Source organism: Sus scrofa, chromosome 2 (assembly GCF_000003025.6).
Source record: "Sus scrofa isolate TJ Tabasco breed Duroc chromosome 2, Sscrofa11.1, whole genome shotgun sequence".
Taxonomy (NCBI): Eukaryota; Metazoa; Chordata; class Mammalia; order Artiodactyla; family Suidae; genus Sus; species Sus scrofa.
The window spans coordinates 127,205,773-127,494,130 of NC_010444.4; the positions used below are offsets into that span (position 1 = coordinate 127,205,773).

Consider the following 288,358-nt stretch of genomic DNA (forward strand, 5'->3'; position numbering starts at 1 on the left):
TTTTCTAATACTTTGTAGTTAGTATACGTAAATGCAACCAATCTCTGAATGTTAATCTTGTATCCTGCTACTTTGCTGAATTCATTTAACAGTTCAAGTAGTTTTTGTGTGGAATCATTAGGGTTTTCAATATGTAATATCATGTTATCTGCATAGAGTGACAATTTACCTCTTTTCTTCCAGTTTGGATATATATATATTTGTCTGATTGCTATGGCTAGGGCTTCCAATACCACGTTGAATAAAAGTGGTGGGAGTGAGCATCCTTGTCTTGTTCCAGATTTTAGTGGGAAGCCTTTCAGCTTTACTCCATTGAGGATTATATTGGTTGTGGGCATAAACTTGTATTATGTGAATGTGTGTTCCCTCTATGCCGACTTTGGTAAGTTTTTATCATGAATGGATGTTGGACTTTGTCAGATGCTTTTTCTGCATCTATTGAGATGCTTATGTGGTTTTTGACTTTTCTTTTGTTAATGTCATGTATGACGTTGATTGATTTGTGTATCTTGAGGCATTCTTGTGAACCTGGGATGAATCCCACTTGATCATGGTGTATGATCTTTATATGTTGTTGGATTTGGTTGGCTAAAATTTTGTTGAGAATTTTTGTGTCTAGCGTCATCAAAGGTATTGGCCTATAATTTTCTTTTTTGATAGTATCTTTGTCTGGTTTTGGTATTAGGGTGATGGTGGCTCCATAGAGTGTCTCTGGGAGTGTTCCTTTTTCTTGAACTTTTTGGAAAAGTTTAAGAAGGATGGGTATAAGTTCCTCCTTGTATGTTTGGTAGAATTCGCCTGTGAAGCCATTTTGTCCTGGACTTTTGTTTGTAGAGAGTGTTTTTATTACATATTCAATTTCACTTCTAGTGATTGATCTGTTCAATTGATCTATTTCTTTTTGATAGTTTTGGCAGGCTGTATGTCTCTAGAAAGTTGTTCATTTCCTCTAGGTTGTCCAGTTTGTTGGCATATAACTGTTCATATTGTTCGCTTATGGTTTTTTTTTTTTGTATTTCTTCAGTATCCATTGAATTTTTACTTTTTTATTTCTTATTTTGTTTATTTGAGTTCTTTCTCTCCTCTTCTTGGTGAGTCTGGCCAGAGGTTTGTCAGTTTTGTGTACCCTTTCAAGGAATCAGCTCTTGTTTTTATTGATTTTTTTTCTATTGTTTCTTAAATCTCTATTTTATTAATTTCATTTCTGATCTGATCTTTATGATTTCCTTCCTTCTGCTGACTTTAGGCTTTTTTTTTGTTCTTTTTGTAATTCATTTAGGTGGTGGGTTAAACTATCCATTTGAGATTTTTCTTCTCTTTTGAGGAGGGCCTGTATTGCTATGAACTTACCTCTAAGCACTGCTTTTGTGGCATCCCATAGGTGGTTGAATGGTTGTGTTTTTATTATCATTTGTCTTAAGGTATTTTAAAATTTCTGTTTAGATTTCATCACTGACCCATTTGTTTTTTAGTAGCATGTTGTTTAGTCTCCATGTAGTCAGTGCTTTTCTCATTTATTTTCCTGTGGTCGATTTCTAGTTTCATGCCATTGTGGTCAGAGAAGATACTTGAAATAATTTCTATACTTTTAAATTTGTTGATGTTAGTTTTGTGCCCCAGTATATGTCAGTGCTAGAGAATATTCCATGTGCACTTGAAAAGAATGTATATTCTGATTTTTTTGGATATAACGTCCTAAAAATGTCAATGAAGTCTAACTTTTCTAATGTGTCATTTAGGATCTCTGTTGCCTTATTGGTTTTATGTGTAGAGGATCTGTCCATTGATGTGAGTGGGGTGTTAAAGTCTCTTACTGTTATTGTATTCCCATCAATTTCTCATTTTATGTCTGTTAGTATTTGTTGTAGGTATCTGGGTACTGCTATATTAGGGGCATATATATTGACAATTATAATTTCCTCCTCTTGAATGGATCCTTTTATCATTAAATAGTGTCCTTCTTTATCTTTCTTTATGACCTTTGTTTTAAAGTCTATTTCATCTGATTGGAATATTGCAACCCCTGCTTTCCTGTCTTTTCCATTTGCATGAAACTCACTTTGAATTTATATGTGTCCTTTGCCCTAAGGTGAGTCTCTTGTAGATGGCATATTGTAGAGTCTTGTTTTTTTAATGCAATCTGCCACTCTTTTACAGCCTGTAGTGTTTCTGTAGAGAAGTCAGCTCATAGCCTTATGGGTGTTCCCTTATAATTAACTCTTTTTCTCGTGCTGCCTTTAGAATCCTCTCCTTATCTTTAATTTTTGCCATTTTTGATCCTGCCTCTGAAAACAAGAATTTTTTGTGTGTGTGCTACTCTGTTACAAGTATAAGAACAATGTCTGTAATTTACTTAAATATTTATTGAATAAACAAATATTGTTGAATGATGGCAGAAGTTACAGCAGCTACTTGAAACTTAAAAGTCAGGAAAATTTCAGAGACATCGTCCTTGACATTATTGTGTCACTGAATTAATACCAACAGTTGCCTCCCTCAAGATTTGTTATGTGACAAAATTTAACTCTACTTGATATCCACTGTGTGTCAGGTTTTCTATTATTTGCAGCCAAAAGCATTACTTGACTATGGAATTACTTTGTGTGCTATAATTTTGCAAATCAGACATGTGAAAAAAGCCCCCTTTAATATGGGGAAATTGATAGGGTGATGGTAATATTTAATATCTTTATAGATGTTCAAGCAAGCATTCTTAAAAATGCAACACATGTACACTTAGAATTTGTGCATTTAATTATATTTAAATTTTGTCTAACATAATAAAAGAACAAATGTTGAACTCTGGTTAATGATATGGATGCTGAAGTTTTTATGGTAAAGAATGGTGATATCTGAAATTTACCTTGAAATGTAAAAAAAGAGATATGGATTGACAAAAGAACTGATAGATACATGTTAAAGCAAGTAGAATGAAATTCTGGGGACAGAATTATCATGCTCATCCTCAATGTTTTTTCAACTTTTCTGTAAATATTCTATAAATTTTCAAATATTTATAGTCGCCCCATCTTATAAATATATATGCCAGACATGGAGGAAATGGTGGCTTTGAAAACTTTATGTGAGGCAGAGTGGCTCTCTGGCTAGCAGTAGGGGAATGGCATGAAGACATCACCTTAAAGTGCATAGCAATCATAGTACTAAACCACACATAATGAAATTCTCAATGGCATTTTCATTTTGAACTTGACAATATTAATACTAAATTTCAAGTTACATATCTGTTGGGAGCAGAGGGGACGTGAGGTCAGCCTGGGGCAGGTGTTGGCCATCTCTTATAAAGGCAGAGCCATCTGAGGGTGAATCAAGTAAGCAGAGCCCAGAGATCAAGAGAGAGGATTTCTGGTGCCATCAATGAGTGCCAGGTATAGGCCTGACTGTGGACCTCCAGTTATACCTATTGCTGCTGGAGGAAGGATCAAGATGGTGGAGAGACAATACATGGTGCTCACCTTTTCCTACAAACACATCCAAAAAAACACAAAAAACAAAAAACCAAGCATCTACATGTAGAGAAATTCACACAGAACATCTACTGAAGGCTGGCAGAAGACTTTAAATCTCCAAAAAGGGCAAGAAACCCTTCACGTAACTGGGTAGAACAAAAGGAAAAAAAGAGAGAGAGAGAGAAAATGAATCAGGACAGGACTAGCACTCCTGAGAGGGAGGTATTAAAAAGGAAAGGAACCTACACCCTGGGAAGCCACCAAACCAACAGGGAGATCAGATGACGTGGAGGGACCTCAAAGTCGCAGAGAAAAGCACAACAGCTGGACTGAGGAGGGCAAAGCAGAGTGAGAGCTGCACAGACCATCTGTACCACTGCCCCTGGATACTACAGGCTGTGACACTCAGGCTGGGGCTGGGCACTAAGACTCAGGCTCCAGAAGAAGGCATGGACAAACCACAGCAGTTATCTCAGACACCAGCAGGTGGTGTGGCCTTCCACCACTGGTGGTCTATGAATTGACACAACCTGAACTTCTTTCCCAGAGGTTGACAAAGAAGAGGGCACTGCAATGAAGCACCACCCATTGTTGCTTTCACTCCCCTGGGAACACACCCAGTCTGCTGTTGCCACAGAAAATACTCCAGTTCCCACCTACACATGCCTGATCACTGTCACTTCCCAGGGCCCTGCAACTAGGAGCAGCCTATGCCACCTTACTGCAGGTCCTTGCCACTGTCAAGGACCCAGCTTAGCAACCAGGCATTGGCTGTTAGTCCTGCCCATTGCCCCATCTCCCTGGAAACATGTGCAGCACTCTAAAAATAAAAAGTAAGCTCTAACAAAATACCCAGGGGTGCTTGCACATATAAATAGCCCTCCAAGACTACAGTAGTTGTTTTCCCTAAACTCACAGAATAAGAAAAATATAAGCAAAATGAAGAAGCCCAGGAATCATTCCCAGTTAAAAGAACAGGAAAATTCACCTAAAGGAGAAAATAATAAAACAGACCTCTGCAGTCTAACACACATCAGATTCAAAAAGGAGATAGTGAAAATTCTGAAGGAATGAAGACCAAATATGAAGGAATTAAGAGTGGATATGAACAGTAACACAGATTACATTAGAAATAGAAAATATAAGGGGAGTTCCCGTCGTGGCGCAGTGGTTAACGAATCCGACTAGGAACCATGAGGTTGCGGGTTCGGTCCCTGCCCTTGCTCAGTGGGTTAATGATCCGGCGTTGCCGTGAGCTGTGGTGTAGGTTGCAGACGCGGCTCGGATCCCGCATTGCTGTGGCTCTGGCGTAGGCCGGTGGCTACAGCTCCGATTCAACCCCTAGCCTGGGAAACTCCATATGCCGCGGGAGCAGCCCAAGAAATAGCAACAACAACAACAACAACAAAAAAAAGACAAAAGACAAAAAAAAAAAAAAGAAAATATAAGGAAGAACCAAGAAAAATTAGAAAATTCATTTGCAGAGACACAAACTGAGTTAAAGACATTGAAGAGCAGAATAAATAATGCAGAGGAACAAATTAGTGACTTGGAATGCAGAGTAATGGATATCCCTCAATCAGGATGTCAGAAAATCAAATAAAAAATGAAAGCAATATAAGAGATCTATAGGATAATATAAAGCGGGCCAGTCTACACATAATAGGGATTCCCAAGGGAGAAGAAAAAGAAAAGGGGATTGAAAATATATTTGAAGAAATTATGGATGAAAAATTTCCAAATCAAAGGAAACAGATATCAGAATACAGGAAGCACAGAGAGCCCCAAACAAGTTGAACCCAATGAGGCCCACACCAAGACATATTATAATAAGAATGGTGAAAGTTAAAGATAAGGAAAGTATTCTAAAAGCAGCAAGAGAAATACAAAGAGTTAATTATAAAGAAACCCCCATAAAGCTATGAGCTGATTGCTGTACAGGAACACTATAGGCCAGAAGATAGTGGTAAGATATATTCAAAGTTCTAAAAGGTAAAACTTTGTAGCCTAGAATACTCTACCCAGCATGAATATCATTTAAAATAGAAGGAGAAATAAAGAATTTCTCCAACAAACAAAAATTAAAAGAGTACAGCAACACTCAACCCATTCTATAAGAAACACTGAAAGGTCTCCTTTAAATAGGAATGAAGTAAGAAGATATAAGATGGAGGAAGCAACAAATGGAAAGCAATCACTTAAATAATCCAGTATACAGATCTAAAAGGAAAATTAAAAAAAAATCCTAATGTAAAAGTGATGATAAACACAAGGACAGCAAAAGGATAAACAGGAGAATGTTTTTTTTTTTTTTTTTTTTTTTTTTTTTTAGAAAGGACCTCGAAATCATAAAACGTTGGGAAGGAAAGTAAGAAAATTTAGATTTTTTTTTTTTTTTAGAATGTGTTTGAACTTATATGACTATCAGGCTAAAGCAAGCAGATATAGGAAGGGATTAACATACTTGAAAGACAGGGCAACAACAAATCAAAACCAAATAATACATTCATAGAAACTACAAAGAAGACACAAGCATAAAATAAAGGGAAATAATCCAACCAAAAAAGGAAAGGAACAAAGGAGAAACATAGAATCAACTGGAAAACAAGTTTTAAAATGGCAATAAATACATATTTATCAATAATTACTTTAAATGTCAATTGACTGAATGCCCTAATCAAAAGGCAGAAAGTGGCACAACAGATAAGAAAAACAAGAGCCTATAATATGTGATGGAACATGATGGAAGATAATATGAAAAAGAATGTGTGTATGTGTGTGTGTGTGTGTGTGTGTGTGTGTGTGTGTATGTATAAAACTGGGTCACTTTGCTGTACAACAATTGACAGAACATTATAATTTAATTATTATATAAAAATAAAACAAAAAAGTTCTTGTTTCCAAGTAGGAATAAAAATTAATATACAACTTAGGTCTGATTGTCTGTGCATCGTGAAGGCAGAATCTTTCTCAGGAAATCTTTTGTCTCTTTGGTAGAGTTCTTGTTTCTCTTTGGATGCTAGGGGGAAAAATCAGTGTTTATATGTTTTAATCTCTCCCTGTGAGGAGATTTATAACAACTGAGGAGCAAGCCAATCAACACTGTCTGCCAGAGCAACAAGGGGAACTAAATATGGTCCATCAGTCTCCTTGCAAAAATAAATTGTATCAGCACTTATGGTAGTGTTCAGATCATAGTATGATGCGTTGTCATCACACGGAAGTGATTGGGTTCATTTTCATTTTCTAGAGTGGTGAGTTCTATATGTCTCTTCTCCCTAATGTTGACAATAAGAAAGTTATCAAGTACCCTCCATCACGGCATGTAGCATTATGTAGGAAAAGAGCCCTGAATTGAGAACCAAGTGACCTGGTTTCTTAGTCTGTTTCTGGTTCTCTTAGTGTGAAAATATAGGTGAATTATATTATCTCTTGGGGCCTGAGGTTTTTTTTGTTTTATTTGTTTTAACTATGAAATGAGTGGCTTTCATGCTTCACCTTTGGAGTGGTATGTGGCACCTTCTGAAGTATAGCCAGATAAAGCACCTCTCTATTGCAGAAATGCAGACACTTTTACGTGTGTTTCATTTGCAGAGAGTGAGCATCAACTACATCCACCCATAGGATAGAGGGATTGAATGTTAAAAATTATGTATTTTCATTTTAGAATGACAATATGCCAGTGCCTTTTTTGAGAACAAGTGGACTTGAAAAAATATTGTCCACACTCTTTGACCATTCTCTTTTATCCCCCTCCTCTTTTGTAGTAGGCAGAATAACAGCTTTTCCAAATTGTGCATGTCCTAATCCCTGGTATTTGAAAATATGTTATGTGACATGGCAAGAGGGGATTGAGTTTGCAGATGTAATTAGGGTTGCTGATCAAATGATGAAATGGGGAGATTATCTTGGTTTATCCTGGTGGGCCCAGTGTAATCACAGGGGTCCTTATAAATGAGAGGGGGAGGCAGGAGAGTCATTGTCAGAGAGATATAAGGTGAGAAAGACTTGACTGGCCACTGATGGCTTTGAAGATAGAGGATCCAAATCATGCAGGCAACCTCTAGAAGCTGGGAAGATAAGGAATAATTCTCACCTAGAGCATCCAGAGGGAATTCAGCCATGCTGACATTTCACTCTTAGTCCAGTGAGACCAATTCAAAGGGTCTGATGTCCAGAATGTAAGATAATGAATTGTGTTGTTTTAAGTCTAAATTTGTGGTAGTTTGTTACAGCAGCAGTAGGAAACTAATACACCATCCCACATTACTAGCTTGGATAAATTAAATTTTACAAAGCTAAGCTGAAGGGGGCACAAGTGGGATCAAAAAAGTCAAGGCAAACATAACACGGCATTTCAGCAGAATAGATAATATAATATTAGACTATTTTTACACATCAAGATGCAAAGGGAAGTCAAGCCATCACCTCTAGAGAATCAAAAAATGACTTTTCCTCCTTAAAGAAATACCATGTTGTGGAGTAAATTCCTTGTAAAATCAGGGTTTAGGAAAGAAAAAGAGTGCTTCTCCTAAGTGCTAGAAAACAAGTGATTTAAACATCTGTGAATAGCCCTAAACATCTTGGCTGGCTCTCTCTTGACAAATGAGGAGAGCCACAAATAAGGTAATAAGATCCCAAATTCATGAAGTCAGAATGGAAATGTGTCCCTTTTCGTCATGGGTAATTTGTGGGGATGACTCCAAACTGAGTTCCTGAACCACAAAAAGAGAAGTACTAGAGACTTGGAATCACAGAATTTTCCTTTTCTAATCTTTAAACCTCATCATGTGTGCTATTATATTCCTTTCCTTTGCTCTTGGTATTTCCCTCCCCACTTTCCTGTAGTCTTGATAAATAAATATTCCATTACAACAAAGTTTTCTTTCAGGGTGTTGAATATTTGCTTTGCTAAGAATAATTGAAGGCATGGGGAACAAACACTTCTTTACATTGCAGAGTGCCTTAAATAGAGTACACTCCATAAATATTTGTTGAATCAAACCCTGTTTAGTCAACATCTATTTAAGGCAAATCAATGGAAATATTTTTTTTCTCTCTCTCTCTCTCTCTTTTTTTTTTTTTTTTAGCTTTTTAGGGCCGAATCTGCAGCATGTGGAAGTTCCCAGGCTAGGGGTCAAATCAGAGTTGCAGCTGCCAGCCTACGCCACAGCCACAGCAACACAGGATCTGAGCCATGTCTGTGACCTACACCACAGCTCAAAGGGACACTAAACCCTTAACCCATTGAGCGAGGCCAGGTGTTGGGTTCATTCCTGCTGAGCCACATTGGGAACGCCCAGAAAAATTATTCATTGTTGTCCAAGCTACTTGTTTTGTTTGTCTTTGTATGAGAGAAACTCATGCTTTAGCCCCCAAAAGAAAATTATTTTCAGGAATAATACTGTCTTGTGAGCATTATCTTAATAGAAGAGAAAATCTCTGAAAAGAGATAATTATATAAATAAATTCAACATTTTCAAATACTAAAACAATTGCTAAATTGTTACATGTATTTGGATTTATAAAGTCATTCTTTCCTTTTTGTTGAGTTTGAAGATGTGAAGAGTAGGCCGTATAATTCCTAGAGTGTCCTGGATCTGGCTCACACTGGCTGGTGAGAGTGAATTGTGCAAATCTCCTTACAGATCTGTGTTCAGTGATACTGTACTGGTAGACTGAAATTTGTCATGGTAGGAGTAAGTGCATAATGGGAACAAGCAAATGCTATAAATCAGGATTTGGAGAGTCAGCTGTGAAACATTCACCTGTACACAATTGGTAATAGACCATACCAAAATAGACCAAAGAGTGTTAATACTCCTGGCAGAGATGCGAGCATAGCAATTCATTTTGATTCTAGAAATGGCTGTTTGTTCAGGCTCAAGTTTTTTCCCTTAATCCTAGGATGTAGTCCTTAGAACTAGAGCACAGCTCTCCAAGTACACAGAGATTCCAGCCCTTCTTGCTTGGCGAGGACCTTGAACTTCAACTGTTGTCTCCCCAGCACTGGGAGGTTGCTCACTTCTGCCCTTAGCTTCCTAGCCTCCAAGCTGCTGTCTTTGTTTATTTTTGTATGTGTACTATAATCTTGTGGACATACAGCCTAGCTGTCAGCTGACCATAAAAAGGACATTTGTTGCAAATTTTAGAAGAGCTGTCGTTCCTTGCTCTCTAAAACTTTGTCCTTGTATTTTTTAGCCTCTTTGGCTGCCCAGAGTTGGACCTCTACTTTGTCAGCCCAGCAAGACCACTGTTTTTGTTTAGGTTCTCTTCATCCTGAGCTCTGTAAATTGGAAAATGTTCTTAGGAAAAAAAAGCTAAGTTGATTATAGAGTTCATTTCCTGTATTTCCCTTTATTCAAGAAGCACACAGCCCTCTTAGATACTGCCTGCCTTGGCTTCTCAGTATGCCTTCAAACACTTTTAAAGTATGTTGTTCAGCTTTCATAACTATGTTCAGCAGGAGGGTTAGTCCAATGCCATTGACATTGTCATGGCCAGAGCTGGAAATATGAAGGAGAGCTTTTATATCTAGAAACATTATTGAGTCTTTAGCAAAACTAATTTCAAAAGCCATTCAGTATTGGATAATCACAGTTAAAGGCAATTCTTCTCATTTAGAAAAATTTCAGTCTGGCCTTAAACTCAAAAAACCAGCAATAAGACTTTATCTTGCTAAACCATGGAGCTGCTATATGGTATGACAAGTGAGGATATTCAGTTTCTATTCTGACAAAATGCAAAGAACTGACAATAGTTTATGTAGTTTTCATGTGTTATGAAATATTCTTTTTGAGCTTTTTTTTTTTTAACCATTTAAAAATTGAGTAATCATTCTCAACTCATGGGCCTTACAAAAGCAGGCCATGGGCTGATGTTTGCCAACTCCTGGTATAAACTATGAATTTTAAATATTCGTTTTGAAACTCAGAAGCCAAGAATTGAGACCTTTATTTGGAGTTCATCCTATCTCTGGATGTCAGACTTCAAAGTTTCATTCCCCATCTCTCAGTTATAAGCTCTGTGGACCTTGGGAAAATTACCTAACTTCTCTGTGATTTAATTCCAAAGCTGGTTAATTGGGATTAATAATAGTACTTACGGCTTAGGGTTGTTATAATAATGAAATGATCAGAATGGCCTGGTTACCCTGAGGAATGTGTGGCAGGAAACCGAAGGAGAAAGTAAACACTAAGCACAACCCGATAATTAATATTTCATAAATATTAATATAGTTATTGTTTTTCAATATATAAATTTAAAATTAAAAATTGACCTCTAAGAACTGTTTTACCTGCATCTCATAAGTTTTGGTGTGCCATAATTTTGTTTTCATTCATTAAAATATTTTCTAATTTTCCTTGTGAATGCTCTGTTAAGCATTGGATATTTAGGAGTATGTTTCATATATTTGTGAATTCCCCCAATTTTCTCCTGTTACTGATTTCAACTTAATTCCATCATCATCAGAGAATATACTTTGTATAATTTCATTCCTTAAATTTATGTAAGCTTGTTTTATGACTAAGCACATGATCTATTGCAGAGAATGTTCCACATGTACTTGAGAATAATGTGTATTATGCTGATGTTGAATAGAGTGGCTTAAAGATGTCTTTTGGGTCTCATTGGCTTACAGTGTTTTTCAACTATTTAGTGGCCTCATTGATATTCCAGTCAGTTGTTCTGCTATTGAAATAGTTGGGGTATGAAATCCCCAACTATTACTCCTGAACTCTGTTTTTCCCTTCAATTCTGTCAGTCTTGCTTCATGTACTTTGAGTTTCTGTTGTAATGTGCATGTGTGTTACTGTTATATTTTACTGATATATTGATCATTTTATAATTATAGACATTTTTCTTTGTTTCTGTTAACAATTATTTTTCTTTGTCTTTTTAGGGCCGCAGCCACTAGGGGTCCAACTGGAGCTGTAGCCACCGGCCTATGCCAGAACCACAGCGACTCAGGACCTGAGATGCATCTGCAATCTACACCACAGCTCATGGCAATGCTGGATCCTTAATCAATGAGAGAGGTCAGGGATTGAACCCACATCCTCATAAATGCTAGTTGGTTTCATTAGCTACTGCGTGATGATGGGAATTCCCCTCTGTTAACAATTATTGTCTTTTTTTTTTTTTTTTGGTCTTTTTAGGGCCACACCCATAGCATATGGAAGTTCCCACGCAAGGGGTTGAATCAGAGCTGCAGCTGCTGGCCTACACCACAGACACAGCAATGTGGGATCTGAGCCGCTTCTGCGACGGACACCACAGCTCATGGCAACACCAGGTGCTTAGCCCACTGAACAAGGCCAGGGATAGAACCCACATGGATACCAGTCAGGTTTGTTAACCACTGAGCCATGACATGAACTCCCAATTTTTGTCTTAATACATATTTTTTATGATATTAGTATAGCCCCTCTAGTTCTCTTTTGGTTCCTGTTTGCATGGTATTGTTTTCTACCATTTTACTTTAAACTTTTTGTATCTTAAAGCCTAAGTGTATTTCATATAGTTAGAGCCTATTTTTAAAATCAATTCTACAATTTCTGACCTTTCTATTTCTTTTAATATAAAACATCCTAACTGAAAGCAATCTAGTTTGCTTGGTACCACCTTAATTTCAGTAGAATGCAAAACTTTGCTCTAGCATAACTTCATTCTCTCTCTCACTCCTTTGTGTGATTACCGTTAAACAAATTACACCACCACATATTGTAAGCCCTCCAATACAGTTTCATAATTGTTCCTCTATGAAGTTTTCTTATAAATCAGCTAGGAAAAAAAGTGTTAAAATACATTTGTACTTCTGGTATTTATCAATGTAATTATCTTTATCAGTGTTCTTTTATTTCTGCATTTGAATTTATGTACTCTTCTGTGTCCTTTCATTTAACTTGAACAAACCTCTGTAGTATTTCTTATTGGGCAGATCAGATAGTGATGCCTTCTCTCCGTTTTTTCTGGGAATGTCTTAATTTCTCCCTAATTTTGGAAGGATAATATTTCTGGATATAAAATTCCTGGCAAAATCCTTGCATTGGCAGGTGTTTTACATAAACCCACTGTCTTGAGGTCTCCCTGTTTTCTGATAGAAATTAACTGTTAATCTTTTTGAAGATCCTTTGTATATCATGAACTGGTTTTGTTTTGCTGCTTTCAAGATTTCCTCTTTGTTTTTGTCTTTCACAAGTTTAATTATATGTCTATGTGTGAATCCTTGAATTTATTCTACTTGAATTCATTGAGCTTCTTGGCATGTAGATTAATGTTTTCCATCAAATTTAGGATGTGTTAGCCATTGTTTCCTCACATATTCTTTCTTCCCCTTTCACTCTTTCCTCTACATTTGAGTCCCATTAGGCATATGTTGAAATGTTTGATTGCTTTCCAAAGATCTCTGAGGTGCCATTCATTTTTCTTTATTCTTTTTTCCTTCTGTTCCTTAGCCTAGATAATCTCAACTGACGTATCTTGAAGTTTGCTGATTCAGTCTTTTGCTACCTCATTTCTGTAGCTGAAGCCCTCTAGTGACATTTTCATTTCTGTTATTGGACTTTGCCACTCCAGAATTCTTTTTGGTACTTTCTTAGGACATTCTTGTCATTCTTTCCTTTAATTAATTTCATAAGTTTTATATATAGACTTTATTTCTTAGAGTAGTTTTAGGTTAAGAGCAAAATTGAGCAGAAAGTACAGAGTTCTCATGTCTCTCTCTGCCTCACCACCACACAGCCTTCTCCACCATCCACAACCCACAAAAGAGGGGTACATTTTTTAAAATCAATGAGCCAACATTGAAATATTACTATTGCTCCACGTCTACAGTCTACCTTAGAGTTTTCTCTTGGTGTTGCATGTTCTATGAGTTTGGACAAATTTCTGATGACAGGTATCCACCATTATGTGGTACCATATATAACTTTCTTTCCCTGAATCTCCCTCTGCTCCACCTATTCATCCTTTCCCCTCCCCATACCCTTGGCAACCACTGATCTTCTTCTGTCTCCATGGTTTTACTCTTTCCATATGTCACATAGTTGGATTCATATAGTACATAGCCTTTCAGATTGGCTTCCCTTACTTAGTAATATGCATTTAAAGTTCATCCATGGTTTATGGCTTGATAGCTCATTTTAAAAATAATGAATAATATTCCATTGTCTGGATATATCACCATTTATTTTTCCGTTTACCTATCAAAGGATGTCTTGGTTGCTTCCAGGTTTGGTGGTTATGACTAAGCTCCTATAAACATCGATGTGCAGGTTTTTTTTTTTTTTCCCTATAATGATTTTTATTTTTTTTACATTATACCTGGTTTACAGTGTTCTGTCAATTTTCTTTTTTTAAAGCATATAATGGCTTTTATTTTTTTTTATTATAGCTGGCTTATAGTGTTCTGTCAATTTTCTACTGTACAGCATGGTTAGCCAGTTACACATACATGTATATATTATTTTTTCTCCCATTATCTATCATAAGTGACTAGACATAGTTCCCAGGGCTACACAGCAGGATCTCATTGCTTATCCATTCCACAGGCAATACTCTGCATCTGTTAACCCAAAGCTCCCAATCCATCCCACTCCCTCTCCTCCTCCTTGGCAACCACAAGTCTATGTGCAGAGTTTTGTGTAGATGTAAAATTTTTAATTAATTTAGCAGAATACCAAGGAATGTGATGACTGGATCATATGGTAAGAATATATTTAACTGTGTAAAACCCTCCCCAAAGTGTTTTCCAGGGTGACGGTACCATTTGGCATTTCCAACAGCAATGAATGAGTATTCTTATTGCTTAACATTCTTATTAGTGTTTGGTGTTGTTCTTGTTTTGGATTTTCACCGTTTTAATAGCTGTGTAGTGGTATCTAATTGCTTTGTTTGCAATTCTCTAATGGTATATGGTATGGATCATCTTTTTATATGCTTATTTGCTATCTGCATATCTTTTGGTGAAGTGTATGTTCACATCTTCATATTGTTGAGTTTTAAAATATTCTTATTGTTGAGTTTTAAAATATTCTTTGCATATTTTGGATATGTTCCCTTGTCAGATAATATATTTCCTTTATCAGATATATCTTTTGTGAATATTCTCTCCCAGTCTTTGGTTTGTATTCTTATTCTCTTGATTATTTTTTTATACAGGGTTTAAAATTTTTTTAACATATTTGTAGTAATTAATAATAACAGTAATTGATAGTTTCATCAACTAGGTCCAACATTTGGTCCCTTTCAGGTCAGTTTTTGATGACTGCTGTTTTTCCTATGTATGGTCCATACGTTTCTGCTCATCTACAAGTCTTACTATTTTTGTTGTTGTTGAATCTGTATACTTTAGATAATATAATGTGGTAACCCTGGAAAAAATTCCTACCTCCCCACCTATTACCATCCCAAGGGTTATACCTGCTCTTTGTTTTCTGTTGTTATTTTTGCTTATATGTTTGTTTAGTGAATTTCTTAAACTAATTCTGTAGAGTATGTATTCTCTGTTTTTTGCACCTGCTGAAGTCTTTGCTTGATTAGCTTAGTGGGTAGGTAATGACTGATTAGAGATTTCCTTAAATGGCTTGAAACAATAAGTCTTCCACCCCTGGCTAAGAGGTTCTTTGTGTGTTAGACCACACCATCAGCTCTTTTTTTTTTGCTTTTTAGGGCCACACCTTTGGCATATGCAAGTTCCCAGGCTAGGTGTTGAATCGGAGCTACTGCTGCTGGCCACAGCCACAGCTATAGCAACACAGGATCCAAGCCACATCTGTGACCTACATGACAGCTCATAGCAATGCTGGATCCTTAAGCCACTGAGCAAGTCCAGGGATTGAACCTGCATCCTCAGGGATCCTAGACGTGTTTATTAACCACTGAGCCATGAAGGGAACTCCCAACATCAGCTTTTGATCAACTTACAACTCTTTCCTCAGCCTTTGTTTCCTGCTTTCAGAGAGCCTCAAGGTAAACCAGAGAGAGGCAAGAAATTGGTGCACAAACAAGTCTTTCCTTGGCTCTACATTTTCCTGCACATGACTTTGGTCTTCTAAATCCCCAGAAATATGTTAGAGCTTTTTGTTCTCCTCTTTGGACATCTCATTCCCAAGATCTTCTTTTGAAAATTTTGTCCAGGTTCTTGTTTGCCCAAAGTGGGATTAAAACCTCAGGCAGCTGTGATGGTAAATAGTTGCCACTGATTTTTTTTTTTTTTTGACAAACACTATCAAGATAGCTTTGGAATGAACTCCTAATTAGATCAAATAATAAAAACATGCTGCAAATTGGGGCTTTTCCTATTTCCTGTGACACAGGTCAAATATTGTTTATGCTCTGGAGATGGACCTTTCTAAGAATCTGCAAATCTAGTGTGCTCTCTCTTGTCTCTATAAAGCTATTTTTGGCCATTGATGATTGAAAGACTGTTGGTTTTAAATGCTCCCATGGAACTGGGGAAGGGGGTTGGGAGTAGGTCAAGTTAAAATCCCAAAATGCCCTGTGTCCTTACTGAGATTGTTCATTATTTCTTTAATAAAGATTCCCAAGATTGTTGAAGAAATTTTGCTACTTTACATTGTAGAGTTCTGAATTTATTATTATCATTTTTTTATCTTTGAATTAATTCAAATAATTTTTTCTAGGTTTTTATTGCTTTTATGTAGTAGGAGACTTAACAGAGGGACTCACATAGGTCCTCATTCCATCTTTTCCTTAACTTTTTTCTGCGCTCCAGTAGGAGCTGCTTCTGTGGTTGGAATTTTAAATATTTTATTATGATTATGATAATAAAAATAAAATAATATATCTATTATCTATTTTAAGATGTAGAACATTTAGAACTTAAATTTATATGTATTCATTTCTCCAAGAAGTAGACATTATACTGAATTTCAATGTATTCCTTTTTTGTTTTTCATGACTATATGTATATATATATATATAGAGAGAGAGAGAGAGAGAGAGGTGGAGAGAGAGAGAGAGAGAGAGCGAGTTTTAAAAAAATTAAGATATGGTTAATTTCTGAGAGAAAGAAATTAAGGGAACAATAATTCAATGTCATTACTTTGCGTTTCTATTCTATGGCCTGCCAAAATTAGTGATGTCTCTTCTCTCTGGATAAAATCACACTTTGATTCTTTAAAAATTACAAGGTGGAAATTAAAAAGATACTGAGAGATAGAAAGGATCAATGAATTTTATCAGTTTATTCCCTATTGATTGCAAGGCTGGTATTTCCTGATGTGTATTCAGACTCTTCCTGAAGGTGGGCTTTTCCACAGTTTCAAACACTCCTAGGAGGTGGCTGATGGAGGTAATGGCAAAGGGATTTTGCATATATAATTGGCAGCCAGCAGCCAAGCACTGTGGGGACGTCTGAGTGAATATATCACTTTGGGTATGGGGGCGGGAAAAGTAGAAAGTGGGAAGAATGTGGCCCCCTTGCTTAAATTATTTTTTCAGAGCAGAGTCTTAAATTCTTTTTGCCCTATTTCAGGTGCAAAGGAAAAATTTTCATCTAATTCTATTTTATTTTTTCTCTTTTTCAAAATCAATAGTTTATTATGAACTATTTTACATTTGTGGATAATTTTAGAGATGAATTTTATGAACATCTACAATCACATTTATTAACTCTACCCAACACTCTGTGATAATCTATGTAGAGAAAAAAATTCTAAAGAATGGATGTGTGTACATGTATAACTGAATCACTTTGTCGTATAGCAGAAATTGTCCCAACATTCTAAATCAACTATACTTCAAAAAAACTTTAAAAAATAAGAAAAAATTTTTGCTTTTGTCACTGGAGATTTTTCTTTTAATTACAGTTAGGAGTTCCCTTGTGGTATAGTAGGTTAAAGACTAGGCATTTGTGAGTTCCCATTGTGGTGCAGTGGTTAACGAATCCGACTAGGAACCATGAGGTTGCACGTTCGATCCCTGGCCTCACTTGGTGGGTTAAGGATCCAATATTGCTTTGAGCTGTGGTGTAGGTTGCATATGCAGCTTAGATCCTGCATTGCTGTGGCTCTGGCGAAGGCCAGTGGCTACAGCTTCCGTTAGACCCTTAGCCTGGGAACCTCCATGTGCCTCAGGTGCGGCCCTAGAAAACACACACAAAAAAGACTAGGCATTTTCACTGCAGTGGTTCACGTCACTGCTGTGGCACAGGTTTGATCCCTGGCTCAGGAATGGGATGGCCAAAAAAAAAAAAAATTGCATTTAGAGTTGAGAATACCAGTACACTCCTCCCTACTTTCTTCCCCTGCCCCTGCTGCAAAAATAACCACCTGGATTTAATGTCTTTACGATAACAGTTTTCAAAAATTTGTTTTTTAATGCAAATTTAGATTTGTACTTTATACAATTTAGATTTGTCATTATACTATGTTTCATTCTGCAACTCATTTTTTTCTTCAGCATTGTGTTTCTGAGGACTCTCTTTGTTAATTATATGTGGCCCCAGTTTATTCCTTTTAACAACTGCAGTTTTCCATCATTGAATATGCCATAATCTCTCTAGTCCTCTGTAATGGAGCATCAAATTTGTTTCTAAATTTCTGGTCTTGTACACAGTGGCATGAGAAACATTCTCATGCAGGTCTGCTTGTGCACACATGCAAGCTAACATTCCTAGGTATTACCAACATTTCAGTACTTTACCTAGGTACTTTATCTAGATACTTTACCTAGATATTAGTAATATCTAGGTAAATTTGGTAATATACAGTAAAAGTACACTCTATAACACTTGTGTACCAAGCTGCTCTCTCCTCAGCAGTGAATAAGTCTTACTACCACAGCACTTCATCAACACCTGTTTTTTTCTGACTTTGAAGTGTTTGCTATCGTGATAGGCATAAAATTGTATCTTACTGATATTTCATTGCATTTTCCTTGTAATTTTAAGGCTGAACACCTTTTCATTTGTTTATTGGCTATCCAGCTTTTCCCTTCTATGAATTCTTCACCTTTGTTTTGTTTTGCTTTGGATGCCTCCACAGCATATGGAAGTTCTCAGACCAGGGATCAAATCTGAGCCACAGCTGTGGCAACACTAGATCCTTAACTAACTGTGCTGAGCTGGGGATCCAACCTGAGCCTCAGCAGCAACCCGAGCCACTGCAGAGACAATGCCAGATCCTTAACCCGCTGAAGGACAGTGAGAACTGCTCGTCACCATTTAAAAAATAAGACTTTTTAAATCTTTGTCTCCTGGAATTCCTGCCATGGCTCAGTGAAAACGAATCTGACTAGCACCCATGAGGATGCAGGTTTGATACCTGGCCTCGCTCAGTGGGTTAGGGATCCTGCTTTGCCGTGAGCTGCAGTGTAGGTCACAGACGCAGCTTGGATCCTGCGGTTGCTGTTGCTGTGGCTGAGGAGTAGGCTGGCAGCTACAGCTCCATTTCGATCCTTAGCCTGGGAACCTCCATATTGCTGTGGGTGGGGCCCTAAAAAAGACAAAAAAAACTCCAACTTTGTTTCCCATCAATTTGTTGGAATGCATTATGCATTCTAGATTCAAATTCCCTGATTATGTGCCTTCTCCCAAACTGACTTCATTTTTGTTGTTGTTTGCAGAAGCTTTTGATTATTATGTAATCCAATATAAAAATATGGATTTTATTTTGTGTCTTGTTTATGCAAATTTTTCCTACTTCAAATTCCTGCAGAAACTCTTCCATATTTTATTCTAAAAATTTCTTCTTCTTATCGATTTTCATGTCTAGTATAAGGTAGAGATTTGATTTTGTTTTATTCCAAATGGATGACAGTGGTCCCAATGCTACTGATTGGTTCATCCTTCTCTTTGTCATGCCACTTTAATCTTATACTTCGTGGCACAGTGGTTGATGAGTCCGACTGGGAACCATGGGGTTGCGGGTTCCATCCCTGGCCTTGCTCGGTGGGTTAGGGACCTGGCGTTGTCACTCTGCTAGAATGTTAGATCAATAATGGCAAAGGCCTTCATCTTCTTTGTTCACTGATGGATCCTAAATATCTAGGACAGTGCCTGGCACATAGTAGCTATTTAAATTTATTGGTAAGGTAATGAAAATTCTAATGGCATTTCTGGTGTTGAGCATAAGCAAGCATGATTTCTCAACAAAAGCACTTTAGGGAATTTAAGGGTATTTAGTATTTTCCTCTTTCTGAGAGGCAGCTGTAAAGGGTCTCTAAAGGGTCACAGATACTTTATAGTACCTCGTTTGAGAATGAACCACATGAATCCCATCTTTTCTAGTGAAAATGAAAAACTATTCCATTTCAGTAATAGATACCAAAGGAACCATTACACAGACCTTTAAATATAGATATTACGGAGTTTCTATTGCGGTGTAGTAGGTTAATGATGTGGCTTGTCTATTCGATCCCCAGCCTGACACAGCTGTAGGTCACAGCTCCGGCTCAGATTCAATCCCTTGCCCAGGAACTTCCATGTGCCGTGGGTGTGGCTGAAAAAGAAAAAAATAAATAAAAAGTCAAATATAAACATTATGGGATAGAATTCAAGTGTGAATGGGAGAGGAGGAAGAAAGGATGAAATTTGGTTGGGAGTATGAGTTTTACCCCTACCACCTGTTTCTTTTTCTAAGGAATATAATCACTCATGTTATTACAGGGGATGTCTTAAGCAGTGATTGGCAGGTGGGGACGAATGTGTAGTGTGATGAGCAGGTTCCCTGGCAGCAACCACAATCCCATAGGCAATTGTCATAAACATTGCCCTTCAGGACTTCATTCAGGTCTAGAATTGAAGGGTTTTTGAGTTTATACTCTACTGCTCATGATTTGATAATGGCTTCCTTGACTAGTGTAAAATCATAGGGAAAGCAAAAAAGCACTGATGGTTCAGATAATGCCATTCATTGAGGAAAAGCAAAAAGAGAATTTTGGTGTCAATACCTTAAATAATAACTTCAATTAGATAGAGTTGCTTTCATTGAACATCTCAACCCTGTTATATTACTATTGTGATGTCTGAGAAATCAGCATCTCCTGAGAAGTCTAATTCCTGCAGTATCATAGTCTCACTGGCATATTGAGTTGGCTAATGGAATCTCTCCATTTCCCTGGGTGCATGTACACATACATTTTTCATTACATGGTGCCATGAAAGGAGGCATCTCAGTGTGCCATGGACAAACATGCTGAGGCACTTGTTTGAGGGGCCACCAGTAGGAAAAGCATGGACTGGAATGGATTATCCTGCTTTGAGGCATTTTGATCATGTTATAATGTTCAAAAGTTTTAAGTCAGTCATGAATGACCAATCTATCTGTTGAAACAAATGACATCATTTGATCCCCTTAACAATTTTCTGAAGCTGGAATCTTCACTTACTAAATGACACATGAAGTGCAAGTTCCTCTGTGCTTGAGATATTCTTAGCTTTTCACCTCATTCCAGAGTCAGGTTTCCTGATTCTCCCCATCTCTTAACTACTCACCTTTATTATGAGTTTTGTAAATGTGTGTCTTTTATATCCTCTGTTAGTGATGGAGAGGTCTTTGAGAGTAAGGAGTTGGTGTTACTCACCTTGGTAGCTGTGGGCCTAGGACAGTGCCTGGAACTTATAGGGAGCAGGGTGTGTGAAGTGACATGACAGAGAATAGAAGCTTGTCTCAATCTACTTAATCAGCTGGCTACACCAACTTTCTCATGACCCAGGCTGGTGTTCTATGATTAATCAGCTTCCTTTCACTTTTGTTTATATGTGCAGTTTTTCATTTTTATTTATCTGCTTCAAAGTTTGGAATTTCTGTAGGAATTACTGGAGTTAGGTCTATATGTCACTTTTAAAGAGTAACAATTTATTTCAGGTTCCTTCTAGATCTGAGGTGGTCTGAGTCATTGTCTAAGAGTGTCAGGAGAATTTATAACATCAAAACAAGTGTTAAATTATAAGTGGTAGGAGTTCCCGTGGTGGCGCAGTGGTTAACGAATCCGACTAGGAACCATGAGGTTGTGAATTCGGTCCCTGCCCTTGCTCAGTGGGTTAACGATCCGGTGTTGCCATGAGCTGTGGTGTAGGTTGCAGAGGCGGCTCGGATCCCACGTTGCTGTGGCTGTGGCGTAGGCCGGTGGCTACAGCTCTGATTCGACCCCTAGCCTGGGAACCTCCATATGCCGTGGGAGCGGCCCAAGAAATAGCAAAAAGACCAAAAAAAATAAATAAATAAATACATAAAATAAAAAATAAATAAAAAATAAAAAAAATGATAAGTGGTAATATCATATGACATGGTGAAAAATGTAAACCGGTATATCATTACTTGTAACCAGAGCTAAAACCCATCTGGACAACTTGAAAAAAAAAATTTTTTTTTTTTTTGGTCTTTTTAGGGCCACATCCACGGCATATGGAAGTTCCCAGGCTAGGGGTTGAATTGGAGCTGTGGCTGGCAGCCTCCATCACAGCCATAGCAACACGGGATCTGAGCTGTGTCTGTGAGCTGCACTGCAGCTCACAGCAACGCCAAATCCTTTAACCCACTGAGCAAGGCCAGGGATGGAACCCGTGTCGTCATGGATCCTCGTCAGGTTTGCAACCACTAGGCCACCATGGGCACTCCGTGGACAACTTGAACTTTGATGTCCACCTCTCTTACTGCATTTGTCTTTGATCATGTTTCTAAAACCAAAATGTCCAGGGATGAACTCTGTTGAGAAGCATTTATCAGAACTGGTAGAGTTTGAGACCTCGACTCAGCAGCCATTTACTGAGTCATTCATGAGATTAGCCAGAATAGGCTGGCTGAGCAATAATTTTTTTCTTTAGATGGGCTGCTGTATTTTAGACATAGATCTGTGTTTAGAATGCTGAAAAGGAAACAGTAAATAAAAAACGTGTAATTCTCCCCCCGCCCCCTTTATTTAAAAAAAAAAACTGATGTCATATTTTTGTTGATGGATTTTATTTCTGGGAGAAAGGAGGTTTCTAATAAGTAGTACCATTCTTTCAAATTGAAAAAATATGAAATGTGTTAAGAGTTCCTGGGGACTTGACTGAATAATCAGTTCTAGGAGCTTTGTCTGTCTATAAGACCCAAATTTGCTTCCCTGCAAGAGTGTATTGGTCCTTGGGGCCTACAGGAAGCAAATGTTGACAGCAGCACTTAAATCAGTGTGCTATTCTTTACTGCAGGCATTTTTGCCTTGTAGAGACATCATGGTCATGCTGTTGTACACTTTTCTCCCTCCTTGTAGATTACATTTTCCAGGTGAATAGAGCTTGAAGCCCTCAGATGACATAGCATCCCTGTGAGAAATTATGTAGCTGGGATAGAGACCTATTCCCAAACAATTACCCAATAAAGCAGCCTTCAGAACCTGCCATTATACTACTGTTACACTCGGTCAGGGCCTGCCATCCATATCATTTCCTAGGCAGGAAGCACATCCTTTTAAGTGGCATACTGGGGGCCCCCAGGTCACATAGACTTTGGATGTTGGGCCCAAAAAGGTCTTATTTGCTCTTTAGCAGCGACTCATCTTTTCCATGCCAGACTCTTTTTCATGAGGGAGTTGTGGGTGGTCAGATGTGCTTTTCTCTGTGTTCTTTCAGTATTCATAAAGCCAAGAACCCTGTAAAAGCTTGCCTTTGTGCGCATGCAATGGGATACATATTTCGATAAGTGCTGACACCTTTTTCCAGAGGAGTCGGCTTTCTCGTTTTCGCTTACCTTGCTACACTTTCATTTTTAATACTCTGGTCATTCTTTCAAATGCCTCAGGGGAGTGAGTTGATGGTTCAGTGGGAATAAGGAGAGGGAGAAATTTACAGAAATGTTCTCTGGGTTGTATTATTTATAAATTTGCTGGGGGTATTTATTATTTTCCTAATATATGAAGAGTTTCAATATTTTAACTGTCATGCTTATATTTTGTAAGGAACACTTGAAAAAAATGTGCAAAATAGAACATTAAGGAGCCCAGTGCTAATTCACTGACATGTATATTTCTACTTAATTCATAAGGTAAAAATCATAGAAGCTTAGTTCATTTGATCAAAATTATATTTGCTTGATGGCAATTTTTTTTCTTTCAAGGTACCTTGAGAATTTACTTGATTAGCTGGTTGGTTAGAAGAGATAAATGTTAATTTGGTCTCAGAAACTTGAGTCCTCACTACATGAATGATTTTGTTCATCTCTCTGGTAATTCAGAGTCATCATTTATTTTTGCAGTAATCCGAGATGCTGCTTCCTATCTGTGAAACCTTCCCAATATGGCAGACTCTGCTGGATCCCTCGCTATGAAGAAAAGATGCCACCTTGTGGAAAGACACAATAACACAACAAGAAAACAACAGGAAAAAGTTGGCCTCCTGAGCAACCTCCTATACAAGGTCAGTGTGTTAAGTGCTTTACCATGTAGACTTCTCGTTTAATTCTCAAATGTTGGAAGTGAAGTGTTATTGTACCCCTTTTACAGATAAGGAAACTGAGGCTCACCAAAACTAAATAATTGGCTAAAGAACAGGAAGGTGAAAAGCAGAGAAATATGTTTTTCTGATGCCAAAGCCCTTACTCATTCTTTCCTACATCATGCTTCCAGAATGAATTATGTAAACAGAAGGGGACAGCCATTGTTCAAAAAATACTCTTTTGCGTTTAGAATTCATTTCTTGTGATGTGATGGAAGTCACTCCTTTAGATTTAAGTTGAGGGTTCTGTAGGAAGGGAGGGAGGAAGACGTTTTCACGAAAATTTTCTGGGCTGTATTATTTATGGATCTGATTATTGGCTTCATTATCTTCCCAATGGATGGAGAGCTTGAATATCTCAGTTGTTTTGAATTTTCTTGAGAAAAAGACACTTGAAACAATCTTCAATCTTAAACTAAGACTCTAACCTTAATTAAATAATTTGAATATTCTTCTATAAAACTGAATTCATCTAAAACATGTCCTTTCAGCCTATGTATTTGACATGAGTTTTTCCAGTTTGTTAATTAATATGACACATTTTTGGTATGATTCCTCTGTCTTTCCAGCCTGATTGGGCACTGAATCTTATTAAAATGAATCAGCATTTCTCTGAGTGGACATTGGGTCTAAAGGATCCGAAGCAGAATTGGGCCTTGGTGATTAAATAGTATGTTAGATGCTATCTGGTTTTTTTTTTTATGATTTTATGAGTGTATTAACTTATCATCTGCACTGGCAGTGACCTTCAAGGAAAGAATGTAAAATACACAAGAAATTCTGGTTATTTGAGAAATAGTGAAGTGATGACAGATGGATAATGAATAAATGGTAAGTGTCAAGTGATATTTTTTCTTTTTTAAAAGAAAGAAGAATTTGAAGCATCTGTATTTCATTGTAAACCAGAAAATTATGACTTTTTTTGGTCTCCTAGGTATCTGTTAATCTTAACATGTTTGCAATTCCATCACATTCATTTTTAATAGGAGCATTAAATAAAGATGATTAATTTTAGCTGGAAGTTAAGAAGAGCTTTTAAAATTTATAACTTTCAGATGTCAGATTCCCAAACCTCCCCCCAACATCCACTTATTTTTTTCTAAATATACTTGTCCTCCTCCCCACCCTCTAATCCAAATTTTCAAATCCAAATAGCTTTGCAATTTGTAGAGAAGAAAATTAGACTCTAAATCTGAATTCAAGAGAACAGTGAAATTTTAAATGTAGTCAATCTCTCAATTCCCTGCAGTGTCAGCAGGTAATATATAGCAAGACTCTGACTTATGTTGGATCTCTCTGCATTCCAAAATTTAAAGTCCTATCAGGACCTACTCTATTCACTTCAGGCTGTGCACACATAACTCAACTTTGAATATATTGTAATATTATCCAGTATAGGGAGCAGCTTCAGGAAATTTACAAAGAGAAACATAATGGTAAACATACATGCATTTGGACGTGGTTCTTTGGAGATCATTTGGTATCTTTGTCTTCTCCACATCTTCCAGGCCATGCCTATTGGCACCAACTCATCTGCTCCCTGTGGGAATTCCAGGATCCCAGGAGACATCTGGAATAATCTCCAGAATCAGGAATTAGAAAGATTAAATCATGCACAAGGAGTTCCTATTGTGGCTCAGCAGAAACAAATCCGACTAGGTTTTAAATCCCCACATCACTAAGTCCGTTGATGCGGACTGCCCTGGGATGGTAATGTCTCCAGGTGGCTTTCTTCATTTAAGGCAGTTAAGGCAGTTCGTGCAGGGGTCTTCAGTGGAGGGCTATCTGCTGGCTGCACTCCCAATGGCTGGAGTTATAGGTCCTTCATTCTTGATGGGGGGCCTGAGAGACACATCAGAGAGAGGACAGGGTCCATCGCAGAGATTTTCCAGAGGAAATGAGGCCTGCTGGAGAAATAATAATAGGAAATTCATTCACCAGGTATTTTTGAAGCTCCTATGATATGATGGGCACTGTTTTAAGTTCTAGAAAATACAGCAAATAATGAAGAAAAGTTTTTTTCATTGAAAGCTTATGCAATGGCATGCCATGCATTAAGCTCTCCACATGAATTATCTGATTCTTTCTTTCTAGTTAACCTCTAAACTAGCCCTACTATTATCTCTATTCTACAGATGAGAAAATCAAGGTTCAGAGATGTTGCATCCTGCCCAGAATCCCACAGCTAACAAGAGTTGGAAGTAGCCTTTGAACCTAAAAGTTTTCATACAGTAGGGCCTTGGGTGCCCTTGACTGCATTAATAATGCCTCATTACTGTGTGCATGTTAGACTATCAGTATTATTGATTCCTAGAAGGACACTCGTTAGGTCAAAGTGCATATGCATTTTAAAATGTTGGTAGACACTACCAAACATATCTTTAAACAGTACCAATTTATATCTTCACTAAGGGTCTATGATATGCCCATTTTTCACCCCCTTGCCAACTGTGGATATTAGTAATTCTTCTAATTCCTGTCAGAACTAATGGGTGAAAATGGAATATAATTGTTATTTTAATTTGTCTTTCTTAAATAACCAATAAGGTTAAGTCATTTTTTTGTGTTTATTGGCAATTTGAACTTTTTCCCATTTGAATTGCCTGTTTATAATTTTGCACACTTGTATTGTGTTCTTATTCCTCAATAATTCGTAGAAGTTTTTCCCTATATTAGAAGTTGAAAACATTTTTCTCATTCTCTTCCTTGATTTTTAATTCATGTTTCTATCATTTATTACACAGAGTTAAAAAAATTAAGTAGTCAAAGCTATCTTTAAATTTTCTAGATTTTTTAGATCTTAGAAAAAAATTTTCTACAAGAATATTAAAATATTTTGTGTTTTCAAATATTATATTACTTATAATACATATTATATTCATTATAACTATGGTTATATAAACTATAACCATATATTTTATAAATGATATATTTAGATAATATTTATATATAAATTGGTATACATGTGAATTCATTATATCTTCATATATATGAATTATATATAATATATATCATTATGTTAAATGATCATTTGTAATTTATTTTTGTGGCTAATGTGAAATAGAAATTTAACTTAATTATTTTTCAAGTGGATAGCTAAATCTCTATTGACTTTTTCTGACATTTTAAATGATACCTTTTTTATGTACCATTAATACTAGCTTTGTTTCTAGACTCTATTTTATTATTTTACTTTTTCATTCCTCAGCCAATTTCATGCTGTTTTAATTACTGTAATAATGTCATAATTACAGTATCTTGTAGGGCAAATCTCTTTTCATTTTTTTTTCTTTTTCTCTATGAACTTTAGGATCAATTTATCAAGTCCTATAAAATATCCTGGTGGGATTTTGGTTGGCTTACACTCAACTGTAGATTAATATGGATGAAAACTAACACTTTTATAAGGTTGAGATGAAATCTAAAATGTAGTTACCAATTTATTCAGTTTTCATCATGTAATTCTATAAAATGTTATAATTTTCCTCATATATTTTATAATTTTATTCACATACTTCTAGCATTTAGGGTTAAATCATGATACAATATTTGTTGGCATTGTAAGGTGTAACTTTCTTCATAACATCTTGGAATTGTTGGTCTTTGGGCATAAGAAGAAAAACAGCTACATTCAAATAGACTCTATCATATGCCAGGCATAGTACTGGACATATATTAAAGCATTGAATCCTCAAACCAACTCGATGAGGTGAGTGTCATTATCAACCCCATTTTATAGATGAAGAAACTGAGGCAAAGGTAAGTTAAATAACTAGACTACAGCTATAACAGATCTAGGAAGAAGTAGAGCCAGTTTAAAACAAGGGCAAGGCTTTTTTCACAGTCCATTCTTGAACCATTCTGCTAATAATCAATATAATGGTCATATTCTTGGCTGTCTTCCTAAGTCCTTTTGCAACTTGTAAACATTTTTTAAAAAAATTTGTTTGTCTTGAGGTAATTAGGTAGAAATTGCATAAAGTGTTAATCACAGCAATTTTTAGTTTTCATTGAAATATTTATTCTGCTGTGTCTTTGTTTTTTTTGTATTTCTTCAAAGCGTTATGCTTGCTATTCTGGTCCTAGAACACTTCCCCTCAGGTGCTTCCAGAAGCCTCTTCCCATCCTTTAGCTCTAACCTCAGGTTTCACTTTTTCAGAGGCTCTTAGTTCCTCAGGCAGTATACACCACCCTTCTTCATTCCCTCACTCACTCTTCATCTCATATTCCATTCTTTTTCCTTTAGGGTACTATTACTTGGCACAACTATTCTGTATTTCATACATGCAACTATTGATAGGTTACTTAGAATTTTCTACATAGATAGCATGTTATTTACAAAGAAAGATAGTTTTATTCTTTTCCTACCCATGTATATTATTTCCTTTTTCTGGCTTTATTATCTTGTTGAGACCACTAATAAAACATGGATTCCTTTCTTTTAAGGGGCAAATGGTTCACTGTTTCATCATTATGTGTGATCTCAACTCAAGTTTTAGTAGACACTTTTTATCAGGTTGAAAAAATTCCCTTCTATTCCTAATTTCGGAGAGTTTTTTTGACAAAATTTTGAATTATGTCAAATGCTTTTCATGTATTTAGATTATCACGTAACTTTTCTGTTTTAATTTGTTAATACAGTGAGCTACATTGGTTAATTTTATTTTATTAGGCCAACTCTACATTCCTGTGATAAATTTCATTTGGGTATAAATTCCTTTATTTTTATGTATTATTGAATTAAACTTATTAAGTTTTTGTTAAGAATATTTTTTCTATGTTTATGAGGGTTATTGCTCATTAATTGTCCTCTCTTTTAATGTTGTCTGGTTTTAAAAATAGAGTATTCCTGAACTCATAGAGTGAGTTAGAAAGTATTACCTCCTCTTATTTTTCTAAGCGTTTGCAAAAACTTGGTGTTATTTTATTCATTAAAAATTTGGTAGACTCCATCAGTGAAGCCATGTAAGCCTGGGATTTTTCTTTGTGAAAGGTTCTAACCTACAAATTCATTAAAAAAATAGTTAGAGGACTAAATGACTTAGCTATTCTTGTTGAGTGAGCTGTTACAGTTTTTGTTTTTCAGTGAATTTGTCCATTTTATTTAGGTTGTCAAATTTAGTGACAAAGCTCCTTACAATATTTTTTTAATTACCTTTTTAAATGTCTATATTTATGGCCCCTCTCTCTTCCTGATATAGGTAATTTTTGCTTTCTATTTCTTTTTTATTTTTTATTTATTTTTATTTATTTTTTCTGCTGTATAGCATGAGGACCAAGTTACACATACATGTATACATATTTTTTCCTCCCATTGTTGTGTTGCGATGTAAGTATCTAGACATAGTTCTCAGTGCTACACAGCAGGATCTCATTGTAAATCCATTCCAAGGGCAATAGTTTGCATCCGTTAACCCCAAGCTCCCAATCCCTCCCACTCCCTCCCTCTCCCCCTGGGCAGCCACCAGTCTATTCTCCAAGTCTATTCTTTTCTTTTCTGTGGAAATATTCATTTGTGCTGTATAATAGATCCCAGTTATAAATGATATCATATGGTATTTACCTTTCTCCTTCTGACCTATTTCACTCAGTATGAGAGTCCCTAGTTCCATCCGTGTTGCTGCAAATGGCATTATTCTCTCTGTTTCTTTCATGACTGGCCTGGCTAAGGTTTATTAATTTTTTTATTTTCTTAGAGAAACAGCTTTGTTTCATTCATTTTCTCTATTTTTTCTTTTTCAAAAATTCATTGTTTTTTTTTTCTCTTATTTTCATTTTTTAAAGTTTGCTTAGGAGTTCCCCTTGTGCACAGTGGAAATGAATCTGACAAGGAACCATGAGGTTGTGGGTTCAATCCCTGGCCTCGCTCAGTGGGTTAAGGATCTGGCATTGCTGTGAGCTGTGGTGTAGGTCACAGACATGGTTCAGATCTGGTGTTGCTGTTGCTCTGGTGTAGGCTGGCAGCTGTGGCTCTGATTAAACCCCTAGCCTGGGAACCTATATATGCCATGGGTGCGGCCCTAAAAAAAAGAGACAAAAGATAAAGTTTGGTTAAAGTATAGTTGATTTACAATGTTTTGATAATTTCTGTTGTACAACAAAATTATTCTTATGCATGTACACCCATCCATTCTTTTTCAGATTATTTTCTGATATAATTAAATTATCACAGAATATTGGGTAGAGTTCTTTGTGCTATATAGCAGGTCCCCTTTGGCCAGTCATTCCATATACCTCACTGTGCATATGCCAGTCCTAAACCCGTAGTCTACCCCTTCTCTCCATCACCTGTCCATTTGGTAACCATAAATTTGTTTTCAAAGCCTGTGAGTCTCTTTCTGTTCTGCAAGTAAGTTCATCTGCATCCTTTTTTTAGATTCCACATATAAGTGATATCATATGATGTTTGTCTTTCATTGACTAATTTTACTTAGTATGATCATCTCTAAGTCCTTCAATGTTGCTGCAAATGGCATTTTTTCATTCTTTATTATGGTGGAGTGATATATCATTGTATATATGTACTACATTCCTCTGTTGGTAGTTACTTTATTTCTACTTTCTTCATTTCTAATAAAAACATTTCTGCCTGTAAATTACTTTTTAAGCACTGCTTTAGCTGCACTATACCAATTTTCAAATGTTGTATTTTCATTTTTATTCAGTTGAAGTTACTTTCCAATTTTTCTTGTGATTTCTTCTTTGACACATGTATTATTTATCAATGTGTCATTACATTTCCAAATATTTGGGGATTTCTTAGCAATTTAAAATATAATTCCATGTTGCCAGAAAACATACTTTGTATGACTCAAATTCTTAACTGTATTGAGACTCATTTTGTGACCCAGAATATGGCCTATCTTAATAAATATTCTGTGTGCAATTGGATACAATGTGCATCATGCTGTTATTAGGTGGGGTGATCCTTAAATATCCATTAGTTTGAGATTTTTTGATAGTAGTATTCAGGTCTCCTATATCCGTCCTGGTTTTCTGTCTACTTATTCTATTTATCATCAAGAAAAAGTTGTTGAGATTTCTGACTGTAGTTGTGGCATTTTCTCTTATCAATTCTAAATATGTTTGTTTCATATATTGTGAATCTCTGTCATCAGGGACATAACAATTTAGAATTATTATTCCTCTTGATTTTTGTCTATCTTTTGAAATGATTGTTTCTATCTCTGATAATATATTTTGCTCTGAAATTTATTTTGTCTGATATTAATTTACCTACTCTAGTATAACAAATATACTACTTTGGTTTTTAGTAGTCTTAAGTTTGATGTATTTTTTTCTACTTGTTCATTTTTTTTTTTTTTTTTTTTTTGTCTTTTGTCTTTTGTTGTTGTTGTTGTTGCTATTTCTTGGGCCGCTCCCGTGGCATATGGAGGTTCCCAGGCTAGGGGGTCCAATCGGAGCTGTAGCAACCGGCCTACGCCAGAGCCACAGCAACGCGGGGTCCGAGCCGCGTCTGCAACCTACACCACAGCTCACGGCAACGCTGGATCGTTAACCCACTGAGCAAGGGCAGGGACCGAACCCGCAACCTCATGGTTCCTAGTCGGATTCGTTAACCACTGCGCCACGACGGGAACTCCTACTTGTTCATTTTTAATCTTTCTATAAATGTACTTAAAGTCACTTTTATAGACTGTATATAATTGGCTGTGACTTTTTATCTGTGCTTCAGTTTGGTTAATTAGCAATGCCATTTTTCCTGATCTTTTCTTCTACAACGTCTAAATTGCTGCTCATTTTATGTACTAAATTTTTCATTTCAAATATCATCCTTTTTTCTTGTACTAGCTTTATTCATTTTATTTTATAGTTTCTATTTTTCTTTTATGTATTGTTATATTCCTTTAAATCCTTGAATATATTTATTCCAGCTGTTTTAAAGTCCTTGCCTGATAATTCTATGATGTCTTCCACTTTGGTTCTTTTTTTTTAATTATTAGGGTTGATTTACAGTGTTCTGTCAATTTCTCTGTACAAAAAAGTTTTCTTGGAGTTCCCGTCATGGCTCAGTGGTTAAAGAATCCGACTAGGAACCACGAGGTTGTGGGTTTGATCCCTGATCTATCTCAGTGGGTTAAAGATCTGGCATTGCCTTGAGCTCTGGTGTAGGTCACAGACGTGGCTTGGATCCCGCATGGCTGTGGCTGTGGCGTAGGCCAGCAGCTACAGCTCTGATTAGACCCCTAGCCTGGGAACCTCCATATGGCACAGGTGTGGCCCTAGAAAAGACAAAATAAATAAATAAATAAATAAATAAATAAATAAATGTACACACACACACACACACACATACATACATTCTTTTTCTCAAATTATCCTCCATCATGTTCCATCACAAGTGGTTAGGATTAGTTCTCTGTGCTATACAGAAGGATCTCCTTGCTTATCCTCTCTCCAAATTCAATAGTTTGCATCTACTAACCCCAAACTCCCAGTCCATCCCACTCCTTCCCACTTCCCCTTGGCAACCACAGGTCTGTTCTCCAAGTCCATGAGTTTGTTTCTTTTCTGTAGATGGGTTTGTTTGTGCTGTAATTAGATTCTAGATAGAAGCCATATCATATGGTATTTGTCTTTCTCTTTCTGGCTTACTTCACTTAGTATGAGAATCTCTAGTTCCATCCATGTTGCTGCTAATGGCATTACTTCGTTCTTTTCTATGGCTGAGTAGGAGTACATTGTGTCTATGTGCCACATCTTCTTAATCCATCCATCAGTGGACATTAGGTTGTTTCCATGTCTTGGCTATTGTGAATAGTGCTGCAATGAACATACGGGTGCAAGTATCTTTTTGAATGAAAGTTTTGTCCAGATAAATGCCCAGTAGTGGGATTACTGGATCATATGGTAGTTGTATAAGTAGTTTTCTGAGGTACCTCCATGCTATTTTCCACAGTGGTTGTAACAATTTACATTCCCACTGACAGTGAAGGAAGGTTCCCTTTTCTCCACACTCTTTCCAGCATTTGTTATTTGTTGACTTATTATTGATGGCCATTCTGACCCATATGAGGTGGTACCTCATAGTAATTTTGGTTTGCATTTCTCAAATAATTAGTGATGTTCACTTTTCTCCTGGTTATCTGTCACATGTTTCTTGTTCACTTGTACAATAATTTCTTTTGGATGTTAGACATTTTGTTGAGGATGTTGGTTTTCTTGTTTTCCTTTAAAAAGTGTAAAATTGTGTTTTCATTCTAATCTTTTTCAGACTTATCTAGCTGGTTTGGCTCTGATATTCAAGTGCAACCCTTCTGAGATCTTTACTCATTGCTGGTCTCAATGAGATTTCTTTTTCTTTTTCTTTTTTTTTTTTTTTTTTTTTTTTTTGTCTTTTTGTCTTTTTGTTTTTTTCAGGGCCGCACTGGAGACATATGGAGGCTCCCAGGCTAGGGGTCTAATCGGAGCTATAGCTGCCGGCCTACGCCAGAGCCACAGCAATGCCAGATCCGAGCTGCGTCTGTGACCTACACCACAGCTCATGGCAACGCTGGATCCTTAACCCCCTGAGCAAGGCCAGGGATCGAACCTGAAACCTCATGGTTCCTAGTCAGATTCGTTTTTGCTGCGCCATGAGGGGAACTCCTCAATAAGGTTTTTTCACCATGACTTAGCAGAACCTGTTTGTCTCTCAGCTCTGTGTGAACTTGGAGGTTATTTTATTTATTTTACTTTATTTTATTTTATTGTCTTTTTAGGGCTGCACCCATGGCATATGGAGGTTCCCAGGCTTGGGGGTCACATCAGAGCTGTAGCTGCCAGCCTACTCCACAACCACAGCAATGCTGGATCCAAGCCGTGTCTGTGACCTATACCGCAGCTCAAGGCAATGCCAGATCCTTAATCCACTGAGCAAGGCCAGGGATCGAACCTGTGTCCTTATGGATGCTAGTCAGATTTGTTTCTGCTGAGCCATGATGGGAACTCCTTGGAGATTATTTAGATTAGAATTTCCCTAAAGTTCTTTACTGCCTTTTTTTTTTTTTTGGTTTGTTTTATATTTTATTTCATTTTTCTTTTTTATATTAAAATATTTTTTGATTGTTATTTCCCCAATACAATTTTTTTTTCTCTTGTACAGCATGGTGGAGAAAAAAGAATGTATATATGTACTTCCTTGTTTTGTAGAGGTTCCATTTACTCATTAAATATGATTTACTTGGATTGCCACTCTCTGAACAATGATTAAAAAAATTATGTTCAGACAGAAAGACAGAGTGACCATAGGGCTTGCCTCAGTTATTTACTTCTCTTCAGGGATAATAAGCATGTGCTTCCTTATACCCAATGTCTGAAGACAGTTGCTTATTGTAATTTATCCAGTTTTCTATTTCTTTTTGGTGGGAAGAACAGATCTGGTACCATTTATTCCTTCATTGCTGGAGTGGAAGCTCTCTTCCTGGTTTTTAATTCTGTTGATGTACTGGATTTCACTGCTAATAGTTATATTGATATTTAAAATCCTGTTATATTACTCATTTATTACATTTTTCAATGATTGCACTAATATTTTAACTAGGAATTTTGTACTCGTAAGTGAGGTTGGCTTACAATGTTTTAATCCTTTTTTTTCTTTGTCTTTCACATCAGTTCTGGTAATGTGCAAATTTAGGACTTTTTTAAAAAATTCATACAGCAGAAATTATCACAATGTTGTAAATCAATTATACTTCAAAAAAACCTTAGAAAAGTTAATAAAACATTTTTACATGCTTGAATATTTTCTATTTTTATTTTTATTTTTTTGTCTTTTCTAGAACCTCACCCACAGCATATGGAGGTTCCCAGGCTAGGGGTCTAATCGGAGCTGTAGTCACCAGCCTATGCCAGAGCCACAGCAATGCAGGATCCGAGCCGTGTCTGCAAACTACACCACAGCTCACAGCAACGCCAGATCCTTAACCCACTGAGCAAGGCCAGGGATCAAACCAGAAACCTCATGGTTCTTAGTCAGATTCGTTAACCACTGAGCCACAAAGGGAATTCCGGAATATTTTTTAAAATGTCGAATTTATACATTGTGTCTTAAATTTCCCAAGAAAGTATCTGCATCAGATGCTTTTTTTTTTTAAGGAGATGGAGGGGATTTGATATTTTGGACAGTATTTTGAGTATATTTTACTGATATATTTGGATTTTCTAGCTTTTACTTTTAGGTTTTAAATTTGCTGGAGTTCCTATTCTGGTACAGTGGAAATGAATCTGACTAGTATCCATGAGGATGCAGGTTCAATCCTTGGCCTCCCTAACTGGGTCAGGGATCTGGTGTTCCTGAGAGCTGTGGTGTAGGTCACAGATAAAGGCTTGGATCCTGCATTGTTGCTGTGGCTGTTGCATAGGCCGACAGCTGTAGCTCTGATTCAACCTCTAGCTTGGGAACTTCCATATGCTGCTGGTGTGGCCCTAAAAACCAAACCAAAAAAAAAATTGCTAAATATTTTTCATTTCATCTATGTTTTAAAATGTACTCATTATGTATTCATATGTATAATTTGTTGTTTAGAAAATTTCCCCACTTCTCATTTATGATCCTTTCTCATTTCCGATGTTTTAAAATTTAACTTTTTTTGTTGCCGCTGCCAAATTTTTGCCAATTTTTTCTTTCAAATAATACATTTTGATATTTTCAAAGTAAGTGAGTATTTTAGTGACGATTAGGAAAATGAAAGGGCCGAAGAGAGAAGATAGCATAGGTAGAGAGGGACAACACATGTGAAAACACACTGGCAAGAATGGAAACTTGTGTGGAATAATTAGATGGGGGTGAGGTGAAGAATTTCGAGAAATATCCTGGAGACTAGGCAAGAAACTTCTGATTTGAAACAATAGATGATGAGAAGCAATGTACTGTTTACAAACTTCAGAGGCATACTGTATGAGCAATTTTATCATCAGCTCTGCGTATGTTGATATGTGCAGATATTGAAGACAGAGATGTCTTCTTGGAGTGTTGTTACAGAAGGTCAAGTGAGAACACAGGTTGATTTTTTTTTAATTTATTTAAATTTTATTGGAGTATAGTTGATTTTCAATGTTGCATTAGTTTCAGGTGTATAACAGAGTGAATCCGTCATTATATATATATATGTCCACTCTTTTTTCCCATATAGGTTATTACAGATCATCGAGTACCCAGGTTGACTTAGGTAGGTTGTCCTGAAAATGGAAAAGCCCCAAATGATTATTGAGGAGCATATGGTGCATGTTATGTGTGAATACATATGTGATTTTAGTAGTGGGAAAGAGAAATTTAAAAAGGAGTGCATTTCAGAGTGGTAAGATTTTGAGAACTGAAGAGTAGTATAGTTAATAACGATAAAGAAATTGGGTAGAGGTCCTGATGGGGGGGTCTAGCTGGAGTCAGTTCAGGATGAGTGATCAGTGTGAGATATATAAGTGGGGAAGTTCTGTGGATATTCTAGAGACATGGATAAAATATTGGACCATGTCCAAAGTCACCAAGGACCTCAGGGTTCTGGCTGAGCATTTTCTCTCAGGGTTCAGAGAGCATTTTCTGGTGTTACCTTTCTTGGCATCTTTCAACCCTGAAGTTAGAGTGAGTCCTCATGTTTGCAAGTGACTCTTACCATGTGATCAGGAGAAAAGTCAGACAAATAAATAATTTTTAAAGAATATTCTGAGAGGAGTTCCCACTGCAGTGCAGTGGCTTAAGAACCTGACTGCAGTGGCTTGGGCTGCTGCAGAGGTGTGGGTTCTGTCCCCAGCCTGGTGCAGTGGGCTAAAAGATCCAGGTTTGCTGCGGCTGTGGTGTAGGTCACAGCTGTTTTTCGTATTTCATCCCTGGTCCAGGCACTTTCATCCCTGGTCCAGGCACTTTCATATGTCATGGGTGTGGCTATAAAATTAAAAAAATAAAAATAGTATTCAGGGAGATTATAGAAGGCTTCATTAAAGGTATGTGAGAATAAAAGAGAATAATGATATTGTTCTCGAATTCTTTGTTTTTTGATAATCACCAGAAACACTCAGTTTCAAAGGGATGTCACCATGCTATGATGGTCCTTTCTTGCATCCCCTGCTCTTGCCCTCACTAGGAAGGCCAAAGACTGTCACTGCAGCAGCTGCAAATGTAAACATTAAGGTCCAGATCGAGAATGTGCCATTATAACACCCTGACCTTACTGTTTCAAACCTAGTAATAGCTGTTGTTTAAAGCACGGCATTTAACAGCCGTTGTTTTCCAAATAATGTAGCATGTTTTCCCCTACTCTAATAGCTTATTTAAAGAGCCATTTTCCCAAGTTACCCATGGATGTTAGAAATAATTTCTGCATTTCCCCTGGCTTATATTCTAGTTGTCAAAAAGTCAAAACACAAACACTAGCTGAACAGACTCAGTTACATCTCAACATGGTAATTGTTAAATCACTCAGTAGGAGGAAAATAAAAAAAAGTCACACGAGGAGTTATTATTATGCATATGCATTTTTAATGTCTGATTCTCTGTATAACCTTAAATTACAATGCAGGTTAAATTTCCCTGGCTGATTTATAAGCATAATGTAAACTCTAGACACAGTTAATGATATTGCCATGTAAAACTGTTCTGTTGCAAACTAAAGACCTTGCTTAGCACTGCAAAGCTCTGGGCTCATTTCAATGTGATCATTGAGGCACTATGCAGAGATTATGCATTTATTGTATTTTTTTCATGAATACATGAATGAATAATAAGTTCAACAAACAAGAGTTTCCTACTGGGAATGTCAAACAAATCATTCTGCAAAGTGCTCTGAATTTCAATCAATCACTCTCTGTAACACTTGTCCCGCTGAGGTCTTCAGCTTCAGCAGAGTCAGCATTTGGAATCACTACAAACAGTCATGGTAAGAGACACAGGGTACAAGCGTGCAGAAGGCAGCACACCATCAGGCTGTCCTGTTCTTTTTACCCCATGGGGCCCCCTTGCTGAGGCTCTTACTGGTTACTTCTGCTCTGATGGAGACATAGGGCCTTGGTGAATCATGTTCCTATAACCTTGCTTCCACTACATCCCTGCTGTGAGCTATAAACTAGAATCTAGAAGCTTTAACAGATAGCTCAGTGGAGGGGAGGTGTCCACTTGAGATGAATGGACAAGACGAAGCAACATGACTTATATGTGAAATCTAGAGTTTGATACAGGAGTTCCTGCTGTGGTGCAATGGGATTGGTGGTATCTCTGGAGCACTGGGATGCAGGTTCGATCCCTGGCTCCGCACAGTGGGTTAAGGATCCAGCAATGCTGCAGCTGTAGCCTAGGTTGCAACTGCTGCTGGGATCTGATCCCTGTCCCAGGAAATCCATATGCTGTGAGGCAGCCAAAAAAAGAAAAACAAAACAGAACAAAAACCAAAAATAAAGTATGATATAAGTGAATTTATTTACAAAATAGAAGCAGACTCACAGACAGAAAACAAATTCATGGTTACCAAAGGGGAAAGGGGATGGGGATATATTAGGAGTTTGGGATTAATAGATATCACCTACTATATATGAAATAGATAAACAACAAGGTCCTACTGTATAGGACAGGGGAATATATTCATTATCTTATAATAACCTATAAGAAAAGAATTAACCTATATTTAGAAAAGAATCTATTCTAAATATAGAATTAACCTATATTTAGCAAAAAAATCTAAAACCTATATTTAGAAAAATGAATCATTTTGCTGCACTGCAGAAATTAACACAACTTTATAAACCGACTAACTATACCTCAATTTTTAAAAAGTGAAAAAATGAAAAAAAAAAGAAATGGGATTGCAACTTTTTGATACTTCTAAGAGCTAGACGAATGGTGATATGATCTTATTGAGTGTGAAGACACCACAAAAGATTTGTTCAGAGAGCATGGAGTCTGCTTGAGGAAATATCACCTGAGATTCTGCAGTTGGATTTGGGTGCCCATGTATTAGGGAATCTGTATTTTCATTTTAGAGGGTTCATGATTCATATCAGAGTGGGGGGGGAGATGATTAAATAAGCAAACAATTTTTTATTTGGAATTGTTTGTCTGAAGGTCGTTTGTATGAACAGCTCTTTACATGGAGCAATTTCTTCTTTCTGTCCTTTTGCCTACAGTGTGACCTGAGGCAAACTCTGCTGAAGTTGAGACCCTCCTGGGTGGGGATGCTAGGTTAGAGTTCCTAGCGTTTGAAGGAGCATGTTCAATCTGAAGAAACTTGCCCATGAACTGAGGAAGCTTGCTATTCTCACTTATGGAATCAGTGAATACTAACAAACTTTGAGTGAATTCAAAAGGCTGAGATAGTCCTATTTCTGCTTCAGTGTCAAGACTCATCTTAGCTCCTTGCTGACAGTTAAATGTTACTAAGCAGTACAGTTGCTTGTGCTTTATTTATAGCTTCTAAATAAGAACCTTCTTATTAATTCTTATGAGACCCTTCTGGCCATAAGACCCATCCTGTATCTGTGTAGACCAGATGTTGCTTGTCAGCTATAGTACATGGAGTGCCAATGCAAAGCATAGTGATTATTTAATAAAAGTTGGTTCTCCTCTTCCTATTCTTTTACATTCATCATACAGATACCACCAGTGGCAAATTTATCAAGTTTTGTTACAAAGATGCCTTTCCTCACTAGGAATCTGATATGAATAAATAACGTGATTTGTGGCATATTCTGTAGAGGGAAAGTGACTGGATAAAATGTGATAAGTATTTCAACCTCCAGGGCAGGCCCTGGATTATTCACTTGTTGTTGGAAAGTGTTTCCAATTGGAATAGGCTCTCAAATTCCTGAAATGGGCGATTGCCTGTCTGTATAGTACAAAATAAATGACATCACCACTGTAAGCCTCAGTTTTCTCATCTGTAAAATGCAAAAGTTGAACACATCTGTTCCAAGAATGCTTTGATAATATAGCATAGTTTTTAGAGCAAAGATTCTGGAACTAAGTGGTTGGTGTTCAAATTCTTGGAACAGTTACTTACCCTCTCTATGCCTCAGAGTTCTCATCTGTGAAAAGGTCATTCCAAGATTCAAGTGAGTTGGTCCATTTAGTACATCGTACTCTGCTTACCCCAGCATGAGTTCCATCAATGTAAGCTAGCATCATTCTGATTCTGACTTCCATGGCGTTAATAAAAATAACACAGTAGTACCTATTATTGATTGAGTAGTGAAAATGTTACAGTCACGAATGGGCTAAATATTATTTGCATTATAGCGTGACAATGTCACAAATTGATGATGAATGTACCATAGTTTTCTCCATTTTGCAGGTGAGGAAATGAGGCTGAGCACTGAGTTGGTTACCCATGCATGATCTGGCCGTTAGTTAGGAACCAGGCAGTCTAGCTTTGCATGTCCACCCTCCTTCCACCAGCCATTCTTCCCCACCCTCTCTCTGTGTTGGAACTGGCCCAGGCTGCAAGGCTTGCTAGGAGACAAAGGCAGATGGAGCAAGGTGGGAGCCTCCTTGGTGACTCTGCTTACCTGGACATAAGACTTTGAGAAAGACTCTGTTGAATGGATTTCCGCCAGTTTCACTGCTGACTTAGGCACTGGTTTCACATTTAGCCGGTGTTCCTCTAAACAAGTCCCAGCTCCTCTCTTCTTCCACACTAATCCGTGATGACCTTGCTTCTGAATTAATTACAAGCTCAGGTGGCTGATGTTGTTTTGTTCCTCCTTTTCTCTGAGTTGCTTTCGCTGCACTGTTTGTTACCGTGTCAACCTGCTCTTCTTCTTCTCCCTCCTCACCGGTCTCACTCCTTCTCAGGAATAAAAGGCAAAGGCAGATAACTCTGGCTTACATTGTGTCCTCAGAATTTCCTGTGGTTCCATTTCCTCTTCACTCTATATGTGTATCTGTGCGAGAGAGAGAGAGAAAGAGAGAGGGTGAGGAAGAGAGAGAGAGAGACTGCATTGTCCTTTCTTTAGATTACCCACCAGAAATATCCTCAATGCTGCTATGGGTTTTTATGGAGAGTGACATTGTATCCATTTCTTATTTGGGAATCCAAGCAGGCCCTCAATGATGATAAGCAGGAGATAAAACCAAGGCATATTTCTTCGAGTCTATTTAATCCATTTATTTCCACTGAGTCTTCAAAGTCAGGATTTGATGTCCCAGGCGGGTACATTGTACTCTCTCAGGAACGGGGAGTCCAGTGCTGCTTCACCCAGAGGCAGGCGTATTTAGGTGTTTGATTTACGTAGGCAGCCACACTCTTGATTACTGATTATAGTGCTAGTTTTAAATAAAAATCTGCATTTGATACTTTATCTGCTCTAGTCCTCTGCCGTACTTTGATCATTCATCATAAGATTGTGACGAAGGAGGCAGTTAGCTAGAAAGAACATCATAATACCTAAAGTGGGTTTATCTTTGAATCTCTAAATCAAGTAGGAAAAGGAGGTGGATTCTACTATTCTGCTCTTCTATCTTAGCTATACAGTAAGTGAGGGAGACGTCTGTGTTTGGACCAGTGATAGAAAAGATTCCTATCTGACTTTGCAGTTCTCTCCCATTTATCCTTCAGTAATTGATATATAGTGAGGTCCATGTGTGTTTAATATTCATAGGGACATGTGTCCATCAATATAATGAAAGCTAACAAAGAGGACCCTTTTTAGGGAATGAGAGTTTGGGACATTCTAAACATGTTTCATCCCTTATAAAAAGAGGAAAATATCTGATACCCACACAGAGGTAAGGGTGAGACACATTGCAATGATCACCCCTTAAGTCTAGAAATTACAAAAGCACAAGTCTCTGTCAAACTGACTATAGATAGAAGAAAACCCCTCTAGAAAACCCTCTTTATATCTCTGAGATATATTTTTGTTCCACTGCAGTTTGTTAGGTAGTCACTTGGTGCTGCTGCGATTTCCTCTACATTTCTGATTTTGTCTCCCATCTCCCCTGTTTTAAAGATCCATCATCTTTTTTAGAATAAAAATAATCCACACTAATTATACTTCTAAATGTTCTTTTTGAAGTGTCCAAAACCACACACTATCATCAGAAGTCTTTCCTTTGATGTTTAGGTCCTTCAAAATGTCAGCACATTCCATTCCGATATAAGGAGTTTACTAGTTTGCCTGTAATCTCTCATCTTGTCCGAAGAACAGCTCCTCATTCCTTCCTGCCTATCAGTGTTGCCACTTAAATATCCTCAGACCTCTCAAGCCCAACATTCTCAGAGTAAAACTCATGACCTCTTTCCTTTCCCTGTTTCAAACCCAATCCTCCCACTACGGTGTCTCTCTCCATCAACAGCTTCATCACTTTTTACAACTGCCCTCCTAGGGCACTTTGGAGTTAGTCACAGCTCTGTGTAACCCCCCCACCCCCACCTTGACCCAGGCACACACATTTCCCTTAATTTTAAAGACCTACCAGCTCCATCTGTGCCTCTTCTACCACTTGAGGTTCTTATCTCTTCACCAGACAACTTCAATATTCTTCTAACAGGATGATGCCTGTACAACCTCTTTTCTCTTAAGTCTATCCTTCCAATCAATGCCAGGGAAGTAGTTCAGTTCAATGCTCATGTCAGTCCCATTCCCAACACTTGTGATGGCTCCCCTTTGCCTGAGAGCAAACTTCTAAACAAAGCACACAGCTCTTCTCATGTCACCTTGTCTTCCCAGAGTATCCACCGTGTATACTGCCTCACACTGGACAAACCGCTGAATGTTCTTTAAAATTACCATGAAAAAAAAATTCAAAAAAATTCAAAAATAAAATAAATTACCATGAAATTTTATATATCTGTGCTACTTTTTGACTAAAACACACTTTTGTTTATATATAGGACACTGAAACAAAAGACCATGACTGTTTGATCTGGTGTTGAATCCCCAGGACCCAGCTCAGGTTTGAGCATAGAATGAACAAAGAGGGGCACATCCATTTACCCAAAGACACACAAATACAGATAAGAAAGGGCTGGCATTTGGATCTATTGACTGGACTTGCATCTTTTTTATTTTTTTTTCCAAATTATTTGGCGGTTTAAAGATTTGAGAAAACACATTTCCCAAATGGTGTCAAGGAAATCCACTGTCCTTTCCTTGTTTAGCTCTGAGACTTTATACGATGTATCAAGTACAAGGTGACATTTTCTGAGGGCTACAAAACAGACTCATAAGGAAAACATTGGGTCTGATTCTTCTCTTTGGTTCTAGGACCATAAACATAACTACATTAGTGCTTTTCAGAATTTAATGTCCATATAACCCCCCCACAGATCTTGTTAAAATTGTGGATTCTGCTCTAGGCTGTCCAGTGGCAGCTGAGGTTCTGCATGTTCCCAGGGGTGGCCATAGTGCTGATCCTTGGACACACACTTCATGTAGCAAGGAGCTAGGTGATTATATATGGCCTGTTCAGGTCAACCAGTATTGTTCTCTTTTGCTAAGAAATTTGTTGACTTTTAAAATTTTTCTTCTCTCTATCCCATGATAGTCTACAGCAATAAAAAGTTGATTATTAAAACAACATGCAGAACAAATGATCCCAGGGCAATATGATGTCAGTCAAATGGTAGTACACATTGATGATAAATAGGATGGGTGGAAATCACTGTTCATCTGCCACAGCTCTCTTGGTCTTATTACAGGTGTCTACACTGCCAGTTCTCTGTGCCAAGGCAGCAATCATTGACCAATATTTATTCAAGGAAATCCTCAGTATAATTAATCTGAAGGGGTATCAAAATTAATCTAGAGAATGCACTGTGAAGACATTTGTAATTGCATTGTAATGAAAGCATGTTTCCTCCTGTCCCCCAGGTGTCTGGCTTTAAGTAGTAACTGCATCAGGATTGATGTCATCTATTACTGCTTGACCTGCTATATTCAGAGTGGCTAAATGCAGGCCTTTAATCTCATTGTGGCCTTATGGATGTTGATCCTAAAGAATTCAAAGTGTGACTAACTATATACAATGTCAAAAACAGACTAACAGGAGTTTCCGCCATGGCTCAGTGGAAACGAATCTGACTAGCATCCATTAGGACACAGGTTTGATCCCTGGCCTTGCTCAGTGGGTTAAAGATCCAGCATTTCCCTGAGCTGTTGGTATAGGTTGCAGATATGGCTCAGATCCGGCATGGCTCGGATCTGGCATGTAGGTTGGTAGCTATAGCTCTGACTGACCCCTAGTATGAGAACCTCCAGATGCTGTGGGTATAGCCCTAAAAAAAAAAAAAAAAGAGAGAGAGAGAGAGAGAACAGCTATCAGTAGTCAGTGAAACCTTTGGGCCTAGACTGTAGTACCTTTTGTAAGTGCCACTGTTGTGCAAGCTGATCTGTGTCTCATTACTCAAGTGTAATATTAGATTTGGTTTGTGTAGCTATTGCACTGTATTAGTGAGTAAGGTGGGTACATATTTTAGTCATATAATCACTATACCCCCAGGTTTATTAATTTTTTTGAAAAGAAATCTGACAGTGAAAGACAACATGGATAGTAAATAATTTGGTTCATAAAATTATTTCTGTGTACCACATTTACTCTATTTTAAAATGTCTTCCTGAAAATTAAAATAACAGAGTAATTGCCACTATAATTATTTTTAATGTAGTTTTATTGGAGTATAGTTGATTTACAATGTTGTACTAGTTTCAGGTATACAGCAAAGTGACTCAGTCACACATATAAGTAAGTATATCCATTCTTTTTTCCCATATAGGTTATTACAAACTATTGAGTAGATTTTCCTGTGCTATATAGTAGGTTCTCGTTAACCATCTATTTTATACACTAGCGTGTATGTGTTATTCCCACCCTCCAAATTCTTCCCTTTGTCTACGTCCCTACTGCCCTGAAGGCACCAGATCTCATCCACTGTAATTGAATGGATGCAAGAGTTGGGGTTTATTGAGCCAGGGAAAGAAGTAGTGTGAGTAATTGGGGAAAAAAGTTCTTTTATGTGTTTGGTTACAGACAGTGCTCAGAACCTTTTGAAAATGCTGGATATTTAATTATTAAATTTGATGTTTGGGGAATGATTGGAAAAATTAGTAACAAGTGTTATAAGGGCTCCCCATTTATGTAATGCATAGAAGACCAAGTACTTCTGTGATTGGCATAAAAATAGTCTGTTCTGGTAATATTTAAAAAATTAACTCTCACTCCTCAAAACAAACAAACAAACAAACCCTGTCCCCTCCCCATATCCAAACTGGAATCTTTCTAGCCTGATTTTCAAGTGTGTTCAGTTGGACTGCACTAAATTCCTATTACAATCCTAGTTTTGAGAGAATTTTCTAGGTTGGAGCTGTGTTTGCCTGAAAAAGATGATGTTCAGGAAGAAACAGTTATTGCACTGTTTTAATTTACTAAGGATCTGTCTGGATGTTTGACATTATTAAGACAGTTCTCAAGGCTCTGTTGGGGAGAAAAGTGGATGCTGAGTGATTAGCCACATTTCCTTACAGTTGGTATTTTATATCTGGGTACATGTCTGGGAGGCCACTCGAGTGATTTGGTTGAACACTTTTCAGGGGTGGTGGGACCTGGTGGAGGCACTTCTCTGCTGTGCCTGGAGGAGATGGGCTGTGGAGGGAGGAGGGGTAGAAAGCTAGGGATATGGGAGTGTGCAGTGGGGAGCCACATAGTCTACTTTAATCTTCAGGCTTTTTCTGTCTTCCAATCCTGGCTGATGGCAGTGGGGGAGGGGGCTTGGCACAGGTGTGGTGTGTTTCTTAAAGCGCTCTGGAGGAAGAACAAAACATCCTCTTGAAGGCGTTCTCTGCAGAGCCCATTTCAGGATTAAACAATTCCAGGCTCTGTTATGACTTTCGTGGATCCATGTCTGTTTTTCTTTCGAGGTCAGCATCTCCTTCTGTTCCCCAGTGAATCCAAGGGATGTGTGAGTCATTGTTAATGAAATCACATTGGGAATGGAACAATGTTGCCCCGTAAGACCCCAGACTTGGGTGTTCCTGCAGATGATGTGCTGGACATAAGATGAGCCTATGAAGATTTCAAAATATATGTGGGTTTTAACTAAATATGAACTAATTAGGGTGTAGCTTTAATTTTGAGCCTGGCCTGAGAACAAGGAGACCTGGAACTTGGCCATTAATGGATTTTTTAATCTCGGGTGAGCAATTGTGAGCAATTTAACATTTTGAGGTTTCAGGTTTTCCATTTGCAAATAAGATTACATGATCTTTAAGGTCCTTTTTGGCAAATGGTTCTCTAATTCTCCTTTAATTTCCCACAAAGAATGCTTGGTTGAAAAATTCTGTGAAAAAAATTTTTAATTGAATTTTTATTTATGTTAAGGTATAATTGATTGGCATTGTGTTAGTTTCAGGTGTACAGCAAAGTGATTCAGTTATGCATATACATACATCCATTCTTTGTCCCGTTATCTTCCTATGGAGGCTATTAGATATTACTGAGTGGAGTTTCCTATGCTCTACAGTAGGTCCTTATTAATTATCTATTTTATGTATAGCAGTACTGTGAAAACTTGCTTTTCACTTAAGATCAGTCTGATGAATATCACCAATGTAGAAAAATAAATCATTAACAGGTGCATATGGTATTTGTGGTGTTATTTGTTATTTGTTTCTTAAAGGCTAATCTTCAGTAAATTGCTTGATCATTTGGTATGCAACATGCTCTAAGTGTATTACAAACTGTATTTGTATTTTATATTTGGAAGTGCTATTGAACATTGCATATGGTGGTTCTGAATTTGTCAGTAATGTTCCATGTGCGTCCCATATGCAAACAGCCATGCAATCCTTATATGGTAACATCCCTTTTACTTTCACATGGAGTGTAATTAATGTTTGGTGCAATCAATGCATGTATATTTCCTAGTCTTGCACCTTCCCAAATTATACTTCTAAGATGGAAATGATGATTAGAACAGTTTTCTGTAGTAAAATGGGTAACTTTATTTATTTACATAGCGAATTGACCCTAAGGAGTAGTATTTTTCAGAGGAAAACCTGTAATAACATTGTTAACTTTTAGGAGTGTTTTTGGCTAGCAAAATCACATGCATTTAACTTGTATATTATTAAATTTCAGATAAATGTGACTTCAAATCTCATATTTTGATAAAGGCAAGTTTTTATAAGAGCAAATACAGTCCTTTACATATTTTGCCTATTCATATCATTTATATTACAGTAGCTTAAGCAAGATTAAAGTTTAACAATAATTCATATCCTTTTTGATTTAAATGTGTATGTTTTAATTTTTATGGCATAGACTAAGAAGGGCTCTATTTTGTGTGAGAAAGCACCAAGTTTTATTGTTATGAATTAGCTATGAAGTGGTCTCACTTTCAAAGAGATATTCTGGACATATGCTTGCACATTCTGTTAACAGCTAGTGATCTAAATGGGGAAAAAATTTCCATGAGAAAGGCAAGTTGTGTAATGAAAAGGACCCTAATGATCCAGAGGAGACTGCTGAAAACCTTTCAGATCATTCATGTTGATAATATGCATTTGGAAATGTTTTAAATCAGAAGTTTCCTCTTTGCTCTTGATCACTGTGTTTAGTTAATGACCACACAATTTCATTTTCTTCGGTAAAAAACCTCCCCTGTTCTGAAAAGCATGTATAGGACAAAGAGGTCCTTCTTTTTTGCTTTGGGTTAAAACACGTGCCCTGTGTGTCCTGCTTTTCCACTCCTTTTCCTGACTCATCTTCAGGTCCAAAAAAATTACATATTTGTTTGGTTATTTGAAAAAAAAAACTTCCAGTATTTTTTTTCCCCTCATGTCTGAAATGGTTCATATTCAAGCTTTCATAATACCCTTCAGTTTCTGTGTTAAATTGATGTTTAAATTGGAAAGAAAGTGGGAACTTTGGCAGTTGAGATAATTCACTTCATCTGGCGGCCAGCTCTGCTAACAATCACGTCACATGCCAGCTCTTAGACTAGATGAAAGGAGCCCTCGGGCGCTAAAACTACATGTTAGGAGCAGAGGGAGTTAGTGTTCTTTGTTTCATCATTTGATTCCATAAAATGGGAAGTTATTTTGACCAGAATTTTAGAGTGTTCAAAGAACAGTTTAAAGGTGATATGGTGGCTTGACTTTGGAGGCTAAATGCAGATTTTTGATCAGTATGCTGGACGGGAAGTGTTGCCCTCCATGTCAGCAAATGATGTCTTTTATTCCCTGTGTATTGAGTACTGCGAGGAAATGGTGATATTGTTAGCATATGAATAACATCAAAGCCCTACGTTGGGAGATAAACCTCCATCTTCGGAAATAGAGTGCACTGAAGTGCCTCTCTTTCTAACCGTGCTCCCTCTAACCCCAGAGCAGTTTCTTCCAGAACAGGCGAGTTGATATTCAGCACCGAGTTGCTGGTGCATGACTGCACATTCCATCACTTAGGAGAAAACATTTTCACATCAGATTGCCTTTCTACATGAAGGGGAGGAAGGCTATTAGTTAAATTTTTTTTTTTTTTTAATTTGTTGTGGGGGTGGAAGCAACATTTTCTTTGCAGGTCCTGCAAGATGCTCATGATTTTTCTTATTATTTGTCCTCAAAATGAGAGACTGATCTAAGCAGGTGACAAGAAATAGAGTGGATAACTGCCTCTTCATCTCTGAATGCCGACATGACTCTTTTCTCTGTTGCTGGATGCGTCGATCAATCCTGACATGCTGGCCAGATGCAATTTAAAAATAATGCCTCCGTCCTATTCTTCTCTTCTGTGCATATTATTGGAGTGTGATAAGTCATTCCCATCTAGCCCCTTCTCTTTCCACCTGTCCCGAGGATCAACAAATCTTGCTGCTACTCAAAACAGAATTTTAGTTCAGCAGCGGAATTACAATTACTGAGGCTCTTAAGAGCACCAGCCACGTCCAATAGGTCCTGAGATGATTGTGTGACAGCCCATAACGGGGCAAGTAATTCCAGATGCTTTAGATGTTTAGTCTGTTAGCTCATGGGGACGTGTAGGGAATAGTCAGTTTCCATTAATGTTCAATTTATTATTGGCCAAGATGCTTAGGGTATGATGCTGCTAGTCATTTCCTATAACAACTTTATTTATAGAGGAAGTCTTTATGAAAGGTACATGGCTGGAACTTCATTTCTGAGCTCATATGTTATACTGACCAAAAACGTCTGTTAAAACTTAGATCAATGTCATGGGCTATATTTTCATTACTCTTGGAGTCCTTTTTTTTTTTTTTTTTTTTTTTTAAATCATGTTGCCAGCTGTTACATTAATGTACAGTAGAGTTTAGGTTAGCTAAATTCCAGCCTGTGGTTTAGAAATAAGCAGAGCATGACGTTGACATGACTGCTTTCCAGTTACTTCTTCTGTGTGGTTTCTCTTACATGTTTAAAGACATATCTGTGTACAGAAGCAAAGAAACACCGTATTTGTTTTATAAAGAGCTGAATGTACTCTTGATGGAGATATGCTTTATATGTTATAAGAGAATACCTTTTCTTACTTTTTGTCTCTTACCCATACACCAAGTGATTGTTCTCGGAGTCTCACTGAGTGATACACCCTGAGAGAGTGAGTCTTGGTGAGTCGAGCTTGTCTGATTGTTAGACTCTGGATTGCTTCCAAATGGGAGGTTGGACTAGAAAGGACTAAACAAAGGCTTCTGGGACATGTTAGGAATACCAAGTACCATCTCCAGATTTTCTAATTAGATTTCAAGACAAATGCTCTGGAAATTACAACATACCTGATTTAGCTCAAACTTTAAACATAGTGTCTTTCTTTCATTCATTTGTTCGTTCGTTCGTTCGTTCTTTTCTTCTTTCCTTCTTCTTTTTAACTCACATATTGATGAGCAAATGCCATTATCGAAACCCAGTTTTCCTCTCTGAAGAAGAGGCCGCTTTGTGTAAAGCTATGCAAGGAAGAGGAAAAGATGTGATACTTAATTAAAAAATGTGTAGGTTCAAGGGCATGGCAGAACATAAGAGCCTGCTTTTTATTCTTCTCATTATTTGTTCAAAATATCCCATGGTGATAATTTACACATTTTAAATAATACTTTATGCAGAATTTAGAAGGTAGAGATTGGAAGGAACTAAATGATTTTACCGATAAAAAGAATAGTCTTAATAACGTCAGAGTTGGATTAACTGATGGTTTTATAAATCAGTGATTTCAAGGCATCTAAATTATTCTAATGTTATTGCCAGCTATCCAGATTGTTTGGGGCTATCTATTAAACTTCACACACAATTGTTAATCCCCAGGCTGCCAAAAAAAAGGTTGATTAGAGTGGCTGGTAAAAATCAGAACTATTATACAAGCAGATTAAAAAAAATCACTTGGCCAAGTATTGTTTTGGGACTTAATAGAGTCCAGAAAAACTCTTCACTAGTGCGATTTGGAGCCTCTGCCCCTCCCTTTTCTGTGAGTAGTGATTGAATAAGGCCATATTTCTGTCCTGGAATCAGGACTTCCATGATTTCATAATTTGCCAGCCAGCCTAGCAACTAATTTTGGAGCCTGATTAAGCTTTGCAGGCACCTTTATATGTTTCATCTTATATGATTACTAATAATCTCAATTCCTGAAACCCATCCTTCTCCTCAGTTGTGCAAGAATTCTTTTCAGGTTCACAGAGAAATGTCAAGTTTCAAATTATGAGCCTCAAAAAGTTACAGAGGGAGTGAGGGAGAGAGAAAGAGTGAGATAGAGAGAGAGTGAAGGAGAGAGAGAGTGAGAGACAGAAAGAGAGAGGTCCTCCGTGGTGAGCATGCCTGTGAAGGGGGCAGGGTATAGTTGTATCATTTCTTTTTCTTTCTTTTTCTTTCCTTTTTTTTTTTTTTTTTTTTAGGGCTGCACCTGAGACATATAGAGGTTCCCAGGATAGGGGTCAAATTGGAGCTGCAGCTGCTGGCCTACACCACAGCCACAGCAATGTGGGATTCAAGCTGCATCTTTGACCTACTCCACAGCTCATGGCAACACAGGATCCTTAATCCATTGAGTGAGGCCAGGGGTTGGACCTGCATCCTCATGGATATTAGTCAGATTCGTTTCCACTGAACCACAACAGCAACTCCCTAGGTGTATCACTTCTAAGTCACGTTCAAAGTATATTTTTATTCAAAAGTCAACTGAGTTATTTCTAGTTCTCATATAAAGTATTTCTTTTGTAGTCTTATAAAATATTACTATTTAACAAAGACTTAATAATTTTATTTCAAAACAAGAGCATAGCCTATGTATACTACCTCCAATTTTCAGGAGCAGCTGTTTTATTTATCTCCACATTTTAAAAAATTAGATGATTTTTTTTTGCCTTATTCAAATGGTGCATTAATTGGTCAAATGAATTATCTGCAGGAGTTAAAGATTAGGAAAATAGTACAGAAATATCTATGTTCTTAAATTAATGTCATGTGTAAGGCTCAAAAATGTACTAATGTGATTTAAAATATACACCTTATCAATTAATAGAAATTAGAAATTTCCTTTTATAATAGGGAAACAAAATCTCAAGTATTGAAGAAATGCTTTATAATAAAAATTGTTTTTCTCTATTGAATACCTAGGAGGGTCATAAGCATGGAGGATGCCAACCAGATTTTAAGGAATTAAAATCTGTAGGCATTCATTCATTTATTCATTCACTAGATCCTCAGATTGACTTCTGTATGCTTGTATTCCCCAATTCCCAGACACTCCTAGGTATTTCTCAACTCCAGGGAAAGGCATAGTGTAAGTTCTGTTGGGACGGTCTTCTCCCCCGACATCCCAGATGTGTCTGCTGACTCTGGATGCAGGGATGGAGCCTCTCCCTCCCCTTCTTGCACCCCCTTCAGGAACCAGCTTCCTGTTGTCGCTGTAGGGGGTAGGGAATTGCCTGCCATCTGGTCATCAGCTGCTTTACTCCCTTGCCTTTTCCTCTCTCCTGGATTCATCACTTTGGCTCCTCCTTGGGTCTCAGCTTGCTTTGCCAGTGTCCCTCCTTAAAAGAGGTCTTAGCTAAAGATTTAGGGGATGGTAGAAAGGCCATACCACATAGACAGGAAATATCTTAATTGGAATATTATTCTTGGGAGTTTATCTACAGTTCCTGCCAGACAATGCCCTGCTGTGTCATCCAGTTCTCTGCCCTACTGTGGATTTTCCCTCCTTCTTGACACTTCCTCCACGTTCTCTTTCAGGGTCCCAGTTCCTTTCCTAAAGCACTGGTGGATACTTCCAAATGCTGTACTACTTCACACAGAGCAACTTGTCTTTCTTTTCTAAACTTCCATCTGCCTAACCTGCCCATATTTCAGAGGCTAACAGGCTCTTAGGGTAGTTTCCTAAAAAATTTAGTTATCTCTGTTAGAGGAATATCATAACCTTTCTCGGCCAATTGATCTAAAAGATCTAAATGTCTTTCTATCTGCCTACCTATCCGTCTATCTATCTTGGAAATATTAGATAAGGATGCCAAAGAAGAAAGGCATCCTTGTTGCATACTAGCTTTTAAAATTTAATCAATACAAATACGAAGGGACAACATTATAATTAGAATCTTTAATAACGCATACATATAATTTCACTAATTAATTTTAGATTTATTACATAACTACCTGACTTCTTCAAATTAAAAATTCCAGATACAGCTATTCATTATTTCCTAATATATATTTTCCAAACAAATAGGTAAGTTCGCTCTCAGCCTAAAAACTCCACATGAAAGTTAAGGAAATGAGAGACTTTATTGGATCGAACTCTGACATTTCAGAGGGAAGAGAGGGTGAACGTTCCTTACAGGGGAAAACGCTCTATTTTCACAAAGAGTCTGAGCACAATTTGGAAGCCGTAGGGTTATTTTAGGAAATGTGCATATAGGAATTACCTGTAGAAGAGAAGGGTATTATAGTGGAAAAAGTTATTATTAGTCACAGCGAATGCTGTCATGTGGCAAGGTGCTACCAGCCCTCTTGCAGAGTTTTCCGGTAACAGAAAATGACCAATTAGAGAGTTCGAATTCCAGCTTCTCTGACCTTCAGACTTTTCACTGCTTCATACCTTCTATTTGACAAAGTAGATGAGAAATCAGCGCAGGTGAATTTTTTCAAATAATAGATTATCTTTATGGGAGGAAATTACAGTTCGAATATACTCCTGTTTGAATGAAATTTTTAAACAAACCAAAGGCACCATCTTATAAACAAAGAAAATAATAATGTGTATAAGTTAGCAATCTTCATGTTTTATAGATTTGACCAAGAAGAAACATACTGTTTTGTATGTTACTCATTTATGCAAAATTAGAAGCTTCCCTTTCAATCTAATTGTTTGGCATTTGAAATTGAACTAACCATGAGAAATTTCAGTGAAGCAGACCAATTTTGACTAAATAATAACAATGACTTTGTTAAAAGAGGGTCAGAGTACATGCTGGTATAAGACTCATCATTTTGGAAGTTCCCATCACAGCTCAGTGGTTAGCAAATCTGACGAGCATCCATGAGGACGCAGGTTCGATCCCTGGCCTTGCTCAGTGGGTTAAAGATCTAGCATTGCTGTGAGCTGTGGTGTGGGTCTCAGACACGGCTAGGTTCCTGGGTTGCTGTGGCTGTGGCATAGGCTGGCAGCTACAGCTCTGATTTGACCCCTAGCCTGGGAATATCCATATGCTACAGCTGTGGCCCTAAAAAGCAAAAGTAAATAAATAAAGCACCATTATATTGATGTTCTTTTTGTTTTAAGATCCATCTCCTTGGTAATATTCTTGGATCATAACAAAATTGTTCTCATGAGTAGAAGTTACGTAGATATTTCAGTTAAACCAAGTGGGTTCTTAGGTTCTCGGAACTGTTACTGGCTAAGTTTTAAATTTTTCTTTCTTTTCTTCCTTCCTTCCTTCCTTTCTTTCTTTCTCTCTCTTTCTTTCTTTCTCACCCTCCAACCATTCCTCTCCCAGAGGGACTTATTACTATTACAGTCAGTACTAAAGATAAGTTGGGATGGTAGATGTTTTGGTATCCACATATCTAAATAATAGTAATTATTTTGCTTCTACCTTTCTCTAATGTTACTTGGTTTTGAAAGCTAATGGTATTTCTATTTCATTCCACAGTAAATATCACTTTCACTAAATCATTTGCGTTGGGGCTTACAGTTATAAGAGTATTGATTTTTATGTAAAGCAGCAGAAAATGCTAACAAATCATATAAAATGTTTGATAGTTTATTGGCGCTTCTCTGATAGCCACTTGACTTTCCATCAGGCAGCATAAAGATTGGAGATATTGGGTTAGGGGTGGGTTGAAAAAGCAACTGAGAGGGAAGGAGGGGTGATAAATGCCGTGACATTCTTTCACACTAAATAAGAACGTATGTCATATTCACAATTCTAAAAGGTGACAGAAATATTGTGCAGCTTACACGATTAGTTGGGGGTTTGTGTTCCTAGATTATATGATTTAGTAGCTATGCATTGGGTTTTATTACACACAGTGTACTTTGAAAAGTCAACTAATAAAAAGAAAACATAGAATAACTGACACTTTTGGCTACATTTTCTATTTCATTATGCCCAGTAACTTTAAAAATACAGAAGCAGTGGTGTTAAAATGAAGAAATTAATATATATGGGGAACCCTGAAATAGTCCTACTCTTTTAGAAAATTAAGTTCAGAATATCTACAGTGGGAATTCAATAAAACTTTTGGCCTTCAATATAAGATAGACCATAAATCAATGAAGTTTAAATAGTTCTGCTCTCTTGAACACCTGCTTATCTGTCTTGAGAAAATTCTGTAGTGTTTTAGCCATCATTTTATGACATTAAAAAGTAATGCTCACTATTGCAGTACTTGGAAAGGCTATTAAAGTTAAGGCTATGTCAGCCATTCCATTATAAACCCTGATTTCCAGGAGTTTAATATAACCCAGACATCACATGTAATAAACTCTAATGCAGGAATCTGAAACTTGGATCATTATTTTCTCTATTTAAAGGCCAATTGCCCTGCAAAGACTGTCTCTAGCCATGGCAAATATCTTTAAGATAAGTTATAGTTTAAAAAATTTACCAAAAGCTATTTTTCCTTCCTGTGATATTTTAGCTCTAATTTAAGAGAAACCCTCAGAAAGGAAGACTGTGTATAAAATAGATTTTGAGTGAAGTTAATCTAGGTATTTGCAGAGGACACCCCACCAAGATAATTTCATGCTTCTTTCCAAAGAGAAGAATCTTTGGATCCATAAATATGGTGCATAAGTTTTCTACAGTTACCATAACAAATTGCCACAAGCTTAGTTGCTTATAATACCATAAATTTATTCTCTTAAGGTTCTAGAAATCAGAAGTCTTATTTATTTATTAACTTACTTTTTATTTTTTATTTATTTATTTATTTTGTCTTTTTGCCATTTCTTGGGCCGCTCCCACGGCATATGGAGGTTCCCAGGCTAGGGGTTGAATCAGAGCTGTAGCTGCCGGCCTACACCAGAGCCACAGCAACACGGAATCCGAGCCGCGTCTGCAACCTACACCACAGCTCATGGCAACGCTGGATCCTTAACCCACTGAGCAAGGCCAGGGACCGAACCTGCAACCTCATGGTTCCTAGTCAGATTCGTTAACCACTGCGCCACGACGGGAACCCCACTTACTTTTTAAAAGTATAGTTGATTTACAATCTTGTGCCAATTTCTGCTGTACAGCAGAGTGGCTCAGTCATAGTATATATACATACCTTTTCTCATATTATCCTCCATTGTGTTTTATCCCAAGAGATAGGATATAGTTCCCTGTGCTTATCCATTCTAAATGTAATAGTTTGCTTCTACTAAAACCCCCAAATCCCAGTCCATCCCACTCTCTCCCTTCTGAAATCAATTCCACTGGGCTAATGTCAAAAGTGTCCATAAGGCTGGTTCCTTCTGGAGGCTCTGAGGGGAGAATCAGTTTCCTCGCCTTTTTATCTTCTAGTGGCTGCCTCTATTCCTTGGCTTAAGATCCCTTCCTTCATCTCCAAAGCACGTCAATCCAATCTCTGCTTCCATTAGAGGATAATGTGTGTACTGAGTGTTTCTTTTGTAGGTAATGTGAACAACATCTTTAATTGACCAGGATATGAACATTTCAGGTTCCCTACTGACGATGCTGGGAAACTTCATAAGTTGGCATTTTGATGGCTTTCAGGGCTTTATGCATTCCTCAAAAGCTGGACATGGACTTCACCTTTCTTCAGTATGGTGAATTCATTTCACGCACACACACACACACACACACACACACACACACACACACACAGGCAAGCAGAAGGAATGTATATGTACTGTATATTTTGAAATTAAGTTTAGCTTGAAATGGATTTCATTGTAAATCTGAGTTTTAAATATTTGACCTACATATAGAAATGACTGATCCAGGCCCACCAAGAACTGGGGAGAATGGACTACATTTTGGAGGCATGAAGAAGAAAGATGTGGGGAAACAGTTTTGTTTCTTGCTCACTGATCCTCTTGGGCAGGCTGAGATGTGGTGCTCAAGTGACATAATGGTTGGCATCAGAGTCCTCCTCCAAAAGTGAGAGAGTTCCTTTGTGACAGATGCTGGGTAGCTTTTTAGATTTGCAGTGCGAGGAGGTACGTGGAGGTAAGGGTTTCTTGCTCTGTTGTATCCCTTTCTCCCTCTCTGTTACAGGATGTATTTTCCCAAAGGAATCATGTTGTAAATAAGATTTAAAAAGGAAGCTTATGGTCCCAGGCCAGTTTGGCAACATTGCATTGTTAATCCCTGGTGTAGCAAAAAAATATATATATTTTAGGGAACAAAATGTAAGGAGTATAAGAACCCAAGTGGTAATAGACAAGTGGATCAATTAGTAAAATTAGTGTGTACTAAATTAATTTTTACTTCGTGATGACTTTATTTTTTTTAGCTACTGAAAGAACAATCACTCTGTATTGTTTCTCTGAGTAAAGTATTTTTTAAATAATGAATAACCCATTAAAGAACAAATTTTGGAGGGCTCTCTGGTTGAAATGAGCAGAGATATTTATGGCCCTCTCTGTCAGGGGTCTCAGGACTAGCCTCAAGATTCATGACTCACTAGGACTCACAGGACTCAGAAAGTCTGTCCTACTATTGTGATAGGTTACAGAGAAAAGATACAGATTGAAAACAGCAAAGGGAAAAAACATATGGGCAAAGTCCAGGAGACACTAAGCCCAAGCTTCCAGGTGTCCCATGCCAGTGGAGTTGCCCAGGGACACACTTAATTCTCTCATCAATGATGTGTGACAGCATGAGTGAAGTGTGGCCAAACAAGAAAGCTCACCTGAGCCTTGGTTCCTGTTATTTTATGGGAGGAGGGGGTGTCGGTTATGTAGGCATGTAGCACCTATGTGACTTGCTTTAGCTACTTAGTCTCCTGTTCCCCCCTCCCCAACCCTACCCCATACCCCAGAAATCAAACTGATATAGCTTTGCCTAAGGCATCAAGTGCACAAAAAGAGTTATTCACCACATTTTAGCATAAATTGTCTGGTTAAACTTATACAGTGGGGTCCAAGACCTCAGGCAAACAAAAGCACTCTTATTGGGTAGGATAGTCCAAGGGCACAGAGGTTATCTCTCAGGATGCAGTCAAGGTCCAGTCCTGAAGACAGGCCTTTCTTGGGAATGTGCAGAGTTTGAGGAACCTGGGTCTGCTGAGTTAACACTACTGCACAGACCTCTTTGATGTAAAATTTAACTGAGGCAGTGATAGCAATGATATTTATTGCAAGGAAGATTTCGCTAGATCTTCAAATTGAAATGGTAGAGAGTGTACAAATAAGATTATGGTTTTATTTTATTTTTTTTAATACCATTAATGGATGATCTCTGTCATTGGATCTGCCTTGATGTTAGTGCTGAGAGAAAGGATTCCATTACAGAATGAGCCCAGATATTGATTGCACTGTTCCTCATTTCTCCATTCTACATGCTCAAAGAGGATCAACTTGTGATGGACCATCCCCCAACAACCCCTAAACAGAAGACATCTTTGCTAATTTTGCTACATTTTAGGTCATTTGTTCTCATCCCAGAGTGTATCTTAGAATCACCCGAGGGGCTTTTAAAATACCAACTCCTGGGAAGCATCTTCAGAGATTCTGGTCCAACTGTCTAGAATATGACTTAGGAACTGGCATTTAAAAGTATTTCACGACTTTTTTTTGGCCACCCCACCACATATGGAGTTCCAGGCCAGGGGATCAGATTTGAGCCACAGTTGCAGCCTACACCCAACTGTGGCAACTCTGGATCCTTTAACCCATTGTGCTGAGCCAGGGATTGAACCTGCATCCTGGCACTGCAGAGGTATAGCCAGCCCTGTTGTGCCACAGTGGGAACTCCTAGGATGACTTTTGATGTGCAGAAGCTGAAGTCCTCTGCAGCTGATTAGAGGGAGATAGAAATAGGGAAACAGTGATCTTAACTAAGCCAGTGATTCTCAATGCTGGCTGCATGTTAGACTCAACTGGGGAAGCAGAATGCCTTATACAAAGGCTGATTCTGTGCTGTGCTCCCAGAAATCCTTGTTCTGTTGGTCTGGGTGAATCCTGCATCCAGTGAGCAGTCAGGGTTGAGAACCACTGCTTTAAACCATTCTCTTTAAACCATTCTCACTGCTTTAAACCATTCTCTTCTAAGCCTGCTCACTTGAACACAGTATTATCCAATTCACTTACAGAAAATAGGTTGCCATCTTTAGGAATCTCAAGAACCAACAGTGTATATATACATTGGGTATATGATCCATGTGTAGGAGATATTTGACCTGAGATATGAAAGATAAGAAGAAACTAGTTATGAGGAGACCTAGGAAACGAACAAACCACGCTGAAAGAATGGCAGATGCAAAGGAGGTGAGGGAGATCATTGAGATCAGTGAATAGGAAGAAGGACATGGTAGGTGAAGGAGGGAAGTGAGGGTGAAAAGTGGTACAAAGCTGAAATTGGGAAGAAAATCAGGAACTAAATCACGCAGAGTGGATCTCAGAATTTTTTTGTTAACAGAAGTATTGAAGGGATTGGAATGCCATGATTTGTATTTTACAAAAGATTTTTCTTACTGCAACGTGGACAGTAAATAGATTGTAGAGGGCAATAGTGAAAGTCAGAAGACAATTTGAAGAGCCTTTATAATGTTCTGAGCAGAAATAAAGATGGCCTGGGTTAAGACAGTGGAGATGGAAGGGAGCACATGGATTCTAGAAAGATTCTTGAAATAGAAATGACAGAAGTTAAAGACGTGATGAGCAAGGGGTCTATCAACAGGGAAGAATTAAGGGAGTTCTCACTGCGGCACAATGGGATTAATGGCATCTCTGCAGAGTCTAGGCGCAGGTTCAATCCTCAATGGAGTGGGTTAAAGGATCTGGCATTGCTGCAGCTGTGGTGTAGGTGGCAACTGCAGCTTGGATCTGATCCCTGGTCTGGGATATGCCCTGAGGCAACCAAAATAGAAAAAAGGGGGGGACAGGGGAGAACTAAGGATACTTAAGGAGTATGGGCGATTGTGGTACCATTTGCTAAACTGGAGATAACTGGGGGAAAATAGTTTGGGGCAGTGGAATGGAGAATTAACTTTCTTTCTTTCTTTCTTTCTTTCTTTCTTTCTTTCTTTCTTTCTTTCTTTCTTTCTTTCTTTCTTTCTTTCTTTCTTTCTTTCTTTCTTTCTTTCTTTTCTTTCTTTCTTTCTTTCTTTCCTTTCTTTCTTTCTTTCTTTTCTTTCTTTCTTTCTTTCTTTCTTTCTTTCTTTCTTTCTTTCTTTCTTTCTTTTCTTTCTTTCTTTCTTTCTTTCTTTCTTTCTTTCTGACAAGTCAAAATCAAGATATTTATTGGATATCATGTAGAAATGCAAAGTTTGCTGTTTCACCTACCCAATTCTGGAAAAGGAAGTTTTGGACTGTGGATAAAAATTTTAGCATTTTCAGCGTATAGGTGATATGTAAGATAATGGGCTGAATAAGCCCCCCCGGGGAGAGTGTAGCCAGGGAAGGTTAAGCATGATGGAGTCACAGAGGATTCAGTGAGGTTAGCAAGGAAAGCTTTCTGGTGGCAGGTTAGGGATGGAGTCATTGCAGTCATGAGTGGTTGATTAGAGGGTGAGAAGGTAGAGACAGAAAGCTTAGAAAAGCTTTAAAAATTGGCTATGAAAGGAAAGAGAGAAATGAGGCAGTTGTCAGATGGCCGATTAGAATCAAGGGGTGGTTTTTGAAAGGGAAAGACCCAGAGTGTGCTTGGGGATTGATGGAAATTATCCTATGTAGGACATGAATAATAGGGGAGGAGAAGAGGAGAAAGTGAAGGAGCAAGCTCCCTGAGAATGTGGAAGGAGAAAGAACCCCAGGCACAGACGGCTGAACTAGTTTTTGACAGGTGAGTTTTCCACTGTGTCAAGAAGGTGAGTTTTCCATTGTATCAAAAAGGAATATGCTCTGTCAGTACCCCCTTTAAACCAGACACTCTACATGTTTTCTGCCTTCTTCATATTTGTAAGGAATTCCACACCTTCTGCCTAGGTGGGGATTATACGTTGGCTCTAGACCCATTCTCAAACCAACTGAACAACTTCATGAATTTTCATGCCAGGGTTTTTCTGAGTTTTTTCTCTTTTGTTTTATAATTTACCTTATATGATTTCTTTTCAGAATTTTTTTTTCTGGCCACACCCCCAGCACATGGAAGTTCCCAGGCCAGGGACTGAATCCGAGCTACAGTGTGACCCATGCCACAGCTTCACCAATGATGGCTCCTTTAACCCACTGCACCAGGCTGCGGATTGAACCTGCACCTCTGCAGTGACCTGAGCTGCTGTGGTTGGATTCTTAACTCACTGCACCACAGCAGGAACTCCTTGAGAATATTTTTAATGAAAGGGTACACAGATATAGCAAATATACCTATTCATACAACTGATAATAATAGCTGCTGATATTTTCATCCTTTTTTTTTTTAAAAAAAGAAATAAAACACCTCAGGTAGAGCTAAAAGTCTCTTTATCAACACTTGTCTCTTCCAGACTTTCTTGAGGAACTCATTATCATGGTGCTTTTCTCATACACTGTTTGTGCTTTTACATATGAGTACGTAATTCTTAAATACTATAGAGTAGGCTTTTTGTGGTTTTAAATATATGTAAATGATGTTATACTGTAAGTTGAATTCTGCATGTTTTATTTTAAACTTACACTTTTTTTAAAATTCATTTTTTGTGTATGCAGATCTTGTAAAGTTTTTTTTTTTTTGTCTTTTTGCCATTTCTTGGGCCACTTCCGTGGCATATGGAGGTTCCCAGGCTAGGGGTCCAATCGGAGCTGTAGCCACCGGCCTACGCCAGGGCCACAGCAGCGTGGGATCCGAGCCGCCTCTGCAACCTACACCACGGCTCACGGCAACGCTGGATCCTTAACCCACTGAGCAAGGCCAGGGACCGAACCGCAACCTCATGGTTCCTAGTCGGATTCGTTAACCACTGCACCATGATGGGAACTCCAAGATCTTGTACTTTTCTTTTAACAGCTGTATTGAATTCTAACATATAGCCATACACCACATTTTATTTATATATTTAGCTGCCGATGGACATTCTTGTAGTTTCCCATTTTCTACTATTACAAAAAAACTCTATAAAGTACATCCCTTTGGATATGACCGAGTATTGATAGACGGCTCTGGATTGCACCATTTCACATCCCTGATAACATATAGGAGAGTTTCCCTCAAGTGTATATTTGTAAGTGGAATCTCCAGATTATGAAATATGGATATTTTCATTCTCAGTGGATTCTGTCATTGGCTTTGTAGTGTGGCTGTACCATTTAGACCTCATCCCTGAGCAACATATGGACGGATTCCTGTTTCCCCTTCATTACCAGGACTTGGTTTTATCGATACTTTAAAATATTTACCCATCTGACAAGTGAGAAACAAAATTTTGCTTGTTTTTGTGATTCCATGAAATTCAGCATGTTTATGGTGAATTTCATTTTTTGTTCCTTAGATACTTTTCTATTTTTAACCTACTCTGAGACTTACTTTTAAAAGATGTTTATCAAATTTTTTTAATTGAAGAATAGTTAACAATGTTGTACTACTTTCAGGTATACAACATAGTGATTTGACATTTTTTGTAGATTATATTCCATATAAAGTTATTGTAAAATATGGGCTGTATTCCCTGTGCTGTGCATTACATTCTTGAATCTTATTTATTTTATACCTAGTAGTTTGTACCTCTTGATACTCTCCCACTATTTTGCCCTTCCCTCCACCCCTCTCTCCACTGGAAACCACTAACTTATTCTCTCTATCTGTGAATTTTTTCTCTTTTCTTATATTTATTCTTTTTTTAAATTTTTTTAGTTTCCGCATATGTGATAACATACAGTATTTGTCTTTCTCTGTTTGACATATTTCACTAAGCATAATACCCTTGAAAGTCCATTTACATTGTTGCAAATGGCAAAATCTTTCTTTTTCATAGCTGAGTATTATTCCACTGTGTGTGTGTTCTTTTTCCATTCAGCTGTTTATGGACCCTTAGGTTGCTTCTATATCTTGGCTATTGTAAACAATGCAACTATTAACATTGGGGTGCATATATCTTTTTGAATTGGAGTTTTTATCTTCTGCAGGTATATACCCAGCAGTGGAATTTCTGGATCATATGGTGTTTTTATTTAATCTCTGAAGTATTTAAACTCATTCCCACCTTTTTCCTTTGTTCATTTTTTCCTTCTTTTTAGGGCTGAACCTGAGGCATATGGAAGTTCCTGGGCTAGGGGTTTGAATTGGGGCTGCAGCTGCAGGGCTACATCACAGCCACACTTTGGTAACTGTGGTCCTTTTCTAATTGCATGACTTTGATAGTTACCAATAGAGCTTAATTTCATCACTATCTAACTTTTTATTAGCCATTTAATTTAATTGATTCAACCAGCATATATTTGTTGGGCTCTTTCCATGTGTCAGACACAGTGTTTAGCAATGGGTCATGTTTATATCCATCGTCACAGCAGATCTTGACTTCCTTTTAATGCAGTTATTTTTATCTTCTCTCCCTAACACCTTTAGGTCTTATTATTTGAATACAAGAGTCTGATGTTTCATATTTTGCCTAGTGTTTTGCTTGTATCAGGTGGGAGGTGTCAAAAAATTCACAAGTAGAAAAATTAAAACCAAATCAACAAATAGTATTTAGTAAGAGTTTATTGTGTATATAAGAACAGTTCCTAAACTGGGAGCATTCAAATTCAAATACTGATAGGCATCTCCAGGGCATGAACTTACAGGATAGCTTAAAAGTGAACATGAAGAAGTTTTGTGTTTTGTGCAGTTTTTTTCTTGTTGTTGATTTCCAGTCATATAGCATTGTGGTTGGAAAAGATGCTTGATATGATTTTCTTAAAATTACTGAGGTTTGATTTATAGCCCAGGATGTGATCAATCTTAGAGAATGTTCTATGTACACTTGAGAAGAATGCATAATGTGTATTCTGTGGCTTTTGGATGGAATGTCCTATAAATTTCTATTAAGTCCATCTGGTCTAATGCTTCATTCAGGGCTTGTGTTTCCTTGTTGATTTTCTCTCTGGCTGATCCGTCCATTGCTGTAAGTGGGGTGTTAAAGTCCCCCACTATTATTGTGTTATTGTCAATTTGTCATTTTAAGGTTAGCAGTTGCCTTACATATTGTGGTGATCTTATGTTGGGTGTATAGATATTTAAAATTGTTGTATCTTCTTCTTGGATTGACCCTTTGATCATTATGTAGTGTCCTTCCTTGTCTCTTAAAATATTCTTAATTTTAAGGTATATTTTGTCTGGTATGAGTATTGCTACTCCAGCTTTCTTTGGATTCCCGTTTGCATGGAATATTTTCTTCCATCCTCTCAATTTCAATTAGTATGTGTCCCTAGAAGAAAAGTGGGTCTCTTGAAGACAGCATATATATGGGTCTTGTTTTTGTATCCATTCAGCCAGTCTATTTCTTTTGGTTGGGGTGTTTAGTTCATTAACATTTAAGGTAATTATTGATATGTATATTCTTATTGCCATTTTATTAACTGCTTTGGATTTATTTTTGCTGCTCTTCTTCCCTTCTTTTCTTTGTCTCTCCTCTTGTGGTTTAATGACTATCTTTAGTGTTGTATTTGAGTTGACTTTTCTTATTTGTTTGCGTATTGCTTATAGATTTTTGGTTTGCAGTTGCCCTGAAATTTTGATATAGGAGTCTATATGTATATATGAGATTGTTTTAAGTTGTTGGTCTCTTCATTGCAAATGCATCTCCAGTGTCCTGCATTTGTACCCTCCTCTTCTCACGATTTCTGATTTGGGTGGCATAATTGTGGTTGGATGATTTCATATCTTTACTATATATATACCTTTACTGGTGAGCCTTGTCATTTGCGGTATTTTTGTTTCTGGTTGCGGCCTTTTCTTTTCTGCTTAGAGTAGTTCCTCTAGTATTTGTTGTAAAGCTGATTTAATGTTACTGAATTTTCTTATCTTTTGCTTATCTGTGAAGCTTTTGATTTCTCCTTCAAATCTGAATGGGAGCCTTGTTGGATAAAGTAATCTTGGTTGGAGGTTTTTTCCTTTCATCACATTAAGTATATGATGCCATTCCCTCTGGGCTGCAGAGTTTCTACTGAAAAATCTGCCAATAACCTTATCGGGGTTCCCTTGTAGGTTATTTCTTTTCCCTAGCTGCTTTCAATATTTTCTCTTTGTCTTTAGTTTTGGTCAGTTTGATTAATATATATCTTGGGGTGTTCCTCACTGGGTTTATTTTATATGGTACTCACTGTGCTTCCTGGATTGAGGGAGTGATTCCTTTTCCATGTTAGGGAAGTTTCTGGATATTATCTCTTCAGATATTTTTTTCTGTCCCTTTCTTTCTTTCTTCACCTTCTGGGACCCCTATAATATGGATGTTGGTGCGTTTAAAGTTGTCCCAGAGTTCTCTGAGACTATCTTCATTTGTTTTAAATTATTTTTCTCTTTTCTGTTCCACATCAGTGATTTCCACTAGTCTGTTCTCCACCTCACTTATTCGTTCTTCTGCCTCCTGTATTCTGCTCTTGGCTGCTTCTAGTGAATTTTTTTATTTCAGTTATTGTATTTTGCATTCTGCTTGCTTAAGTTTTATATCTTGTATTTCTTTGCTCAGTGTTTCCTGTAAATTATCCATCTTTGCCTCCAGTTTATTTCCAATGTCTTGCATCATCTTCAGCATCAAAAGTCTAAAGTCTTTTTCCTGGAGGCTGAGAATCTCCCAATTACTTAGCTGTTTTTCTGGGTTTTTTTCTTTCTCCCTGATCTGAATTATAGTTTTGTGCCCTTTCACTTTTATAAGTTTTTGGTGTGGTGATCTTTTTACAGATAATTGAGTTGTAGCCTCTCTTACTTCTGATGTCTGCCCCCCTTGTGGCTGAAGTTGGTACGGGGGTTTTCTGTAGGCTTCCTGATGGGAGGGACTGGTGTCTGCCCACTCGTAGGTAGGGCTGATTCCTATCCCTTTGGTGGTGGGGTTTTGCCTTTGGGTGAGATTAGAGGCATCTGTGTGCCTCAGGGGGACTTTAGGCAGGCTATTTACTGAGGGGTAGGGATGTGATCCCACCTGGATTATTGTTTGGCCTGGGGCTTCTCAGCACTGATGGGTAGGGCCATATTTTCCCAAAATGGCCACCTTCAGAGAAAGGCACACTGCTGAATATTCCCAAGAGTTTTGCCTCCAATGCCCTTCCCCCACAACAAGCCACAGTCACCCCCTGTTTTCCCAGGATATCCTCCAAGATCTGCAGTCAGGTCTGACCCAGATTCCTATGGAGACTTTCCTTTGCCCTGGGACCTAGTGCACGTGAAAGTCTGTGTGTGCCTTTCAAGAATGGGGTCTCCATTTCCCCCAGTCCCATGGAGCTCCTGTGCACAAGTGCCACTGGCCTTCAATGCCAGATGCTCCAGGGGCTCTTTCTCCTAGTGCCAGATCCCCAGGCATGGGAATTTGACATGGAGCTCAGTACTTTCACTCCTGTAGGTGATTCTCTGTGGTGAAGTTACTTTCCAGTCTGTGGGACTTCCTACCTGGGAGGTATGGGGTTGCTTATGTCATGTAATTGCCCCTCCTACCTCTTGACATAGCCTCCTCTTTGTCTTCTGGAGTAGGATATCTTTTTGAAAGTTTCCAGTCCATTTGGTTGAAGGTTGCTCAGCATTTGGTTGTAATTTTGTTGTTTTTATGAGAGAAGTTGAACTATAGTCCTTCTATTCCGCCATTATAATCCCATCTCAAAAGTGAACATGAAGAAGTTTTGTACCATTTGCAATGATTGGTTATTGCAGTGGAGGTTTCCAGATGGCATAGAATTAAAATTTATAATCTCATATCATTTTTGTCAAGATGACCTGTTTCTTTTTTGATTATCGAATGCATTTATAAGAAATAACCTAAATTTCACTTATGTTCATGCAATGAGATACACTTAGTTTTGTTTACCTGGCTTAAATAGTTTTGTCTGCTCAGGGAATTTTTACGTCCAGATTCCAATTTGTATTTAATTTTAACAATTCTCCCCTTTTGGTTTTTCTCTAAGTAGGCTGAGGGTATGATCAACTAGTTGCTCTGGGTTATCACTGTTCATATTAATGGATCACATATTTGTTGTTTCTGCTAGCTGAGTCCTGAGGATGGAGGCAGTTACTATTACTAACAGTTGTCTATGATGATAGACATGGGTGGTCAGATCATTGAATTCTTTAAGTTGTCTAATCCTGAGGGATATCATTTGATATGTGAGTGGCTGCTGGAAGGCATTTAAAACCACTGCGAAAGTACGATGCTTTAGAGAGATTAATATGTTGACTGTAAGAAGAATAACAGCCAAGGACTGAAAGATTCCCCATAGCAGAGATTCCCAGAAGCCAAGATTTAACCAAATAATAACTCAAATAGGTTATAATAAGATTCAAGCTTTCCTTTTTTTTTCTTTATTATTATTATTTTTTGACTGCATTCATGGCATGTGGACATTCTTGGGCCAGGGGTCAAACCTAAGCCACGAAAGACTTTGCCACAAGAGAACTTCCAAGTTTCACCTTTTTAAGTCAATCTACCTTTTTTTTTTTTTTTTTGGTTATTTATATTGGCCTAATACAATGTCTTATCAATCACATATCCTCATGACTACTTAGGAAAAGATGACCATGAGGATGTTTTATTTCAGGAGGTGATGTTGCTGGTGAGCTTCCACCTAAAGGAAGCCTCCATATGATGTAGGCAATCAGGTAATTTGATAAGAAGCATTTCTAAGGAAACAAAAGTAAAACAAAACTAAGAGTTAGAGTAATTATAAATTTAGTTTCTGAGTTTGGAGAACATCCCTTTGAGAAAATTTCTGGATTTGGACCCTGGACTAGGGGTTGAATCAGAGCTGGTGAACACCACAGCCACAGCAGTGCTGGATCTGAGCTGCATCTGCTGCAGCTTGGATCCTTAACATACTGAGCAAGGCGAGGGATGGAACCTACATCTTCATGGACACTATGTAGGATTCTTAACCCATGGAGCCACAATGGGAACTCTGGATGGCATTTCCAATATGATGCATTTTCCTGGTTTCCAGTGGCTATCTTTGATGATATCATATGATGTTCTGATGACTTCTTGAGTGGCCATACAGTAACAGGAAGAAAAGTTGTTCGTATATGATCTATTGTGGTAATTCTCTGCAGTTTATAAGCAGATAACAAAACCCCAATGACAACACTACTAGAATGTGATAAATGAATACACCATAGTTTTCTATTGAAATGTTTTTTCTATAGTGATTTCATTTTTATTAAAGATAACTACACGGATTTGTAAAATGAGTCTAGTCATAACTTGGCTTGATTATTTATGTAAATATAAGAAGAACAGTGATTCTCTGTGTATTCTCAAATATAACATTAAAACTTCAGTCAAAACTTTGATAATATCCAAGGGGCTTTATTGGTTTCATAAAGTCAACCTTAGTTCTTTAAAATTATCCAGTAATAAGGAATCTCAGATTAGACCTTTATTGTCTCTTTAGACTATGAAGCCAAGCTAAGGACTTAATCTAATTGTGTCCTGTTACAAGGAGAACAGATCCTTACTGAATTTATGTAAGTACATATATTATCATAAAAAACTAGAACATCTTAATTAGGGTTTCTGAATTTTGGAGGGATTAGGTAGGGAGAAAAAAAAGTTTCAACTTTTGTGTACAAAAACTATATCCATTTGCTATAAATTATAGATAACTTAAAAGAGAGGATAAAAAGGGATCCTTTAAATCTAGAAGATAAAACATTAAAGAATCAGCAATGTTTTAAATGAAGGCATAAAAATTAGAATAATTTTCATCAGTTTATCTAGTCTCATGTAATTAATTCTTATTTTATTTAACATGGGTTGTCAGCTTTATGACTCTATCAATTTTTTAGTAGAGTTTTAGAAATTCTTACCCAGTAGAGTATTATGATCTTAAAGTTATCAGAAACTTGTATTGTATTGTACTTGTCAGTGACTTTTCCATGATTCTCTTTGAAGACAAAGCATTTCTACCTGTAGTTGATTTGTTAATGCTTTCAGAGAAGAAAAAGTAAAACAATGTCTATGAGTGACAGCGATTTAAATAAGCTACAGTTAAAGAGCTGGTGAAAGTACACACACACACACACACACACACACAAATGTAATTGAAAAGCAAATTGTTATTTTTAAAATATACAGTATTGTAAAGTAACTGGATTTATGACAGATAATGTTATATCAGGATATAGATTTTTAGGAATTCATATAATTTCTGACTAATATTAATGATATGTATTCATATAAATATAATCTAAGAAGGTTAAACATAAATTTTTATTGGACATTGTTTTGCATGCAACTTAACATGTATATTCTTTTTCAGATTCTTTTCCATTGTAAGTTATTACAAGATATTGAGTACCTACTGTGCTATACAGTAGGTCCTTGTTTTTTTTAAATCTATTTTATATATTGTAGTGCATACCTGTTAATCCCAAACTTCTAAATTATACCTCTCCCCCCTTTTATTTCTTTTTCTAGAATAACCAGCTATTTTATTTTAGACAGCATTACTCTTTTTTCCTTCACAAAAACATATCCTACATTCTGTGCATACTCTTCATTAAAAAAAAAAAAGCTCCATTTGCTTCCCATACTTTGTGCAAGTTGTCCCCCTTCACTCTTACTATTTCTAGTAGCTTTATATTTACATATTGATTACTAATTTTAACTATTAGTAATCTTTACTTTCCAGTGAGAAATAGGAAGCAGGCAACTATCAGCTCTATCATATATTAGCATCCCATAGAAGGTCAACACATTTATAAATATATAATTGTAAAACAATTTTTAGACACATATTTTCATAGCACAGTTTTTTAATGTGGCAAAAGGCTTTTTCTTCTTTTTTTTTTTTTTTCTTTTTTGGCCTCCTGGCAACATATGGAGTTCCCAGACAAGGGATCAGATCCGAGCCACAATTGCAGCCTACGCTGCAGCTGTGGTAACCCTGGATCCTTTAACCCACTTTGCCAGGCCAGGCATCAAACCTGTGTCCTGCTACTGCAGAGATGCTGCTGATTCCATTGTGCCACAGTGGGAACTCTGAAAGACATACTTATTAGTAGAACCAAGTATCTTTTGTCTCTGTAAAAATTAAAAAGCCAGGAGTTCCCGTCATGACTCAGTGGTTAACAAATCCGACTAGAAACCATGATGTTGTGGGTTCAATCCCTGGCCTGTCTCAGTGGGTTAAGGATCTGGCATTGCCGTGAGCTGTGGTGTAGGTCACATACGCAGCTTGGATCCCGCGTTGCTGTGGCTCTGGCGTAGGCTGGTGGCTATGGCTCCGATTGGACCCCTAGCCTGGGAACCTCTATGTGCCACAGGTGCAGCCCTAAAAAAGGCAAAAAGACCAAAAAAAAAAAAAAAATTAAAAAGCCAAAAGTAAATAAACCTACATTTAGCAGTTGTCTCAGTGTATTATCTTATCTGGAAATGATCTCGATAGTCAATGAATATCCTTACTTAGTTTAACACAATATAAACTTATTTCCATCTATTTAAATTACTTATTTTTAGTAATTATGTTTAGATTAGACAAACAGCTAACCATTATCTTAAGTTATTTTTATTGTTGGCAAATTTAATAACATTGAGATAGCATGACTTGTAAATCCAGACAGGAAAAGTTGTATGTCTGTATTACATTTAATATTGACAGTGCCTGTTTTTACGGAAGCTAGTAACTTAAATTAGCTTTAGTTATCAAAGGCTATCTCAGATCATGTGAATTTGAAAAGCATTTTGGTTGATTTTTACACTTCTGAGAGTTTTAGGAATACTTAATTTATGTATTTATGCCAATTAAAGACCCCTTTAAAAATATTACGCATACATAATATGCATACATACATAGACATGCATAAACATGTAAACAGACACAAATAGATCTTATAGCTTTTATTTTTAAATTTTAGCCATGTTTCAGATACAATAATACAGAACCGAAAGAATAGATACATCGAAACTGTTTCTGTCTGATGTACTAAGTTAAGGTTACCTGCAGAGTGTAAGGTTACTTGCATACTCTTTTTGGAAGCTATTTTTGGAGTCATTTTTCTTTTAGAAGCCTCTGTATGCCAAGCAAATAATGCATTCCATTGTCTCTGAAGGGTTTAAGATCTCTTTTCAAGGGTGCCTCTTAAGGTAGGTTTATCTAGTTAAAATCTCCCCAAAGTGGCCACTGCAAGTCCAAATGATCCAAAAGTTTACTCATTTTCCAGAAAGACACAATATCCTGGTCCTTAGTAATTATACCTATAGGAAGAAGGAATTTTGGGGAGAGGTGGAGAAAGAGTTTTAGAGCAGGTGGAACCCATGTTTCCTTTTAGAATCCTTAAGACATCTCAACTGTGAGGGGCTCTGTTTTTCCAATAGCTATTCCAAAACACAGGGAATCATGTTTTTCCCTCTTTTGAACAAAAAAATAGTGATTTACTAAGAAGCATCAATAAACAAAATACAGGTGTGTGGAAAATGGAGTAACTCAGGTTCTTTCTGCCTAGCCGCCATGTTGTTCTGGTGAAGAATGATACACCAACTATTATATAATGATAGTTATACCTATGCATGTGCAATAGAATGGCATGACGGCCACCCCTATGTAACACTGTGGCACATTGCTGGCTTTGTTCTGTACTAGTATAAATACTTTCTGTGCCAACACCGCTTGTGAAGCCAATAAAAGGATGTCTGACCTACCCACAGTGCCTCAGCTCTTTTTCAGGTTGCCCGAATCTAGATTAAACCTGCCTGGTCTCAAGAGAATGCAAAACAAACAGGCATGCACAGTAAAGTCAGAGAACTCAAAACACAAAGAGACTGAGCTCAGAGCCGAGAGAAATTCTCAAGCTCCAGAGTTCCCCAGGAAGCAGGGAGTCAATGGGCTCTCTGAGTACTGACACCTGGTTGCTAACTGGCCTCACATGGTTGGGAGTCTTCTTTTGGTCCTACATCTGATTCCAAAAACTGTAAAAATCCAGAAGAGCAAAATTAAAACCACCAAATCAATAAATAGTATTTAGTAAAAGTTTTTTTGGGCATATAAAAGAAATTTGCAAACTGGGAGACCTCAAAGATCGACATGAAGCATAGGGGCTTGAAGTTACAGGATGGTTTATAAAATGGAAACGAGGAAACTGTTTATAAACAATGACTGGTTATTACCATGAAGGCTTCCAGACAGCAAGGGATAGGGTAAAAGTGATTACCTCACAGCATTTTTAGGAAGACGACAAATTTCTCATGACCGTCAGAGCCATTTGTAGGAAATAACCTGTTTCACTTATGTTCTTATAATAACACAGATTTAGTTCTGTTTACACAGCTTAAATGGTTTTTCTGCTCAGGGTATTTTCAAATCTGATCCCCATTCTGTAGTTAATTGTAACAGAGGATATCTGGTCCCTGTTATTCCACGTTTACAAAAAGCAGGAGTCTAATAATGTTTTCAAGCATGTGAATGCTTCCTTTTGAACGAGTATTACATCCAATTCAATGGCTTATTTATAAATTACCCCAATTTATTCTTTTTCATAATTTACATTCTCCAACTCCTAACAATTCCATCTAAGAAGACATTATATGGAAAGAGTTTCCCTTTACATCGGGAAAACAGAGACCCCCCCTCCCCGCCGAGATTAGAGGAGGACATAGAATAATTCAACACTTTACCATGTTTTTTAAAAAAAATATTAATGGAAACAATTTAGATGATACAAAAAAAAAATTATGCAATATTTCCTTAAGTAGATAATCGCTTTTCAGAGAACTGCAAAATGGAGAGGAAAGCCGGAAGCTTTTACAAGATAAGAAATCCAAAATAAGGAAGAGAAAATATCTGATTGGCTGAAGCGGTACAGTCCACCTGTGTGGTGATCAAGCCCAGGGTTGGCTTAGCGATGGGGATTGGCTGACTCCTTACACGGCGTTTCCAATCACGCGAGGTCTTTTCAGGCAGAGGGGGAGTTTGTTGACCCGACGTCCTGGGCAGAAGCAACTCCATCTTGGACCTAGAAAGTTATTTAAACAACGCAGAAGGCATTTGCCTATGCTGCCCCTCACCGCTCAGCCCTTTTTAAATCCTCAGCTCACTTGGTGCTTTACTGACTTGGAAAACAAGGACAGAAAGAGCCCTACATGAACCGAGGGAAGGATCAAACTCTGCTCTGTCACGGAACATGGAAAAAAGTATGTGAAATCATAAGAATGTATTTATCAAGCATGTGAATTGTAATGTCTCGGTTTGGTAAAGGAAGTAAGTGGATTAAACTTTGTTGCCCATAAAGGAGGCTCTCAGATGGAAGACCCTCTGCTTCTAGCTTGAAATTCGCTTGTTTTGGTGGGTAATTTCATCCCTCTGGCTTATGTTATTATTACAGGATTTGGGTTAGTGTGTTAAAGTGTAAGCCTAACCTGTTATGTATATGTGATGGCACCAGAATGTCATGTGTTGAAAGTTGTTCGAAGTTCACGGCTTATTTTATTGGAAAAATACCTCGGCTCTGCGACAGAGCCAGCATTTCTCAAGTTTCATGTGTTGTTGTAATGGGTGCATGTTCTCCCTTGTAAATATAAGCAGCATGGTTTTTATTGGTATTCACCAAATTTTCATTGTGGAGAGCCTTTGAGTCAGCACTGATGTCTGGTTCTGATGACTGTCATGGGAGTGTACCAGGTGATACTGCATGAGCCAGTTACCAGGAGTCTTTAATACCTCACCCCAAAAGGAAACTTGGGTACTGCAGTCTAAAAGTCTTCCAGCTACTGCATCTGGCACTCCTTAAGTCTTGGGTGCTTTTTCTTTGCTTCTCAAGGGAATTTGGCTCTGAAATAGTTTCCATTCCATGCGAGTCAGGAAAACACATCATTTTAGATCAAAATAACCTGCTTTCCTTTTTCAAGGATTATTATTATTATTTTTTTTAAATAACAAACATCTGTCAGCATTGTGAAACCAGCCGGATTTATAAAAGGCATTTCCTTAAGGGCTGTTGTGTGTGATTACTCCTTATTGGCCTGACATAATTTAACCTCGGCATCTTTCTGCATTTATTTATGTTTTCATTTCAATATAGTGTGTGTAGGCTATTTTTGGAGCCACTATGAGGAAACTACTCCTATGTAATGTGTGTTTCTCAGGGAGACCATGTGTTTTCAATGATGGATCAAACAAAGCCTTGCCACTTAGGCTAATGGAAAAAGATCTGTCTCTCTCTCTCCTGGTACCCTGAGCCAGGGAGACAGCTGTTTTCTCCTGCACATGGAGGAGAGGATGAATACTAAACTGTGGTATCTGGCCACCCATCAGAACAATAGGAAACGGCACACCTGTCGGCTCTTGGCAAGCTGGGCTGGTACAATGACTAACACTGTTTTCCTAGTTCTCTCTTCTTGACAAGCACACCACTGCCTACGTTTCTCTCCCCTTCAGTTCACAAAGGCTTAGATTTCTCCCTTGAGGCACTGGGGGAATTAGGCAGTTTTACTACGACTTCTAATAAACAGCTTCCTTTAGACAAGGTGGATTTTCTTGCAGAACGTGGTTTATGGCTACCTCTCCACCCCTTTCCCACACTGGTCCCCTCACCCTCCCCTGAGCATTGATCCAAAGGATCTTTCTCCCTTTGTAATCGCTGCTTTGCATCTGTAAGCGTTTTTCTTCTGCAGCCTCTCTGGCTTCCTAGAGGCAATCCGAAAGCCCCTTCAGCTAATGGCTCATTTAGCAATCAATTTGTCAAATAATGTTCACAGATGTTTTTCTGATGGAGCAGCATGCAGTGCAGGTAATGACTGAGTGAGTGATCATTTATGGTAGGTGACAGGATCAAGGCATTGCCTTGCTAGGCGGCTCAGGAGTTGGGGGTTACTGGTCAACCTCAGAAAGAACATGGTCCTTTTTATTTTTAAACATTAAACCAGCTCTGTGATTTCCATTGCAATTGAGTCATGGGCTTGCCGCTTAAGTAGTTCCTTATATCCACAGCTGGAAGAGTCACACACGGGTAAGACACCTAGAGGAATGTAAAAATAGTATCTCCCTTAACTCTGTGCTTCCTGGTTTGTGAGGTTTGACCGTAATGCTGGGGCTGGGTTCATTAAAAAAGCACAAGAATATTACACATGGAATAACGTCACAGTGGTTTACCTGTTGACATTTCCAATGTCCATTTTCCAACACAATTCAGAATCAGTCAAAAGAAACACTTCTTTTACAAGAAATGTGGAAAACTATGTAGCTATTACTATGGAGTGGTCTGTCAAAAATCCAGAAGAATGAAATCCAACCGAATTTTAACTACCCAAGCCAGGATGGGACTGCTGAGCTGAGCAGTCTTAAGATTCCCACAGCTGCACTAGCTATGCTTTCTTTCATGGTCCGGAATTGTTTCCATTACCCTGAAAAGGGTTATAAAACCCACAATCAATTTAGTTTCTGGGGCATTGTGTTTTGAATACCGTTTAATAGGGTGCGACAGAAACACATAATTTCTCCACATGTTCTTAGATTGCAAGCAGATCTTACGTGGTGTTGGGCAGTGCACCAAATAATGTGAACATTACCGGAAGCTTTGGAATTGGAAATAAAAGAAGACCAACAGCCAGAATGTTGAGGGTAAGAGGAGAATTTTAAATTTACCAGTTGACCACAAAGCAATCACCAAAATCTTTATCCTCTGCTTTCAACTCAGCTTTGCATTAGCCAGAGATAAAACTTAATTATTTCATACAAGAGAAGGAAAAGCACGTTTCAGAATGCAAAGGATGGGTTTGAACACAGAATGCATTTAATAAGACCATTAATAGGGAGAGATGGGTTGAATCTGATCTGCAGCTGTGGGTGTTGGAGGATAAGGATTTTTGTTCCTTTTGATGAGCAGGAATTGAGCTGCTCTTCCAATTCGGTGCCCCCAAACTTTTTTTTTTTCTTCTCAAATGAGCAGGCTCATTTATTTTAATGAGAGTTTTTGACTAAGGAGAGAGACCGGTATAGCTCGGCAGTGGCTCCTAATCCATTTAGGCACTGTCTGAATTTCTTTTATGGTTCTGTTTTCTTCTCACACTGCATCAGGTTACCGAGGAATAGGATCTGCTGGTGATTGTTAAAATTCCTAATTTGCATACTCTAGAAATTGCATTATTTGGCATCATTGAGATGTGGGTATTTTAGGTGACTCGCAGCATACAGGGCACAGATGGCTCAACTGTGATAGAGGACATAGGGAAACAGGTGAGCCAAAGCCTTGTCAGAGTGTTCTGCAGTGGCCCAGCCCACCCTGCTCTGTTTCAGAGTAGGCGAAACATACCCTTCATTTTATGTAATTTGATCTGCAAATGGAGATCTTACATCTAGGAGGCAAGAAGTACCTCAGCCAGTGTTTCCTTTACCTGACCTTTGTATGGGTGATTCTAGGATGCTGGAAGTTTTTATAGACCTAGCTTTTCAAGTTTTATTTGGAAAGTTTTTCTGGGCCAGCTGGTTTACCATTTATTCACTGTATTAGCACTTTGTAGATATTATCTAATTTATTCCTCAAGAGAGGTGTATATATTGGGCGTTATTATCTTTATAAGTGAAAAATCTGAAGGTTAGAGAGATGGTAAGAATTGCCAATGTGGATATGAACTGAAGTCTTAACTCCCAAATTCATGCTCTCACAGACTTTCGTTAAAAATGTGGTGTAAAAACTTCAAGCAATCCCCCTAAAAAGTCAGTTAATCTCCTATATTCATGCTAATAACATTTCGGTGAATAGTTTTCAAACATCTCACTGTACATTTGTACACCTATACTGTGGGTCTGAAATATAAATTAGATCATAATAAACTAACTTGTCTTTTTTAGGAAATAATACATTATGGATGTATTTTTCAATAACTTTACCATCATTTAAAAAATTGCATAATGTTACAATATATATATCAACCAAACTTATGTAACCATTTCCATACTGGTGGACATATAGGTTGTTTTCCAAGTTTCACTATTATACATAATATTTTAATCAATATATTTGTGCATTCACCTTCCCTCTTCCAATTATGATTTAACATCTCTCTCTCTTTGTTTTTCTTTTTAGGGCCACACCTGTGGCATATGGACATTCCCAGGCCAGGGGTCGAATTGGAACTACAGCTACCAGCCTATGCCACAGCTACAGCAACAGGGAATCCAAGCTGCAGCTGCAACCCACACCACAGCCCATGGCAACGCCAGATCACTGAGTCACTGAGCAAGGCCAGGTGTAGAACCTGCATGCTCAGGGATGCTACTCGCATTTATTCCTGTTGTGCCACATCGGGAACTCCTCTCTTTTTTTTTTTTTAATAGAATTTGTTACTGGATTGAAGACTATGTGCATTTAAATATTGAGGTAGTTTATAAATATATAATTAATGAAGGTCACAGGCTCTGGAGTCAGTCTGCCTGGGTTTGAATTTCAATTCCTCCATTTAATCTGTTTTAATTTAGTAAAGACCTTAATACTTCATCGTAGCTTTGTCATTTTTAAAATAGGATAATAAAACCAATATTTTAAGTCTGTTTTAAGCACTTAATATATATAGTACCCAGTGTCTAATGCCTCCTGAATGGTTCATTACTGATAACTGTTGTTATTATTGTTGTTGTCATTGTTACTAGATATATTTTACAAAACAATTTCCTACAAAAGGTTTACCAATTTGTATTCCTACTAACAGTCTAAGAAAGGCCATTTTCACTGTATTTGTCAATGGCTTATATAACCTTTTAAATCTTTATTGTGATAATATCACCTACTTCTTCCTCCTGAAAAAGGTAAATTACATTCCTGAGGGGTAAACTTTACTAGTTCATGGTTTATTATCCTTGTTCTATATTGCTGAATCTAATTTACTAATTTGCTAGTATTAAGGATTTTTATGTCTGTGTTCATGAGGTAGTTTGATTTGTAGTTTCCTTTTCTCAAAATGTTGTCTTCTGATTTTGGTAACTAGTGCTGACATATTCTTGCCTTGGTTTTCTGAAAGGTTGTATTATTGTATCATCTCTTGCTTAAATGTTTGGTAGAACCCTCCAGTGAAATCTTCATAGGGAGTTTTCTTTTGGGAAGATTTTAATTTAATAGATATAGAAATACTCAGTTTATTCTGGGTCAGTTTTGGTAAGTTGCTTTTATAAGGAACTAGTCCAACTCATAAATTAGCATTAACTTATAATTTTTTTCTTTTGCTATATGCTAGATCTGTAATGATAAAATGATGTGTCTCTTTCATTTTAAACACTGGTGTTTTGTGTCTTCTCTCTTTTTCTTTCTTTTTTTTTTTATTTCCTCTTTTTGCCTTTTTTGGGCCATTCCTGCGGCATGTGGAGGTTCCCAGGCTAGGGGTCCAATTGGAGCTGCACAGCAACGCGAGATCCGAGCCTCAGCCTACACCATAGCTCATGGCAACGCAGGATCTTAACCCACTGAACAAGGCCAGGGATTGAACCCATAACCTTATGGTTCCTAGTCGGATTTGTTAACCACTGAGCCACAACGGGAACTCCTCTCTTTTTCTTCATTACTTTCTAGAAGACTATTACTTTATTAATCATTTTAAAGAACCAATTTTGGCTGTTATTTTTTTCTATTTGTTTCATTGATTTCTGCTCTTAAGTTTAATTGCTATTCTTTTTCTATCTTCTTAAGGTAGGACATTATTTTCAATGTTTCTTTTTAAAACTATGAATTTTATTCTTTTACCCGCATCCCACACAATATATAATGTTTTTCTTATTCATTTCAAACTATATTGTAATTTTTCTTGTGATTTCTTCACTGACACATGGGTTATTTAGAAATACGTACCCTAAAATATGTACCTCGTGAAGAGTGAGTTTGCTGTATTACAGTGCAGTTCGTCTTTATGCCCAGCATGTGGTTTAACCTAGTGAATCTATCATGTGTACTTGAAAAGAATATTGTTGTGTTGTGTTATGTCAATGTGTACTGTCTAATTATTCTTGGTTTTAAATCTCCAACTAGAGTTTTGTAATTTTCTGTCTCCTTTTAGTTTTGTCATTCTTTGCTTCATGAAGTTTGAATCTCTGTTATTAGGTGCATATGTGTTTGCATTTATTATGTTTTCTTGATATATTGATATTCCTTTATCAATGAAATATCATTACTCTGAAATACCCCCTCTATGTCTAATAATACTGTGTGTTTTGAAGTCTACTTAATACTAATATAGTCACACTAGCTTTCTTATGTTTCCTATTTGTATGGACTATCTTTTCTATAATTTTCTTTAAGAAGTATCCTTGTCTTCATATTTTAAAAATTTTCTTATGAATAGGAAAAGGGTGGGTCTTCTTTTTATTCATTTTGATAACTCTGCCTTTAATAGAATGTTTAGTTGAGTTACACTTAATGTTATTATTGATATGCTTGATTTTAAATCTATCATCTTGCTGTTTGATTTTTATGTGTTACATTTGTATTTTCTTTATTTAAGAATTCCTCCGTCTCTTGTTTTCTTTTGTCCAATTGATGAACTACATTTCATTTCATTCTTTGTAAGATTTTATTAGTTTTCAGGATTAAAATATGCATAATTATTACAACATACTTAGAATTAATATTGTACTATTTTACTTAAAATAAGAATCTTAACAATAGCATAATTGTGTTTTATGTATATCTATTATGTAATAGATGACATTATTTTTTTATGGTCCAAATGATGAAAAATAGTAATGTATATTTTATTTTTTCTTAAAATTTTTTATCTTGAGTTAATTGTTCTGTCAATTTCTGCTGTACAGCAAAGTGACCCAGTTACACATATACATATATTCTTTTTGTCATGTTCTATCATGTTCCATCACAAGTGATTAGAGTTCGCTGTGCTATACAGCAGGATCTCATTGCTTATCCATTCCAAAGGCAATAGTTTGCATTGATTAACCCCAAATTCCCAGTCCATCCCACTCCCTCCCCCTCCCCCTTGGCAACTACAAGTCTATTTTCTATGCCCATGATTTTCTTTTCTGTGGAAAGGTTCATTTATGCTATATATTAGATTCCAGATATAAGTGATAGCATATGATATTTGTCCTTCTCTTTCTGACTTACTTTATTAGTATGAGAGTCTCTAGTTCCGTTCATGTTGCTGCAAATGGCATTATTTTGTTCTTTTTTATGGTTGAGTAGTATTCCATTGTGTATGCATACACCACATCTTAATCTGTTCATCTGTAGATGCACATGTAGGTTGTTTCCATGTCTTGGGTATTGTGAGTAGTGCTGAAATGAATGTAGGGGTGCATGTATCTTTTTAAATGAAAGTTTTGTCCAGATGGATGACCAGGAGTGGAATTACTAGATCATATGTTAGTTCTGTATTTAGTTTTCTGAGCTACCTCTATACTAAGGTAGTTTCCATAGAGGTTGTACCAATTTACATTCCCACCAACAGTGTAAGAGGGTTCCCTTTCCTCCACACTTTCTCCAGCATTTGTTATTTGTAGCTTGCTAATGATGGTCATTCTGACTGGTGTGAAGTGGTACCTCATTGTGGTTTTGATTTGCAGTTCTCTAATAACTGGTGATTTTGAGCACTTTTTCATGTGCCTGTTGGCCATCCATATGTCTTCTTTGGAGAAATGTCTATTAGGTCTTCTGCCCATTTTTTCAATTGGGTTGTTTGTTTTTCTGCTCTTGAGTTTTGTGAATATTTTGAAGATCAAGCCCTTGTCAGTTTCATAGTTTGAAACTATTCTCTCCCATTCTGTAGGTTGTTTTTTGGATTTTTTTTTTTCATGGTTTCCTTTGCTGTGCAAATGCTTCTAAGTTTGATTAGGACCCCTTGGTTTATTTTTGTTTTTATTTCTACGGCTTTGGGAGACTGACCTAAGAAAACATTTGTGCTGTTGATGTCAGAGAATATTTTGTCTATGTTCACTTCTAGGAATTTTCTGGTGTCTTGTCTTATGTTTAAGTCTTTAAGCCATTTTGAGTTTATTTTTGTGCTGTAAGGGTGTGTTCCAGTTTGATTGATTTACATGTTCACTTTTTCCTGCACCACTTGCTAAAGAGACTCTCTTTTCCCCATTTTATATTCTTCCCTTCTTTGTAGAAGATTAATTGACCATAGGTGTCTGGGCTTTCTGTTCTGTTCCATTGGTCTTTTTGTCTGTTTTTGTACCAGTACCACACTGTCTTGATTACTCTAGCTTTATAATATTGTCTGAAGTCTGGGAGAGTTAGCCTCCTGCTTGTGTTTTTTGGTTTGTTTGTTTTTTCCCTCAGGGTTGCTTTAGCTATTTTGGGTCTTTTATGGTTCCATATAAATTTTTGGATTGTTGATTCTACTTTTGTGAAAAATGTCATGGGTCATTTGATAGGGATTGCATTGAATCTGTAGATTGCTTGGATTGTATAACCATTTTAATGATATTAATTCTTTCAATCCAGGAGCATGGAATATATTTCCATTTCTTTGAATCCTTTTTAATTTCCTTGATTACTGTTTATAGTTCTGAGCATAGAAGTCTTTCACCTCCCTGGTAAGGTTTATTCCTAGGTATTTAATTTTGGGGGTGCAATTTTTAAAAGGTATTGTACCTTTATATTCATTTTCTAATATTTCATTGTTTGTATGCAGAAATGCAGCCAATTTATGAATGTTAATCTTGTATCCTACTACATTAACAAATTTGTTAATCAGTTTGAGTAATTTTTTTTGTGGAGCCCTTAGGGTTTTCTATAGATATAGTATCATGTCATTTACATAGAGTGACAGTTTTACATCTTCTGTTGCAATTTGGATACCTTTTTTTTTCTTTTGTTTGTCTGATTGCTGTGGTTAGGACTTCCAATATTATGTGGAATAAAAGTGGTGAGAGTGGGCATTCTTATCTTATTCCAGATTTTAGTGGGAAGTCTTTCAGCTTTTCTCATTGAATGTCATATTGGCTCTGGGTTTGCCATAAGTGGCTTTGATTATGTTAAGATATGTTCTCTATATACCCACTTTGGTAAGAGTTTTTATCATGAATGGATGTTGGATCTTGTCAAATGTTTATTCTGCATCTATTGAGATGATCATGTGGGTTTTTTTTTTTTTTTTACTTTTCTTTTGTTAATGTGGTGTATGACGTTGATTGATTCATGTATGTTGAACCACCCTTGTGAACTTGGGATGAATCCCATTTAATTGTGTTGTATGATATTTTTTATGTGTTGCTGAATTAGGTTGGCTAAAATTTTGTTGAGAATTTTTGCATCTATGTTCATCAAAGATATTGGCTTATAATTTTCTTTCTTAGTATATTTTGTCTGGGTTTAGTATTAGGGTGATAGTGGCTTCATAGAGTGTCTTCAGGATTATTTTGTCGTCTTCAACCTTTTGTAAAAGTTTAAAAAGGATGGGTACAAGTTCTTCTTAGTATGTTTGGTAGAATTCATCTGTAAAGCCGTCTGGTCCTGGATTTTTTGTTTGTAGGAAATGTTTTTATTACATACTCAATTTCATTTCTAGTGAATGGTCTGTTCAGTTGATCTATTTTTTCTTGAGTCAGTTTTGGTGGGCTGTATGTCTCCAGCAAGTTGTCCATTTCTTCTAGGTTGTCCAATTTGTTGGCATATGAAGTTCATAGTATTCTCTTACTTTTTTTGTATTTTTTCAATATCTGTCGAGATTTCTCCTTTTTCATTTCTTATTTGAGTTCTTGCTCACTTCTTGGTAAGTCTGGCCAGAGGTTTGTCAATTTTGTTTACCCTTTTAAAGAACCGGTTCTTGGTTTTATTGATTTTTTTTTCTGTTGTTTTTTGAATCTCTATTTTATTAAATTCCTCTCTGATCTTCATGATTTTTTTCCTTCTGCTGACTTTAGGTTTTATTTGTTCTTTTTCTAATTGTTTTAGGTGGTAGGTTAAGTTGTTGATTTGAGATCAGAATAGATGATAAAGTAGGACCTGAAAACATAAAACTTCTAGAACATAGGCAGAACACTTGCATATAAATTGTAGCAGTATTTTTTTATATATGTCTCCTAAGGCAAAAGAAAAAAAAAATAAACAAATGGGGCCTGGAGTTCCTGTGTGGCTCAGCAGGTTAAGGATCTGATGTTGTCACTGCAGTGGCTTGGTCTCTATTGTGGTGGGAGTTCTATCCCTGGCCCAGAAACTTCCACATGCTGTGGGTGTGGCCAAAAAAAAAAAAAAAAAGAAAACCAAATGTGACTTTACTAAACTTAAAAACTTTTGCACAGCAAAGGAAACCATCAACAAATGAAAAGACAACCTACTGAGTGGAAGAAAATATTTGAAAATGATATGACAATACCCAATATATATAAACAATCATATAGCTCAATACAAAGAAAACCCTAACAACCCACTCAAAAAATGGGCAGAAGACATAAATGGACATTTTTCCAAAGATATACAGATGGATAGCAGGTACAGGATAAGTGCTCAACATCACTAGACATCACACAAATTCAAGTCAAAACCACAATGATTCTTCCCCGTTGACCATTCCTTCCATATATCACAGTGTGCATATGACAATCCCAAACCCCCAATCTACCTCACTTTTTTATACAGAAGAAATGATCACATTATAGATCAATTATATGTCAGTAAAATTTTTAAAAAAATTTTAAAAATGAGTTACTACTTCATAGTCAAAATGGCTATCATCGAAAAGTTTACTAATAACAAATTCTAGAGAGAATGTAGAGAAAAGAAAACTCTTGTACACTCTTAGAGGGAACTAAATTGGTGCAGCCAGTACTTTTTTCCACAGTAAAAACAGTATTTACACTGTGGAAAACAGTACTGAGGGTCCTTAAAAAACTAAAAATGGGACTACTGTGTGATCCAGCAATTCCATTCCCTTTTTTTTTTTTTTTTTTTTTTTTTTTTAAGGGCACTGAGTGAAGCATGTGGAAGTTCCCAGGCTAGGGGTTGAATCTGAGCTACAGCTGCCAGGCCATGCCACACCACAGCAACGCAACACCAGATTTGAGCCACATCTGTGACCTAGACCTCAGCTCATGGCAACACCGTATCCTTAACCCACTGTGTGGGGCCAGGGATCAAACCCATACCCTCATGGAAACCAGTTGGTTTTGTTTCTGCTGAGCCACAACAGGAACTCCCATTCTTGGGTATATGTATATGGAAAAAATAAAAACATAACTTCAAAAAGTTATATGCACTGCAATGTTCCCAATATTGATGTTTAAAATAGGCAAGATTTGAAAGCAGTCCAAGTGTCTGTCAACAGATGAATGGATAAAGAAAATAAGGTGTGTGTGTGTGTGTATGTGTGTGTGTGATGAAATATTATTCAGCCACTACAAAGAATGAAATTCTGCTATTTGCAAAAATGTGAATTGACCTAGGGAGTATTATATCTAGTGACATAAGTCAGATAAAGACAAATGTTTATATGTTGACTCTAAAAAATAAAAGTGTGTAACAATACAGAAGCAGACCCACATATATATATAGAAAACAAATTAGTGGTTACCAGTGGTAAGAGGAAGAAGGAGGGGAAAGGTAGGCATAGGGGATTAAGAGATAAAAACTACTATGTATAAAATAGATGAGTAGTAAGGGTATATTATAAAGCACAGGAAGATACAGCCATTATTTTGTAATAACTTTAAATGGAATATAACCTATAAAAATATTGAATCAGTATGCTGTACCCTTGAAAATAATAAAATATTGTAAATCAACTATGCTTCAGTTTAAATTTAAAAAATGGAGAAAATGTTAAGCATCATGATACCTTAAATTAGCAAGTTGTATATACCATTTCTACTAATTTTTACAAGTATTATCTGGTATCTAATACCTCTTTTGTCCTCCATAAATATTGTTCTATAGTTTATAAAGCAAATGAATTCATGTGGCCTAACCACTATATTACAGTGCAGGAGAGTGACTTTTGAATGAGTTATGAATTTTGTGTTCAGAATTAAGATGGAAAAGTCAGATTCTTTGGCTTTATCATAGTGGTTTTATGGTTTTATACATTTAAATGCTCTTCTAAGCAATGACAGAAACTATTCTTATTCAAGTATTCCAAGTAAATATATTTAAGTGACCTTGGAGACAGAGTGGGATTTGGGACTTTGAGAGTTAGTTGGCTATTTTTAGCTCTGAGATTTAGGAGGTGTATTTACATCTCCAAGTATAGGGTCACTTTCTGCCCTCATATACTGTCATTTGCTGGTTTGATGACTTCACTTGGATTTTCACTCCCCAAGTTGATATATTTTCTTTAACATGTTGAGACACAGGAAAGTGGAGTAATAAGGGAAGACAAGCAAATGTGTGATGCTTAGCACTAAGTAACTATCCTAGCCAAAGCTAAGAGAAGATAGGATTGGAAAAAAATGGTTTTTTTTCAGAGTCTATGAAAAAGAAGTAGAGTTAGCTTTGTAGAGCTGGATAAAGCATAGGCTTTTGGAGTGAGGAGAACTTCAGAGGCAGAAAACATAGGCTGATGTTTCTTTGATGTGAACTAGTTGTGTGATTTTTTTTTTTTTTTTACAGTTTAATTTCTGAGCCCTGATTGTTCCTCAGTAACTGAAGATAGTAATCCATCATATGTCAGAAGATTTGAACTAAATTTGTATACTGCACCTATTACCTACTGAGGGAGTACCTTCTGTGTTTGGGCTGCTTCTATGCTATCAGTTGGTGCTGGAACAACAAATTAGAAATCCCTGTGCTAAATGGGAAATGGAAGAATACACTGCGGGAGCTCGTGGTTCATAATTTCCTAACACTTCTGGTCAGGTTAAGATAGCCTTCCGCTTCAGAAAATATCAAAATTGGGAGTTCCCGTCGTGGCTCAGTGGTTAATGAATCTGACTAGGAACCGTGAGGTTGAAGGTTCTATCCCTGGCCTTGGTCAGTGGGTTAAGGATCCGGCGTTGTCATGAGCTGTGGTTTAGGTTGCAGACGTGGCTTGGATTCCGAGTTGCTCCAGCTCTGGTGTAGGTCGGCGGCTACAGCTCCGATTAGACCCCTGGCCTGGGAACCTCCATATGCCATGGGTGCGGGCCTAGAAAAGACAAGAAAAAAACCCAGAAAATATCAAAATATCTTCTTGAGCATAAAAGGAACTATAGAAAGGTATAAACAAGAAAGGGGGAAAAAAACTAAAAGTCTACTACTCTGAAATAAATATTTATATCAGGAGGTAATTAATCATCACTCCATGAATCTCTCTATAAATACACAAAATTGGAAGTTGGACAGATAGATATAGGCATAAAGACAAATAGGTCCCACTAATTACATGAAAATGGAATAATATATATTTAAAAATGAAATTATTGAACTTAATTTGAATATAAATGAAAAATATACAGCTAAAATGATAGCAAATAAATTGATGAAACTTCAAAAATATTTCTCTCCCCTGCAAATGATGTAGAATTCTAAAAGATCTTGCTCAGGTAAAGATATAAGATTATGCACATTCAGAAATTCAGGTCATTTTTTTCAACCTTTGTGTTTCAAATTTAGTCAGTAATAGATTTTTTTTTAATTATGAAAGCTGAGAAAATAAGTACCTTTTTGACTTTGTCATCCTTTCTCTTTCCCTCTTCCTGTTGTTTTATTTTATGATTATACTGTTGTGGTCCCCCTCTTGTCTGCAATCATAAATTCCACACTTTAGTCTTAGTTCTATATTGAATGCACATTGAGTTCTATTTTGTTGTTCACAATCAGTCCTTTAATAATTTCTAATTTCTTTGCTCTGATTGATTGGCTATATGGACGAAACACCTACAGAAAATCCAGTTGAAGGCAACAGAGAGTTAGGATTCAGAGAGCTCCTTGGCAGTCACGGTATGTGGGGCTAAGAACCTGAAGACAGTGAGGGGCAGGAGAGGAAGGCCTACACTGAGGAGTTTTTCTAATGAGGCATTTGCTAAACTCTTAAGCTACAAAGGTGCAAGGCTAAGATGAATGGAATTTCTGGCATTCTCTCGCTTCCAAAGGAAGAAAGAAACTGGAGATCATGACCTGACATAGAGAGGGAGCCCAGTAAACACTCCAGATCATCAGTTGAGATCCCTGAAGAGCCAAATGCTCAAAATGAAGGCAGACCAGAGGCTAAAGCCTTGTGAAAATGGATGCAGCCTGGGGCAGTTCAGTCATTGATTACATTAAAATAAAATTCCCAGTTTTACCTGTTGAATAGAGGTTAGGGTGAGCTTAGTCTGTAGGAGTATAGTATTTTCTAGAGCACCTATTATTTTTCATTTGTTTTTCATGCTATCTTTTATATATAATGTTAATTTCTTTTCAAAAAATTGCCATATGCACCAAAAAACAAGGCCTAGGAAACAAATGATAAAATTAGTCTCGTAGATGTCCCAGCATAGTATCAAGCACAAGATTTATCATAACTGTGATTTATATGTTCAGAAAAATATATAACAAAATAATGAATTTCACCAAAGGAATTTATTAAAATCAAATGGAAAAATTCCAACACTAGAAATGTCTCAAAGGAATAGAGTTTGAGATCTAAATCAATTCTCCTCTGACTTTAATGGAAATCCCTTTTGTTCCTTTTTAAACTATTTTCTATGTGTTTTTTCAGAGTGGTCATTCTTATTCTCTATGAAAAATAGTATCAATATTTTTGAGTATATTGCAAGATAGTCACAGTTGAGTACCAAGCATATTAGACTTGTGAAACTTCATTTTTATGGAAGGAAATTAAAAATCTCACATGATGTGACTGAACATATGGTAGAGAGATACTTTCTTGAAAAATCATTTTGAACATTCCAGAAGTAAATGCTAACATTTGGAAGTCTTCGCTTCTCAAGAAAAGGCCATCTTTCATTTGTGCAACTGTGTATTTTATTTTTAAAGCCTGTCTTTGAATATAAACATGACTAAGGTGACAAAGTAGCCATATTTAGAAATTTTGCAGAGAATATTATAAATTCCACATTTGTTGAAAATCATGTATGCTTTCTCTTGGTACGTGATATATTTTTCTGTGTAAAAAAAAAAAAACAGCAAGGGATAACGCTAGGATCTGACTGTTGATAATGTTTATATATATATAGTCATCATCCAGAATTCTTTTTTTTGCTTCAGTTATTTTTTTATCACACAATGAATTTATTACATTTATAACTGTACAATGATCAGAATGATCTTTGATTAATTATTTGTAATTCATTCATACAGGCAACTAGGTAAGTATCTGCTATGAGGCTCTCCTTGCTTTTGAGAAATTTGAAATCCAGTGGTAGAGGCAGACATTTTTAATTTTAAAAAGTACCACAAGGAGTTCCCGTCGTGGCGCAGTGGTTAACAAATCCGACTAGGAACCATGAGGTTGCGGGTTCGATCCCTGCCCTTGCTCAGTGGGTTAACGATCCGGCGTTGCCGTGAGCTGTGGTGTAGGTCGCAGACACGGCTCGGATCCCGCGTTGCTGTGGCTCTGGCGTAGGCCGGTGGCTACAGCTCTGATTCAACCCCTAGCCTGGGAACCTCCATATGCCGCGGGAGCGGCCCAAGAAATAGCAACAACAACAACAACAAAAAAGACAAAAAGACAAAAAAATAAAAAATAAAAAAAAAAAAAAGAAAAAGTACCACAAAGGTGGTAAGTGTGAGTCTGAGCAGGGATGCTTCATCTAATTGAGGCTGAGTGTGGATGCAGGAAAGGAATTTTTAGAGCGTCTTCATGGTGGGGGAGGTGTTGAAGGAGTCTAGACGGCCAGTAGGAGTCCACCGAGCAAAAAAGGGGAAAGATCATGTGCAAAGAGCAGGCCCTTGATAGGGTTTTGTTTGCTTTCGTGTTGTATGCTAGACATGGTCATTCCTGCCTTCCAGGAAATGATAATTTAATGTTCTCACAGAGTCCCAAGAAAAGCATCCCCACTTAGTTTGGCCGGCACTTGTTTGATAAAGATGAAGCTCAAGTTTTCATCCAGAGCTGTGCTATGTCCTCTCCAGCTCTCCCCAATCCCCCGCCCCCTTCCTGGTTCCAGGATTTATGCAAAGATCTCCCTGTTCCCAGAAGCTGCTTCCTCCTGAAGTTAATTCAGAGATGAAGAAGCCTGGAGGGCAGACTCGTTCCTCCCAAACCTGACTCCCAGCACTGAAATAGGCATTCCTAGTAGAAAGACGCAATGAAAAACTACCGAAGGAGAGAATGGGTAGTACAAACACATGAATGGACATTCTCAGACTTGAGTGTCCATCAGAACTCCTGAAAGTCCTATTAAAACACTGATTTCTGGGAGTTCCTGTCGTGGCGCAGTGGTTAACGAATCCGACTAGGAACCACGAGGTTGCGGGTTCGGTCCCTGCCCTTGCTCAGCTGTGGTTTAGGTCTCAGATGTGGTTCGGATCCTGTGTTGCTGTGGCTGTGGTGTCGGCTGACAGCTGTAGCTCTGTTTAGACCCCTAGCCTGGGAACCTCTGTATGCTGAGGGAGTGGCCCAAAGAAATAGCAAAAAAATAAAAATAATAAAATAAAATAAAACACTGATTTCTAGGCCTCACAGTTTCCTGTATGGTAGGTCTGGAGCGAGTCCAGTGATGTGTTCCCAGATGATCCTGCTGGCCCAGTAAGCACACTCAGAACTGCTGCCTTAGAGAAAGCAAATTTTCCTTATCTGTAAATAGAAGGCGCTGAATTAAACAACAGCAACACCACCTTTGGTATTCCATTTGGTTTAACATTCAAAGATTTGGTAATTTTTCAGAATTACATCATTCTGGTTTAATTTGGTGTTAGAGAATGGTAAGCTTTGAGCCAGTCTTGAGAGAGGGGATAGAAAAATTTCGAAGCTTGAAAATTAGAAATCTTGAAAGGGTAGTATAGATTACTTTATGAAGAAAAAAAAAAACCTAAATAGACTAACATTTTCTGGTTTAATTTTCCTCATTTACTTAGTATGTTTTCAATACAAACTTAGAAACAGAAACTCTAATAATGTGATCAGTAGCTGTCATCATTTTTGGATAGCTAACCCCACTCAAGTTCATAGTAGAAAATGCATTAAATGCATTAAAAATATTCATTCATATATTGGGTAGGGTTGTGGATCTCAGCTTTATCTGAACCCTGGAAATACCTGAGAGAATCTGGATTTAATGAATCTGTGGTCCAGGCATTAACATTCTGTTTAAAACTCACCAGGTAATTCTAATTTGTATCAAGGGTTGAGAATCACCGGATCACCGGTGTAGTCTTTGAGCCAAGGGTAACTTATATTTCATGAGTTGACATTTTATTAATGATTTTCCTACTAAAGCCCACATCAACTAATACCTCTGAGAGTTTTTCACTTTACGTATGCCTTAATGAACCCAATGTCCCCAACTTTGGAAAATAACCCTTTGAAATAATGCCATGTTCCATTTATTGTCAGTTGGTATTGGCGTTTTATTTTTCTCTTTCTTAGGAGCTTCATTGTACATGCAGATTAGGAGTAAGTTTTTTAAATTACAAGTCATGGCCACAGGGAAACTATACAGAGCATGTTTGAGCAAGATGACAAAAATGATGGAAGTTTTCAGAAACTTGCTGGCAGCACATTCACTGCCAGAGAGCCACAGATCGTGGTTAACACCTTGTGGGTTGTCATCCTGTTAAACTGAAGGGACTTTTTGATTAAGGGTACAGTACAACCTAGATCACAGTGGAAAATGACCCTTGACACTTGCGTTTTTTTTTTTTTTTTTTTTTAAGAGTTTGATTGGTCACTCCTAAATTTGACTGATGTATAGAAGCATATAAATTACCTGGTCAAATAGCTTCCCATTTAGAACTATAGGGACGACAAGAAAAATCTCATCAGTGATTTAGTTGCTAAATTCAAGGTTTATTTTCCTCAGGTACCTAAATTTAATAAATGCAAGTAAGGAATGTCCAATTAGATGTGAGCATTATATAAACAACATAGAATAATTATTATTTTTTGTCTTTTTGAGGGGGCAGGGGCTGCACCTCTGGCATACGGAAGATCCCAGGCTAGGGGTTGAATCAGAGCTGCAGCTGCTGGCCTAAGCCACAGTCACAGCAATGTCATATCTGACTTGTGTGCGACCTACACCACAGCTCATGGTAACACTGCATCTTTAACCCACTGATCAGGGCCCGTATCTTCGTGGATACTAGTTGGGTTCATTACCATTGAACCACAACGGGAACTCCAACATATGATTGTTAATGTAATTTCGTCTTAAATATTGCATGGGGAATATGTATTCTAAAAAATTACTCATTTTTAAAATTTGAAACTCGCATTTAACTGAGCATCCTGTGTGTTAACTGGCAAGTTTAAACCTTACTCTAAATTTCAAGGGATTTTTAGCAGGATTGAGTAACACAAAAGGACTCTCTTGAAACTATCATCTTTGAAACTTTAGATCTGATCCTCACTCACCTTTCTTTCCCCTTGTAAATTATCATAACAACACAGTACACTCCCTTGCTTTATTATTGTGAAATTATGAAAATATAGGAAAGATAGATATACCCAATACACCCAGAGTTAAGTAAAAATCTTCCTATTTTTCCATTAAGTTTGTTTCCGTGTTTATCAGGACCTCCCAAAATTTGATCTTGCCCTAGTCTCTGAATTTATCATCCTTTGTAATTTCATTGTCTCTTTTCTTTCTCAGCCTGGATTCCACGAGCCATCTTTTGTACCTCATTCTCACCAACAATCTCAAATTGCTTGTTTTGTGGTTCATCTGCTCACACACTGTTACTGTGAGAAGGAAGTAGAATATCAGGGAACTTTCTCTAGCTAGACATCTCTGTTCTCCCCTTCTGCCTCCGAGATAGAAAGGCTTTTTCTAGTGTCAATAGGTGGGAGAAAAAACCAGGTTGTTCCTTTCAAGTCTTCATAGGGGAAAAATTCCAATCATCTCTATCAGTTTTCTTTTTGGAAGGTGCTTCCAAGAAGAAGGCACAGTCCTACCAGCAAGTACATAGTTCTTTAGTTGTTCCTCCTTTGCTGTCATTACTTGTACTAAAAGGAATTAAGAAAGGTAGTGCAGACTTGAAAGTAACATAATCTCACATGTCAGTGATATCCCAAATGAAAAAGGGGGAGTTTCTGTTTTCCTCTATTTTCTCTGTAGCCACACTTGCCTGCATCCCAGTGCACTTGCTACAAATCATGTGATTCTTCCAATCCTAGTGGGGCTGGCTGAGTGCATTCCGTGGTGTGGGGTTGCCACACCCAAGTGATTGCCACAGCCCAAGAAGTGATAGGAAACAGGTTGAAAGTACCTTTAGTGCCTGTAATCACTTCAAAATCATAGCCAGAAAATAAGAATAGGAGACTTTAACTTCACAACCTCACTCTAGAACAAACCCAAATTATTACAGGTTTAGCTTTGGTTACATAGTTACAGTGAAAAGGTATATTACAAATTGCAGCTTATTTTAAATGTTAGGATTTCTTTATTTTTAAATCTCCCCCCACCACCTTTTTTTGGCTTTTTATTTTTAGGGCTGCACCTATGGCATATGGAAGTTCTCAGGCTAGGGGTCGAATTGGAGTTACAGCTGCCAGCCTCCGCCACAGCCACTCAGGATCTGAGCTGCATCTGTGACCTACAGCATAGCTCATGGCAATGCCAGATCCTTAACCCACTGAACAAGGCCAGGGATGGAATCTGCATCCTCATGGATGTTAGTCAGATTTGTTGCTGCTGATGGGAACTCCTATTTTTACCCTTTTTTAACAGCGGAAATTTTTGCTCAATGTTGAAAAGGTAAAACATTTTTTTTTTTAAAGTTAACCTTTAAAACCATATATTTTCTTGGATATTTTATTTACTGGTATTGTTACATAACTGTTCTTCATGACGTGAAAACTCGTTTACTTTCAGTTTAGCTAAAGCAGTTTAAAGCTCCAGAGAATGACATTTGGCTGTGCTTGTCAGACAAGCTAGTTGATGATGTAAAAACACTTAGTTTGAATGCAGTGTTTTCTCTTGGGAGGAGCACAAGGAGTGATTGAAGTCACTGTCATGTTTCAATCCCGGAGCTGGTCATTTTGGAGGCAGATAAACTTGTTGTGAATTCCCACGCAGTAGCTTGCAGAGGCCCGGGGACTGGGGCGGGCTCGTCCTTGGAAATGGGAAAGAGGGGTAGAGTGGTCCGTAGGCGCCCCAAGCCCTTGGACTTCTCTTTTTGCAAAATGGGCTTATGTCTTGCGGTGGAGTTGACACCACGCCAAAAACACCTCATTACTGTGGTGTGATTGAGGTCATGCCCTCGAGTCACTTCATTCACGTCCCCCGTTTTCACTGAAAAGTACAACCACTTCCGTGAGTCTTCACGAGGAGAAAAAACCTGGCTTCAGCTTTCCTTCCCACTGAGCCCTTGGCTGCCAGGCCTATGTGCCTGGGTAATTGTCTGTCTGTCTGCAGCTGCTTGCAGCCATGCAGATGGGAGCAATGCTGACACCTCAAGGTCAGAACTTTCCCTCCAGGTGTGTTTCAGAATCCCTAACAGAAACAGCAGCTCAGAACAAGAGGGGAGGGGTCCCGGCAGGTGGATCTGGCTGAGGGGCCTCAGGGCACTTCTCACATTGTACGGTGAGCTTGCTGGAAAAGACATGGAGGAAGGTGTATGAAATCTGGGCTCAGATTTGCAAAGCTGTAGGAATGAAAGAAAGTGCTGCTCTAGCCTACTGGTCCTTGTGCCCAACAGGATGCAAACAAGCTCTCCTAAATGGCCCAAGAATATTTATCACTGGTGCTGGTACGTGTGATGTTGGTAAGGACATGTGGGGCTAGAGAGCTGCACCTGGGTGTGTTTCAAAAATGAGGGAGAAATTAGGAGTTGGAGATTAACAGATAAACACTACTGTATATGAAATAGATAAACAAGGATTTTGTTCAATATCTTATAACAACCCGTAACGGAAAAGAATCTGGAACAGAATAGAGATATATTTGTGCAACTGAATCACTTTGCTGTACACCTAAAACTAACACAACATTGTAAAATTAACACAACTTTGTAAAACTAACACAACATTGTAATTCCACTATACTTCACTGAAAGGAAAAACTAAAAAACTGAGTCTTACCAAGAATGGATCTTTGGAAACTGATCTTAATCTTTGGGAACAAAATTCTAATGTGGGAAGACATTTGAATCTAATTTGCTTTAGTTGTTTGAGGTTGGTAAGGTCAGTAATATTACAGGGAAAATTAATGGAAGGAAATGTCACTTAGATACCTATTAACAAAGGAGTGACTCTAAAATTTTAAATCTAGTGATTTTGGGGGTATGAGTGTAAAGTAGGAACTACAGAATTCTTTATCTCTTGGGAGAGATTTCTCTTTTTATTTCTCATATATATATATATATATATATATATATATATACTTGTGTGTGTGTATATATACACACACATATGGTAAATGTATATATTTACCATTATCCATATAAACAACATTGGAAACTAAGGGATTGGGAAGGAATCTGTGTTGCTGATGCAAAGTAAGTCTTGCAAGAAAATGATTTGATGGGAGCCAAGTGTGTTGGTTTGCCATAAGAAGCCAAGAAAGAGGTCAAACTGTGTGATTTATGGTTTAGCAGAACATTCTTCAATATGTATTATATGATTTTCTGTATTTCAGTGAAGGTTTACAATATACAATCACAAATTTGTGTCCTAAAGTGTTTAGATGAGTATATACACATGTACATGCGTACGTGCACACATGTCCAAGGCAGTATTTACAGTGGAGTTGTGGCTTATGCTGGGATCAAGTTCTGAAGTCAATAGGTAAAACAGAAATCATGAATTGTAAACTTACGCCTGGAAAACTTTGAATTTGCTCCTGAAACAGTTATGTACAATTTTGTTTTCATAGTAACACTTGTGCATGCTGAAGTGTAAGTATGCACAGAATGAGCGAGACTGAAGAAAGGACAAATATAAAATCTTCATGCTCGTGTTTGGGTGTTGAAACCATTCCACTTGACATCGACAGCAGACATCAGAAACAGCTTGCATGTCCCTGGAGGGGATGAGAGGTGCATGATTTTAAGGGATTTCTGTTTTCTGGCATTTTATCTTAATAGTAGGCTTCTGTACACCTAGTAAATACTTCTTTTCTTCTGTAGTGAGAAGGATTAAAAAAGATAATGGGATCTAGACTCATGGGGGTTGGGTTCCAGAGTCTGTGTAAAAGGTAAAGGGATGTATGAAGCAATTCCACTTTATTTTCAGAAATTAAACTTTTTTGTTTTCATATTTTTAAAAATATAGTTGATTTACAATGTTGTGCCAGTTTCTGTCAGAAATTAAGCTTTGAGTCGATTTCACCTTGGAAGGCATTTTCTTTGTATTGTGTCTAGTTGCACTTACTCTTTTTTGTTAAGTGGAAGAAAAGATGGCTTTCATCTCCTTAAGTCTGTAACAATTAATTGATTGTTTTATTGTGTTTATCATAGAACCGATGTTTATAGAAAGTGATATCTTACTAGTCTCTTCTTACAATTCCGTTGACTTCCGCTGTGTGTGGTGGGTGAGTGTATCTAGACATCCCGGACAAACCTCTATCAGAGCTTGAGTGTGAGGGCGATAGAGACATGTCTGGAATTTCCTACACCCTGTGGGGGTGGGTCCAGCAGAAGCCTCATGATAGGAAGACAAAGGAACTTTCTGTGAAAATTCACCCTGCGGGGGGAAGGAATCTGGCCTGGGGAGCTTGGCCCAGTTGTAAAGGCTTAGTTTGGGTGGTAGCAGGGATGGATCTGAGGACAGCATGGTGTTTTTCACTCAGATCTGTCTCCTAGCCTAACCCTTCATGGACTCTTTTCTGACTGCTTGAGAGAGCAGGGTGGGCTGTTGTACTAGAAACTCTATAAGACGTGTAGCCCAAACAGCGCTGCCTTGGTAACCCTCTAACAGGGGCAGCTTGAAAGAATGGGACAGAAGCTGTGACCATTTGGCACCACGAGGCCTGACACGACAGCGGAAGTACCAGCAGGATCAGGATTATTCACGAATGACACGTGAGGCTCTGTCTGGGGGCCCCCAATTTGGTGAATGTACAAAACACAGAAATTTGAATTATTACTGTTCATGTGACCATATCTGTACCCACAGCCTAGTGAGGCTGAGAGAACATCTATTTTTACCTCTTTCGTAAAACATCGCTGGGAATGGTAATTGTTTATTTACATGTCTGCTCTCTTTGTAGGCTCTAAGGCCCTGTAGGCCGGGACTACATTTTATTCATCTTGGTTTTGCTAGAGTCTAGCCTTTGCTCCTGGTACATAGCAGATGCTCATTAAGTGATAGAGGTTTTTTTTTAAGATGAAAGAGTGATTTCTGTGTTTGTACCGGTTGACTATGGAAACAACTATCTGAAATATACAAGTTGGGGGGGGAGGAGGGAGAGGAAGAGGAGAAGGCTGGGTTTTGACTTTGTTTCCACCTTTTACAGCATCTTGTTTCACCAACACTTGCCAAGGGCACACATAAATTTGCAGATAGAGCCTCCTGCCTGAGAGGAGAATGCCGAATTCAGATTTGGGGAAGGAACCTCAGCATATCCCATTAGGTCAGAGCAGTGATGCTTTTATACAGAGGTTGGATAAGGGAGAAAAGAGAGTATTTCAGCTAGAGGCTTTGAAGGCCTGACAATGAGTGCAGCACAATATAAGGCTCAGTTTATTGTGTCTGAATGAATGCATTGGCATTTCTAGACTGTAACCTATACATCTGCTTTACTGGGGGGAGAGGGGATGAGTGAGGGAGCCCGAGAGAGGAGGGATTAGGGCTGTAAAAATAGAACCAGTGTGAGGAGCTGCAGAAAGGGATGTTAGCAATGACCTGGCTCAGCCACTTATGCAGCTCTGCCACATTCCTCAGAACAAACAGCTATTAAAATCCAAGTGCACAAAGCCTGTAGCAGGCTTAGTAATGACAAGCACTGTCAGCACACTATAATTAACATGGGGTGGTATAATTTATAAGGAATGCACTCTACAGTTTAATGCCAACATGGAGGGGGGACTATCTGTTGTTAGCCTGCAGAATCAAAAGTAGCCTCCTCCCTTGATGCAAGCATCTTTCTTTCTAAATGGGCTTTAATTTATTTTTTTAACTCATAAAAGCCTTTGTCACACCGAGTTAGTCTTGAGCGAGGCACAAGCAAGCCTTGGAGGTGACCCTTCACCTCCCCTCCCCCTCTCCTATTAATCAAGAAGGAAAGTCTCAGCAGACTGTCTTTACTGTACATAATTAAGCAGTTCTGAATGCTCAGTGAAACTCAAATGGGATGGCACGGAGCCTGGTAATATGACAGTTAATGGGATGAGACTAGCACTTATTCTGCCTCTATAATAAGCAAAGGCTCTTTGCTTTCCAACTGAGGACAGGAAGAGAAGGAAGCAGTCACAAAAGATAACAACAATGACAACCTGGGGTTGTTGGGCACCTCTCTCTACCTTTTATGATTGTCTCCAAAAAGGAAAGTGCACCCGAACTGGAAGAGATTACCTCTTAATTACCCTCACTCAGTAGCTGTAATAAGCAAAGGCTTTTACTTCTGCATAGCTGTGGATCTGTGTGAGAAGCATCCCCAGAAAATAACTCTTAATGGGAAGGTTTATACCTCTTTACTCCTTTTTCTGCCTCCTGCAAGCCTTTAAGCTGGTTGAAATAGCATCTTAATCCTACTTCCTTGGTGATGAGGATGTTTAAGAAAATGACAAGTTATTTTGCTTTTAGAGGATGGTCAACATAAGTACGTGTGATAAAGGACCATTTGCTAGCTAGGTCTGTGGCTTTCCTCTGCTGTCTGCTCCCCCCCCCCAAAAAAAAACCTAGCATCTCTTTGCTTCCCCTAAAGAAAGATACTAGGTAAAATTACTTTTGAAGCATGAAAAATATGGTGACAGGCATCAATGGTTATTTCTAGCTGCATAATCTTGGTATCACAAATTAAATAGGCTTGTTGGCTTTGTCCATTGAACAACTTGGTAGAAGGGAAAATCTCTTTGTGCTGTTTGAATTGTGGGAATAACTGGCATAATGCAGTAATTAAATGGTCCTGCAAAAGAGAGAACATATCAAACATTCATCTGAGAGGCAACCATGCAGTACCAGAAATCTGTACTTTTGTGTTCTGAGACAGCCCTGGGATGCAGAAATCGAAAGGAACAAAACCTGGCGCCCTGATGTAGGAACCAGTCCAAGTGACTACTCTGAATCGCTTAGAATGTAATTGTCTATACAGAGATACTGAAAAGGGATTGCTTATTATTACGGTTTCCAGGGAGGAAGTGGGGCGGTGGCCTGATGGGTCTAGGATTTGCAGAAAGCTGAGATTGGGAGTTGGGGTTTGTATTTTAGGCTCTGCTGCTGACCCTCTGGGCTTCCTTTAGAAAGTGCCTTGATTTCCCAAAGAATAAAGGAGAAAAACCTCTTTCAGTGATCTGAGGCTTTCAAATGCGAGAGAGTCAGCAGAAGCCTGCCTGATCAGCATCCCAAATTCTCTTTCTTTAGGGATTGTATTCTAAGATTAGAGATGGCATTTGGCTCCTGAGAGTGTTTTCTCTGGGTTTAGCTGAGAATGCAGGTGTTTTGCTTGAGAAACTGCGGCTGGAAACAGTGAGAAACACTCTGTTTTTGAAAGGTAACAATTTGGAGAACTGAAAACCTTCGCTTCCTTTCCATAAGGATGAACAGAAGTCCTTTCATTCACATCCATCATATTTTATTTCAGATTCAGAAACCTTTTAATTTCAGCAGAAATCTCAGCATATGTTATCTTGCTCTAAAACAGCAAACGGTGGCTTAAAATATGTTCGTGCATTTCAAATGCTGGCTCTCCAAATAATATATATATATATTGCCACTCCTATGGTACACATTTCAGCAATTTGGTCGGGTTTTTTCACTTCTTCTTCTCCCCTTTGCCCTACACCCGCGCAGGCATGAAGCAAACGTAAAGAGAATTCGAGAGCATTTTGTAATTCTTGAAAGGTTAATTGCACTATTTATAGACCAAACTGTAAAGCAAAACCCCTCCGCGTGACCCTTCGGGGTCACCGTCGTAATAGCAACCTCAGTGGAGCCCTGACCAGTCATGAATTACTGTCTGTGATACCGCGAATGCTGACAGTTCAATCACAGCACTGTTTCAATAGAGAACTCCATATATTTAAAGCGCTGATACTGTTTTCCCTCTAAATGACAGCCTTGACAGATGGGCCAAAAGCACCGCAGACGTTTGAACAAGGAAATAGAGAGGGAGCCTGCTGGAAGCTGGGCTTCATGCAGCCAGCCGAGAATGATGAATAGAGTGTGATTGTGTCTGACAGGTAGTAATATAACTATTCATTCACCACAGAACACCTGGAGCACACTATATTAAATGGTACAAGATGGAGAGATTCTGTGACAAGAATAGGAAGTGTGAATCCCAGGCCGAGTTTAGGTACAGCAATAGCGGAGGTCAGGGGTCAGGCAATATAAACTGCCTCCGAGAAGGCTGTAATTAAATTATTTGCTTACCAAAGTGTTTCTAATGTTTTGCTAACATGTTGCCAGGATCATTACTTCAGCACATCTGAACGCTTGCAATAAAAGCAGCTTTTCCTCTCTCTCCCTCCCTGACAGCCCCCGTTATTTCTTCTTTGCTCCTCTGAAGTCTCTTTCTCTTTTGCTGCTGGGGTTGCTGCTGCTGCTGCTCCAAACAGTCCGAGGACAGTCCAGAGGAAGGTTGACGGGCCGTGGGGAGGAGGCATCATCCTGGTAAAAGCAGCCCCTCCTGACGCCGGCACGGTTCTGCTTGGACCAGGGCATGGAAACCGGTGGACGTTGGTCCGGGTGGAATGCAGCAGGTGGGGACCTGACAGGGGAGAGGGCTGTGTCTACAAACATTGGCCTTTGGCCTTGAAAGTCAGCAAAAAGCCTGAAATGCAGGTGACCCAGTCAAAGATTTATTGGCAAAGTGCGGGGATGGGGGCCGCAGGGCTCCAAGAGAGGAGGACTTTTTTTTCAGCACATGGCTACATATTTCTCTACCTGCTTTCGCATTAATTTCTCATGACCAAGTTCGACTGTCACATTCTGAAAGCTCTATTCCCTGGAAGTGTTGTCTCCTAAAACAAGATTGAGGGGACTCTCAAATTCTGGCATTTTCTCTTTCCTTATGTGGGAGTGTCTTGTATAATAACACTTCCAGAAGGAACATAAAACAGCAGAGATCAAATAGTGCTGTCTTATAACGTGTGTGTGAGATGATACACACATATTATGTGATTAGAGTCCTCCCCTCCCCAAACAAAGTATTGGGACCCGAGCTTGTTTCCGAGGTCCTTGGGAAAGGAAACACTTGGTGGTAGCTTTTACATGGGCGAATGTTCGTCAACTGCCGCCTCAAATTAGTTTTGCTTGTCACTTCCTTTATTCACAGGATCCTGTGATGGCCAGGAAGCTTATACTGCTGCCATGGCTGTGCTATTTGGAGGGTCCCTCTGGGAGCCGAAATGCTGGTCACTTTTGTCTCTTTGCATTCTCTTTTTTTTTTCTTGTCTTTGTGGCTGATTTGGCTAGTCTGAAGCTGACTCCCTGACAGCAGGGTCACTGCCTGTGTAGAAAGCTCTGTGTACCCAACTCCAGCATCTCAGCTTTTCCTTTCTCATGAAAATCACATTTTTAAAAGGTGAAGTTCTCTTTTCCCAGCCTACTGCAGGGTAAAATCAGGGGCTTAGCACTGGAGAGGATTTCACATGTGACCTCTCTGATTAGCTATGGAAAACAAAATCCGGTTAAAAGTGCCTCCCCGCCCCCAGCCCTGACAAGCCAGGCTATTTGCCTCCCTCACAACCTGCTTTTCCAGCTGGTATTGCTCAGCTCTTTTGAAATCTTGGTTACTGGGTCATGGATAGATTTTTTTTTCCCCCTGTGTCTTCATTTGTATCTACAAATTTACCAAAAAATGCATTTCATAAAACCATATATTAATAGGCCTAATTCATGTAATTAAAAGTACCATTGGTTTGTCCTCTTAAACTTGTTTAGTTTCCTTTATTAGACTTTTACCAGATCACCTTTATGCTTAGATAATCAGTGAGTCTTACAACTCATTTTCCTCAGAGGTTTCAATAAAATGTATTAAGAACTTCAAGAAAAACCATGCAAATCTCTGTATGTTTTACCTGTCTCAACTCAGGAAAGAGTATGTAACAGCTGTTGGCTCTAATCTGGCCTCAAAAGAATGTGTTTTGGGAATTGGGCGAGAGTGCAAAGTCCTATTTGCCAAGTCTCTTAAGAGAACTCAAATGAAAACTTTATAATGAAGCCTCACATTTTTTTTTTTTTCTCAATAAGATTGCTCTTCCCCATTGGTCTTCATTGTGGTCATTTAGTACATATACTTTTTATAAGCTTAAAACCATTGCTTCTGCAAATGTTTCCTCTCCTCCTTCTTTTAAAATGGACTCTGGTGTGTGTGGTGAATTGAGCATCATCATTGTGTGGCCTTGTGTCTAATGCATATCCTTTTCCACTCTAGTTGAGAGGTTGCACAGTGCTTAGTGCTGCCAATAAGGGAAAGGGACTGTTTTGCAAAATAAGCAAATTGGATTATCCAGTGTGTAAATAGGCACTCAGTCTTTTTTCCCCCATGTAAATCAGGAGAAGCAATTTGCTTGTGTTGAAACAAATCAGCACCACTGCCCACACCTCCCCCACCTTGGCTGGCATTGGGAGTTTGTGAGAGGTGAGGGAAAAGAATTCGTTAGCACCCACAAGGGCCAGAGACAATAATTAACTAATTTACTTCCATTTTTCTGTAGTTTAAACATAGGCATTAGGAAAAATATTCTTTCAAATAATGCCAAATCTTTGGGGTTGTATTCATATTAAGATAATAAACTGGATTTCTAGATTCTTCAAACTCTCTGGAAGAAAAAAAAACTACATGCAAATTTTTCCAATGATTTATAATTTGTGATTAGTCAGAGTTAGACTCGTGCGTCACAAAGATGAATCAGACCTGGTTACTTTGAAGAAACATCGGGTCAAGGTTGCCATGGTGTAAATTGGGCATTACTTGAAATGAGGCACCACATCACTTCATTTGTGCACTGAACAAAATTGCTGATTTTTAAGAACTGTTTTCATCTTACTCAAGTAAACCTGAGTTGTAGTCAAAATTAATATTAGCTATTTAATGGTCTTGGATACCATGCTGATTAGGGCTCCTTTAGTCATGGCTGAGGAGGTGGAATTTTTGAATAGTAGATCTAAAAGAAACCTAGTCATCTTGTCCTGTTCTTAGTCTAAATGTGAAGTGGCAAGGCTTAAAGTTGTAGAACTGCATGCATGGTGGTTGGACCGAGCCAGCACCCAGGCTAGCTGCATCTCTGTTGACAGCCAGCAAGAGGGGAGCCATAGAATACCCACCTATCCAGAGAAATGTTATACAGAATGGTTACTGCCATCAGGTTATGATGTTTTCTTAGGACCTGGCCTAAAATGCACAATGAGCATACATTCTGATTCATACTCACTCTCACTTGCTTTCTCTTTTATCTGTGTCACAGGTGGGCGTTTGTTTTTTATTCTTTCTGTTCTTCCATCCCATGAGTCTGGTTGTCGGTTCTGGGTAGCTAAGCATAAAAAAAGGAAAAAACCTCTTAAGTTTCTAAATAGGTGGTCTTCAAAAAAAAAAAAAAAAAAAAAAAGAAAAAGTAAGTCTAGAGGGTGGGGCAGATGTAAGAAATAAGAATCTTTGTATTCTTATTCACTATACATGGCTAACTTGGTTATGTGTTCTAATCTCCATCACAGAACTTAACATCAGTATGGCCCACGGCAGCTATAGCTAAGTGTTCTGTGAGTGAGCGCCAATTATGAATGCTTCCTGGCCACCTCTCTTATTGTGCTGCTCCCCATGTTTGATGTCTCAAGCAGTATTTGCAACCAAAGATTATGCTTGATGCACGCAGTTCCTAGGCAGTGGTGTTTATAGCACTCCTTGCATCAAGGGCAGCAGCTTCTGAAGCAAACCACAGTGTCCCCAGGCTGAATGAAGTCAGGACTATAAAAACAAATGGAGCAGGCAGCCAATGAAAAGGCAAAAATCACATCTTCCCATAGTTTTAATTTATGGGGGCAAACTAGAGGGGATAAGCTAACAAAAAAAAATAGATTTAATGAGGCATTTTGCTTAATATGGTATTTTACAGTGCAATGGCATGTTTGTAATGGGGGAAAGAGAAGGAGGGAAAAAAAACTGGCCAAAGAGCTTTGTGCTTAAGCCTGCAGGTAAATATTAGGCTTGAAGATGAAAAGCTGCATTTTGGAAAAGTGTTATTGATTGGAATTTTCTCTGCAAGTACCATTTTAGGACACATCTATAGGATTTATTCCATACAATAGAGGCTTGCAGTCACCGTGTCAGGATCTGCCTTGCCTGGGCATCAGACTTCAATTAGATAATGACCATGGCAGGGAGTGAATAGCCAGAGAGTCATTCATCTTCCTCTGTACATGACACAGTGTAACGGGTGCTGCTGACGATCCGTGCACATTGAATTAGGTCATTGCTGAGTTTGTCGGCCTTTGAGAGAGTCTGTGCATTTACATGGGATGATTTCACCAGCCCCTTTCTCTTCCCTCTCCTTCTTTGCAAACAGCATCTATTGTTCCGGAGCCCATATTGTAGTGGGGATCTGACGGATTATAAGCACGGGACACCACCACTGGCCATAATCAGCTCATTAGCATTCTCCTCACGTGGGCCAGTGTGAGTACAATTTTCAGTGGCCTAATGTGACAGGTAATCATAAATTAGTATTTGCTTTAAAGCAACAGCAGAGTACACAGCCTGCATGCTTAAGGAGAATGACTCAGTAAGTAGTACAGCTCTGTAATGAAGTGGGAGCTCGTTAAACAGATGCTGTCTACTTCACCGAGCTGCACCAGCAGCAAACAAACCAAATGGAAATGTTTCAGCAGAACACTGCAGTCAACCAGGACAAGTTCAGGTTCATTAGCTGTGGCACCATCTACAGGAATTAGTCACAGTAATAATTAAATAGCTGCTTGCTAATTTATCATTTTACATTTGCTGCTACATTTGCATAATATGCCCCCCCAACACACACACACACACACACACACACACACACACACACACACAGGCATACATAGATCTCTGGTTACATTAAAATGCCCTCATCTGCATGTAGAGACTGAAAACTGTGTGACTTAAAAAAAAAAGACATTAGAAATGGGCCCTATTTGGCAGTTGGTTGGTGATAACCCTGTTGTTTGCTTCAGATATTTAAGCTTGGTTTCTATTATAATATTGGTGTCATGTCACTTTAACGGGCTGCACTTAAGAGGCCATCCTGGGAGGCGTGAAAGATCCCACCTTGTCTTTAAGTGACTAGGTGGTGGACTGGGTTGAAGTAGGAACTCAACAGCCTATGTTGCTAAATTAACCTGCTGTTCAAAAGAGCTTGGCATGCAACTGTGTAATTTCACTGTCCAAAAATAACAAAGCCATGGAGTGAGACTTAATGCCATGCAGAGATCAGGAAGAGTTGCTCTGTAGGTTCCCTGGGCCTGTATTGAGGTGATCTGTCCTCATTGATAAACAAAGTCATATGGTCTCTTTTATGTAAAGCTGATGGCGATGGCAGGTACCACATTTCACTAGTTTCAGAAGGATTTAGGTTTTTAGAGGGGACTACTAAAAACCATAGTTACCAGCACTAAAATGTCCATATTGCCACAGGATTCAGAGGGTGGGGGGTTGGGGAGATTGTTGGGGGATTGGGATGGGGCAGGTGGAGCCAAATTACAACCAGAGAGAGAGAGAGAGAGAGATGCCTTTCCTTGTATATTGTGGCTGTGTTTGGGTTGGTTGATGAGGTGGTGATAAATTATTCAGTGGAACAACACAGAACAAGGACCATTTTTCAGGGTTTTAATTAATTATCCCTCATTGTTATTGATATGAGGTCCTTTTATAATGTAAAATAAATCACTGAATGCTGTCTTTGTGTTCTTAATTCCCTTCTCTCTCAGGAAACTCTGGTTTCACTAGCAGCCTAGGACTTGTGTTTTGGGAAGCAAGAGTGATCCTGAAAAGCTAGGGATCCCTGGGCCCTGAGAGAGAGAAACCAAGAGTGAGGCAGACACCAAAAGCAGATTTTACTTTTGGTTTATGTCTGGTCAGAATTTGATGGTGTGACAAAACATAGGCTTTTTTTTCCCCTCCTCATCTTTGTTGTGACCGTTGGGAAACCCCATCTTGTTAGCAGTGTAAACAGCTTAGGTGTTCTGAGACTTTAAAATCTTCGTGAGTATATGTGGGTAAAATCTACCTTTCTGGCATGCTGTGAGAGAGGGTGAAGACATTCAGAGAACATTCATGGCCAATTAAAAGTTGGAGATGTGTAAGCGGAGGAGAGAGGAGAAGCACATTATGTTTATGACAGAACAAACAGGCAGTGCAAACTGCCATTCAGTGTGTTGGCAAGGGCCATTAGAGCTTTCTCAGGAAATCAAAACATACGCCTCATTGTAAAGAGTCTCAGAATATGCATATTGCCTCTGTTCTGTCAGTAAGTTTAGGGTCTTAGAACATGAATTTTTAAAAATGTTAAAAAAATTCATAGTGTGGTCATTCAAATGTTTTATCTGTTCAGCAGCATCTTTTCCTTTCAGGAATCATCCCTCCTTTGTAGAGAGAGGCTAAAAAAACACATGGTCTCGTATCCCAAGCCCCAGACCTGCTTCTTGGGCTGGTCCCCGGAGGATTCTGTTCCCTGGCCACAGTGATTGGCTCAGGCTGGTCCCAAGACCTCACAAGCCAATCAGAATGTTTCCTAAAAATGTTTCTGGAGTTTTGGAAAGACTTCATTTCTTTGGGGGCTGCTACTTAAAAGCTTTTGAGCTGCAACGGGCTATCCTTAAGCTCATGTGGAAAGGGCTTGTCTAAAAATGAATCCAATGTGGAGAAAAGCCACAAGACAAAGAAAGAAGAATGAGCCAATATTTTTCCTTCTTGTTTAAGCTACTTTGTGACTGTTTGCTAGAACATGTCCTTGGAATAGTCCTGAATAACACACTTATGCACACCTTCATTTTATGAAGCAACCTTGACGCACTGTTGGTAGGAACGCATAGTTACTAACCTGTAGCCAAATTCCTTTGTCTCTTGTGCCCAAATCGGCATATTTTAGATGAGTTTTGTGGTCTGAGTGAGTCCTTGTAAGTACTTTAGTGACCGTTTAGAACAGTAAATAGTGTTATTTTATATTACAGTCATAGTAATCAGTAAAAATATCCCTAATAACACTAAACAAAGATGTAGTATTTGAAGAAATGTATTTTTGGGGGTCATTTTCAGAAAACCAGATCTTTCCCGTCCTTAGTTCAGACTCATCTTCCACATCTCCCAACTGGCTTCTGTCCTTTCCCTACCATCTTTCTCTCCTTAACGTCGCAGCGTGACTCTCAGGGATCTTCGGCAGGAAGGCTTCCTCATCTCCACAGCCTTGGGGAGCCAGTCCACCTATTGTGTGATTTATTATTTCCCGCTGAGTTCTTCGCATACTTGCTTTACACTTTCCTCCCTGTGTTTGGCTCACATCGGTTCCTTCTGCCACCAGCTTTTTGTGGGTGGTGATTACATTTGTTTTTCTCTGCCACACTGTATCCTCACAGCTATCTACAGAGTATGTAGAACCATCAGGAGATAGATCTGTATATCTATATCTGTATTCTCTATTGATCGATCAGTCTATCTATCATGAATAGCTGTGGTGTCATAAGAGATGTATTTGGTCTTTGTCCTTGGTTCCTGGCACAGACATCTTAAAACTCAGGGAATTTCCTCAATGATAAGGGTCCTTTTATTATTCAGCCTTTTTTGATGATATCTGAGTTTATGTTAATGAGGTGACTTAGGATGGGGGGCCCTTATATAGTCTCAGGATGAAGCTGATCACCCGAAAGTCTATGTGATTAGAGGGTTGACATTTTCAGCCCCACTCAACTACCTCAGGAAGGGAGCGGGTCCTGAAAATTAAGCTCTGTAAGAACATTTGAGCAGTGACATTTTACGAACTTGCAGATTGATGAATATATCCACGTTCTGGGAGGGTGGTGCACCCCAACTCTGCAGAGACAGAAGCTCCTGTGCTCAGGACATTTCCAGACCTTATCTTGGGTACCCTTTCATCTGGCTGTTTATTCGTATGCTTTATACTACACTGTTACACATAAATAAAATGTCTTCCTGAGTTCTGTGAGCTGTTCTGATAAATTCCTGAACCTGAGGAGGGGGTCCTGGGGACCTCCAATTTAGAGCCAGTTAGTCAGAAGGTGACTTGGGACTTGTGACTAGTATCTGAAGTGAGAACGGTCTTATGCGACTTAATCCTTAACCTGTAGGATCTGTGCTGACTCTGAGTAGTATCAGAATTGAATTCAGTTCCTGACGTCCCAGTTGCTGTCAGAGTATTGGAGTACTGGTTGATGTTGGAGAAGATATCCCCCATATGCCTGATACATAGGATTTCTATATTAAAATCAATAAGCTACAATCGATGTTTTCTTCAACAAGTTTTTACATTTCTCAGAGTGATTCAACTATGGTTAATAACTGCACTCTGATAATTTTTATCTTATGAATGCCAAAGCTTGGTTAATAGGCACCTTGGGAGGTAATTGATGAGCAGAATCTGTGATATTTAGTAATAGTTGCTGTATGATAGATCAAGTATTGTCTCAGGAGCAAGAAGGCTTGAAGAATGCTACTAACTCAGCCTGGGGCTGGATGAATATTCTAGGAAGCAGAATTGACATTGATCTGGGTGTTTTATTACTGGATTTTTAAAAAGGCCTCTTTAAAAAATTCACCTTTGCTTCCTAAGAAAATACATAAGGTGACCTGAATTAAAGCTAAAGAATAACTTACTTGGACTGTTTGGTTGAAAGATAGGCAAGGGGTTTGGAAGGCCTGAAACGTGTTTAAGCTTAGGTTTAGTTCAGGTAGTGCTGTAATTCTCAGTTGCCCATTCATAAAATTAGGATTAATGTTGCCTTGCCATCACTTCCTGTAACTTCATGGACGTGAGAAAAATACATTGGCCTGTAGCAATAATTTTAACTTCAAATCAAAGATAATCAGTGACTGAATGTTTTATTCTTCATGTGTCTGTCTCTTCTACCACATGGTGACTATGCACTTGAAGAAGAGAAATGACAGTTCTATCTAGATTCTGAAAATGTGAGGAGCGTAAAATTCTTCCCCTACCTTACTTGGAAATGTTGTTTCTGAAGACACTCTAGTGATTGTCAAACTGAATCAACACCTTGGTTAAGTCCCTTATCCAGCGCTATTTCAGGACTCTAATCCTAAAATGGGCTAGGACTATATTAGGGGGAATTTGCATGCAGTGTATGTCATGCTGGGAGTAGTGAGTTAGCATTAAAAAATAAAGAATTCAACTGAATGATGATTGACTACAAAGCACAGCACCACTTGTACTGAAGAGAATCAAATATTATTTTATCTTAAAGGCCAACTCTGCCAAGTTTCCTTAGCGCTAATTTAGGGCCCATCTGAGAGAATATGAGAAAGCACTAGAGCCGTGGTCATGATTAATATCTTGAACAGTTGTACATGACTGGAAGGATGGAAATATCTTTATCATTCTTGGTCTGGTTGTGCGTTTTCATTTTTAATCATCTCCAAATGTTTCTTTTTTTTACAAAAAACTACATTTATTGGTCTCATAAAAAGTATATAATATGGTGAAAATCACCACTTTTGACAGATCTAAATTTTCTAAACAGCCAATGGCTGACATTTCATCTACAGGTTGTGAATTCATTCATCATTGCCAAATAGAAATCAGCAAATTGAAGGAAGACAGAGCATCTTTAACTGGTCAATTAATTTAACTGAACTAGGACCACCACTGAATTTTCTTTTGTCGTGGGGGGAAAAAGGTTTCCATTGAAGAATTTGTATGAGTCCTTTATAAATGTTTTCAGTCCAGGAATTTTGGAAGAAGACAACTAGACTTGACATCATTAAATTATTAAATGGTCAAGTAATTTACAGTTCTAAAGTTACTTCCTACTAGAAACCTAATTCTACTTTTATGAAATAAATCATTCAGGGAAGAGTCTGCACACATAGTGTGTGGGTTCATGTCTAGCAGTGGATTTTAAAACAGGAACAAACTCGTGTACAAGATAAGCCATTATTGACTAGTTTCTTATCTGCAGTATGTTATTTTCTTGATGCTTCCACACAGCAAATATCTTTACCTGCAGTTTCCCTAACACCTAATATATATTTTGTAGGTGCAAAATTTGCATAGTAACTTGGTGATTTTATTCTCTATTTTTTCCATATATTACATTTGTTTAAGTGCTTTGAAAAGTTTGTAGTGATTACTTGGATGTGATCAGTTTTATATTAATCAGGTATACCTATACAAGCAGTCTGAATTCCTGATTCTCTTAATTACATTCATTGTAGATTATTAAATTGCCTCAATTGATCATTTTACTCTGACTGGTCAATTGATCATTTTTACGTTGAAAAATAAGTAGGACAGTCAATTAATTTGATCATTTTTATGTTGAAAAATAAGTAGGACAACCAATTCTATTTGATACCTACCCTTTGGTAAATTATTCGAATAAAATAACAAGTAATAAATTAGAAAATATTAAGATGATTCTGTTTATTGAAGTCACATATTTGTCTTTGCTTTAGAAAAAAAAATCTCACTTGTTCAGGGTTGATACTTCACTCTATTTAAAAGATAGATAGATAGATAGATGCTGGTGACTGAGTTTTTGAACTAGCCAGCAGCATTGAACTTGTTGCTTTGATATCATATCACTGCTTCCTCTGTTTACTTTTAGGGTGACTTATATGTGAATATATTCCAGAGGAAAGCCAATGTCTCTATTTCTTTGGCCAAGTGTTGTAATGTCATTTCTTATTCCTAAAAAAGCTGTGAATTACCTGATGTCCAAGAAGCAGATGGAACTTTTGGTCTTAGGATGTCATCTAAAAGACCCTAGCCAATCAATTTTGTGCTGCCCAATTTATCTGCCTTCAAAGGGTGAAGGACTGAGTTGAAGCTTTTGAGATTGGAATCTCTGGTTCTAGGGAAACTTGAGTATTTCGACCCTGAGGTCTCTACTGCTAAGCCAATCCTCTAGCATCTGACAGTTCATATTTGTTGAATTCTATAACCTTGATCCTGGTCCTGTTCCCCTGTGAAATGTGTCATCATTTTTGTTAGCTCCTAAAAGGCACAGCATGTGCGGCAAAATATATCTGCTTCTTAGTAGCAGTCAAGCCACAGGAATTCTGAAACTTGTGTGACTGAAATAGCATCTGCAAGGAGCTGAATGTGTCCATGTTAATAGCTTTCGCATGGCAAATCTGTCTAACCTCACAGTACAAGCCTTTTGGAATAGTTCTTGGCTATTTTTATATATGTAGATGACTTTTCCAATACACTGGTCTTTCAGTTCCTTAACTTCCTTTCTTGCAATTATCTTGATTACTACCCTAATTCACTTCAAAGGGGGATACTTGTGAACTTGTCCTTATCAATATCTACCACTTGTCCATATTCATAATTTGAAGTCCCTCCCTTCCTGACCTCAACCTACTATCTTTCACCTTGACTCCCTCTGGTTCCATGATAAAAAAAAATGTTTTCTGAAGCTCCCCAGGACCTATTTTCCAGCGTTCCTGCCGCCTTTTCATAATCCCTTACTTGGCCTCTTTTGTCTTATTTGCATCCACACTCGTTTAGGATCTAGGTTCCACCTTATAATCATCCTTTGCATACACTCTCAACCCCCTTCAGCTTCTCACTTTGCATAATCACCTGTCCAATTCCACCTAACCCAAGCCTGTACTTACTCAGGTAAATGTGCCTGGGGGGGAAAACAAACAACTATGCTTTCTGTTGTCACTTTATTTATGTGTTTTTTGTCTTTTTAGTGCCTACAGAGGCTCCCAGGCTAGGGGAGGAATTGGAGCTGTAGCTGCTGGCCTGCACCACAGCCGCAGCAATGCTGGATCCTTAATCCCCTCAGTGAGGCCAGGGATCAACCCATGTCCTCATGGATGCTAGTTGGGTTGGTTAACTGCTGAGCCACGACAAGAACTCCCCCTGTTGTCCTTTGAAATTCATGCCTCTCAAGTTGTTTCTGAGTGCTCTTTGGCAGTCCTACATTTCATTCTTCTACTGCATGGACAACTGCTTTATACCTTTTGTTCTTGTCTTTTATTTGCAGGGGAGGTGGGGGGGCATACCCACAGCATATGGAGGCTCCCAGGCTATGGGTCCAATTGGAACTGTAGCTTCTGGCCACAGCCATGCCAGATCTGAGCAGCATCTGCGACCTACACCACAGCTCACAGCAATGCCAGATCCCTAACCCACTGAGCGAGGCTAGGGATCAAACCCACAACTTCATGGTTACTGGTTGGATTTGTTTCCTCTATGCCATGATGGGAACTCCTATACCTTTTATTCTTAAAGCTCCAACTCCCATTCCCCTATTATCACTATCATCTGTCAACTCTGTTTTCTATTTATCTGAGAAAACAGAAGCAGTGTATTTCTTTTCTTTTCTTCGTCTTTTTAGTGTGGCACTGTGGCATATGGAGGTTAGGGGTCAAATCGGAGCTGTAGCCAATGGCCTACACCATAACCACAGCAATGGCAGATCTGAGCCGTGTCTGAGACCTACACCGCAGCTCACAGCAACACCAGATCCTTAACCCACTGAGCAGGGCCAGGGATCAAACATATATCCTCATGGATACTAGTTGGATTTGTTAAACCCTGAGCCATGATGGGAACTCCCTCTCCTTCTATTTTAAATGATATTCTTGCTGTGTAGAGTATTCTAGGCTGCAATTTTTTCCTTTTTAGAACTTTGAATATATCTTACCACCCTCTTCCGGCCTGTAGTGTTTCTGTAGAGAAATGAGCTAATAGCTTTATGGGGGTTCCCTTATAATTAACTTTTTTTCTGTTGTTCTGTTGCTGCCTTTAGAATCCTCTCTTTATCTTTAATATTTGCCATTTTTATTATAATATGTCTTGGTGTGTGCCTCTTTGGGTTCAGCTTGGTTGGGGCCCTCTGTGTTTCCTGTATCTCGATATCAGTTTCATTTAGATTTGGGAAGTTTTCAGACATGGTTTCTTCAAATATATTTTCTATCCCCTTTTATTTTTCTTCACCTTCTGGAATCCCTATTCGTAGATTGGTCCGCTTTCTATTATCCCATAGAACTATATATTCTTTCGGGTTTTTTTCACTTGGTTTTCTGTCTGCTGTCCTGATTGGGTGATTTCCATTATTCCATCTTCCAAGTCACAGATTCATTCCTCTGCATTGTTCATTCTGCTCTTCAATGCCTTTCACTCAGCTTGTGTCCCTGCAAATGAATTTTCTCATGTTTCTTGGCTCCTCCTTATATTTTCTAGTTCCTTTCTAAAGTAATCTCTGTTACTGTTCATATCTGCTCTTAATTCCTGCAATATTTGCTCTTAATTCCTGCAGTATTTTCACTGTTTCCTTTTTGAACTCAATGTGTGTTAGACTGCAGAGGTCTGTTTCATTATTTGCTCCTTCAGGTGAATTCTCCTGTTCTTATGACTGGGAATGGTTCCTGAGTTTCTTCATTTTGCTTATACTTATCTTATTCTGTGAGCTTAGTGAAAACAACCACTTGTTTTGTAGTCTTGGAGGGCTATTTATATGTGTAAGCACCCTGGATATTTTGTTAGGGCTTACTTTTTATTTTTAGGGTGCTGCACATGTTTCCAGGGAGATGGGGGCAGTGAGCAGGGCTAGTAGTCAGTGCCTGGTTACTGGGCCCTTGACAATGTCAAGGACCTGTGGGAAGGTGGTGCAGGGTGTTTCTAGTTGCAGGGCCCTGGGAAGTGACAGTGATCAGGCATGTGTAGGCAGCGGCCAGAGCATTTGGCAGTTGCAGCAGCAGGGCAGGTGTGTTCCCAGGGGAGTGAGAGCAACAGTAGATGGGTGCTCCGTTGCAGTGCCCTCTTCTTTGCCAACCTCTGAGGTGAGTGGCACTGCAGGTGGTGCCTAGTCACAGACCCCTAGTGGTGATGGGCCACGCCCCCCTCTGTTCTCTGATGTAACTGCTGTAGTTTGTTCCAGCCTCCAGTAGATGATGAAAAGAGGTGCCACATCACTTTTATTCCCTTGCTACCTTTAGCCCACACAAGAGGTGCCTCTTTGCCCACAGCCTGATCAAGTGTTGCCTCACCACCCATAGCCTTTGCCAGAGGCACCCTGCCCTCTGAGAATCCATGTGTGCACAGGGAAAGATATTCCTATGATGGTTCACCCCCTCCTCCTCTTGCCCTCCCCAACAATGGCATCTTGTTTCTCCTGCAGGCCCAGACCTCCTGCTTTCCCTTGGCTCTGGCGTTCTGCTCCCCAGCCCGTGGAGCACCAGTTCCTAGCCCCTTGGGCTATATCCACACAGCTAACATTAGTCCTCTCCCCAGACCTGACCTCTAAGTTCTGAGTCTCTGCCCAGCCAGTGCCTGAGCATCTCAGTCTTTGGTGTCTGGGGGCCATGGTACAGATGGTCTGTGCAGCTCTCGCTCTGCTTTGGCCTCCTCAGTCCAGTTGCTGTGCTTTCCTTCACGATTTTGAGGTCCCTCTACCTCAGCTGATCTCTCCATCAGTTAGGTGGCTTCCAAGGTGTGGGTTCCTTTCCTCTTTAATAGTTCCCTCTCAGGAGTACTGGTCCTGTCCTGATTCCTTTTCTCCCTCTTTCTCTCTTTTTTTCTTTTGTTCTACCCAGTTATGTGGAGGGTTTCTTGCCATTTTTTGAGGTTTAAGTTCTGCCAGCATTCAGTAAATGTTCTTTGTGAATAATTCTACATGCAGATTTTTTTTTATGTGCTTGTGGGAGAAGTTCTGCGCCATGTCTTACTCCTCTGCCATCTTAATCCTTCTTCTGATTTCATTTTTTTTTTTTTTGGCCATGCCCAAGGCATGTAAAAATACCTAGGCCAGGGATCAAACCCATGCCACATCAGTGTCCAGAGCTGCTGCAGTGACAACACTGGATCCTGTGTGTTGTGCCACAAGGCAACTCCCTGTACAGTTTTAGACTAATAGAATAATTGAGTAGATAGTACATTAAAGTTCCATACACCCAACCCCAACCTTCTTATCCATACAGTTTCCCTCTTTATTAATGTTTTATCTTAATGTAGTATATTTGTTATACTTAATGAACAAGTACATTACTATTAATTATAGTCCATAGGTTATATTAACAGTCCCATTAGTATAATTATACAAGTTTTGACAAATGCATAATAACATGGATCCACTATCATGGTTTCACATACAAACAGTTTCACTATCTTAAAAATCCCGTGTGCTCTATAATCATCCCTCCTAAAAACCAGTGATGTTTTTACCTCCTCCATGGCTTTGCCTTTTACAGAATGTCTTGTAATTAGAATCATAGAACATTTTTAGGTTGGCCTCTTCACTTAGTGATATGCATTTAAGCCATGACTTTTCATGGCTTGATAGCTGATTTCTTTAAAAAGTAAATAACATTCCTTTGTGTAGATATACCACAGTTTATCCATTTATCTATTGAAGGATATCTTGATTGCTTCTGGTTTTTGACAATTATGAATAAAGCTGGTGAAAACATCTGTGTGCAAATTTTTTGTAGATGTTAGTTTTTCACCTCAACTGGGCAAGTATCTTGGAACTTGACTGCTGGATCAAATGATACAACAACTGTTTAGCTTTCTAAGAAACTGGTGAACTGCAATCCCAGAGTCTACCATTTTGCATGCCAACTAGCAGAAATGAGTGTATCATTGCTCTGTGACTTTGGCAGCATTTTGTACTATTAGTTTAAAAGATATTAGCCATTATAATACATATGTGATGGCACCGCCTTACTTTAATTTTCAAGTATCTAATGACATAAGATGAAAAACCATCTTTTTAGGATTATTTGCCATCTGTACATCTTCTTTAGTGAGACATCTGTTTAGATATTTTATTTTTAAAATTGAGTAGCTTGTTTTATTTTTGTTGAGTTTTAAGAACTCTTCATGTATCTTGTATATTAGCCCTTTGTCAGATATATGGTGTACAAATATTTTCTCCTAGTTTGTGCCTTGTCTCTTGATTCTCTTTAAAGTTGTATTTTGCAGAAGTTTTGACTTTAATGAAGTTCACCGAAATCAAGGTCACCTAGATTTTCTCCTGTGTTATACTCTAGAACTTTTACAGTTTTACATTTTACATTTAGGGCTATGATTCAGTTAACTTTTGTGAAAGATGTTTCTAGATTGGCTTTTTTTTTTTTTTTTTTGCATATGGATATCCAATTGTTCTAGTATCATTTGTTGAAAAGACTGTTCTCCCAGTGAATTGCATTTGCTTCTTTGTCGTGGATTAGTTTACTCTACTTGTATGTGTTTGTTTCTGGGATATTTTGTTCTATTAATTGATCTATTATTTCAGTGGAAATAATGTGAATCCATTAAGCTGATTCCAGCTTACATTCAATGCTGTATTTATAGCTTTATAGTAAAATGAGTTGGGTAGCATCAGTCCACTGACTTTTGTTCTTTTTCTTTAACTGAGCCTTTTTCCCTTTTCATATAAACTTTAAAATCATTTCCTTGATATCCAGCAAGATAACTTACTGGGATTGGTAATAGGGTTACATGAAATCAGTAGATTAATTTAGCAAGGATTTACATCTTAACAATATTGAACCTTTCTACATGTCAACATGGAATATCTCTTCATTTAATTAGTTCTTCTTTGATGACCTTCATCAGAGTTTTATAATTTTCCTTATGTAGATTCTGTATATATTTTGTTAGATTTGTACCTGATGGTTTCATTTTCTGATGCTAATGTAAATGATATTATTTTAATGTCAAATTCTGATTGTTCACTGTTGTATGTATATATATAGTACTTTGATAGATTAGCCTTATATCTTGCAATTTTTCTGTAACTATTTATTAGTTCCAGGAGGTGTTTTTGTGCTATTGTTGATTCTTTAGAATTTCCTATACAGTACGTCAAGTTACCTGTGAATAAAGACAGTTTTATTTCTTCCCTCTCAATCCATGTATCTTTTATTCCTTTTTCTTATCTTATTGCATTAGCTATGACTTTCAGTATGATAAATGGGAGATGTGAGAAGGGGCATCCATGCTTTTTTCCCAAACTTAGGGGAAAAAGTATATAGTTTGTCCTCATTAAATGTGACATTAACTGTGGGATTCTTTTCTTTGTGTGTGTAGATATCCTTTAGATCAATCTGAAGAAGTTCCCCTCTATTCCTAGCTTTTGGAGAGTTTTTATCATGAGTGGTGGCTTTTGCCAAATGCCTTTTCTGCATCTATTTGCATGATCATAGGACTTTTCTTTTTTAGCTTATTGTTGTGATGAATTACATTAACTGACTTTTTAATGTTGTACAAGCCTTTTACATTGTTGCATATTTTGGTAACTTTAAAAATCTTCTACATGTTGGTGTCTCACAAACTGACATCTCCAATCTAGGCTTATTCCTTTTCTGTCAATCATCTAACATTTCCTAAACTCTAGAGCATTGTTAACAAAAAATGCACCCCCTGTAGTCTTTCTCATCTCAGTAATTATAAACTCAATTCTTCCGTTACCTCTTCTAGAAAGAACTACAATTCCTGGCTCTTCTACAGTGTAACCCAGACTAAAGTTACCAGTGTTGCTTTGCTTTTGCAGCATGTTTCCAGGATGGAATTGGCACTCCGGGGGAGGACAGATACATAAAAAAGGCAGAGGCAGATGGCATGCCTGGACTCCAAGGCTATTCTACCCAGTCATGAACAATCAACAAAAGAGGAACTGTGTGGAGACAGAAGGATTGTGGTATTAGAGTCCCTGAGGGAGCATAAAGTTCAAAATTAGAAGTTTCTACCAGAGAGCCAAGATTGTTTTATTATGTGAATCCATTAAGCTGATTCCAGCAGGAATTTTCTGCATGAGATCTCAAGTGAAGGTAGCCTATGGCAAGAAAATTATAATTAGGGAGACCATATGTCTCCTGGGATGGTCTCACTTTATACCTGTTGTAGGTCAGTTATTTATTTTCAGTGTCTCATTTCATTTAAAAATTCATTTTAAAACTTATTTCATTTTCATTCAGTGTCTTAATTCAGTGTCCCACTTTGGGTAATACATTATTTGGTTACTTGCTTATTACCCAGGGGACATTAGAAATTTGGATGGCTTCTGGAAATGTAAAATCTATATGGAAGATTTATAGGGAAGGTCCAAACCATCTTTCCTGTTCACATCAGGTCCTGTATTAGTAGCTTGGAGGAAGCATTGGAACCAGGTTGTATTTAAATTTCTGGGTAAGAAATCTCGGGGTTATTTCAGGGGCTTATAGAGATACTGTCACTAGGGAAACAAAAAAAAAATGACATAGAATCAATTAGGGACATGTACAGTATGGGAATGTTTCTGAATCTGAGAATTCAGCCTATTACAGAGAGCTGACTCTGAGGGAGGGTAGCCAGGAAGAGCCTCTGGAAGGAAGTCTAGTCTTCAGGTTAAGAACCTGTTGGATGAGAAATTAAAGGGAAGGGACAAGGAGCAAGAATTGCTGATGATACTAGTTAATGCATCTCTACTGACTTTTGTGGCCTCTGTGACACAGAAATAGCATCTTTTCTGACACAGAATTAGCAGCTTGGAAGGCATGAGGACCTCTGGAATTTGAGAGAAAGAAACCTATGGTTTTTGTTCATTAAGTCGTATTTGCAATGGGATCATATACCCAATTTTCAAACTTGAGTTTTTAGTGCTGGAGTGGTTTTAGGAGTATGCATATTGTATACACATGTGTTATATACATATAATATATACATAGTACCATGAAAATATATACATATATATATACATACAGTACAAATTACAAACATACAGCATACACAGTTACAATACAGAAAGAAAATACAAATTTCAGTGTATTATTACATATACTGATGGAGTGTCCTCTTAAAATTGTTTGATAAAACCTCTTCTGAAATATCTTTTTATTAATAAATGCCACATGGAATAAGATAGCACTGAGTGGCTATTTGTGAAAGAAATTGTTCAAATTATTATTTAAATGATAATTTAAATAATAATTTTATTACTTAATATTAGAATTTATTATTATTGATTGAGGACAGGAAACTTGTTGAGAAACTTGTAGAATTAAAAAAAATGGTAGTGGTTCAGGAAGGACATGGTCCTTGCCCTGCCCTCCACTCCTGTCCATTAAAAAGGAGATCTGGGTCGATAATGGCTGAGAGATGAGAACTCGACAACACCTGGAAAATGGGATTCAGTGGCTTCCTAACTTCTCACGGGGGTGATATGCTTCTGCCTATCATTCTGGGTGATAGGAATGTTCTTCCCCCAAATCCTTCCTCCCAGGGCTTCAGGGTTAGTGTTGGTAGGATCCAGGGCATGTGTCTGGGATAAGAACTACCTGTCAGTATCATAAAAGTAGGAGGGAGTCTTTACGAATAGGGAATGATCTCAGAATTTAGTGTGGACCAGCAGAAGTACCCTTATAGAAAGTAAACATATAATTGATTATCTGAGGCAGAAAGAAGCAGGTAGTGATAGACAGCTTATAGTCTGGAAACAAGGGAAGCTAAAAAGAGGTGCTCTACTAAGCAAGATGAGTGAGCACAAGTTTGTTCTCACATATTTAACCAGGGGTCGTTAGAAATGTCCCCTAGAGGCTGGAGCTGGCACTGGCTGGTGAGAGTTGATTATATAAGCACATCTCTTCCCAGCTCCTTCTTCAGTGTGATCAATACATAGCTTGAAATCAGTCATGGAAGACATAAATCACAGCTTGCTTAAGAAAAAAATCTTCCAGAGAACTAGATGTTAGCTCTTCACCAGCACACCACCAGGTCCTAGACTCATTGGAAGTAGAAGTCAAAAGTTCACATGTTGAATTGTGTCTTATTTTATACTGAGCTCTTACAAATCTGTCAACTTGCTTTGTTGACAGAGAGACTGGTATGACCTTATTCCAGAGTGACTGAAGCAGGTCTGTCTCATTAGACTACCAAGGAACAGTATTTGATTCTGAGTCTGAATCAGGCATTTCTGCCCAGGGTATGTGCTCAAACTCCAGAATAACCCTGTCATGAACTTAGTGCCATGGGCATTTTTTCTTTTTCTTTTTCTTTCTCTTTTTTTTTTTTTTCTACTTCAGAACTGCCAGATTGTTTATCTAGGGGTGATAAGGTTGGACAAAAACAGTGGTGTTGCCCTTCCTGAATTTCACTGCATGACAGGGAGTCTGTGGTTGGTAGCCTTCCATCAGTCTCTTAGGAGATTATTTCTGAATTCCAGAAGTGTTCAGAGAAACTCAAATCCCTAAAAATTTGGGTAAAAAATGCAACACATTTTGCCAGAACCTCAAATCCAAGTATGTACCGCTTCTGCACACAGTTTTAAGCCGTGCTTTTGATGATGCTGTTTAAATATTGAAAAAAAGTCATTGCTTCTTGTAAAAGAAAGACTCACATGGACAAGAACAGAGGGTTTAACTTTCTTAAAGTAAGGCTTTAGAACCCAGAATAATTGTTTTATGTTCAAACAATGAGAAATCATATGTGTTTAACTATAAAGAAGAAAATAGCACCCTTTATGTATGAGAGGTAAAATCAGTTGTTGAAAACGTACGTATCTGAATTGACATGGAGACAATTGACCCGTGGTATTTGGCAGCATCTAGCTGACTGGAGGCTTATGAAGTGGAGGTCATATATTTTGGAAGAAGAAACACAAAGTGCCTAGTTTATGTATGGACCCCAAATAATTTGATAGTGAATCATTAAGGAGGTACCTGATATAAATTGCTTTTAAATTTAGTCGTCAGAATACAATAATTGTTATTGGAAGCTCCTGGAGCTCTGGAATTTGTCCTCGATTTTACTAACATGTGTACTCAGAGTGGCCTGAAAGTAATCACGGGTCTCTGAGATTTCTTACTCCGAGAAGCCTGCAGTGCCAGAGAAGGGGGTGACATCAAAGTTAGCAGCTGTCAGTGGTCCCATTAAGCCATGTGCAATTCTTCCATACTCAGAAGTGGCTGAGGGACTGCGTGTAGAAGCAAAGCACTCTTTTAAGAGCCTGCATGCTTTCTTTATATCCAGTCATTTATCGTCCTCGTTTCATTTTTTAAAATGTTTTAAGACACTTAAAAAATATACACTACCTTTAAAATAGGCAAGATTTAATGAGATAATGAGGGTAATGAATATTAATGAGCCAGAGTTCATGTATGTGCCTGCATGTTCATGAGAGATGGAACACACACGAGCGCTAAGTTTTCAGGTAGCCAGTACTAAAGGCAGCACCTGGTGGACTCCACATCTTCCAATGTCTATAAAAGTAAAACAAACCAATTGCTCAGAAAAAGCAATGCTCTTCCTGCTACTGAGAAAGATTTCTCCTCTGGGTCCCCTTAAAGAAGACACTTTGCAAAATACCAAGCAGGATCCTCAGTAGCATCTTGAAAAAAAAAAGTTGCTGTGAGGTTTTTGTAGGGCTCTCAGTATTTCCTGGTGTGAGCTGATGAGATTACACCAAAATGTAATTGAGGAAACAAATATACCTGGGCAAAGCCACTATGATGGAAGCAGGCCCAGAGATTTCTGATAATAAAGCTTAACGCAGGAGCAGATTTCAGATTATTAGCTTGGATAGACTGAATATCCTTTAGATGATTCTCCGTAAGCAATAGACCACATGAAATTTTGATCAATATGTAAGATAGTAAATTCAACATTATCCTCTTTGTCAAGTGTCTGGATTATAGAGATTTTAAATGCAGTATTGTGTCTAATTTTGTCTTACCAATAGCCCTTGGAGTTTTATTTTAGTATGTTCATTTTATAGAAGAGTAAACTGAAATGCAAATAAGTTTGATAATTTGCTCAAGGTTGCTTAACTAATAAGAACAGCAAATGACATTGAATTCAGGTCATTTTACTCCAATGTACCTTTTTTTTTTTAATGTTTGCGTCAGTTTTTCCCCCTCTTTGGCCACACGCACAGTATGTAGAAGTTCCAGGGCCAGGGATCAAACTGGTGCTGCAGCAGGAACCAGAGCCACAGTAATGACAATATCCTATCCTTAACCCACTGAGCCACCAGGGAACTCCCATTTGATAATTTTGATCAAGGATAATTTTTTTAAAGTTTTACTGATGTATAGTGGACACAATTTGTGATAATTTTTGCTCTACTACAGAGTGATTCAGTTATACACACATCCATTCTTTTTCAGATTCTTTTCCCATCTAGATTATCACAAAATATTGGGTAGAATTCCTTGTTCTGTACAGCAGGTCCCTATTGGCCAGTTATTCCTTATACTACAGTGTGCATATGCCAGTCCTAAACCCCCAATCCATCCTTCGCTGCCACCTATCCCCTTCGGTAACTATAAATTACCAAACATCATCCACTCCTCTGTCCAATGTCCATTTCTTGACATATGAACCTTATGCTCCTGCTTCTCCAGTATATGGTAATTGAGGAAAAAAGGGCCCTGAGAGCATTATAGTTGGGGCCATGAAAGCCTGCTCACTCTTGTCTTCTCTAGTCCTAGTACTGGACCAGCTCTGTCTCTAAAAAGGCACATCTGGCAAAGTCTAGGGTTTCTGACACTCCTCTCCTTGGAGATATACTATGTCTTCTATATTTCTGTTATATAACTATTATTATAAGATGATATACACCCAGATATGTGAAAACTGAACATCTTGAAACTTGCTCAGGATGACCTCTGGGGAACTGAGAGGGAAGGGGAAACTGGTAAATAAATAGTAACATTTGGAAAACCTGGACTCTGGGGAGCTTTTCCAAGATGATGTCACTATGACCACCGTGAAGGTGATGTCTTTTCTTCAGGATATTCTACAGCATTTCAAAGGCTGATGTGCTTCAGTGAGAAACCATGAGGGGCTCCTAATTGTATTGGACACATGGCCTTTACAGAGGATCCTACAGGACCTCTGGTGTGCATGGTTCACTTGGGAAATGTTAGCCTATAAGAGTGGTTCTCCTTTGGCGATACCTGGGGATTATTTAAACCTACTTATTCCTGAGCCCCAACTAGGGCAAGCAAATCTTCATCTTGATGGTGGGAAGAACATTGCTATTTTTTTTTTTAATGGCCCACACTTGTGGCACATGGAACTTCCCAGGCCAGGGATTGAATCCAGACCACAACTGGATCCTTTAACCCCCATTGAACTTACATCTCCATAGTGACCTAAGCCACTGAAGTCAGATTCTTAACCTACTGGGCAAGAGTGGGAATTCCAGCATTGGTATTTAACTCTGCGCGGGATTCTAATGCATAGTCAACATTGAGAACCATCTAGGGAGATTAGTCTTCAGTAATTCAGACATGTTTGGCCCTCGCTCCTAAAGACCTTTTGCCTTTCTAATAAGAGTGACCAGGTAGAAAGTTAAGGTCAGTATCTTTATCAACATAACTCCTCTCAAACCCTACTTAATTTTCTTTTTAGCTACCATAGCCTTTTGCTTTCCCCTAGCTCAAGGCTCCAAAGCTTAGTCTATACAACCTGTCTTGCAAAACTCCCATTCACTGCAAGGTCAAGAGAAATCTGGCTTTTGTCCATTACTTTCCTAAGCTCACTATTGATTAGATTAGCAAATAATAATGACCCTGTCTGGGTCAAGGCCAAATATTTATAATGCTGGGTGTTATAAATCTCAGAATTATGTTGCAACATTTTAACTTTCATTGGTACTGTTTATATCAATTCCTTCTTTTCCTCATAACCTCCTTTAACTCTTGCCCCCAACCTGGACACAAATGCAGTAACCTTTTATAAATTTTTAAAGTATTTGCAGATGATCAACATATGTATTTATTACTTAAAAATTTTATTGAAGTATAGTTGATTTATAATGTTGTGTTAATTTCTGCTCTATAGCAAAGTGATTGTTATATTTATACTTTTCCCTATTCTTTTGTGTATTTTAAAAAATTCTTGGGAGTTCCCGTCATGGCTCGGTGGTTAATGAAACCGACTAGGAATCATGAGGTTGTGGGTTTGATCCCTGGCCTTGCTCAGTTGGTTAAGGATCCGGCATTGCCATGAGCTGTGGTGTAGGTCGCAGACGCGGCTCGGATCCCGTGTTGCTGTGGCTGTGGCATAGGCCAGTAGCTATAGCTCCTATTGGACCCCTAACCTGGGAACCTCTATATGCCGTGGGAGCAACCCCAGAATGGCAAAAAGACAAAAAAAAAAATTCTATGGTGCTGTTAATCAATTTTATTTATTCATTTATTTACATGAAAATACATCCAAAATGTTTTAAAGTTGGAAAATATTAGGTATAGTAAATCTATAAAAACTCTGCATACATGTAACACACATATATAACATACTGTGTATGTAAGGATACACAGTACGGAGCTGTTACTCTTTTCTTTATTAAAGCAATAGGGAATTTATTTTTAATTTTAAGGTTGCTCTTCATTCTATAATGAAATCATTTGCCTTGCCATTCTGGGTATGTACGGATCGTCAGTGCTTGATTTGTTATCAATTTAATTTAGTTTTTATTTTGGAGTATACTTGATTTATAGTGTTGTGTTAGTTTCAGCAAAAGATTTATTTACACACATATATATATATCCATTCTCTTTCAGATTCCTTTCTTATATAGGTTTTTATAGAATATTGAGTAGAGTTTCCTGGGCTATGCAGTAGGTCTTTGTTGATTGTTTTATACATAGTCGTGTGTATATGTTAAACCCAAACTTCTAACTTATCCTTTCCCTGTGCTTCGCCCCTTTGTTAGCCATAAGTCCATTTTCAAATTTTGTGACTCTGTTTGTTTTACGAATAAGTTCATTTGTATAATTTTTTAAAGATTCTACATATAAGTGATCTCATATATTTGTCTTTAACTAACTTCCCTTAGCATTACAATCTCAAGGCCTATCATGTTGCTGCAAATGGTATTATTTCAGTCTTTTTATGGCTGAGTAATATTCCACTGTATACATGTACCACGTCTTTCCATTCCTTTGTTAATGTACATTTAGGTTGCTTTCATGTCTTGGCTATTGTAAATAGTGCTGCAATGAACATTGGGGTGCATGTATCTTTTCTCCAGATACATACTCAGGAGTGCAATTGCTGGGTCATATGGTAGTTCTATTTTTAGATTTTTAGGGAAGCTCAATGCTGTTCTCCATAGTGGTTGTACCAATTTACATTCCCATCTACAGCATAGGAGAGTGCCTTTTTCTCCACACCCTCTCCAGCATTTGTTTGTTGAGTTTTTGATGGTGGCCATTCTGACTGGTGTGAGGTAGTACTTCATTGTAGTTTTTTCTATTCCTTTTTTAAAATTAAAATATAGTTGATTTACAATGTTGTGCCAGTATCATAATTTGACTTGCATTTCTATGATAATTAGTGATATTCAGCATCTTTTCATGTGCTTTTTGGCCACTTGTATGTCATCTTCAGAGAAATGCCTATTTAGATCCTTGGCCCATTTTTTTTTTTAATTGGGTTCTTTTTTTTTTTTTTTTTTTTTGATATTGAGCTGCCTGAATTGTGTATTTTGGAAATTAATCCCTTGTCGGTTACTTCATTTGCAAAGATTTTCTCACATTCTATGGGTTTTTTTCATTGTGTTTGTGATTTCCTTTGCTGTGCAAAACCTTTTAAGTTTATAGGTGCCATTTGTTTATTTTTATTTTAATTACTCTAGAAGGTGGATCAAAACATATATTGCTGTGATTTAGGTCAAAGAGTATTCTGCCTATATTTTCCTCTAAGAGTTTTATAGTACCCAGCCTTATATTTAGCTCTTTAATATATTTTGAGTTTATTTTTGCGTATGATGTTAGAGTATGTTCTAATTTCATTCTTTTATATGTAGCACCACTTATTAAAGAGACTGTCTCTTCTCCATTGTGTATTTTTGCCTCCTTTGTCATAGATTAATTGACCATTAGTGCATGGGTTTATTTTTGGGCTTTCTATCCTGCTCTGTTAATCTATATGTCTGTCTTTGTGCCAGTACATACTGTTTTGATGACCTTAGCTTTGTAGTACAGTCTGAAGTCAGGGGGCCTGATTCCTCCAGGTATGTTTCTCTTTCTTAGGATTGCTTTGGCTATTAGTGGTCTTTTGTGTTTCTCTACAGATTTTTAGGCTTTTTGTTCAAGTTCTATGAAAAATCCCATTGGTAATTTGATAGGGATTGCATTGAGTCTGTAGATTCCCTTGGGTAGTATAGTCATTTTGACAGTGTTCATTGTTCCAATCCATGAATGTGGCCTATCTTTTCATCAGTGTTATCTTTGATTTCTTTCACCAGCATCTCACAGTTTTCAGAGCACAGGTCTTTTGCCTCCTTAGATAGGTTTATTCCTAGTTATTTCATTCTTTTTTTATGGTAAATAAGATTATCACAGGATACAGAATATAGTTCCCTGTGCTAAACAATAGGTCCTTGATGTTTATCCATTCTCTCTCTCCCTTCCCCTCTCTCTCCATAGAAAGATAGATGGATGGATGGATAGAATAGACAGACAGATAGATAATTTGGGAATCTGCTAGTCCCAAACTCCAATTCTTCCCTCACTCATTCTCCTCCTCTTGACAACTGAAAGTCTGTTGTGTATTTCATGAATCTGTTCATTTCATAGATATGTTTATTTGTGTCATATTTTAGATTACACATATAAGTGATGACATATGCTCTTTAGCTTTCTCTTTTGACTTACTTCACTTAGTGTGATGATCTCTAGGTCCATCTTGTTTCTGAAAATGGCATTGTTTCATTCTTTCTTATGGCTGAGTAGTTTTCCATTACACACACACACCCCTCCTCTTCTTTATCCATTCATCTGTCAATGGACATTTAGGTTGTTTCCATGTCTTGGTTGTTGTAAATAGTGCTGCTATGAGCATAGGGGTGCGTGTATCTTTTTGAATTATAGTTATTTCTGGATGCATACATATTTATCATTAATTCAGGTTATATTATTTTACTTCTGATTAAAAATGTTCAGTGGCCCCTTTTTACTGCCATATGGTTACCTACTCATGAGATGTTACTTTTCACTGAGACCCTCACAAAGTTGATTGAGCAAAAAATATATCCTTAGGAGAAGTTTTTGTTTTCAAATGCTGCTAATGGTTATCTTTAATCAAAGTTTCAAGCATAAAGGCAGGATACAGTGGAAAACATGAATTCTTAATAAACCAGAACTATGGACTTGTCTGGAAGAACAACTTCATCAGATGATCTATTTTGAAGAAAATAAAAGGTTATAAAGACATCTCTAAATCCTTTCTACATATATTGTGATGTACATTCTGAACTTCAGGCTTTGAAACATTCACTATTAACAGTTTATGAACCCAGCATAAAGTCAACACAAAAATGTATTTCACTTGTATAGGGGGAGTACTTGGGCATAAAAAGACCCTAATAGGGAAATAGCATCAAGTGTGTTATTTGGAATCTTTTTAGGAAGGTGAAGACTTTTCTGAAATATGATTGAAGAGAAGGAGAGTAAAGTCAATCTTGGTGTTAGATTTCATCTGTTACAAGAACCTTGAAAGACTTAGAGTTCTTGGCGTGTGTAATTATTTCAGCCACAGAGGTTCAGATGATTTTGGTTTATAATGTCTCAAAGAATCCTAGCATCAGAATAATGGAGAGAAACCACAAGAAAGCAGAAGGAACATGATAGGAAAAGAGCCATGAGTAACCTGGCTGAAAATAGAAACCCAGCATTCAGTGTGAGGGGGCTGGGAAGGGTAAATGTAAATCACAATCAGGTTGAGAAAGCTCTTACCATCTGAAGCTTTGAAAGGGAACTTAAACTGTAATGGCCAATTAAAGGACAGGACAGCAAGTTGTTGAAGAGTCAGTTGAAAGCAAATTGGACTTAACTGAAATAAGCCCACGTTACACAAAGTTCTTCTTGAAAATAATTAATGAACAGGCTGACAGGCAGAAATGACACATTAAAGGGAGTTTCATATTAAGTTAAAGGGATACTGAACATTTTCTCCTGGCCACTCCAGTTGACTGGCAAATAGGAAGATGAGTCAGGGAGCTGGACATGGTATGGGGGATGGACAGTGTAGGAGGTGGACCATAGGACCGAGGAGGAGTTTCTAGCATATTATATGTAAAAGTTGGGGGGCTGGCCTTGCCATCTACATGAAATTGGTTGAATAGCATTGAGGGTTTTCTGTTCCAGGGGATTTTTAGGGGATTAAGTGTTCTCCAAAATTCATACCTTGCAATCCTAACCACCAGTGCCTCAGAATATGATCTTATGGGGAAACAAGGCTGTTGAGGGTGTGATTAGTTAAGATGAAGTCACAGTGAAGTAGGGGAGGCCCAATTCCATATGACTGGTGTCCTTATAGAAAGGGAAAGTTGGGGAGTTCTTTGTGGCTCAGTGGTAATGAATCCAACTAGTATCCATGAGGACAAGGGTTTGATTGCTGGCCTTACTCAGTGGGTTAAAGATCTGGCATTGCTGTAAGCTGTGGTGTAGGTTGCAGATGGGGAGCAGATCTGGCATTGCTGTGGCTGTGGTGTAGGCCAGTAGCTGTGGCTCTGATTCAGCCCCTCACCTGGGAACTTCCAAATGCTGCATGTGTGGCCCTAAAAAGACCAAAAAAAAAAAAAAAAAAAAATTGAACAGAGAAACATGCATCTAGGGAGACTGCCATGTGGAGGCTGGAATTGTGTTGCTACAAACTGAGGAGCTACCAGAAGCTGAGAGAAAGGCCTGGAACAGAACTTTGCCTCCAGACTTCCAGAGAAGCACAGCCCTGCTGACCTTGTGCGTGTGGATTTCTGGCCTCCAGAACAAGAAATGTGTATTGTTTAAGCCAGTTTGTGGTATTTGTTATGTCAAACCTTGGAAATGAAAGGATCTGATGGAATTTAACCCTTGAGCCTAACTCTGGTTTTTCTGTTTCTGAGTGGGTCCAGAAGAGAACAGGGTCCTGGAGCCAAGGCACATTGTTCAGGGAGCTTTGTGTGCAGCATGAACTGATTAGCAGGATGCTAGTTTAGGGCAGAGTTTCAGTAAGGCTATGTATGATGGGCATCAGCTACCTGGTATATGTGAAAGGCTCTTTTGTAGCAAAGCCTGGGACTAGAAGCAAAGGGTGGGTTTGGGGGGAAAGGAAACCCCACCATGCACTGGGCGCCTCAGAGATGCTGAATGAGCAGGGATGGTGAGAACTCTTGTCTGGAGATGAGGGAGTTTGAAATATCATGGATGGGGTTTTCGAGATTCTGAGGTATCTTATTATTAATTACTTTAATGAAAGTCTCAGAGGTTTAACAATTACTCATCAAAGCCAAGATAGGTGATGACAGTGAATGGACAGAGAAGGGAGGAAACTCAAAGATTTGTCACTCCCCCCGCCACCCCCTGCCCCTTGCTCCCCCTGTTTCTGCAAGTTTGATATTATTTGGGGTGTGACTCCAGATTTACTTTTTGGCCCATTTCCCCCCTTAATATAGTTTCTCCTCTCATTTCCTCCACTTTCTGCCTGTGATAAAATTGAATCATGGGCTTTGCTTAAGGTCAGGGAAGCTCTGTTTCCTGCTGCTAGAGAATCTGGTTAATTACAAGTGTTTCATACTTTCTGCTATTCTGGAGAGAATCTTGGGATTTCCTTGTAAAATTAAATCTTTACATGGAAAACATGCTTTTTTATTATCATTTCATGGAAAACTTAGCACATAGCTAAGAGGCTAGAGAAGTAGTGTAAAGGAAAAGTACTAAATGATCACCAAATAAAGTCAGAATATGTTACTTCTTAGGGTAATTACACAGTGCCACATTTCAGCATGGCTGCAAAAATTTAAGCTTAACTGCAAAAGATAAAAAGCAAATGAGTGACTGGACAGTTAACTCTAGTATGAAACATGTGAGTCGAGTTTAGGAGTCTTGACAGATTGGAAGGTTACATGTATTGAAGATCAGGATAAAAGAAAAAAAATTAAATGGAACTCCTTCCCCAGAGACGGAAAAAAAAAATCAGTCAGCATGCTGAAGATGAAAGAAGTAAGAATAAAGAGCCATTGAAACTAAACAAGAAAAAAAGACCACGTATGCATCAAACTTAATATTGAATTTTTTAATGTAGTTGTCAGTTATGTTATTCCTATCATATGTATTTACCCTAAATTTGAAGAGATTATCAAGAAACTATGCATTTCCAGCATAAACTTCAGTAGCAGTTTTTTAATACCCACATGACAAGGCAAAACCTTAAGCAATGTGACCTTGTTTCTGCTAGGGTGTAGGTTAAAGAGAGGAGGTTAAAAGACTTCTGATTGCTTATGAATCACTATGAGGCCCAGTGGTAAAAGAGTTGCAGCTTCTCTTCTCTTCTTGCCAGCTAATTTTTGTTCTCCCTCCCATTTTATAGCCACAGGGTGTGGCTTTTGTTGAGAAAATAGGTCTAATGAGCACTAAACCACACAAACAGAAAGGCTGTGTTTCAGTGTTATTGACCAAAGTAGGTTTTCTTCTTCTTATCAGCAGCTTTTCCTTGAGAAGTGTATTAGTCTCTTTTATCCCCTGCTAACAAAATGGGGCTAATAATACGTATTTCATACGACTGTTGTAAAGATTAAATGAGATCTTAATAAATCACTTGTTACAGAGATCCACAAATGATGGTTATTATTGTTAACCTTTTAAGAATAATGTTAGGAGGCTGAAGAAGCCCAGTTATAAAACTTCAAAGGAATAAAAATTATAAAAGTGAACATCTGTTATGAAATCATCCCACTTTTCCTTTAAGTCTTTGGTCTTGGTTTTGGTCATAGAGCTTTGTGTACAGTTGTATTTCATTAAGGCAATGACAAAGTATTGAAGGAAAGAAAGCCAGAGAAGTTGTTCACATTTCTGGTTGCCTATCAGAACACCAAAGGCAGAGTGTCTCAACTGGGCACCACTGAGATTTTGGATTGGAAAATCTTTTGTTATCGGTGGTGGCTGTATGCATTGTAAGACTGTTAGCAGCATCTCTGGCTCTTCCTACTAGATGCAAGTAGCATGTCCATTCTCAATTGTGACAATAAAAAATAGCTGCAGATATTGTGAAATGTCCCCCTTGGGGGACAAAATTACCTTCAGTTGAAAAATACTAAGAAAGAAATATGATTTAAACACTTTGGGACAGGAAATAGGCATTGGTATATTTAGTAACTCTCTAGATTGTTTCCATGTGGAGTCAGTCAAATTTAGAACAATTTGCCAGGGAATCTCTATTTCCTTTTATTATTTTATTTTTACTGTGATATAATTAACATTTAACATTATATTGCTTTCAGGTGTAAAACAATGATTCTCTAATCTCCATAATAAGTTTAGTTAATATCTCTCACCACACAGTTACAATTTTTTTCCTATTGTGAAAACTTTTAAGATTTATTAGCAACTTTCAAATATACAATTCAGTATTATAGTCTATAGTCACCATGGTGTACATTACGTACACAGGACTTATTTTTTTAATAACTGGAAGTTTGTGCCTTTTGACCCACTTTGCTGATTTCACTCACCTGCACACCCCACTTATAACAACCACTAATACATTCTCTGTGTATTGAATTATATGAATGCATGGGTTTTGCTTTTTATTTTATTTTTAGACTCCACATTTGAGTGAAGTTATCCAGCATTTGTCTTTCTCTATCTGAATTATTTCACTTAGTATATTGTCCTCTAGGTCCTTCTGTGTTGTTGCAAATTGCAGGATTTCCTGCATTTTTATGGTTGAATAATACTCTATCATGTATATGTGTGCGCGTGTATACACACCACATTTTCTTAATTCATTCATCCATTGATGGACAATTAGGTTGTTTCTGTAACTTGGCTGTTGTAAACAGTGCTGCAGTGACCATGGGGTACAGATATCTTTTTGAGTTACTATTTTTGTTTGCTTTGGATAAATACTCAGTTGTGAAATTGCTCGATCATATAGTAGTTCTATGTCTTCCCTAATTTATATTCCCACCAGTGGTGCATGAAGGTTTCCTTTTTTCCACATCCTCACCTGTATTTGTTATTTGTTGTCTCTTTGATAATAGCCAAATACTTTTTACCTATTGGCCATCTGTATATATTGTTTTGTTTTGTTTTTTTTTTTTTTGTATTTTATGGTTTGATACTGATACTGAATGATACTGAATACCTTTTTACCTATTGGCCATCTGTGTATATTCTTTTTTTTTTGTATTTTATGGTTTTCTTTAACTCCAAACATCTGTATATATTTTTGATAAGAATATCTGTTCAGGTGCTCTACCTATTTTTATTTAGATTGTGGGTTTTTAAATATATTTTGTTTTTGTATTTTATGTATTTTGGATATTAACCCCTTATCAGATACATGATTTGCAAGTATTTTCTCCCATTCTATAGGTTACTTTTTCAATTTGTTGATGGTTTCTTTGCTGTGCAGAAGCTTTCTAGTTTGATGTTGTCTTACTTGTTTGTTTTTGCCATCCTTGCCTTTGGTTTGGCAGTCAGATCCAAAAAAATCATTTCCAGGAGCAGTGTCAAGGAGCTCAAAGCCTTTGTCTTTTCTTATAGGGGTTTCATGGTTTCAGGTCTTTTATGTTCAAGTCTATAATCCATTTTGGGTTAATTTATATATATATGGTGTAAGATAGTGGTGCAATTTCATTGTTTTCATAAATGGCTGCCCAGTTTTCTCAACACTATTTAGTTGAATGTCCTTTCCCGATTGTATATTCTTTGGGAATCTATATTTTAATTACGTGACTAATTTCTCTGAAATTCAAAATTAGTTACAATTATTTAATATATGAGTGATGTTCTCAGAGTTTAACAAAAGCATTGAAGGTAGTAGTGGCCTGGGTCCCTTTTCATAGACTCTTCCATTTGGGTAGAAAATTTTCTATGAATTAAAAAATGACCAGAATGGAGATGGTTAAATATGTGGCAATCATTCTCTATTTAGCATTAGTTTTAATTGCTGTTTCTTTCGGCTCCAGCTATCATAACAAAACATTGTACTACGTAGTCTAAACAGTGGAAATGCTTTTTCTCATAGTTCTGAAAGCCTGAAGTCCCAGAACAAGGTACAGGCATGATTAGTTTCTGGTGAGGGCTTTCTTTCTGCCTTGTAGATGGCTGTCTTCTTGCTCTGTCTTTGCATGGCAGGAATGGAGAAAGAAGGGGGAGGTTGGAAGGTGGGGAGTCTCTCTAGTGCCTCTTCTCATGTGGGCCATAATCCTATTATGAGGACCCCATATTCATGACCTGATCTAAACTTAATGATCTCCCATCTCCAAATATTACCACACTGAGGTGAGGGCTTCAACATAAGAATTTTTTTTTGAGGGGGTGGCAATTCAGTCCATTACAATTACCAAAAATTTTGCACTTCTCTCTTAGCATAGAACCAAGTATGGTAGGCAGAATAATGATTCCTCTAAAGATATAGCATCCTAATCCTCAGATACTCTTCATGGCAAAAGAGACTTTACAGATATAATAGTTACTGATCTTGATATGAAAAAATTATCTGGAAGGTCCCAGGGTAATCACAAGGGTCCTTAAAAATGGGAGAGGGAGACAGAAAAGAGAGTCAGTCATTAGTGTATATAAATAGTAATGACCTCAATCTTGACAATCACATTTTAATTTCATATATATGGCACTTAAAATCAGATTAGGTGTCATTGAACACATTTCTTATATTTTTATCCATTATCAAATCATAACATCTTAATCACAAATAACCTTTACTATTCTTTTTTAAAACATTATAGTCTCCCTTCATTGAATTTGAATCTAGTACTTGTCTTTTAGGTAGAACTGTATCTTATCCTTGGACCTGCAGAGAGTTGAGACCAAATACAAAGTTAAAAGGACCACAAAAGTCAGTATAAATCATATAGAACAGTAGCAAAAAGAAATACCTTGGGGCTGAAAGGTGATAAAGGCTCTGCCTGGTACCTTGAGACACTCACTCTTGGAACCCAGACATCATTACATGAGGAAGCCAAACAACCATAGAGAGGCTACCTATTCCAGCCCTAGTCCTGCCAATGGCTAGTATCAACTACCAGACATGTGGGTGAGCAAGCCTTCATAGGATTCCAGTCCCCAGTCTTTGATGTGTTCCTATTGACACCAACTGGAGTTGAAATGACTTGTCCAAAAAGTCCTGCCAAAATTGAGGATTGGTGGGCAAAACAAATGTCATTGCGTTAAGCAACTCATTCCATTTTGACATGGTTTGTTGCATATACATAGCAGTAGAAAATTGCACTAACTTCCACCTTTCTACCAAGCCAGATATACATTCCTCTGTCCCTCAGGCCTCACTAACACCTGGTTTTAAGCTGTCTTCCTCGTCTAATCCATGGTGCCTCATCACTCATGTATATACTGCTTCACCCAGTCTCAACAATGGACCCTTACATCCTTCTCCACATAAAGCCTAGTAATGTTCTTTTGTTCCATCTATGTTTGTCCCAATCCTGCCTGTTCTTTATGGTCCATAATTTAGGCCCAGCAGTGCACATTTATTTCCTTGTTGTTTGCCATATCCAAGATTACCAGTCTGGTGCCAGCAAGCCTAGTTTTCTTTTGAAGAATCCATCTCTTCTTTTACACTCTGTCTAGAGGCTTCACATAAGGTAAACTTGAGCTTTCCATCTAGGTGGGCAAGAGACCCAGATTCAGCCAGTAGGCACATTCCATCATCCTAGCCAGTGCGATTCATTCAAGAATGAGCACATGCCCTGAGTTGGTCCCATGAGATTAAATCCTAGACTTTTCCCAGAACAGTCTTTCTGTAGTGCCCGCTGAACCATGAGGCTATCATAGCAGGGTTGCCAGTGGGCAAAACAGAGTGAGAGCCTGAGAATGAAGCCAACCTAAAAAGAAAGCAGAGCCAACTTTGAGATTTCTTAGAGCATCATCGGAAAATCTGGACTCCGCCATGCTTGAAGATTCATTCCTCTGTCCACCCTGACTTATTAGTTGTGTGAGCCAAGCTATTCCTGAGTTAGATTGATTTAGAATGAGTTAGATTTCTCTCACATAGTAACTATATAACGTCCTGGATAGTAAGACCTTATCTTCCTACTTTATATTTTGCAATCCACTGTATGCATTCCATTATAATCTTTTTGAAGACAGGAAATGCTTTATCTAATGACGTCAGAATCTAGGAATGAAAGTGTGGGCATGTAGTGTGTACTCAGTAGATACTATTTCCTTTCTTTCACATTGCACCTAGCCTGGGTCTTGTTGATCGTGGTTGAATGATAGGTATATTAGTCATTGTCTCTGAGTAATACTAGATACCATTTAGGAAACAGTTATTAAATGTCAAGCATAAGAACCATCTCAGTTCTCACAGCAGCATGAGGTCATGTGTACTCTTCTTCCTTCTGTACAGATGGGAGAAAAAGAACCCAACAGATGAAAGCTTGTAAGGTAAAAAATCTTGACCCTCATCTCACAGATAGTTAAGCGGGAGTGAGGATTCCAACTCATGTCTCTCTCACACCATACTTAGCTCATAGCTGATACACCATATAAAATGGGGTTTCCTGCTTGAAAAACATTCTAACCACCTGTTCTGAATGAAGGTAAATTGGTTGGATGAAAAGGCCTTGCAAGCATGGGAAGTCAGTCGTCATCTTTGTGCAGTGATGATATTAGCTCTCACATCAGCTGCTCAGGCTAAAGAAGCAACTTAGCAACACTTTGGAAGGTGGGTAGGGTAAGTGGAAATTTGGAAGGCATTGCCATAAGCCAGAAAACAGAATCAAATTGTCTGAGCTTTGTTCTTCCCACATCAGCCACAGACAGATGTGAAGAAAATGACAAGAGAAAAAATTGCAAGAGCCTTTTCTACAAAGTGTTGCAAATTCCATGGCTGCTGGCCAGGAAAATGTAGCATCCCTAGTTGTCACAAGTGCGTAACAGAACAAAGACTCTCAGGCTGCAGGGAAAGATGACAGGGTTGGAAATGAAGAGCTTATGAGGATGCAAAATATAAAAATATAATCAAGGGTAAATGGGGATAAAAGGTCCTTGAAAGTCTCAGGAAGACCCTTGCAGAGTTGGAATGAGTATGTACAAGGAAATATGCAGCTCTCTCATTTGTAGAGCTGCAAGTAAGTCTCCCATTCTACCCCCTCAAGGAATAGAACAAGCTCACTATTAAAATTCTGGTGGTTCCTTGGAGAAGGAAATGCATCTGTAGGTGCATTGGAAAGGGTGACCAGCGTGTGTTTTTGTGTAAAAGTGCAATAAAAAATATCTATTACAGATTTTAAAATACTCATGAAAAAAAGGCATTTTTTTTTTTTTTAATCTCGATTTCCCATGGGTGCCATGCAGAGCCCCGAGGATAATTTCACTCTCCTAGGTCATGGTTCCTTCCCCAGTCAATCCTGTGACTGGAGTGGGAGACTAGAGGCACAGCAGGGTGGAGCAGGGGTGGGAACGAGAGGCTGAACTAGTGTTACACTGCATTTTAAACCCTCAGTTTTGACATCTGCAAAACAGGTCATGGAAACATCTTTCTCTCTTGATCAGTTTCAGGAGTAAATGGATTTCACATGTAAAATCTCTGAAGATACATCTCATTCACTCCTGCACTTTCCCACTGGTCTGAGAAACCCATGTGGGCATAGGCCAGGTCCCGGTGGCTCACTGCTCTGCCCCTCATGCCTGGCAGAGTCTGTGCTGAACAAATATGTGTTGGCTTGCATTGATGCCTACGGTTGTATATTTAGGAAGGTGCAAAACCAGTTTTCTATTTTGTTTGTTTTAGAGCAATTTGTGTCACGCAAATGCCTTTCCAAGAATATTAAATTTGCCCCTAAGTGACCTGAGAGATGCTAAAGATGGATTAAAACGGCCAGTTGCGTTTAATGACAGAACCGGGGCGGGGGGGGGGCAGGGAGGAGCAGAATGGGCCCAAGAACTTCCTCCTCCAAATGATAGCCTTCTCTAATTAAAATGGTCTATCTAAAGACCATTATTTTAGTCAAAAAGCACCTTTAGTGACAATTTACTAGAGAAGGCCAAGTAGCAAGAACACATCCTTTAAGCATTGTTCTTTTTTGCATCTCTTCCTATTCTTTACCCCCCAAAAAGAAAGAAAATGACAGAGAACAAAATTTGCTAGGCTCTGCTTAAAACTGTTGGAATTTTGCTAACTCCCATTCTATTTCTAGCTTAGAGATTCCTCTTTCAAAAAGCCTTCCCTGGCATGATTGAGTTATATATAAGTATGAGAAGGATGAATAAAGATATTAATAGCATTAATGGATAAGAGTAGATAAGATTTATTGAGGGCTATGGCAGCACATATGAGGCCTGGGGTAGGGGGAAGGGGACTGTCAGAGAACTAGTGGTGTCCAAATAGAGTCTGGAGAATGGGACAGTTAGCCGATTCATGTAATTCCTTAAAAAAGGAGTTCCTCTAGTGGCTCAGTGGGTTAAGAACCAAACTAGTATCCGTGAGCATGTAGTTCAATCCCTGGCCTCACTCAGTGGGTGAAGGATCTGGTCTTGCTATGAGCTGTGGTGTAAAACAGCCGCTGTAGCTCTGATTCGACCCCTCGCCTCGGCACTTTCATATGTCACGGGTGCAGCCCTAAAAAGCCAAAACAAAACCAAACAAAAAATTCTTTAAAAAGTATGTCATGAAATTAGCATTCTTATTTCATGGACAGTATAACATCAGTCTTGGGAAAGTAAGTTATTCTCTAAAATTCATACTCTGTTATACCAGCATTTTATATTTTTTTCCATTTTTGAAAGTTTGATTGAAATATAGTTGATTTATAATGTTGTGATAAGTTCTGCTGTACAACCCAGTGATTCAGTTATACACATATACACACATCCATTCTTTTTCAGATTCTTTTCACAGAATATAGGGTAGAGTTCCCTGCGCTATATAGCAGGTCCTTGTTCGCCAATCATTCCATATACTACAGTGTGTATATGCCACAGCCACAACAAAAGTAGATCTGAGCCACATCTGTGACCTGCACCACAGCTCACGGCAATGCCAGATCCTTAACCCACTGAGTGAGGCCAGGGATAGAACCCGCATCTTCATGGATAGTAATCAGATTTGTTTCCACTGAGCCATGACAGGAACTCCTGTATCCCTTTTTTAGACTCCACTCATAAGTGACATCACAGGATATTTATCTTTCTCTGTCTGGTTTACTTCACTTAGTATGAAAATCTCTAGGTCCATCCATGTTGCTGCAAATGGCATTATATCATTCTTTTTTATGGCTGAGTAGTATCCTGTGGTATATATGTACCACATTTTCTTAATCCATTTCTCTGCCCAGTTCGGCTCCTGCTTTTCAAGTATGTGGTAATTGAGCAAAAATGGCCCTCAAAGTGTCATGGCTAGGGCCATGAGAGTCTGCTCACTCTTGTCTTCTCTAGTCCTAGTATTGGACCAACTATGTCTCTAAAGAGGCACACCTGGCAGTCTGAGCTTTCTGACTCTCTTACCCCTGCCCGCCGCCTCCCACCCGGGGATATAGTATGTCTTACACAGTTCTCATAGATGACAATTATTATAAGATCATATACACTCAGATACATGAAAATTGAATACCTTGAAACTTTACTAAACAAATTTTGATAATTTTCATGTTTTAGTTATAAATAACAGGATAAGATGGAAGGCATCAGGCTGCTAGCTGCAATCATTTACCCATAAGTTAGTCCAGATACTGGTAGCTTCAATTCCCAGTAAATAAAAATCTAAATTAGTTATGACTGTCACAGTGCTTTCTCTTTTTTTTAGACTTTTTTTTAAAAATTTTTTTTGGTCTTTTTTTTGCTATTTCTTTGGGCCGCTCCCGCGGCATATGGAGGTTCCCAGGCTAGGGGTCGAATCGGAGCTGTAGCCACTGGCCTACGCCAGAGTCACAGCAACGTGGGATCCGAGCCGCGTCTGCAACCTACGGCAACCTCACGGCAACGCCGGATCCTTAACCCACTGAGCAAGGGCAGGGACCGAACCCGCAACCTCATGGTTCCTAGTCGGATTCGTTAACCACTGCGCCACGATGGGAACTCCACAGTGCTTTCTCTTTTTAACATTTTCTTTATTAGCAGCAACCTCTTGCTGGTCTATATTATTAGCATATGCATCTGAATTACAGATCTGCAGGGGAGCATCTTAAGGTACATGTCTTAGCTCAAGCTGCCATGACAAAACACCACAGCCTGGGTGGCTTAAACACAGGAATTTATACCTCACAGTTTTGGAGTCCAAGCAGTCCAAGATCGAGGTGCCAGCAGATCTGGTTCCCAGGTAAGGGCCTTCTTCCTGGCTTCCAGATGGCAGCCTTCTTGCTGTGTCCTCACATGACGGAGAGAAAAAGAGCTCTGGTCTCTCTTATTTTTATACAGACCAAGGGCCCCATCACCAAGTATCATCACATTGGAGGTCAGGGCTTCAAAATATGAAATCTGGGTGGGAGTCACAAGCCTTCCGTTCCTAACAGCACATTTGTAGAAACATTCTGGCTCAGGCAGCAGGGGCCCCTCCTTACTCCTTGGGATCTGTTCTGGGTTCCTAATAGGGCGAGGCATCTGCCGGGAAAAGAGGTTGTGGATATTCAGAATCCACACACTCCCTTCCAGATGACGCTGAGTACCTGGGACCTCAAAATTTCCTGCGTAAACGACCTCCATCTGCTTCCTGGGCTTGCAAGGCCCCCTTCCTAGGCTGTTCCTTCTGACCATGAACTCAAAGTATACCCTGAAAGACCAGGAGATGGCTGAGGGGTGGCAGTTTGGATTCAGGAGGAGAATGGTTGAAACTTGTTAGGTGCTGGCTGGGAGTCCACAGGTACGTTTACAAGACAGAATTGAGGACAGAAAGAGAAGGGAGAGAGGAAAGCTGGCTCTCCTCACACCACTATGATGGCATCAAACTTTGAAAAGTGCAAGAACTCTACATGCAAACCTCACCTTCCAGGTTATTAAGAAGGTACAGTTTTGAAGGTAGGAAGAGAGAACATATGTTAGATGGGGAGGTTAATTTTTAGCAAATATGAAGGGCATTACTCTTGATTTTTACTTTTGATCTATTTTTCATGAGTGTTAGTGGATCTGATGATGAATGCCACTCATTATGTAATAATTAGTATACTAATAACACTAACTTTAATATTAGTAATTTTATGCATCTTCTCTATAATATTATGGATATAAATTAAGTAATATATAGCTGAGAATAGCAGCAACTATAAACTGATTCCTGTTTGAAACCACTTTGGTGGCTGGCAGTGTTGAACTGATAAACCAGCTACTTGCGTCATGAGCCCACTTATCAGAGTTTCAATAAATGTCCATGAGGATGAATCTGATATACACTATGAATATCCCAAATTGTTCCATTTTGAAAGGAAAAAATAACATAAGAGTATTTTTTTTTTTTTTTGTCTATTTGTCTTTTTAGTTCTTGCATCCCATGGCATGTGGAGGTTCCCAGGTTAGGGGTCAAATCGGAGCTGTAGCCTCCAGCCTATGCCACAGCCACAGCAATGCAGGATCTGATCTGTGTCTATGACCTACACCATAGCTCACAGCAATGCCGGATCCTTAACCCACTGAGCGAGGCCAGGGATCAAACCTGTGTCCTCATGGATGCTAGTCAGGTTCGTTAACCGCTGAGGCAAGATGGGAACTCCCATAATAGTAATTTGATTCTTTAACTAAAAAGTGTTTTGTTTTGTTTGTTTTTCATTCTGAATTGCCATTCCTATTCCCTGCTTCTAATCCCCTCATAGGCTGTACCTCTAAAGCACTTGTTTTATTACCTGAACTTGCACTTTTGTAAGGAATGCACCATTGTTTAGTATGTGTGTTTTAAAAGCTTTACCTAGTGGGCAGTGGGCTTTACATCACATTCTTTTTCTTGCTTTTTTCCCTCTTAACATTCTATCCACATTGCCATGTGTATTGAATTTATTGTTTATAATTGCTACATAGTGTTCATGGAACATGTAGCTTTTACTTATCAATTCCTCTAGTTAAAGGCAACTCCCCTAGTTATAGGCTTCTAGGTGGCTTCCAACTCAATAATCACAAACAAAATATGATTATAATGAACATATCGTATGTGATCCTTACTCACTTATGTGAGGATTTCTTAAAGGTATTTACACCAGGAGTGGAATTGCTGACAGGGCGTAAGCATATTTATTACAATAAATACTGCTGTTTTCCAGAATTGGTGCACCTGTTTTGACTTCTATGAGCAGTTGACATGTGTTTCCATATCTTCACCAACACTTGATATTAACTACTCTTCAAAATTTTGCCATTCTGATGCATTCACATGGTAGCTCATTATTTCAATGTAGTGATATCTCTATTAATTTGTATTGCTTTGCATTGGCATTGGCATTCAAAAATAAGGGTTACAAAATTATACTTTGCATCCTCATGTTTTTTGCTTTATTTGACTCCTGTTTGTTTCTGCATGTTTTTGCTCTCAATGGATAAGGTAAAGTCATTCATTTATTTAAATTTTTGTACATGTGTTTGCTGTGGGGTCAGGAGTATAAAAAATAATTTGGCCATCTTGTAGAATAGGAGCTGCTGGTGGTGGTGTATGTGTGCGGGTGTGAGCGCACTCAAGTGTAATTAACAAAAAGGGCATTGAGCTCTAAATATCGTTTGGTTTCTGGTTCTTCCTTTACGTTTTCCCTCCTCCCCTTCCCCCCTCCTTCTTCTTCCTTTTCCTCCTCCTCTTCCTTTTCCTTCTCTTCCTATTTTTAATGTTTTATTTAATAGTATTTTTTAAAAAAAATTTATGCTGCTATATGTACAAATTACCTAATTAATTTGTCCAGATTTTACTGGAGTTTTTAAATATATCTTAAGCTTTGCCAGTAGAATATTCTGAACCTTAACTCCTTAGGGAAAAGTAGAGTTATTGAGTAAGAGGAATCAGAGTCAAGATCACTGGTGACACAATTCTAGGACAGTTTTCTTTTAAAGGGAGAGTATTTCTGTGTCATTGGGAAAGAAAAGTGTCTAGAACCTGGTCATTCACTTCATATAGATGGGTAAGCTCTGTGATAGGAAAGCAGGATCAGCATGATAGCTACCACAAGTAGGAGCTTTACAGCTGTATTAGCATTTCTCTACCTCATTTGCATTAAGAATGCCCTAGCATGTATCAGGAAAAGGTTCGATTTTCAGTTAAAACTTGATGATATGATCAAATTGCCCATTTACATTCATTTACAGTCAACTCTGATTTTTTTGCTTGTTTCTGTGTCCATGCTATGGGCCGTTAATTTGGGTAATAAGTATACAGGGCTTTCTCCTGTGTCTTTTATACTCCTGCTTAGTCAGTTGACTTTGAAGATGTATTTTTTCCCAGTAGCCAGGAAGAGCTTTGAGGGTGGACAGAGGTAGAAGATTTCTGAATCTCCTAGGTAGTTATAAATTTGTGGGTGGGCACAATTTTGAAACCTAAAACTATTCTTCAAGGCAACAACCTCATGTGGAGGGATAATCAGCAATTTGGGGAGGAATTTTTTTGAAAACTTTAAATTATACCATTAGAATGAAGTTCCTCTTCTGAATGTTGACAGAGCAACTTGACCTTGAGGACAAGTTTCAATAACTTGTTGTCTCCATTGATTCCTACTTAAAACTCAGTTGTTTTTTAGTGTAAACATCTGTTTCACTTGTGGCCTCTTTTCTGTGCATTCCAGGGCCTCCACTGAGTACAGCTTGACTTTAGGATTGAGATGGAAGGATAGTTCCATAAACGCAAACCAAAAAGACACTGGTTAAGATGTGCGTGCCATAACTTGGAGTCTTATCCCTTAGCGTTCCCCTAACAAAGAGATTTTCCTTTTTGACAAGTGTGACAACACTGAGGGAGCCAGCAAAAGCTAGAAATAGAAAAGCAGTTCTCTAGCAGATAAGAGCTTTAATCAATTATAGATGATATCTTACTGAGTTCATGATGTCGTAACATAATTGTTTTGATAGTCTCAGGAAAATCACTTCAATTAATGTTTATTTACTTACAGATAATTTGAAGAACTTAGTACTTAAGTGAAAATCTTTCATGGTCTGCTAATTTTCTACAGTAACACCCACTTGCGTTTTTCATCTCCTAGCTGTCCTCACTGACACTTTGTCATCTTATCTATCACTAGTTGAGAAAAAAAAGATCATCAACCTTCAGAAAATACTTGTTTTCTCTAAGCTCTGCTCATGAATAAATATTTCAAAATTAGCCAAAGAAGCAAAATGATAGTGTAAGTGCATCTTAAATCCATGTTTAAGATCATCTGTATGCTTATTTTCATAACTGCAGTAAAAAAAAATTATCTTTCTGTTGGTAAGTCAGGGTAGAAGTTTTTGGATGTCTGAATGAATTAGGCAGGGCTTGCCTTAGGTTTCCTCAGGGGATATGATTTCAGGGTGATTCCTCTGCTGATTTCCCTGCTCCCATCCTGTTAGCTGCTACATAATGTGTTGCAGTTGCATTCCTTGTTTAGTATGAATGTGTTTATCAGCTATTTCCTTGAGTGGTTTGAAGGTGAAAGAGGAAGATGAGGTTGAACAACACTAGTAAGGCTTAGAGGATGCCACACAATCTGCTGCCTTGAGCTGGCACTAGACTTAACCAAAGTGGCCTCATGCTCCAACTTGTTTCTTCAGCATTCTGCCAAATGTTCCTGTCGTGATGACAGAAATGGGATGGGACTTAGTGTTCTTAAGTCCTGGATTCAAGTTTTTAGTCCCATCTAAGCTGTTGTTTCCTCTTCTATAAATTGAGAATAATCTTGTGAGTGAATCCAGCAAAGTGTGATGAAAGGTAAAACTAGTATTATTAATAAGTCCCCCCAAATATTCCCTTTTATTAAATTTCCTCTTGGAAATGGTCCTATCTTTGGCACCACAAGATTGAGAATATCTTGTTCCTTACAGCGCATCATAAGTTCCCTTGCACCCCCTTCTTAGGACCTTGACAAGCCTGGTTTTGTGTTTGACAGCTTAGGGAACTTTCTTGTTACTGCTCTGGCTGAGGTTGCTGCTTGTCATGTTTTATACTGTACTTCCTGTTCCATATTAACTTATGTGTTACTATCCAGAAATGGGTAAGACAAGAGATTCTTTAAAATATATATAGAAATATAGAAATATTTTAATGAAATTCTAGGCATGTAGGAGGAAGATAAGTCTTTTTTTCTGTCAAGCTCTAACTTCTAAAGTACATCCATAATAACAGAATTTGGGGACATCTTTAGTCCAGCTGATTTCCTATAATGTTCCCTGAGGCACAGCTGGGGGTTTCAGAATATTGTGTGTGTTTTTGAAGAAGTACTACCATAATGCTATATCATCTTAGATTATCTTAATAGAAAGTTTTGTTTGCTTTTGCAAGCATTTTATTTATAGGATGGTAACTCATATTGTACATTCCTGGAAATCATATTCTTATGACTGAGGTAAGCAGAAGTGGCTAGCAGCAATTAGACTTTCTAAAATACTGACTTTCCTGAGGTTAATGAAACATGTATCAGCCAAAACCTGCATCAAATTAAAGCCTGGCTTGCTCTAGTGACACTCTGCTCAGTGTGGTCCTGGACCAGCAGCAGCACTACCTGGGAGCTTGTTAGAAATGCAGACTCACAGGCCTGCCCCAGACCTACCGATCAGACACTGTCTGCTGGTGATTGATGTGTATGTTCAAGTTCAAGAACACTGTCCCAGTAGACTTTCCTCTTAGTTTTAAAGAGGGATAAATAAGGCAAGAATTACTTGCTGCTCTTGTCACAGAAGAATGAGAATCGGCAAGGTCCAGCACTACCAAAAGAAACATGAGCTACATCTATAATTTTTAAGTTTATGGTCACCACATTAAAAAGTAAAAAGACATGCAAGATTAATTTTAATACTAGATTTTATTTAAAGCAATCCATCCAAAATATTATTTTAGGAAATAATAATGATATATTCTACATTTTTTCATAAATTATGTGCATGTATATTTACAGCACATTGCCATTAGGACTGGCTACATGTGGCAAGGGGATATCATATTGACAGAGCAATCGTAGATGTTGATGTTTCTACGGTCCAGTCCAGGGTGCACTGAATTGCCTTATTATTAGGTTTATTTTTTTATTATTAGAGTGATTTATTTTTTTATTATTAGATGCCTACCATGCATCAGACTTTGTGTTAGATTGGAGGGAAGCAAAAGTGAGTAAGATACACTCATATTTTTGAAAATAGTGACAGTATCATGAAATAAATGCAATAGAAGAAGTTTGTGTAGAGTGCTGTGGAAGCATGGAGCAAAGAGCATCAAACATTGTCCAGGACAAGAGGACTGCATTGGGCTTTTAAACTTTCACTATGGAGACAAACAGATCCTTGCTCCAGGACTTAACCTCAGCCCTCTGGGCTTTCAGTAGGCACTAAGATAAAAGCTTCTCATAGAGTTCTTGTAAAGATAAAATGATAATTGAATATAAAGTATCTGAAACACAGTATGCTCTATTAAATATCATTATTAAAGGAAAGGTAAGGCTAAATTTTTGAGTATTTACTGATGAATGGAGTTCCATGAGTATATCCATCAAGATCCACCAATTATGAACATTTGCTTTCGCTCCTTTATATATACATGTGTATACTTTAATATGTATAGTATATATATATATATGTATGTGTGTATATATATGTACATACATATATTCCTAAAATCATTGGAGACTATTTTGTAGGTATCAAGACTATTTATTCCTAAATATGTCAGTATGTATTTCCTGAAAATGAACACTTTCTCACATGATTAGGGGTGTAATTGTCAGATTCAAGAACTTTAAAACACAACACTATTTTCTAATTCATAGTTCTTAGTCCTTCATGGTCCATGGTTCAATCAGGTGTCATTTCTCTCTGGTCTCCTGGAATCTAGAACAGTTGCTCAGACTTTTCTTTGGAGGGAGAGCAGGTGTGTGCATTCATAAAAGAACTGCATGTTTTTAGAGAGAATGCAGAGTATCCCCTAACTGCACTTTCTATGATGTTTCCTCATGATTAGATTCAGCTGATATATTTTGGTATACCAGCTTGGATTTTTTTTTTTTACTGAGGTGTAGTTGCTTTTTAATTGAGGTATAGTTGATTTATAGTTGATTTACAGTATAAGTTTTGAGTGTATATACAGTACTAGGGATTCACACTTTTGAACTGCTATACTCCATTTACAGTCATCATAAAATATTAGTCATATTCCTTGTGCTATAAAGTATATACTTGTAGCTTACTTTATATACAGTAGTTTGTATCTTTTAATCCCATACCCTAATCTTACTCCTGGTAGCCACTAATTTATTTTCTCTATCTGTAAGTCTGTTTTCCTTTTGGTTAAATTCACTAGTTTTTTTTTCCATCTTCACTAGTTTTTTTTTCTTCTTTTAGAATCCACACATAAGTGATATCACACAATTTTCATCTTTCTCTGTCTGACTTATTTCACTAAACATAAGGCCCTCTGAGTTCGTCCATGTTGTGGCAAATAGCAAAATTTCTTTTTTATGGCTGAGTAGTATTCTGTTGTGTGTGTGTACGTATTTATATACTCCACTTCTTCTTTATCCATTCATCTATTGATGTAAACTTAGATTGCTTCTATATCTTGGCAATTGTAAATAATGCTGCTATGAACATAGGGGTGCATATATATTTTTGAATTAATGTTTTCATTTTCTTCAGATATATACCCAGGAGCGGAATTTCTGGGACACATGGTAGTTTTGATGTTAGTTTTTTTAAGGAACTACCACACTGTTACAGTTACTCACCAATTTACACTTCCACCAGTAGTGTACAAGGGTTCCCTTTTTTCCACACTCTTGCCAACATTTGTGATCATTTTGATGATGGCTCTTCTGGCAGGTGGGAGGTGATGCCTCATTGTGGTTTTGAGTTTCTCTGATGATTCATGATGTTGGTCATCTTAAGTGCCTGTTAGCTATCTGTATGTCTCCTTTGGAAAAATGTCTATTCAATTCTTCTGCCCATTTGTTAATCAGGTTGTTTTTTTCATAAGTTGTATAAGCTCCTTATGTATGTTAGATTTCAGTCCCTTATTGGTCATATCATTTGCTAATAATATCTTCTCCCAAAGATAAAGTAGGTTATCTTTTCATTTTGATGATGGTTTCCTTTGTTGTGCATAAGCTTTTAAGTTTCATTATGTCTTTGTTTATTTTTGCTTTTATTTCCTTTACTTTAGGATATGGATCCAAAAAATACTGCTTCAATTTATGTCAAAGAATGTTCTACCTATGTTTTCCTTTGGGAGTTTTATAGTATCTGGTTTATATTTAATCGATTTTGTGTTTATTTATCTTTTAAATATAATTTTTATTTTTTTCCATTATAGCTGTTTTACAGTGTTCTGTCAACTTTTTACTGTACAGCATGGTGAGCCAGTTACATATATATATATACATTTCTTTTTTCTTACATTATTATGCTCCATCATAAGTGACCAGACATAGTTCCCAGTGCTACACAGCAGGATCTTATTTCTTTACATGTAACTGCAGAGTTTTCTCAGAACCACTTATTAGAGAGACTGTCTTTCATCTATTGTATATTTTTGCCTCTTTTATCATAGTTTGCTAAAGGTGCATGGATTTATTTCTGGGCTTTCTATCCTGTTCCATTGATATATGTGTCTGTTTCTGTGCCAGTCCAGGTTGTTTTGATTATTGTAGCTTTGTAGTATAGTCTGATGCCAGAGCGTGTGATACCTCTAGCTCTTTTCTTTCTAGGAATTGTTTTGGCTATTTGGGGTCTTTTGAGTTTTCGTACAAATTTTAAATATGAAAATTTTTTTCATTTCTATGAAAAATGCTATTGGTATTTTGATAGGGATTGTTCTGAATTTGTAGAAGGCTTGAGGTACTATGGTTATTTTAACAATATTAATTCCTCCAATTCGTGAACATGTTATATCTTTCCATATGACACAGTTTCGTTCATTAGTGACTTACAGTTTTCCAAGTCTAGGTCTTTTATGTCCTTAGGTTTATTCTGAGCTATTTATTTTTTCTTGGATAGAACTATAAATGGATTTGTTTTCATTCTGAAAGCTCATTGTTAGTGTATATAAATGCAACTGATTTATGTATATTAATTTTGTACACTACAGCTTTACCATAGAGTGACACTTTGACTTCTTCCTTTCCAATTTGAATTCCTTTTATTTCTTTTTCTTACGTCATTGTTGGGACTAGAATTTGCAATACTATGTTGAATAAAACTGACTAGGGTGGGCATTCTTGTCTTGTTCTGATCTTAGAGAAAATGTGTTCAGCTTTTCACCTTTGAGTATGATGTTAGCCGTGGGTTTGTCATAAACGGCCTTTATGTTGCAATAGGTTCCCTCTCATTTTCTGGAGTTTATTTTTTAATTGAAAATAGATGTTGCATTTTGTCAAAAACTTTTCCTGCATCTATGTAAATTATTATATGGTGTCCTCAGTTTGTTTAATGTGCTTTATCACAATGATTGATTTGTGAATATTGAAAAATCCTTCCATCCCTGGGATAAAACCAACTTGATCATGGTGTATGATCCTTTTAATGTATTTTGCTAATATTTTGTTGATGATTTTTTGCATCTGTTTTCATCAGGGATACTGGCTTGTAATTTCTTTTTTTGTGATACCTTTGCCTGGTTTTGGTATCAGGGTGATGCTGGCTTCATCATAGGGTGAGTTTGGAAGTATTCTTTCCTCCATAATTTTCTGGAATTATTTGAGAAGAAGAGGTGTTAACTCTCCTCTAAATGTGTGGTAGAATTCACTTATGAAGCCATTGGGTCCTGCTGGGTGAGGTTAAAGCAGGGTAGATGGTAGATGGGCACAGGGATTCGGGGGCTACTGTCTGCCCACTGTGGAGTGGAGCTGGTCCAGTGGTCATGCACTGGTATATGTGACCAGGTCCTGGGCCCTCTGGTGGGCAGGACCATGGCTATGGGCTTAGGGAATGTTAATATAGCCTCTCTACTGGTGGGCGGGGCTGTATATAGAGCATGTGAAATTTTGTGTGCACCACTTAAGAATGGAATCTCAATCTTCCCCAGCCCTCTGGGAATCCTGAAAGTAAGCTCATTGGCTTTCAAAGCCAAATACTCTGGAGGGGGGAGCTCATCTACCTGGCACAGGACCCCCAGGCTGGGAAAGCCTAATGGGAGGGCTTAAACCCCTCATGCCTTTGGCAGAATCTCTACAATTGTTATTACTCTCCCATTTATTTATTTATTTATTTATTTGCTATTTCTTGGGCCACTCCCCCGGCATATGGAGGTTCCCAGGCTAGGGGTCCAATCGGAGCCGTAGACGCCAGCCTAAGCCAGAGCCACAGCAACGCCGGATCGTTAACCCACTGAGCAAGGGCAGGGACCGAACCCGCAACCTCGTGGTTCCTAGTCGGATTCGTTAACCACTGCGCCACGACGGGAACTCCTACTCTGCCATTTTTGGGTCACCCACCAAGGAGTATGGGACTTGACTATATGGTGATTGCCTCTCCTACCTGTCTTGCAGTTTCTTCTTTATTCGTAGAAGGTCTTTGTGGCAGATTCAAGTCTTTTTCACTGATAGTTGTTCTGTAAACAGTTGTAACTTCTGAGCAGAGTGTCTTTCTACTCCTCCATCTTGCCCAGTCTCCATCAGCTAGGGTTGTTGAAGATAGTTTTAAATAAAGGCTCCAGTAATAGCAGGAAGGCAACATCATTACAAGGCCTGAGAAAAGTGATCTTGTTAGGTCCTACTTAGGAGCTTCAAAGGAGGGGCCAACTGAAAGGATCTGTAATTACTGAACTGAAGGATGCCACCAAGCCCAGAATCATGGTAGGGAGACAGGAGGAGCAGGGGGAGTAAATACCTTGACCTTGCTTTCTTGCAGGTGCTCCCACTGGTTGAATGCAACAACAACAAAAAAATGGACTGCTAAGGACCAAATAAGCTGGACTGCCCTAAATGTCTGACTTCTGGAGTGGGGAGAATGGTACAGTATCACCAAGAATACATCTTGTTGGGATTGGGGGAAACTGAAAATCACCAGTGCTTCAAGCAGAGGGAGCAGTATTCACAAAGGCAATGATGTATGAAGGGTCAAAGGGTGTCGAGGGACATTCTGGAATGTAGCCAATGAGGTTCAGAAACTAGTTGATCCTGCTGACAAAAGCTTTTGAGCATGGGCATTAATAGGACCAAATCAGTGTTTCAGCAAAAGTAGCTATGAACTGCAAAAGAAATGGAAGTCAGAGAATTACTGCACTAATTCAGGGCAGAGATGAAGAAAGAGTCTTTACTTGCACACAAGAGAGAGGGAAAAAAGAGACAAAAAGAAGTATTGGGGACATTTAAAAAGTAGATGAAAGGGTCAAAGATGTTTGAGGTTTAATTAATTGTAAATAATATTATTGGTAATGGCAGCTAACAGATAGAGTGCTTCCTCTTTGACCCTAGATTAGAGACCTTAGTCTTCAGAGTAACTCTTGTGAGGCAGATGTGATTGATTATCACAGTTTTAATTAGAAGGAACAGACATATTTGAGTGAATAATAATAATACCATGAATTGAGATAGAATGAAGTTGCCAGTGGGGCCTATAGTGAGTCCTAACCAGTAAGCTACTAATCAGAGAATATCTGAGACTGACCAGGATAAATACTGAACAACAACAAAACACTACCATATGTTAAGGAGGTTCAGAAAGGCTAGAGAATGTCAGATGTTTGAATGGAAGGACGAATATCACATGTAGCCCTTTTATTGTTGATTTAACTGACCTATCCAGCTGTGGCCTCATTATCACTGTGATCTTTTGACCTGGACTTGGAAAGGGCATACTGTTTACTACTTTTTTTTTGTTCAGCTTTTCAGGAATGCACCCATGGCATATGGAGGTTCCCAGGCTAGGGGTCTAATTGGAGCTGTAGCCACTACCCTAGACCATAGCCACAGCAATGTGGGATCCCAGCCGTGTCTGCTACCTACACCACAGCTTATGGCAATGGCAATGCCAGATCCTTAACCCACTGCGTGAGGACAGGGATGGAACCCCCCACCTCATGGTTCCTAGTTGGATTCATTTCAGCTGCAGCACAATGGGAATTCCCCTGTTGACTACTTTTGAAGTGAGAGGTTCCGGATCAAGGTGGTGATGTAGGAAGATCCTAAACTTACCTCCTCTCATGCACACACCAAATACATACCTGCATGTGGAACAATTTCTCCTGAAAAAAATACATACAAACTTGCTGACTCCTGCACATGGGGAAAAAGGTAAAAACAACAACAAAACATTGGAAGTAGGTAGTAGAGGCTGATATTCAATGTCACCATGTGACCTACAATGGAGAAAAATTAAAACCTGGAGTTTCTCCCTGAGGAGTGAAGGGTTTGAACGCTAGGTGAGGTACCCCACCTTTTAAGACCTGAACCTGAGAGACAAGCCCCCAAGACACCTAGTTCTTAAAACCAACAGGGCTTATATCTGTGAGTTAAACACAAGTATAGCAAACGGGAAAATGGTCTTAAAAGATTTGTGCACAGGGCCATACCTGCCTAGTCCAAGGCCCTGCATAAAAGCACTGTGCTTATCTTAAAGCACTGGTATGAAGAGCAGGCATCTAATTTAACACACATCTTTACATTCTAACTTGCTGCAGCCAGTGGGCACCATCTTTGTGGTCTCCCTGTGCCACACTCAAAAACCAGTATCTTCTGTAGGAGAGGTTTCACCTGCTTGTTGTGCCCCAGTTTTTGCAGCTGCCACCCAGGGGACTCTTGGCTCTGCTTGGTAGGGAGGCTTGCATTCCTGAATTCCATGGGACAATAATAATCAGGCTACTCCCTCAGGGCACTGCACAAGGGAGCCCATGGAAACACCTCCCACCCCAGTCTTTGTGAGAAAGAGGCTTAGTTGCTTGCCTAGGAGCTTTGAGCTAAAGGGCAGACTTAAGATATGGTGCATCTATAAACTTACCAAGATAATCTCAGGGAAGAGAGGCTGATGGCTGCAGTTTTTGAGGTCTTCTTTTGTATTACTCTAGCTCACTAACACCTCCTGTACGGGAGCTTAGACCTTTGTGTGGCACTCCAGTATCTGCATCTGATGCCAGGGGACACTTCTGTATTACCTAATTCTGATGGCCAGCAGAGCTTACCCTTGGGGGTCCAACAAGACTTTAACTGACACAGCAGGCATTCTTAAACTGCTACAACCTCCCATGCACAGTAAGCGGCCTGGCTTCAAATTGGGCACATGTCTAAGGGCTCACTTGAGTTCTTTCCAGAGACCTTGGAAAGTGGTTGCTATCTTTGCTGCACACCTGAGTACCAGTATCTTCCAGAGGAATGGCCCTTGGTGGCCAGGGGGTCTTGTGTTCAACAAATGGAGTTGAAGTGCAACAAATGGAGCAAGAGTTCTGAACAGGCTACCACCCCCAGGGCACTGCACAGATAGTGGACTTAACCCTGAACCCCCTGCAGTCTTTTCTGTGCAAGAAGCTTATTTATTCTGCAACTTTGGCAGAGGTGAAGGATTCAGGTTTTCATATAACTAGGGTCCTCTGGAGCTGCTTTTAGGGAACATAAGCCAAAATATGCTATTATTGTGTTCTCCCACACTCCAGATCAGAGTGTATGAAGTACAAACCTCAGAAGTTTGTACATCAGTCTGGCACCCAGATTTTTGCAAGTGTCACCCAAAGGAACCTTCAGAGAGCCTGGCTACAGTAGCCAGGGGAAGCTGATGCTTGCTGTCTCAGACTATGTATATTTGAGTACTTTAAAAGTTGCTGCTCGAGGATCTGGCTTCCAATCAGCCTATATATAGGTACTGATTAAGAACCTCCCTGTTGAGACACTGACAGGTCTTGGCATACCTTCAGCCAACAGGAGCCACTAAAAATAAAATTGGCTGCTTGGATAATCACAAAGGTTTGAAAGACAATCAAGAACCATGTCAAGGTTAGATGTTTAAGTTTACATACTCCATGATGCCACTTTTTCAAGAGTGGAGAGGTGACTGTTTTATATAATGCATAGGAACCAAGAAATAGGGTCAAGCAAAATGAAAAACCAAAAAACTATGTTCCAAGTGAAAGAATAAGATAAATCTTCAGAAAAGAAACAGAAATAATTTACCTGATAAAGAGTTCAAAATAATGATCACAAAGATGCTTAATGAACCCAAGAGAAAAATGGATGAAGACTGAACAACTCATCAAAAAGATAGAAAATATAACTATCAAATAGAAGCTGCCAACCAGAGGAATATAGTAATTGAATTGAAAAAAAATAATAGTGAACTTGAAGACAGGGCCAGTGGGGCTCACCAGTCAGAGCCACAGTAAGAAAAAAGAATGAAAAAAAAACATATATATATATGTCTTAAGGGATTTAAGGGACATCATCAAGCAGACCATCATTTGCCTTATAGGGATGTCCTGGAAAGAGAAGAGAGAGAAAGGTATAGAAAATGCATTTGAAGAAATGATGGCTGAAAACCTCCCTAATCTAGGAGAGTAAACAGATAGATATATGGAACTTTCCAACCCAAAGCAATAGAATATACAGATTTCTCAAGTTCACCTGGAACATAGTCAAAGAGCAGTCATATGTTAGGCTACAAAACAAGTCTTAATAAAGTTAGAAACAAATCAAGCATCTTTTCTAACCAGAAGTTTTAAAAAATGCCTGGACATAAATGAAATTGGAAATAAAAATATACCAAAATTTATAATGACACAGCACAACAGTTCTAAGAGAAATTATGTTCAAAAGCAGTTAAGAGCAATAAATGCCCACAGAAAGAAACAACAAAAATCTCAAATAAGCAACCTAAATTTACACCTCAAAGAACCAGAAAAAGAACAACAAAGCTAAAAGGCAGGAGAAAGAAGAAAATAATACAGGTAACACAGCAGACAATAGGAAAAAAATCAATGAAAACAAGAGCTGATTTTTTTCTGACAGATAAACAGAATTGACTAACCTTTATCTAGACTCACTAAGAAAATAGAACCAGAAGACTAAAAATCAAAAATGAAAAAAGACACACTATGATTGATTGATTGAAAGAAATGGAAAGATTCCTAGAAACATGCAACCTACCAAGACTGAATCATGAATAAGTAGAAAATCTCAACAGATTACTAGTAAGGATGTTGAATTAGTAATCAAAAACCTTCAAACAAATAAAACTCCAGGACCATACAGATTTGGTGATGAAATCTATCAAACATTCAAAGAATTATTAACAGTAATCTTCAAACTCTTCCAAAGACTGAAAGAGGAGTAACACAAACTGATTTTATGAAGCCAGAAATAATCTGACCAAAGCCAGACAGAGATACCAGAAGTAAAGAAAATATAGGCCAGTAACCCTGATAAATATAAAGTGATCATACACCATGATCAAGTGGAATTTATTCCAGGGATATAAGAATGATTTCATAAATTAGTCACTGGGATATACCACATTAACAAGAGATGGGCAAAAATTAAATGATCATCTAAATAGATGCATAAAAAGCATTAGACAAAATTTGTGATAAGAACTCTCCACACAGTAGATATAGACACATTGTCCTACATGACAAGCCCAAATTATATTCAATGGTAAAAACCTGAAAGCTTTTCCTCTAAGATCAAGAACAAGACAAGGATGCCCACTCTCACCACTTTTTTAAACATAGCTTGTTTTGGAAGTCCTGGCCACAGCAAAGAAGGAAAAGAAATAAAAGGAATCCAAATCAGAAAAGGAGACGTGAAACTATCACCATGTGCAAATGACATGATATTATATCTAGAAAATCCTAAAGATACTACCAGAAAACTATTAGAATTCAGTAAAGTTGCAGGATATACAGAATTAATACAGAGAAATCTTTTGCATTCCTATACACTTACAATGAATGATCAAAAAGAGAATCTAAGCAAACAATCCCAGTTACCACTGCATCAAACAGAATAAAATACCTAGGAATAAACATATTTAAAGAGGCAAAAGACCATACTCTGGAAACTCTAAGATGCTGATGAAAGAAGTCAAAGATGACACAAACAAATGGAAAGATATATTATGGATTGGATTGGAAAAATCAATATAGTCAACATGAATATACTACCTAAGGCACTCTACAGATTCAGTGCAATCCCCATCAAATTACTAAATGGCAGTCTCCACAGAACTAGAACAAAAATAATTAAATTTGTTTGGAAATACAGAAGACCCCTAATAGCCAAAAAATCCTGAGAAAGAAAAATGGAGCTAAAGGAATCAGGCTCCCTGACCTAAGACTATACCACAAAGCTACAGTTATTAAAACAGTATGGTACCAGCACAAAAACAGAACAGAGAGAGCAGAAGTAAACCCATGGACCTATGGTCGAATAATCTATGATGAGGAAAGCAAGACTATACAATGGGAAAAAAGGCAGTTTCTTCAATAAGTGATGCTGGGAAAACTGGACAGCTACATGTAAAAGAATGAGAACACTCTAACACCATTACTTTAAATTACTTTAAAACTCCCAGAGGAAAACATTGGCAGGACACCATTTAATTGCTAAATCATAGTAATATCCTCTGGATCCACCTCCTAGAGTAATGAAAAGAAAAAAAAAATAAATGTGTGGTACCCAAAAAAAGGTTTGGCATGGCAAAAGAAACCATAAAAAATCTGAAAAGACAACCCACAGAATAAGAGATAATACTTGCAAAAGAAGCAATTGATAAAGGGTTAATCTGCAAGAGATACAAACATCTCATATAACTTTTTATCAAAAAATGGTAAGATCTAAATAGATACTTCTCTAAAGATAGATGGTCAAAAGTACAAGAAAATATGCTGAACATCACCAATTTATTAGAGAAATACAAGTCAAAACTACAATGAAGTATTAACTCACATCAGTCAGAACTGCCATAACCAAAAAGTCTACAAACAATAAATGTTGGAGAGAGTGGAGAAAAGGGAACCTTCCTACACTGTTGGTGGGAATGTAAATTGGTACAACCAATACGGAGAATAGTATGGAGATCCTAAAAATAGAACTAAAAACAGTTCTAAAAACTAAAACCAGTTCTAAAAAATGGAACTAAAAAATAGTTAAAACTAAAACCAGTTCTAAAAAATAGAAAAAATAGTTCTAAAAACTAAAAATAGAGTTACCATATTATGGAGCAATCCCACTCCTGGGCATCGATCTATAGAAAACCATAATTCAAAAAGACACATGAACCCCACTGTTCACTGCAGCACTATTTACAATAGCCAAGACATGGAAGCAACCCAAATGTCCATTGACAGAGGGATAAAGAATAGGGCATACATATATACAAAGGAATATTATTACTCGGCCATAAAAAAGAATAATGCCATTTGCAGCAACATGGATGGACCTAGAGATGATTATACTAAGTGAAGTGTGATATCACTTATATTATAATCTAATAAAAATAGAAAAGAACCTATTTATAAAACAGAAACAAACTCACAGATTTAGCAATCAAATTATGGTTAACAAACGAGAAACTCTAGGGGGAAAGGATAAATTAGGAGTATGGGATTAACATATACACACTACCATGTATAACTTAACAAGTACCTGCTGTGTAGCACAGGGAAGTCTACTTCATATTCTGTAATAACTTAATGGGAAAAAAATGGATATATGTATAACTGATTTACTTTGCTATGCACCTGAAACTAACAACACTGTAAATCAACTAAATGCCAATAAAATTTTTTAGGAAAAGAAAACAATGAAATACATAGAATAAATTCAACTGAGGAGGTGAAAAACCTATGTAAGACATTGATTAAAAAAATTAAACTCAAATGTAAGATATTTGCTGCTTTCAAATTGGAAGAATTAATATTTTAAAGTGTCTATTCTACCCAAAGTAACTAATAGTTTCAAATCAATTCCTATCAAAATTTCAATTCCATTTTTCACAGAAATGGAATAAAAATTCCTGAAATTTGTATGGAACCACAAAAGATCCCAGTTATTCAATAAATCTTGAGAAAGAAGAATGAAGGTTGAAACATCATGCTTCCTGATTTTAAACTACATTATACAGGTATAATAATAAAAATAGTGTTGTTATTGGCCTAAAAACAGACACATAGATCAGTGGAACAGTATAGAGAGCTCAACTAAAGCCATGCCTGTATGATGAGCTTCTTTACAACAAAGCCAAAACTATACAGTGAAAGGACTGTATTTTCAATAATTGCTGTTGGGGAAATGGACAGCTATATACAAAGGAATGAAACTGGGTCACTCTCTTATATCATAGAGAAAAATTAACTCAAAATAGATTAAAGACCTGGATGTAATACTGGGAATTTGGGGTTAATAGATGCAAACTGTTGCCTTTGGAATGGATAAGCAATGGGATCCTGCTGTATAGCACTGAGAACTATGTCTAGTCACTTATGATGGAATATAATAATGTGAGAAAAAGGAATATATACAGGTATATGTGACTGGGTCACCTTGCTGTACAGTAGAAAATTGACAGAACACTGTAAACCAGCTATAATGGAAAAAAATAAAAATCATTATAAAAAATAGGTAGTAGTTTCTTGACATTGGTTTTGACAATGATTTTTTGGATTTGACACCAAAAGCAAAGGTGACATGAACAAACAATGAACAAGCGGAACTATATCAAACTAAAAAGCTTATGCACTGCAAAGGAACCCATCCACAACATATAAAGGGAACCCACAGAATGGGAGAAAACATTTGCAAATCATTGATGATAAGGAGTTAATATCCAAAGTATGTAACTTAACTGATACAACTCTATAGCAAAAAGAAAAAAATCCAATTACAGTGAGCAGAGGATACAGACATTTCTCCAAAGAAGATATATGAAAGATCAACAGGCACATGAAAAAATGCTCACCATTATCAATTAGGGAAGTACAAACCAAAATCACAATGTGTTATCATCTCATACCAGTTAGAATGGCTATTACTATGAAAAACCAGGAGATAGCAAGTCTTAGAAAAAGGAGCGTACCTTTGTGCACTGTTCATGAGAATGTAAATTAGGGCAGGCACTATGAAAAACATTATGGAGGTTCCCCCCAAAATGAAAAAGAGAACTATTATATGACGCAGTAATTCCACTCTTATTTATCAAAAAAAAAAGTGAAAACACTAACTTGAAAAGACATGCTCTCCGATGTTCACTGCAGCATTACTTGCAATAGCTAAGATGTGGCAAAAGAACAGGCCATAGAATACTATCAATCTATAAAGAGAAGGAAATATGCCCTTTGTGACAAACTGGATAGACCTTGAAGGCATTATGCTAAAATAAGTCAGACAGAGAAAGACAAATACTCAATGATCACACTCATATGTGGGATCTAAAAACAATGACAGAACAACAAAAGCTGAGCTCATAGATCTAGAGATTGGTGGTTGCCAGAGATGGGGAAGTGGACGGAATGGGTAAAGGGAGTCAAATATTCAGTAGTAAGATAATTCATGGGGATGTAATGCACAGAATGGTGACTATAGCTAATAACACTGTTTTGGGAGTTCCCATTGTGGCTCAGTGGTCAATGAACCTGACTAATATCCATGAGGACGTGGATTTATCTCTGACCTCACTCAGTGAGTTAAGGATCTGGTGTTACCATGAGCTGTGCTGTAGGTCGCAGATGAGGCTCAGAACCTGCATTGCCGTGGCTGTGGTGTAGGTCATCAGCTGTAGCTGTGATTCAACCCCTAGCTTGGGAACCTCCATTTGGGTACAGCCCTAAAAAGACAATAATTATAATAATAATAATACTGTTTTGCATATTTGAAAGTTGCTATGAGAATGACTTAAAAGTCCTCATCACAAGAAAAAATTTGTAACTGTATGGTGGCAGATGTTAACTAGACTTATTTTATGCAGATTGTTTCACAATAGGTACAAATATGGAATCATTATGTTATATACCTGAAACTAATATAATGTGTCAATTATACCTTTAAAAAAAAAAAGAGAGAAAATAGCCACTGTGACAAATTCTTTAGGAAACTGATGACCACTCTAGCTTATTACTGAAGGTATAGCTGGCCTCGTATGAAGTATATTTGGTTTGTTCTAGACTGCATTACTATTTCATTATGTGTCCTTTTTCACATGCCATTTGTTTCTACCTGGGAATGAGGGCTTTTGAGCTCCTTAACAGAAAATAATATTTTTCCATTTGAAAATTATTTTAATAAAGCATTTCCAAGTCCTTGAATTATAAGGGATAAATTTTTAAATGTTAGTTTTATACACGATTATGGCTAGATTTTATTCAAAATGCAAAAGTCCTTTACATTAGATAGATTCTAAATCTGTGTTTCCTAATAGCCTGAAATCAATATATTACATGTTTTTATTTGAGGAACCAAGTTGAAAATGTTTTGCCTGTGAAATAGGAGTCATTTAAGGAACTATGGAAAATCTAGCTCAGTGCTTTTCATTATTTTGGAAACATTTATTTCATCCCTTTGCTATCAGTTCTGTGATGGTTAAGAGACAGCAATATAAGATCTTATTGTTTCTGCTTCATTGGAAAAAATAATAGTTCAGATATTTGACCCAGGTAATTGTGAATCCTACTGGGAAAGCGTTGAATATTTTTTGTGTAAGATTGTGTTTTTCAAACCACAAGAAAGAATAGAACACAATTTATTCTGAGATCATTTCTTTCAGAGCTATAATATTTTTGCGTAGTATTAATATATACTATATATAGTTGTATATTATATCTCTTATTAACTCTAATGCCATCACTAATACTTTAATATATAACCATATGTGCCTCAAGGGAGCAGTTTGTGTGTTTTACAGGCAAGGAGGACACAAAAATTTCTCCCTGCTGTTCCCTTCTATTATAAATTAATATCCACTACCAGGGGACCTCTTTATGATATAAAATTGTCATCCTGTGAGTGGTATGGATGAAATTACCATGGAGGAAAGCTGAGCAGTAACCAGAGTATGAATAAGACAGCACCTATTCTGCTGTACGTAGGACCCCTGGTGTCTTATATTAATTTATGATAAATAATTTACATTGCTAACTTCAAAGTTTAATACTCTGAGTCATTCTTTTAGTCACAGTCTTCTGTCAGTGTAAGTGCATTTTCTGTGCTGAAAAGGAATATTCTAAAAGCCTGGAATCACTTTAGCCAGCTCCAGAGCATTCTGTAGTTTCTACAGTAGTAGATTTTATCCAGCAAGAGTGCCTGGAGGATGGACCCTTTTAAGTCACACTGTTGTCTGCATTGCTTTTCATTTTGGCAGTAAAGGAATTACAGGAGAAAATGTATCCATAATGACAATCCTGTGTATTGTAATGTGATGGCTGCCTGGCAACTCTAGCTGTAGAAATAAATATGAGACTTGTATGTATATTAATTCCCTCTTGTCAAGGATTTTATTAAATGTATTTAATACATTAAGCTCAGAAAATACTTAAAGGCAAAAAGGCTTGCTCATTTGATGATCCTTTGGAATTGTACCAGATTGTTGGATGTCAACAAACAGGGTTTGGGAGAGTAAGTGGTACCCAGCATTATGAATAGGTCTTAAATGTATTTGAACATTTCTTAAAAGAGTCTGAGCCTAACCTTAGATTTCACATAACTACCTTGTATCTCTTCCAAGGACATGTTTCTTTACTTAAGAACACTTACTGACTACCTTTAATATGCTACTTCTGCACTAGAAGTGGGCTAGGGTATAAATGTGAGAAAGACAGAGCCTCTGCTCTTTTAGTCTACCAGGAAGACTATAATCTAGTGGAGAGCACACCTTGAGAGGAATGTTCTTGTTACACGCAAGGCACACACTCATCACTACCTACTCTTCTTTTTATATTATTGCAGAGATAAAACTAAGCTCCAGATTATGCCCAATGCGTAGACCACTGCTGTGGCTCCAGGACAAGATTCATTCTTCCACCTTTTCTCAAGAATGTGCAAAAACATAGGTTATCACACTAGTCTAGTGGTCCCTAAATCTTTGTTCTTCTTTTCTGTACCTCAGCTTTCATTTTCACAGTCTTTACTATTTTTGACCTCAGTATAACATACTTTCACCCCATCAATGATCTCCCCTCTATTTAAATCAGAATCTCACAGAAAAACTCTAAGGGAAAATTGGCTAAAAGATGGCATATTTTACTGATTAGAAAACTTTTAGGAAAAAAAAAGAAAACTTTTAGGAATAGGGGAATACCTCAGAGTTCTAGAAATAAACAAGGTCTCAAGGTGCAATATATTAAATTGTGTTTTCAATGCATAGACTGAGAACCTGTATCGCTAATGATATGAAAAATCACCTTTCACAAGTCCCAAGCTGTTCCAAAGAGAGACATTTTGTCATTAACCTTCAGTATAATCATTAGTTTTGTTAGCTGAGGAAGCTGAAAATAGTCACTGCTTTGATCTTGTTATAATTGTATAAATGGTAAGCCTTTTTAGCAGTCACCAAAATACTCATGACTTCCATCGCTTGATTTTATCCTAAATATGTACATCTGGTCATAATGAACAAAGGAATGAGAAAACAGCTGAATAAAAATGATCTGTCTCTCCTATCTCTGTCATTCACTGAGACAGCATAGCAGTCTCTACCACAGCTGATTAAGAAAGGGCACATTTATTAGGTGTGTCACCAAATCCACTGGCACTGAACTGGGGAAACCAAGGCATGTATTATGGGATAAAGATCCATTACAAGAGATACTGTGTAATTGACTTTTTTTTGAAGTGAAAATATAAACATTATTTAGTAACTGATCTTCTGTAATCAACCATTTGAAAATATTCTACAAGGGATCACACACACAATATTTTACAAAGTTTCTTGGCTTTTTTGTTACTGTTGTTTTCTGACTTGTCTGTATAAAATAGAACCAAAAAAAAAAAAATCAGAGAAGCTAAAAAAGTAAGGCTCTAGAAGGGAAAAATGAAATATCAGATAAAATCCACCAACCAGTGCTCCTGAACCACTAGGGCTGGTGGGATAATTCAGAGCTTGCAGGGGACTGTGGGAAGCAGGTGTTACCAGTTGCCACTGTAGGGAAGCAAAGGGGAGCTGGGGAAGGGCCTATGGAAAGCTACCACTTGTGGTAGCAGCTGCTTCTGGAGATGTTCAGGCAAATGTCTGGTGGTGAGGATGGAACTACTTGGCATGCACAAGGAAGACCTGCACAGTGCTGCCATGCACAAGGAAGACCTGCACAGGGACTCTTTGCATCTCAGTCCTCTTTTTGTCACTATTTTCAGCTCAGAATCTACAGTGGGCAGACAGAAAGACAGGGGGTGAGAAAGTCGTCAGGGCTGGCTGTGACCACAGCTTTATAATACTTCTTTTGGTCATCCTATAAAATAACTGATTAGTGATTATCCTTGAAAGTGGGTCTTCCAGGACATGCTTGTCTGCTTTTTTCCATCTTCCAGCAATAGCACAGACCCCTGTGTAGCACAGCTGGGTGAACAGTTAGCCTTTTCATGCCCACTCAAAAGTTTGTTATACTCAGGAGTTCCACTGCACTAGTCTTGAGAAACAGAGACAGACATAAATCGCTCATTGTTTAGGCTTTTAAGAGAGTAGTAAATCCAGTGGGAGAAGAATGATATAAAGTCATGGAAAGTTAAATATTATTAGTGATAGAAAATACAAAGGAGATTTTTAACACATGCCGTATTTACAGGAGGAAAATCCACTGTGAGTCAGCACTGTAACTGAAGAGTTCTTAGAGGAGGTGGCAAATATGAAATCCTGGAAGACTGGGAGGGACAGAAAAAGATCAAGACCTACCATCACCGCCTATCACCTGTGGGAACAAAGGAAGCATATATGACCGCAGGTGTTAGCAGCAACACAGGTTAAATTAGTTAAATTATTTAATTCTGCATGAAGAGGAAAAATAAGGACTGAGATCAGAGTAACTCAGGAAAGAAAAGCAGGACAAAAGTTATATAGTGAAAAAGTCGAAGAAAAACAATAGGTATCTATTTTGAATATTTATAAAAATTCAATAAAAGTAACAACACATATACCTAAAAATGACTGGGTGTTGTGGTAGGAACCATGTTATTCCCGTGTTTGAGACATTGTTTTCTTTGAATGTTTAATGTGTAAAGGTGTGGACTCCCTCTCAGAATGAAACTGTAATATAGGATCAGCATACAATTTTTTGGATCAGAATATAATTTAGATCAGAATTATAATTTTAAACAATCCTATACCTTCATTGTTGATTCAGGAAAATAAACTCCAGAAATGACCCAGCAGCCTAAAATAGGCCAAGGTGTATTAATGAGATCAAAGGTCATAAAGTGGGTCATCCTGGAAGCTAAGATGGTTCCTTAAGAACCACACTAAAGCTTAATTTGTCTTTAATTTCTCTTTAGTTTTTTTTTTTTACCTTTTCTCTCTTTGTAATAAGGCCTGGGTCATCTCCACAGGAGATCAGCAAATTTACTATTTTTCTGTCTATATCAAAAACCAGACATAACAAAAGCTATGTTTTTTTCTCTGGCATAATTCAGTTTGGGTTTTGGTTTAAATCATCATTGAGACCACTACAATTACTATAAATTATGTCCCTTCAAAATTCACATGTTAAAATGCTAACCCTTAGCATCTAATTTGGTGATAAGGTCTTTAAAGAGACAATTAAATTAAAATGAGGGCTTTAGGAATGGTTCTAATCCAGTATGACTGGGGTCCTTATAAGAAGAGATTAGGGTAAACAACAAGGGAAAGTGTTGTGGTAATTTTATGAAAAAAGTGATGAAGTCAAAGCAGAATGATAAAAAAGCATAAAAACACAAAATACAGCAGAATAAGAAACAACAGATCTACAAAATAATCAGAAAACAACATGGCAATAGTTAAGTCCTTACCTATCAATAATTTCTTTAAATATAAATGATAAAATTTTCTCCAATTAAAAGAAAATGGATGGATGGGGTTAACAAAAAAAAATTTTTTTTTAATAATATGCTGCCTATAAGAGACTCACCTTGGCCTTAAAGACACACACAGACTGAAAGTGAAAGGATAGAAAAACACATGTTACGTACATGGTAAACTACCCTCTCCTCCAGAAAGGCAGGGATAGCTATACTTACATAAAATAGACTATAAGCTAAAATGGTAAAAGGAGACAAGGTAATTATATAATGGTAAAGGAGTTAATACATTAGTAAGATATAACATTTGTAAGTATCTGTGCACCCAGTATTGGTGCACCTCAACATATAAAGTAAATCTAACACAGCTAAAAGGAGAAATAAACAGTAATACTGCAATGGTTGGGGACTTTAAACCCCACCCTCAATAATGGATAGATCATCCAGGCAGAGAAGCATGGATTTGAACACACTATAGGTCAAATGGCCCTAACAGACATATAGAGAAGAGTCCATCTGTTAACAGCAGAATACATATTGTTCTCAATGGCACATGGAATATTTTGCAGGAAATACTGTATGTCAGGCCACAAAACAAGTCTTAGCAAATTCATAAAGACCAAAATCATACTATGAATCTTCTCTGATCACAATGCGTGAAACTAGCAATCAATAACAAGAGGAAAACTAGAAAAATCGTGAATTAAAATTAAACAGCACTCTCCTTAACAACCAATGGAGCAAAGAAGACCTTAAAGGGGAAACAGAAGTGTCTTGAGATAAATGCAAAAGGGTATACAGCATACCTAACTTGTGGACTGCAGCAAAAGCAGTTCTAAGATAAAAGTTCATAGTAAAAAACAAAGAAGCCAAAAAGATGTCAAATAAACATCCTAATTCTATGCCCTGAAGAACTAGAAAAAGAACAAATTGAGGCACCGTTAGAAAAAAGGAAATACTTAAAAGATCAGAACAGAAATAAATGAAATTAGAGAACAAAAAACAATAGAAAAGATAAACCAAACTAAAAGTTACTTCTTCGAAAAAATACATAAAATCGAGAAATCCTTAGCTAGGCCAACCAAGGAAAAACAGAGCAAGAAGCCACATCAATGAAAATTATAAATGAAAAAATATACATTACTCCTGATACCACAAAAGTACAAATGGTAAGAAGCAACTGTGAACATCTATATGCCAATAAGCTGGCCAACCTTGAAAACTTGGAAAAATTCTTAGTAACATATGACTTAGCCAGACTGAATCATGAAGAAAACAACATCTGAATAGGACAGTTACTACTAAGGAAACTGAATAACTAATCCAAAATCTCCCCGTAATGCAAAGCCCGGAATGGGAAGGCTTCACTGATCATTTTTACCAAAGAATAATTCACACCAATCCTCAAAATCTTCCAAAAAATGAAAGAGGGGCAACACTACCAAATTCATTTCAAAAGGCCAATACCAAAACCAGAAAAGGACTACTGCTATTACTACTACTAGAAAAGAAAACTACAAGGCAAGACCCCTGATAAATATAGATACAAAAATTAGCAATAAAATACTAGCAGGAGTTCCTGCTGTGGCTCAGCAGAAATGAACCCAACTAGTTAGTATCCATGAGGATGCAAGTTCAATCCCTGGGCCCCACTCAGTGGGTTGAGGATCCGGTGTTGCATGAGCTGTGGTGTAGGTTACAGACACAGCTCGGATCTGGCATTGCTGTGGCAGGTGGCATAGGCTGAGAACTTCCATATGCCACACTTGCATGCCTGCATGCCCCCACCCCTAAAAAAAATACTAGCAAACCAAATTCAGCAACACATGGAAAGGAACGTAGACCATGATCAGGTGGGATTTATCCTTGGAATGCAAGGATTGTTCAACATATACAAATTATTCAGTGTGATACATCACATTAAGAGAGTGAAAGCAAAGAATCATATGATCATCTGAAGAAGTGTAGAAAAATCTTTTGACAAAATTTAGCATTCATTCCTGATTAAAAATCTTAACTAATTAGTCATCAAAGGAACATATTTCAACATAATAAAAGGCCGTATAAGACAAATACACTGCTAACATCATACTTGATGGTGAAAGGTTAAAATCTTTTCCTTTAAGATCTGGAATAAGTCAAAGATGCCCATTCTTATCACTCCTATTCAACATAGTATTAGAAGTCATAGAGCAATTGGTGGAGAAAAAAGGGGGGGTGGTATCAGAATAAGAAGAAAAAAAATGAAATTATCTCTATTTGTAGATGGTGTGATTTTACATATAGACCTAAGGAGAGATTTTTCTGAAGAAGGTGTGCAGACAGTGAATAGGTACTTCAAAAGATATTCAGCATCACTCATCATTAGGGAAATGCAAATCAAAAGCCACAATGAGAAATTGCCTCATACCTGTTAGAACAACTTTCCTCAAAAAGACAATCATAACAGGTATTGGTGAGGATGTGGAAAAAAGAGAATTCCTTTGTGCTGCTGATGGGAATATAAATTAATGCAGCTACTATGAACAACAACATTGGAAAATTAAAAATTAAAAATATGATCCAACAATTCCACTTCTGAATATTCTGAAGAAAAAACCACTAGGTCAAAAAGATACATGAAAACCCAAGTTCAATGCAGCATTATTTATAATAGACCAAAGAAGCAATCTAAGTGCCCATAAATGAATGTATAAAGAAAATGTCACACACACACACACACACACACACACACACATACACATATACACACTCAAATTCTACTCAGCCATAGAAAAGAATGAAATCTTGTCATTTGTGACAATGTGCATGGGCTTTGAAGACACATTGCTAAGTGAAATAATTCAGAGAAAGCCAAATACCGTATGACTTCACTTATATAAATCTCAAAAAAAAAACCCTTCCCAAAAAATCCTCCCCCAAACTGAGCTCATAGAGAACAGATTTGGGGTTAGGGAAATGGGTGACAGGGTCAAAAGGTAAAAACTTCCAGTTATAAAATAAACAAGTCATGCAGATGTACTGCATGGTAGCTGTAGTTAATAATAATACTCAATTGCATATTTGAAAGTTGCTAAGAGTAAATCTTAAAAGCTCTCATCGCTCACACAAAATTCTGACTGTGGGATTACGCATGGTAACTAACTGAGGTCACATTTCACAATATACATAAATACTGAGTCATCATGTATATCTGAAGCTGATGTAATGTTATATTTTTAATTATATTTCAATTAAAAATTATTAAAAAAGATGTATCTGATAGAATAACAAACAAGTGAGGTAATGTTGATGGAAGCACTCTGTAAACTGTAAAGCACCAGATATTAGTTACCGAGTGACAACCAAAATACTGAATGGTGGTCAGGTAAGGACTAAATTGATAACTGCATACAGGAAGCCTCCATAAATATTTATGGATTCATAATAATTAGTCACAGCCTAATCACCAAACCAAACTGATAATGTTGTAAAATGTTGTAATTTCAAAAATGTAAAAATTGTGCAAAAAATTGGTGCTTGAATTTCTACCCAGTATCAGAACTTCCATGATTATTAGCTAATCAAGTGTCTATTTTCTTCTTTCCTTCCACATGTATCCTTTCTTTCCCCCTGTATTTCATTTACTCAGCTCAAAAGCGTGACCTCTGGCTTTCTGAGCAGCTAGTAAAAATTTATAAGATCAATAAGGGAAAAACATCACAAGAAATGGCAGGTGGACAGGACAGTGTTATAGTGGGTAGTCAAAAGGTTGACAAAAATCCAGCTCCCAGTCAGTCCATTGCTCTGTAACAAACGACTCAGTTACTAACAGAACTGATCTACTCTAAAGGATATTCTGGCAGAAATACTCCTCTTTTTATAAAAAAATTGTGATGTGTGATGTGATATAAAAGTGAGCGGGAGGTGGGGAACGGGAGAGTGGAGATGCTAAATGCTTGCTACTATCTGTCAGAAGTGGTCATCTGAGAGAATTGTATTATTAGGGAAAGTCAATCTCTAACCATTGCTTTGACCGCAGAGGCCAGAGGTGTTTGTGTTTGTTTCAAGACATTGAGTCCAGAGTTGAGGTCTGGTATTTTGCTGGTGACTACTGAAGAGGAGGGATTTGGCTTCTGGCAGAACATAAAGCCAAGCTGACAACAAAGCTTTCCTTTCAAGCTATCCAAATGAACACATTTCTAATCTGAAATTCAAATACTTGACAACAGAGAGCCTGTGAGCTGGGCTTTGAACAGGAAATTGCTTCATGGTTTTAGCATAATGAATTAGGCAGTTAAACTAAATCCATTTAGGAGGAAAAGAATGCTTTCACATGCTTTCTGAAAGAAATGAGGGGAGAAAGCCTTCTTAATTTCCCAAATTTCTCAGGACTTATAGACACAAATACTCCATGTAAATTGTATCTGTTCTGTGCTATGGTTGGTATGTAAAAAGCCATCCTAGTCCAGTATTCAGAAATCGTCTTTGTTAGAAAATGCTATGCCTTTTAATGTTGGGGAAACCAAAGGTGATGAATGAAGGTTAGGAGGGTCTAGTCCTTATTGTGTCCTGTACTTCTCATGACAATGGGGAATGCATTTTAATTGTGAAACCCTGTCTTAGTCACTGGCGGAGTTAATTCCAACAGACACAGTACTGCACTCTTTTGGGGAACAGGAGAGAGACGCGGGTGCCAAGAACATGCTTGGACAGAGGAGGCGAAAGATGACCCACACGATTCATGAGGCATCTCTTTCGCATGCCCCACCATTGTGCCCAGAATCGCACCTCTAGCTCTCAATCCTGAACACAGAAGCAGGCCAGTCCATCAGCCCAGTTTGTGATGTCAGAGGCAACAGTGGGATTTAGGCAGGGGAAGGACTGCTATTAGGGGAAGAGGGTAATGTTTGCTTGTGTCAGGTTTGTGTTACAAGGCTGACCTTAAGAGAGTCTGGTGATTGATAGACCTGCTTTGGGAAGGAGAGACCTACAGAAAATGAAAAAAACAAGATGACCCCTCCCACCAAAAAAAAGAAAAAATCAAGATTAGTAACAGCGTAAACAGGAAGGAGATAGACTGTGGGAGAGGAAGGGGTTAAATCCTGTACCAGGCAGGTTTGCCAGAGGATGGCCCACTTATAACCAAGCCCCTGCAGCGCTAAATGTAGACATGGTTGTGTGTGGCACTAATTCTCTGAGTTTGGGCTCAAGAGAGCCAAGGGACAATCATTGTGTGTGACCACGCCTCCATCACAGCAGACAAATATGTAACAAGGTCTGATGTCTTTGCATTCACAATGTGCTAGGTAACATACCCAAACTATCTTCTCTTCCCTACCACTATGGAAACATGATGTAAATAAATGTTTTTTTTTTTTTTTTTTTCAGTCACTGTTTTCAACTTTCCTAACAGAGGCAACAGTAAAGTCCTTCCAGTTGGCATGGTGATGAAGACACCATGACAGATTACATTACAAAGAGATGTTTTAAAAACCCTTAATGTGTGCCAAGTATCTAATTCATGTTTACAGTTAAAGATTAAAAAGAACCGTGTCCCAGTTTCCTCACTGCTAAGCAATCGCCCTTCTTGGCAGAGGGTGGGAGACCTTGGCATGTATATAGATTGGCTACATGATCACCTATGCGAAAGAACGTATGAGCAATTAAGCTGAGAAATATTGACTTTAAATGTATGAGAATGATTCTGATCTAGAATAGTAATGATCACTCCAGGAACAGAAAAGGAATACTTAATGGGCCTTGCATGTTGTATTGAGGCCCCAGCTAGAACGAGTCCAATTCATTTCATGATAATAATTCACCTCAAGGGGTGAAAGATGGACAAAGAGGAGAGCTGGAGAGTCAAGGGGCTTGCATTTACCTGTGTAAAGCAGGACACCATTCTAAATTTAAGCCTGCTGTCAGACAATGAGCTTCCTTCAGAATCATGCTCTGGAGGTGCCCGCCAAGGGGCCAGGAAGGCAAGCAGGCATGCAGAGCACCGGGCCTACTCCCTTGCCTATGGAAGCCAAATTCCCTTTAACTGAGGGACAGCTTTAGTTCTCTGGTATGAGATAAAGTGTAAAGTCTTAAGTGAGTCTGGGAGAACTAAAGAGAATGAAATCTGTGTTGAAGTAGAAAGAGCTAGTATCTAGGTTTTACTGGGGGTTGGAGAAAAAGCTCCATAAGGGCTTATTACATATAGGTCCTTGTATGTTGTACATACAAGGCATCCATTGTGGCTCAGCAGAAACAAGCCCAACTAGTATCCATGAAGACATGGGTTCCATCCCTGGCCTTGCTCAGTGGGTTAAGGATCCGGTGTTGCTGTAACCTGTGATGTACATCACTGACGCAGCTGGGATCTGCATTGCTGTGGCTGTGGTGTAGGCCAGCAACTATAGCTCTGATTTGACCCCTAGCTTGGGAAATTCCATATGCCACAGATGTGGTCCTTAAAAAAAAATGGCTGTGGAGGCCGAAGATATCTTTGTGAACATCCCTCCCACCCCCTAATTTAAGGCCAAATGTACAAGGCTTCAGGGAGCAGGAAGCACTGAGACAAGAAGGGCCATAGATTAGGATGGTTGGAAGCACCAGAAACAGCAAAGAGCTCCTTACATTTTCCCACCCAAGTCCTTGATTGGTAGAGGAGACGGAAGGGGTGTGTGCCTCTGGGAAAGTGGGAAGGGCTTAGCCTTTAGAGGACTAATGAAAGTTAAGTATTTCTTTCAGATGTGGTGGTTGAATCTTTAAAATTTTTGAGTATTTTCAATTCCAGGGTGTATTCATATTTGCTTTGATAGAAAAATGATCCAAAAGGACTTACAAATAAGCTGATTTGAGCTTCAGAAAGAGGTGTCGTGATTACTATGTGGTGACACCCGGCTTCTTATGTGTGGGCTGCATCCAAGGTGAAGAACCTAGACCTGGGGCCAGTGCTTGACATAATCGTTACAGAGCGATTTGCTCAAAGCCCAGCTCTCACTGTTGTGTTTGTACTTCAATCCTAACTCAAAATAACTTCAAACAGGCAAAGTCATCTAAAGAGAGCATCTCCTTCCTTCTAGCTCTTCCAGTACTGCTTTTAAAGAATACCTGAAAGGAAAACTTGATAGAATTACTTCAGTCTTTGTCCCTAAGCCAACTCCTGGAGATTGAGCGTCTTCTTTGGGGTGATTTTCCCCATTCAGGTATGTAAAATATAGCTCAACTCAAATTGCTAACCAGAAATACAAACTGATTACAAACGTAAATTTACCCCCATCTACCACGGTTATCTTTCTCTCCTCACCCCTCTGGAAAAAAAACAAATTTTAAACAAGTATCAGCACAGCCACAGGGCAAGCCTTACAAATAAAATATTAAAAAAAAAAAAAAAAACTTCCAGTGTTTGCATGTTTGTTCAATCTCCCGTTTTCCTCCTGGGTTCTGCCATGCGGCCCCTTAGCATAGAGAGTCCCAGGCCTGTGTGACAGAACCCCACCTTGGTGGGCTGATGGAGCTTTTCCAACATTTCAACAAATCATTCCCTTTTAAAAGACAAAGCAAAAGATAAAGCAAAACAGGAGAAACATCAGGCATGTATTTGTATCTTTTCATTATAATGCTCTTTAAAATTTTTAGTGAAATAGCTAAGGTTTAATGATGGCACTTGGGCATTATTAGAAGTCACTTTATTCTCCTTGGTTATTTCCCTCAGAGAAAAGGCAGAATAACACTCTTATTTTTAGTCATAACCTTGAGTCAATCATATAGTCACGAGAGAACAACAGCTTCAAGTATCGCTCATTTGCATACTGTCTTCAGATATCACTTGTACATATTTATCTCACATTTTCTTGTATAACTAACTTATTTTTTTGTTTTCGTGGGTTTATTTGAAGCAAAAATACCTATCAAGCTGTCGTTTTGATATGCTGATGTAGTTCTCAATATATTAAAATAAATAAGTACACGCAACTATTAGACTATAAAAATGGATAAACATCTTTCATCTGCCACCTAAATCACCCTGTGAAACACTAATAAAACACATAAAACAGGTTACACCAGATTATATCATGCCCTACAGTGCCAGTAAGGGATTAAACACAGAGGAAGGAGGTAGGTGAGACGGCCTATATTCTGCTGGTGGTAACAACTCCTAGAAATGAAGCTGGGCATTGAATTCCTAGGAGGAGGGTTTGGAGCCATAGGCGGGTCAGGGAGAGAGAGAATTGGGGCCTTCTCCTGGAATGCCTAAGGGAGGCTGGGTGCTAAAGGAATTTCATAGCTCAACTCATAGGTATGCAGAGCTGGTAGTGAAGCACTGGGGTCCAACCTTCCTCCTGTCAGCCTGGCTTGTAGCTGTTGCAGGGATGGACAGAGACGATGAATTGCTTTTGGAGGATGAAGCAGAAAGTGACTACTGAAGGGCAGCAGATTATGCCACTCTGACATAGGATTATTTCAAACTGGAGGCAATTGAGAAAAGCAGAAAAGCTCTCTGCCCTCCCACTATTTGCTTAAAAGCATGACAAAATTGTGTAAAGGTGTCTCTCCTCCTCTATCCAGAAGTTCAGAAGTTACTGGATAGAAAACTCAAGATCCTTACGCGCCTAGAGATAGCAACAGAGCAATCAGAGGAAACTACTATTACAAATCTTACTAGAACAGCTCTCATCTGCCATTAAATTTCCCTTCATACTTTGCCTGCTACCATTTGCTGGCCCTAGAAGCTCAAAGTTCTTTTCTTCATACAGGCACTTCTTTAAACATTTATCATGATGACGATGCTGCTGCTGCTACATAAGCCCAAGTTTTAACCACCCTTTTGAGTTACTCATTGCTGGGTACTCCCATGTATATGTGTGATGCACATGCTCATATACTTCTGCTTGCTTTTCTCTTGTTAATCTGCGTTTTGTCAATCCAATTTACAGGGTCGCAGCCAGAGAACCTAAAATGACCAGAGGGAAAAAACCTCTACCTTCCCCTACACTACCTGTCTGTGGGTTTCCTAAGCATTTGAGAGTAATTGGAGATTATTTTCTTTTTCCCCTACTGTTGAAATAGAAGAGATATGTTCATTTAAAAGATGGATGTTTCGGGAGTTCCCGTCGTGGCGCAGTGGTTAACGAATCCGACTAGGAACCATGAGGTTACGGGTTCGATCCCTGCCCTCGCTCAGTGGGTTAACGATCCGGCGTTGCCGTGAGCTGTGGTGTGGGTTGCAGACATGGCTCGGATCCCGCGTTGCTGTGGCTCTGGCGTAGGCCAGTGGCTACAGCTCCGATTCGACCCCTAGCCTGGGAACCTCCATATGCCGTGGCAGCGGCCCAAGAAATAGCAAAAAAGACAAAAAATAAATAAATAAAAAAGATGGATGTTTCTATCGGGCAAGAATCTGACAATGAATAGATATATGTGTAACTGAATCACTTGGCTAGTCACCTGAAACTAATGCAACCTTGTAAATCAACTATATTCTAATATTAAAAATTAAAAGAAAAATTTTTAAAAAGTGGATGTCTTTGTTCTTCTTGGGCCACTCGGGGATCATTTACCGTGTTTCTGTGTCTACAGTCCATGAGCACAGCACAAGAGATAGGTGTTTTCATGGGAGAATGTGCAGATCCTGCAGAAGTTTCCAGCCGAAGCCTAATGTCACACTGTAGGGTCCTGAGGGACTGACCCAGGTATGTCCCACAAGATTGGCTGCTGCCGTGATGCTGACTCAGCTGGGGAGCATATGACTATCACATCCAGAGTAACTTGGAGGGCCCTGTGAAATGGGATGTTCATTTTGTGCAGGATCATTCCTGTTTTCAGACATTTTCCCCTTGGGGGTATGTATTATTGGGAAAATTAAAGAAAGGTTGTGACAGTAAGAGAGCGAGGACCATATCTTGCTATTATTGCTGCATGTGAGTTTTTTAGCAAATCACAAAGCAGATCAAAGTTATACAACCATTTGGATTGAAGAGCATAGCACAGTGCCCAGAATGTTCTACGGATAGTTTGCTTACTACATATAGACTGCTCTTCTGAGTCCTTTATCTAGAGTAATTCACTTAATCCTCACTGTATGTGATCTTCAACATACCCTATCCACAGTTTACAGATGGAGAGACTAAGCCCAGAGTGGCTAACTGGCCCAAGGTCAAATAGCTAGTTGAGCAGAGCCTTTGAGAAAGAGGGAAGCCTGGCTTCACAATCTGTGTTCTGCTATCTGACGCTTTGCTTACTAAATATAAGGTGAATGGATGGATAGAGTGTAGGAGAGAAGTTTCTAGGACTTAGTGAGCTTGATGCATCTGGTCCTATGTAGGACCAGACCCTTATCGACTCTGTCTCCTCTTCTACTTGTGCTAGAAAGGTTATGGATGTCCTTTCCCCCATGTTCACAGCTGAAATAAATGAATGGGATTTGAACTAGAATTTTTTAAACCTTTGGAACCAAGTTCCTTTTAACTACAAAAAACACTATATAGACAAGCACTCTATGTTTCCTAATGTTAATGTTCACCTTTAAGGCATTAGTGGCAAATCAAATTCAGAATCATATTTTTTTTTTGAAGAGCAGACAGGATATAAGTAATCTGATTCTTCTTCTCTTTTCCTTGTTATAGCTCCCGTAGAAATTCATTCATAATGGTCAAACTTTTTGAAATAGCATAGGTAACATATGAACTTTAATATTGTAATTGGGATAGAGTTATTTGGAATTTTAGAAAAGTTATGACAATAGAGTTTTCAAATTCAAGGTCTGGGCCAGTTTTTGGATATTAAAATGTCTAAGAATAATTTGGCCTCATCATTCTTCTTTTAGTGATGTTCAGGATTATTGAAATATATATCCCATCAGATATTACCCAGGGTTAAGCTACGGAGTTCTAGAATCAGATCCCCTAAATTGGAAATCCACCTGCAGGCTTTGTGATCTCAGGCACGTGACTGAATCTCTCTGTGCCTCTGTTTCTTCTTGTGTAAAGTGAGCTAATATGATTCTATAATCTTGAGATGGTTTGTGTAATTAGTTCGTAGTACAGTGCCTGATACACTGTAAAACACTCAAAAAACATTAGGTAAAATGAATAAGCACACCTTGCTATTTTCATGTATGTTATGCTAAGATCTCATTCAATAAAAATATTTATATTAGGAAAAGGTCTGGCCTCAAGTCTTTCACAGAATGCAAGCTCACCAGGTGTTAAATCTTTATCTTAATTATCCATTGATAGCCACCTGGTGTATGATTTTTTTTCTGACATACTATCTGCAAAATAATCCCCCCCCTTAGGCCTTCTACTGAATAAAGCAGGAAAATAATCTGAGGCTGTCTGCTCTACAGTAAGCACAACTGTGGTTTGAAAACAGCCTTTCCATAATGGTGCATTATTTTTTCTTAGCAGTTTCACTCCTGCAGTCATCTAATAACTCTGAAGCAGATTAATCCATTAAAAGGTGTACTCCTAGTGTCTCCTAATTGCCAGCAAAGTCTAATCAGATAGTGGCTGCTACACAAGAGCCTTCCAGAAATACTATAAGATAATTAAAACATAAAGGTTATGCAAAAGTAGCAAATCAATGGAGACAGTAAACATGGTTTATCAACAGTCCTGAGAACATTTTTTCAATTCTAAAATGTAAATGGACCTGGGATAGAGCACAGGGCTAGGATGACAGATAGGATCCTGGTAACGGTTTAATTAACTCCAGTTTCCTGCATGTTAAAGGTTGCCTCAGCCCACTGGCTCATGTAACAAACCCTCTGAGGATTTCGTTAGCCGGCGTCTGATACGAGGACCAGGCAGGCTTCCTTTCCTTATAGGGTTACGCTTTGCCCTCTTCCTCTGGAGGCCTCATCAAAACACAGCCCTCTGTTTTCTCTATAAATACACAGATATTTTTAATTTCAGCGAAAATGGTTTGACTTTGTAATCAAGGTAAAAGAAACACACATACACACTGCCTAAGTAATGAGAAGAGTGTGCTGCGAAGAATTGCGTAATTAAAATTATATATTAAAATTCACAAGGCGTGTGTGGAGAATGTTAGAAAAACCATGGCAGCTCTCCCGATGATTCATTTGCTGTTTTAATTCTTCTATAATGTAGGCTATTTTATAATTAGCCGCAGAACTCTGCCACTTGGTTAGTTCAACCCGATGAAAGGGATAATAAGGAAAATTTACTATTAATGGATATTGAAACTACTACTCTGAGCGGCCCCAATAAAGAACAGTTATTTACTGTTCTTAGCTGGCCATTTAAAATGGAATATAGCCAGTGTTTTGCGTGCAATAATGAATTTAACTAACTCTTATAAGAGAGATAAGGATAAGCATTATTTGAAGAATTACGTTTTTTAAAAATCACTGTGAGGGCCAAGTGTTAGTTAAAAGAAAAATTCCTTTTCCAACCTGGTAGAGTGTTTCACACAATTAATTTTATCATTAGTAAATAAAGGAGTTACTTAACCTCTGCCCTTGCAGAAGTTCTTGATATTTTGCTTAGGAAAGGGCAAGAAACCCATTATGGTTTATTTATTCACTTTGTTAAAAGGTTATTCTTGAAGATCGTGATATAGAAACACATAATACATAATCTTTGTTAATAAAGATCTATTTACCCCACCATTTAAAGAAGCTGGTTATTATATGATGTTCATTAGTGCCATGAATAGATTTTTTTTTTTCTGTTGCTCCCACAGGAAAGATTACCAAACTATCAGTAAAGGACTCATTTTCTTTAAATGAGAAATCACCCAGGTATCCTGTGTAGAGGATATTAAAAGCAAGTGTTGTCATGTCGTCTTATTGCAAGATGAGCTAGAAGTAAGTACATCACTTATCTTTTGAAATGAAATGTCGAAAATGCCAACTACCTACGATTTAAAAAATTTCTCTCTCTTCCAACATTTAGGGTTTTCATCCTGAAGCAAGAATCTAAGTCTGTCCTTTTAAACAATGATTTAGAGGAAGAAATTTAACACTCCCTGCTTGCAATATCCATTTTTCAATAAATCTATACTTTCTCTGCCCTCCGCCATGTTATCTGTCATCCACATCCCAGAGGAAATGCTTCAGGCTTGGGGTTAAATTAAGGTCCTATCTCCAGTGATTGTCTAGAAAGCTGTCTCCATTCTCAAATAAACTTATCTGCATTATATACGGCCATAAATGCTTCCTGCCAAGCGAAGACACTTTTTTTCCCCATTGATGTCAATGGTAAGATTACTACTTGCCAGATAAAAATTAAAAGAAAAGCCACAATTACATTTCATTACAAATTGGAAATAGGCTGAATTTCAATCAGTCTAGTTCTGTGATGCTGAAATCAACATGGGATATGGATGTCCTATATTCTTACTGGAAAAAAAAATCTAATGAGATGCATTGTCTTCATATTGCTCAAAATAATATTTCAAGTTATACCACTTCATAGTATCTTTCTCTGATGGTTTGGGAGAAGTATAATATCTGAAAAGACCACTGTTTTACAGCTTCTTTCTTAACAAATGGAAAGGAGAAAAGCACATCTGATATAAATTAGTTATACTAAATAGAAGAATTTTCTCAGACATCAATGAAGGTCAGCTGAGGTCAAAGATGACTACATTTTTTGATAAACACATAACACATACATACACATGTTCTTTTTTTTCCCACTTTTAATTAAACCCATATAAATAGTCTTTGTACATAAATTCTGGGCTTCATTCCCTTTAGGGGGATGGCAATAACAACTAGCGTGATTAGGAGCTAAACAAAGACCAGTTTATAAAATAAGAAGGGTTCCACAATAATGTGCTGTAAACTCTCTGAACTGAGGAGAATAAGGTATCACAGAGAAATTCCCGAACAGGATGAAGGTAGCTTATCCTAATTAACCAGCAAACCATGGTATAGTTGGAGGAAGAGGAAGGATACTTTGTATTGTTATGTTTACATCAACTCAGAGTTCCCACTGTGGCACAGTGGGTTTGGAATCTGACTGCAGTAGCTCTGTTCACTTTGGAGACATCAGTTTGATCTCCATCCTGGCCCAGTGGGTTAAGGATCCTACATTGCTGCAGCTGAGACCTAGGTCGCAGCTGTGACTCGGACGCAATCCCTAGTTTGGGAACTTCCATGTGGCGTGGGTGAGGCCATTTAAAAAAAATTCATCAACTCATTCATTCAGTCAATACACATCAAGTACCTACCAAGTGCCAGATATAGTCCTAGACCCTGGGGAAGAGTTAGTTAATACAACAAAGTCCATGTCCTTATGGAGCTTATACTCTATTGGGAGAAGTCAAATAAAGAAACACCTAACTATATATATGCTGGATGAAGGTTAGTGCTATGGAGAAAATTGAGATGGGGTGGGGAAGGGCACTGCTTTGTGCAAAGGGGTTTGGAAAAGTCTTATAAGGAAAGTGACATTTGAGCAAAGTTCTGAAGAGAGTTGAACGGGTAGGCTCTGTGGACATGTGGGAGAAGAAAACTGCAAGTAGAGAAAATAGCAAGTGCAAAGGCCCTGGGGTGAGTGCTAATACACAGTGAGGGGAAAAGTGGAAGGAGACAAGGGCAGAAGGCTGGTGGTGTGCTTTGATATAACTTGTGGGTGTGCTGTGGGTAGGTCATGTAGCTCCTTGAAGGACGATGTGAGTACTCTGAGCACTGTGGAGAGAGGAGTATAATGATCTGACAAAGGCTTCTAGAGCGTGACTGTGTCTTCTGTGTGCAGAATAGACTCAGGGGACAGAAGTGAAGCAGAAAAAACAGTTCGGGGACTATGACAGTCACCTAGAGAAGAGATGTTTGTGGCTTGGACTACAGCGCTGACTACAAAGGAGATAAAAAGCAATCAAATTTTAGATACATTGTGAAGGAGCCTCAAGAATGTACTGTCAGATTGGATGCAGTGTCGAGAAGAGGATGGCTCTCAAGTTTTTGGTTGGCAGACCTGGAAAAATATAGTTGCCATTTACAGTGTGTGGGATGACTTCAACTGAAGCAGGATTGGATGGGTGAAAGCAGCTGGTGCAAGAGCTTGATAGTGGACTTAAGTTTGATGTACTTATTAGACTTCCAGATGGAGATGTCAAGGAGAGAACTGGATATATAAACCTGGAATTTAGAGGTTCAGGCAGAAGATACAAATTTAAAGTCGTCCAAATACAGATGACACTGAAATCCAAGACCCTGAATGAGCTAACACAAGAAGTGGATGTCGACAGAGGAGAATTCTGACTGCTGATCTTGGAAGACTTCATGGCTTAGAGTGCTGACAGGTAAGGAAGAACCAGAAAAAAACAAACAAAAAAAAAACCAAACGAACAATAATAAAAAACTAGAAAAACATGAGTGGTGAAGATGGAGGATAACTGAAAGAGAATTATTCCAAAAAGCCAAATGAAAATGCATCAAGGAAGGAGTAATATGTCAATACTGCTGATGCAGAGAGTAGGAATAGAACAAAGAAATGACCATTGGGTTTGGCTCTCTGAAGGTCACTAGTGATCTTGACAAGAATTTTTTCAGTGCAGTGACAAGGACTAAAGCCTCTGGGAGTAGCTTCAAGACAGAATGGGAAAAAAGGAACTAGTGGAGTTCTCTTTGTGGCACAGCGAGTTGAGGATCTGCGTTGTCTGTGCGGTGGTGTGGGTTCTATCCCTGGCCCAGAAACTTCCACATGCGATGGGTATAACCACACCCCCCCCCCAACAAAAAAAAAAAAAAAAAAGAAAAGAGCTAGCAAAGTCCTATGCTCTAGTTGGAGTTTTACTGTCAAGATGAAAAGAAAGGAAATACCTGGAGACAGGTCTAGTTAGGGTTATTTTTAAGATGGGAGAGATTACATTACATTTGTATACTGATGAGGATTATCCAGAAGAAAAGGAAATGCTGATGATGCAGAAGAAAGAGGAGATAATGGCCCCCATGGGTATTAGGTAAGCACCACAATCTATTAGTAAATTCCACTGTATAGATTGCAAATCCCTGTGGTCTTACATGCTCATATAATTTTATATAAGGACAAATGGGTTGGGATAGGTCTAGATGATTTCAAAGATCCCTAACCAGTTGACACTATGTCTGTTTATGTTTACAAGTTTAAATACATATTCAAAATCAGGGGTAACAGTAACTTTAAAAGGAATAAACATGACTATAACAGAAGCAGCAAAAGTGCAGCACTTCCCTCTGCTGAAAAAAGACATTTTAGAGAAAAAAAATATAAATGATAGGATTGGCCTTATATTAAAAATGTATGTGGATATTTCAGGTCATTTACCTTTCTGAGTGTTGATTCAGATTGAATTCAGAACCCTGAAGACATGAAGAAAAATTTTTTCATGGCATTCCTGCAGCATAAGTTTTGTTTTATGGTATCTGTAAGATTACTGACATGGTCCAAAGTTGTAAATGGAGTATTTTAATGAACCAGTGTTGTATTGTCCCGTCATGCACGTCACAAGCTAAGTCCCGCTCGGTGTGCTTCCCCTCTTCTACCTCTGAAATATCTAACCCATACCTGACATTGTCGTCCACTTGTAACCATCGACTGTGGTCATCTGATATAATCCGTTCCTGCTAGAGTTTGCTCCATGTTAAGATCATATACTCTTAAAGGTTCTTTCACAGTTTTTGTAATTTTCTTTTTTAAAAGCAAGTAGATCATAGACTTAAGAGCAAGAACAACTTCCTGCAGTTCTGTACCATGATGAGATAGCACTTGATTATGTTAAGCCTGTACTTTCTAGACATGTTAGTTGGGCCCTTCCATGTTGTTAGAAATTATAACACACTTAAGCAGCCTCAATTGAGAGGCATTTATTTTAAGAATACGAAAGAAAGAAAAAGAGAGGGAGGAAGGAAGGGACAGAGGGGAGAAAGAATTTAAACCATTTCATATCCAGTATCATGAAACTAGAATGCTATTCAAGAAATTGGACATTGTTTGAAATATTCCCTGTGAATTTATAATGTCATTGACCCCTCAGCAGCACACTTCTGTTGTCTTGATCTCTGGGTGTCCGTCTTTGTTTCATTCATTTCCAACAAAAGCTTCTCTGTACCCGTCTTTACTTTGTATCTTTTACATGGTTTTCCAGCCTTGGAGATTGTTTACCTCTGTATCTTGGTATTTTGGCCTATAACTCTTTTAACCACTACCTGTTCTCCCCAAGACAAAGGCTATAATTGATTCAGTCATTTTCCTGTATTTCCATCTACTTCATTGGTTGCTTCTTTGCGGCCTCATTATCAGCTTCCAAATCTTGCTGGTCATTAAGTGTGGTTTCGTGAATGTCAATCCTGGTCTCCTTTCTCATTTTCTGCCATATTGTCCCTCAGGTGATTTCATTCTGCTCCGCTGTTGACTTTGACTTATATCTATACCGCTGTGATTTCACCTACTTAAGTGCTTCTCCTCCTCCAGAAATCAGCTCAAATATTACTTCCTCTAAAAAGCCACATTCAACCAGTTCTCCCTTTCACTATGACTCTGTCCTCCCTGTAATCTTCTGTGACAAGGACACATTTTGACATATTTATAGGATACTTTGGCTACCATCCATTTCTCTCACTAAACTGTAAAATTCACAAGGGTAGAGCCTGTCTCTGATGTGGTTAGGCATTGTGTTAGTTACCAGCTCCCTGCAGAGCATCTGGCATTTAGTAGGATCTCAAAAATTAATGCAATATTGAATAAATCATCCTCTAGTTTATATTTTTCCCCCAATGAACAGTATTCTTGTGCAAAACAATCTCATAGGCAGGCCCCCTTGTCTGACCTATCAGTAGTGATCAGGCAAGTGGAGTTAACATGAGACAAAACAAAAAATCATTTCCATTTTCTTTGCAAGGCTATTTGGCAAGTGGTAGGCCTTCAGAATCATTCCTAGCACATCCTATCATCTCTATTCAGAGCTTAACGATGTCCACTTTTTCCTTATAGGATTGAGTCAGCAACCGAGAATATAATGTGTGTTTGTCATTGTGACTCCCATTAACATACCCCTGGGAGATTAATACATGTCAGTGATTCACTATACCTTATAAATGTTTATTGGTGAGATATACCAGGATAAATGTAATGGAAAAAACACACAGGACACAATACTCTTGTGTGTGCTTTGATTTCAAAATTTGGAGTTGCTTAGGCAAAGAGGTGTTTATCTCGGTTTAAATATGTTAGACTGGAGTAGGCATGTCAATAGGCTAACATTAAATAACTTTTATTTTTTTTTCTTAGAGCTGCGAATAATCTTTTCCCAGATCACTGGGTTTAATACTATTTATTTTTACTAAGATAATCATTAAAATTTTTATTAGCTTTGTTTTGAAACCTATCAGCATTTGTGAACTGATTAAACTAAAAACTATTTAATAATAAGTTAATAGCTATAGCTAACTCATAGTTGATAACTAGGAAAAACCCCTTATCTTGCACTGGTATGCTTTGTTATTGATTTAACTTTCATTTTCAAGGTCATTCCACCCCCATAAACTCTCTGAACTCACTTAGCTAAATATACTGCATTACACACAAAAAAATAGCTAAAATCCAAATGCAACTAATCAGTTTTATAGAAACAAATAATGTTACTCATGTTATTTAAAAAAAAATATTGTTGACAAATCCAAAGAAATGTATACTGCATTTAGCAGGGGTGATATAAAGGGCTGTTTTTGATTATTATATATAAAAAATAATGAGTTTATTAATGACATTATTAAAAATTAAACATCAGAGAAAGTTATATAAAATAAAAATTTTAAACCAACTACAATACAGCCATTCAGATGCTACAGTGAAGTAATTTGATGAGCATGGATATCTATCTGTCTATATATATATAGATAAAGGATATATAAACATCAAACTTTACAAAAACTACATATTCATTTTAAAACCATGAAATTTTTAAAATTTAATGGACTAAAGGAAAAAATAAATGTGAATTCATTGCTGAAACATAAGTACAAGCTTCATTTCAAGGAAAAAGATTATGAAAAACTTCAAGAGACTGGAGTTAATTTTAAAAGTCAAATTCTTAAACTTTAGACAGTATTTACCCCTGACCTGCTTGCTATGAAAGATTTTGACATTTGGACATTAGCACATTAAAATATTCCTCTCCTTTCTTTCTTACTGCCTGGTTTTGGTAGCTTTGGATATTACAATGCCAACGTTTGTAACATTTACAGTATATTCTGTAATCCTATTTACCCACGTTTAAAAATCTGAATTATCTATTTCTGTACTTCAACAAATCCATTTCTCTATTCTTAAGTTCCTTGTTTTTATTTTATTTTATTTTTTTTTTTATTTTGTACTTAAGTACTTTTTTAAAGGAAGGTCTTGTGGATAGTTATTTCCTGTTTGTTTACCCATTGGAATGCCTATTTTATATGGATCCAGTCAAGGTCAATCAGGTAAAAGGAATGCAAATTGGTCCAGATGCTTCAAATAGAGTGTCATTTGATGGAGAGAGTTAGAAAGGGCTGTTGAAAGGGCGGGAGTAGTCCAACTCAGGGAAACTGACATTCAGAAAATCAGGAAAGGCAAGATATCTCAGGAAGCCATCACTGATGACTTCAAAGGCCTATAGTACCCATATGGGTGATTTGCAAGGGGATGCCTAAAAGCTGCCATATGCCCAAGCCTATATGCTTGCCTGTTGCCAGCACCAGGCCATCATGGCCTCTGCATCTTATATGCTTTCTTTTTTTTTTTTTTTTTTTTTTTTTTAGAGCAAGGGCAATCTTTATTTTTATTTTTTGTCTTTTTGCCATTTCTTGGGCCGCTCCTGCGGCATATGGAGGTTCCCGGGCTAGGGATCGAATCAGAGCTGTAGCTGCCAGCCTACGCCAGAGCCACAGCAACGCAGGATCCGAGCCGCATCTGCGACCTACACCACAGCTCACGGCAATGCCGGATCGTTAACCCACTGAGCAAGGCCAGGGACCGAACCCGCAACCTCATGGTTCCTAGTCGGATTCGTTAACCACTGCGCCACGACGGGAACTCCCTTATATGCTTTCTAAATCTTGTTCAAGTTCCTTTCACTGGCAGAATCCCATGTGGATCTCTGCTGGCTGGGATTAGAAAAAATGGTATTACCAGTCTTTATACCCTAAAATATGGGAGGGGACAAAGGGATAAAATGATGCCTCTTTGCCTTGTTGCAATAGACAATCTGGACAATACTTTGACTGGTTATATTCTGGAGGCACATATTCTTTCCCATAGAAATATTCTCCTATGATTGTTGGCATTGAATGTTGCTAAGGAGCCTAATTAATTTCTTCCCATATCCTTTCTTGCTTCTCTTTTTAAACTTAGATACCAAAGAACTTTTGGGGGTATTTTTGAAGTTCAATACTATCATTCTGTTTTGCAATCTGTGCAAATTCTGTTATTATTTCCAAGTCTCTACTAATCTTCCTGTAAGAAAAGTATATTTTCTCATTGCCTTATCATGGTTGGCCATATGACTTGCACAGACCAATGGAATATGAAGAGAAATGACATGGTGGCATGAAGAATAAACATGTCTAATATTTTTAAGGTATTACCTCTCAGAATTTATAGTGAATGTTCCATTCCTTCACTATTTCTATTTTTAAACATCTATTCTAAGGTTGTACTCAACTCTAATTAAGTACAGAGGTGTATACAGATGTTTAGTGCTGCACTATTGATCTGTAACAGTAGAAAACTGGGAATAAGTGAAAGATTTTGAATATAACAAACACCTTTATATCTACTATCTAGATTTGGTTTATATTTTTTCCATATTTCTTTTATCTTTATCTCTAGGTATAAATGCTCACGCTCTCTCATACAAACACACACATTTTTGCTGAATCATTTGAAAGTAAGTTACAGGCATCATGAACTTAATCCCTCTGAAGATCTCTAAGTACTCCAGCATGCATTTCCTAAAAACGACATTCTCCAACATCACCCCAGTATAATCATTACATCTATGAAAATTCAAAATAATTTCCTATTAACTTTTACTATTCAGTCCATATTGTTCACCTGTACTAGTTGTATACTGGTAATATTTATTAATAAAAGGGCAATAGTTAATTGACTTGTGGGAACATCCAGAATCCAGACTGCTGGGCACTAGGTTGGCATAGGTCTATATTCAGTAACTTTGAAAGATCTTCAAGACACAGTGTTACATTAAAAAAGCAAGTTGCAGGGGAATTTATATAGCAAAATCCTATGTAGTGAAACACCAAGTTTATGTATTTTATATTTATATACCTGCCTAGGAAAGGGAGAAGAATAACTTTTAAAATCCTAAATATGGCGGAGTTCTCATTGCAGCACAGTGGAAATGAATCTGACTAGTAACCATGAGGTTGTGGGTTCCATGCCTGACCTCGCTCAGTGGGTTAAGGATCTGGCGTTGCCCTGAGCTGTGGTGTAGGTCGCAGACTCGGCTCAGACTGCACTTTGCTATGGCTGTGGTGTAGGCTAGTAGCTGTAGCTCTGATTTGACCACTAACCTGGGAACCTCCACATGCTGCGAGTGCAGCCCTTAAAAAAAAAAAAAAAGCTAAATATGGCTACTTTTGGAGTTGAGGAATGAAATGGGGAAGATATTTTACTTTGTGTACTTCTGACTTTATACTTATTATAATGGTAATGTATTCATGGGTTACTAGGTAGTAAATAAACTAAAAGCTAAAAGAAAACCTTACTGTTTAATGGATAATCCTTAACCACTATTTTGATAGATGAGGTAGAAAGAGAATTAGAATCCAGGAGGCATAGGGAACCCATCATTTATTCAGTAGATGTGTGCCCATTACTGTGTCAAGCATCCTTCTTAGAGATGTTCATGACAGTCTCTGAGATAAGCCAGTATAACCTCTATGTTAGAGGTGAGGAAATTGAAATTCAACAATCTTGAGTGACTTAATCCTATAATCACACTATTAGCAAATGTCAGAGTCAAGATCAAGACCCAAGATCTAACTCCCATACTACTACACTTCATAGGACAATTGTATCATTAGTCAATAGTGGCTATATGTGTTTAATTTATTCTGTAACAACTACAGTGAGCAATGTGTTCAGGAAGAGTGATAAATGGAATGGGCAGCAGTGCTAGGATTTCCAAATTATCTTTGCTTTGTCTTGTTTCTTTAGTACCCTTATATGCTTCTCCCATTTCTTTGTACTTCTGTAATCTTTTGTACTTTTCCCCTCCTCCTCCTGGATCTTCCATACTTGCTTATTCTGCTTTACAAGATTCCTGCACCTAAATATTCTTTGACTTTGTTATTTTTTTGGCAAAGAATTATTCTCCATATACTGCCTGGATCCAGCAGAAATTAGCTATCTTTATGTGAACTAGACTTAGAATGTATGAACCTAGAGAGTTTGATACTTTAATAATAGATCTTCTAGATGATCGTAAAGGTTATTTAAAAATTATCAGTGGCAAAATTAGCTAAAATAGATAGCATCCCAAGAGAATTTTATGAAGTTTTTCCATCTAATTTTAACTGCTTTATTAACTTGGGTCATCTAATCAAAAAAAAAAATTCTTCTGCTATGTACTCAGCAAGTTAATATTGACCTGGGATTTTCGGGAAGAGATTACAAGAGTTCATAACTTTCTTATTATCTACTCTAAATAACCTCACAGAATCATACCGAGAATACTAATAATGATGCTAAACTAAACTGATTATATAAATAGAAAAATCCCAGTCTATTTTTTAAATTTATTTTTTATTATAGCTGATTTACAATGTTCTGTCAATTTCTGCTGTACAGCAAAGTGACTGAGTTTAGTCTATCTTATAATTATTGGGAAATGGCTTCTGCTAAGTTACGTGAAGGCTTATTTGGTTCTGTTAGATACCAAAGTCCATTGACCAATATAATCATCTTTTAATCTCACAAACTTAAATAGGACCAAAGCTCTCGCTACTGGTGTGTGAACATAAAGAATAAATAAATGGCAACATTTGGGATGGAGCTAAGCAATGACTAATCTCATCACCTATGACTCCCTCGGTCTGACTAGAACTCAAACCTTTTATTATGCTTCTCCCCACTGAATCCCCTAAAGTTTCTCATTGACCTCAGCTTCTGTTCACTAGGGAATGGCCATGTCTTACAATTCTTCCATACAAAGCGGCTGTATCACATCAGACACTGACCTGTCTTTGGCTTTTAGCCTCCTAAATCCCAGGTATAGATAAGGGGGTCTAACTATGTTTGCCTGAACTGTTTCACACTTCTTAAAGAGTCAAAATTAGTAACCAAATTAGTCTTTAGATGTGACATGCCCATCACTAAAAAGCTATCTTTGAGTACTTGAAGTACACTTACAACTAAAACATTCTCACTCTCTGAGCACTAAAACTTAATATTTTCACTGAGGAAAAACAAAACAAAACTTATGCTCCCTGGTGATTTAGTGCTTAGGATCTGGTGCTCTCATTGAGGAGAAAAAAAAAAAAAAAAAAAAAAACAACAACCAAAACTGTAGCAACATTTTGAAGGAAAATGCCTGTTACTTGCTTTATCCTTTTTAATTCAAGTCTTCTAGATTAGAGAATAAGTGACAGAACTTAAAAAAAAAAAGCACATTCACAATGTCTATGAAATAGCCCAAAGTAGTCAAGCTGAACAGAAAGTCAAAGAATTTTCAAACCATGTTACTGTATACTGTAAAGGATGCTGGAAATTATGTAATGTAATTTAACCCCCTTCTCTTATAGATGAAGAAGCAGTGTCCCAAGTGGTGAAGTAAATTGTGCAAGGCCACAATGGATTATTAGAAGCAAACCGAAATGTGATTTAGTTATCTGCTTCATAATCTAATTCAATTCCTAAATTGCATAACAAATCACTGGTAAAGTTTGAAGACTTCAAGTAGGCATTTTAAACGTTTAAAGTGTGATATTTTTGCAGTAAGTATATTGTAATTAATGGGTGCAATAATTGATGCTAAACCAATATACTGTTTTTTTTCATATACAAAATATTATAGGTGTCCTTGGAAATTTATGTCATAAATATGTACAAGGTTATACAGTCATCCCTTGGTATCCATAAAGGACTGCTTCCAGGACCCTCACGAATATCAAACTCTGAGTATGCTCAAGACCCTTATACTCAATAGTGTAGCACTTACACATAGAACCTACACACATCTTCCTGTGTACTTTAAATCTCTAGATTACTTCTCATACCTAATAAAATATAAATACTATGTAAATAGTTGCCTAAGAAAGGTAAATTCAAGTTTTACCTTTTGAACTTTCTGGAATTTTTTTCCTGAGTATCTTTGATCCACAGTTGGTTAAATCCATGGATGCAGAATCTGCAGATACAAGGGACTGACTGTAATTTCACATCTTGTATAAGACTTTGGCACCATCTAATATTCCATAGATGTGCAGTTCTTAATATGAAAATCACAATCTCATATTGCTGCATTTGAACTTTTCAGCTTTAAAATTTTACATTAACATATGAGTATATTTTTTCCATTTTCCAAAAATTGAAATTGAGTCCCATAGAGGTTAAGCAATTTGATCCAGGATCTGTATTTCACACTTTTCCTTCTGGCTTGATAACCAGGTATAAGTTATATCAGTGCCATAAAGGGGCATAAAGATTAAAAAAAAAAAAGAAAAACTTCCGGCAGGCAAAAATTATCTTTTCAGCGCTTCTTCATCTTTTCTGTATTTTCACTTTCCTCTCTGTCAGTTGGGAAACGGACAAAGACATGGGAGAGAGACCTCAGGTTGGTTCGACAGTCACTGATGTTTCCGGGTTGTCTCGAAAAGAAATCAGTTTTTCCAAGTGATCTTTACTGTTAAATTTAAAATGTTCTTTGCTTCTATTACCTGAGACAATTCTTGTTTTTAATCAGGAAGGAGATATTGTGATTATTTAGAGGACATTAGACAGATAACACTAACCTAGTGGATGCCTTGGCATCAACTGCTATCAATACTTAGACATTTATCAAGACTGACTAAAATTAGAAGCTCTTCTCATTTCTGAATGATCTTACACTAAATTTTGTATAGGTTTGAGAAACTCTGTTCTTTCAAAACAAAACAAAACAAAAAAACTGGTGAAGATTACAAATAACTGTAGGCTAAATCTTGAATGTAACAGAAGTAGACATGAGGCTACTTGACTACCTAACAGCTATTTATGAGCAATAACTGAATGTAAAGCCAAATCAAAAGTGATTTTAATATGATTTAATTTTGAGCTATACACGGTAACTGAATTAAGAAGGGAAATATTACAGAACATAAAACCTGGTGAATATCATTGGATTAAAAGGTAAGGATTTAATGTATGACAGAGGTGATCTTCATAGTCTGTGACCTGCTTACTGCTTTGAACAATCAAATACCTAATTGTTTTCACTATTAAACTTTAAAAAATAATTTCTAGTATTTATTAGTTTTCTAATTAGGTGAGAGGAAATATTCTATTCTTCGTATGGCAGTATTCCACATTATATTTTTATTCTAATAGTCATATATTTGCCGTGAAATAGGCATAGTATCCCTCCCATGCGTATACACTCCTATCTCTCCTATAAATTCTCTCCTTAATACTTGATCTTCTCATGAGACAAAAGTGTTTTCAGACTTGATGCAAATTGACATGTTCATTGATAGATTACATGATTAAAGGTAGAACATCCTTCTTGAAGTTTCTCATAAAACCAAGTTGTGTATGATGTCTACAATCTTGTAAAGCATAAAGATTTGGAAATAACTGACAATAGGAAAACTAAGAAATAGTCAAAGTGATATTTGGTAGAAATGTGGCAATAAGATTTACCCATTAAAGAACCACCTGAGTTAATTAAAAATTTTGCATTAATTTTTTGCTGTGCAGTTTTTATCAGTTAGGAAATTCCAGTAGCCATTTTCAGTTCCTTTAAAAAAATTTTTAAGAATTGCCTTTTATCATCTGCTCAACTCGTTACTGAGAAAACTTAAAGACATGTTAAAATCAGTTTCACTTAAAAAATTCAGTTTTCAAATGAAAGGCTGATTGAAATAATTGACATTAAGTGCTGTGTTGAATAGCAAACGAGTGACTTCTTAATTGACATTAAACAGGAAAAGTTTATGAAATGATATTAAATTAACATTTACATTAAATTAATAAAAATAGTTTTGAAGATGAGAAAAGAATTTTCCCATTAGTGGGAATTTCCATTAATAGAGTTGATATTAAATGAACTTGATAATAATAGGCAGGGGGAAGAGATGTCTGGCTGCCTGGAAATGAGAGAAAACTCAGTGAGCAGAGGAGAAACTGCTGGGAGTGGCAACAGCTCCAAGACAGGTGACTTGATTTTTCTTTAATGAGGTGGTTAAAGAACTAGCATGAACTGTTCAGCAGATAAATAAAAAACGCAAGTCTGTTCAACAGTCCAGAGACAAGTTTTTATAAACCACACCTTTCAGATGCTGATATCCATGTTTTTCTGAAAAACTAGTTTATAGAACATTTCTTTCAATAGGGAATAGAAAAGGGATATTTTCAACAAGGATGACAACAGAACTATCTTAATGACTCAGTCTTTTGATATTTGTTCCTTGGGTATTTTTTTTATAGGGAGCAGGCTAGAACATTAAGTCTCAGATGTTTATGACTATGGTATCTAATTACTTGAAATATATACTTCATCTGTGCTTACAGAGTCATGCCATAAGTGTATGTAGGTGGTGTTACCTCAATGAAGAGAAAAAGTAGGGAGAACTACGATTAACCAGCAATCATGCAAATGTTGCTGCTGCCTTACTGCAGAGAGAGTGTGTCCAGATGTTCTGCAGGTCAAACAAATATAACTGTGCTTTGGATGACTATTAATAGAATTAGGGTTGTCATAGCATAGAAATTATAGGTAAATAGATCATCCCAATGATTGATAATTTTAGTGTACTGTTCATTTCCAAAAACAAAACCTTTAAAATGCCAGATACTCATTTAGACAGGACTCAGCTAATTAGATACCCTTAATTTTACTTCTGGAGCTAATGACACAAACAGTCCTAGACAGGAGAAAATTTTTTGGTGGTGTTGGCGGTCATCAACACCCATTTCCTGGGATGGTTGTTATTGATGGAGTACGCTGTGGCATGCAGCATCTAGTCTCTCATGTTGGTGGCCCAAGTTCTAGAGATGTGGCCAGTGGTGATGGTTCTGGTGTTCTCATTGCACTGGGTCAGTGGTATGTTTGGGGTGTATCTCTGGCTGTATGGCTTCCCTCTCTTCTGAGCCAGCTAATCCAGCCCTCCCAGCAAGCCTGTGACTGACCTATTAAAGTTGCTATCAATTCCCTTTCTCTTGAACAAGCCTGAATTCATCTCTGTTGGTTGCAAATAAGTAATTTACTGATACAAGTATCTTGCATTTAACTATATGGGACTATAAGGCATGGTGGGTATTTAATAAATATTTGTTGAGTGAATCGAAAACGTGAATCAGACTCTTGATTCTTGAATATAAATTTACCTTATCTTGACACCAGTGTCACTGCTAATAAATGAAATGTCCTGAGGAAATGTCTAAGCTGTCCTTGAAATACCTTTACCAATGACAGGCAGCTTTTTGAGCGTTCTCACTGAAAATGGCATGGAAAGCTGTAGTGATTCTCTTATGAGGAGCTTTCTATGGAGTTCTTCTGATTTACATGCAGGGTCATATGTGCAAAAGCAAATTTGGAGGTAATAGGAATCTGTTACTTCTCACAGAGTAGTATATTTTTACAAGTGATTTTAGCAACTCTACTAAAAAAAAAAAATGCCCAACCTGCTAGACTTAATTTCTACTTTATCAAAAACATACACAATGCAGAGGGAATTATTACAAATGAAATGTATATAAGAATATCATTTGTCCTTTTTCTCATAGTCTGCAGTATCACAAGAAGCCTGTTTCTAAAATTACCGTCTCATATTATGTATTGACTATTGCATTTTCTCCTTCAAGTACAACTTTCCCCAGCTTGGCCATTTCATCGTCTTTATCTACTTCCTATTAGTAAAGCAAAAATAAAACACTGTAGTTTTCATAGCCGTCCCTCTGTTACTTTCAGTTAATAAGTGGAAAGGATCTTGACCTCTGAGTTTTTTGCATCATTTCCTCACAGGGCATGCAATAATTCTTATCATTTATGCTAATAACCTCTTTTTGATATGTTTGCTCACTACTGATGAATCTGTTTTGTTTTGAAGAGTTACGATTTCATTATGCTATCAAGCAATCAATCTCAAAACTGGACAGGACAGAGACTATCATCAAAGTTTAACCTTGAGAAGGTAGGAGCTGATCATATAATAATTAGAATGTGTCCAAATTAGTGCTGTAGCCTGTAAATGCAGGTTTCAAAGATGAAAAGCCAAGGACTATTAGAGGTGTCAGAAGTCAACCACATCAGAGTGCGAAGTCCCTTAACCGTGGAGGCAGGGCAATGGAGGTGTGGCAGTGGGGGGTAGGGATAGGGGAGGGAGGGGCATATTGAGAGGCGAGGATGTTTGGTTCTTTAAAATTCCGATAAAATATTTCTCTTGTGCTTCTCTCCATACTGGGAAAAGGAAAGTCTTGATTGGGTTGGTTTCTCCAACTATAAAATTCGGACAAAAAGTCGTTGGGATTGCAGATTTCATCTGGCTCCAATCCACTTGCTATACAGAAGGTCAGGGAAGCTGGACATTTAAAAAAATGTGCATTCAGTTCTGGATAGTATTACTTATTCAAAGCTTAATTTTGTAGAAGGGAAGGAGAATTGAAAAAAACTATCTGGAGTTCCAGGAAGCAATGCGGATCCTGCAAGTGCCCATGATTAGAACTACTCAGTACAGTGCTCTGCGATGTTAAATGGTTTACCGAACAGAGCTGAGACTGTGAGTTGGTTTGATTTGACAGCTAGGGGGTTATTTTTCAGCCACTTCCCATTGGAAAGGTCAGCCAATCCCAGTAATTAGGTATTCTTTTGTTTTAGCCTTGTTCAGTTGGAAAGACCAGTAATTAGCTACAACTTCAAAGGCAGACTTTCTACATAGAGACTATCATTCTTAACCAGGGATTATTACCAAAAAAAAAAAAAAAATATATATATATATATATCAGGTTTTGAGTCCTAAGCATCCTTATCCTCACTTATTCTGTGGAGACTGATTTTACAAGAATGTTTCTGATATTCACTGTTAACAAAAACAAAGTCCCAAAACCCAGACAATATACAATGGTTTAATCATGTTAAAAACATGAATACTCAGATTATGATACTTGTGAAAGCTCAGGCATTTCAGATGCTGTTTTGCAAAATGTACAGTGACTCTTTCATCAACATCCATCTAAATGATAGCAATTCTTTGTTAAAAGCAATTTTCTGCTGAGGTTATGTGCATATGCGTGTCTATAGCAAAATCATAAATGGCAAGATTTTAGCTTTTGCAGAAAAAAAAAAGGTGTTGTGAAACCTGAAGCATTACATATTGAGGATGGGTAAATGGGGCAATGGAGTCTTCAGGCAAACTCAGGGCCTTTGCTCCTGCTTTTCCCTTATTCAGTATACTCATGTTATCCACTCTCAACTTCTGTTTACCGGCTTTGTTTTATCACCATGTGACATACTACTGTGTTTTCTTTACTTAATATCTCTCCTAAATAGAACTCAGAGGTTGTTCACTGTTTAATGCCCAAACCTAGAAAGGGGTAGGCATACAATAGGGGCTCAAGGAATATTTATTGAAACAGAGACAAGGAAGCAGCTGCTAATTTTTCCTTTAAGAGCTGACTTAAAAAAATACTCAGGTCTCTAATTTATCTACATATATTGGAAGTGGAAGTGTGAATGTACAGGCAGCTGGAATTTTTGATAGTATAACCGCTGGAAGCAGGGGGAGCTGATGGGCTGGCCAAGCTAACAACTGTGTGTGACATTCCTAGGACAACAGAAGGTATTGAGAGCAGAAACAGCAGGCCACAGTCTACAAGTATTGAGAATTACCAATGGCTGAGAGAGTGGAGCACAAACCCTTCATGTCACATGTGACTGTCCCCACCCCCTCATCCTCCTCCATCTTCTCTTGGCCTCCATGAACCTTGATAAAGGCAAGAGCTCTTTTCTGCTTAGGTTTCTGTCTCATGCTGTGACTTGATGCCTTTGTTTCTCCAATCCATATGACAGGTAACATGCCACTAATATATTTTAGTCTTGCCACCAAAAAATAAATTTGACTTTTTTTCCCCCAATTCCAGCATTATTTGGCAAGAACTCTGATTGGCTCAAATTGGACCATTCAGCAATGATGGAAGAGTCAGCTCTTTCAATGGATAAAGTCAAACTGTATTAACATTAGGATGATCAAATAATTTATCATCCAAATTGAGTATTAAAATAATCAAACTATCTAGTTTTTGAAATACTGTTTACTGACCCAGAAATAGGTGTTATCCTAATGGCTTTCCCTTAAAAATAATCTCATTCCAAACTATACAAAAAATTAAATATTCCTTCCAAAAGAATGAAATGACTTATACCTTCTACACCAAAGCAAACAAGAAAATTATTTATGTCAGTTATCCGAACTTTAAAAAATGACCATGTGGCTTTAGGACCTAGTGATAGAAGATACTTAGTAAATAATTGCTGGATAAAAGGATGAAAATGACTTGAGAATTTCATTGAGTTTTTATTCCTCTGAGCTGCTAACTGGAGAAACTGCTATCAAATCCTTTATTTGAGTAAGTCTTCAGTCCAGCACCTACCCACCTGCCAAGACTACCCTGAGAATCTTTCAACATTTTAGAAATCCTTGCAAGAGGGAAAATGCTTCTTTGAAATGTTCCCTATAACTGAGTGAGGCAGGACTTCTTGATACCAGAGCTAAATGTTTTTCATGCCTTGAAATGCTCCCTCCTAGAAGGTCTATCCTGCAAACCACTCAATAACTAACCTTCCTAAAAAGTCCATCACCACCACATTCCCTTCATATGAATCTTGTTTTTCTCTTAAAGTCTCGTGCTGGAATCAATCATCTTCTTCTTTACTGAAGGTCTCAAATTATACAAATACAGAAGGCTGCCTGTACTATGCCATTTAGTAAAAGGGACTTGGCAGGGAGAGGGAACAGGCCCCCACCCCGCCCCGGCAGATACTGAGAGACAATTGTTTTGGATTTTTCTCCTTAGATAGTTGGTACACTTGAGAATCTTACAGGTATAAATTCCTCCAGTACATATTTAATGTTTTTATTTTTTCTTCTCTCAAAATAACAAACATTGTCCTTTTACATATTCATACTTAAACAATTTCTAAGCTACATATGACTCTAATAGGGGATAAAATCTCTTTCTATAACATGCATTTTAATATATTCCCATTAGTTATTTTCCCTTATTCATAGGGCTACCCCTGCAGCATACCGAAGTTCCCAAGCTAGGGGTCAAATCAGAACTGCAGTTGCTGGCCTATGCCACAGCCATGCCAGATCTGAGCCATGTCTGTGACCTACATTACAGCTCAAGGCCATGTCAGCTCCTTAACCCACTAAGCAAGGTCAGAGATTAAACCCATGTCTTCGTGGATACTAGTCGGGTTCAATACCACTGAGGCACAATGAGAACTCCCCCCATTAGTTTTTAATTTTTCATAAATTGTTTGAAATTTTTTCAAGGACATATTTTAATGGTAAGTTTCAAATTGTTGGCAACTTTAGGTGACTCTGCTTTATAGACAATATTTTTTATGTGAGAAAATATTTTCTACCTAACTCTTGAGGTAGAGAAAAGGTAATTCTCCTAAATGAGGGGGGTATCAATTTAGATATTCTTATTTCCATTTTTTTTGCACTGAAATAGGAAAATATTTCAGATAAAAAGCATTCTTTCACAGGTACTGTCTTTGTCTTTCCATTCAAGTATCTTGCCCTGAGAAATTATTCTAAAAGATAAAATTCAATAAGTAAGGACATCACTAATTGAAGGATTTTCCAAATTCAGACAACATCAAGTCATAGGCCTTTTTAATTTATTCTGTGCTAATGTAGAATATGTTTAATTAAAAATAGATCAAAATGTTCTTAATACTGTATTAAAATAAAAAGGGGAGGGGCCTATATTTTTCAAGGTTCCAGATAAAAGGAAGCTAAAAAAAAATGACCATGAACAACGAAATTCGATATATGACCCTGGAGAGTGAGTCCTGTAATGAGTGTGGAAAGCATCTACAAATTATTAGATCAACTTACGGTAAAAGTATTATACCAATACACATTTATAAAATTAGTAACTATTGTAATTATGCAAGAGAATATCCTTAATCTTAGGAAATAGGCACTGTAACATTTAGGGGAAAGGGCCATCATACAGGTAGCTTACAAATGGTTCAAAAAAAGAGGCAAAGAGGGAGAAGGAGAAAGAAAGAGAAAGGGGAGTGAAAGAGAGAATTATAAAGCCAGTGGGGCAAAGTGCTAACAATAAATGAATCTGGGGAAAGGGTATATGGGTGTTCCTTGTAACAATTTTATTTTAGAAACTTTTTGTAAGTTTGAAATTATTTCCTAGTTAGATGTTTAAAAAACGGATGGATTGGGAGCTTGTGGTCAATAGATGCAAACTATTGCTTTTGGAATGGATTAGCAATGAGATCCTGCTGTGTAGTACTGAGAACTATGTCTAGTCACTTATGATGGAGCATAATGGGAGAAAAAAGAATGTATACATGTATGTGTAACTGGGTCACCATGCTGTACAGTAGAAAAAAAATTGTATTGAGGAAATAATAATACAAAAATTAAAAAATAAAAATATTCACTATAATAAAGGAACTAGAGACTCTCATACTAAGTGAAATAAGTCAGAAAGAGAAAGACAAATACCATATGCTATCACTTACATCTGGAATCTAATATATAGCACAAATAAACCTTTCCACAGAAAAGAAAATCATGGAGAATAGACTTGTGGTTGCCAAGGGGAAGGGGGAGGGAGTAGGATGGATTGGGAGCTTGGGGTTAATAAATGCAGACTATTGCCTTTGGAATGGATTAGCAATGAGATCCTGCTTTGTAGCACTGGGAACTATGTCTTGTTATTTAGGATGGAGCCTGATAATGTGAGAAAATAGAATGTATACAGGTATGTGTAACTGGGTCACCATGCTGTACAGCAGGAAAAAAAATATATTGGGGAAAGGTCATCATAATTAGAAATACGCTCTTAGAAAAGTAAAAAAATTAAAAAAATAAAAGGAAAATTACCTATAATTCATAAAAGAAAGTTTTATAAAAAAAGGTCCTCCAAAACATAATTACAACATTTTAAATTTATATCTTCTATACTGCTTGAGCTGTCATCCTATCAGTTTTCAGTTTCTCTTTTGCTTTCCTAGAGACAATTTTCGATTTTGATCATGTCTCTGATTTAGTCATGTGCTAAATGTCAAATCACTATTCCCTGCCTGTGCCTCTCACCTGCTGCTGGATGTGGCATGGCAGAAGTTAAAGGGTAGGTCCTTAAACCCATCTTGGCTTATTTTAATGAAGTTATTCATAAGGATACCTCGTTAACAAGTGGGAAATCCTGGACATGGAGTTCCCGTCGTGGTACAGTGGTTAACAAATCCGACTAGGAACGATGAGGTTGCGGGTTCGATCCCTGGCCTTGCTCAGTGGGTTGAGGATTCGGCGTTGAGCTGTGGTGTGGGTTGCAGACGGTGGCTTGGATCCCACGTTGCTGTGGCTGTGATGTAGGCCAGCAGCTGTAGCTCCGATTGGACCCCTAGCCTGGGAACCTCCATATGCTGCAGGAGTGGCCCTAGAAAATGCAAAAAGACAAAAACAAACAAACAAAAAAAACAGTGGGAAATTCTGGACAAATACTAAACGTGATCACATAACTGCCACAAACAAGGACAGTCTCAAATAAACTGAATGTAGGGATACTGTAATTAACAGGGAGGCTCCTGTGAAAGCCATCTGGATGAAACTAGAGTGAAGTCATTCCTAGAACAGGGATGATGGTGAAACAAGCCCAGATATTTCACTACAGATGATGAAGGTAGGGAAGGAATGAAAGGTCAAAACATCAATGTTAAGTAGACACCCTACAGAAAAGTTTCAAAATAGACTAACATAAATAGCATAAGCTATTTAGACAGTTGAGGGTCAGTAGAGATTAATATTTGAACCATTTGCTGGCAGTTCATGTGCATTCTTTTTAGAAGCAGTACAAATATTATGTTTCACTGTCAGAAACACATGAAAGATGACAATTTACAGTTTGTTGTTACCACTGGTATAATTCCTTCATATTTCCATCTCAGTGACATTCAGTTTCCTTTCTTTCTTTTTTGTGAAGTTGTACATGCTAAATAAGCTGTCGGGTGTCAACTGTAAAAAAGTCTCTATTTCTTCTTCTGGATAGATGAAAGATTACTTTAGAATATGCCTCCAATTATACATTGTAAAATTATAGGGCTTTGCCCTCAATTATGCAACAGTTAAAGCCATGCTTTACATAAAGGTCATTCCTAGTCAGGGGAACTTTAGCTGTATCCTAGTAGAAATAGTCTTTCTTTCTAGAACTGTGTTTACCAGCCTAACCAGGTAATAATGGAACTATCAGAAAGGTTGTCTATTTCTGTTTTGTAGTTGCAGGATTGGTTCCTTTTTTTATTCTCTTTGCTCCTTTGTTAATTTCAATCATTTTTAGTGTTTTCTCTGTGCCAGACACTGCAGTGTTTCTCATGAATTTTCTCATTTTATTATCCTTTTCTAAAACTGAGAGGTATTAGAAAAGGTATTGTTTCCACTTAATAGATAAGAAAGATAACACTGAGTCCTGAGACATTTACTGACTTCGAAGTCAATTCATGGGAACGAAATGTTGGTAGAACCAAGAACTGATTTAAAGTTGGTCTGAATCTAACTCCTAGGCTCAAAACCATAATAATATTCTGTCTTCTGATGACTCATGACTTTTACACCTAGATCAACAATTTCCCTTCAAAAAATGCATTTAAGGGGCTGCATTTCCCTTTGCCAATATCAGGATACATTCTGACTCCCTACAGGTGTCTTTCAGGTGTGTGTATCTGTATTGATTTCAGCAAGTCAGCCTGTTCTCCCAATGTGAATAATAACTCAGGAGACTTAACTTCACTGTAAATAGGCTTATTTCTAATGCATTCTGCTCTTAAAGAATTCTAAATTTAAGAATGATTTTACATATTAAGTTTAAAACTGTAACTAATTTTTAACCATCTGTCCATATCTATCTTTTGGAAATAAACAGAAAAAGTCTAATTATGCTTTAGACTTTAGAATAAAGAATATTCATTATTCTATAACATCAGTAAGCATTTTAAAGATAGTTATGTTTTGTGCTAACCTTTTTCTCTTTTACAAAAAACATTCTCAGATCATGAGTTGCCTATCTGGCCCTACTAAAGAAATCTAAATTCTGCTCCCCCAAGCCCAGAAAGATAGAGATTACAAATTTTAAAACTTCCCATTTTCTGAGATCAACTTGGGTTTTTCTTTTAACTCTAGCATCTCCTTCAGGGATTTTACCTCAAGTTCACCCAAGACCCTTGAATACTTTCATTTGTTCTACTCTTCCCATGAATGAGAACATACATTTAGGTATGTTTGCTGGCAGACCAAGCATACATTTAAGGTATTAGTTTTCTACCTTGGTCCTTTGGTCCCAGTGGGCATTCCATCACCTTTGTGGAGTGGATAATTCCTGGGCTGCTGGACTTCTGTCCTCTAACCACAGCAGTATCACTTTAACAAGGTTCTTTCTATGTGCCTTTCTCCTTTATTTCTTGCAATAATCCTCTGAAGAGGATGCACTACTCCCATTAAATAAACATGCCTTCCCTTTTTTCTCTCCCATTCCAAACTGAAGTTTAAGCCAATTAAGTAACTGCCGCCACCATGTAATTGAATATTCAATATCAGCTCTTTGGATTCTAAAACTTCTTTCCTTTCTACTACTTGTGTTTTCTAATCTCCTTGCATCATTTCCTTGAATGGAGACCTATGTGGAATTCAATGTCTAAAAGAGATAAAGGTGGCATTTAACAGTAAACAAGGTGTAGTGTGAGTTAAATTTATAACATCTACTTACTCTAAAATCAGTTACTAAGAACAATGGAATTTACTTGATGCTAAACTTTTGAGTTTATAGTTATAAACATCATTTAAAATCATTTCATTTCAACATATCAAAATCATTTTCTTATGCTTTTCCATATGTACCTGGAGATAACACTTCTAACAGTTTACCTTACTCTGGGGACACCCTTCAGTTAAACTGATTCAGTAGCTTCAAAGCCAAATAGCAGGACTATTTTGTTTCAAAATTCAGTCATTAAGACTAAGTGCTCACATGCCTTATTCTTAAGAGATGTGATAGGTTACAAGTTTGTCTTCAAATATTAACTCCTCTAAGAGTCTGAGCTTGGGCAAATAAACTTTTTGAAACTCAGTTTCCTTAGCAGTAAAAATGGGCGCTTTGTTAGGGCTCCTCAGACATTAAGTATTACTTTTACACATAAATATAATGTAATATATTACAAAATACAAGTTTTCCAAACTGCAAGTCACATACAAAAGTATCATGACCAAATATTGACAGCTTCTTGTGACTACTGCCAGTGAACTGCCAGTAGTCACAAGATGAATTTGTTTCTCCAAGCAGGTCTACCTAAACCTTCTCAGGCATTATTTGAGCAGCCATAGAACTAAGGTAGGTTTCTCACATTATCATGCTCCGTCATAAGTGACTAAACATACTTCCCAGTGCTATACAGCAGGATCTCATTGCTTAGCCATTCCAAAGGCAATCGTTTCCATCTATTAACCCCTTTTATAAGCACAAACTTTCACTGAACTGCAGTTTCAAAAGGGCCAGTCCTGAGCTAATAATTACTCAGTAAATAACACATTTACTAGTCTAAACAAGTTCTCAGTATGGAAGATGAGGCTTTTACTACAAAAGCGAGTTAAAATCAAAGTGGAAGTCAACTCAAATGTTAATATGTATTATGTGATAAACTTAAATTTTTGCAGTTTTAATATGGCTTAGTATATAAATATTTCATACAGAAAGGTTTAAATCAAGTGCTTTTCTGGAACATCTTAAGTACCTGTAGAATACAGTTTAAAAATTTCTGATCATGATATATCTTGAAGCTAGAGAGCTTCCTTATTAGTTTATCAATATTCCTTTCAAAATTGACACATGCTTTTTTTCTTTTTGTCACCAACAGGCTACATCTCCTTGGCTTAACTGTATACATCACCAAATCTTTCTGAGGCTATTTTCTTACAACAAAAATAGGGATATTAATATCAGATGAATATTCAATTATATGTACTTAGCATTTCTCTATAACATAGTAAGCATTAATACCTGTTATTACTATTGCTGTTGTTTATTTTTTCCAACATTACATATGTTTTTATATATATGTTTCCTATATTTATTTGTTTTGAGGTGGCCAAATTAGAAACATTATTCTAAGAAGAAAATTAGAAAAATCTCTGCTATTCTGCTGCCTGTCCAGAAACAAATATAACCAGTTTTACTAGCTTAGGACTGAACTTACACAAATTAAGAAAGCCAACTGTGGGAAATTGGCTTTAATTATATGTATGCAGATGGTTTTATAATTCAAAATATTGCCCATATGGGAGAATTTGGTAGGTGAATAAAATAAGAACTTTAATGACACTATTGCTTTTTATGTGACCACAGATTTAACTAATTTAAAATGTTTGGCTCTTGCGGGATTAAAGGGAGTAAAAATGCCTGGTCTGTATCCAAATCAATCTTGCCACAATGGAAAAGCATGGAGGAAATAGCCTCCAAATAGAAATATAAAACCCTCCAAGAGGTTTATTTTTACCTGTTTTATAAGCAACTTTTACAGGCGATAGGATCTTCTTTCTCTTACATTATTATTTTAAATATTTCAAGATCACCAGAAGAATGCTAAACATCAGAGCTCAAAAATAACAAGTACTCCTAAATAATAACCTAAAAATAATTCAGTTACAACCTACTCTCCTAAAATAGGTTCATACAAAACACATATTAAAATAAATGATCTGTTACATTATCATCCAGGAGGCTACTTACTCAGCTGGAACTAAACTTATTTCAGACATGCATGCAGAAATCTCAGATAAATTACAAATACATGAGCACACACAAATTAAGTAGAATACATTTTCTACTTTTGTAATTTTCTTAAACATTTTCTACTGTGTTTAAGGTGCTAAAATTATTTTGGAGGGTGAATTAGCATATTTTTATGACATACTGTGTCACTGCTTTTTCAAATTTGAGTAAATTATAGTTTGGAAACCATAATTACATTGGCTTATGTTTGATGGTTATGCTTTATAATGCTGAGCCAATATTAACCAGGATATCCTCAACTTATATCTCATTCCCTGTATGTCACGCAAGTGCTTATGTGCTTTGGATAACTGTACTCATCTATTGCTTTTATTATGTGGCTGGATACCCCTCTCTTAGTCCCATAGCTTTCGTTCATCTTTTAATATTCAGACCACGGTTTAAAATTCCCCTTTTCCCCCCTGTTGACCAATACTTGTTTTTTTAACTGAGTGATACTTTCACCTTTCTGTTGACCATCCTTTCTACTCATCAAAATGAGATTGAATTTTACTGCAGAAGAAAGATGTGTTCAATAAAACTTTGCCAAGACGATGGTTATTGATATGTCTTTGAAAGGCAGCTCTATTGCTTATGTACCACTGGGGACTAGAGCAGTGAGACTTAAATTGCTTGTGGTACCAAGCAAAAGCAAATCAGTTTTTTTGCAACTTAAATATATGAAATAAAGTAGCCTCTATGTCTTTTTCACAGTTAAGAAAAGAGTTATGAATAAAGAAATGGTCCTTGGAGATAGCCTCGAGTATTAGACTATCATTATGGAAAATGCTATCCATAGGTTCACTGAAATATTTTATGGTGATAGTCTTAAGAAAATAATGAGATTTAGAGATGACATAGTAAAATCATCTATAGTCAGTTTTTAAGTCTTTTAAAAATTCCTGTGAAAGTATCTTTAAAAATATCAACAAATACCTAAAATACTCACAAAAGACTGTAGTAGCTTTCTCATTTTTATTTTAGAAATAGTTCATTTGCTGATTTTCACTAAATTGGATATGGATTGAGATCTAAGGAAGCCATATGTAAGTCTTAGATTTATGTAAAGTTAAGCGAGTTACTTGTGAACATAGTAGGACCTCACTAAAAGTTCAGTGAAAATACAGGGACATTGATCATTTACATAGGAGGCTTCAGGGTTGTGGCAAATGAAATGCAAGGATGTGTCCTTCTATTTTGTCTATTGGGAATGTGTATTTCAAAATGTGCTTTTGGAAACAGTGGTTATAGAAATTGTCTTTTAGTAGTCTAATCTGAGATACAAAAAATGGTTTTGCTAAGGTTTTCCAGAACAGATTTCTTGAAAAGTATTCTTGGCATCATTGTACATTTCTTCATAATCACTAACTAAAGAATTATCACCTCAAATTAGAGTGTGTTTAGTGTGAACCAAATCAAATTGTTTATTTTCAACATTACAAATGTATATTCCATTTTCACTCTACTCTTCTCTACTAAACAAAGTTCTTGTATAAACTTAGTATGATGCATCTGTGATTTTTCACATTATTTTCATTATTGTCATTCATGTGAAAATAAATTCTTATGGAAACCTTATCTATCTTCATATTTTAAAAAAATAATTTTATTTTTTGGCTATGCCTATGGCACACCAAAGTTCCTATGCCAGAGATCAAACCTAAGATACAGGAGAAAATGTGAAACCCTTAAGTGCAATGCCACCAGGAAACTCCTGTCTTCACATTTCTTTTTCTTTTCTATTTTCCCTCCATTAACCAGGGAAACAGCAGATTACTGTACTTTTTTGTTTTTATCTTTTTAGGGCCATACCCTAAAAAGGGGTCTAATCAGAGCTGTAGATGCTGGCCTATGTCACAGCCACAGCAATGCCAGATCTGAGCCGTGTCTGTGACCTACACCACAGCTCATGGCGATGCCAGATCCTTAACCCACTGAGCGAGGCCAGGGATTGAACCTGTGTCCTCATGGATGCTAGTCAGATTTGTTTCTAATGAGCCACAAAGGGAACTCCCTATCTTCACATTTCTGACTTGTGTGCTACGTACAGGAAGATATAAAGCGTATAAGGTTATTCACTGAAGGAGTTTACTCTCTAACTGGAAGGAGCTATGTTTTTAAATGCTACTCTTGCCTTGAGATTCTTCCCCTCTCATACCACTTTCTAAAATGTCACCAGACATACCAATGCAAATTTCCAGGTAACCGGGCAAAATTATATGTTTGTAAATATATCTTCAATCTCCTTTCCATATCTCAGTGCATGTGAGAGGAAATGCAAAAGGAACCAACAGAGGGTAAAACCAGGGCAGTCTCTAAAACTGAATTTTGAATATGCTCCCCTACTAATATTCATATCCACAGTCAGGGAACTGACCTTACTGGCTTAGAGAGCTTATGAACAACCTTTTTCCAGTCACTGGATGACAATTAAGCTATGCAAACACAGGGACAATCCCTAGGAAGTCAAACTTAAAAAAATAATAGTTTAATAGTTATTATTATTAGTTTAAAATTTAAACAGAGATGGCACTGGCAACACAGTGCATTTGAGATAGATTTCACAGATTTAAACCAAATTACTGAAGAAATGAATAAAAACCAAAAACAACCAGCAATAATAAGAGCTTTGAGGGAGAATTCAGAATCCACAGTTGGTACCATGTATTATTTTAAATGTCTGGTTTTCCACAAAATTAAATTATAACCTAGGCAAATAATGAGTGGATACAGCATAATTTGGGGAAAACACCAAAAAAAAAAAAATCACTCTAGCTGTCCAAAGATGTTGGATTTACCAGACGAAAATGTCAAAGGGGGCTAATATAAAATACATAAAGAACTCTAAGAAATCTTTTTTTAAAATGAACGGAAAGCATGACAGTAATGAATCAACAAAAAGAGTATCTCAATAAAGAGATAAAAAAATTAAAAGTAGAAATTGACACTGACAAGTGCAATTAATAAAACGGAAAGTGAAATAGAAGGTGTCAACAGCAGATGGGAGATGGATAAAAGAGAGCCTGTAAACTGGAAGATAAATAGAAATGGTCCAATTTGAAAAATACAGAGAGAAAAGACTGAAGAAAAATGAACAGTCTCAAACATATGTGTGACCACATTGACCTTACCAATGTATATGTAACTAGAGACCAGAAGTAGAAAAGAGAGAGAGATAGAAAAGCATATGAAGAAATAATGGCTAATTTCCTAAATTTGATGAAAAAATTAATCTATATATTCAGTAAGTAAAAAACCCAAAGCATGAGAAATCAAAGAAATCTACACCTAGGTGAAAGTAAAAGACAAAGAAATAAATTTTAAATGAAGCAAGGAAAAAACAATTTATCATATTGAGTGGTACATCAATAAAATAAATACCTGACTACTCAACTGAAAGAGTGGCAGCTAGAAGAAAATCAAATTGCCTATTTAAGTGCTGAAAGAAAAAAGCTGTCAATCAAAAATTCTGTACAGCAAAACTATCTTTCAAGAATGAAGGCCAAATAAAGAAAATTTATTTAAGGAAACATGGAGAGAATTAACTGCCCACAGAGCCACAATAAGTGGTATCTGAGGGAAGTCCTGAAGGAAGTGAGTGACATGACACAGCTAGCAGATCAGAATCCCAGGCAGTGGGAACACCAAGTTCAAAGTCTCCAGATTGTATAGGATAATGTTTGGTTACAGGAATAAGACTTTTACTAGAAGAAATATGAAGAGATATTTGGATGTTTGGAGGTGGCAGGGGGGAGATTTGACCTGAACTGACTTATGTTTTAACAGAATTTATGAATTATTTATAAACAGTTTGAGGAAGAACAGGGTTAAAGGATTAAAACCAGTTAGGATGCAGTACTTTAATCTAGGCAACTCTTGCTGATGATTTAAACTATGTGGTGAGGAGCAGAGATGAAAAAACGATTGTAATCTTGATATGGTCTAAATATAGAACCAGATAGGCTGTAGGTTGTGAGAGAAAAACGTAGGCCATGCAAGACTGAATATTTTTCCTGGAGTATTTAGAAATATTAAGATGTGAGATTATGGGAAGAACCCCCATGGGGAGGAATATCAAGATCTACATTTTGGACAAATTAAGCTTGAGATGATTATTATTACATATTAATTGGAGACAATGAGTAGGTTATGTAATATACAGACTTCTATTTCAGGAGGGAGTTAATCTAGGTTAGAGATATAAATTGAGGGGGGGCAGCATTGGGATAGTATTTAAAGTCATGAGGCAGTATGAGATCATCACAGAGAAGAGGTTTAACTGAGCTAAGAGAGTACTTCAGTATGCAAAGAACTAAACTCTGCATGGGAGCCACCAAGAAGAGTTAAGGAAGTGCTGCAGAAGAAGTAGGTGGAAAATCAGGTGAGTGGGTATCCTTGAATCAAAGGAAGGAGAGTATCTAAAGAAGAGGGTATGATTAGTTTGTGTGATGAGTCAAAAAGGATGAAAATGACAGTTGCACTAAGATTTAGTAATGTGGATGTCTTTGGCAAAATAAGAGCAGTTTGATAGCTTGATGGGGCAAAATGCTTATGGCGTGGGCTTAAAAAAGACTAGAAAAAATTGGAGATAGCCAGTGTGAAGAAATATTTAAAGTTTTATTATAGTGGTAGAAAGAAATGGAGTATGAATCTAGAGCTATAGAGTGTGTTTAAACTTACGTTGTTATCAACTTAAAATAGATTGTTAAAAAATAGTTTGTTAAATATAAGTTCATAGTAACCAAAACCCCAAAACCTATGGTAGATACACAAAAGATAATGAAAAAGGAATCTAATCATGCCACTAAAGAAGGTCATCAAACCACAGAGGAAGACAGCAAGAGAAGAAAAAGAGAAGAACTACAAACCAGCCATAAAACAATGAACAAAATGCCAATAAGTACATAATTATCAATAATTACGCTACATGAATTAAATTCTCCAATCAAAGATACTGAAGGGTAGAACTGATCAGAATATAAGATATAGACCCATCTATATGCTGCCTATAAGAGACTCACTCCAAATATAAGACACACAAAGTGAAAGTGAAGAAATAGAAAAAAGATGTTCCATGAAAATGAAGAACAAATGTGTGTAGCTATACTTTTATCAGTTGAAATAGATTTTGAAGAAAGACTGTATTCAGGGATAAAAAGGGGCATTACATAATGATAAAGGGGTCGATACAACATGAGGACATAATATTTGTAAGTATTTATGCACCCAACATAGGAGCACCTAAATATATAAAACAAATATCAACAGATGCAAAGGGAAAAATAGATAGGAATACCCTAATATTGGGAAACTTTAATACATTACTTACAACAACGGATAGATCATCCAGACAGAAAATCAGTAAGAAAACGCTGGCCTAAAATGACACTTTAGACCTGAGAGACTTAACAAATATGGAAGATTCCATACAAAAGCAGCAGAATACATATTCTCCCCAAGTGCACATGGAACATTTTCCAGGATAGATTAGATGTTAGGTCACAAAATAAGTCTTAAAAAATTTAAAAACACTAAAATCATATCAAGCCCTTTTTAAGACCATGATGGTACAAAAGTAAAAATCAATTACAAAAAAGAAAACTGGAAAATTCAAAAATATGTGGAGGTTAAATATTCTACTGAACAACCAATAGGTCACTAAAGAAATCCAAAGATAATTTAAAAAAAAAATACACTGCCACAAATGAAAATGGGAATAGAATATCTGAAGTGTATGGAATGCAGCAAAAGCAGTTCTAAGACAGAAGTTCATAGTAATAATTGCCTTCTTCAAGAAACAAGAAAAATCCCAAATAAGCAACTTAAAATTTACACATCAAGGAACTAAAAAATGAAGAACAAATTAAGCTTAAAGTTAGTAGAAGGAAGGAAATAAAAATGATAGAGTGGAAATTAATGAAACAAACGATAACGATAACAAACGATAACGATAGAAAAGATTAATAAAACCAAAACCTGATTCTTTGAAAAGATAAATAAGGTTGAAAAAGATAAATAAAATTGACAAATCATCATCTAGACTCACCAAGAAAAAAAGAGAGGATTCAAAATCAGAAATGAAAGAGGACACATTACAACCTATACCACAGAAATCAAAAAGGAAGTAAGAGATTTCTAGGAATAATTACATGCCAAGAAACTTGACAATCTAGAAGAAATGGATAAATTCCTAGAAATATACAACCTTCCAGACTGATCTTATGATAGTCAATTCATCAGTTACTAGTAAGAAGGCTGAATCAGTTATCAAAATCTCCCAATGAACAGAAGTCCAAGACCAGATGGCTTCATGGTGAATTCTACAAAACATTCCAAGAATTAATACTATTCTTTCTCTAACTCTTCCATTAATAGAAGAGGAGGGAACACTTCAAACGCATTTTATAAGGCCAGGACACTGCAAGAAAAGAAAATTACAGGCCAATGCCACAAGTGAACATAGATGTAAAACCATCAACAAAATGTTAGGAAGCCAAATTCAACAATGCATTGAAATGATCATACACTATGATCAAGTGGTACTTATTCCAAGGATGCAAGGATGGTTGACCATCTCCAAATCAACATGCTATATGACATGAACAGATAAAACTCATCTGATCATCTCACAGTACATGCAGAAAAAGCATATGATAAAATTCAACATCCATTTATGATAAAAATAACTCTCAAGACAGTGGGTATATAGAAAACATACCTCAACATAAGTAAGGAAAGGTATATCTGACAATCTGAGAGCTAACACAATACCCAAATGGTGAAAAGTTGAAAGCTTTCTAAGATCAGGAACAAGACAAAAACATCCACTCTAACCACTTTTATCCAACACAGTATTGGAAGTCCTAGTCAAAGCAATTAAGCAAGAAAAATAAATTAATTGCATCCAAATTGGCACAGAAGACTAAAACTGTCATTCCTTGTAGATGACATGACATTATATATAGACATCCTTAAGACTTCACTAAAAACTTAAAACTAAAAAATTCAGTAAAAATGCAGAATATAAAATCAATATACATAAATCTGTTGTGTTTCTATACACTAAAACAAACTATCAGAGAAATTAAGAAAATAATTCCATTTATAATTGCATTAAAAATAACTCCTGGTAGATACAGGAGTTATTTTTATTATTGCTATTTTACAGTTTCTGAAACCAAAAAAAAAAAAAAGTGCCAAGTCCAAGATATAAAACAAAAAATCCTAAACAAAAAGAAATTAGTAAGTGGTGAATCCATGATTCAATTCAGATATTCTGATTCCAAGAGTATAAGACCATACAAGGGGCCAAAATTCCATGATTCTCATTTACTTACAAAAGCATTATATTTTAAAAGTTACTTTTCTATCTTAAGGGAGGAAAAGCACAACTTACTTATGAGTAAGATTTAGCCTTTAACAAGTTTACACAATTTTGTGAAATATAAAAATAACACTGACAGTTGGGGTTACATGGGATATTAAGAATGGCAGTGGGAACCATGGAGAATTTTGGTAGATTTTCTGCTCAAATGCTCTGCAATGTGTTTATGAGGCTTTTTGCATTTTCACTTTGTCGCAATCTATACCACAGGATAATTATTCTTCAGTAGTCTTCAGGAATATTTTACCAGTGAATCCTGCCAATATTCTGATGACAGAGATTACATTTACAAAGTCAAATAAAAACAAAGTATAGATGTACAGTAACTCTCTGGTAGGTGGAATTTAGAAACTGCCGTCTTAGTACGTTGCCCTGATTCCAGTCATGGAAAAGGAAGCATGTTCAGTTGAAACTGCTGCTGAAACTGTGAATTCCTCACAAGAGTGTTCACTGCAGAACCAGAGTAAAGGGATCAGAATCCATCATTTCAGGGCTCAGTGGGAAGCTCTGCAGGCTACAGATTTTGTGTCACAGTCTTTTTCTAACTCCCTTCATTCCTGAGCTTTGGGAAAGATCGTTGGATTACTTACAAGTGGTTATTTGACTCTTTAAGGCCAGCAGAAAAAGATGAAATTTATGGTAATTTTTCTTCCAGTAAAATTAAGTACCTGATTTATTAAGTAAGAGGTAATTTAATATGCATATTTAAACAACGGATCATTAGCACTTCATTTTTTAAGATCTTTCACAACAGGGCAGGGCTGACAGATGATTTTTTTGCTCCTTGTTTTTAAATGACTTTATGGTCATTCTTTATTTCTCTTGAAGTCATCTGGAATCCAGGCACTTCTGACCCCTGGTCTTTTTCCTTCACCACAGAAACTTGGTTTGCCACATCAGAAGTGTTATATAGCTCATTTGCACTGCAAAAAGATCCAAGGAACCGGTGAATTGTAGCTGCTTTTAAAAAAAAGAGTTGAAAAAAATCAATAATAAATTATCTTCCTATACAGCAGTTTAGGTTCTTTGCACGTCCCCTCTGACATGTAGATGTAGTTATAAATTGATTTAGTTGGGGACCATAAAGAATCTCACTTGCTCTGGACTGCCTGGTGAAGGTGCATTAGCGAAATAAAAATAACCCACCTTGTCAGAGGGCCTTTCTAGGAGCTGCCGAACCCAGCAAGTTATTTTTATAGTTTAATGAGCTAGGCCCTGGCTTCCACAGGGAGACACAGCAAGTGGAGTGCTTCATAATTTACTGCTGTAAAATGATCTGGATTCATGTTGTCTATAAAACATGAAAAACATTCTTCATTCCTTACCAATTAGATCATAGTTACAACTCACAGTTCCTTTGAGCTTAAAAGAAAAAATTTAACTGCTAGACATAAATGAATGCTGTGGTTAAATTAAACCCTTCAACAGCCCAAACAGGCTTGAAAGAAATGCCTTCTGGATGTTATTAACACGCATATTTAAGTGCTATTTTTAAATTTTAACTGCAAGCCATAGCAAGCCAAATGTTTAGAATAGCTATTTTGGCATCACAGCATTACTTTTCACATTTTTTTTCCATCTTTAATAATTCTTTCCAATAATTCTTTCACCTTTTATTATATTAAACTTTTTTTGTGGAGATAGGAAACTTGTTTTATGAAAATAACTCTTTCAGGAAAAAACAAACAATGGCAATGGAGTAGTGTAATAGAAAGTTCTGTACATTTATTATGTCAACAGGATAATGTTTCATTTTCTATGAGTATTCTAACATTGCTGAGAAATGACAATTTCAGTTCAACTTTTTAAAGGTTTCTTTAGAATTATTTAAAAATATATTATTTGTAGAAAACTTGAAACATAACTATGAGGAAGACAATAAAAACCACCCTTACCAAAGAAAAATTTTGATGTAAAGCTCTTACATGCGCGTGTGTTTGTGTACACAGCTGACTTTTGAAATATGAAGTGGTTAGGTTTTATAACCCTCTGCACATTCAAAAATATAAGTCTAAACCCACACTGAGCCCTCCCTATGCGTGGTTCCACATCTGCAGTGGATTCAGCCCACCTCAGATCATGTAATACTGCGGTACTCTTGAAAAAAAAAAATCCACATATAATGGACGTTCATGGTTCAAAGCTGTGTTGTTCAAGGCTCAACTTTTTATGTGAATTTATATGTGTAAATGTGTGTGTGAGAGAGAGTTTTGGTTTCTGTATTGTCTATGTCATAAAAATAAAGATTTTCTTATGTCATTAGATATTTTTTGAACACATGATATGCTAGTTTGCCAAGGCTGCCATAACCAAAAATCCCAGACTGAATTGTTTATAAAACGGCAATTTATTTTCTGGAAGCTGAAAGTCCAAGATCAGGTTTGGTTTCTCCTGAGGCCTCTCTCTTGATTGGCACATGGCAGCTTTCAGTCTGTATCCGAACATGTCCTTTTCTCTTTAAGTGAATATTATTCTCTTTAAGTGCATATTATCTTTCTTTTCTGATAAGGACACCAGTTTTATTTTGACTAGGACCCCACCTTTGCAATTTCATTTAACCTTAAATTATCTCTGTAAAGGCACTATCTCTAAATACAGTCACCTTGGAGGTTAGGGCTTCAACATATTACATTTTGTGAGTGACATAATTCAGTCCATAAAACATAACTTTAAAAGTGCACATGGTACAGAAAAGAAAATCATGGACTTGCAGAATAGACTTGTGGTTGCCAAGGGGGAGGAGGAGGCAGTGGAGTGGTTGGGGAGCTTGGGGTTAATAAATACAAACCATTGCCTTTGGAATGGATTAGCAATGAGATGCTGCTGTGTAGCAATGGGAACTACGTCTAGGCACTTATGATGGAGCATGATAATGTGCGAAAAGAGAATGTGTACGTGTATGTGTCACTGGGTCACCATGCTGTACAGTAGACAAAAAAGAAAATGTATTGGGGAAATAACTATTAAAAAAAAAGTGCACGTGGTATTTTGCCTTACACATGCCTTTTATCTTCCTAATTCTCCTAGTTTTAGACCATTAGAATTTTTGACAGATTCTGCTATTAATCATAGTACTGTTATCTGCATTTTATATATGCAGAATACACTTCTGTATTTTTATCTACATCTTTGATAATTTCTTTAGTATATGTGCTACTGAAACAAGCAGTCAGATAATTTAACATACATTACTAGAAGTGAAATTACTAGATCAGAAAATCAACATTTTAAGTCTATCCTTAAGATATATATATCTTATTCTAGAAACATTATGGTTCTTGCATTTATGTATAGGCCTGTAATTCATCTGTTATTATTTTGATATGAAGTGAGGTAGGAATAGTGATTCATGTTTTCCCATAACTATTTCCAACTGTTATTTGCAGCATTTGTTTAAGAGTTTAACTTGGTGATTTAGTTGGGAAAAAAGTCAATTGATTGTTAAAAAAAATAGACCTATACGTGTACATTTTAAAAGTTTTACTGACATATTGTTGACTTATAAGGTTGTGACAATTTCTGCTGTACAACAAAATTATTCAGCCAAATATATACACATATCCATTCTCTTTCAGATTCTTTTCCCACATACATTAGTACAGAACATTGGGTAGAGTTCTCTGTGCTCTAATGCAGGTCCCTGTTGGCCAATCATTCCATATACCTTAGTGTGCATATCCCAATCCCAAACCCCCAGTCCATCTGTCTCTCTCCCTTGACCTGACCCTTTGATAACCATAAGCTTTTCAAAGCCTTTGAGTCTGCTTCAGTTCTGCAAATAAGTTCATTTATATCCTTTTTTGAAAGATTCCACATATAAGTGGTATCGTGGTGTTTTGTTTTTCACTGTCTAACTTCACTAGTGTAATAGTTTCTGGTCCAAGCATGTTGCTGCCAATGGCATTATTTTGTTCTTTTTTTATGGCTAATGTTACATTTCAATATATGTACCACATCTTCTATATCCATTGCTATGTTGATGGACATTTAGGTTGCTTCCATGTCTTGGCTATTGTAAATAGTGCTGCAATGACTATTGGCATACATGTATCTTTTCAAATTACAGTTTTCTCTGGATAGATGCCCAGGAACGGGATTGGTATATCATTTGGCAGTTCTATTTTTAGTTTTTTGAGGAACCTCCATACTGTTTTCCATAGTGGTTGCACCAATTTACATTCCCACCAACAGTGCAGGAGGGTTCCCTTTTCTCCATACCCTCTTCAGCATTTATTGTTTGTAGACTTTTTAATGATGGTCATTCCAGCCGGTGTAAAATGGTACCTCATACTTGCTACAATTTGCATTTCTCTAATATTTTGAGCATTTTTTGAGCATAGGTTCCTTTTTTTTTTTTGCCATCTGTACATCTTTTCTGGAGAAATGTCTACTTAGATCTTCTGCCCATTTTTTGACTGACTTGTTTGTTTTTTTTTGATATTGCAGGAGGTGTTTGTATGTTTTGGAGATTAAACCCTTGTCAGTTGCTTCATTTTCAAATATATTTTTCCACTTTGTGGGCTGCCTTTTAATTTTGTTTATTCTGTCCCATGTTACTATAGCTTTATCCTTATGTCAATGCTTCTACTGTTTTCTTTCTGATAATTTTATAGTCAATCTTGAAATCAATTAACAGAAATACCACAACTATGTTCTCCTCTTCAATGTTTTAACTACTCTAAATGCTTTATATTTCTTTATAATTTTTATATCCAGTTGATTTCTTTTAAAAAATCTCTCCATTTTGATTGGTGTTAGACTTACAAATCAATTTTGAAATAATACCATATTAAAATGAGTTTCTACTGCATTGGTGTAACAGATCCCTCAACTTTAATTTCCCTCAGTAATGTCATATTAGTCTTCAGTGCAGAGAAATTCCACATATATACATGATTTTATTTCAGGGTGATTAATGTTACAGTATTATAAGTGGTATTGCTTTTTGATTTCATTTTAAGGTTATTTGTTGCTAATATTTATAATTAAAAAGAATTTTGTATATTAACTTGTGTACTGTGACCTTGTTAAATTCATTATTTCTAGTGGCTTTTTGGTGTGTGTTAATTTGATAGGGTTCCCTTTATACATAATTACAAATCTCTGATGGAGACAGTTTTATCTGTTTCTTTATGTCTTTTTTTCTTGGCTTACTATATTGTTAGGACTACCAGGGTGAAGACATTTTGAGAGTGCTTCTTTTGTTTTGTTTCCAAATATTAGTTTAAAAGTATTCAGTATTTCACTATTAAGTATAATTTTATCTACAGGGTTATCAATTATTTTTTGTCCTATAGAGATTAAGTTTGATTCTATTCTCTTTACTAAGAGTGTTCTTTAAAAGCATTGCTGGATATCCAAATTTCTCAAAATTTTTTTATTAAGATGATGTTATTAATACTTTTTCTTTTTTATGCTATTAATGTAACTGTATTGATTTGATTTCCAAATGTCAAACCAAATTGATTTTGGGATGAATGCCTCTTAGCCATGACACATCCTTTTAAAATATTCCTAGATTTGATTTGTTCATATTTAAAGATTTTAAAAATTTATGTTTATGAGGGATATTGATTTATAATTCTCTTTTGTAATATCTTCATTAGGTTTCAAAATTAAATTTTTTCTGTCCTTGTAAAATGAGTTGGGAAAATCTTCCTGTTCCTCTAAATTCCAGAATTAGTATTTTTTCTTAAAATGTTAAAACTTGTTTAATTTTCAATGACAGAGTTTTCCATGTAGAAAAATTCTGTAACTGTCTATTTAATTTTCTAAAAAGACATAGGTTTATTTAAATTTTTTCTTTTGTCAGTTTTGACTGAGTTGTACTTTTCAAAGAAATTGTCCATTTCATCAAAGACACTGAATTTATTGGCATGGTATTGTTGAAAAATGTCACATTATACTTTTAAAGGCTATAGGATCTGTAGTAGTATGCTTTTTGTTGAAGATATTAATAATTTTTGCATTTTTTGAGTTCCTGTTGTGGCACAACAGAAACGAATCTTACTAATATCCATGAGGATGATTCAATCCCTGGCCTCGTTTGGTGGGTTGGATCTGGCATTGGCATGAGTTGCATAGGTGGCAAACGTGGCTCAGATCCTGTGTTGCTGTGGCTATGGTGTAGGCCAGCAGCTGTGGCTCTGATTCGACCCCTAGCCTGGGAACTTCCATATGTCATGGGTATGGCCCTAAAAAGCAAAAAACAAAAAAAAAATTTTTTTTTTCTTTTTCTTCAGTCTTACAAGAGTCTACACATTGTAAGAAGAAACTTTGTTGATTTTTCTCTGTCAGTTACCTAGTTTATCACCTTTCACTTCTATTTTTCTTTCAAGAAATTTTATTATTTTTTTCAATTTAATTTAATTTTTATTAGTTTATATTGGAGTATAGTTGATTTACAAAGTTGAGTTTTTTTTCAGGTATACAGCAAAGTGATTCAGTTATACATATGCATTTATCCATTCTCTCTCTCTCTTTTTTTTTCTTTTGGCCATGCCACAGCATATGGAAGATCCCAGGCCAGGGATCAAACCCATGCCACAGCGGCAAACTGGGATGCTGCAGTAATAACACCAGATTCTTAATCCACTGTGGAACTAGAATTTCCATGTGTATTCTTTTTCAAATTTCTTTACCATATAGACTATTACAGAATATTGAGTGGAGCTCCTTGTGCCACACAGTAAGTCCTTGATGATTACCAATTTAATATTTAGTAGTTTGCATGTGTTAATCCCAAACTCCTAATTTATTCTTCCCCACCATGTTTCCCCATTGGTAGCCGTATGTCTGTTTTTGAAGTCTGTGGGTCTGTTTTTGTTTTGTAAATAAGTTCATTTGTATCATCTTTTTAGATTGCACATATAAGTGATATAATACAATATTTGTCTTTTTCTGCCTGACTTCACTTATTATAACACTCTCGAGGCCCATCCATGTTGCTGCAAATGGCATTATTTTATGACAGAGCACCACAGCTGCTTTATCTGTTCCAATGAAAGAAATCAAAGATGACCAAAAGATGGAAAGATACACCATGCTCCCAGATAGGAAGAATCAATATTGTCAAAATGACTATACTACCCAAGGCAATCTATGGATTCAATGCAATCATTATCAAGTTACCAATGACAGTTTTCAAGAACTAGAACAAAAATTTTGAAAATTTGTATAGAAATGCAAAAGACCCCAAATAGTTAAAGCAATCCAGAGAAAGAAAAATGGAGCTGGAGGAAATCAGGATCCCTGATGGTCAGTTATACTGCAAAGCTATATTCATCAAAACAGTATGGCACTGACACAAAAACAGAAATATAGATCAACAGAACAGGATAGCAAACCTAGAGATAAATCCACATATCTATGGTCAATTTATCTATGACGAAGGAGGTGAGAACATTCAGTGGAGAAAAGACAGTCTCTTCAACAACTGTGGCTGGGACAACTGGACATCACATGTAAAGTAACAAAATTAGAATATTCTCTAACACCATACACAAAAATAAACTCCAAACGGATTAAATACATAAATGTAAGACTGTATGCTATAAATCTCTTAGAAGAAAACATAGATGCAACACTCTTTGACATAAATTGCAGCAATATCTTTTTGGAAGCACCTCCTAAAGTAATGAAAATAAAAATAAACACATGACACCTAGTTAAACTAAAAAGCTTTTGCACAGCAAATGAAACCATAAACAAAATGAAAAGAAAACCCACAGAAAGGTAGAAAATCCTTGCAAACCAAGTGACCACCAAGGGATTAATCTCCAAAATATACAAATATCTCATGCAGCTTTATATATATTAAAAAAAAGTCAAAAATGGGCAGAAGATCTAAACAGACATTTCTTCAAAGAATACAGATGGCCAAAAAGCACATGAAAAGATGTTCAGTATTGCTAATTATTAGAGAAAAGCAAATCTATATGGATTTTTATCTATTTGTTTTATCAACTACTCAAGAGGAGGAGTGACAAAAGCTACAGCTGTGATTGGACATTTAACTTTCTCCTTTTTTTTCTGATTTTTATTTGTTTCAAGTAGTTTGAAGCTCAGAATAAGGTGCATATTGTAAGATTGTTTTATTTTGTTGATTAACTTAATCATTATGGAATGTTCATCATTATCTGATAATCCTTTTGTCTGGAAGCCTGTGTTATCTGATTTTCAATAATCAACACTTGGGAGTTCCCTTGTGGTGCAGTGGGTTATGACCTGCCATTGCCACTGCAGTGGTCGGATTTGATCCCTGGCCTGGGAACTTCTAATAAATAAATAAATAAGCTAATAATCAACACTATGTTTTATGATTTGAGGTTGCATGGTTTATCTTTTTCCCATTGTTTTACTTTTAAACTGTGTCTTCAAATATTATTTGTGACACTTGTAAATAACATCGTGATGATATTTGATTTATCCCATTTATAATAAATTTTGATCACGTGATGGTAAGTATTATCGCTCTGCAGAAAAGGGCATACCTTTTCTTTTGTTACAGTGTTAGTATGGATGGATAAATCCATCTAATCTATAGATGAGTTTGCTTGGGGTTGTGTTACAGCTTTTGATAAATTTAGTGTATCAATGACTTCAAATGGTTGAGGGTGAAATCAGAACTTTTACTTTAGTAACACTTGGGATCTGAGCACTTGCTAGATTTTAGCAATCTCTTATGTTTTACATCCTAAATGCCAGATCTTTCTCTGTTTTACAACCTGGCTGACAGCTTTGTGGCTCACTAGGGAGTTTATTTTTCCTCTCCAGTCCTTCCTGGTTTTCAAAGACTTCTCTTAGCACTGTTCTTCTGTCCTCAGTATTTAAAATCTGCTGTATTGCCATTAGTGAAGATTCAGTGTACCTTTGAGGGTTTTATTCTTTCTTATGATCTGTTCTCACCCTTTACTGGGTCACTGCTGGGCACTCTGTGAATGTCTGGGTACCTGGTCAGTGGGGTCCCTCTCAGTTCTCCTGCCCTGATCAGTCTATAGCAGTGAATTTTCAGAGTAATATGGAAAAATTTCTCTCAACTCTTCTTTTTTACTAAGAAGCTTCAACATACTACTCTCATGTACAAATTCAGGTCTTTAACAAAGAGTTACTGGAAAGGTGCCAACTTGTTCTATGGCTGGAGACCCTAGGTATTATAATCTATCTTATATGACCACAAGAGGCCCATTGTGTTCAATATTTAGGTCATTTATATGTCTTTGTGCTTTCAGCTTGGATTTTTTTTTCTTGTCTTTTTGCCTTTTCTAGGGCTGCTCCCAGAGCATATGGAAGTTCCCAGGCTAGGGGTCTAATTGGAACTGTAGCCTCCAGCGTATGCCAGAGCCTCAGCAACGTAGGATCTGAGCCGTGTCTGTGACCTACACCACAGCTCATGGCAATGCCAGATCCTTAACCCACTGAGTAAGGCCAGGGATTGAACCCACAACCTCATAGTTCCTAGTTGGATTCATTAACCACTAAGCCATGATGGGAACTCCCAGCTTGGATTTCTTTAAAAAAAATTACTATAGTTGATTTACAATGTTCTGTAAATTTCTGCTACACAGAAAAGTGATGCAGTTATACATATATGTACATTCTTTTTCTCATATTGTCTTCCATCGTGTTCCATCACAAATGATTGACTATCATTCCCTATGCTCTACAGCAGGACTTAGTTGCTTATCCACTTCAAATGCAATACTTTGCATCTACCAACCCCAAACACCCAGTCCATCCCACTCCCTCTACCTTATAAACCACAAGTCTATTCTCTATGTCCATGAGTTTGTTTCTTTTCTATAGATAGGTTCATTTGTGCCACATATTAGATTCCACATATAAGTAATAGCATGGTATTTGTCTTTCTCTTTTGATATATTTTGCCTAGTATGAGAATCTATAGTTCTATCCATGTTGCTGCAAATGGCATTATTTCGTCCTTTTTATGGCTGAGTAGTATTCCATTACACATATGTACCACATGTTCTTAATCCATTCATATGTTGATGGACATTTAGGTTGTTTCCATGTCTTGGCTATTGTGAATATTGCTTCAATGAACACAGGGGTGCAAGTATCTTTTTGCATGAAAATTTTGTCTGGTTTATGCCCAGGGGTGATATTGCTAGATCATAAGGTAGTTCTATATTTAGTTTTATGAGGTACCTCCATACTGTTTTTCATAGTGGTTGTACCAATTTACATTCCTACCAACAGTGTAGGAGGGTTCCCTTTTCTCCACATCCTCTCTAGCATTTGTTTTTTGTAGACTTATTAATGATAGCCATTCTGACCCATATGAGGTAGTACCTCACTGTAGTTCTGATTTGAATTTCTCTAATAATTAGTGATGTTGAACATATTTTCATGTGCCTGTTGGCCACCCTATTGCTTCTTTGGAGAAATGTCTATTTCAGATTGGATTTTTCTCAAACTAAACTACAATCTTCTCACTTATCTAGCTTGTTCTCATTGTTGGGATAGAAGAAACACTCTTTCATTGCTTTTCATATCCTAATTGGCAGTCGAGGGTCTCCATTGTAATTTTATTGGAAATTTTAGTCCAGCTAATTAATCATTTTGGCAAAAAGTGATAACTCAAAATATCCAAACTTACCATCCAGAAACATACTGTATCTCCCCAGTTGCTAGACACTAACAATGAATTACTTGAAAATGAAATTAGGGAGATAATTTCATTTACAAGACTGCCCAAAAGAATAAAACAGGAATAAACTTAACTAAGAAGGTAAAAGACTTATGTACGGAGAATTACAAAACATTGATGGAGGAAATTAAGACAAAAGCAGATGGAAAGACCTATTTATGGATGGGAAAATCAATAGCGTTAAAATGTCCGTACTACTCAAAGTGATCTAGAGATTCCATAAAATCTCTATCAAAATCCTAGTGTCATTTTTTTTTTACAAAAAGATAAAATAACTCTACAATTCACATGGAATCACAAAAGACCAAGAACAGCCAGATCAATCTTGAGAAAAAAAAATAATGCTGTATGTATCAAACTTCTTGATTTGAAAATATATTACAAAGATATAGTAATCAAAACTTGGTATAAAAACAGACATAGACCAATGGAATAAAATACAAAGTCCAGAAATAAGTCTGAACACATACAGTCAACTGATATTTGACAAGTGTATCAAGAATGCACAATGAAAAAAAAAAAATGGAGTTCCCGTCGTGGCTCAGTGGTGAATGAATCCGACTAGGAACCATGAGGTTGTAGGTTCGATCTCTGGCCTCACTCAGTGGGTTAAGGATCTTGCATTTCCATGAGCTGTGGTGTAGGTCACAAGACACAGCTCAGATCCCACGTTACTATGGCTCTGGTGTAGGCCGGTGGCTACAGCTCCGATTAGACCCCTAGCCTGGGAACCTCCATATGCCATGGGAGTGGCCCTAGAAAAGGCAAAAAAAAAAAAAAAGAATGCACAATGGGGAAAGATAGTCTCTTCAAGAAATGGTGCTCACTGGGAACTATGTCTTGTCACTTACAATGGAGCATGATAATGTGAGGAAAAAAGAATATATACTTGTATGTGTACCTGGGTCACCATGCTGTACAGTAGAAAATTGACAGAACACTGTAAACTAGCTATAATGAAAAAAAGATTATATAAAAAAAAAAAAAACAAAGAAAGAAATGATGCTCGGAAAACCGAATATCTATATACAAAATAAAATTGGACCTTTACCTTACAACATACACAAAAATCGACTCAAAACTGGGTTACAGACCTAAACACTTATGACCTGAAATTGCAAAATGCCAAGAAGAAAATGTAAGGCTAAAGCTTCATGACACTGGTCTTGGCAATGATTTCATGAATATGACACCTAAAGGAGAGACAACAAACGAAAACTAGGCAAGTGGAATGACATACAAATAACAAGCTCTGAATAACAAAGGAAATAATCACAAGAGTGAAAAGGCAACTTAAAGAATGGGAGAATAAATCTGTAAACTGTACATATGATAAGTTAATCCCCCAAATATAAAAAGGATATCCTACACCTAAAAGGTAAATACTCAATACTTGATTTAAAAATGGGCTAAGAACGTGAATAAACATTTCTCAAAAGAAGAAATAAATATAAATATTAAAATAAATGAATAAATAGAAATATATAGAAGTAGCCAGCAGGCATAGTAAAATGTTCAACATCATTAATCATCAGGGAAAATAAACCAAAACCATGAGCTATCACGTCACACTTGTCAAGACGGTTGTTAGCAAATATGTGTATATATCTCTGTTCATGTGTGTGTGCATGACCATGTGGAGATATTAGCACATTTCCCCCATTTTATTGGTACACAATATATGTTTATCCACTGTGGAAAATGGTGTGGAGTTTCGTAAAATAAAAACAGAATCACTCAATTATCCAGCAATCCCACCTCTGGGTATTTAGCCAAAGGAATTTAAATCATGGTCTTAATATTATTAACACAATGTTAATTGCAGAACATTTAACAATAGCCACGATGTGAAAACAATCTACATGTCCATGAACAAATGAAGTGGGAAAATGTATTATATACATATGGTGAGCAGAAATTATGTAACAATATGATAAACCTTTAAGGACATTACGCTAAGGTAAACATGCTGGACACCAAAGGACACATACTGTATGATTCTTCTTATATAAGGTATCTAAAATATACTCATAAGTGTTTGCCAGGTGCTGGGAAAAGGGATAAATTGGCAGTTAATAATCCATGGGCATAAACTTTCAGCAAAATAAGATGAATAAGCTTTAGAGATCTGAAGTTCAGCACTGTACCCGTAGCAAACAATCTTGTATTGTATACTTGACAAATTGTTAAGCAGGTAGATCTGTTAAACGTGCTTACCACAAAAAAATAATTTTAAAAAGTTAAAAAAAGTTCCAATATTAAGATTTTTAGGTGAAGAACTGCAAAAAACCAAGTACTTAATCAGATTAGATACAACATTAGTCATTCCCATGTTGAAATATTTTGCAGTTAAGAAAGCAAATAACATTTTTCAAGCCTCTTCAGTACAATTTTTGGACTTTTTCAAAATATATTTATTGAAGGCCCACTAAATTCCAAATAGTGTAGCAATGGAAAAATCACTTTTCTCTGAATGGAGCTTATAATATTGTAGAAGAGACAAAGTAGTAAACAGATACATAAATACCAACTTCTGTGTAATAGGGAAGTAAATGAAAAGTGTGCAGATATCTACTGCCAAGCAGTCCAAAAACCTCTCTTACCAAAGCTGTCATTATAAGTCATTAGAAAGATGAAATCACAGGAATGGCAGGAACAACAATTAAAGCTGTGAGAACAACATAAATGGACTGTTCCATGACTGAAGTATATGTAGCACAAAGGGAATTTGATCTATAAGCTACAACTAGTAGCCAGAGACCTGTTCATTCATGGCTTTAAAGCCTTTACAAGGTTTTACAAATAAAAGGTTTAGATTTATTTCTTCATGCAAGTGTTTCTTATTTAAGTATTTAAATTTATTTTAAACAAGATGTGGCTTGTCATAGCAAAAAAAAAAAAAATCAAACAAGTTTATAGTGGAGAATTAATTGAAAAGAAGCTTAAATATGGAGAGCTATCTAGCACTCTACGTAAGAAAGAAATGAGGCATACATAGATAGCAATCTGTTTTATAAGCTCAAATATGGAGAGCTACCCAGCAGTCTAGGTGAGAAAGAAAAGAAGATTACATAGATAGCAATCTGTTTTATGAACAGTGGCCAGATCTGAGATGTGTTTTAGAAGTGCAGGGGCTGGGACTGTAGAGAGAGGAGTATTAAGGATTGGTTTTCAGCTTTGTGGCTTAAGGAGAAAAACTGATTGGAGGGTGATACTGATTTCTGAGGTAGTAAAGAAAGAATGAAGAAAACTAAGGGCTAAGAAAAACTACAGCAAATCCGGTCCTTTATTTTAGTTTTGCTACCTTCCGATCCAAATGAGGATGCTGAGCAGGAAGCTGGATTTGAAGTTTTGGGGGGCTGGGGCGGGGGTGCATTGAGCCAAGGCTAACTTGGGAAGTTGTCAGCCCATAGTTTTGTTTTGTTTTTAATTTTTATGGCCCACCCGCAGAACAGAACATGTAAGCTCCTGGAGCCAAGGAGTGAATCTGAGAAGCAGCTGTGGCAACACAGGATCCTTAACTCACTGCACCAGGCCAGGGATCAAACCTGTACCTCTGTAGTGACCAGAGCTGCTGCTCTGGTCTGAATTTGGGGATTATGATTTTTCTTTTTCTTCTTTACATCTTTCAGTCAGTATAATCCAAGTGTTTTACAGGGAACTTGCATGAAACTTTAAACTTAATACTATTACTATAAAGAATAAATTTAGCTATTGAATAAAGTGACTAAATTTTTTTTTTTTTTTTTTTTTTAGGGCTATACCTGTGGCATATGGAAGTTCCCAGGCTAGGGGTCGAATCAGAGTTACAGCTGCCAGCCTACGCCATAGCAACACAGGATCTGAGCTGCTTCTGTGACCTACACCACAGCTCATGGCAGCACAAGATCCTGAACCCACTGAGTGGGGCCAGAGTTCGAACCGCATCCTCATGGGTACCAGTCAGATTTGTAACCCTCCGAGCCACCATGGGAACTCCTTCAAATAATTTTTAAAGTAAAAGTTTTTTTAAAAAAATAAGAGTGGAAGCACACTCTAGGAAAGCTTATGAAATGTTAGGAAAAGAATCTCAAATCTTGGCTCTCCTGTCATGAGTGCCTTTAGATGTTATTATTCTGTGTATGTACTTCCTGTCTTTTTCTTTTCACATTTAGACATATTCCAAATTCATACATGCTACTTGATCCTCGGAAACAATGCTGATTACTGGTCCCAAGTGACTTCAGCTTTGGCTACAAACCGACTTTGTAAATATGCTCCTCAGATATGCCTACTAAGAAAAATGTCAACGTTCAAGTAAGATCACTTTCCTACCAAGTCCTGAGGCAGTAACCCTAACCAAATGCTGAATTATAAGTTTCTAAGGATAGCTCATGGGTTTTTAAAAGACTAAGAAAGGAAGGGAAAGTAAAAAGTATTTGCCAAAAAAATACATATGTTTTTAAAATATATCACCTTTGTTTTTTGGAAAATAAAAACATTGTACCTGAAATAAATAATCTGTTTCTCAGTTTAAAGGTCACAAAAAGACTTAGTAATGATGGCCATTCTGACAGATGTGAGGTGGTACCTCATAGTAGTTTTGAGTTGCATTTCTCTAATAATTAGTGATGTTGAGTATTTTTTCATGTGCTTGTTGGCCATCTGCATATATTCTTTGGAGAAATATATATCCAGTTCTTTTGTCCATTTTTCAATTGGGTTATTGGTTTCTTTACTATTGTACTGTGTAAGTAGTTTATTTTAGAAATTAAGCCTTTGTCAGTTGTATCATTTGAAACTATTTTTCCCATTCTGTAGGATGTCTTTTTTTTTTTAATTGTTTCCTTTGCTGTGCAAAAATCTGTCAGTTTGATTAGGGTCCATTGGTTTATTTTTGCTTTTATTTCTGTTGCCTTGGGAGACTGACCTAGGAAAACATTTGTAACATTGATGTTAGAGAATGTTGTGCCTATGTTCTCTTCTTAGGAGTTTGATGGTGTCTGTCTTAACATTTTAGTCTTTAAGCCATTTTGAGTTTATTTTTGTGCATGGCATTAAGGTGTATTCCAGTTTCCTTGATTTATGTGGCTGTCCAGTTTTCCCAGCACCACTTGCTGAAATGACTGTCTTTTCCCCATTTATATTCTTGCCTCCTTTGTCAAAGATTAATTGACCATAGGTTTCTGGGTTCTCTATTCTGTTCCTTTGGTCTGTATTTCTGTTTTGGTACCAGTACCACACTATCTTGATTACTGTAACTTTGTAATATTGTCTGAAGTCTAGGAGAGTTATGTCTTCTGACTGGTTTTTGTTCCTCAAGATTGCTTTGGAAATTCTGGAACTTTTATGGAAAACAGTATGTAGGTACCTCAGAAAACTAAATATAGACCTATCATAAGACCCAGAAATCCCACTCTTGGGCATATATATCCAGACAAAACTTTCCTTGAAAAAAGATACATATACCCTTATGTTCACTGCTGCACTATTCATAATAGTCAAGACATGGAAACAACCTAAATGTCCAACAACAGATGAATGGATTATAAAGATGTGGTACATATACACAATAGAATACTACTCAGCCATAAAAAAGAACAAAATAATGCCATGTGCCGCAACAAGGATGGAACTAGAGACTGCCATACTAAGTGAAGTAAGTCAGAAGGATAAAGACAAATCCCTTATGGTATCACGTATGTATGGAATCTCATGTATGGCACAAATGAACATTTCCACAGAAAAGAAACTCATGGGCCAGAAGAACAGACTTGTGGTTGCCAAACTCCCCAAATGGGAATCTGGTGTTAATAGATGCAAGCTATTGCATTTGGAAACGATAAGCAATGAGATCCTGCTGTATAGCACAGGGAACTATATCTAATCACTTGTGATGGAACATGATGGAGGATAATGTGAGAAAAAGAATATGTGCATATGTATATGTATGACTGGATCACTTTGCTGTATGGTAGAAATTGACAGTATACTGTAAATCAACTATAATGGAAAAAATAAAAAATCATAAAAGAAATTAAATTTTTTTTAAAAAAGATTTGTCTCCAAACCAAATCCTCTTGTTAAATCTTTCTTTTAGGGGGCCTCAAAGGAGTCCTAAGACATAGCACCATTCTTTCCTACCCAGTCCTCTAAAGTTTTAGAAAAAGGACAAAAGCAGCACTTAAGTCATATTCAAAGACATGGCTTTCTCTAAGTTCATCAGCCTGGTAGTGAATATCAGAATAAGGCAGAAATAGCCACACAGACTGAGGCAAGTACAGATCCAAGAGGTATTCCTCAGAGGATGAGCAAGGGAACCTGTACTGAAACATTCTTTCCCAAACTGTCATTTCCTCCCACCTCTCAGTCTCTTTTGCTGTGCCTTCCTCTTGCATACAATTCTTAAGTGTCAGAGTGCTGAGTACTTAGTCCTTAGACCACATCAGTTTTTCTGATTATACTCACTCTCTAGATAATCTCATCCTGTCCCATGACTTTAACTCCGATCTCTGAGCTGATGCCAAGCTTATATTTCTTCTCTGAACTCCAGTCATGTATCCAATCTCTTGTTCACTACCTCCTGGATGTCTAATATGTCTAATAGGCATATTTTTTTTTTGGATGTACCCATGGCATGCAGAAATTCCCAGGCCAGGGACTAAAACCTGAGCCACAGCAGCAACACAAGCCACTGCAGTGACAATGATGGGTCCTTAACCTGCTGAGCCACATGGGAACTCCTGTAATAAGGCATCTTCAACTCCATGTGTCTAAAAATGAACTCCTTTCAACTGCGCCCTAAACAGCTCCATTCACAATCTTGCCCACCTCAATTAGTTATAAATTCATTCTTCAGCTACTCAGACCAAACTTTTTGATGCTTAGGTTTATTCCTGATACCTACCTTTTTTCATTCTGCATCTCATTTATCAGCAAATGTTGTCAGCCATCCTTTAAAGATGCCTGGAATCCAAATCTTTCTAACCATCTTTACTACTAGCACCATCATCTCACCTGTGGAACGTGTCAATACCCTCTTAACTCTCCTTCTTGTTTCAATCTCTTCCTTCCCCCCAAAATGAGTCTTGTCACAGAGGATAAGTGATTTTGTTAAAATACAAGCCAGATTAGGTTACTTCCCACCTACTTGCCAACCACTCTTTTCTTGCTCTTCCTCAAACTCTGGAGGCCATCTGTGCTTGCATGCCTTTGCACAACTGCAGAAGGATCTGCTTAGAAGGCTCTGGCCCCAGACATCTACATGCTTCTCTACCCCACTTCCTTGTGGTGTTAGTTACAATCACCTTCTCAGTGCAGCCTTCCCTGCATTTCCTACCTAAAATCTCAGCTCCTTCTCAACTTATTTCTTCTCTACTTGTTTCTTTTAAACATGTGACTTTAAAAACACTTATTATGTTTATTTTCTGTGTCTTGTATCAGAATATAAGGGATTTTTGCCTGTTTTAGTCACAGCTACAATTCCAGTGTCCAGAACAATGTCTAATATACATAAGCATCAATACTATTTATGAAATGAATGAGTAGATGGGTTCACATTTAAGAAGAAGGGCTGAACAGAGCCAAGCATGTCTAGATTTTCTTTTCTCCCAAATTCAACAGTCTTATCAGAAATGCCCTTCCCTAAAGTGCAGTGAGTCAAGGAGCAAAAGGCAGGTCATGGGTGTTATCATGCAGGGAGCTCCAAGAACAAAGAAGGAAACACTGGGAATGAGGAACAAGGTAGCCTATAGCATTTTCTTTGTTTCCATACTTTATAACAAAAGCTAAAGTAATGTTGCAGAAATTATATATTATAATTTATATACATATAATTTATACATAATTACATAGTATAATTATATTATAATGCCAGAAAATCTAAAACAGGTCTTCTCATTACAGCCTGAGGGCCAGATCAGGCCTGCAACCTGTTTTCTCTATGGATCTTGACTTTAAGAACTGTTTTCACATTTTGCAAGGATTAGAAATAAAAGGCAAAGAAGGAGAGCACCCCCCCCCAACTCAAATATCTAAACTTCCTCCAAGCAAGAGAGCTCAACTTTTGAGTTTGTGTTTCTTGCCTATGGAAGAGATGTCATTTGTGCAATAAGTGCCACACTAAGAAACAAGCAATACTCTCTCTCTCTCTGGTCTTCAGGAAGCACTGAAGGATTCTGAAATGGAGAGACATTCTGCATTTCTCTCCAGTCTCACTGAGAAAAACACAGGGCCTCCTCCTGACATATTCCCGGGCCCTGAGTACAGAGCAGCAGGGTTGAATCTGTTCTCTGCTTTTCCTTCCAGCAGAGATATCAGATGCTCTCTGCAAGGGCACTTTGAAGAATAGGCTGCCACTGCAGTGCATCTGGGAAATGGTGTTCGAGAGACAATAAAAGGGGCCCTGGCTTAAAGTATATTAAGGGATCACAGGAGTACATCTTGACTGCATTTTCAGATCTTTTGATTCAAAGACACGCATCTTCTTATCTCCCAAGGGGTGAGGCCAACCTAGTGTAGAATATAGACAGAGCCTCACAAATAAGATTACCGACTGCACGTCAGGGATGATGGGGGAGAAGGCAGTGAGGGCCTCCTTCCCTGGCTGCAGTGCAGAGGCTAATGGGTCGGGGGGGAGGGAACTCAGGGCATGTGTGCCGAGCTGCCAGCCTGGATGTCAAGGCAAATACACACCAAGGTGGCGATGAAGTACTTCACTGTCCACCTGGGAAAGAGAGGTCCATTATGTTCATCCTGCCTGGTGGCTTGTCCTGTCTACTCCCTTGGGGATATTTCGCTTTCATCCTTTCCATAGAGTATTAGGAGGCCAGAGGGTGTGAACAGGTGTGAGCCGAGGGAAGGCTGAACTAAATCACTGAAATAACAGGTTTTGCCCACAGGTATAGCGAAGACTCACATAACCTTGTCCCATTTTAAACTTATTATGTTTGTGTGTACCACGGTCCTAGTAGGTCTTGAGATGATTAATTCTAAAGGGCAGGCATACTATAAATACTCAAAATTGTGAAAAGGTGAGAAAGCAAATATGGCAAATGTGAGGGCTAGAAACAGTCACTGTAATCAACTTTTCAATTTCCTTCACTTTGCCGTGAGCCAATTCGCTTTTCCTGGTAAAGCCCATCAAATGCCATAGGCCATTAACAAACCGCCAGAGAACAGTCTCCTCATTCGTTTCTGTAGCTGACTGCCCAAGAAACTCAGGGAACAGACTCCCCTCCGGAAATGTCCTCACTTTCTAATTAGAGATGCTTCTCTGAAATTAATCAAGGTTTATTTTGCCAGTGACAATTTCTATTAGGAAATGGTGTGAACGGAAGCACATTCTCCCTCAGACTGCCAACTAATAAATAGAGAAAGGGTCAGAAAGCAAAATTCTAAATAGATATTGTGGGCTGCCTTTTTTCTTATCAGATTTTACCAGTTCTTTTAAAACTTCTTTGGTAACGAAAGATAATGTGAGTTGTGTGTCTGTGGTGTGTGTGTGTGTGTGTGTGTGTGTGTGTGTGTGAGAGAGAGATTCATTTCCATCATCCCCCTGTAGTTTAGCTGGACTGCTTTCTCACCTAACACATCCTTTTCATTCACTCCCACATTCTCTCTTGCAGAAATGAAGGAAGATGGGTGAAGATTTCTTTGAAGTTAATTCAGGTCCCATGTCGGCATACATGCTACCTCGTTATCAAAAACAAGGGGAAAAAAAAAATCACTGTAGTCCAACTGCAGACATAGCCAAGCATGTTTAATCACAATTCCAAGGGCTTTTGGCCTTATCTGTGTTCTTGACAATTAACAGATGACACTAGGAATTTAAACGCCAATAATCCACACTCACATTGTGAAAACTGTTACCTAAGAATTATTTCTACAGGTCTTTTTTTTTTTTTTTTTTTCTTTTTAGACCACCGTGCAGTGGTATGAACTCATGCTATCTTGCCTGTTCTCAGACCTCCAGATTCACATACACCACAGCTTGCTTGACACGTCCATTCTGGACTTGCTTGACAAGTCTCCATCCTAAGGCTTTCTGAATAACTCACCATTCAAAAATGCACCTTAGGAGTTCCCGTCATGGCGCAGTGGTTAACGAATCCGACTGGGAACCATGAGGTTGCGGGTTCGGTCCCTGCCCTTGCTCAGTGGGTTAACCATCCGGCGTTGCCGTGAGCTGTGGTGTAGGTTGCAGATGCGGCTCGGATCCCGTGTTGCTGTGGCTCTGGCGTAGGCCGGTGGCTACAGCTCCGATTCAACCCCTAGCCTGGGAACCTCCATATGCCACGGGAGCGGCCCAAGAAATAGCAACAACAACAAAGACAAAAGACAAAAAAAAAAAAAAAAAAAAAAATGCACCTTAAATCTCAATGTATTCTAGAATGAATCCTCATGTCCTCACCACATTTTGTCCTTGCTCAGTGGCCCAGAGCCAATGAACTGCACTTCCTTCCATTCAGCTGCACAAGCCCCAAATGCAGAAATTGTTTGAGAATACCTTAAACCTCACCCAAGTTGAAGTCATCACAAAATCTTATTTATCCCCAAAGTAGCTCTCAAATATACTGTTTTCTACTTAATTCCACAGCATCCTTGTTTTTTATGTCATAATTTCTAACATGTGTTCTGTTACACTGCCAATTTATCTTTGACACAATAGCCAGGATTATCATTTAAAAATGCAACTCTGACCAGGGCCCTTAAAGGCTACCTTCCACTCATAAAGCTACAAATCCAGCAGTGGTTTTCTTTTGCTCTTAGGATCAAGACTAATGTCCTTAACACATTTCTTCATGGCTCCTACACGGGTCAGCCTTGCCTACATCTCATCCTCACCCCATTTGTCACTTTCTCTTTCATGATCCAGCCACACTTTCCTTTTCCTTCAGTCCTTCCAACACTCCAATCTCATTATTACCACAGGACTTTGGCATGCCTTAGCTCTGTGTAGAATGCCACCTCTCCATCCTAAGGCTTTCTGAATAACTCCCCATTCAAGTCTTGGCTAAGCATTTCTTTCTCAGTGAAGACTTCTGTAAGCTCTTTAGCTAAGATACATTACTTTCTTATAGTCTCTGTATTCCTCCCTTTAGATCACTTACCTGGGTTTTTCATTATGTCCTTTTTATGAGGGGTGTGATTTCTCAATTAATATTTATCTGTCCCATGAAACTACTGAATTCCATGTAAGGAGGAGCTGTGAGGTAAAAGTTACCATTCCATCTTTTTTCAAAACAAACACCTAATTTTGAAATATAGTCTATTTACAATGCTGTGTTAGTTTCATGTAGGCAGCATAGTAATTCAGTTATATATCTGTTTTTTGTTGGACACTGTACTTAGTAGTAGGCATCAATTGGCTGACTGAACAATAACATTTTAATCAAATTTGGCAGCTTTTCCTTAGATTTACAGAAGTAGAGCCTATGGATTATCTTTCACACTCTGCATCTTTCACAGGTGTCTCAATGTGGTTTTGATCTAGCCAGGGTTGGAAATCACTGTTAAAGGCAAACTATTTCTTTACATACAGCACTACTGACACTATCCATGTGTTGCTTTTTCTTTTTCTCCCCACACCAACAATTTTCCAACTCTTCCACCACCAACTAGGTGTCCGATGATTTTATTCAAAATAAAATTACTGGAGTTAACTACCTGGAGTTAGTGTCAAATTCTAAAGCTTTAACGGCTCAGCCACAAAAGATGGCCCTTACTTCCAATGTCAGTCCCAATAGTGGGTCCCAAGGGAGCCACATTTCTATCTGACTTGGCTGTATAGTCGGGGGTTCCTACAACCATCCCCCTCTGGTTTGATAATTTGCTGAATGGGCTCAAAAAACTCAGAGAAGCATTTATTTACCAGGCGGATGAAAAGGTACTTCGGGTGGGCTCCCAAGGGCCCCAACCACAGAAGCTTTTGTCCCTGGAAAATGGGCTATACACACTTACTGGCATGTGAATGCGTGCACCAACTCAGAAGTTGTCCAAATGCCACAGGTTAGCAGTTTTGATAGTGATCTCATCACATCATGATCAATTATCAAGTGAACCAGAATCCCCTGTCCCCTCCCTGGGGACTGGAGACTGGAGGTGAGGTCATGAGGTTAAAAGTTGCAAGCTTCACATCGTGGCTTGGTCATTTCGGTGATCATCCCCATTTTGAAGCTCTCCAGCACCCCAATAAGAGTCAACTTACTAGAGAAGAGGATTCTCCTATCACCCCCAAAATGCCAAGGGATGTAGGAACTCAGTGTAAGACCCTATCACCTCCATTGTTAAGGAAATTACAAGGGTTTTAGAGGCTCTGTGTCAGCAACTGAAGTCAGAGAACAAATACATATTTCTTATGTCATAATTCTCTTAGAAAATGCCTAGCTCAGATAACGCAGAAATGTTCCAAATAACTTTCTAGGAGGTTACCATCTGAAATTTGCTGGGTGTTTTTGAGTTGTAGTGTTGGGGAGCAGGAAAATGAGAGTTACCACATAAAAGCTATTTCATTTGGGAAGCAGTCATTATTAGAAAACTTCACTCAATAGCACCAATGCCATAAATTTCATGTTGCTGACCCCAGATTTTCTAGGGAGTTTCACAGAAGAGGTATAATCTGCCTTTTGGAGATCAGTCTTTCAAATATTGGAAGGATCTGTATTATACTACAAATGTTTCTTAACTACACAAACCTAGGGCTGGTATGCTCAGTCTGTGGCTCAACCTACTCAATCCCCAGGGCAGATGTCTGCCCCCACAATCTTTTTCCTCTGGGTTCCCTCACAGGGGCAGAGGTCCCAACCTGACTTCTTTTCTTCTCTTCCTACCTGATTGTGTCTATCTTCCTTACAGCTTTGGTTTTACAGGAATCCTACCAGTTTTCACTGAATTTTCAACAAGTACTGTTCCACATAAAGATGTATTTTTGGTGTGTTTGTGCAGGCAGGTGAGAGCCACATCCTTTCACTCTGCCATCTTGATCTCCTTCCATGATTCCTAATTGCTTCCCATGGAATTACTCTTAGCGTCTTCTAACCAAGGTGACATTGGAAAGACTGAAGGATCGACATTCTGTAAATATCTATTCAAAAAAGCTCCGAATCTACATAGTTGCTTTTAATCCAGTTTAACTGTTAGAACTGCAAACTGTTAGGTTTCTTTGCACCCCAAGGAAATAAATTACTTAACTTAAGTGAATGTAGTTACTATTAGAGATGAAAATAGGACTTAATTAGCCTAATTCCATAATTTTATTTATTTTTATTTCTTCTAACAGTATAAAGATCTAGCATAAAATATATCTGGTAAACGTCAACACAATTTCCTTCATTAAACACAAAATTCAGGGGTCAGATATCTTTCAACTCTCTTCTCTTTGCCATAGTCTCGCCTTCTGCACATCACTCATCAGTGATTCCTGGCAATAAACATCATAGCTATCATCATCTCTGCAACTATCCACGGTAACGCCAGGAGTTTAAGGGAGATTAAAAGTCATCCCTGAAGTGAGATTGCACTGACCTCTTAACATTGTCTTTTCACATTTTAATCTCATTACACTCATGTTCAGTCACATTCAATTGTAGCTATAGTTCTTAGATACAGCAATATCTGCAACATATACAGCAATATCTGCAACATATACATTAAAAAGTTGTAAAATTTAACTTTTTCCAATACCTTTCTTCTAGTCGTTTCTGTATTTTGAGGAATACTTGCAGAATGTTTTGGAAAGTATTTCTTTTACTTTAATTCTTTCCGGGAAGAGATTCCAAAAATTATTATACTATTAAAATGGCAGAAAGTTTGTATGAAAAGAAAAGCGAATTTGAATTTAAGAAACCCAGATTTCAAATTGAATTCTATTCTATGTAAGTATATGCCATAGAAGAACTCACTTAACCTTCCTGAGCCTAGTTTTCACTGAGCAGATAAAGGATTTTATGTAAAAGTACTATGAGAAAAATGTTACATGTGAATTTAAGACATTAATATTAAGAAAAAAAAATGCCAAGATATAAATTTTAGGGCTAAGAAACTTCTGAGTTCCCAGAGGGATTGGTGCTTATTTACTCCTCTCTCTCCACCTCCACCACAGAACATTCAGACCAACAAATAGGGCAAACTAAGCTGTTCAGAACCCACACTTGGAGCCTGAATAGGGATCAGAGACTAACACAGACTTCCAAGTACGTCTAAGTGGAGAAATCCACACCTGATCACACAGGGCATGCTCTAGAGCTCACCCCAGAGAGGACGGCTGTCAGAAACAAGGTGGCGGGGGTGGGGGTGGGGTTGGAGAGCATCAGAGGCCTAGGGGGATAGACAACAGATAAAAATTTTGCCCTCAGAAGAGATTCACAGCCTATGTGCCATCTTAGAACATGGAAAACATGAAGTGTGGTGGCTGCTGAAGAATCCACAGGCAAAGACTTAAGAATATGCCAGAGCAGAGGGAGTAACCCTGTAGGGGCCCCACTGTAGGGAACAGCAGGGACTTCAAAGGGGAAGGGCACTATTGGAGGATTAAAGAAACACATCTTAAAAATTAATAGAATTTCTACAGAAATTTAACAAAAAACACAAAAGCAGGAGACTTAAATTGCCCCTCACCTACCAAACCATGCACTGTTCATTTTATAATTTCAATGCAGTATACAAAGAGCATTTCCATGCACTTAGAAACACCCTCAGCCAAACATACTGCTCACCCCTTCCTATACACCTCCATTGTTGTTGATAGAAAAAGACTAGACATTTCATAATTAGCGTAAACTGGTAGACAACATGCATACAAAGGTATTGTAAATAGAAAAAGAACCAAAGGATGTTAGCTGGTGAAAAGTCTTCAACAAAAATAAAACAGGTGAAATCTACAACACAATCTGAACTACATATTCTTAAACAAGCATTAGTACATGTCAATAAAATATGTCAAATCATAAAGTCAAAAATGAAGAAAATGGGCTCACACAAACACATGAAAGATGTGTGACAACTCAGAGAAAAATACAAAATAAACTTGGAGATAACAATTAAAGAACAATATGGACAGGGAGACTAGAAGAACTGAAAATATAACATAGGACATTGAAAAGATAAACACAGCCAAAAAATGAAAAGTGAAATTTAAAAAAGAGACAGTGATAGATGTAAGACAGATGGTCCAAGATAGACACAGCGCTACAGTTTGAAAAGGGAAAGCAAAAAACAAATAAATAAATAAATAAATAAAGCTAGTCTGTTTTAAGATATATCCTAGTAAAACTACAAAACATTAAAAATAAAGAAAACACCTTGAGAGTAATAAAGAAATGCAGCAAAAGACAAACTATGGGCTAAGGATCTTATATTGAGTTGAGCTCTTCTTCCAATAACAAGGCTACAGACCAGGTTAACATGCAGACACTTGGGGGATACTGTTCTCCTGACCAGTTCCTGAGACTATGAGAGGACAAGTTTTATCTGACCAAGAGAAGACAGTGGGAACATCAGCGGTAGGACTGGTAGGATAGTGAGTGAGTGTTGAATATCCTTAATCGCTTATTTAAGGTTAAATCAAATGTGGGGAGATGGAGGTAGAAGACAATGTATAATCATTCAACAAAAAATTAGAGAAGAGACACAAAGAGAAATTAGATGAGCTCACGGACTGTCACATAATATGGAGGAATGGAAGATATCACTTAAAGCTGTCAAAACAAATAGAAAATATCTAAATAATTGAGATGAAGACTAAGAATATCATCCAAATTATGAACATAAATGTAACCAATAGCACAAAATGTAACCAGGAGCACGCAAATACAGATCTTCCTAATGAACAGAGCACACTGGAAAAAGGGGCAAATAGAGCACAGAGGGAAAGAAAAAATTAAATGTAGCATGTAACATATAAATATATGCAATATAAAACAAAAGATTGATTAAACATATGTGATATAAATAGATAACCACAAAATCACGTATTTTTGGAAATTCAGATTTATTCACAAAGTGAAACCCTAGGACATGCCAAGTGCAAAACAAAACAAAACAATACAGAAAAAAGTTACCCCTAATAAGAAGATGGGTAAATGCACACCATGAGAAACCCAACAATAAGGAAGCAGGGATGGCAACCCTCAGAGTAAACAGCTAAAATGCTAAGATTTGTATAACGCCAAGAACATCAACTCACAATGAATACATTAATAGTTACAAATATATATAAACCAAACTCATCAGTAGTAACAGGGACTTTAAAACACATATTATTTCTCTCATTTCTTTTTTTTTTTTTTTTTTTTTTTTTGTCTTTTTGCCATTTCTTGGGCCACTCCCGAGGCAGATGGGAGGTTCCCAGGCTAGGGGTTGAATCGGAGCTGTAGCCACCAGCCTATGACACAGCCACAGCAATGCGGGATCTGAGCCGCGTCTGCGACCTACACCACAGCTCACGGCAACGCTGGATCGTTAACCCACTGAGCAAGGGCAGGGATCGAACCCGCAACCTCATGGTTCCTAGTTGGATTCGTTAACCACTGCGCCAGGATGGGAACTCCCATTTCTCTCATTTCTTATCAAGCCAGCGAAGGATCTTTCTCCCTCCCAAGTCAACCAGCAATTTTCAACTTTTTTTTTTTCTTTTTTTACATTGGAGTCACCTGAGGACCTTTAAAAACACTGATGGCTATGGCCTCACACCCAGAGATTGATTTGTTTTATAATATACGTAGACCCCAGATGGTTCTAATGTGCTTAGAAGTTGAAAACCACTGCAACAGAGGCATAAGACTTGTACAATGAGAAAGTAATATTCACAGTAGCAGGTAAGTAAATGTAATACTTAGGAATCAACTTAACAAATGTGTAAAAAAATTATGAGAAAAGTTGAACATATAAAAAAGTATTTCTTCATCATGACTAGGACTTAAAGCCATCACATATATTGTTGATTGTCCCTAAGAGAATACATAAATTTAATGTAGCCCCCATAAGTACACCAACAACTTTTCTGAGAGCTGGACCAGTTAAATCTAACATTCATATAAAAACAGAAGTGTATAACTAGGCAACTCTGAAAAAAGCAGTAAGGGCTGATTAGCCCTAATACATAAAACGAATTATCTACACTCTAATTAAAATCGTGTGGTACTGATAAATGAATTGACCAACTAACCACTGGAACAGAATTAATTGCAAGCTCAAAAATAGACCCCCAAACATGTAACAATTTAGTGAGTGATAAAGAAGGTATACCAAATGGCTGAGAGAAAAGATGGACTCTATGACAGATGTTCTTGGGACGATTGAAAAATGGTAATTTTGACTCATAACTTAGACTAAATGGACAAGAGATCTAAATGTAAAAAATTATGCATAACACCAGAATAAAACAGGTGAATTTCTTCACCATCTGTAGACAAAGACTTCATGACTGTAACTCAAAATTCAAAATGCAATTTTAAAAAGAGAGGAATACATTCTACAACACTAAAAAAGTTTTCATTGCAAAATAATGTAAAAGAATCAATGAAAGTTTGGAAGGAAATAATTGTAATAGATTCAACAAGAAAATCAAAAGCAAGTTTCCCAATTATGCAAAGAACTCAAAATGAGAAAAAAATAAAAAAGCCAAGTTGCTAGAAAAATGGGCAAAATACATGAATTGTTCCCAGAAAAAGAACAAAAGTCTCTGAAATTTTGATAAGGTGCTCAACCACCAGCTACTAAAATTGAAACTACACCAAGGTACCAACATATCAATAAAAATGGTATTCTGCATTAAATGAAACCAGGACCTTTTGGTTAAAATGGTGGATTTCAGGTTTAGGATAAAAAAGGTTAAAGTTAACCCTAAATATTTTATTTTAGAAAACAAAGTACTATGAGACTAATGAGGCTGTGCTAAATGGGCACAGAACTCAGCCTGAAGTGGCTACCAAGGGGTAAGAATAATGAAAGTTATGGGTTATGTAATGCTGAACTTTAAAAAAAGAATCTATGAATCCAACATGATACTCAAGACAGAAAGAGATAAAGATCAAAAAAAAAAAAATAAGAGGAGGAACTAATAAATGAGGAAGGATTGAAAGAGTTAGTAACTACTACCCTTTACAACTTCCAGTGTAAGAACTTATTCACACAAATCTATCAATGCATGCTAAAATGATGAGATATAATCTTAGGGGTGGTATTCCTTTTCTGTTACTATTACAACAAATTATCAAAAATGTAGGGGTTTAAAAACAACACAGATTTAACTTACAGTTCTGTAGGCTGAGGTCAGACACAGGACTCACTAGGCTCTGCTCAAGCACGTCAGCATTCCTTTCTGGCAGCCTTAGGGGTGCCTCTGTTTCTTTGCCTTTTCTGGCTTCTAGAAAATGCTGTCATTCTTAAGCTTGTGACTCCTTTCTCTATCTTCAAAAAAAAACAATGCTACATGCCACTCCCCATTCTTCCTTCGTCACACCTCCCTCTGCGCCTTCCACCTCCATCATCCACTTCTAAGGAAGCGTGTGATTACATTGGGCCCATCTGGAAAATCCCAGATAATTTCCCTATATTCAGCTCAGCTGCTCAGCAACCTTAATTCCATCTGTTACCTTCAATGCCCGCATCCATCCCTTAACCTCACATAGTCACAGGTTCCAGGGATAAAGACGTAGACATGTGTGGGTAATGGGCTGAGAGTGGCATTAACTCTGTCTACCATGATGGGGGCAGGGCAGGAAGGATGCATGCTCTCAAAGTTTTATACCCATACTACTATTGATTATATATCTATAACAGAAAAAAGATACCTTCACAAGGGAGAGATCCAGCTTAATTAAGGGCTCAAATGTACCCTCATCAATAATGGGACAAGTGGCCATTATAGGCCTCTGGATATAAAGCAACAGGAAGAACAAATCCATATAACAACACATTCTACAAACAACTGGCCTGGATTCTTCACAAATTTCAATGGTGTGAAAGAAAAAAACAATCAGTGAATTGTTACAAGATGAAAGGAGACCAAAGAGATGTAACAGTGAAATGCAAGTTTAATCCATCCTTGATTGGATCCTAGGTAAAGCTGAAAGCCATCAAAAACAATGTTTAGAGAATTAAGGGAAATTTAAATATGGCCTGTTGAATATGCAAAATTAAGTTGTTTGGAGAATTAGAAAATTTTAAATATCGTTGTTGAATATGCAAAATTACCTATATTGAATACTTACATATAGACATGATATTATGGTTATATGAGAGGGTGCCCTTGCTCTGAAAAGACTGTTTTTTTAAACTTGTTTTTAATGACTGTATACACGCGAAACATGGAGTTCCTGGGCTGGCGATTGAACCCTAGCTGCAGCTGGGCAAGGCCAGCTCCTTTACCACACTAAGCTGGGTCACAGATCAAACCCGCACCTCGGCAGACACCTGAGCCGCTGCATTTGGAACTCCACAGCAGGAATTCCATGAAGAGATTGTTGTTTTGTTTCGTTTTTTCCTCTTTTTAGGGGCACACCTGTGGCATACGGAAGTTCCCAGACTAGGGGTCAAATCAGAGCTATAGCCACTGGCCCACGCCACAGCCACAGCAACGCAGGATCCGAGCTGTATCTGCAACCTATACCACAGTTCACAGCGACGGCAATGCCAGATCCTCAACCCACTGAGCAAGGCCAGGGATCCTCATGGACACTAGTAGGGTTTGTTAACCACTGAGCCACAAGGCGACTTCCAAGAGATAGTTTTTCAGGTTATGATACCATGATGTCTTCAGCTTGCACTCAAGCAGCCCGGCAGAAAAAGAGGGTGGGTGAGATGTGTATGGAAGGGCACAGAGAGAAAAGGTGAATATGAAAAACATATTAACACATGGTAAAACTAAATAAAAGGCTAACTACATCGCTGAAGTTTCTTGCTTGTGTTCCCCTTGTGGATGGTTGGTTTCACCACAGGACGTTTATCAATCACAGTCAGGCATTTATCTGGCTATCATCTAACTTGTTTTGAATATTTGACCAAATAGGCCAAATCATGAACCCTCAATCTTCTAAAAAACTAAAAATTTTCCTTCTATGTATTTGTGAATTTTATATCACTGAATTTTTCAAGCTGGTTTCAATGCTTTAATTATTTGGCTACCATGAACTTTTCTTAGAAAACATTTCCTCTTTCTTTAAGACTTGCTCCAAGTTTTCTCCCCTATAAGCAGACTGTTAAAATGAATACAGGAACTAACTTCCTGCTTTCATCCCTAGTGAAGAGTCTTCTCTCTACACAGCTAAAGAAAACCCTGCAATTTCTCTCATGGCTCCAAATATGCAGGTCTGATGACGTGTTTGCACTCTGTTCCATAGAAGAGATCTTTTTTCTTGACCTTCTACCACACTGAGCTTCGACGACAACGTTGTAGACATTTCATACATGTCAGAGAAACACAAAGGGATTTTCTCTAAGCCACATTTTCACACATTTAGAATGGAAACTTTCAAGCCAACTCTTTGTCCTTTTTTGCGGGTGTAACTTTGATTTCCAAACAGCCGAAGTGAGGATAAGCCCAAGGGGCGAAAGAGAGGAGCGTGTACCCTTACAAAGCCAGTGTAAATGTTTAAAAAGTGACTGCTTATCATTTACGGCTGTTTTTTCTTATAGAAGTTTCCTTATGATGCCAGCATCATGTCACCTGATGAGCTACACAGCTCGTTACTATTTCAGATAATAACGCAACTGGGTTTTGGAGAACTCTTTATTAAAATGCCTGTAAGTCATAAAAGTGTACTTTGAAGTGGAACAGTAGGCAGCTGCTTCAGTAAGTTGAAGATCAAAGATGCTGCTCTCCCCATGGCCGATAAGAATGAAAACTTGATTTTAGTGCAGAAGTGTTTGGGGAGAAGAAATGATTTCTTGCTGATAAAAGAAAGCTGGAAATGGAGCAAGGAGGCTGTGGACCCATCTCCTTCACTACAGGGTCATAGATTTCTCCAATAGCCTGGCAGACCTTCTTTGAATCAGTCTTTTTAAATTTAAAACCTATTCTTCTTCTTCTCACCAGCTGGCCCCTTATCTTTGCCCTCAAAAGGGAACATGCTGGCCTGCCCCCCGCAGCCAAGCCCTCTGAGGCCAGTGTGTGCCATTTCTTATCCTCACTGCCTTGTTCTGATACAAACCACCACAAATTAGACTATTTTTTTTGTCCTCATTATCTTCCCATTCATGCTTTGTGAATGCCAGCAACAGGATCTCAGAATAAAAATGCTCACAGCAGCCTCTGCAAGAAGCTATGTGGTTATCAACTTTTAAGCAGATTGTTGACTAGCCATGTGCTTTATACTTCTGAGGTGACTGGCTAGTGAGTGAAACTGAGCCAGTACGATATCTCTTGATCATACAACCCCTGGGTTTTTCCTGGATTCTGAAGCAAAGTGGTCAACTAATCTCAGCATATAGTGGTAAAGAAGAGAACAGAAGCATTGGGGGTGGGGGAGGTTTGCTAGACTGGCTTTTCCACAATCTCAGTATCCATGCATGAGCATCCTGTCCCAGGAGACCATCTGGCCTGTCCTGAGAGAAAAAGGCTACACAGAGCAAAGGCTCAGCTTTGAGGTTTCTAGCAAAGGTGCAGTTTATGTTAAATAATGTACCTTTCACACTATTTGATATTTAATTCACATTCAAGTAAGGTTGCCCAACCATGAGAGAGAGCATTTCGAGCTGAAGTTAACCCACTCTGTATTCTCTTTTAGAACTAATGGAGATTCTACCCTAAGTAGCCATGCCTTTTGAAACTTTTAAGAATTCCCACAACTACCCAAAGATCACATGGGGATGCCCTGAAGAGCTTAGCAGAGTCCAAAGCTGATATCATACCAAACAGATAGATGGATATATATATGGATATGCATATATCAGAACAGAAATCTCAGTGAGCATGAGACTGAATACAGTTCAGCCCTCAAACCTTCCTATAAAATTTTGCTGGCCAGTAGAGAGAAAGTGTGACAAAACAATCTACAATTATTTCCTAAGATAGGACTTAATTTTGCATGTAAGCACTTCCAGTAAACAGAAAGAGTACAGATTTCAACACATAACATGACTCTCTACAGGAATAGATTTTTCCCATTTTATGTAATTTTTCTCAAATGCTTTAGATTAAAAAAAGGCGGTGGGGGGGGGAATGGCACAGGCACCATGAAGCCTTAAAGGTACATCTGGTCATACAACTATTTTCAACTACATAATAACTATACACAAGGGTACATTTTTATATGCCCATATAAATAACCTTCCATATTTAAAAACTCGTTTTCTCCCAGAGTTCTCTGCCCCCTCCACTCCAAGTAAACAAATGTGTTGGGTGTTAAAGAGTTCTAGTTGGGTCTGGGAGCTTAGAGTAAAAAGATGCGGAATGTTGCCTTTGGGATGGATTAGCTATGGGATCCTGCTGTGTAGCACTAGGAATTCTGTCTAGTCACTTATGATGGAACACTTGATGTGAAAAAAAAAGAATGTATACATGTAAGTATAACTGGGTCACCATGCTGTACAGTAGAGAAAAAATATATAAATAAATGATTAAAAAAAAGAGTTCTAATTGGAATACTTTTTATGAAACATGTTCACATCCCTAGTGTGGAAGCAAATAGTGCCATCATAACTAAAGGTTTTGTGGCTCTTGGCTCATTCTGAAGTGAATGGTGTGGATCAAATTGGCAATCTGTTGGCAACTCCACTAGTTTATGGGCCTGTCTGTATTCTTCCCTGCCTCTCTCCACCATGAACACTTCTATCTAATAGAAGAGCAGCTAGAACATAGGGCTCCATATCAAAGGACTTTATCATGGAGTATGTTTTGAACACCTAGTTTAGAGAAAGGGTACCATGATCCTCTTGAAAATATCTAAATTTAGAATGTACTTTTTGGAGAAAGGAAATGAAAACATCTTGTGTTCATTAAATGGTGCTTTCTTTTGCTTTCATGTGAGATGGACCATGCTAGTCATACATCTTGTTTCCAAGAAGTCAGCCACAGGAATGAACAAAGCAATTAGTGGTGGTGTCAGGGTTGCTGCTGCTGTTTCTTCTTTTTACTATATATACTATATTTTAATTTTAGGTTCACAGTAAAATTGAGTGGAAAGTAGAGATTTCTCACCTACTATCCCCCATAACCACGGCCTCCCCCACGATCAAATGATGTCATAAGGTGGGGGCCCTGATTCTTTAGGATAATTGTTCTTAAACAGAGAGACAGCTGAGAGCTCATACTCTCTCTCTCCAGCATACACACTGAGGAAAGGCCACATGAACATATAGCAAGATGGTGATCATCTGCAAGCCAAAAAAAGAGCACTTACCTTGAACCAAACTGTCCAGAAACATGATCTTGGACTTTAAGCTTCCCAAACTGTGAGACAATAAATTTTTATTATTTAAGCCTTCTAATCTGTGCTATTTTATTATGGCAGCCTTAGCTGACTAATACAGGCAGTTTTAGTTAGCTATTGCTGCATTTTGAAATATTGTAAAAGTTAGTGTCTTAAAGTGATAACAGTCATTTCCTTACCTCTCACAGATTCTGTGAAGCAGAAACTGGGAAGATTCAGCGGGGCAGTTCTGGCATGGTTGCTATTCTTGTGGTCACAGCCAAATTTTGACTAGAATTGAAAGAGTTGAGAGCTGGCTCTATACATAGGGTCTTTCTGCACAGGTTGTGGGATATCCTAAGACATCAAAGTCTCAGGGTTGTCAAACTGCTTACATGGTGCATGAAGGTGTTAAAAGAAGTATCCCACCAAACAAGACAAAAGTATCATTGTGTCTTATGATCTAACCTCAGAAATCATTCCCGATAAGTTTGAAGGAGAAGGTAGATAGATTCCACCTCTTTATAGGGAGGTGATTAAGATTTTAGAAGCACATTCAGGATGGGAGCTCTCTTTGTGACCATGATTTAAAAGCACAATTTTCTACAGATATATGTGGTTCCAAGGGACATGACCTTCCCATAATAATTTGATGATTTAAAACAGAAACACTTCCTGATGTGGAGCTACTAAAATATGGAGTTTAGCAAAAAGTAATGAGTCACTGTAAGTTATTTAAGATGAGGTGAGCAGTGCTCACTCCACTTTAAGGGGTCTAGGGTCACAGAAGGCATGTCCAAACAGGTATCTTTACACTACTCATAATTAAGTCCTATGGAGAGAGCTTGGGGTCTACTTGGTCATGAGAAAGGATGGTTCATCTTCTCGTAAAGCCAGAGAACTAGAGAACCCCAAGCATCAGCTGAGACACTAGTTTGAGGGAATCTGATCCAATTCTGCACAATGAGCAACTTTAGTTGGACCTCAGAGTTCCTCCAGGAGCAGAGTTCAGACCAGTCTGGGTGGGGAGGAGAGAGAGGGCAGGGGTAGAGGGAGTGATGGTGCTGTGAGAGGGAGGTGGGTACCAGGAAGTTCACAGACTTGGCAGCAGTGCATGAGATGGGAAGAGCTGGGTGGAAGTGCTCTGCAAAGATACTGAGAAACCCAATCTTCCAGAAGCATCACCCCACACAGACAGCAGGGAGAGAATTTTGCTTTGATAAAAGAGTCTTGGTTGTCTGTGCTGGAAGATAAATCACAAAACCACCTGAGATTACCCAAAGGCTACATTAATATTTTCTGTCTGATTGGGGACTGTCTCTTAAGATAGAATTTCTGGGTACACAATTTCTTTTCTTTTATGCCTAGAAAAGGTTTGCTTGAAAACAGATCCTGTATGTTTTGTTTTCACAACACCCTGCCCCAGACTTGATAGTATCAAAAAGGGAAAAGAATGAAAAAAATCACTCTCGAAAGATCTGGACTTAGTTCACAAAGAAAGATCAAATACTGCTGAGGCTACTGATAACAAAGTTAATGAAGAACCCAAAATATTAATTGGAGTGCTTGATGCTCCCTCTGTGGATTGTTTCCCTGATACAATCATAGGATAAGAGGACTGGGCTAGTGAGGGAGTCAAGGTAAATTAAGATGATACTAATTCAGATATTTTTTTGAAGGCAAAGAGGTTCTTTAAGAAAATAATGCCATTTGCAGCAACATGGATGGAACTAGAGGCTCTCATACTGAGTGAAATAAGTCAGAAAGAAAAAGACAAATACCATATGATATCACTTATATCTGGAATCTAATATACAACACAAATGAACCTTTCCACATAAAAGAAAATCATGGACTTGGAGGATAGACTTGTGGTTGCCAAGGGGGAGGAAGAGGGAATGGGATGGATTGGGAGCTTGGGGTTAATAGATGCAGACTATTGCCTTTGGAATGGATTAGCAATGAGATCCTGCTATGTAGCACTAGGAACTATGTCTAGTCACTTAGGATGGAGCCTGATAATGTGAGAAAAAAGAATGTATACAGGTATGTGTAACTGGGTCACCATGCTGTATAGTAGAAAATTGAGAGAACACTAAACCAGCTATAATGGAAAAAAATAAAAATCGTTATATAAGAAGAAATAACTATTTTAAAACTGGGTCTGATAGAAAAAACCTAAACACTAAATATCCATTGAGAGATGAATAGATAAAGAATATATGAGATTTTATATATGTGTGTATATATGTATATAATATACATATACATATATATATACACACACAAACACACACAAACACATACACAGCAGAATATTACTCAGCTATTAAAAAGAAAACATAGTAGGAAAGGGAATGTATACTATGTATGACTGGGTCAGTTTGCTATACAGTGGAAATTGGCACAACAATGTAAATCAACTATAATAAAAGAAGTTATGTTTGTATTAAAAATCCAGTAAAAGCTCTTTATATCGCCCCCCCCAAAAGAATGAAAAATACCATTTGCATGAATGGACCTAGGGATTATCACACTAAGTGAAGTAAATCAGAAAGAAAAAGACAAATACCATATGATATCATTTATATGTGGAATCTAAAATATAATACAAATGAACATATCTATGAAATAGAAACAGACTCACAGACATCGAGAACAGACATGGTTACCAGGGGCTGGGGAGGGAAGGATTGGGAGTTTGGGACTAGGAGATGCAAACTATTACATATTGAGCGGATAAAAAACAAAGTCCTATTGTATAGCATAGGGAACTACATTCAATGTATGTAATAAACCATAAAGGAAAATAATAAGAAAAATAATATATATTAACTGAGTCACTCTGCTATTCAGCAGAAACTAACACAACCTTGTAAATCAACTATACTTCAATAAAAAGAGCAAAATTTAAAAACTGACACTGGATCTGATAGGACTGTAGCAAAAAAACACTGCTAGGATTCATTCGAGTGAAATAACATGAAATAAGTTAACTTTCCAGTACTCCTGGTCTCTTTTGTGCAACCAGTGGTAATATCTTTTTTTAAAACACAATGAATGTCCCTGAGCAACAATATATTGTTCAGGACTAACCTTAACTCAGAGGAGACTGATAATAGTTGAGGGAACTAGGAAACATGTTTTATAGCATTGTTATCACCTTTCTACTTTTCATCTCAATTTCAGGAAGATATTCTACTGCTGGCAACAGAGTAGTATGAAATCTTTTGAACTTAATACGCTCCCAAGTAACTAACTATAACAATAATAATGATGATAATATATCTAGTAACTGAAACTAAGGGATATATTAATTCCAAGGAACAGAGTATAGAGACAAGCTTTGGGGGAATAAATTCTAATTTTTATTATATATGTGGATGAGCATAATAGGAAAATTTATCTTTTTATGTATATTCCTTCCAAGCTTAGTGTATTTTGTCTTGACAATCTTTCATCACAGAAATTCACTCAAGCTTCTGCCTCTCATTCCTATCCTATAACAACCTCTGCAATGCAAAGTGGTCTGAAGAAACAGTGGCAACCTAAGTAAGTGTGGTCTGAGGAGTGAGGAATGTTTTTCTGCCCCCAAGGAAGATTGTCCTACCCACCTACAGGAAAGCTGTGGGAGAAAGAAAGAGAACACCACAAAAATCAATGGATTCAATCTCAATGATCAGTGAAGGGCCAGCTGACCCAGTCTAATTACTGTGGTTACCACAACAGTCACTGCCTTTCCAATGCCTTCCTGCCAATTAACCGGCAGTACTTTTTGATAATCCAGTGGCAGGAATTTCCTATGAAGTATTGCCTTCAGAACTGCTTTCCCTAGGAGAGTCACATACCTGGAATATTTTTTTCATCCTGATCCAACAATCCACAGATTCTGGAGTAGAATTCAGAGAGACAAATTAGTGGGAAGATAAGTGGGTATTCACCTAGGATGCAGATCTAAAAGGAGAACTGAAGAATCACTGGAATAAATTGGCAAAATGTAAATTGGTTTTCACTCCTCACTGGTGTCAGCCTGTCTGAGTTGTTGAGTACTTTTGAGAATTGCACATGAGCCTGCTATCAGCTGAGTTCAAGAATCAGCAATGCACATTGTTTTGCTTACCAGGAATGAGGGATATAGTTCAATTACCTAAAAGATAAGCCCCTTAATTTGCCACCCAAGGTATTGTCTCATCTAGGAAACTGCAAAAGAAAATAGATACATGGGAAATATTTTGTTTTTGTTTTTTTCAGTCCACCATTCTATAGCTAGTGAAGGTAGTAAATAACTGTTTTTACATATACCTTTTGTTGATACAAAAATCATCTGCTTCGGCTTCCACAAAAAAGGAGTACAAATAGTTAAACAAGTACCAATTTATTATTCTTCCCAGAGCAACCACATGTCTCAAGTCAACTCTGTGTGACACAAGAGCAATCTGACCAGCTTTTCAGCATCTTTGTTGTGGGAGGCAAGGCATACTTGGGATGTATTAAAGGCAGGATGACCTTCAAAGGTCCACTCACTAGATATGTTCTTATTAAATAATCAAGTCCTTTACCTTTAATGAATCAGGCTTTGAACTGTTTTTTTTTTTTTTCCCAGTTCTTCATTATTAACTACTCTAAGCATATAGAATCAGTTCCTCACCTCCACTCTAGAACTTTTTTTTTTTTTTTGATGTTTGGCTAACCTCCAATTCATCATCAATTATGAATTCTCTCTATGTCATTTATAATTCATTAAGAAACATCATGAAAATTCTACATCAAGTTAATTTGGTTTCACCCAGTTATTTTTAAGGATAACCATAGCTTTTTAAGGACTTAACATGTGTGAGATACTAGGCTAAAGGCTATATACATTTATACAATATTCATTTTATCCCTAACAATGACCTTCTAAAATAGATACTATCTCCATTTAAGACAAGAAAACCAAAGCCAAAACACACTGCATTTCTTTTTCTGAACATTTCAGACAGTAACTAGGAAAACTAGACGTTGACCCCTATTATGTCAACTTATCTGACACTAAAACCTGTAACACAGAAAAACAAATATAACTGCATATTGGAGTTACTTCTTTAGCTTCAATTTTTGTCCTCTGTTGCCTGTGCTTAGTCTTGGTGGCTCTGTACCTTTGCAAAAGAATGTTGCCTATACCCTGACACAATAGCCCTTTCTCAAGGCTCTGCCTTCCAGGCTTGACCTTTAAAGGTATAACACTTTTCATTCATATAGAGATAAAATGTTGCAGAACAGAGAATAACATTGGTCTTGTTGGAGGGGTTAAGGAACATTGTGACCAAACCAAGGTGGACAGCTATAAAAACAAAGGATTATCACATCAGCTCCATGGTCTGACCAGCACCAGAAGTTTGCAACGACCAGCCCCAACCCCTTCCCTTTTAGTATAAAAAAACCCTGAATTTTAACTCTGGTAAAATGGTTCTTTGAGACACTAGCCTGCCGTCTTCTTGGTCTGTTGACTTTCTGAATAAAGTTGCTATCCCTTGTCCCGACACCTCCTCTCAATTTAGTGGCCTTGTCATGCAGGGAGCGCTATGAGCTTGGACTTGGTAACAAATCCATGCTCTGAACCCTGCGCTAATTCAGATCTATCATTTCCTGACCAAGTGATAACGTACCATGCTTTTCAGCATGCCCTTGCATTCATTCCAGATGGACTCACCAAAATTCAGAGGCTAAATAACTTCCAAGTGGTCTCACAGCCATAGTGGCAAAGCTAAAGACCAAAGTCAGACCTGTCACTCTAGGTGTATAACATCCACAATATGAGTTTTTTGGCAGAGTGTGGGGGTCTGCATGGAATGACTGAAGACTGACTTCTCCTTTAGTGCCCAGAATCTATACCGACTGCACAAAAGTTTTTACGCTACTGAATTTTCAATCTTTGGGAGCTAAGTGTTTGTTTGTTTGTTTGTTTGTTTTGGTGTAGCTCTGAGAGTCCTTGTCAATATCTTGGCTAAGGTGGACAGCTTAATCTTTCTGCTAGAAACCTCTGGGTACCATTTCTCACATACAAAAATTAGCTCTATTTATTACTTTTCTGAGGCTTTAATATGGGATGGGCATGCCCTCTTCATTTTCACCTTTAATGCTCTTTTTTAGTAGGTAAGTGAATAGTTTATAAGCATTTTCCTAAGCCATTTTTTTCAGCTTAGCTTTTCATTTTATGTTGGCAAACTCAAAGAGATAAAAATCTACAGGAACCTAAATACTTAGCTTCTTAACACTGCAGTATTTAACAAACCATTCCTTTGTCTTATCAGTTCAGACAGCTGCTGAGGTTGGCCACTAACTGGGGCTCTTGAGTGAGGTAAGCAGCTTCAGACACGGCTTCCAATGCCGCCCCCACCCCAACACACATATCTCTTGGTATTCATGGACTCATATATACCCTCCCTTGAGTGTGGTCTTGTTCTAGTGACTTGTTTCTAATGAGCAGAATATAGCGAGAGTAATTAATGGGTGCCATTTCCATGATTAGATTACAAAAGGTTCTAATTTTCATCCTACTAAAACTCTCTTTCTTGCTGATACTCTTTCACCCTCTCACTTTTTTACTCAGCTAAAGCAGCTGCCATGTTGTGAAATGCTCAATGAAGATGCCCGTATGGCAAGAATCCAAGGGAAATCTCTGGCTAATAGTTTATGAGGTATTAAGGTTTTTTCCAATGACTCGCAAGGAAATGAATCTTGCTAACAACCACGAGAGTGAGCTAGGAGCAGATCCTGTCCTATCAGGCCTTGAGATGATTAGAGCCTTGTTAGAGAGCCCAGCTAAGCAGGCCCTGATTCCTGACCCAGAGACACTGTGAGATAATAAATGCGTACTGTTTTAGTCTGCTAAGTCTTAGAGCAATTTGTTACAGAGCAATAGATAACAAATACAGATCATTATTTCTAGGTGTCTTCAGAGCTGTGCTGAAACTTACTACGCTCAGCTTGGGCTGCCCAGAGACACCTGCTCTTTGCAGCCCCAGTGAGCGCCATCTCCTCTGTATTTTGAAGCGCATATTTCTGAATGTGGGAGCTCATTTGCTTTAACTGTTTGGTCCATAGAAAGAAGGCAAAACTCAGTTTTCCTTAGTAATATAATCTCCCTGTTATTGGGATGTCACTGTGGAGTTGTCTACCTGTCTTGGCCTCTTAGGACTTAATTTCAGCCATAAATAAGTGTTGGCATATGGACTTTCTCCCTTGACTTTCAGGTCACAAATATTATTATCTATATCATTTAATTTTTATAAGTACAACAAATTAAAAATATGTGTAACCCAGTAATAATAGTTGTGTATTTAACAACTTAACTATAGCTTTCATTGAATGAGTGCTTAGGCCTTGCTGTGCTAACATCTTTATATGAGTTATATTATACAAAAGTTAAAAGTCGATTATTATTTTTTTTCACCCATTATTATCTTTCTCAATTTTCAGAAGAGAAAATGGAAGGTTTAGGGAAGTTATATAATTTGCCTGCAGTTGCACAGAAAGCAAGAAATAGAACGGGGATATAGTTCTGCCTATGCCAGAGCCACAGAATGGGGGATCTGAGCTGTGTCTGCAACCTACACTACAGCTCACGGCAATGCCGGATCCTTAACCCACTGAGCAAGGCCAGGGATTGAAACTGCAACCTCATGGTTCTTAGTCAGATTCGTTAACCACTGAGCCACGATGGGAATTCCAAGACAACTTTTAGAGCAATTTTATATTCACAACAAAGTTGAGAGGAAGGTACAGAGATTTCCCATATACTCCTGCTCCCATACATGCACAGCCTCAGTATCAGCATTTCCCACCTAGTGGTCTATTTGTTAAAACTGATGAACCTACATTGGCACATCCTAATCACTCCACACCCCACAGTTTATAGTAGGGTACACTACTGTAGTACACTCCATGGGTTTGGGTAAATGTATAATGACATGTATCCTCCATTACAATATCATATAATGTACCTTTACTGCCCCCAAATCCTCTGGGCTCTGTCAGTTCATAAATCCTCTATTCCTTACCCCTGTAAAGAAAATTTAAAGTATAAGAAAATAAATTGAGCCATCAAAATACAACTATCAGAAATAATTTCTGTTTATATTCGTATTGGGGTTACTTGGCTTATTCCCTAGTTTATTTTTTATGTATATATGAACATATTATTTTTCTATGTTCATGTATAGAATAATATGAACAGAGAATTTTTTTATGTTCATATTAAATAGAAAAAAAAGAATTTTTTTATTCTGTTTTTTCTATTTAAAAAATTCTGCTTTTTCTATTTAAAATTTTATTATGAATATTTTACTATGCTGTGTCTTATAAAGCATAATTTCTAATGGTTATAAAATATTCTAAAATATTACATATCAATGTATAAATCATTACTTTATTGCTGAACAGGTATCTAAATTTTTCCCAATGAATAATACTGTAATATTGTTGAGTGTGAAGTTTATATTCTTACAAGTAGAAATATTTACATTAAATGTACATTTTAAGGCTCTTGTTATGTATTAACAAAATGATTTTTAGAAAGAGAAAACCAAGTCAAACAATTTAAGTGTTTCTATGTCTTGCCAAACATGACAGTATTTTTTAATTTTAGATTTTCCAATTATTAAAAAATTGAGATTGAGATTATTTTAATTTTTATCCCTTATTGAGTTTGAAAAATTATGGAAATATTTCTTCATTTGGTGTTTTATGGGCAGAAAAAGAAGAAGAAAGAAGAGTAGGAAGGGTGTAAGAAAGAGGGAATAGGCTGAACAGAGGTGCAGAGATATCACAAGGCAAGACTTGAAGGCAAATGGGAACCATTATAGAATATTAAGTCTGGAAATGACAGGACAAAAATTACACTTTCCAGGGATTATTCTGGAAACAAGGTATAGGGTAAATTCACAGAAATGGGAATAGTGTGAACGGGTACCAACCAAGTCAGAGAAGTCAGGTAGAAGCTAGTTTAGCAATTAATAACGGGAGTAAAAACAAGCCAAAACTAAGGTGGGGGCCATGAAAATGGAGATGGGAAAAAGATTCAAGGGATATTTAGGAGGCAGAAACAGCAGGGCTTGGAAGCTCTTGGATATGGGGGAAAAAAGGAGAATTCTGTGGTGACTGCCGAAGGTCTGGTAAGACTGGGTATTTCACTGGTCAAGGGTTAGAGAGGAGCAGGAAGACATCCAGGAGCCAGTCAGTGGTCTAGATTTGTCACTCGCAAGAAAAGTGGGGACTGGAGATAGAGATTAGAATGGTCTAGGTAGTTCTTAAGGTTGCTTTTCTAAGCCTCTGTTTTATGATTTATAATGTGTGGGAAATAATGCTTACTTTATGTGATTACTAAAAGGAACAATGAAATAATGTTTATGAAGTGTTTAGCTAAGTGCCTGGAGCACAGTAAACACTAAATAATGAGGGCTGCCTTACTACTATTAATAGGAAGGCAAGAATAGTCATCGACATATCACACTTAACAGATCCTGGGAATGATTAGCCATAAAATCTATCACGTTACTATTCCAATTGGAGAGAATGTAGGTGACCTTGCAAAGAGCAGTTCTGTGAAGTGGTAGTTGCGACTGGGAGAGGTGAAGACTGTTTCAAAGTGTTCCAAAAGCATACTACTGTGAAAGCAAGACACGGATGAAGCTGAATGCCAAACAAGAAACACAAGAATAAATTATGGTGTTCAACCCTAAAGCAAGCAGAGTAACAGACCTCCCTAAATTTCCATATCCTAATCCCTGGAACTTGTAACTGTGTTACCTTACATGGCAAAAGGGATTTTGCAGGTATGGTTAAGTCAAGAAACTTAGAAAGAGGCAGCAAGTTCAGGGTCAAAGAAGGAGATGAGATGCCAGAGGAAGGGTTCAGAGTGATGCAGCCACATGCCAAGGAACATGAGCAGCCTCCGGAATAGAAGGAGGAAAGATAAGGAATGGATTTCCCTTAGACGCTCCAGAAGGGACACTGATTTTGGTCCCATAAAACCCACTTTTCCACTCTAACCTACAGAACTGTAAGAAAAACCTATATTGTTTTAGGCCACTGCATTTGTAGTAATGTAGTAATGAAGCCATGCAGAATGAGTTTGGTCTGCTAAGAGTTTTCAGGGGTGTAAGACCCAGAGCCTGTTTTAGGGGACAAGACTTGGCCTGGAGGGGGTCCCCAACAACCCATGCAGGGTAAACAATTGCCCAGATAATCCCCAAGGGGCCGATCAGCATAGCTGTGATTAGAGTATAGAAACCCACCTGATCCAAAGCAGGTGTTCAATTAACATACATGGAATAAAGGAATAATTCTGAGAATTTTATGTTTTTGTGTTTACTTCAATCTCACTGCTATCTTTGACACCTCCTCAGATGCTCATATAAAAGCTCCAAATTTTACAGGCTATTTCATTTCCTCTGAAAAAATTTGTCATCTCACATATTCTGCTGTGTAAAACAAAGGGTGACATAAACTAAAAGCTGAAAGTGAAAACTAAAGTTGATGAATTTCAGTTCACTGCTACAGAAAATCCAAATCAAGCCAACCTTCTCTCATTTCTATCTCCTGTGAATGAAAAGTTGATATGAACAATTCACTCTCTGTTGAGCTGAATTAGAAATTACAAGCTTTCTAAGGAAGGCTTAAGAGGCTCTGGGATCTATCATTACACTTTTGCAAATTTCTTTGGAGGGAGCTAACAATAAAGATTAAAAGCAATAACCCCGCAAAGTACATACTGTAGCTGGATTTGAAAGGACACAACAAGCCTCTGCTCAAAAAGAGACATCTCTGCGGCTGAGGTTCTGGTCTTCCGTGGATTCAATTCTTGCTCCTATTGACATTCTTTGAAAGCAGCAGCCACGCTGTTTAATCCACATTCAAAGGAGACACTGCTAACCACATGGTCCACTGGGATAAAGTCAAAGAATGTGTGAGATTCCTTCCAGGTGTGGAAGAAGGGCCTGGAATTCTGCAATCTTTAGCTTCCACCTCTCCTTCCTAGAGACTTACCATTTGAATTTAGTCATATGATTTTCTTCTTGTCCACTCTCATCCATAACACCTTTCTCATCAACCTAGAGTACTGTCTGAGGCTGCTTGGATCTTTAAAGAAGAGTGTTTTCATACCATCTTTTCTCCCTCAAGCATTTTATCCTATATTTCAGAAGATTACATTTAGAAACAATTCACATCTCCTGCCTCCTTCCTGCATCTCCTGCCTCCTTCCTGCATCTCCTGACATTCTCATCCTCACTGTTTGTTTATAGCCACCTCTACTCAATGAGATAGGATATGACATTAATCTTGACTAGAAACGTAAGCAAACACTTTGAGGAGAGTGTAGGGAGTATTCTGGGGAAGGGAGATGAAAAGTAGACTTAATAAACAAAAGAGATGGAAATAAGTTTAAATAGTATAATCAGATGATGATAAACTGTACTATATCATGACTATACTATAGTCATGATTCCTTAACTGGCCCATTCTATCCACCATTAGGATTGCACTGTAGATTTCCATAGCAACTCTAAATTGTTATTATGCCAATGTACTAATTATCACATTCACAAAGGAAGACTGGTCATTTTCTCAGTAGGGAAAGAAAATAACTATGGTCTATGGAGGATCTAAGGAAGATGAATCATTTATCCCCTTTGCACTTTATATCCTGAAGCATTTCCTACCAATTCTTCAAAAACCGTGACTTATAAGTTTGAAAATTTTGGAGGCAGACTGAATTTTTTTCAGGGCACTAAGGCGCTTAGCAAAGATAGATAATCTCCCTAGGTAAGTGTGGCTTACAATGTTGGCTCTTATCGGGTTCCTTACTAATGGACAGAAGTAACATAGAATGTCATTTCAGAGGCCTTCTTATGGTAATTAGAGAGGGGCTTGCAGATGCAGGTGTGCAAGCATGTACAGATAACACACACACACACACACACACATACACACACGTCACCCTCCAACCTTAGAAGACTCTCAGTTATTAAGATTATTTGGCTCCAGTATATAAATAAAAGCTCTATTCACAATAGCTTCATGCCTTCCTGGTATCTAACATTAATGATATTTTTACATAAACCTCGGCTACTTTCTGTATGTTTAAAAATGATGACTGGCATAGCAAATAATCCAAAAAACAAATCATATTCGGGCTTTCCAAAGGCATATTTTTCAAATGCTTCCATGGGTAATGTTAGGCTATAAAGTGGTCATTCTGGAGTACCTGCTGTGGCATAGCAGGTTAAGAACCCAACTACTACCCATGAGAATGCAGGTTCGATACCTGGCCTTGTTCAGTGGGTTAAGGATCCAATGCTGCCGTGAGCTGCAGCATAGGTTGCAGATGTGGCTTGGATCCTGCATTGCTGTGGCTGTGGCATAGGCCAGCAGCTACAGCTCCAACTCAACCCCTAGGCTGGGAACTTCCATATGCCACAGGTGTGACCCTAAAAAGCATTTAAAAAAAGTAGTTATTCTGTGTGCAATATTCTTTCCCCTGCTTTCCTTATATGGTTGAAACAGAAATATACCCACTGGTTATCAATGAAATTTTGCAGTCCATAGCATCTTCCTGTCTGTATGTTCTACAGTGGGAGATTCTCTACCACTCAACAAATACAAAATTTTTGAGCCCCTTCTATGAGCCAGGCACCGTCCCAGACCCAGCAGAGTTAGTGAGAACACAGCAGCCATGTCTCCATAGTCATGGAACTGACATTCCACTGAAGGGAAAGAGCCAACCAGTGAATAAATAAATCATGTGACAGCTGATGAAAGTTGTTGCAAGGAAAAATAAAGCAGGATAAAGAGAACAGATACTAATAGGAGTGAGGTTTATTTTATGCGGGGTGGTCAAAACGAAGGCCTCTCCGTGGAGGTGACATTTGACATTTGAGCAGAGTCTTAAAAGAAATGGCTTTTCAGTATTGCTAAATGCTCTCAGATCCCTGCACCACTTTTCAGTAAATCTGAAGATGAAACAAACATCTGCCAGATGAAAGAAGAAAGAAAGTAAAGACAGGAAACTCAAGTGATAAATCCACACCGATCCAATTCCGGGACTAATTTATGCTTCCAAAGCATGTTCAGGGAAAAAAAGTTAAGACGAAATCCCCACACTGGGACCCTTTGATGAATCACCAGTAGCTAATTGTTACCGAGCATCCCACAGGCATGACATATCATTCGCAATCTGGGTGGATTTCAGAAGAGAAATGTTATTGCATTTAAACAATACCATTAGCCAATCTGATTTCACTTACTGGTATGCACTTTGTTCCAGCTATCTAGTGGAAAGATGAATTGCCTGACGGTTCTATTGTCAAAATGACAGCGTGAAAAGAGAAGCATGTGGGTTGTAATAATAATGTGGTACATGTGTAGAAGGTCAGAGAAGCAACAGATTAACATTCCAGCAGAAGATTTCCCCTGGGACATCTCTTGAAAGTATCAAAGGCCAAAGATCAGGACACTGATAATGTGTCTGGCATTGGTGGTGAAATTGTTGTATGTATTTTGCTCTGCTGAGGACAGAGCTGTGTTCTTTTCAATTAGTTGATGAAATCTCTCCTGAACAATGAACAAGCCAACGACGGAAACTGGCTTCAATGCAGCAGAATGAATGGAAATGAACTTGTGTGAAAATATGAGTTGCTTATTTCAGATTAATGAAATAAATGTGAACATGTTCCCTTGAGAAAGCAACTAAATAATTCCCTACCCTGGAGACAGACTGCAGCCTCCTATGGACGGCACTAACATCTCTCCACTGAATTTTAAACCAAATCTTCAAGCTTGCAACCCTTCTGCAAGGTGAGCCTGGGGATTATGGGATAGGGGAGTCCAGGGGTCCTTTCTAACTGCTGGCTATGAAGAGCAGTGGGTGAGGGGGGAGCACACAGGCTCTGCAGGTAGAGGGACCTGGGTTTGAAACCGGGTTTCATAGCTTACTGATGTGTAAAAATAAACTTCATTTCCCTTGTTTTCAGAATGGGGAAATTGCACACAGCCCAAATATTTGTAGGGCAGATTTAAAAAGACAATGCCTAAGGAATATTTTGTAATTATGCAAGGAATGGGAACTATTGCTAAATTTTACAGCTTCTCTGACATTCCTGCTGCCTCACCTTACCCAGCACTGCTAGATAAAACCTGAGTGGCTGGATATTTAGTAAGAGGGCACAACAACTTTTATTTATATGTCTAAATATAAGTGCCCTTAAATTCAAGAAGGAAGACAGTCAGCTTTGTTTAAAACTTCAGGTATGTGTGTACTGTCAAAAATGAAGATCTAAAAAATAGGTGGATATTTATCAGGAGATTTCAGGAAAGGAGTAAAATACAACAAGTGATTTACAAAGCATGAGGGAAATATCACAATAATAATTTGGGAAGCAGTGTGTATAATGGTTAGAATGTAGTTGCTGGATCCAGTGCGGTTTTAAATTCCAGCTCCACCACTACTTGGTGGGTAACCTCTAGCAAGTTACTCACCCTCTCTGGGCCTTGCTTTCTTATCTGTAAAATGGGCAAACAATAGGACCCATATCATAAGGTTGTGGGAGCATTAACTAAATTGGCAAAAAGCCTCAAACAATGTATGTTAGTATTTGCAATTCTTGATTACTTAAATCACCATAAATGTAATTCCAATCATGACAGTATTTTCAAGAAACTTAATGTTTTCCAGACAAGAACATTAATTGTGATTTATAATTTTATTATGAACATGTGTGCTTGGTTGTGTTTTTACCTCTTTCTCATAAGGTTTTACTTATTTAGATACATCTGAGTATGTAAATAGCAATAAGAGAGGCTTATGCAGAGGTGACTTGCCTTGGAACTGTTTTGAGAAAGTAGGTTGTCCTCTTCCCAAGTGAGATCCCTGCAGACAATCAGAGCAGCCCCCTGAAATAGACAGAGCCTCTACCTCCCCTGTGGGAGCCACAGTTCATATCCTCAACTCCCTCCTTCAACACAAACCTGCAGCAGCTGGGAAGACAGCCCTGTCAAAACAGGTTGTGACCTGAGGACTCCAAAGGAAAGGTCCACAAAGATATAATATTTCAGTGTGGGATACAAATCTCTTTAAAATATATATATATATATATGGCCTCTTTTATGACTTGGATAGCCATTGTTTGGGTAAGATGTTCAAAACCAATGAAATATAAAACCTCGAGCAGTGTTCTTAATCTTTTTAAGGTTCCCGGACAATGGTGTCAACTCCTTTTCTGCTCTTGACAATTATCACTTGATAGTCTTCGAATCAACAGTAAAATGGAAAAAATGGAAGAGACAGTCTGACCTGGACCTTAAGAGGATGCTGTAGAGGGCTTATGACGATTACCTGAGGAAGATGCAGGCTGATGGGCACTAAAGCAAGGGATTAATAGATTCAACAGCTGCTTGATGAATTTCTCTGAAAAGAGAGGCCTGAAGGACACTGGCAGAAAGAAATGGGAGAAAACATAAATGGCTTGTGAGAAAGAGCCAAATGGCCTTTTCCTGTTTCCTAAGAGACTGAATCTCCTGGGCTGTAGAATGTACTGTTTATTATAAAAGCTTCTGGAAATGCACTTTCTCACCAAAATTCAAAGCAGGGCCACAAATCATTTATAGGAGACAAAAAACAATAAGTAGTGTCAGCACGGAGGAATATATTTTACTTTGCTCTGCCATGAGGAATTATGGCGGGTTGTGATGAGTGGAATATAAAGTAACATAAGTTGCCTGTTGACAACAGAGTTTGAAATTATAAAATGTAAAACCAATATATTTCCTGCACACTATGAAACAGCTGGGATATTTTTATGGCTTCTAGCAGGATACTATGCCATCTCTCAAAACCCTATAATTCTGTAAGCACGTTAAGTGCATCTTGTTATTTATTTTGTTTGTTTATTTGGCTTCAAGGATTTCATAGGCAGCACTACACAGAATCAAATGTAGAGAAAGTGATCAACACCGAACTGTCCAGTCCTGGCTCTATTGAAGGGGGAACTGGACATTACGTTTAATGTGCCAGTACACCTAGGCAGAAAAGAATCTTTTTCTTATAAGAAGGCGAAAAAGGACTCAATGAAAAATGTTACAGGAATGTTTCTCTCCATGGTCTGTCTGGCATCTAAGTACAGAAATTAAGTCTTTTATGAGGTTGACAGCAGCAGAGTTCATGTTAGATCTCTTTAAATGACAGATGGTGATAAGTAAGTCAACACTTTATGTGCTAGACTTTAGAGGTGTTGGAGCCACTGACCCACATTAATGCAGAGCACAGACAAAAGGCAGGAAGCAAAACTGTGTGCCCAGCATCCTACCCTAAATAATGACTGACTGCATTGTCTTCATTCGGGTTGTTTACTCTAAAGCGTGCATGTCAATCAATTGGTACAAGAGACTTTGATTGCTTAAAATGCTTGGGCTGTTACACTTGTTGGGGTTTTATGTTTTAATCAAATATCCTATGTTTAATTATTATGTATAGACTGAACCCCTTGGGATACAGAATTGACTGGAAGTGTGCTAGGACTTGGGCAATGTAGGTGGTTAGTGATTTGAAGTGCATTGTGTGGCAGCAAATATACAGAGAGTTGGGAAGAGTGTGGGGTGAGCGCCAGATGATGCTCTGCTTGGGGATGGAGACACCTTACCCGGAAATAGATTTCTGCTGCAAGAAAGGAGCAGAGAATCTAGGCAAATATCCTCTCACTGTTTGAGAGAAACTCCTTTTCTTTCCCTTGCAGGCTCAGGAGTTTTGTGAAGGAAAGCATCGCCCTTCACACAGCAGTTTGTCAGCTGTCAGCAGCTCCTGACATCACAAAATCCCAAAGCAGGGGTATGGGGATGCGTAATACAGAAGTGCCCAGTTGTCTGAGTTGAAAAGAGAGGAAACATCAGATGTTGCTTTTCAAACAAAGACCCAGTTTCATGCTTAACACCACAAAGATAACTTGGTTTTCTGTTCCTAGGATTAAAAAAAAGGAAAGAAAGGAAAAAAAAAAAGGAGAAAAAAAAAACCTTTGTTCCTTTGAAGTAAGAGCAAGCTATGTGAAATGAATTTTAACCAGGTTCTGCCAATATCTATCAGCACACAGCATTTCATATTGCAGATAATAAGAGCCTGGAGAAAATGACAGGCAGGAGAAAGGGAAATCTGGAGGCAAGGGCCAGAGTTTGCAATATCCAGGTCAGACAAGGGTGTAGAATACTTTGGGGATTAGGGTGTAATCGGAGCTGAGAAGGCTGAGTGCCCATGTGCAGAGGTGTGCATGATTTTTAAATAAAAAAATATGTTGAACCAAGAAATTAGGGGATTCTTTCTCCTTTTTATAGTGCCCACCCATAAAGAAAATAAATGTTGGTGATATATAGAAGACTTAACCATAAATGAATGGACTGTTGAAACTCATTATTCATAGCAATAATTAAATATCATTTATTAATAAGGTTTTTGAAGACCTTCTCCTCTAGGTAAGACAAAGAAGTTATGAGTCCTCCCCACTTAAAAAAGAAGCCAAGATTGTACCAATAAAAAAGACGATATGTCTTCTCAAAGACAGGGCGTTATATGATTTAGTGTGTAACATCTGTACATGGAAAGATAGACAAGGAAAAATAAAGTTACAACCATGAAGGCCTGGCAAAAGGTTTAGTTGAAGGTATCCTCCTTCAAAGACAGTTTCAGGACTTCTGGAGAACACTGGAGAATTTGAAAAGAATGTGAAAGGAAAATGCCTTAACCACAGCTAGTGGAAATAAAAAAAAAAAAAAATGAAAGCATGAGATCTAGTTATTAATCCTGGTAGCTGTTTCTTCGATCCTGAAAAGAGAAGTCAAAAAGCCAGAAGCAAGTTCAATGAACATCTCTAATATAAGGCTTTTTCTGGGTAAATTCTCCACTAAGGGAAACAAGAAATCATATTGCACTGAGATTTACAGCCAGCATATCAACCATATCAACCATGTCAGCATGTCTGTATTTCCCTACGGTTTATCTTTTTTCATTCTGTATTATTTTTTTCCCTCTTAGATGCTGTGTGTGTGTGTGTGTGTGTGTGTGTGTGTGTGTGTGTGTGTGTGTGTACAGAGTAGCTGTGCAAAGATAAAAACAAGTAAATTTTAGTAAAAGCTTAGATAGGTGATGTGGTGACCGTGGTACTAGAGGGACTGGGAAGATCAAAGGGCAAACTAACATTAACTCACCATGTGACTTGAACTATGGGATAAAATTCTCGGGGGGTGGAGGGGGCCTCTCTTCTTCACTTGCAGAAGGAGGCTTTTGCATCAGGGTTCTCTGAGACCTTTTCAAGGCCCGATATTCTCTAATTTAAATGTTCCCCATATTTTCCCAAGAATAAAACCATCAAGGGTGCCTGCCTAATGCAGGGTGGGTTTTTAGTAGCACACATAGAGAGTGATAATGATTTTAATTGCATTTTGTTGTATTACCTATTAATTGGAACAGAACTGCTATGTGCCAAGGCAACTATGGAGGATATAACAGCTTAGAAAATAATTACTGAGCAAGAAAAATTCAATTTATTCTAAAATTTTGCATTTTAATCTCAGCCTAGATAAAAGGATACTAAACTGAGGTTTCGATTTCTGGGTCTGGATTTTGCTCTCCTAGAGCTTTTCCTTTCCATGACTTCAAAGTGTAGAGAGGATTCAGGTTAAACAATTTCTTTGATGACTTCACAATTCCCTTTGCATGACACCCTGAGAGAAACTGTGTTGTAATGGAAAAATCTGGTCTTTTCAGTCAGTGAGACCTGGACTTTAACCTGAGTTCTACAACTCACTGCTGTGTGATGTAGACAGGTTGACTCTGTGAACCTCTCTTAGCTCAAGGGATTAGTCCAGGGATAAGGGTGTATATAAAGTGCATGTGGGGGGATACATGCGATTGGATATAGGCAATGTTAGTGAGTTTTATGGATCCCTATTTCCCTTTGGTTCTGAGTTTATAGACCCACAGTAAATTCCATGGTTTATATAAAATAACCAGTCTCAAAAAATTTCCTCATCCTATAGAAAAAAAGTCCTCTGATTTATATGTTAACATCTGAATTTAAGGTGAAACCCCTATCAAACCCTCCCAGGACTTCAGAGCCTTGGAGGTTGCCCCTGCAATCTCATTCACAGCAAAGACCAGAGCCTGAGGTACTGTAACTCATACAGCATAAACCCCAGAGACACAGCTCCACCTTAGCAAGAAGCTATTATGGATTCCCTAATCCATATAAGCCAAGACTGACTCCTGAATAAACCAAGAAAATGAAATGACTCCAATGAAAGGGTTCCCAAGCATCCCCCTTGGAGGTAAGTCAGATGGGCACACATCTACCCGTCTATCTGTACTGTCTACTTCATCCAAATTAGCCAACAGATGTGCCCTAGAGCCAGAATCTCTCCCACATCAATTCTGCACTGTTACCCAGAGAAAAGAAAAAGAGGTTCCAGAGGAAAATAATATGGCAAATATTTTTTTTCTTATTTTTTCTTTTACTTTTTTTTTTTTTTTTTTTGTCTTTTCGCCTTTTCTAGGGCCGCTCCCATGGCATATGGAGGTTCCCAGGCTAGGGGTCTAATCAGAGCTGTAGCTGCCAGCCTACGCCAGAGCCACAGCAACTCGGGATCTGAGCCACATCTGCAACCCACACCAGAGCTCCTAGCAATGCAGGATCCTTAACCCACTGAGTGAGGCCAGGGATCGAACCTGCAACCTCATTGTTCCCAGTTGGATTCCTTAGCCACTGAGCCATGATGGGAACTCCATAATTGCCTTTTTTGAAATCTAAATGTATTCACATGCGCATACTACTTTTGTAGTATATTTCCAGGGAGGAAGCATAAATAAAATACCAATTTATACTTTGCAGGAATAAATAATATAGGAAATGATTTGATTTTAATTCTATATTTTAAGAAGCTGCTCTAACCTCTGTATCAGTGATTTAGAAATGTAGACAAAAAAAGCCAACACTGAGATCCTTTGGTCTAACAGGAGCATTTTTACAGAAGAAAACATCTTTGAAAATGTCTGCCATCATTTTACCTACCTAAAGTTTACCATGATCCTCATTTTTTTTTGGTCATGCCTGCAGCATGTGGAAGTTCCCGGGCCAGGGATTGAGCCTGAGCCACAAGAGTGACCTGAGCTGCTGCAGTGACAATGCTGGATCCTCAAGCCACTATGCCACCAGGGAATTCCTCCATTGCCCTCAATTTAACTGAAGACTTAATATTTTATATTCAACCTAGTCACTGGAATAAATGTTCCACAAGCCGTTAAATGATTTGTGCTTTCATATCGGTATTCTAATGCTATCTCCTAGTGGTAGCTGCATGTTGACTTCATATGCGATGCGGCTAAGAATCTCAAAGAAATATCAAGTGATGAAATTTAAAGGGTTATTGATGTAAATTAAACTTTTCCATGTTGGACCACCAAGTACTTAATTTTCAACCACAATGAAAGAGTAACTCTCTATCTCAGATAATGCAACTTGTACCTAAAGTTAAATTCCTCAACAATCATTTTTTTTCCAGTGTCCAAATCACTCCCTAGTATATGAATTAGTCTCTTAAAAGAATATTTTGCTTCATTAGACGCAATTTCTTTGTATAACAAGTAGAAAAACTGGGACATTTATTCACCCAAACCAGGAATACGGATATATTCATCATGCCACAGATTTGCTAATACTAGAATCAGATATGGAACCCACTATAATCGAATGGCATAGGATAAAACACTAAAATTTGGACTAATCCCATATAAATCATGCATTTAGCAACTTTAGGACTATTTCTACTAAGTTATAAGTCCATAGATAACGATCTCAGCTTCTAGAGTTTCTGAAAAATGAACATGCCTCCCTGTACCTAGCATATAAACTGAGGCACTGGGAAAATGGAATCCACTCTCTGCTGGCTCATTCTGCCCTAAGCCGAGGAAGTTTCCATATTATACTGGGCCATCTGAACACAAATAGAAAGATGTTTGGATTGAATTATGCCTTTACTTTAGCATGGTATAATTTCTACTCTCTCTTTTTCACATTTCTGGTAGGAAGTCATCAGGTTGATAAAATAGTAAAATTAATTTTCTTGAGTGTATTTATTAACATATTGAATGATTCATTATCTTATTACTAACATCCACGGAGCTTAATTTGTTCATAAATATTTTATTTTCATCTCTGAATTTCCTCATAATTAAACATAAAGTATAAAAAAGATGAAAAATTGACTTGCTTAAATCCTTAAAACCAAAACTCATGAAAAAGTGCTGGGGTCCAAGATTATATAAGATTTCTTGAAATGTATGGAGAACCCTAACCAGACCTGTGACTAGATATTAAAGAATCAGAGCAAGGATTACTTTTCAAAATTTAATTGGCTCTAAAGTGTGTGCCTATACATATTAAGAATCTTTGTTTCCTCAAGGAGAAAAATGTACCAGTATATTTATAATGTTCTTTCCAGCTATTTATAATGTTTGCATAAAGCAAGATACTCAGGCTAACTAGAAGCGTGGCAAGCGTACATCTTGTTTTGCCCAGGAGAGTCTCACTTTTTGCCTGATACTTGAGAATAATTATTAATAGTGTCTAATTTCACTTTCAAAGATGTCCTGGTTGAGGCAATAAATGATGCTATCAATTTACCAAAAAAATATAATATTCATTCTAAGGATATATGGAAAAGTGAAAAAGCACAAGCACCTGCATAAGCTGTCAGATGTCCAGGCAAGATGAAAAGGTGGAATATTTTTCAGAATACCATAGTTCTTGTGAGACCCAATGGTGAGTCTCTAGTCAGAGAGCAATCTGTAAGCAGAGGCAGAAATAAGAGTAAGGAAGTTGTTAGTGAAGGCTATACAAATGGCAAGAAAGCTGTACCACAACCTGAAAAAATGTTTATTGAAAGTTGGAATAATGGTACCCCATGTTATACAGCAGGGAAACAGCTGGAAAGCAGTTGCCTGAGGAAATGGGGAAGAAAGAAAAAACACTTTCTCTACTCTGAGACATTGGTAAGATGATTTTCAGGTAGAATGTTGAAAGTATCAATTTTCAGGTAGAATGTTGAAAGTATCAAAAGATGAGGTAGAGATCAGTTAAAGGAGTGTTAAAATTTCAAGAAAAATTTTAGGCTATAAAGCAACTAGGAATTTGGGAGTTGGAAAGCTAAACTATTTCTATTCCTATGATGTATCTACATCTATTTTATGCATTCATGACATACTTAACTTTTTCTTTATTTTTTTATATTTCTATGCCTAAATGGTATGTCCACAAGTTTTTTCAAAATTTTGCAAAGCTCAAAAATTTTCCCAATATATTTATTTGAAAAAGAATCCACATATCAGTGGATTCTTACAGTTCGAAAACACAGTTGGAGTTGTTCAAGGGTCAACTCCAGTTTATAATGTTTCTCAAACATATATGACCATGGCACCCTTTTTAGCACAGAACACTTATCTCTAAAACTGACAGTTTGGAAAACATTACTCTACATAAAAAAAAAATATTTTCAACCTTCCCCAATCTTGGAAAACAATTCATTCAGTGCTGTATTTGCTACATTTGACTTAATACCCAGGGTAAATAAATTCAAAGAAATACCATTGTTGATGACTAATTATGGAGAAGACACAGAGTAAAGCATGTGGTAAAAATAAATATTAACTGTTCTATGTAGTCAATGACTAGGAAAAAATGATGGATACAATGTCCACAATGACTTGTTCTTGTCTTTTGTGTTCTTGTTTAAACAGAAACCCACTTTATTTCTCTGTAATGGCCACTTCCATTATTTATGTTCATATTCTTACACCAGGAATTTCAGTTTGTCTATATCATTCATAATCATGTGTGCTAAGTTAAGACTGCAAGATTAATCATTTGGGCTAGACCAAAATTGTGAAATTAAAAAATGCTGTGATAGCTACTATGGATGACAACTGTGTCACACAGGTTTTTTGGGTTTTTTTTTAAAATAAGCATGTCACAAGATTATACTGTGCCTTGACTAAACAATGGAAATGAAGAAAAATCCAATAACCCTTGATGTAGATGATTAACTTGTTAAAATGTATTTCAATTTTTAATTATCACAAGTAAATGTTTAGGGTTACATTATTGATATTTTGCCTTTCTTCATAAGGGCAGTTTTTTAAATTTAAAACTCTCTGCTTTATCTAGATTGGAGAAAGTCAGTTCTTCTTTGAAACTGTTTAAGGCTTACTGTCAATGAAGGACTATACTTAACAAATGCCCAGCTGTGCTTGTGATCTTGTTTCCTTCATATGTTTAACTTGTTAGAAGATAAAAGACATAATCATGTTTCAACAGTAAAAATTAAATATGTGAATAACTTAGCTCTTCATGAATGGATCTTTCACTAGTCATTTCATATCCTTACAAAATGTACTACACTGATGTACTGCAGTCAATGTCCAGATCTATGGATGAAGGCTCATCACAGATATTAAACACAGTTTATCGTAATTTAAATGTTAGATGTGGCATGCGATTTCTAAAGCAAATAGAAGTTCCTAATGATATTAGACTGATTTATACCAGTGAAGATGCCTTTATCATTGGAATAAATGATTAATCTTTCTTTGCCAAAGTTGCTGTTGTGCTTTCTCAACCAGGCATTTTAATTTTCATGTTGACAACCAGTCAGAAAGAATCCATTATAAATGATCAAAGCATATGCTTGATAGGCTAGTTTCTTAAAATGACAAGTAGGACAGTTTTGTGATAGAGAAAAGTTGATGTGTGCTTTAATCTCCATATTTTGATGCACTGCACACCATGTTGCCTTAGTTGAAACGCATTTTGTTCTTAAAGCTTTCACTAAGTGTTTCCTCTTTAAACACTTTGTCAGGTAAAGAGATGTTCTGGATGGAAGTTGTTATTAATAGTGTAATATAACTGTTTTACTACTTAACATGGTGCAGAGAATTGGTTTGTCTTTCTAAGATGTGACCTAAAATTTAGTTCACAAATTGAAAGAGAAATGAAAACAGGCAAAAGGAAAGAAAAAAAAACATTTTCTTTTTGACTGTTTTAATACTCAGAGGTTAATTAAAACAAATGAAATTAATTTAAAAAAACATTTGGTGATAGTATTCATAATTGTCCAGGAATGGAAAGGCCTGGCCTGGGGGCATCAGAGCATCAACCATAGCAGTATGAAACAGGTAGGAATTTTCCTATGCCATTTGAAGTACATAAATAAAATGTCACATTTCTTCATATTTCTAAAACAAGTAATATCCAAGCTCCAATTATCAAGATTCATGGAGAGGTTAATATTTTATGATTCCAGGGAAGGAGCTCAAGATTGCAGAGTAGGAGGATGTGGGGGGTCACCCCCCTCCCCCAAGAAACACATCAAAAATACATCTAAGTGTGGAATAATTCTCACCGAAAACTAAGGGGAACCTCGAAGAAGAACTATATAACCCAAGCTGCAAGAATGCTCCCCATGTAATCCGATAGGACAAAAAAAGAGGGGGCATCATGTGGAGACCCGTGTTGAATGGAAGGGATCTAGAAACAAGAGAAGGTCTGCAGGTGGACCCTCACTCTGGGGAGTAAGTAGGCTGAGCCACAATCTGAGCATCCCAGTCCTGGGGTCCTGTGTGGAGGAGACAAGCCCCTTTGCCTACTAGGAAATCCACTGGGCTAGAAGAGCCTAGACTACTCTCAAGGAGTGCATGTGTGGTGGTTTGCCAACAATCAGGGCAGAAAAACCTTTGCACTGGAGGGTGCTGCTTTCATGCATTCCCCAATTCAAAGGAGAGAAACCTCTGGCCTCACTCAATCCACAACACAAGCTGGCTCGATATCTGGACAAAGACTCAGTCCAGCTGTGCAGGTAGACCAGGTCATGTGGTGGGTCTTCTGGGTGGGATGGTGGTGGCCACTGTCAGCACATACATGGGGTGGTACTGTAAGAACACACTATGGTTAAGTGCTCAATATCTGGCAAACAGACCCTGGGAGAGGACTCACCCAGCTACTCCGAGAAAGCACAGGAGGCCTGAGGCATGATCTACGTGCAGTGGCCACTGTCAAGCACTGAGAGTGTGCAGCAGTTTGTTTTCCAGTGAGAATGCCCCAGCTCCACCCATTCCATACCACAGCTTAGTGGTAGATCTAGGCAGACAGGTCCTGGGAAAGTCTGCCACACAGGCAGCCCAGATTTCAGGTGGTAGTGCAGCCAACTCAATTCCTGTGACTTCAATGCCCTGACCCCCAGCCCCAGCCTACTCCACACCATAGCCTCGCATTAGATCTGGGATGGACACAAGAGGCAAAGGGATTTGACCAGGGCTGCTTCTAAGCAGACCTGAAGATGCCTGCCCAGGAGGAACACAGGTCCTCAGCGACCCAAGAGTGGCATTTGCTTCAGCAATCACCTCCTTTGGGACAGATCATGTATTCAAGGGCAATGGAGCCTGATCAAACTCAGCATTTCTACTCCAATAACTGGGGAGCAGGCCCTGTCCCTGACATCAATGTACAGATCATCCAAACAGAAAATCAGTAAGGCAACAGAGGTCCACAACAGACAAGTTGGACTTACTTGCTATGTGCAGGATACTTCATTGAAAAAAATCAGGATATCCAATCTTTTCAAGCACTCTTGGAACATTTTCTAGGCGAGACTTACAAACTATGTCACAGAATAAGCCTCAACAATTTTAAGAGGTTAAAAATTATTTCATACCACAGGGTATGAAGCTAGAATTAACCACAGAAATAAAAATTGGAAAAGAACAAATAAATGATGGAGATGAAATATGCTAAGAAAAAAAAAAGGGTCAACAATAAAATCAAAGAGGGAGTTCCCACTGTGGCTGAGTGGTAACAAATCCAACTAGTATCCATGAGGATGCAGGTTTGATCCCTGGCCTCACTCAGCAGGTTAAGAATCTGGCATTGCTGTGAGCTGCAGTGTAGGCTGCAGATGCGGCTCAGATCTGGTGTTGCTGCGTCTGTGGAATAGGCTGGCAGCTGCAGCTCCAATTTAACCCCTAGCCTGGGAACATACATATGCTACATATGCGGCCCTAAAAAGAGAAAAAAAAGTCAAAGAAGAAATCAGAAAATGACCAAGACAAATGAAAATGAAAACACAACCTTATAAAATCTATGGGGTGCAGCAAAAGTTCTAAGAGGGAAATTCATAGCAATATAGGCCTTCCTCAAGAAATAAGAAAAACCTGAGATAAACAACCGAAGCTACCACCAAAAAGAATTAGAAAAAGAACAAGCAAAACTCAAAGTAATAGAAAGAAAGAACTAATAAAGATCATAGAGGAAATAAATAGAGATCAAATGACAATAAAAATATTGATAAGATCAAAAGTTAGTTTTTTGAAAAAACAAACAAAATTGATAAAATCTAGTCAGGCTCAGGGTAAGGAACCAAATAAACTAAGAAATGAAAGAGGAGAAATAACAACCTAGATAAATGGACAAGTTTCTAAAAACCTACAGCTTTCCAAATAGAGTCAAGAAACAGATAATTTGACCAATCACTAGACGTGAAGCAGAATCTCTAATGAAAAAAACTCCCCGCAAACAAAAGTTCATGACTGGACGGCTTCACTGGGAAATTCCACCAAACTCACAAAGAACCTATCATTCTCAAACTATTCCAAAACATTGTAGGGGAGGGTATAGTCCCAAATTCATTCGATGAGGATGCCATCACCTTGACACCAAAATGAGACAAAGACATTATAAAAAAATAAAATTACAGGCCAATATCTTTCATGAATATAAATGTAAAAATCCTCAAAAAAAATAGGAAACTGAATCCAACAACACAAAGAAGTGATGATACACCATAATCAAGGTAGATTCATTCCAGGGTTGTAAGCATAATTCCACATAAACAAATCAATTAATAAAAGGTACCACATCGACAAAAGGGAAGATAAAAACCACAGGATCATCACAATAGAAATAGAAAAAACATTTTACAAAATTCAATATCTACTTGTGATCAAAACTATTATCAAAGTGAGTATAGAGGGAACATACTTCAATATAACAAGGTTTGTTTACAACAAATGCATAGTCAATATAATGCTCAATGGTGAAAAGCATAAAGCCTTTTCTCTAAATTCAGGAGCAAGACCAGGATGTTCACACTCACCCCTCCTATTCAGCATATTTTTGGAAGTCCTAGCCACAGCAATCCGACAAAAAAGAAAGTTAATCAAATCAGAAGAGAAGATGTTAAACTGTCACTATTCGCAGGTGACATGATACTCTATATATAGAACCCTTAAGTCTCCACACAGAAAGTATTAGAACTAACAAAGGAATTCAGAAAGACAGCAAGACACAAGATTAGTATACAGAAATACAGTAATAATGAATAGAAAGTAAAAAAAATATTCCATTTAAAATCACATCAAAAAAATAAAATACTTAGGAATAAACTTAACCAAGGACATGAAAGACCTATATACTGACAACTATAAAATATTGATAAAGGAAACTGAAGATGATTCAAAGAAATAGAAAGATATCCCATGCTCTTAGATTGGAAGAATTAATATTGTTAAAATGGCCATACTACTTAAAGCAATCTACAGATTTAATGCGATCCCTATCAAAATATTTATGACATTTTTCTCAAAACTAGATCAAATAATCCTAAAATTTACATGGAAACAGAAAAGGCCCTGAATTGCCAAAGCAATTCTGAGGAAAAGGACAAAGCTAGAGGCATAACCCTTTGTTTTCAGACTGTACTATAAAGGTAATCAAAACAGTATGGTATTGGCACAAAAATAGACATATAGCACTATGGAACAGATCAGAAAGTCCAGATACAAAACCACACACCTACCATCAATTAGTCCTTGACAAAGGAGGCAAGAATATACAATGGAGAAAAGACAATCTCTTTAGCAACTGGTATTGGGAAAACTGGACAGCTAGGTGTAAATCAATGAATCAGAATACCCCTCTCATACCACATACAAAATATAAACTCAAAATAATTTAAAGGCCTAAATATATGACATGACATTATAAAACTCCTAAAAGAGAATAAAGGCAAAACATTTTCTGACATAAATCATAGCAATATTTTCTTAAATCACCTCTCAAGGCAAAAGAAATAAAAACAAAAATGAACACATGAGACCTAATCAAACTTAAAAGCTTTTGCACAGCAAAGAAAATAAGAAAATTAAAAGACAACCTATGGAATAGAAGAAAATATCTGCAAAAGAAGTGACTGACAAGGGGTTAATATTCAAAATATGCAAGAGTTCATAAAATTAAACAGCAAAAAACCCACCAACCTACTCCAAAAAATGGGTAAAAGACCTAAATAGTCATTTTTGCAAAGGAGACATACAGATGGTCAACAGACACATGAAAAGGTGCTCAAAATATAGAAATGAAAATCAAAACCACAATAAGTTATTATCATCTCACACTGATCAGAATGGCCATCATTTATTACTACAAATTATGAATTTGGGGGATGGTAGGGAGTCAAGGGAATCCTTCTACACCATTGGTAGGAATGTAAATTGGTACAGTCACTATGGAAAACAGTACACAGGTTCCCTTAAAAACTGAAAATAGAGTCACTATATGATGCAGAAATTCTACTCCAGGGTACACATCTAGAAAAGACACACACACACACACACACACACACACACACACACACACACACAAAAGGAGTTCCCGTCGTGGCACAGTGGTTAACAAATCCGACTAGGAACCATGAGGTTGTGGGTTCGGTCCCTGCCCTTGCTCAGTGGGTTAACGATCCGGCGTTGCCGTGAGCTGTGGTGTAGGTTGCAGACGCGGCTCGGATCCCGAGTTGCTGTGGCTCTGGCGTAGGCCGGTGGCTACAGCTCCGATTCAACCCCTAGCCTGGGAACCTCCATATGCCGCGGGAGCGGCCCAAGAAATAGCAACAACAACAACAACAACAACAACAACAACAAAACAACAACAAAAAAGACAAAAGACAAAAAAAAAAAAAAAGAAAAGACAAAAACTCTAATTTGAAAAAGTACATGTATATCCCCATATTCATGGCAGCACTATTTCTAATAGCCAAGACATGGAAACAGCCCAAGTGGCCATCAACAGATAACTTGCCTAGGGTGAAGTGTAAATACAACAAAATACTGCTCAGCCATAAAAAAAGAGTGAAATATTGCCATTGCAGAAACATGGATGGACCTAGAGAATATTATGCTTAGTGAAGTAAGTAAAACAGAGAAAGACAAATACTACATGATATCACTTATATGTGGAATATAAAAAATAATACAAATGAATATACATACAAAACAGAAACAAACTCACAGACATAGAAAACAAACTTATAGTTACCAAAGGGGAGAGGGATGGATGGACAAATGAGGAGTATGAACCACAGCCCTGTTTGCAAATTCTGGATGAGAGTATGAGAGTATGACATTAACAGGCACAAACTCTATTTTATGTATAGAGTGGTATAGTATATGACACTCTATACATAAAATAGATAAGCAATAAGGATTTACTGTATAGCTCATGGAATTATTTCAGTGTCTTATAGTAACCTATCATGGAATATAATCTGAAAAAAATAGCTGAATTACTATGCTGTACAGTTGAAACACAATATTGCAAATCAACTATACTTAGATTAAAAAATATTTTATGACTCCATGTCTTTCCTAATGGAACATTAGGACTTTCAGGGCTTGCGTGGTTCAGGAAAATTATGGTAGACCACGGATGGGAGTTCTTGTTGGTTGCCGTTGAGATGTACATTTTTAGGTTTAAATGATTCTCATAAAGGCAAATGACTCTGCTGGTGTCACAGTAGGCTGGGCCATGAGGACTTGGTCTCAGCTTCTAAAACCATGACAATTGTTGGTCAGAAAGATCTGAATGAGGGCATGAATCCCCCCAGTCAGACAGTAGCAGATCCATACAAATTCCCAGGACCTGTCACTTGTCCCTACCATTCAGACCACAGAAATGGAATTCACTCTCTCTTGTGGTTAGATTACTCCTTTCTTCTGACCACCCAGTGTCTAGCATTTTTACCCTCAGGAAAACCACCTTGATTTTCTGTTTTCCCAGTGTCTTCAAAATCATAGCCAACAGCAGTTATTGTGCAAACTCCTAACAACATATCTTTCCCTAGTCTTGAAACATGAAAGCTGACATACCTTCTGGCACAAGGGAGCAGAGAACCCATGAACCACAGCCCTGTTTGCAAATCCTGGATGAGAACATTATCTTGTAATTCTTTGAAACCTAGAAGCAAAGAAGAAAAGGCATCATTGACTTCATCATTAACTCCATTAATGCTCATCTCAAGGCATTTACAGAGTAAAAATTATATTGGAAATCCAGAGATGCCAGAAACAGAGGGGAAAAGTTAAAAATGAAAGTATAAGGTCAGAGAGTATATCAGAGAATCTCACTAATAATTAGAAGTAAAGATGCTAAGAGACTAGGGCTGGCTCAAACACAATTCCTGTGTGTCTTAGAGTCTCCCTAAGTCCCTCCAAATCAAAGTGGAGTTGGCATTTTCTGAGGATTCTTTCCTGGGATAACAATGGTAACAGCTAGATTTAATTGAGAACTTGATATGAACTTAGACAACATAGAAAACTAAGTGCTTTGTATGCATTATTTCCTTTAATCCCTACAAAAACTCTATAGTATAGGGCTATTATATTTACCTCTATCACTGAGCTTTTGGCTGTAAATTTAAAAACCTGCAACCTATAACTATGTAATAACCAGAAGTCTAGAAGTAGAGTAGACTTTAGATTTATCAGTTCTTTAAGAGCATCATCAAGGAGGTTTCCATCTCTCCATTCTTCTTTCACATGCTGGCTTCATTCTAAGGCTGATTACCCTCACAGTCATGAGGTATCTGCTACCAGCAATGGAGCATAATCCGATGTCCACATTCAACAGAACTAGCCACTCTCTTATATCTTGTTGACCCCAAGTATCTCAAGCCTGTCCGTTCATGATGCAAATACTGGAAGGAGTCTGAATGGCAACAAATATCTTAGATGCATCCTCAAAAGTGGAATGATGTTGGAGCCAACCAAAATAACCAGTGAATGCCCCATTTTACACATGAGGGTACATATTCATTTTATACTGAATGCTCCATTTTACATATGAGGGTACTGAAGAGCTATGAAGTTAAGTGTTTTGTTGAAAATCACATAGTTGTCAGAGATAGGTGTAGGTCTGACTACTGACAAAGTGACAAAGTTCTTAACCTTGGTTCTATTGCATTTAGGCACATTCTGGAGATGGGAGATGGATTCTCAGTACCCAAATTTAGATGCTTATTTGTAAGACAAATAAGACAGATCTACCAAAAGTCACCCTGTTTTTTCAAATGTAAAAAACTAAATGGGTAAATTTCCTTAAGTAAGGGGACATTGTGACACTGTATTTGTGGCACTTGGGACCTTTAGACTTTTTCTGTTTTGTTTTGTTTTGTTTTTTAACATAGTGCAATACAAAGTAAGGGAAGCACACAGAAGAGAAAAATCTCAGAGGCAAGGAACGTGCAATAGTCAGTCATCCAGCTTGCTTGTTAAATACTCATTTGTTTCTTTTCTGTGACTGTTTTAACTACTACTCAAACATGTGAATTGCAATCCAAGTTTTGAAAATAAATGAACAAAATACTTATTTCAGTAAAATGTTTCCCTTCCCTACTTCCAAAAAATTCAAAGTGGCCAAATAAAATTCACCATTCATATACAAATCATTTTTAACAGGTCATATAAATGACTGATTCTATTAACTATTGAATCAATAAAATAGAAACTCCTTTAGTACCCTGAGAATTATATGATGGATCTTTCCTTTTCATCAATAACTCTGAATAGCTCTCTGTTAACAGGTACTTCATATTTCTCATCACAGATTATTTGTCAGAAAGTAGGAAGACTGGAGGAACTTCCCAGATCCTATTTCATTCATTGTCTTCGTGAACTTAAGTATAAAGACTCTAAGGAATCCTTCCCACAAATGATGAGAATGGTGCCCAATAAAACAAATATAATTATGCTGAATAAATGAAAATCAAAATCTTCCAATTTTTTTGTTTTATCTTCTTTCATTCCTCTTTATCTTACTTATGAAACACTATGTTCTTAATGATTTTCAATTTTTCCTAATTTTCCTCTTTAAAAGCATAAGGGAATTGCATACTGTTTTCCTTTTCTTTCCCTATTTATATATCCTTTCATTTTCCTTATATGTTGGGGGCACATTACCAAAGTTCACAGATATATTTTCTAAGATATGTAAGTCATATAAACAAAATAATTCTAAAAAACTTTTAGTGAAATCATCCTGTGATATTTTAAAATAATTTTCATATTTGACAAAGTATATATATATTTGAACCTCTAGATAAAATAATACGATTTTAATGTTGTGGTGGTTTCCTTCTGTATGTATCTGCAATCTGAAGAGTTAAAAATTATGGTAAAATTAATATCTTTCAGTGATCTTAACTTGGCTTGTTTATCAGTGACAGGAAACTGAGGTTGATAAAAAGTGGGAAATGATAAAAAAAAAAAATCTGGGTGAGCACGCAGATAAGTGATTTATTTCCTAATGAATATAAAAGAGAAAAAGATTTAATTTAGTTTTAACAAATAACATTTAAAGATGTCAATCTTTTTTTTTTTTCTTTTTTTTTTTGGTCATTCCTCTGACTCTGAGTGGTAACTTATTGTGGTTTTAACTGATATTTATTTCTCTGATGACTGATGATGTTGGTAACCTTTTCCATGAGCTTTTTGACCATTCACTTATTCTTTTGCTATGTTACAAAGTGCGGTGTTTTTGGGGTTTTGTCTTTTTAATTTTTATTTTGTAGGAGCCTATCAGATATTCTGGATTTTTTTTTTAATATTCTGGGAATTTGGCTACAATTACTTTTTTGCAGTCTATGCCCTGTCAATTTGTTTTTAAAGGTATCTTTTGATGAGTAGATATTCTATAATTTTGATGAGGTTCAATTTATTAATTTCATCTTTATGATTAATACTTTTTGTATTCTGATTAAAACAGCTTTGCCCATCCCAAGATAATGCAGATAGCCTCCTCATATTTTCTTCAGAGAACTTTATGAGTTTCACATCCACACCAATGTCCATTGTTTAAATTAATCGCATAATGTTTAAGTATGAAATGAGTAATGGATTGCAGTTCATTTGTAATTGGCACAGCAAGATCTGTTATAAAGACTTTGCTAACCCTTTTGTTTGGGGATTTTTTTGTTGTTTTTTTTTAAATTTTTATTTCTTTATATATATATATTTATATATATAAATATTTATATATATATATTTTTATTTTTATTTCTTTATATATATATATTTATATATATATATATTTATATAAATATATATTTATATATATATATATATATTTATTTATTTTCTACCATACAGCATGGGGACCCAGTTACACATACATGTATACATTCTTTTTTCTCACATTACGTGTTCCATCATAAGTGGCCAGACATAGTTCCCAGGGCTACACAGCAGGATCCCATTGCTGATCCTTACCAAAGGCAACATTCTGCATCTGTTTACCCCAAGCACCCAGTCGCTCCCACTCCCTCCACTTCCCCCTTGGCAACCACAAGTCTATTCTCCAAGTCCATGATTTTCTTTTCTGTGGAAAGTTTCCTTTGTGCCATAGATTAGATTTCAGATATAAGTGATATCATATGGTATTTGTCTTTCTCTTTCTGACTTACTTCACTCAGGATGAGAGCCTCTAGTTCCATCCATGTTGCTGCCAATGGCATTATTTAGTTCTTTTTTATGGCCAAGTAGTATTCCATTGTGTATGTATACCACATCTTCCTGATCCAATCATCTATCAGTGGACATTTGGGTTGATTCCATGTCTTGGCTATTGTGAATAGTGCTGCAGTGAACCAGCGGGTGCATGTGTATTTTATAAGTAGAGTTTTGTCCGGATATATGCCCAAGAGTGGGATTTCTGGGTCATATGGTACTTCTATGTATAGATTTCTAAGGTACCTCCATACTGTTCTCCAGAGTGGTCGTACCAGCTTACATTCCCACCAACAGTGCAGGAGGGTTCCTTTTTCTCCACACCCTCTCCAGCATTTGTTATATATGGATTCATTAATGATGGCCATTCTGACTGGTGTGAGGTGGTATCTCATGGTAGTTTTGAGTTGCATTTCTCTAATAATCAGTGAGGTTGAGCATTTTTTCATGTGTTTGTTGGCCATCTGTATATCTTCCTTGGAAAAATGTCCATTCAGATCTTTTGCCCATTTTTCCATTGGGTTGTTGGCTTTTTTGCTGTTGAGTTGTATAAGCTGCATGTATATTCTAGAGATTAAGCCCTTGTAAATTGCATCATTTGAAACTATTTTCTCCAACTCTATAAGTTGTCTTTTTGTTTTCTTTTTGATTTCCTTTGCTATATGAAATCTTGTCGGTTTGATGAGGTCCCATTGGTTTATTTTTGCTTTTATTTCTGTTTCCTTGGGAGACTGACTTGAGAAAACATTTGTAAGGTTGATGTCAGAGAATGTTTTGCCTATGTTCTCTTCCAGGAGTTTGATTGTGTCTTGTCTTATATTTAAGTCTTTCAGCCATTTTGAGTTTATTTTTGTACATGGTGTGTTCTGGTTTCATTGATTTACATGTAGCTGTCCAGGTTTTCCCAGCAGTACTTGTTGAAAAGATTGTTTTTTTCCCACTTTATGTTCTTGCCTCCTTTGTCAAAGATTAATTGACCATAGGTGTCTGGGTTTATTTCTGGGTTCTCTAATCTGTTCATTGATCTGTATGTCTGTTTTGGTACCAGTACCACAATGTTCTGATGACTGTGGCTTTGTAATAGTGCCTGAAGTCTGGAAGAGTTATGCCTCCTGCTTGGTTTTTGTTCCTCGGAATTTCTTTGGCAATTCTGGGTCTGTTGTGGGTCCATAAAAATTTTGGGATTGTTTGTTCTAGTTCCATGAAAAATGTCATGGGTAATTTGATAGGGATTGCGTGGCATCTGTAAATTGCTTTGGGTAGTATGGCCATTTTTACAATATTAATTTTCCCAACCCAGGAGCATGGAATATCTTTCCATTTCTTTACATCTTCTTTAATTTGCTTGATTAACGTTTTATAGTTCTCAGCATATAAGTCTTTCACCTCCTTGGCCAGGTGTATTCCCAGGTATTTGATTTTTGGGGGTGCAATTTTAAAAGGTATTGTATCTTTGTATTCCTCTTCTAATATTTCATCGTTAGCATATGGAAATGTGACCGATTTTTGAATGTTAATCTTATATCCTGCTACTTTGCTGAATTTGTTCATCAGTTCAAGTCATTTTTGGGTTGAGTCCTTAGGTTTTTCTGTATATAGCATCATGTCATCTGTATACAGTGACAGTTTTACCTCTTCTCTTCCTATTTGGATGCCTTTTATTTCTTTTGTTTGTCTGATTGCTGTGGCTAGGACTTCCAATACTGTGTTGAATAACAGTAGTGGGAGTGGGCATTCTTGTGTTGTTCCAGATTTTAGTGGGAAGGCTTTCAGCTTTTCTCCATTGAGTATTATATTTGCTGTGAGTTTGTCATAAATGGCTTTTATTGTTTTAAGGTATGTTCCCTCTATATCCATTTTGGTAAGCGTTTTGATCATGAATGGATGTTGGACTTGTCAAATGCTTTTTCTGCATCTATTTAGATGATCATGTGATTTTAGACTTTTCTTTTGTTAATGTGGTATATGACTTTGATTGATTTGTATTTGTTGAACCATCTTTGTGCACGTGGGTTGAATCTCACCTTGTTGTGGTATATGATCTTTTTTATATATTGTTGGATTCTGTTGGCTAAAATTTTGTGGAGAATTTTGGGGTCTATATTCATCAAAGATATTGGCATATAATTTTCTTTTTGGTGGTATTTTTGTCTGGTTTTGGAACTAGGGTGATTGTGGCATCATAGAATGTCTTTGGGAATGTTCCTTCTTCTTCAACCTTTTGGAAAAGTTTAAGAAGGATGGGTATAAGTTCCTCTTTGTATGTTTGATAGACTTTACCTGTAAAGCCATATGGTCCTGAACTGTATTTGTAGGGAGTGTTTTTATGACATATTCAATTTCATTTCTAGTGATCGGTCTGTTCAGTTGATCTATTTCTTCTTGATTCAGTTTTGGCAGGCTGTAAGTCTCTAGAAAGTTGTCCATTTCTTCCAGGTTGTCAAATTTGTTAACATACAATTGTTCATAGTATTCTCTCATGGTTTTTTGTATTTCCATAGTATCCATTGTGACTTCTCCTTTTTCATTTCTTATTTTGTTTATTTGGGGTTTTTTCTCTCCTCTTCTTGGTGAGTCTAGCCAGAGGTTTGTCAATTTTCTTTACCTTTTCAAAGAACCAGCTCTTGGTTTTATTGATTTTTTCTATTTTTTTGAATCTCTATTTTATTGATTTCCTCTCTGATCTTTATGATTTCCTTCCTTCTGCTGACTTAGGTTTTGTTTGTTCTTCTTTTTCTAATTCATTTAGGTGGTAGGTTAAGTTTTCAGTTTGAGATTTTTCTTCTTTTTTGAAGAAGGCCTGTATTGCTATGAATTTGTCTCTGAGCATTGCTTTTGCATTATCCCAAAGATTTTGAGAGGTTGTGTCTTCACTATCATTTGTGTTGAGGTATTTTTTAAATTCCTTCTTGATTTCCTCACTGACCCATTGGTTTTTAGTAGCATGTTGTTTAGACTCCATGCAGTAAGTTTTTTCTCATTTCTTTTTCTGCAGTTGATTTCTACTTTCATGGTATTGTGGTCAGAGAAGATACTTGCAATAATTTCTATACTCTTAAGTTTGTTGCAGTTAGCTTTGTGCCCTAGTATGTGATCAATTCTTGAGAATGTTCCACATGTACTTAAGAAGAATGTGTATTCTGATTTTTTTGGATATAATGTCCTGAAAATGCCAATGAAGTCTAACTTTTCTATTGTGTCATTATTGATTGATTTGTGATTTTCTGTCAGAGGATCTGTCCATTGATGTGAGTGAGGTGTTAAAGGCTTCTACTATTGTTGTATTCCCATCAATATCTTCTTTTATGTCTGTTAGTATTTGTCATAGATGTCTGGGTACTCCCATATTAGGGACATATATATTGATGATTGTAATATCCTCTTCTTGAATGGATCATTTAACCATTCAATAGTGTCCTTCTTTGTCTTTCTTTATGGCCTTTGTTTTAAAGTCTATTTTGTCTGATATGAGTATTGCAACTTTTGCTTTCCTTTCTTCTCCACTGGCATGAAATATCTGATTCCATCCCCTCACTTTCAAACTGTATGTGTCCTTTGCCCTAAGGTGAGTCTCTTGTAGACAGCACATTGAAGGTTTTTGCTTTTTTACCCAATCTGCCACTCTGTATCTTTTGATTGGAGCATTCAGTCCATTGACATTTAAGGTGATTATTGATAGATAGATATTTATTGCCATTTAAACCTTTTTTTTTCCAGTTGATACTATGTTACTCTTTTCTTCTCCTCTTTTTTTGGTTGGATGGTTCCCAATTGGGTCTTCCTTTTTAATTTAGTCTACAAATCTTTTAAGTGAAGCATTTGTCAATTTATACTTATTATTAATATTGTTGCATTTTGATTTCTCAAGTTGATATTTGTTTCTTATTCATTCTATTTTTTTCTTTATGTTTCTGCAACTCCTTTCCTGTCTTTTTCCGGGAGATATGAGTATCATTGAGGACTTTATTTCATATATTGATTGTTAAACTATTACATTTTACCTATAACTTGATAATGAAGCTGAATATAATATTCATGCTTAAGTTAATGTTATTTTTCTTTCAAATAATAGTATATTAATTCATAAGCAGTATAAAAATTATACAGGAATACTTCATGAACCCCTTACACCCACTGTGTTCTTTTTGTCTTATACTTTTCTTGTACGTATGTTAAAAGCCTCACAATATGTAGTTAGTGTTTTTTCTTTAAACACATGGCCTTTTAAAGAAATAAATATATACATTTAAAACACAAAAGAATTAAAAGAAAAGCTCTTTCTTGAGTTCTATTTGCTATCATTCTCTTCAGCCTGAAGAATTTTTTTCTGTATTTCATTCTGTGATAGTTGCTTAGAGATAAATTATTTCAGCATTTTTCTATCTGAAAATATCATTACATTGTCGTCTATTTGAATGATATTTTTGCTAGATATACAATTCCAGGTTAACAAGCCTATTTTCTTCTTTCAGCACTGACAAAATTTCTTTCCATTGTCTTCTGGCTTTCATGACTTCTAGTGAGAACTTATCCATTCTCTCTGTTGCCATTCATGTATCTTTTTTATCTGGCTACTTTTAAGCACTGTTCTGTATCTTTGGTTTTTAGCAGTTGGCTACAATATAGTTTTATTGGTATTTAATCTACTTGGATTTTCCAAGTGGCTTGGATATTTCATCAATTTTAGAAAGTTCTTAACTATTATTTCATCAAATATTATTTCTTCCCTATTTACCTTTTATTCTCCTTCTTGGACTATGTGATGTTTTCCCCCAGATCTCAGATGCTCTTTGCCTTTTTTTTTTTCTTTTTTAAACCCCAATTTAGGTATGTTCTATTGATTATTTCAAGTTTACTGAAATCTTCCTCTGCTGTTTGCAGTCTGCTCTTAAGTCCACCTAGTGAACTCTTCCTGATGTTGTATTTTTTATTTCTATTTAATTTGATTTTTAAAAGTTTTTGTATTTCTGCTAATATTTCCTATTTCTTCCTAAATCATAAATTTCTTCATAGTGTACCATTTCTACTATATCTTTTATTATTTTTTATTGTATAGATTTTAGAGCCACCATCTGATAATTCAAACATTTGGTTCATATCCGGATCTACTTCTATTAACTATTTCCTCTCTTGACCATGGATCCCATTTTCTAGCCTCGTGTGTCTTATAATCTTTAAGTATATGACATACATTATACAGGAGAAAAATAGAATCTAAAGCAAATACTGTTTGACTCCAGAAAGCTGCAGGTTCCTATTTCTGTTGGTATACTAGAGGTGAAATGAGTGGGTTAGTTGGGTCTGATATTTGTCACTATTTTAGCTTGATTCGGTTCACCATAGGATTCTAATATTTTCAGGGTAGAATTACAACTTTCTTTTCAGAAAGTTCTGAGATCTGAAAACTGATAATATTCTACACTTATGGCTGTGTTTCACAGCCAAGCCATCAGCTTTCAGAATTGTTGGGGATATCACTATTTTTCACTACCCAGTTATACGATTTTGAGATTATTCTCTGCAGTCTCTTTGGTCTCCAGTCTTACCACCAACTACTTTCTGTATCTAAAATGATGTTTTTCAACCTTTCACTTTTTTCTCTGTTCTTCAGAAAGAAGAGAGCCATACATTCCTAAAGGGCCTCAATGCCTTAGCATGGTTACCTTAGCTCTCTTGCCCACTCTCATTCTTTGATAATTAAAGCCTGGAGTTTCTTGGAGGAGAGAATGTTCTTTGAGCTCTTCTTCCAGGCCCATGATCTTCTGTATGTAAAAGTCTAGACTGCCTCAAGCAGCTTATCTTAACTGTTTAACTAAATTTATCCTCATGGGAGCATCTCAGAATCTTTATTTAGAGATAACATTACATTAGTACTTTAGAAGCAATCTGTTCTTTGAAATTATGTAATTCATACAAAGACAGTTTGATAGTACATAGCCTAGTTGATACTAGTTTTAGCAGGTGAACTATAATGTTAAAATATCATTATTTTAAACACTAACTTTATTTGCTTAAATAGCATCTTGGTCTATTAGAACTCTCTCACAGGGTGATTCCTGCTTCTACTCTTTGCTTCTTCACTGCTTACTAATGAAACTTGGGAGTATCATGTGACACTGTTGCTTCAATTTTCTCAGTCAGTTCATTACCCACTGCAGAGAAATGTGAGAATTAATAAAGACTCTAAAGAACTTCCAAAACTTTTAAACAGGTACTACATAAATCTAAGCAGTCTTTACCATAGATGCTTCGTATTTTAAAAATTATTTTTATAACTCAAAAAAATCATAGTAGTCTTTTCAGTTGTATAGTAAGCATCATTATGCACAATATAGTATTCATTGCAATGCAGATGAGGACTAGCTAATGATTCATGGGTCTTTTTTCTCAATTTTGAAAAAAAAATTAGTAAAATGAAAATCCAGCTCACTTTAATTTTAGAATATAATATTAACTACACATGGGAGCCTGTATACAGCTTATAAAATTTTGGAAGGAAAATACACTTAATAGAATTCCTGCTGAATATAACAGTCCGCTTGAATCAATGGCAGTCCATGGAATTGCTTTTGCAGTTGTGCCCCCATGCTAACTCATGGGAAAGAATAAATCTCTCACAACATCAGAGAAAATATTGTGGCTAGTGGTCATAATTCACTATAATTGAGGACAAAATGTTTATCTCCCATCACAGCAAGACCACTGAGAAGTCTTCTTTCCATAAACTCTTGTGAATGTTTCAAGGAGAAAACCAAGCTCTAAATGGATATATCCATTTTTTTCTTGTTTGGCTGTCCTGTGGCACATGGAGTTCTGGGCCAGGGAATGAACCTGAACTGTGTTAATACCAGATCTTTAACCCATTGTGCTGGGCTGGGGATTGAACCCACATCCCTACCACTGCAAAGTCACTGTTGATCCCATTGTGACACAGTGGGAACTCCCATTATTTATTTTAATTTATATTTTTTAACATTGAAATATAGATAATTTACAATGTTGTGCCAATTTCTGCTGTATAGCAAAGTGACTCAGTCACATACATCATTAATGTCATAAAAGACATATATGTCATAAAAGTCAATTTTATGACTTTAAAATTTTCTTTTCCATTATGGTTTATCCCAGGATACTGAATATATTTCCCTGTGCTATACAGCAGGACTCTGTTGTTTATCCATTCTATATGCAATAGTTTGCATCTGTTTATCCCCAACTCCTAGTCCATCCCTTCCCTCCCCTATCCCAGGAATATCCATTATTGAAGGACCTAAAAAGCTATTTTAGAATTAGGACATTTAAAATATGGTAGAAGTTAAATTAAGTTTCCAAAGAGTATTCATGGTTACTTTCATCAAGGCCCACAGTCTGCAATATGAACTTGAACACACTGATGTGCAAAAAGAACAGTGACTCAATTAAAAAAAAAATCATTCCCTTTGCTATGTGGCAGTTCACCAGAATGTCTATCTTCACCCTTGGGCATTTTACTAATCTTTGTCAAAGGGGAGGCTTCTTTTGAATTCTGTTGTGTAGTGCCTTAAGAAGAAATAAGTGTATTTTTAAAAGACATGCAATTATTCTATTCTCAAAACTACATTTTACAGTTATAGGGAGCTGGATGTTTTGTCATTTCATGAAAAAACTATTTATATTCTCCAATAAAAAATGCACTAGATCAGAGATCTCTAAACTGTTATGGTACACTCTTGTTAATAAAATGATGTTGGGCAAAATCCCCCAATACATGCATATTTATTTATTTATAAATTATATGTATGTACTTTCATTATTAACTAGTATCTAAAGGCAGAATATACTCTTGGGATTACAGCCATCTCTAAGAATGATATGCATAAACCTATATTTGAAATACTCTTCTTAATAATTTCATTTTTTTGTTGGCTAACTACTTGTCAAATATGTTTATACTTTGTTCATTTTTCAAGAATATTGGCTGATGCTGTGCTTACTGGAGAAGTAATAGTGACAGCTCTGCCAATGTCTAGTTGTTTGTGCTTGCATTACGAGTATAACCTTTAATCAGTGTGTTTCCTGCCAGAATCTTTTAGTCACTTTTACTTTTTCATTGAGAATAGTCTTTCAGGAGTTCCTACTGTGGCACAGTGGGTTAAAGATCTGGCACTGTCTCTGTAGCAGGCACTGGTTGCTCTATGGTGTGCCAGTTCAAACCCTGGCCAGGCAACAGTGGGTTAAGGATCCAGCATTGCCACAGCTCCAGCACAGGCAGCAGCTGTGGCTTGGGTTCAGTCCCTGGCCCAGGAACTTCCATATGCCACAGGTGCAGCCAAAAAAAGGAATGGTTTTTCATTAAAGTGGGTGATATAATGCACAGATGCACATAAACTGCAATATCCAAAACAGACTATTTGAATAGCATATATGACATATAACAGTGTGACTGAATAAGAGGGGCTTGTTCGTTTTCCACACTAAATATTAGAAAAAAATAATTTATTTCATATTTTTAGATAAAAAAGATGTAAAATTCTAATATTTTTCCTATATTCATCTTGTTCACTCACTGGTTTGTATGCTTCCCCCTTTGGAAGCCACTGGCTTAAATAACTCATATTTGAAAATGGAAAAACAGAACACAATTAAAGGAAAGGAAAGCGCTATTATTAATCCTCAAACGTATCATGTTCCAAGTAAAAATCAAGTTGAAAATCAAGATAGGATGACCATACAGGTAAGGCTCAAACTACATTAATTTCCAATGATCTTTATTTAGTGAGATGAGGTGATTTCTTTCCTAGAAGAGAAGAAACTGAGTAACACATGGTAGGGAGAGGTGATTCCAGGGGTACATAGCAGTGCTCAGGAGATTGATGTGGCTGGTGGAGCAAGTGCATAATAAAGAGAGAATAAGACTGCTTAAGAGAAGAAATTTTAGTAAAAATCAAAGTTAAAAAGTCAGTGGAAACCAAACCGGGATAGGAGAGATATATTTTATTTATAGTGGGCCTAAGAAAATGCTTTTGTTGTTACAACAGGTTATAATAAAAGGCAAGGGAGTTATTCTCCTTCTCCAGTACTGCTTTTAAAATTTATGTCATTGGTAAAACCAAGTCATCATCTATTAGCACATTTAGTTGCAATGACTCAGGGACACTACTTTCTTACTTCTTATCCTTATCTCTGTCTCAAGAAACAAGTCTCTCTCCTCCTGTAGAGCTCAAGGCCCCTTTTGTGGCTCCAAGCTTCTTTCTTCCCACTATCAAGACCCTAATTCTCAATTGATTCCTGCCCTCTTAAGCATCTTCAAACCCTCCTCACAGCTTTCACCCTATGCCTTCAAAGAGGTATAGTTCCCTGCTTCCTAGAAAATGTTCTCTTGACACAGCTCCCCTCTCCAGCTACTGCTCTATTTTTTTTTTCCATTTTACTCTCAAACTTCTCAAATAAACAGCCTATATCTGCTGCCTCCATTTTTTCCTGACATCCTAGATTCAGGCTTCGTTCTTAACTTTTTTACAGAAAAGAATTTCCCATCATTCTCATCTGTTACTAAGGTGTATTTATGTTAGACATTTGCCTCATGTCGCCTCTCCTCCTCTCACCTTCCCTGACCTCACCTGGCCTTTTCTACTTCCTGCCCCTAATCCAGACTCCCTCCTTCCTGTATAGAATCTGCTCCATGATGACACCTCTCTGTTCATAGAGTTAATGTTTCCTCCAGTAAGACACAGAACATTTAATTCCTTATCCTTACTTTGAACTTTCTCCTATTTTTCCCATCTGCACTTATGAAATCATTATTTGCTGCAATAGAAGGGACTGAATAAATGGTTGGTAGTGAATGCACAAATGAATGGGCATGTATTCTATGTCCTGGTCTAGAAAGTATCCTTACTGTTCTATCACAGCCACAGTTACCTTCTAGCTTTATTATGCTGACAAACTATAGCCATATGGTTTTGGTGGGTCCCTGAGTCAATGTATATAACTAAATGGGCCGATCTACTTACACTCATGCTAACTGGCCAGAAAACCTTAAACCACAGTATGTGGTTACCAGCAATACACAGTAGGGTTGAGTCATGTGGCTTTTCATGGTAGCATATTCATGAAGATTACATGGACACCTACTCACTGGGCATGTTTCCCCACTCTAAGTTATTCTATTGTTAAAGTGCAATAAATAAGCAAAATGTTAATCAACATATACACTAGACAAGAGTTATGAGAAATGGGATGTAATACTTCAAACCAAAGTTAAAATTATGAGACACAGGCATTTAGTGATGATCTGACACTGCTCTATTTCTACTTACCATAAATTTCAACACGTTCTGTTCTTGGGTTGCCTGAAGCTTGGTATGTGTTGAAGCCTTTCAATTAACTGGCTAATATATTTAAGCTCTTTTCTAAGAGTGACTTTCACTACTTTCTCTTTGCAAGTGCTTGCCAATCGATACCAGTAGAGATGAACTCAAAGTCATGAATAAGGTGATTATGTGGCTTTTGTGCTTGCCTGACTACACTGCTTCCCTCCAGGGAAAACTTGACATGCCTGAGGTTCCTGCTTGCCTTGCCATATCATATCCCTGAGTTTTGATCTGGCTGATTTAGTACAGAATGAAAATCATACAAACCCCTCTACTTTCCTCCCAATAGCTTATTCTCGAAGTAAGTATATTCAGCAGAATGTGAAATCTGTTGACAAGCCTTCTTTTCTGGTTAGAGGCCCTCATCAACAATTTGGGGACTAATATCAGGAATTCCTTCTATGGAAAACTGAAACTCCAACACAACAACAGAATAAAGGCATATAATATGTGACAAGGCCTTATAAAAACAGTGATAGAATGTATCATATTATTTATATTATTCCTTAATTTTAAGATCCTTTAGTGATCTAGGAAGCCTTTTATAACTACTCTAACATTTACTGATGTACTCTGTCTCAGAACTCTTATAGAAATGAAAAAATTTTGCGCTGAATTATATAGTGCACATACTGTCATTTTCTCTTTGTTTTCAACCATCTGTCCCTCTTTGAGAGTGGGGTCCATATCATTGAGTTTAGATCTGGACCATACCTCATATTATAAAATACGATGTAGTAGTGAATTAGCATTCATGTACCTATAAACAATTAATGTTGGCCAGGGGATGGGGAAGAATGTGGAAGGTAATGATTAAAATAGTGTCAGAATATATGAGTGAGGAATATCCAAATTGCAAGTAACACAGATACGACCCCAACTTGTTGTACTACTTCTCTCATTTAACCAATATTTATTGAGCACTTATTATGTACACATTCCTAAATGCTTGGAATATATCAAAGCATAAAATAGACCAAGATTCCTCTTCTTGGGGAGCTCCTCCTCAAGTTGACTGAAATGGATATTACACAATAAACATAATCTCAGGGAAGATTATGGGAGAGAAAAGAAAAAAAGAACAGTGTAATTGGTATTGCAGAGTTGGTGGGAGGAGATTTCAGGTCAGGGGAGGCCTCATTACAAAGATGATAGTTTGGTAAAGACCTGAAATAGATGAGAGAGAGCCTTGCTGATATGGGTGTATTCTAGGCAGACATGATAGTCAAACCAAAGGCCCTGTAGTATAACTATGCTTGTATGTCAAGTTCAAGACCAGTGTGAACTAAGTGAGCAAGGCAGAAAATAGTAGAGGAAGAGATCAGAGAACTCTTAAGGGATGTATATGTGTGATTGGGAGAATATCATTACGGTTATTTTTCTTTTTTTCTCAGGCAACTGGAAAGAGAAAAAGTTTGGGTTGAGTAAAATAGAGAGTCAATGCTAATTTAGGTTTGTTTTTGTTTGTCTGTTTTTGTTTTTTTTGTTGTTGTTTTTGTTTTTTGTTTTTGTTTTTGTTTTTGGCTGTACCTGCAACATGCAGAAGTACCCAGCCTGGTATCAAGCCAGCACTACAACAGTGATCCAAGCCACGGTAGTGATAATGCTGGATCCATATTCAACAGGCCACCAGGGAACTCCTAATTCAGGGTTTTGAGGAAAGGAATGACATGGTCTGACCTTAATTTTAAAAGATACACTCTGGTTTATGTGAGACAAAGTATCAAAGCAGGAAGACCAAGTAAGAGGCTAC

General features: G+C 37.4%; 2 long non-coding RNA genes across 3 annotated transcripts; both read left to right on the forward strand.

Annotated features, from left to right (window-relative positions):
- On the forward strand, positions 11,445–69,374 carry LOC106509539. Of its 2 annotated transcripts, XR_002341877.1 has the most exons (5): positions 11,445–11,506; positions 23,669–24,738; positions 36,042–36,077; positions 60,167–60,275; positions 67,976–69,374. It is a non-coding gene; the product is annotated as an uncharacterized LOC106509539 (long non-coding RNA). The 2 variants fall into 2 exon arrangements; XR_002341876.1 differs by lacking the exon at positions 67,976–69,374 and having other exon boundaries at positions 60,167–60,560.
- LOC102165655 lies at positions 69,842–182,464 on the forward strand. The gene is made up of 5 exons (XR_002341878.1): positions 69,842–75,136; positions 148,745–148,846; positions 169,845–169,967; positions 172,342–175,594; positions 177,832–182,464. It is a non-coding gene; the product is annotated as an uncharacterized LOC102165655 (long non-coding RNA).